We start from the raw sequence: 288,358 nt of genomic DNA, 5'->3' as shown, positions 1-288,358 counted from the left end.
AAACAAGACCCATATATATGCTGTCTACAAGAGACCCACTTCAGACCTACGGACACATACAGACTGAAAGTGAGGGAATGGAAAAAGATATTCTATGCAAATGGAAATCAAAAGAAAGCTGGAGTAGCAATTCTCATATCAGACAAAATAGACTTTAAAATAAAGACAATTAAAAGAGACAAAGAAGGACACTACATAATGATCAAGGGATCAATCCAAGAAGAAGATATAACAATTGTAAATATTTATGCACCCAACATAGGAGCACCTCAATACATAAGGCAAATGCTAACAGCCATAAAAGGGGAAATCAACAGTAACACAATCATAGTAGGGGACATTAACACCCCACTTTCACCAATGGACAGATCATCCAAAATGAAAATAAATAAGGAAACACAAGCTTTAAATGATACATGAAACAAGATGGACTTTTAATTGATATTTACAGGACATTTCATCCAAAAACAACAGAATACACTTTCTTCTCAAGTGCTCATGGAACACTCTCCAGGATAGATTATACCTTGGGTCAGAAATCAAGCCTTGGTAAATTTAAGAAAATTGAAATCGTATCAAGGACGTTTTCCGACCACAATGCTATGAGACTAGATATCAATTACAGGAAAAAAAAATCTGTAAAAATACAAACACATGGAGGCTAAACAATACACTACTTAATAACCAAGAGATCACTGAAGAAATCAAAGAGGAGATCAAAAAAATACCTAGAAACAAATGACAATGAAAACACGACGACCCAAAACCTATGGGATGCGGCAAAAGCAGTTCTAAGAGGGAAGTTTATAGCAACACAATCCTACCTCAAGAAACAAGAAACATCTCAAATAAACAACCTAACCTTAAACCTAAAGCAATTAGAGAAAGAAGAACAAAAAAAACCCAAAGTTAGCAGAAGGAAAAAAATCATAAAGATCAGATCAGAAATAAATGGAAAAGAAATGAAGGAAATGATAGCAAAGATCAATAAAACTAAAATCTGGTTCTTTGAGAATATAAAGAAAATTGATAAACCATTACCCAGACTCATCAAGAAAAAAAGGGAGAAGACTCAAATCAATAGAATTAGAATGGAAAAAGGAGAAGTAACAACTGACACTGCAGAAATACAAAGCATCATGAGAGATTACTACAAGCAATTATATGCCAATAAAATGGACAACCTGGAAGAAATGGACAAATTCTTAGAAAAGTACAATCTTCAGAGACTGAACCAGGAAGAAATAGAAAATATGAACAGACCAATCACAAGCACTGAAATTGAAACTGTGATTAAAAATCTTCCAACAAACAAAAGCCCAGGACCAGATGGCTTCACAGGCGAATTCTATCAAACATTTAGAGAAGAGCTAACACTTATCCTTCTCAAACTCTTCCAAAATATAGCAGAGGGAGGAAGACTCCCAAACTCATTCTACGAGGCCACCATCACCCGGATACCAAAACCAGACAAAGATGTCACAAAGAAAGAAAACTACAGGCCAATATCATTGATGAACATAGATGCAAAAATCCTCAACAAAATACTAGCAAACAAAATCCAACAGCACATTTAAAGGATAATACACCATGATCAACTGGGGTTTATCCCAGGAATGCAAGGATTCTTTAATATACACAAATCAATCAATGTGATAAACCATATTAACAAATTGAAGGAGAAAAACCATATGATCATCTCCATAGATGCAGTAAAAGCTTTTGACAAAATTCAACACCCACTTATGATAAAAAACCCTCCAGAAAGTAGGCATAGAGGGAACTTTCCTCAACATAATAAAGGCCATACAGCCAACATCATTCTCAATGGTGGAAAACTGAAACCATTTCCACTAAGATCAAGAACAAGACAAGGTTGCCCACTCTCACTGCTGTTATTCAACATAGTTTTGGAAGTTTTAGCCACAGCAATCAGAGAAGAAAAAGAAATAAAAGGAATCCAAATATGAAAAGAAGAAATAAAGCTGTCACAGTTTGCAGATGACCTGATGCTATACATAGAGAATCCTAAAGATGTAACCAGAAAACTACTAGAGCTAATCAATGAATCTGGTAAAGTAGCAGGGTACAAAATTAATGCACAGAAATCTCTTGCATTCCTATACACTAATGATGAAAAATCTGAAAGAGAAATTAAGGAAACACTCCCATTTACCATTGCAACAAAAATAATAAAATATCTAGGAATAAACCTACCTAAGGAGACAAAAGAACTGTATGCAGAAAATTATAAGACACTGATGAAAGATATTAAAGATGACACCAACAGATGGAGATATATACCATGTTCTTGGATTGGAAGAATCAACATTGTGAAAATGACTATGCTACCCAATGCAATCTACAGATTCAATGCAATCCCTATCAAGCTACTAATGGCATTTTTCACAGAACTAGAACAAAAAATTTCACAATTTGTATTGAAACACAGAAGAACCCAAAGAGCCAAAGCAATCTTGAGAAAGAAAAACAGAGCTGGAGGAATCAGGCTCCCTGACTTCAGACTATACTACAAAGCTACAGTAATCAAGACAGTATGGTACTGGCACAAAAACAGAAATATAGATCAATGGAACAGGATAGAAAGCCCAGAGATAAACCCACACACCTATGGTCACCTTATTTTTGACAAAGGAGGCAAGGATATACAGTGGAGAAAAGACAGCCTCTTCAATAAGTGGTGCTGGGAAAACTGGACAGCTACATGTAAAAGAATGAAATTAGAACACTCCCTAACACCATACACAAAAATAAACTCAAAATGGATTAAAGACCTAAATGTAAGGCCAGACACCATCAAACTCTTAGAGGAAAACATAGGCAGAACACTCTATGACATAAATCACAGCAAGATCCTTTTTGACCCACCTCCTAGAGAAATGGAAATAAGAACAAAAATAAACAAATGGGACCTAATGAAACTTCAAAGCTTTTGCACAGCAAAGGAAACCATAAACAAGATGAAAAGACAACCCTCAGAATAGGAGAAAATATTTGCAAATGAAGCAACTGACAAAGGATTAATCTCCAAAACATACAAACAACTCATGCAACTCAATATCAAAAAAGCAAACAACCCAATCCAACAATGGGCAGAAGACCTAAATAGACATTTCTCCAAAGAAGATATACAGATTGCCAACAAACACATGAAAGGATGCTCAACATCACTAATCATTAGAGAAATGCAAATCAAAACTACAATGAGGTATCACCTCACACCAGTCAGAATGACATCATCAAAAAATCTACAAACAATAAATGCTGGAGAGGGTGTGGAGAAAAGGGAACCCTCTTGCACTGTTGGTGGGAATGTAAGTTGATACAGCCACTATGGAGAACAATATGGAGGTTCCTTAAAAAACTACAAATAGAACTACCATACGACCCAGCAATCCCACTACTGGGCACATACCCTGAGAAAACCATAATTCAAAAAGAGTCATGTACCACAATGTTCATTGCAGCTCTATTTACAATAGCCAGGACATGGAAACAACCTAAGTATCCATCGACAGATGAATGGATAAAGAAGATGTGGCACATATATACAATGGAACATTGTGTATATATATATATATAATAATAATATTATACTACAGCCATAAAAAGAAACAAAATTGAGTTATTTGTAGTGAGATGGATGGACCTAGAGACTGTCATACAGAGTGAAGTAAGTCAGAAAGAGAAAAATAAATGCTGTATGCTAACACATATATATGGAACCAAAAAAAAAAAAATGGTTCTGAAGAACCTAGGGGCAGGACAGGAATAAAGAAGCAGATGTGGAGAATGGGCTTGAGGACACGGGAAGGGGGAAGGGTAAGGTGTGACGAAGTGAGAGAGTGGCATGGACTTATATATACTACCAAATATAAAATAGATAGCTGGGGGAAGCAGCCGCATAGCACAGGGAGATCAGCTTGGTGCTTTGTGACCACCTAGAGGGGTGGGATAGGGAGGATGGGATGGAGACACAAGAGGGAGGACATATGGGGATTTATGTATACGTATAGCTGATTCACTTTGTTATACAGCAGAAACTAACACAACATTGTAAAGCAATTATACTCCAATAAAGATGTTAAAAAAAAAAAAAAGATCAGTTGAGAGTAATCACTGTATTAGTCTGACTTAGGTGAAACCCCTGAAATTATAAATAACATAAGGAACATGGGAAAACTGCATGTTTAATAAATGTCAGCTTTCAGAAAGAGCAAGAATTGTAGTGATTCAACAAGTTAAAAAACAATCTGATACATCAGCAATAATTTAGTATATGTATATCTTGCTTTTAAAGTTAAAAGTGAGATTAATGTAAAAAAATACTGTGTTAGATGCTCTCATTTTACAAGCAATGTAAAGTATTTCCTCAGGAGGTCAGTAAGATCATCAGATGTCATATTTATCACTTGGCTTTTGTCCCACCAACGTATAAATTCTACCTTGTAAGCCTCATACAAGAAATGGTCCCATTGCTGCTGATTGGAACTGATTTGCAAAACTATCAAAGTTTTAAGAGTGATTGAAGGTTTCAGGTTTTTTCTCCTACCTTGCATGCTGAGAATGATATATATAATAATATTTTTTCTTTATGACTTATGGCTTCATAAATGTCAGGTATACATGTATAAATATATGTATGTATAGATTATTCTATTCTCAGCTGCATGGTTTTTGGTACATGTTTATATGCCAAATTGCTCATTCAGCAGTGATAGACTGAAAAGCATTTCTAAATTTAATTGAAAAAGCTCTACAAGATAGGAGAAAAGAAATCTTTTGCGTTAATTTGCAGGTAATTAATGTATACCAATATTTAGAATCAATGTTTATTTGAAAATAAGATATTTGTTTACTAAAGTGTTGATGACTTAGTGTAAAGAGGTGAATTATGCATCTTTCTAAAGGAAAATCCTTTTAATTTAACTTCCATGACTATTAAAAAGGATTGTTACCTTCATAGTCGTACTCTTTTGATCCATATACATCTTTAAAATAAATGAAGCAATATCAATGCAAAACATTCTCATAGAATTGAACCTGCTTTATGCAAAATTGTTGAGACGAAAAATTAATTGGATTATCTGCATATCGAAAAGGTATTATTACCCATTCTTGTCTTTTTCTTTCTTTTTAAGTTGAGGAATAAAATTTTAATTGTCTATGGGAATGTAATTTTAAAAAATATTTTTAGTAAAAATGGAAAAATCTTAGAGATAAAACCTTCTCTTTTTCCTGATTACTCACTTTTCTTCATGCCTTTAATTCTAATCTCATTTTCCACACCTTGACATTGTAACAGTTACAGCAAGGCCGACTGGCAGGTTCGTGATGTAGAAAATACGAAGACTTCTTTGAATGGGGATGCATTCTTGCAGGTCACAAAAACTAGTCAGTACATTGACAAAGGATGAGCAGAAAGATTCCTCCTCATGGTCCCAATTAAAGTAAAACTAGTCAGGGACTTCTCTGGTGGTCCAGTGGCTAAGACTCAACACTCCCAATGCAGGGGGCCCGGGTTCGATCCCTGGTCAAGGAACTAGATCCCGCATGCTGCAACTAAGAGTTCACATGCCACAACTAAAGATCCCACCTGTGGCAACAAAGATCCTGCATGCTGCAACTAAGACCCGGTGCAGCCAAATTAAAAAATATATATATATATTTTTAAGCAGTACCAACTGTTTAAAAAAATAAACAAATAAAGTAAACCTGGTCAGTTATGGCATCGATAGGCCTCTAGAGTCTGCTGCAGTGTGGATTTCCTTCTTATTTTAACTGGAATGACCAAGCAACTGAAGTGATGGGACTGATCTGCCTGGAGATGACTTGGCCCCAAAGAGCACACAGTTTCCACAGTTTCACAGAGTTAGGGAAATGATGCTTAGAGAGAACAATAATTTTGACTAGCATTTATTATGTGTATCAGATATGGATTAAGTTCAGCCTCTAATAAAATTGTTTTTGACAAGATGGTTTTTCTCTCACACATGAAGGAGTAGAGAGGTAAGCAGGTATGGTGACTCCATGGTCATCTGGGACCCGGGCTCCTGCTGACTCTCCCCCGTGTCCATCAGTGCTGAGCTTCCATCCACGGGGTCACCATGTGATCAAAGATGGTTGCCCCAGCTCCAGCATGATATTCACAAGAAGGGGAGTGAGGGAACCAGGGCAAGGGTGAGGCTCCAAACTAGGTCAGCCACTTTTCCCCACCAGCCCAATGAAACAACTCGGCCTGCATCTCGTTGGCCAACCCATCTGGAAGGCAGCAGGGAACTGTAGTCTCTATGGTTGGAACCTATCACACCCAACAGTGAGGGTTCTGTTTCACAAAGCAGTGAAAGAATATGGGGCATTTGATGGAGTAGCAATCCTGGCCATAGGTTATAAACACTTAATATGTCATCTCATTTTAATGCTCACAGTATACTTTTCAGGTCTCCCCAACTGCAAAGCACATGCTTTAGACCACTGTTTGACACTGCCTCCCCCCATTAAAAGCAATAGGAAAATGTTTCAGAAGGTGTTAATCATTGTCAAGGAGGCCTGAAGGTGGGCACTGCCTGAGATAAATAACAGAAGCTGCAGCATGACAGTAAAGGCAGGACCCTGGAGCCAGTGGAAATGGTGTATCATGCTGAGAAAAAAGGCCAGGTCTTAGAATAGGGGTGAAAAGGAAAAAGCCTAGTTTCTGGACCCAGGTACTGGTAAGGGTTTGGTCACCTGGGAAAAAAAATTTCCCACTTGCTGAGGTCAGCAGGATAGCATGTATACTCTTGAAGGCTGCAATGGAGAGGTGTGCCCAGATACTCTCAAGATGCGTGTTGGGGGTTTCCCCAGTGGTGGAGTGGTTAAGAATCTGCCTGCCAATGCCTGGGACATGGGTTCAAGCCCTGGTCCGGGAAGATCCCACATTTCTCAGAGCAACTAAGCCTGTGAGCCACAACTACTGAGCCCACGTGCCACAACTACTGAAGCCCGCGTGCCTACAGCCCGTGCTCCACAACAAGAGAAGCCACCATAATGAGAAGCCCGCACACTGCAACAAAGAGTAGCCCCTACTCACTGCAACTAGAGAAAGCCCGCGCAGCAAAGAAGATCCAAGGCAGCCAAAAATAAATAAATAAAATAAATTTAAGAATGGTGTTGGTGTTAGAATTTGAAAGAATTTAAAATAGCATGAAATATCACCTCTTTCACAGTCACAGTCATCCTGGCTTTCAGAATAGCCAAGCATTGGAACTTCCCTGGCGGCACAGTGGTTAAGACTCCACACTCCCAACACAGGGGGCCTGCGCTCGATCCCTGTTCAGTGAAGTAGATCCCACATGCATGCCGCAACTAAGAATTCCAATGCCACAACTAAGGAGCCCACGTGCCACAACTATGGAACCCATGAGCTGCAACTAAGGAGCCCGCCTGCTGCAACTAAGACCCAGCACAACCAAATAAATAAATAAATAAATATTAAAAAAAAAAAAAAAGAATAGCCAAGCATAACGTATACATAAGACTTGTGTAGAAGAGGAAAAGCAGCATTGTTTGGGATTCAGCCTGAGTTCAAGGGGCCCACCTCTGGATGCATTCATACTTCCCAAGAGAGAAAATCTGATTGGATTGGTGCTCTGGCCATCTGTTGCTGCCGAGCAAACCAGCTCAAAACTTAGTAGCTTAAAATAGCAACATTCATTAATTTCGCTCATGCATCTGCAACTTGGGTGATGCTCAGTGGGAATGGCTTATCTCTGTTCCGCATGGCATCAGCTGGGGCTGGGGTATCCACTCTCAGATGGCTCACTCACATGGCTGGCAAGTTGGTGCCAGCTGTTGTATTGGAGCTCAGCCAGGTCTGTGGGCCAGGGGCCTTGGTTCCCATGGTAGGGGCCTCTCCATGGATTTCTTTCTTTTTTTTTTTTTTAATTTTTTTTAATTTTTGGCTGTGTTGGGTCTTCGTTTCTATGCGAGGGCTTTCTCTAGTTGTGGTGAGCGGGGGCCACTCTTCATCGCGGTGCGCGAGCCTCTCACTGTCGCGGCCTCTCTTGTTGTGGAGCACAGGCTCCAGACGCGCAGGCTCAGTAGTTGTGGCTCACGGGCCCAGTTGCTCCATGGCATGTGGAATCTTCCCAGACCAGGGCTTGAACCCGTGTGCCCTGCATTGGCAGGCAGATTCTCAACCACTGCGCCACCAGGGAAGCCCCTCCATGGATTTCTTGGGCTTCCACACAGCATGGTAGCTGAGCTAGTCCAAGAGCTAGTCTCCCTAGAGACCAAAGTGGAAGTACATGGCATTTTTATAAGCTGGACTCAGAAGTCACATCCCATCACTTCTGCCATACTGTTATTTGAGACAGTAAAGAGTTCAAGGTGGAGAGGACATACACTCTACCCCTCAATGGGAGGGTTGTCAAGGTCACATTGTGAGAAGACAAGTGAGATAAGCGATATGCTGTAGGCATCTTTGGAAAATACGATCTGCCCAAATTGGTGTAGCCCTAAGCAATACAGAGGAAATATGTTAGGCAGTCTCACATCAAGTGTCCTCAGGAATATATGACATCTCTTGAGGCCAGTGCCCCTATGGCTGTCTTTGGCTTAGACATACATCCCTGGTCTAATAATTTTTGGTAGGTGGTAGAACTGGTTTCACCCACTTCATGAGGCATGAGCTGTGGCACAGAACAGATTGTGGGTGGGTCAGACACATAGAAATTTATGACTATTCTCAGTTCATAAGGTTATGACGGGACCAGATCGGTTGTGAGCACCTTGAGGATAGATGTTGAAAAGTCTCAGGCAAGTGTATCCCAAACAGTGTTTCACACTAGTAGATGCTCAATAATCATGGAAAAACCAAACACCTACTGAGCTAAGAGTCACTGTACTACCCTTACTCTGATACCTAGTCAGTCTTTATCAGCAGAGAGAGCAGAACCCAAAGAATTATTCAATTTCCATCATCATTTTCTCTCCAAGTTTCCCAGTTTGTGTTCTTTCTCACCTTCCATCTAGTGGATTCTGATATCACTTTTAATCTTTATTTGAAATTGTCCTATTGTATGTGTGTTTTATTTTTAGCTACCTTAAATCCATTCTGGAAGGAGGCTGAGAACAATCATAATTGAACTAACAAGCAAGTGGAGCTGGAGGAGATAAAGTGGCCCCAATTTGGAGGGTGAAGGAATCCTGGGGAAGGAGCCCAGAAGATCATTAAGATCGTCTCCACAGTTCTTTCTGCCTCAGCTCTGGGCTTCTCTTCTTTGCCCTCTGGAGGGTCCATGGAGAAAAGAAATAGAGGTTTTATTAATCAAAGAGTAAATAATCTATTTAAGGTGATGATGCAAGCACAAGATATGGGTTGTTTCTTCTCTGGGCAGGAAGGCAGATTAACTAGATAAGAGGTGCTATACATTCTTGCCGAGATGTTCTCCAGCCAGCGCCGGATGTCGGTGAAGGCAGCCAAGCCAGTTGACAGGGCGAGATAGTAAACTAGGAGACCCATTTATTTCACACTTCCATGAATCTGGACAGAAATGTCTCCATCCTGTTCCAAGTGGTGACTGATGACTTTTTACCTGGTGTGAATGTATCCCCACCCCTGTTCATTCCAGATGGACCTCCATCCTTCCTCTGTGCTTATACTACCCAACTTCCATCTTCAGGGAGTTAGGATAGATCTACCTGAGGAAGCAGCCACATGGATTAATGTCAGGATTTGTGTTCTCAGTGGGGCTGGGAAGTGAGCAAGGAGAACTTAGTGGGCTGGGGGTTGGGGGAGAATGTGAGAAAAAATTCTTAAGGAGTTCTCTGGTTAAACAGGAGAAACCAGGATTAGTTGTGAAGATCAAAAAAGGGCAGGAGAGGAGTCAAAACCTGGGACACAGATTAGAGGCAGGAGTTAGAAGCGGGCTAGAAAGGGATGGGAGTGGGATGAGGGGGCTCTGGGTGATTCCACAGTGGAGCCGAGATGTCCACAGCCTGCCTCTATTGGCCCCTGGACGCACAGGGAGCGGTGGTCAGCCTGGCCTAATGGTGGGAGGGTGGGAAAGACACCGAAGAGCCAGTGCTTTCTCTTCGCCAGAGTTGCACACCCTCCCTGTCAAGTGAGGAACCCCAGCTCCAGGGAGACAGCATGAACAGCAGACCCTGGGCTAGGACGAGTGTCCCCACAGCACAGGGCACATACCCCGACTCCTGTCAGAGCTGACAGGGCCACCTGAGGGAGGGGGCAGGCCACCTACGTCTCTGGCCAGATCCAGAGCGGTGACATGAGGTGTGGACAGGGCAAGGCCCAATGATTTCCTTTGAATAAACAAAAAAATTACCCTTAATAAACATACTTCTCCTAATTTTTTTTTTCTTAAATGTTGGTGTGTTTGTTTAAACAAGACTCTTGTTTCCAATAAGAAAATGTCCCACTCAAATTGGCCCAGGCCAAGAAACTTAGGGACTCCTGGACCCAAACTGGGGAAAGGCGGGAAGACAGCCAGTACCAGGAGTGTCTGGAATGAGGGACGCCAGCCCAGTGACTCCAACACAACCAGGCTTCCAGTTTTCTCTCTATCTTTCATTCTGAGACCAACCTTCTCCACAGGGCTATGACGATTGCAGCTAGTAGCTCCAGGGAGCTCATCTTTCCATCTTGTCCATCAGAGTAGAAGGGAATCTCTTTCCTTGCATCAAATTAAGAAAAGTCCCCCAGAAGGAAGTAGATTAGACCATCTGGGTTTTATGTCTAACCCCGTGAAAATGGGGATTGGGACTGACTGAGATGGACATTTCTTTCTCTTGCCACAGGTTGAAGTCTGTGCATGTGTGTGCATGCAGTGGTTGGATGGTTGGATGGGTGGATGGGTGGGTGGATGGGTAGGTGGGTGGTTGACTAGTTGGTTGGTTGGTTAGTTGGTTGGTCGAGGAGAAGAGGATGTGGGGGAAGCAGTTTCCAAGGGGAATCAGAGCGTGGCAACCAGATGAAGGGCATTTGGGCCCAGCCACGTACACAATTATTCACTACTAGGTATGCTCCTCTTTCCCATTCCACTCATTTACCCATGCAGAGAGTCAGAGCTCCAGAACCATCCAGGTTCCCAGGATGGTGGATTTACCGATGCTTTTCACATCCTTCTTTGTGCATTTAAAGTATTTTCTAAATGTTCTGCAGTAAATATCTATTGCCTTTGTAGCATAAGTTTTTTAAAAAAAGAACAGAGTGGGTAAGTTTTCATTAACCAAGGCAGAACTATTAGGAACCAAAACACAGAAAAATCCTAATTTTAGGTCTGATATTCTTGCAGCATAAATGTCTTTTGAAACTTAGTTGCAAAGCTGACTGACTATATTTAGGTGTACATGACCAGGACCATTTTTTGTAGGTAGGAAAAAGGATACTGAAAAAAAAAAAAAAAAAAAGGTAAGAGGGCTTCAAAAACTTGCTCCATAAGGCAGAATATATAGATTTTTCTACATGCTCTCCTGTAAGCCAGGCAGTTTGCCTCTTTCTCTTCGGAGACTACGGGAGAAGCAGGGCAGTTTCTGGAACTCTGTATATACCCTGTGCATGAAGTCACTGTTTAGGACAGGAGCGGAGGAGGCTAAGGCGATTGTCAGGACCCTGAGAAGCTAAGCAAGACTAAGGCAGACCAGGAAAGATGTTCTCTCCCCACAATGCATAATATCTAATCACTAGGGTTCTTTTCATTTTCTTGCCCTAAGGATCATTTAACACTGAAGAAGGTTTTGAATAAAGAGCAGAAATATGCTCCATTTAAACTTCTCTTTCTCATGCACTTTTGTAGCAGTCAGAGTTTCCACAATGAATACGCACAACTTTGATAGAGTAAAAAGTTATTGAAAATAAATTCCAGTTAAAATCCTCTTTCTAAGAAAGAGGCAGTGAGAAGAGGGCTGGGGGTGGACCTTGGTGGGGCATTCACGGGGTGACCCCCTAGAGCAGCCTAGCAGGAGCAGGGTTTCCTGAGAAGGGCAGGCTCCCTTACCAGCTGCTAGTGGAGAGTTTAAAAAAAGGGTCAGTGAGAGAGGAAGCCAGTCAGAAATCCTGTATAGAGAAAATACTGGAAGGCTTCCCTTCCACTGGGATTCCTTCACTCAGCAAACATGTATTGAGTGCCTATTATGCTCCAGCTGTTAGAGACGCAGAGGGGGGTGGAGGAGTCTGGTAAAGCCCAGAGCCCCTGGAGCCAGATGGCCTGGGTTGGAATGCTGGCTGTGTGCCCCTGGACAGGTCACCTGACCTCTCTGTGTCCTAGTTGCCTCATGAGATTTTTCTGGTGAATGCTCTGAATAGTGAGCGCCTGGTGTATGTTAACGATTGTATAGTACTGGCTGGCGCTCTTATGGTCTCTGCCCTTAAGGAGTTCAGTCCACAGGCCGAAACAGCACTAACTGGAAGTCTATGAAACAAGACGAAAGGCCTGCCAGGTTCATTTCGTCAAGTTACAGAGTTGCTGGGAGGCTCCCCCGATGAACAGCTTGTGGGGAGTCGTGCTGCCCAGGGCTCTGGCCCCAGGTGCCATTTTGTAGGTCACTGGGTCACAGAAGGCATTTCTCACAAAGGTAGAGTCCTTCTAAGTCAGCATGACAGGGTGATGATGAAGATTTTATTGAGTAATTCCTCTGTAATAGGCACTTTCCTAAGTGTCCATGTGAGGTAACTCATTTACCTCACCAGATAGGTATATTATTACCCCCCATTTTACAGATGAGGCAACTGAGGCACGGAGAGGTGAGGTAACTTGCTCATGGTCATACAGGTAGTATGTGGTAGAGCTGGGATTTGAACCCAGATCGTCTGTTTCCGAAATCAGCCTGCATCTCACCAGGGTCACCATGCAGATGTGCCATTTTTATTGACTTCAGAGAAAGTTTGCAAAGTGTGACCCTGGATGCTGTTTGCATGCTTATTTGAGTTTCATTCATCTGTTCCTTCAGTTGCCATTTGCTGAGCCCCTTGCTCTCAGTGGGGCACAGTGAGACCTGTTGGGTGCAGAAGGGAAGCTAGGATCCTCCCATCAAGGTGTTTCGGGCGATAAGGCTTGTGCCCAAATGCAGAGAGTGACAAGTTCCTGGTGAGGAGCAGGTACAGAGCTCAGAGACACAGGAGCAAAGATGGCTTTGGGATGGGAAAGCCGGCAACACCTCAAGGAAAGAGTTGACTTGGAGCAGAGTCTTGAAGGACAGAAGGTTTTTACAGATGGTCATTCAAGAAAATGACATTGCAGTCAATGATAATTTCTTGGTTTGACAAATATATCATGGTTATGGCAATATCACTAGATGAAGTACCTATGGAAACTCATTGTACTATCTTTGCAACTTTTCTGGACATTGAAGTTTATTCCAAACTAAAAAAAAAAAAGTTTATTAAAAAACTAATAGCAGTGAATATGAAAATCTATAATAAGTTTTGGAGACATTAAATATAGATCGAATAATATTTACACATGAGATATTGAATCTCCACAGGATACATTTATTTACTGCAGGGCAGTGCCAAGATTATGTCTGTACTATAACATTTTAATCAACATATAGCAAACTATGACTTTGAATTTATGACTACTATCTTGCTAAATTAACATCACACAATTTTACCTATCAGACAATAATATCTATACTAATTCCATAATTTTTAAAATGTCCTAGTAAAGTCCTCATTTCTATTTATCAAATTATTTTTCATTTTTGTTTAAAAGTATTTTTTGCATCTTCAGTGTATTATTATACATCTCATACATTATCATACAGGTAGCCTTTGGAATATGTAACAACTTAGACACAATGGGTGTTTAATAAATGCTGGCAGAATCAATTAATAAAAGAAGTTCAAAAAAAAAAAATAGGAAGAAAATGACATTGCAGTTCCCAGGGAAGGGCAGGGGGAAGGGCAGGGAGATGGAGGCACAACGAGGTGCAGTCTGTCTGGAGCGCACAGGGATGGGAGGGAGACCGGCCGGTGACAAAGGCTGCACAGTTCAAGTTGGATTTCATTTGGCAGGAAATGAGGAGCTCGTGAAGACTTTTGAGAATGGGGGCAAGATAATCAGCCCTGGGATTTGGGATAATGATGCTCAGTCCGTGGAGGGAGCGCTTCAGGAAGAGAAGCGGGCAAGAGGGAACGAGTGTAACAGCAGACGGAATTACGAAAAGAGGAGGAAAGAACTAGGAATGACACCGCAAATATGGTCAGGTCACTGCCCACCGTCTCTTTGCCACTTAAAACCCTGCAAATGGCTTCCTGTTGATCTTAGAATGAAGCTCAAAGTCCTTGATGTGCCTGCACCCTGCCTTTGCCTCTTGGATCCCTCAAGGCTCCTAGTGCTTCAGCCAACAGCCTTCTTTCAGCTCATGGACTGTCCTCTGCCCTTCCTTCCTTGGGCCCCCATACCCAAGGTCCCACTCATCCTTTGGGTTTCAGCTCAGTCGAAGCCTTCCCTGGCCCTCACTGTGTGTCCTCAGCACCTTTTTTTGTGTGTGTAACACTTGCTTGTTTGTGTGTGTTTTTTCCAACTAATGCCTGCCTTGATTATAAGTGTCATGAGAACAGATAAATGTTTGCCCTTGATTATAAGCGTCACGAGAATAGATTAATATCTGTTTGGCTTACCATCGTACCCTGGTGCCAAGCATCTCTTGAGATAATATGCCCTCAAAACATTAGATCAATGAGTGGAGAAACTATAGGATTTGATAACTGATTAAGAGGAATGGAGGTTTTTGAACACTAGTGACAGAAAAAGTGGCCCTGCCATTTACTGCAAAAGGGAACAGGAGAAAAAGTTTCTAGGGATGATTATGCATCTGGCATTGTACATATTTATTTGGAGGGGCCAGCAGGTCATGAATTTGTCCAGCAGGATGTAGCAAATTTAACACTACAACTTAAGGGAAATATTACAGCTAGAGGGAAAGAGAGAAAGAATGAAGAGTTTGTAGGTATATCTGTGAGAGTTAGTTTGCCTGCATATAGCAAAAAAAAATCTAAAGACAGAGACTTAAATTTGTAAAGGCTTATTTTTCTCTCCCCTAAAAGAAGTCTGGAGGTAGGAAGTCCAGGGCTGGTCTGGTGGGTCCATGGTCCCCTGAACCCACACTCTCCCTCTCTTTTCTGTGCCACCATTCAATCCTCAGAGTCGCCTTTGTCCTCAGGTGGCTGCTGGGGCTCCAGTCATCAAAGCTGCCTTTCTGGCAGCAGGAAAGAAGAACAGGGAGGTGAAATGGACTCCCCTGAAAGCCTGATCCACTTCCATCTCATCGGCCAAAGCTTAGACAAGAGGTGCCTCTTGCTTTAAGTAAAGCTGGGAATGTAGCCTTTGAGATGCGCGCACTGCTACATTGAAGAAAGTCAAGGATTCTTCTACTAAGAATAGTGTATATAAGGTGGGTGGGGCTGATTCTACCACACAGAGCAACAGCCTAGAGGAGACCGTCGAGGTCATGAGAGGAAAGTGAGGTTTCATAAACGTTAGCCCAGCTGAGAGGCATGAGTGTCCAGTAACGGACGCGTGGAATGCTAGAGCAACAGGGAAGTTCGGGAATCACCTAGTCAGTCCCCGCATTTTGCTGATGAAGAGACTTGACCCCTAGAGATGAAGGGACTTGGCCAATATCACACAGCAAGTAGGAGGCAGAGCTGGGCAGAACCAGAGCCCCTGGAGGAAGTGAGGGAAGAGTCAGTGGGAAGAGTTCGTAGCAGCTGCACCTGAACCTGCCTGAATAAAGGCTCACTTTAAACAACTTTATAGTGACTCAAAGGGGAGCTGGCAGGGAGCAGGCTTGGATTTGAATCCCAGCTGTGTGACCTCGGGCTAGTCACCCAGCTTCTCTGAGCCCCAGCTCCTCTGTTGTGTGAAGTGGGAATGGCACACAGTAGGCAGTCCATAATTGGTAGTCATTATTATCGGTATTATTAGAAAGCAACAAATCTTTTTTGGAATCATTGAATGAATTGGTGAATAAATAAAACATGAATGAATGAAATGAGAACAGCCAGCCAGCCAGCCACCTGAGATGGTTTCAATGTAAAACTGGATAGGTAGCTTCTCATGAATGAATGAAATTAGATAGATGGTTCATCCATCCCTCTGAGATGCTTTCAGTGTAAAGCTGGATAGGTAGCTTCTCATGTGCCTCAGCTTTAAATTCCATCACTCCAGTTCTCCGCATCTGTCCTACTAGCATCTCTGTTTCCTTGGAATCATTGTGGCCTGCCTGCCAAACCATGCCACTCTCCTCTGTGACACCGATCCCCTTCCAAACACACCAATCCTATAAAGGCTTCCTCCACACCTTGATTTCATTTTCCTTTCTCACCTTCACGTATCTCCTCTCCCACTATTTCACCTTCACCTCAACTCCCTCTTCCATTCATCGGGCAACATATTTTGAGTGTTTCCATGAGGCTGAGCTTAGCGTTGCAGGACAGTATAAAGAAGACAACAGTCACAGACTCTGGCCTTGAATTACTTCCAATATGATGACAAATGCACGAGTCTCTAAAACATCATGACTTGGAGGTAAGATACAGACACCTGTATTGTAGCCATGTTTTCCCCACCTTCAGCCTTTATCCCTGACATTTCCCAATTGTGTCATGATCTACTCTTTGCTACTTTACATAGTTTTGTGTTAGCATTAGTAATTCTTGTCAAATATAAAAGGCTGGGAAATATATTTATGGTCTTTTCTTTCCTATCTTAAAAAAAAAAAAACACTTCCTCAATTCAATATCAACACTCAAGGTAAAATAGCATAAAACTACCAAATGAAACATGCAAAATCCATAAACACTGTGAGATCCTCATTAAAATTAATTTATTTTCATTGGGCATATACTGGATTTGAGTTTTATTTGGAAACACAGAATTTACGTCTGTTGTAAAATATGGCAATAAGTCTCCTATGGCTGTGGCCAGGACTGTATGCCAGCTGGAGAGGAAACAGAACTCTGTATTTGCTTGTCTGGGAAGGTCTCTCATCCGGAGAGCCTGAAGTCCTCTCTGTGGTGAGAACACTCCCGAGTTTCCTCTCCTACGGGCTTCTGCAACTACCACTGACTAGCTGGGTGACTTTGGGACAGCTGCTTCACTTCCCTGGCCTCAGTTTCCCCATCTGCAATATCAAGACACTAGATTAAACCATTTCCAAGTCACCAGTTCTCACACTAAACTGTGCATAAAAAGCATCTGAGCAGTTTCTTAAAAATTCGTAGTCCTGGGTCATCACCCCTGAGGAGGGTTGGCCTGGGAATCAGCAGCTTTAATGAGCACACCAGATCATTTTCCAGCAGGGAATCTGAGGACCCCACTGTGAAATCCACTGTAAGATCATATTGGATACCACCTCAATATGCTGGGTCTTCCTCGGAAACGTATTTCAAATAAATTCTCGAAGAATAAGGAGGAGGAGGAGGAGAAGGAGGAAGAAAAAGAAAAGGGAAGAGAAGAACCTGTTAGCACCGAGAAGAGACGTCTGTAGGGCAGGTGTTACGGTTCCAGGGCTGAGCTGTTTTCTCTGATCTTTTTCTGCCCGGAGCGCCCGAGTGCTGCCATCCCCACCACGCAATGGGGAGGCCTGATCAGAGGCTGCCTTTTACATTATCCAACTGTTCCCACACTGCTTCAAAGTGTGAGTGCTCCGGTTGCAGGTCTGCTTTGACAGCCCCCCACAGTGTCAAGTGAGCCCCCCTACTTGCTGAGATACCAACACAAGTGAGGCATGACCAACTGTGAGTCCTGGGAGAGGAGGTCTTTTCAGTTTTCCACCCGGAGGAAAACGCAAGCACGACTCCATCAGCACCCAGGAGCAATCAGAGACCAGCTCCCTTCACTAAGGATCTGAGAGGCGGGGGGAGAGGCTTAATTTCCCCTGACGAGGTCTTCTTATTGCTGATCTAGGGTGATGGGCACCACTGGGCACTTTGGGGCATTTAAAGCGGGAACTGCTTAGTACAATAGTTGAAATAACAACCGTGGCTAGAACTCACTTTGTGCCAGGCGACAGTCTAAGTAATCTACCCGCACTAACTCATTTAAGCCTCTCAGCAGCCCCCTGCAAGAGGAACTATGATTGTGTTCACTTTCTAGAGACTGAGGCTCACACAGCTACTAAGCAGAAGGCCCAGGATTCCAGGCAGGGCAGTCCGACTCTGCAGCCAAAGTTCTACACTTGGCTCTACCACTTCTTGTATGTTTTGAGGAGTCTCAACTCTCCCTTGGCTGTAGCTCATGACCCCAAAGAGCTGCTTAGCCATCCCTTTCTCAATTTGCCCATCTGCATCTTTGTTCTGCAGGAGGGCTGTGCAGAGGGGGGGGACCAGTTAAAGAGGAATCCGTGCTCTGGAGAATAACAGAGGGTAGCCTCATGCCCTCCTTGGCGGTAAACATTCAGAAATCTGGGGAAAGCAGAGAGCCTGGTGGGCAGAAAAAATACAGGACAGCTCAACAGCGATGATCAGACCCTTGGGGGCTCTGATATAAACACACAGGCAATTGCAAGAAAAGCTGGAGCCACTGCAAGCCCCTCTACACCCGGCCCCAATCACCTCCAAGGCAAAGGTCTAATGCATTTTCCTTTGAGGGTTGTACTTTTTTTTTCTGACCGAGTAAGTGTGCTCCTCTTAGTCTTCGGGTGATGAGAAGAAAAAGATAAAACGCCTTGTGCATAGAAAGTTTCCTCTGCAGGAGGTGAGCAGCTGGGAGAGACGTGCTGTAATGATGAGTCACCAACTGGATTTGAAACAAACACCTACAAAGATGCATAGGGTGTAGACTCAGGAAATAACCAGCTGACTGGTGCTTCTGAGACCAATTTCAGATTCGTTTTCCTGATGTTTTTTCTCATCGTCTTTCACTGCTGTGGAGCTGCAGTCAGCAGCAGCCAGCTCACTGTCTCCATTAAAATGCAGATAGATCTATGTCTCCTCTTCTACCTTTGAGTCCTGGGAGCTGGGCTTGGTACAGAGGGAAGAAATGAGGGCAGGGCTAAAGAGGAACATGTAAAAAATAAATGAGCCATTCATAAAAATGAAGATTATTACCAAAAGGAGCCGTCTGCCAGCATCTCCGTGTGTATATTAACTCCGGATGCTGGGCTCTGTAACAACACGGAATGAAGCCAATGCATCATCTTTTTAGCAGTTGCTCACTTGATCTATTATTGACTTTAAACAACCGATTGTGAAATGAACGCTTGGCTCTGCCGTAACGATGATGGGGCTTCGCCCAGGACTATGTTTTATAATGTAAGCTTGAAAATTGTTAAAGTGAATTTAGCTGTGCTTAGTACACGCTCACAGCTCTCCAAAGAAACCAGATATTCGGGGTGGGGGTGGGGGCGGGGAGGCGGGACCTGCTTCATTCAAACAGCTTCGTGAAGTCATTTGCACACATTCTAAAAACTGATTTTCTTTCTCTTTGACTCAGCATATCTTCCCCTGAAAAACCGATATGCCAGGATGTTGGGCTTTTTGCTGCCCCCGTGAGCAACTGCAGTGGGCCTTTTTTTCTTCACACCGAAAGATGTACATATTGGACGCCTGTGTTTTCCTCAAAGGTCTATGAGTCTATTGAGGTGACAGTAGGAAAGAATCCCACAAACAGCCTTCCTGTCACCGGCACGGTCCCCGAGACAGTCTGAGCACCTGTTTCTTACTTCTTACTTGGCATTTTGCTGGGTCGCACGAGTCTTTTTGTTCTCTGATTCTCACAGTTGGTGCTGTGTTCAGGCCCCTCTGGTGAGCTGTGACTCTGAAAAAAACCCAAAAAACTCCTGATTTCCACCTGTGGCTAGTGCAATCGGTGTTGTGACTTTGCAGCCACACCTTGTAAATCTCTGCAGGCTACAAGCTTGCATCTGTCTCCCGTGGTTCCGAGAATAATGTACCGCAGACACCGACAGGTAGGACCGTTATTGTCGCTGATGTTCTCACCATCTGGAATGGTTACAGTTGTCAGGATCTGAGCTGACTCACGGCGCTGAGGAATCATTTCACTAATGGCAGCTCTAATCAGGAGGGAAGAAGCCGTTGCTAAGTGCTGCTGCATGAAGAAAATACCCTGCCAGATGATAAGGAAAGGCTGTTGATTTGCTCTTGCCCATTTGAAAATAAAGTGGCTTGGAATGTCCTTCTCGGTTGCATCTAATAACGGGCCATCCTTCATGCCAGGATCCAGGCCAGACTTCAGGAGCTTGGGCTGGGGCTATGGGCAGAGGACATGTCCTTCTTCTCTGTGGCCACCTGTGCCCTGAGGAGACGGAGCAATGCCCTGATGGGGGCTTAGCAGTTTGGTGTGGAGAGAGCTGCACAAACAGACGTGGATAAGGTTTTTCACCCAACACCCTCCCTCCAGCATTTGCCGTCGTGCTGTTCTGTGCAAACCCTGACCTCACCAGAGGCACCCTATTACTGTCACAGTCGGGCCCTGTGGAAAGTTCCATCGGCAGCTGGAGGCTCGGAGTGGGGGGTCACTGAGCTCATCCTGAACCTTAACTGTTGACTCCAGAAGGAATCAGCTCTGGCAATCCCTTGATCTGGGACTTCCAACCTCCGGAACTGTGAGAGAACACCCTCTGTTGTTCTATGCCACACTCAGTTTGTGATCGTTTGTTATGGCAGCCCTGGGAAACTCATCCAGCAGGGGATCAGCAGACCTTACGTGTCACGAGAAGCAGCCAGCAGACCAGAGCAAAAGAGACTCCCCTTGTGACTGAGGGTTTCCATCAGCTCCTCCTTGAGCGGCCACACCAAATATGCTTGGAGTCTGGGCTTAAGACTGTGTCATAAAATATAGAGTTTTCATCTCATGGCAGGGACTGGCCAGGGGTTGATTTCCTTGGATCAACTCCTTTTGTTACCATCAAGGACCCTAAGTCTAGGCTGAAAGCTCACCCCTGTCCTTCTCCCCCCCACCCCCTGCACTGGGCGGAAACAGGGGTGCCATGACTACTTCTCCTGGAGGTGACAGTGCAGGGTGTCCTTTTAAACCATTTCCTGTTCATTGCCATGTGGCGGCCACATCGTCCTCTTCTTCAATCGTCTTCCCATACTCCTTTTCCCCCTGGCCTTGCCTTCTGTAGCTGCTCACGCATTTCACCAGTGATCCTGAGAAACCTTGTTATAAGGAAATCCATCAGCATCCTTAATCTTACAAGAAAAGCTAACACCTAAGTAGTATTTACATGTTACTCAATAAACTCATTTAATCCTTACAACCAACCTGTTGCATCCCCTTTTCACAGACAATGAAATTGAGGCCAAGAGAGGCTAACTTGCCCAAGGTCAACAACCAGTAAGCGACAGACGGAGACATAAACCCACAAAGTCTTGCTCAAGAGTCCGATGGGTAACTACCATGTAAACTGCTTCCAAGGTGGCAGCAGAGGAAAAAGCGCCACCGGGGCTGGTGGCCAGATGCCATCTTCCGCTTCCCATGCTCACCATCCTTTTGGGACTGTCTCACTTGAGACTGGAGTACCCCCTTGTAACACAAGCTCCCCCTTGACCCAGGAGAAGGTGAACGACCCTACCTTTAACTCCTCACAGCCACAGCCGCAACTGAGCTAAAATCATTAAAGCAAAGCCTAAACGTGAGCCGCAGAGGGTAACAGTGTGCTCCAACATCCACGGGGCCCTGGACGAGCCTCGCCACCCTGCTCCCAGGAGGTCTCCACAGTGGAGGCCGCCTCACTCTCTCCCCCAGAGGGACAGGCTGCAGAATTACGTCTAAATCCTGGCCCTAGGCCAGGGGGAGGCCATGAGAAGAAGGGGCTGCCCTTCCTGCCCACGTGCCCTGCCCTCCCACTTCTAGCTCCTTCCTGAGGACCAGCCTCCTTCCCTGGGAATGACCAATCCCCTCCCCCTCCATACTCCATGCCAGGAAAATTCCTCTCTTCACCCACGGGGATCCGGTCTTACTCTGTGCTCTCAACAAGACCCCTGTCCTGACACAACACAGCAAACCTGGCATCACACCCTGAGACCTGCAGGTCCAGGGCCAAAAGGTGGGAGTGTCCCTTACATCCCCTGTTCAACGCAGGGGGCAGGTTCTGGCCATCGGAACTGTCACTTCCTCCCGCATAACCTGTCAATACAGACTCACTCTTACCTCTACTAGTCATTTATTTACTCCTTGCTATAATCAAAATGACATTCCTTTAAAGAATCTACTGAGGAGTATAAGGAACATTTGTTTCTTGTTTCAGGTATTCATGGCAACGTGAAGGTGTTGTGGCCGCAGTGGACTCACTGTGCTGTCCAATCAGCCCCAAACCCTTAGGAAATGAAACTGACAATGACACTGCACTGAAACAACACCTGGCTTCCAGCAAGCTGTCCTACGTGCTTCATTCCACCCATTCCTTACTGCCAAAAACTGGTGTCTGATTTCTGCCTGTGCCAATGACTCCAACTGTTAACTCGATGCAAGGGTGTGGCGTGTTTGAAAATTATTGCAAATTTAGTGACATCTCAGTGCTGGTCAAAGGCTGTGCTCACTGCAGAAGTGAAAGTACGGTTTTTGCTTTGGGAAAATCTGCAGAACACTTTCTTAAACCACTGCCTGATGAGAAAGAGAGGGGTTTTTTTTTTCCCCCCAGTAGAAACCTATTTCTGATTTTGAAGTAAAGAGAAGTTGTATGTTATGTACTGAAAATAAAGATATCTATCTTTAACCACTTCTGGTTCAAAAAAGCAGCTTGCTATAAGAGATTATGATAGTGCTTTAGGATTAAGTTCTTCAAAAGACAAATAGGATATTCCCGAATGTTGTCACATTGAAATACTAAACATTAAAATCTCAATTTATCAACAGTTCATAGGATATTAGGAAAGCACTGAGTCAGTTATAGGGCAGCTTCCAGCAGAATCTAGAAAGATGCTTAGAAAATGAAGATTATTGGTTTTTTGAGTTAAAGAGCAGGAAGGAAACTTAGTGATTCAACTTCTTATCTCAAAGATGAAGGGGAAAAAAAGGTGTGCAGATAAGTTTGGAAGAAGCCACCCGCCCCCAGAAAGGACCGTTTTTCAGCCCTGCAGAGCATTCACATCTGGCCACCGGTGCTGTGCACGGAACTGCAGGCTATTTTGGTGTCTAACCTGAACCAAATGCCACAGTGAACCAGACGGGGGCCTCCTCGCCGTTCTTCACGCCTCCCTTGCACTTAGCTCCTGTCCAGCTCACTTAAGGTTGGAGGTATTTCATCTTTTAAAACCTCAGGGCTGACAGGCTGCACTAACCAAATCAACCACGCTCCCACTGTCTCACCAGCCAAAGTGGAAGGTTAATACTCACAGCATCTGTTCTTGTTTGCTTGATTTCTCTCTCTTTTTTGTTTTTGTTCTGTTTTACAGCTAATTAAATTCCTCTGCACCTCTGACTGGCTTCATTTTGGCCCATCAACTAAGCAAGAACTGGGAGGGCTTACCATCAAGTTTGTGAATATAAAAAGGCTCTTAATTTTGCCAAAAGCTACCCAGAAGACAACCTTAACCATATCATACTTAAACATTTCCTCTGTCCCTTCTCTGGATCATGCTTTAAAAGAGACTAATATGGGCAGAAAAAAGAATTGATCGTGTATTCACTTAGGCAAAAGAAAGTGGGGCAGTTATTTGAGACCAAATTAAAAAAAAGTAGAGCAGAAATCTACTTTCATACATTAGTAAGCAATACAAAACAAACAAAAAGTGGTTATACTGTTAGGACCCAGAGGAAGGCTAAGGCAGTGATCAAAATGGGAAGGCCCTTGTGTAAAGAGATCCTTGTACATCGTTTATATCAACATAAAATTCAAACTAGCACTCTATTTCTAAAGCTATTTTTCAAAATAGGAAATTTTTAATGTAAATGTAATACCTACCTATTATTAGAAATAAAATGAAATTTGGACATCAAAAACAAAACAAAACAAACAAAACACCAGAAGGTCTGGATGTGAAGCTTAACTCTGCTATTATAGAGCGGTTTGAATTTAGAGCTATCATTTAAACTCCTCTGCACCGCATTTCCTCCTGTGTAATATGGAACTGCAAACTGAATAATTTTTAATTTGCTGAGATCTTAGATGCTTTTTAGTAGAGCAAAATATTTTTTCTCTCTTTTTGGTAGATGAAGAAATTGAAAATGAGGGAAGTTAAATGAATTGCGTAAAACTACCACCTCAAAGGATTGAGAATGAAAATGAGGTAATAAGCAAAGAATATATAACTTATTTAATACTCTGAATTTGTAGTTGTCTTTGGCAAAATATTGAGGTAGATAAGGCTTGTTTTCTGAGCTGCCTTTCAGCCCCGACTTCTCTCTGAGCACCATTTAACTTTGCAGCCATCGTTTGCCAGGAGGGCCGGGGGAACTGGTAACGTAGTTGTAGCTGTCTGGTGTGGCTTTTAACCTTACGCTTCAGGACAGCTGGATTTGTATACCTCGGAAAATATACCACGAGGAATATTGAGAATGAAGCAGCTTTTGGAAGTGTGAAGGTTGGATGCTGGTAGTTTGTCAATCTTAACCTTTTATGGCTGCTACAGAATCTTGAACGTAAAAAGATTAGGGCGCAAGGAGACAGCGCCTGGAGAAAAGTGGACAAGATGTTGGCAGCTTAGAAGAAAATTTCTGGGTATGAAAACCGTTCTGTTCTTCTTTCCTAAAAGCTGACCATTTGGAAGGCAACACAATATAAAACAAAGTTAATTTAGAAAGTGCACATGAATGAAATGTGATTAATTTTCAAATATCTTCACTTCCATATACTTTGGCTATTGTGGTTCAGAAATGTGGGCCTAAGTTCCTAAAGTGGACCTAGAACTGCATTGGTTCAGGGCTACAAACCATTGGTCCCAGTTGCTGGGGGTTCATGTTGGACTTTGGACCAATAGCATTAGAATCACTGGGATACTTCTTTAAAATGAAGATTTTCCAGGTCTTAGAACTAGATTTTTTGAATTGACTGAAATGGAAAGGAGCCTGGGCATCAGTGTTATTTTAAATGTCCAGGTGCTTGTCAGTATTGAGCAGTCATATGCCCAGGAATTCTTTGAGAGGTGTTCAGTTGTTTCAGGACTAAAGTGGGGAGAGTTTGTAGCAAAAGTTTAGTGAAAGTCAGACCTGGCCAGGAATAGATGTCACACTCAAACTGGGTAACTCGAACAAAGATTAATCAAGGGAAGAATTACCAAAGCATGGCTAGCGTATAGGGAAGCCCACAAGGCATGGTGCAGAGGCCCAAGACTAGCAAGAGTAGGGAGTCCTCACCACCCTAAGCCCAAAGGGCCAAGGGAAAGGGAGTGTTATTGGAACAAACAGAGGATAGCTATATGGACAGGACCACTGGACAGGATGTATAGCCCTGAAAAAAGATGCAGACATTATACAGCCATGTTCATAGAAGCATTATTCACTACAGCCAAAAGGTGGAAACAACTAAAATGTCCACCAACAGATGAGTGGATCAACAAAATGTGGTATATCCAGACAATGGAATATTATTCAGCCTTAAAAAGGAATGAAATTCTGATACATGCTATGGCATGCACGAACCTTGAGAACAATTTGCTGTGTGAAATAAGCCAGACACAAAAGGACAAATATTGAATGATTCTCCTTATAAGAGGTTCCTAGAAGAAGAAAATTCATAGACACTAAAAGTAGAATAGAGATTACCAGGAGCTGGGGTGGGGGGCGGGGAGGGTGAAGAGCTGTCATTTAATGGGTATGGAATTTCTGTTTGGGGTGATGAAAAAGTTCTTGAAATGGATAGTAGTGATGATTGCACTATGAATGTACTTAATACCACTGAATTGTGCAACTAAAAATGGTTAAAACTAAGCACTGAAATTGAAACTGTGATTAAAAATCTTCCAACAAACATAAGCCCAGGACCAGATGGCTTCACAGGCGAATTCTATCAAACATTTAGAGAAGAGCTAACACCTATCCTTCTCAAACGCTTCCAAAATATAGCAGAGGGAGGAACACTCCCAAACTCATTCTACAAGGTCACCATCACTCTCATACCAAAGCCAGACAAAGATGTCACAAAGAAAGAAAACTACAGGCCAATATCACTGATGAAAAATCCTCAACAAAATACTAGCAAACAGAATCCAACAGCACATTAAAAGGATCACACACTATGATCAAGTGGGGTTTATCCCAGGAATGCAAGGATTCTTCAATATATGCAAATCAATCAACGTGATACACCATATTAACAAACTGAAGGAGAAAAACCATATGATCATCTCAATAGATGCAGAGAAAGCTTTTGACAAAATTCAACACCCATTTATGATAAAAACCCTCCAGAAAGTAGGCATAGAGGGAACTTTCCTCAACATAATAAAGGCCATATATGACAAACCCACAGCCAACATCGTCCTCAATGGTGAAAAACTGAAACCATTTCCATTAAGATCAGGAACAAGACAAGGTTGCCCACTCTCACCACTATTATTCAACATAGTTTTGGAAGTGTTAGCCACAGCAATCAGAGAAGAAAAAGAAATAAAAGGAATCCAAATCAGAAAGGAAGAAGTAAAGCTGTGACTGTTTGCAGATGACATGATACTATACATAGAGAATCCTAAAGATACTACCAGAAAACTACTAGAGCTAATCAATGAATTTGGTAAAGTAGCAGGATACAAAATTAATGCACAGAAATCTCTTGCATTCTTATACACTAATGATGAAAAATCTGAAAGTGAAATTAAGAAAACACTCTCATTTACCATTGCAACAAAAAGAATAAAATATCTAGGAATAAACCTACCTAAGGAGACAAAAGACCTGTATGCAGAAAATTATAAGACACTGATGAAAGAAATTAAAGATGATACAAATAGATGGAGAGATATACCATGTTCTTGGATTGGAAGAATCAACATTGTGAAAATGACTCTACTACCCAAAGCAATCTACAGATTCAGTGCGATCCCTATCAAACTACCAATGGTAGTTTTCACAGAACTAGAACAGAAAATTTCACAATTTGTATGAAAACACAAAAGACCCCGAATAGCCAAAGCAATCTTGAGAAAGAAAAACGGAGCTGGAGGAATCAGGCTCCCTGACTTCAGACTATCCTACAAAGCAACAGTAATCAAGACAGTATGGTACTGGCACAAAAACAGAAATATAGATCAATGGAACAGGATAGAAAGCCCAGAGATAAACCCATGCACATATGGTCATCTTATCTTTGATAAAGGAGGCAAGCATATACAGTGGAGAAAAGACAGCCTCTTCAATAAGTGGTGCTGGGAAAACTGGACAGCTACATGTAAAAGAATGAAATTAGAACACTCCCTAACACCATACACAAAAATAAACTCAAAATGGATTAAAGACCTAAATGTAAGGCCAGACACCATCAAACTCTTAGAGGAAAACATAGGCAGAACACTCTATGACATAAATCACAGCAAGATCCTTTTTGACCTACCTCCTAGAGAAATGGACATAAAAACAAAAATAAACAAATGGGACCTAATGAAACTTAAAAGCTTTTGCACAGCAAAGGAAACCATAAACAAGACCAAAAGACAACCCTCAGAATGGGAGAAAATATTTGCAAATGAAGCAACTGACAAAGGATTAATCTCCAAAACATACAAACAACTCATGCAACTCAATATCAAAAAAGCAAACAACCCAATCCAACAATGGGCAGAAGACCTAAATAGACATTTCTCCAAAGAAGATATACAGATTGCCAACAAACACATGAAAGAATGATCAACATTATTAATCATTAGAGAAATGCAAATCAAAACTACAATGAGATAACATCTCACACCAGTCAGAATGGCCATCATCAAAAAATCTACAAACAATAAATGCTGGAGAGGGTGTGGAGAAAAGGGAACCCTCCTGCACTGTTGGTGGGAATGTAAATTGATACAGCCACTATGGACAACAGTATGGAGGTTCCTTAAAAAACTAAAAATAGAACTACCATATGACACAGCAATCCCACTACTAGGCATATACCCTGAGAAAACCATAATTCAAAAAGAGTCATGTACCGAAATGTTCATTGCAGCTCTATTTACAATAGCTAGGACATGGAAGCAACCTAAGTGCCCATAAACAGATGAATGGATAAAGAAGATGTGGCACATATATACAGTGGAATATTACTCAGCCATATAAAGGAACAAAACTGAGTTATTTGTAGTGAGGTGGATGGACCTAGAGACTGTCATACAGAGTGAAGTAAGTCAGAAAGAGAAAAACAAATACTGTATGCTAACACATATATATGGAATCTAAAAAGAAAAAAAGAAAAAAAATTGGTCAGAAGAACCTAGGGGTAAGATGGGAATAAAGATGCAGACCTACTAGAGAATGGACTTGAGGATACGGGGAGGGGGAAGGGTAAGCTGCGACAAAGTGAGAGAGTGCCATGGACATATATACACTACCAAACATAAAATAGATAACTAGTGGGAGGCAGCCGCATAGCACAGGGAGATCAGCTCAGTGCTTTGTGACCACCTAGAGGGGTGGGATAGGGAGGGTGGGAGGGAGGGAGATGCAAGAGGGAAGAGATATGGGGACATATGTATATGTATAACTGATTCACTTTGTTATAATGCAGAAACTAACACACCATTGTAAAGCAATTATACTCCAATAAAGATGTTAAAAAAAATGGTTAAAACTGTAAATGTTATGTGTTTTTTATTATCACAATTTTAAAAAATGCAGATAAGATAAAAAAAGAGGATGCAGCCAACCTGCAGCAATTCTTCAGGGGGCAGTCTCGGGCATAAAGATGAAAATTGTTTGTCCTTTCACCCTCCAGTTGTGGCCAGTCTCTCATCTGTTGATCCTACTGGAATGCACAGAACAAGAGATCCCATTTATATTGTTCATGAGAAGAAGTCTGAAGGGACTTACAGAAGCTAATTTGCTGGGTCCTGACATTCAATCAACTGTTCTCTAGAGGAAGCAGCAAACCTCCTACCCTAACCTTAACCCTAACTCAGCATCAAAAAAGGGTTGGAATGAGAAAAGCTGGTGGCAGGTGTTTCTCCTGATCCAGAAACAGCCGCACACAACAAGTAAACACAGTGGTGTGTTTTCCAGTTAACCTAGAAAATCTTTGTTTAAATGCCATGATGTTCATTTCTATCATTTGATCTAGAAATCCCACTTCTAGGAATCTACCTTAAGGAAATAATCAGAAACATAGACTGAAAATTACACACAAGGAGATTCACTGAAAATTTTTTCATAAAAAATTTCACAAAAAAAGGAGCAACTAAATGTCCAGCATGCACAATATAATATTAGATGAGAAAGCAGGCTACTAACTGAATATAGACTATAATGCCGATTGTGTAAGAGGCTGCAGAGTACACTAAAATATTAGTATGGTTATCTTGGAATGATTGAATTAAGAATGATTTTTTTTTCGTATTTTTCAACATTTCTGTATTGAAGGCGATTTACTTGGATAAACAAGAAAAAACAACACGTGTTATTTTTTTAAACCTCATGTCTGCCTCACATGATAAATATTCCCAATATAGAGACCTACAGAATCTCCTCTGCCATTCTGTATAGAAGGCATTGATTACCTGCTGGCTGCCTATTAACTTGAAGGGAAGCAGCCAGGGGGAGGGCAACCATGTCCTCTGAAATAGACAGCGTGCGTGGCTGAGGGTGCAGCTTCCTTTGATGGAATATTGCTAAACAATGAAATTCTATCTCCTGCAAGAAATGATTTCTGCTGGCTGTGCAAACATCAGGCTGGAGCCTGCCTTTGGAGAGGCGGCTGCATTACTATGTATTTGTAAAATCAGCAGAGCCTGGGCATGAACGGTCATAGTGGTTGATTTTACAAGCTGCTCACGACAGGCATCTGCACACAGAAAACCATAACTCAGAGTAGATTTAGTCTATTGTGATTCCTCCTTATTTTAGGTTTTGCCATTTTGAAAGGGTGTCATTTTACCCAGGAGAAAATGCGCTTTGTGTAAAGTGACTTCAGGGATATGAAATTACAATATATTAACCTAAACTTGGTACATTCTAGTCTACCTTTTATACTTTGTTTAAGCATTTCTTATCCTTGCACCTCTCATACTATGGGGATGGCAGCTTTGGAAGGTCCACTCCATGGATGGTCAGTGGACCCCAAGGCTTCAGGGATCCTCTCCAGGAAAGAGGACACCTACGCAGGTCAGAGGCCCTGCTGAGTCTGCTCAGTGCTCGACCTCTATACTTAAGACTTCCTGTTAGTGACAGAGGCCGCGCCAGTATTTGGTGGTGGAGAGGCACCGGTCTGCTGCTGGCTTGGCATCAAGTCCTTGCACGGGGTCAGCAGCAGATGGCAAGAATTTTTAATCCCCACAAACGGTGCTACCTTCAAACTGAAACTTGGTGAAGTCCCCAAAATTTCCATCCCATCTGCCTAGTCCCAAGTATCATTTGCTGTCAACTTTACACTTCAAATCATCTTCTGGACTTGTGGTATTTTAACCAGCAAAATTAATTTTGCCATCAGTGAAATCAATAAAACATTGCAAAAAGTTCCAAGAGGGCTTTAAATGTTTTTTCCAGTTTTATTGAGAAATAATTGACATGCATCAGTTTAAGGTGTACAGCATGATGGTTTGATTTACATATATTGTGAAATGATTACCACCATAGGTTTGGCTAACATCCATCTTCTCATATAGATACACTAAAAAGAAAAGACAGAAGAAGGGAAAAAAAATTTCTCCTTGTGGTGAGAACACATAGGATTTACTTGCTTAACAGCTTTCCTATATATCACACAGCAGTGTTATAGTCATCATGTTGTACATTACACATTTTTAAATTTTTCAATACAAAAATAAACCATTTGAGAGAAGTCGCTCTTAGCCAATTAGGGTAGGTACAGCAAAAAAAAAAATTTTTTTTTGAAACTTTTTGTTTTTTTAAAGAAGTGTAGTTGATTTACAATTTTTTTTTGTTTTTTGGGGGGGTTCTTTTGGCCATGCTGCGAGGCATGTGGGATTTTAGTTCCCCAACCAGGGATGGAACCCGCGCCCCCTGCACGGAGTCTTAACCACTGGACCGCCAGGGAAGTTCTTGTGAAGCTTTTTTGACACACTGCTTGGGTCACATCCCAAAAGATTCCAACCTAGTAAGTCTTGGGTGGAAACTGCATGTCTGTATATTGAAAATGCTCCACTTAAGAGCAATTGCATTAAAAATGACTGGAAGCAATGAGGCAATTTTAATAGCATTTATTGTTAGTAGAATATCTTCTGAAAAATATGTTTTTTTTCTTTTACACTTGGTTGTATCCGGACAAAACAATGTTTACCCACTGCTTATTCTCGACCCCAGATTACTGACTTAAGGTTTGAGTGAGGGCCAAGGAGATAGCCACCTTGACATAAAGCAGAGGGATTATCCTCCGACATTAATAATGTCTTTCATAACTGAGCAGCTTACTTTCCCCACGATTTTCCAAGTTATGGCTGAAAGCTCCCTGATCTCAAGCCAGAATGAGAGGGAATTCATATTTCTTAATGATTAATATGGCATTCTTTCCAGAGAGAAATCAAGTGTGAGCATAAGTAACTTGGCTGAGCGTACGAAAGATGAAGACAGACATATCTGAAGAGGCCTCAAGATGCAGAATGTAATACTGTGGTTGCATTTCACTAAACATAATGTATCTATTCAGAGAGGAAAATGGAATTTTTTAAATCTGTATTGAGCAAAAACTGAATTCCTTTATTTTTCTTCTGTCCTACGTAAATGTATCACACTGTTGAAGTTATCGAAACAGTATCAGAGAAGGCCAGAAAGGGATGCAGGGTTGCCAAGGTTTTTTATGCATGTGATTGAGTTCTGAAAAAGTTGTTATATGACCAGGTCAGGTGGCAAACGTTCAGTGAACACAAAGGAAAGTGTTGCAATCAAAGAATCATTCCTCTGTGAACTTAAAAATACAGAGTGGTAATTGTATGTTACTATTACTTCATAGCCAATGATTCCATCTGTCTGGGTTGAGCCCTCAGGAAAGGTCTTGATAGCGCCTGCTGCAAAGGAAAGACCCAGATTCATTTTCAAGGAAAGGACACAGATTCATTTTCAAGCGGCAACGCTTTCAAAAACAATGACGCTTTGTGGGTTCTCTGCAATTACCAAGTGATCCATACAGAAGAAGTTGGGGGTTTATAGTCCCAGAAAAAGAGATGTTACCAACAGGAACGAGCCCTTCACAATGTCTCCGGTGGTTTCGGATTTCTGTCCCCTGTCTTAATTAGGGATAGGTTAGGAGGATAGACTTCCAAACAATATCTGGGAAGAAACAATAGTAATAGCCGGAGAAGAAATTCCCTTGAAGATGACACTAACTGAGATGAGGTCAAAAGAAGAACCACCCTGCCGCCCCGATTTGGGGGACTGCCCTGCAAACCTGCTGCTGTTGTCTGGGAGTTTATGTTTAAATCTCTGCAGCATCTCCCCTAGATCTTTCCAGAGAAAGGATTGCTAAGCAGGAGCAGGATGATCACATCGTTCCCACTTGAACTCGATGCGATGAGCACATTTGTTTGTCCTCATTAAGTGCAGCGTGGCCAGCTCTAACGGACATGCAGAGGCAGCGTGCTGGGGCCGGGCCAGCGAGCCAGGAGCTGGGCAGGAGAGGGGGGGCCCGGCCCACGGTCCGCCCGAGACAAGCTTTGCCGCCTGGGGAAGTTAGCTGCTTCCCTGAGATCTTGGGTAACTTGTCAATAAGCAGAGGCCTTTAGGTAGAGGTTTTCCAGAAGCCCCTGGGGTCCCAGGAAATGCCCAAGGCTACCTCAGGGGTCGCAGGACGGCCAGACAGGGGCATTGTCTGTAGACCCTTGGCCCCATTTCAAGCAGGGCATCTCTGATTGGATCCTTTATATGTATTGAGTTCTAAGTAAGACAGATTTTAAAGGTGTGAAACCACAGGACTAGCTAAGCTTCACATTCCTTACTTACAAAAAGGCAAAGTGAGGAATCTGATCATCTTTCTTCGTGGCCAAGCATAACGGTGGTTAGAAGCAGGGACTCTGGAGCCACTTGCCTGGGTTCAAACCCTCATGCCTTCTGTCTGGAGCTAGGTGACCCTGGAAAAGTTTCTTAACTTCCCCGTGCCTCAGTTTCCTCATCAGTGACGTGTGTGTAATAACAGTACTTGCCTCACAGGATTCTCGTGAGAATTAGATGAGGTAATATGTACAAAGCCCTCAAAACAGTGCCCAGCACAGAAACAAATGTTTCTTATTATCCTTGGCCCCAGTTAGCAGCGAGCTTCTGGGCCAGCATCGTTAATAAAGCCACAGAAGGAAACGCAGAGGAGCTCACTCATTCCGTGTAAAGGTGCTTGGGAGCATAATTGGATTGGCTGAAAGTGCCTTTTAAAATGATACTGTTGGTTTCTGAATCACATTTAGGAAGAATAGCAGAACAGAAGGTGGTAAATGCCTTTATGGGAGAGCTTGGCAGAAGAGGCAGGTGCGACAGTAAAGTTAATTGGTGACTGGGAGGTGGAACCTCTGGGCAGAGGCGGGGTGACAGCATGAGCTAGCTCCTCTCCTGCTCTGCTTTATGGTGATTAATTCATTAGGGATTCTGAAAGCCCGTTCTTGGGTGGCTGCTGGTCCTGTCTTTGCCCAGACAGGGATGATGTCAGCCTACAGTTCATGGAGTTCTGCAATCCTCTGGAGGATTCCGGGAGCTTACAGAGCATCTCCAGGCTGCCAGCCAGCACTCTGAAAACTAAATCCCATTTGGATCTTGTGCATCCTGGCTTGCTTGTGTCTAGCAGATCTTTGTGGTTGTTGCTCTCTGTACAAGCACGGGGGCATGAGAAGCAACCTCCGGGGTTCCTTATGAAAGACTCACTTTTCTAGCCCCCTGGCTCGCTGAGAATTCGGCTCTGTTTCTCAGCCTCTTCTCTCGTTCACAAAGGGCAGGGAGTGGGCTAACACGGCAGGGATAGATCGAATTTAAGATGCAGGATTTCAGATCATAAAATGTATCGTTATTTTATGTACCACTAAGCAAGAAACAAATACCTGCTAATTAAACTCGGACACAAGCTTTAAAAAATCAGTTTGAAAATGCTCTTTCAGACATACTCAGACTTTTAAAAAAGTCACATATCACTCTTGTGCACACATAAAAAGAAAAATAGCAGGTTGGGGTGTTCCTAAAACTTTCTGCGTGCAGAGTGTGTCTTCTGAATCACTTTTTAATCCTCAATCAACAATATCTGTGTTTCTTCATGTAATGTCATCCTCTGTGTGGTCGGGAGCCCTGTTTATGTAGAACATCAGTCAAATCATAGAGTAAATTTCTGAAGACATTGTAAGTGGCCTGGGGACGCAGCACAGGTGGTGACAACCAGGCACGTATCACAATCGAAATGCCCCATGAACAGCTGTGACAGGTCTGTACTTGTGCCAGCAACGACAAGTACTCCTTCACGACTGCCACCAGGCCCGCAGCAACTGCAAGGTGCATCCCAACTGAAAGAACCTTGAAATGTGAAAAAATGTGCATCTTAGGAGCCATGAAATTGGCAATAAAGATTTACTCTTATTTCTCTAAGAGGATGGGTTACATTCCCAGGAAACTTTTCATGGATTATTGAAAAACTGTTCTTCATCCTATTAGTGAGAAGGTATATAGTGAATTTTTGGCCTTTCTCAAAAACTTGACACTTTCTCCAGTCAGGGTATGCTGGAGGATCAGAAGATTCCAGAGGTGAGAGTCAGCCTTGGGAGAGGACAACTGCTCTTGTGATGTGTTTTACATTTGCTGAAAGTGTTTTCCCCTTAAGTAAGAGTCATTTATTTGTGTGATGGCATTGCTATTTGCTGTGAAAATACAAATACCCTTAGAAAGGTCACTCAGTGTTCTTCCTGCCTGATTAATGATTTCTCCCTTCTAGGGTAGATTTTGCCAGAGGTTTATTTAAACGAGCCAAACTTTTAAAAAGAAAAATCTCTGAATGTTTCAACAGCATAAAGCTTAGATCACAAAACACCACATATTGTATGATTTCATTTATATAAAATGTCCAGAATAGGAAAATCTATAGAGACAGAAAGTCAATTAGTAGTTGCCAGGGGCTGAGGGGAGGGGGGAGCAGGAGTGATAGTTAATGGGTACAGGGTTACTTTTTGGAGAGACAAAAGTGTTCTAAAATTAGATTGTGGTGATGATTGCACAACCCTGTAAATATACTAAAAACATTGAATTGTACACTTTAAATGAGTGAATTGTATAGTATATGAATTATATCTCAACAAAGGAATTTTTATTGAAGTATAGTTGATTCATAATGTTGCATTAGTTTCAGGTGTACAGCAAAGTGATCCAGAATTTTCCAGATTTCCAAAGAATTTTCCAGATTCTTTTCACATATAGATTATTACAAAATATTGAGTATAGTTCCCTGTGCTATACAGTAGGTCCTTCAACAAGGAAAAATTTAAAAACACTTAAGAGAATGTGCTGTGTGTATATTAACCTAAACAGAAGTTCTTTTACATTTATCCCAGTGATATTTATTTAATAAAAGCTTAGAATTATTTTGTTCAAAGCAATTTGACAGACTCAACAAAGCAAACTGTTACGGGCTGTGGCAAAGAAGAGCTGATCTCCCCTTTGAGGAACCCACAATGAAGGAGGGGCAGGAGAGAGACACATAAATAACTCCGGAGGACAGAGGAAATATTCTGAAAGGCTCCGAGGATCTTTGCGGGTGAGCTCCAGATTTGACTTTGATAGGTAGGTATGGGGGGAGGGGACGGGGAACATATGTGGAGCAGAGAAATGTCTCAGATCCTTTGCAGCTGAGAGAGACTTTCTTGGAAAGAGGACCCACTGAGAGCTTCTCTGGGCTGAGTTTAGGAATCGATGAGCCAAAGAGCATGAGGGCACGTAGAGTCGATCCAGAGAAGGTTCTCGGTCTGAGGGGGAGAATGTTGTCAGCAGGAATAGATCATGAAGCGATGTGAAAGGATCAGGAGAGTTGAGCAGGGTCACTCAGCTGGTTGCTGAGACAGATCATGAACTCAAATCCAGTTTCCTAACTCTCAGTTCAGTCATCACTCCTCGGAAATGAATGGCATAATACCTTTGGTGCCGTCCCCAGCAATGGCCACCAGTGGTCTTGGGAGACTGCAGCCTAGTGGACAAACACAGTCTTTGGAAGGATGAAAGACAAAAGTCAAGGAGATGGCAAAGTAAGAACCTGCCATTGGTCCTTTTCCTTACTTCTTCAACCTCTCCCTTTAGGATCAGAAGCACTCATGTTCCATTAACATCCACTCCTGCAAGTGTGGAGTAAAACCCACCTTGGCAGGAAAAAGTCCCCTCCCACCCCTGTTCTCTAAGGGATGCTGCTGACCTGGTCTGCCCACTCTGGAACCTTGATTGCAATTAAAATTGGCTTCATGGAGGACAGCTTTCTTTCTTTAACAAAGCCTCAGATTTTTTTAAAAATTCAGGTCTTTATAAAGACCCTCAAATAAGTAGAGATTGATTGAATCCATACTCTGGCAACTAACAATATAGAGGTAACCAGTTAACCCAATAGTTGACCCAAATAGTTGACCCAATCAAAATGTGTTTGTACTAAACCTATAAAAATATTCCGAACAGTTCGAGAGTTAACTTTCAATCCCTCCTCACGGGGGATTTCACTGAGGTCACTGTGTCTGTGTTGGCCTGTCAGCATCTTCTCCTTTTCTTGCCCTGGATGTTTTCATTAAGTAATCCCCTACTAGGTTGCATGCTGTTCTTTAGCCATGCTTGTCGTCATCAGAATGGTTATTTCCGTGCACGAAGGCATTTCGTTAATTCTCCGTCTCCATCTGCAGTTGCCCGAAGTGCTCCTTTTAAGAACAGAGCCTTCGTCAGCCGCGTTTTCTGCCTTGGGCCAGTAAGTCTACGTGGGGAGCCGAAGGCAAGCGTTTCCTCCCGGGGCTCACTTACTGCGGCGGCCCCCTGTTATCCAGGAAATTCTCCCTCCGCCCTCTCTCTCAGCTGAGTCTTTGCTCTGTGCTGAGCTGTCCCCGTAAGCTCTCAGAGAAGTGGAGAGGATGTTTACAACTTCTAGTTTTAGTGCTACCTTAAAACAAATCTCCTATCCTGCTCAGAAATCCTTGGTGTTTGCTGTTGAACCTGCTCTGTGTAGGCTCTGCTCAGCTTCTGCTCTTGGTATGCGCATCTTTGCTCCCTGCGGTGGTACACTTACATGCACCACAGAGGCAGGCACATGTGCCACTTCTGCTGTGGGGATTATTCCATTTAAAGGAAAAGCTGAGAAAGACAAATATCATATGATATCACTTATATGTGGAATCTAAAAAAAAAAATGGTACAAATGAACTTATTTACAAAACAGAAATAGAGTCACAGACGTAGAAAACAAACTTATGGTTACCAGGGGGGCGGGGGTGAGGTGGGGAAGGGATGAATTAGGAGATTGGGACTGACATATACACACTACTATATATATAGTAGATAACTAATAAGGACTTACTGTATAGCACAGGGAACTCTACTCAATACTCTGTAATGACCCATGGGAAAAGAAACTAAAAAAAAAGTGGATATTCGTATATGTATAACTGATTCACCTGAACCTGAAACTAATGCAACATTGTAAATCAACTATACTCCAATAAATTAAAAAATAAATAAAGGAAAAGCTGAGAGTCTCTGGGAGGGCCCTCCTGGCCTCTCAGCCCACCTCTCCCCAGCCTTGATTTTGTACCTGAACTATTTCCTTCCTTCATCAGTAGATACATGCTAATATACTGCTATTACTATAGACACCTAATTCATTCAAGCAGTGAATATTCCTGTCCATTTCTCCTCTCATGGTGGACAATCAAAAATTTGCACACTTATCTTTATTAAATAAAAGAACAGTATACAGGTAACTTGCTCTCTAGTTCCATAATGTCACTCACCAAAGACTCCTTTCCTACAGAGTATTTGAATAGACTGGCTAATTCATGCTATGTGATCTTTTAAACTGCTTACCAATTTATCAAAATGGAAGGAATTCAAAACAGATGTTTTTAGAACATGCATTCTTCACAAACCAGGAAAGGATCCCTAACTCTGAGAGAATCTCAGATGTTTGAATGTTTTATCTGAACCTGTGATGATAACCATGATTATAAAACCTTCTTGTCACTCATTTTGTCAAATCAAATGACTTCTTTATTGTGACTGATAATTGAACAAGAGCAGCCTTGGCTAACCCCTTTCTTGACATTATCTCTTCCCACAAACACCAGTAGAGGAAAGTTCTGAATCCTTAAGGATGGTCATGTTCTTTGACTGACTCTTCTGTGATTATTTCCACCAGCATTCTTGATCTTCAGTTAAACATTCCCAACAAATATACAAATCAATGCCTTTCTTGCCTTGTAGGTCAATTTATGGACAGCACTGTTACTTAAAATTATTTTAATGGCTTATAGTATCAAATGATTATAAACCTAAAGATTCCAAACAATGGAAATTTTCAAAAATTTTTTAAAGTTTAAATAGTCCTCCCCTCCTTTTTAAAGCCAATTATCTTGTGTTCACATTTTGTAAATTATTCATTCAACAAATATTAATATTCGATCAACTAGTGAAAAGACAAGTGGCAGAAGCAGTTGATGGTCAATAAACAGATAAAGAGAAAATGCACAATTAAATATGGTATAAATGAAAAGATGCAATGGGAAAGTAATGGGGTGTGTGTATGTGTGTGTGTGTGTGTGTGTGTGTGTGTGTCTATTTAGGTAGAGGGAGGCCTCTCGGAGGAGGTCATACTGAAGCTGAGGCTTGAAGAATGAACAGAAGGTAGACAAGCAGAGTAGGGGAGCAGGGTCCCAAACAGAAGGAAAAGTAAGTACAAGGCCTTGAAGCAGAAAAGGGATTGGTATATTCAGTTAGAGAAAGGACTTCAGTGAGGCTGAGAGCAAGGAAACAGGTGGGACAAGATAGGAAAAGGGGAAGAGGCCAGATCACATAGGCCATGAAAGAAGTCAAGATTTTATTGGAAACGTAATTCATTTAAGGTTGTCAAACGGTAGTGTATCATGATTCAATTTGTGTTTTTAAGAAATTACTCTGGCTTTTTTTTGGCAGGAAGCAAGGGTGGGAACATGGAAGTCAGTTAGTACACTACTGCAGTGATCCAGGAAAGAGTGGAGAATGGCTTATAGGTGGAGAGAAACTGCTGAAGATGAGAAATAATCAAGGAAGGAGAAATGGCAGGATTCATTGAAAGTGAGAGAAAGAGGGAGGGAGGGATTGAGTATGACAGGGCCTTTCCGATTTAGCAACTGGATGGAGGATGGTACAACTCAATGAGATGAAGGAAAACCAGGAGAGGGAACATTCTGAGGTGGGCATTGGGTTGAGTCAAGAGTTTTATTTGGGAGACACTGAGTCAGAGGTGCCTGTGAGGAGAGTTCTGAATTCTAAAGTATGGTCATGCTATAAGATTCTTCTGTGATTGTTTCCACCAGCATCTTCAATCTTCAGTTAAACAAGGGAAACGGCAAGGAGGCAGTTTGATAAGTGGTGAATGTATGGGATATATGAGCTTAAAGGAGAGGCTTGGAGAAGTATTTAAATCATGGAAATAGATGACCTGCCCTAGGGAGAGGATATTGATGAAATTAGGGCTCCAGACTGAACCCTGGAAAACTCTAGCATTTAAAGAGGAGGAGAGAGAGAGACAGATTGGGAGTTTGAGATTGACATGTACACACTGCTATATTTAAAATGGATAACCAACAAGGACCTACTGTATAGCACAGGGAACTCTGCTCAGTACTCTGTAATAACCTAAATGGGAAAAGCATTTGAAAAAGAATAGATACATGTATACGTATAACTAAATCACTTTGCTGTACACCTGAAACTAACACAACATTGTCAATCAAGTAGACTCCAATATAAAATAAAAATTAAAAATTAAATTAAATTAAATTAAAGAGGAGAAGTCATCAAAGAAACCTGAGAAAGGGTGGCTGGAGAAGTAGGAGGGGCACCAGGAGGATGTGAAGTCAGGAGAGTATTTTGAGAAGGTGGAGTTGATCATTCATTTCAAGAGGAGAAATTTTAATGAAGTGGTAGAAGCTGAAGCCACATGGAAAGTTGGGACAACCCAAAGATCACTGGTTTTAAATGCTCTGTTTAGTCCAGCTGTGTATAAAGTTTGGGTTACAGACTAAAATTCCACGGACAGCACAAGTCCAAAAGTCAAGCAAAATGTCTAAGGTCCCGCAGGATCCTTCATTCCTGGAAGGAAAGAGGAATAGAAGAACTTAGGCAGAACTTGCGACGTAAAAGATTTGGCAACGTCTATAGTAAATTTCAGTCAACAGATCAAAGAACAGGTTTTTGTTCAAGTGGGTGGATTTATTTGCTGTTAAATATGTCTGCATAATATTTCTGTATAAATACACTATGAGTGTAACTATATTTGAACTATTCATGTGGGACTTAACATGCAAAAATGAAGTTTTGTTCGAGTTGTGATATTTACATGGTTTTTTAAAAATTATAATGTTTATATTGCTATTTTATTATCATTTTCTAAAAGAATGAAAAAAATCTATTTCATGTGACATGGAAAGAAAGGAACTCAGGTTTCTGTAGTTTCTGCTCAACAGGTATATGTTTTTTGGGCAGACGAGCACTCCCCAGGCCCCCAAGCCACACAGAGTGGCAGTGTGGGAGAGTCAGTAACAGGTATTCTTCATTAGCGTGTGCAATTCTTTTTCCACTGTTCCTTCAATATTACCAGATAACCAACCCATCACTCTAAAATCCATTTCTCATTTTATTCCCTAACTTCTTCTTAGTGACAAGATCAGAACTGGCTATCAAGGCCGCGTTATTTATCTGCCTCATTTCCCACTGTGATTTTTGAACCTAAACATGATTCTGGGGGTTTGTTTCTCCGGGTGGCTGGACCACCATGGCTTCCCTGGCAGCTGTCCAAACCCCAGCTGTACTGGCTTTGGGCAGAAATCCAGGGAAGCAGTTGCCTTAATGTTATCAGCTAATACTTTGTTACTTCATTATTGGCACCTTCCTGGCATGAGCCAGCAGAAAAATCTCAATTTAGTTCCTGAGGTCGAAGGTGGGATGGAGCAAGGGAAGAGAAGGGGCAGAAGGAACATGGATCAATCTTCGCCAGCCTCTCAGCCCAGGGCTCGCTGAGGTCAATCTCAACATCAGCTTTTGCTTACTAAGCATTTGTTGTGATCTTTGGGTGGTCACACTGTTTGTTGCTGGCCAAATTCTTAAAGCAAGCCACTACGATTATCAATTATGAGAGACAAAACAGTATCAGGATATGTGTCTTTTTGAAATACAAATAACCTGGAGAAAAGTAATAAGAATTGCCACTGCTTTTGTAAAATTCAGAAAACTTATACCCTGCTCCTCTGAGCCCCATTTAACACCTTTTACACATCTACCCACTCAATTAGAGGAAACTGACAAGGTGAGAGGCATAGAGCTTTCAGATTAAAATTTATCTCAAGAAGTTTTTCCATGCTCCAAGGTAGACTTCTAGATAAATAAAATCTCCCCCTTTTAACTTTACAAAACTGTTTAAAGCACCTTTTTCCCCACTGTATTCAAATTATTATTTCTTATTCCTTATTTTTAAATTTGTTTTATTTTAGAACCGGCTACTTCTCCTCTCAGTTACTGTGACATCCGTTTATATTTGAAAGAATATAACCTAAGATCAGGCAGTAATGATATTATTTGAAAGGTGGGTCATTTACTTGCATTGAGAAAAGACAAATTTTTTTCAAATGGCATCTTCAGAATGTATGTAAGCATCTTTAAGAAGCCACTCCATTATGACATTACAATTCTCTTTAATAACCTGATTTTAAAGCTCATTCCTTTTCCATGACATCTTTTAATGCTCCCTTTGCACAAAATATTCTCAAAAGGATGGAGAGAAAAAACACTTAAAAAAAAAGATAAGATGTTACATAAAAGGGTGGTATAAAAGCAAAATGGCTTAGAATCTAGAGACCTAGATTAAGCCCTTCTGAGCCTCAGTTTCCTCTTCTGTATAATGGGGATAATAACAGTACCCACCTCCTAGAGTTATCATGAGGTGTGTGATAGATGCAGCTATCATTATCAGAAAGTTGTATTTGGCATTTGATCCTGATGAGTTTACTTTGGGAGGATGATACCCCAATTGGGAGTATAAGGATAACTCGAACATGTAGGGCCGTACGTGTATTTTTTGATTCTGTGACAAATTCACATTAGATATCCCAGTTTATAAGACATGAGAGAAATTTCAAAGCCTTTGTAGAGAAAGAAATCTTATCGAAGTCTTCTTAAAAGAAGCATTCATTTATTAATTCAGCAAATATTTATTGAAACCTGCTATAAAGCAAGCATTGGGCTAGGTACTGGGGAGTGAGCTAAACAGTTTCTAATTTCATTGAACTTGGACTCATGGAGGAGACTGTGATTAATCAAATAACTACCAATAAATAACACAGTCTATAATAAAAGCTATGAAGAAAAATTCTGATTTTTTAAATCTTGGAGAATAGAACAGATGTTGAAAAAGATACTTTGGAAGTGTAATTTTGCCATTTCTCAATTTCAATCTCTTTCAAAATTGACAGTTATGATGTTAGTACTTGGGCTTCCTTGTTTGTGTGCGTGTTTGTTAAGAAAAACTGTACCAATTACAGCTTGAATTTTCAAAATTGGATTAAAACATGGAATCATTAAAATGACAAATGGATGACTCTCTGAAGCTTCAATTTCATGTCAAGGCCATGCACACATTTTCAAGGGGCAAGAAACTCCAGACAGGAAGCCTGGCACAGAGCTGGGGAGTGGAGGCATGAGCAAGGAAGGTCAAGGTTCCCAAAGCAGCTATTGAGCCCCCTCCATCAGGAAACCCTGAGTCAGAGCGACAAAAGGAGTGGGGCAAGACCAGAAGGACTAGGTCATGGCACTCAGGAAAGCAAGCCTCCAGTGGTGCCCCTTTTTATGAGTTTTCATTTGTATTCAAAGAATTTATCCAGAAGGCCTTCCTTCTCTGAGTATTTTTCTAAGAGTAGGTCATGACCCATTCGTGGGGCACAGAATAAACTTAGTGGGTACTTACCGGCATTTTAAAAAATGAAATAGAAAAAATTAAGGTAGAAAATGTCAGTGTGCTCTCTCTGTAGTAAGGGTGAGGGGTTCTGTGTTTTGGGGTGTATGTGTGTAGTAAGTGGGCTCTGGAGCTCAGAGCCTATTCAGTAGTGGGAGTTCTCTGAGGAACATCCTGTCCCCTACTTTTCTCAGGATATGGTCCTTGTTAAGTTCAAACCCTCTCCCAAGCAAGCTGGGCAGAGACAGGGGCCGCAGTGCAGAGCTCCTGCCCAGGCCAAGCGCAGGCATCAGTTCGAGCTAAAGATGGTGTCTGGATGTGGGGCTGGCCTGCCAAGGAACAATCCAGGAGAGACATCCCTTGAAAGTGAATGAGGTAGAGACCAGGTACAAGGCAAAGCTGCCACCTCCCCAGATGGGAAGGAAAGGCATAGGTTGGAATTGCTGATATTTGGCCATTTTGACCTGCAAATCTGGCAGTCTCATAGACGAGACTAATAGGTGGGTTGGCCAGGCCTTAGAGAGGTCTCCTGAGGACACGGCCTCCTTTAGGATTTCACCTTGAGTGGGAAAGGTGCTGATAGCAGAGACAATTGGGAGTAGGATTAAACTGAGGGCTTACATCCATATTTTCTTTGCTGGGTTCTTTGCCCCTGAGCAACTGCTCTGGGCACGGCACCTGTCAGCTGCCTGTAACTGAAGCCTTTGTGTTTTAAACAAAGTAGGCTTACAGGGAGCTTCCTTCTCTCCTTAGCACCTTTATGACTAAGACTGCTTTCCAAATACTGTAAGTGTTTTCAGTTTTATTTCCCCACTTGATAGGATACTTCTTTTACCGTAGTTAAAAAAATTAAGTTAACTTATGTAAGAACTTTTCCCAGAAGGATAAAGGGGACATAGTTTCTGACTTCAGATCTTCCCACATTGTTGTGTTTTTTTAAAAATAACAGTTTTATTGAGATATAATTCGCATACCATAAAATTCCCCCATTTTAAAGTGTTCAATTCAGTGATTTTTTCCCCCTAGGACTGTAAGACATTTTTTTCCAGTTATACATATACATGTGTCTATTCTTTTTCAAATTCTTTTCCCATTTAGGTTGTTACATAATATTGAGCAGAGTTCCCTGTGCTGTACAGTAGGTCCTTGGTGGTTATCCATTTTAAATATAGCAGTGTGTACATGTCAATCCCAAACTCCCTAACTATCCATCCCTCCCACCCTTCTCCCCTGGTAACCATAAGTTCATTCTCTAAGTCTGTGAGACTGTTTCTGTTTTGTAGATAAGTTCATTTTTTTTTTTAGATTCTGCATAAAAGCAATTTTATACAATATTTCTCTTTCTCTGTCTGACTTACTTCACTCAGTATGACAATCCCTAGGTCCATCCATGTTGCTGCAAATGGCATTATTTCATTCTTTTTAATGGCTGAGCAATATTCCATTGTATATATGTACCACATCTTCTTCATCCATTCCTCTGTGGATGGACATTTAGGTTGCTTCCATATCTTGGCTATTGTAAACAGTGCTGCATGAGCACTGGGCTGCATGTATCCTTTTGGACCATGTTTCTCTCCAGATAGAAAACAAAAAGGCAACCCACAGAATGGGAGTAAATATTTGCAAACAATGTGACCGACAAGGGATTAGTCTCCAAAATTTACAAACAGCTCATGTGGCTTAATATCATCAAAACAAACAATCCAATTAAAAAATGGGCAGAAGACCTAAATAGACATTTCTCCAAAGAAGACATACAGATGGCCAAGAGGCACATGAAAAGATGTTCAACACTGCTAATTATTAGAGAAATGCAGATCAAAACTACAATGAGGTATCACTTCACACCAGTCAGAATGGCCATCATCAAAAAGTCTACAAACAATAAATGCTGGAGAGGGTGTGGAGAAAAGGGAACCCTCCTACACTGTTGGCGGGAATGTAAGTTGGTGCAGCCACTGTGGAGAACAGTATGGAGGTTCCTTAAAAAACTAAAAATAGAGTTGCCATATGATCCCACATTGTTTTGGGGTGACAGAGAGAATTCTCGAAGAAAAAGGAACGGATAATTGGTCTTCCTTAGAGTTCTTAGAGCATTCCAAAGAGGACTCCTTGAGGACAAAAGGGGAGGAAAGTCAAGGCGTGACTTTGTATTGACTGTGTGGTCACTTTCTGCTGAAAGTTATCAGCTGGTGGAGAGCGGGGGAGAGAATAGGCTTGTCCCTGGGATATGGACAGATAAACCACGGGAGAAGAAAAACTACTGTAGCCATGAAAGATGCCAACTTTCACGACAGGTGTGAGTGCTGAGGGGCAGGGCTGGTTATCTACAGAGGCTCAGAGAGGAAGGAGAGTCTCCATCCAGGGACCCAGAATGTGGCGGAAACCGTCAAGACGGAGATGGCAGATCTCAAGGATCACCATCCTTTTCTTTTCCCTTTTTAAAAAATTTTATTGGTGTATAGTTGATTTACAATGTTATGTTAGTTTCTGCTGTACTGCAAAGTGAATCATTTGTACATATACATACATCCGCTCTTTTTAAGCTTCTTTTCCCATATAGGTAATTACAGACTATTGAGTAGAGTTCCCTGTGCTATACAGGAGGTCCTTATTAGTTATCTGTTTTATATATAGTAGTGTGTATATGTCAATCCCGATCTCCCAATCTATCCCATCCCCTCCCCTTTCCCCTCTCGTAACCATAAGTTTGTTTTCTACATCTGAGGATCACATTTCTTTGAAATGACCTACCCGATACTTGCTACTTCAGCCCAAGTCTCTGACCTACTCTTCAAGAATGTGAGTTCTTCCACAAGCTTTCCTTGGTCAAGTCTGAAGGCCTATTTACTTCACACGTGGAGAGAGAGAGAGGGAGAGAGACGTGTCTTTAAAACGCTAACATAAGCTTTTATGTTGTAGAAAATGTGTGTGCCTGGGAATGAGACAGACCTGGGTAGCACTGTTCAAAATTCTCACCTCAGACTAGCTCTGAGTCCTTGGGTAAGATAGTTAGCAAGTTAGTCAACTCAAAGAGCTGCAGTTTCTTAACCTGAAAATAAGGGAAATAATACCCCTTTTGTAGGGTTGTTGTAAGGATTACATAAGATAAACTGTGTGAAGTGCAAGGCGGTTGCTGGGCATTCAGTAAATGAAGTGGGTATGTATGTTATTATCTTTCCATTCCAGGAAGCAGTTAAAGGACAACCACAACAGAATCTGTGACTCTTTTAGAGCACCAGTGTTGATCATAATATAAACATTTGGGGCACATTTACAGAATTATAATTCAAGATGGGGTCTTTTTAAAGGCTTTCATGAGAGTGTTGCATGAAGTTGTTTAGACAGTTACGTTAAAATCCCATGTCAAAATAAAAGGAAACATATCCAGTTTTAATTCTTGAATGAGTCTCAAGTCTAAGAATTATCTAAGCACTTTGCTTTTCTTCCTTTCCACTTCTGCTGTGTAACCTCCGTCTGTTTTATTTAATTTTGGCTTCTCTAGTATGGTTAATGTGAGCAAGGTTTGGAACAAGGGCTTAACAATTATAGACATTTTAGACTCAGAGCTAAAACATACCTTGGGGATTATCCAGTGTAGTATTTTCCAGATGTTACTCATTCAAAAATAACATGTCACTATTTTATGGCATATCCTCATAGCATTTACTTAATATTTTTCTTTATGTTGACTGGTTTTTAATAAAACTTAATACCTACTTTACTTCTAAGCAGTAATATTCATAAACATCACAGGTTTTATAAGCTAGTAAATACATAACTTCAAGCAATTATCCACATACCACCTAAAATCATCTCCTCTACAACCAATGCCATGGGTAGCACACTTGGGTAAAGACTGATTCCATGCGCCCCTCACTTTATAGATGAGAACACTGAGACCCAAGGCAGGGGAGTGATTTGCCCTGCGTCTCTCTGTGATGGCAACTCCAATAAGAGTCTTGGTACAATGAAGAATTTGGTAATTAAAAACCATCTAGGTATTTCATTTGGACCAACTCTCCCTTTCCATATTTCCCATCTACTCTCCAAGATCCAAGAGAACAAGCAAAATAAGGATTAACCTTGGTGACAGAGAAAACACTACTTATTGTATGTAGCCCCTTCAAAAAAAGCATGGAGATGGGTCAAACGGCAGAGAATTAGATCTGTAACTTGTTTCTCTTAAAACAACTTTAAAAACCATCTGAACACAGCAAAAGCTGAAACACGTTTCCCTCTTTGCTTATACCTGTTGATGGAGTTTATTCTTACTGATCAGATTCAGGTCAGCAATACTGGCCTCCTCCTGACCCTGAATGCCTTGTTCATTGAAACCCAAGTGTTAGTTCCTGTTTGCACCATTGAACCTTGTGAGGGAAGGTATTTCTATTCTCCAGAGAGTGAACAATAAGCCACTGTATGTTTGGTCTCTACAGTTCATTTCTTCATGTTTTCATTAGTTTTATTCATAAGATTCTATTAGAGTCAATTGTTAAATTGCTGGAAATGTCCCCAACGAAGGACAAAAAGGTTCTTCTATAAAACAAGAACAGCCCATCCCCTGCCCAGACTTGAAGGACCATAAATTAGTGTAATAAACTGTAGAATATAAGCAAGTAACTTTTCTTCCTACTCTCCTAGGGGCCTGGGATTTGCGAGTCCACGTCTGAAAGTAGGTCAGTAGCATAATAAAAAAAAATCCTACTAAATACAAGTTGAAGTTCACTGCTTTGAAAGATTGTAGTCCCATCTAGTTAAATCAGAGTCCATTATGTTCATTTTGATGGATTCAGGTTATGATACATAACTGAAGTAATTGAAATGATTGTTATAAGGGTTAATAATATCTCCTTTGAGGTATTCCTCTTTTTAAAAAGTTCTCTTTCCACTTCCGGAGGTTATGGTCCAAAGAACATTCCTCAGTTTATTCTCAGGGTTTCATTTGACATAACTCCATTGTAGAGTCACATTTCTCTAGTGTTTTGAAGATCCTAGAATCCCTTCCTTTCTATTTTGAATTGAAGGAAGCATTTGAATATAAATCTATTTTAATTTGTTATCACCAAAAGCACATTATCCAAAAAGGTGCAAAGTTTGAGAGTATGCCTGATTATGTAATTTCTAGCCAAGAACATAAAGGGAAATACACCACTTAATATTTATTAAGAATTAAGTATTCAGGGTGTTAGTCACTAACAAAGACAGAAACACATGCAATTCTATGTCGAGTGAGAAATTTGAGCATATTCATTGGAGCAAGCCTTAATCTTTTATGAATAGTACAATTTAAAATAAAGCAACATGGGGGGAAATTACAATAGAATGAAGAAAAGAGGCAATTTTCGGGAATTATAATGTATTGAAAACACATGCCAAATACTTCCCTCAATACTGATGAATGGGATCAAGCCATATTCTATCTGATCTTCACATTGTTTTTCCATCGTACATTCTAACAAAGTCTGAAAAAAGCAGTGTAAGGAGGTAGGGATGGAAATGTTGCAAAAATATTTGTTTTATAGTACAATGGATGTTTATCTTATTTTAAATTAAATCTTCCCTAACAGACAGCTTCTTAATGGCCCGCATGCACTCTCCCTCCCCCTCCTCTCTTGTAATTTTTGCCCACAGCATTCTCCTAAAACTGCTAGAGTGGCTTTTGCTGTTCTTGGAATTTTAAAAAACAAATGGCCAACCATCTCTCTAACGTGTTGGTGGAGTGTTCCCGGAACAGTTATTAGGCCCTCTATTACACATCAATGCCTAGTTCATTCCACGAACTTCAAGACAATGTCCCAGCTGCTTATTTGGTTTTAACACTTTTCCCTGTAAACTCAGAAACCAGCTGCCATTTCCTTTATACCCTTAAAATGAGGTGGGAGTGTGTAAAATGATGAAGGGCCCCATCCCTCCCCATTGCACCCGTGGAAGAACTTCTTTAGGAACTGAGGGAACTTCCAGGGGCACTGCCCCTGCCTGGGCTGCAGCCCCAGCCAATGGCACAATGCAGAGTCCCACCTTGCTGTGGAGGAGAACACACTTGCTAGGCTATGTCAGCCCTCTTCGTCACTTGCATTTAAAAACAAGACAGAGGAGACTCCTGATTTGGAATCAAGAATCATGCTCCGACAGTGCCCTTATGAACTGTGTAATTTTAAGTAAGCAACATGGGGACATTACAATAGAGCGAAGAAGAAAGGTAGTTTGGGGCATTATAATGTGTTGAAAACATATGGCAAAAACTTCCCTCAACGCCAATGTATGGAATCAAACCTCTCTGCTTATCCTTCTGGCCCCTTGAATTGGACATGCTTTCCATCCACTCTTTGGACCCTTATCTGGACACTTGGACTCCAAGCTCTGCCTTCTTGCCCACTCAGGACCCTTAGTTTCAGTAGCTATTTGCCTGCCCAGAGGCCCCATTTTGTCCTTCCCTCTAGGTCAGTCAGAGCCCTCACTCTGCTTCCTCCTGTGTGTGGCCCCTTCACGGTCTACTAAGCCAGATCAGCCAAGACAGCATCACCCTGGGACATCCTCGATCCTGGTTCTCTGTAGTCTATGCTTCCCCACGCCTCCTGCAATCTTGCACTGACTCCACTCCAGTTCCCAAATTCATGAATTAAGGAATCCAAAAGTAGATTAAAATTCTGGCCCCAACTAAAAAAAAAATGTAATTTTGTTAAAAATGTGAAAAATGTAAAGTACTTAGGTAATCAATATTCTCAAAATTTATCATTTACTCAGAGGAATTGATAGTTTAAGCCAATAAGTATTTCTTAGTACCGTGTTCTGGAGGGAAAGCGTTCAGATCTTCAGTTTGAGGGGAAAAAGTAGAGAGAGGGTAGCAAAGTGAAAAATGTGAAAAGGGTTGGAAAATGGGACCAATGGGAAAGATGAAAGGATGGATTTATTTCTGAGAAGAAATTATTTTGCAACTACTTGACTCCCTTTAAGAATGTGATGTTATTACATGAGCATTGGATTGTATTGTCCTATTGTCCTCTCATTTCTTCTGTTCAATGAATTCTACTGACCCACCCCCCAGTAAAGGAATGTGAAGAGAATGTATTCATTCTAGTGCTTACTGAGGGTGGGACAGGCAGTGGCTTAAAAGCCATATCACGAAGATAAGGAAGATCTTCTTGAGAGTCGCCAGACCAGTATTTCCCAGCACCCTTATTTCCTCTCCTGTCATCAGCATGGCCCAGGTCACGTTGTCTAAGGATAAGTAATGGACTGTTCCCACTCTGAGGCCCAGTAAGTCCACTTTGAAGAACATACTCCAAGGACAAAGAAAAAAGTAACTTCCACAAACTCGTTCATACCAGCATTATTCATATCCTTCAAAGGTTGTGATATCTTTTAGGGGTGAGTCCAATCCATAATCCCTCTTCTCTAGGAACTCCTCCCATTCCCCACCCTCAGGGGCCCTGGCATCCATGTCTGTAGTGGATAATCCCACCTCCTGATCTACAATTCAACCAGGAACAGATTTAATGCAAGCTAGGATATGGAACTGGAACGCAAAACTGCAGGTCAGTCTCTGTAGTGGATGGTCAGGGTGGTAAAGTGAACCAGGCCGGAGAGATAATCAGGGTAAGAGAAGAAGAATGAAGCAGATTCACCAAGAAATATGGAGATAAATAAAGGATGGACTGACAACTTTCTGGCTTCTTCCAGATACCCAAACTGCATTTTTTCCCTTTGACTCCACAATACACCCCTCTATCTTTGTAATAACCCTTTCAACTTAAAGTAACTTCAATCACTTTTTTGTTGCTTATAACCAGAGTCTTAACTGAGACACAACAATAAAAAATCAAAAGCAACTCAACCCCAAATAAGAAAATTATTAAATGAATTACTATCTGTTAACATAATTGAGTATTTTTTAAAGTGATGAGGTTTCAAATTGTTTACATGAGAAAAATGCAGGCCATAAAGCAAAATGAACATATTGCTTGCAACTTTTAAATTGTAGATTTAGTCAACAAGGACTTGAAGAGTATACAAAGAAATGTAAACATCTACTAAGTGTATGGGATTTTTTGAAACACTGTTTATACAATATCTTTAAAATAAAATTTAGACCACTGACATTTTTTTTTAAATTTATTTATTTATTTATTTATTTATTTATTTATTTATTTATGGCTGAGTTGGGTGTTTGTTGCTGGGCACGGGCTTTCTCTAGTTGCATCGAGTGGGGGCTACTCTTTGTTGCAGTGCGCAGGGTTCTCATTGCGGTGGCTTCTCTTGTTGCGCAACATGGGCTCTAGGCATGCGGGCTCAGTAGTTGTGGCTCGTGGGTTCTAGAGCGCAGGTTCAGTAGTTGTGGTGCACAACTTAGTTGTGGCGCACGGCTTAGTTGCTCCGTGGCACATGGGATCTTCCCGGACCAGGGCTCAAACCCATGTCCCCTGCATTGGCAGGCAGATTCTTAACCATTGCTCCACCAGGGAAGCCCTAGACCACCGACATTTTGAAATAGTGATTTAATAGTATCCTCAACTCTTTCCCAGCATATTCATTATTCTAATACCGATATTTCCCATCAGTCTTTGCCTAAAATATGGAAGTTGTTCTTCAGTCTTTCTTTTCTCCAAGGAACCTTTTATTGGGAAATGGTATTTCGAAGTCACAATTCTGGGTGTGATTTTAAAATTGTCCTTGCTTTTATTTATTTATTTATTTCACATCCTTGCTTTTAAATAGAGGACGGAATAAAAGCAAGTTGAGTGGAATTGGAGAAACTGGTTAGGAGGTGGTGTGGTAATCTACTTGAACTACCAATAAAAGGAATCAGGGTTCCTTGGAGAATAAGCTGCTTACAAGTCTGGGGCAAGAAATGTGAAAGACTAGCCTGGAACATCTTGCTGCAAAATAACAGTGAAGCCATCTAAGACTACTGAGAACATGTCAAAAGGATTCAAGAATCAATGGGAAAAGATGCCCACTGGCCCCACATGGGATAATCATATACTGGTAAAAATAATAATTGCAAGAGATTGAAACAGATTAAGGTAAAACTCACAATGATATATTAAAAAAAAAAAACAACCTTTGAAGGATACTAAATGATAACTTATGTAGAAAATCCCAAAAATCATTTTTAAAACTCTTGAAACTAATTCATGATTTTAGTGAAGTTGCAGGATACAAGATTAATATACAAAAGTCAACTGCTTTCTTATATACCAGCAATGAGTTTGAAATTAAAAACACAATGCCATGTACATTAACACCAAAAGAAATACTTAGGTATAAATTTAATAAAATATGTTCAAGATCTATATATAAGGAAAACTACAAAACTCTGATGAAAGAAATGAAAGATCTAAATAAATGGAAAGATAGTTCACATTCATGGACAGGAAGACCCAACATTGTCAAGAAGACTCAAGATGTCAGTTCTTCTCAGCTTAATCTATAGATTCAACACAATCCCAGTCAAAATCTCTGCCAGTTGTTTTGTGAATATCAACAAACTGATTATAAAGTTTATATCTTTTTGATGCTAAGAAACCCACTCATTATTTTGAAAACTGGTAAATAAAGGGAAAGAGCAAAGCAAAAATAAAAGTAAATAAGATATTTCACTTTTCAGATTAAAACCTTTCAGCTGTTTCAAATTGCACTTACTTATTTATTTTTTAGAATTTTTATTTAATTTAACTTTTTTTTTCTTGGCCACCATGTGGCTTGCAGGATCTTAGTTCCCCACCCAGGGATTGAACCCACACCCTTGCAGTGAAAGTGCGGAGTCCTAACCACTGGACCACCAGGGAAGTCCCTCAAATTGCACTTTAAATAAAAAACAACCTGTAAATATTGTGCTTGATCTGCCATCTTCTAACCACACTCATATTATTTTGTGCTACTTAACTTCTTGATTATGATGTTCCAGCCATAATAACCCTCAAATAAACTCTGTTTTTTCCTATCCTAGGCTGACTCCTCATGCTTCAGATCTCAACTTACCTATTCAGAAGGACCTTCCCTGACCATTTTAGCAAGAAATCCTATTTGTTTCCCCCCTAGAACTTACCAACTTTTAATTTATTTTGTTTGTTCACTTGTTTTTGCTTGTTCCTCCCAGTAAATTGTAAGTTTCAAGAGGGGAAGAATGCCTTGTTTCTGCCCAGGACCTACAACATACAGGCATGACATAACTATTTGTGGAAAAAGTTAATGAAGTTATCCATCAAGATGAGGCTAGGTGGCTGAAAAATAGGTGAAACTCTCAATTAAATCATGGAGGGTGATTGTGAGAGCTCTGAGAGGGCAGAAGTGCCAAGGTCCACACATATGAAAGAGCCAGGAGAGGACTGGGAATATACAGAAATGTGATTTTTCTGTGTTTAAAAACCAGGTAGGATTACCTTAGGCTTTTGTGGTGTGCTTAATTTTTAAAATTTGTAAATACCACTTTAAAAATAAAAATTGTAGAATTCCTGGGCCTTAGACTTTTGTTCTCAATTAACTTTTCCCATGTTACAGATAATAAATAATGGACCCTTTTCACTATGCACTTGGGTGTGGCATTGGGACTAATAATTCTAAGAACTTTTTAGATTGTATCTGATCATTGATATGTCTTAAAGTAAGCTTACGTGTATGTATGGAAAACCCATCATGGTTATGTTTTGTGATTTGGCAGCTTTAACAATGACCTGGTGCAAGTTTATCCTTTATGATTAGGAGTACTATCATACCAAGCACTCTTTTAAATGTTTTTTCTTTCTTTTTTCAACCAAGAGATTTTCTGAGGTTAGTTGCTGGTGAAACCTGTCATTAGAATTTCTGAAAATTAAGACTAGGGTAACTGAAATTCTTCATAAAAATGCCAGGAAACTAGTGGGTTCTGAAGAGCATATGACTTTTTTCTATCTGTGTCCTAATTAATCAAACAATATAAATACATTACAGAAAGTTTGGAAAATCAAAAAAAGGTGAAGGAAATCAGACATAATCAGGTCTCATCACCCCAGTGTTATAAATGTGATATATTTTCTCATATATTTATTGTTTCCTAGTTGTAATCAGTGCACGTACAAGTTTTTATTCTAAAATTTTCCTTCATTCTAAAACAGAAGGCAAATACAATAAATAAGATAATTTAAATCGGACATTGAAAATGTGAAATAAACGAAAGAGAGTAATGTAGAGTGAGTAGTTAGGAAAAGGATCACAAAAGTGTCATTTGAGGTGGGACCTGATTGACAAGAAGGAACCAGCCTTGTGCAGGTCTGGGCCAGTGCAATCCTCACACATGGGATAGCAAGGGAAAGGACCCAGGACAGGAATGGACTCTGAGGAACAGAAAGGTGGCCAGCGTGGATAGAGTAGATGAGCCAGAGGAGCATAGAGGGAGATGAGTTGAGGGATCGGTCTCAGAGCAACGTGAAGCTATTTTAAGATTTTCAACAGGGAAGTGACATGTCTGATCTAGATTTTAAAGAGTACTCTGGCCACCAAAAATACTGTACAGAAATTATTTCTGCATGAATGAGGACACAAATGTTAAGGACTGAATCCCAACTCAAATCAGCGTAACCATTGTAAACCAAGTGTCAGGAATACTCATGTAAGTGAGAAGTATAGGGGGTTTAGGTAGGGCTATATCCAGCAGTCTGGAGGATGTCCTCACATCTTTCTTTTCTCTTTAATTAATTCTGTTTCTCTTGGGACTTCCCTGGTGGCACAGTGGTTAAGAATCCGCCTGCCAGTGCAGGGGACACGGTTCGAGCCCTGGTCTGGGAAGATCCCACATGCTGCGGAGCAACTAAACCCGTGCGCCACAACTACTGAGACTGCGCTCTAGAGTCCACGAGCCACAACTACTGAGCCCACGTGCCACAGCTACTGAAGCCCGTGCGCCTAGAGCCTGTGCTCTGCAACAAGAGAAGCCACCACAATGAGAAGCCCGCATGCCACAACCAAGAGTAGCCCCCGCTCGCCACAACTAGAGGAAGCCCGCAGGCAGCAATGAAGACCCAACACAGCCAAAAATAAATAAATTAAATAAATAAATTTAAAAAAAAATTCTGTTTCTCTTTGTATATTGCCTCCATCCTCTCCTCTGCCCTTCTAAGTCCAGTCAGTGGAGGGTAGAGGTGCCAATAACCCAAGATCATCCAAAAGGAAGAGATCCTCTGTCTACCTTCACTTTGGAAAAATCTGGGAAAGGACTCAAATTGGTCAGACAAGAAGAATGTATCCTTCCTTTGACCAATTACCATGTCCAGGGTCATGTTACATTATCACTCATCCAACCTGGGTCCTATGCTCACCAGTTGGCAGAGATGAGGTTGGTCCATCATAAGGCACATTCCCACCAGGATCACACAAGGTTGAGAAAGATTCTCCAAAGAAAAGGGGTGCTGTTAGCAGAAGGAGATTGGTAAGCAGAGGAGGGGAAAAACCCAAAACAATAGCTGCATTGCATGGTCATTCAATTTACATAATGATCTCTTTTCTTGCTGAATAATATTCTACCATATGTATATTTCAGCCATTCAAATTTTTTTCTTCGAGCTATCATTTGCCAAGTTCTATGCTTAACTGAACTAATTCCTGGTTGTTATGTAATTTGGTTGCTTCCAATCTTTTATACTCATAAACAATATTTTATGATTGTCCTAGTGCATATGGCTTTTCCATACCTTTATCTTCTTCATCTCCAGAAAAGGGACCCTGGATAAAAGGGCATGAGATCTTTTTTTCTTCTTGATACATTTTGTCAAATTTATTACTGTCTAAAAGGTGGTATCCATGTGAAATGTCACTAGAAATGCGTAAGCATATCCATTTTTCTGTCCCTTCTACAGTAATGAGTATCATCACCTTTTAATTTTGCCAGTTTAATAAGTGAAAATGACATAAATTTGTTTTATTTTTTGCTTCTTAAAATCACAAATGTCAGTGAACATTTTTTGTTTAAAAGTAGTTGTAGTAGCTCTTCTGTAAATGTTCTGCCCATGCTCTTTGCTGGATTATCTATTAGAACCTTAGTACTTTTTATATCTATTTATCTGAATTATTTAAAGTTATTAGTCTCTTCCCATAAATGATTTCTAGTTAGCTGTTTGCCTTTTTAACTTTCAAAAGTATGTTTGTTTTCATGTTGTTAGGTTTTTATTTCTTCTATTTTTTTCAAGCTTAGAAATTCATCCTTTTCCAGAGGCTTGAAAAATATTTAATTCTATTTTCTTTTAGTGTATCTAAAGCTTAATTTTTCTTTTTCATCTCTTTACATATTCTGAAATTTATTTTTAATTTATTATGTGAGGTGAAGATATGAGTTGATCTTTCTCCCAATTGCTAGCTGTTCAGACCATTACAGCTTACGGAATGAGCTTTCCTTCCCAATTGATTTGTGATACAATATTTAATATGTACTTTATACATACTAGAATCTATTTACAGGCCATTGTGTTCCAGTGAGAGATTTGTCAACTCAATCTTCATACCAGCACCACAAAGTTTTAATTCTTATTGCTTATGTTTTAGTGATGGATAAAGCTAGTTCTCTACCTCATTTTTCTTTAGAATATCCATGTTGTTTTCATTTGTTCGTTCTTCCAGATGAAGGTTAGGATAACTTCCAAGTTAAAAAAAAAATCCTATTGAGCCGTTGATTGGAACTTCATGACCCTTAAGGGAGAAAACTGGAACAGACCCAATTACTAGAATCAGAGTTCCCTGTCATCAAGTAGACCTTGTTCTCCTCTGTCCAGTTCGCTCCCTCTTTTTGAAAATAAAATTCATTTGCACAAAGAAGAAACTTCCTATTCTTGTGGAGTTATTATTTAAACTTTGCTATTAAAAGACTTTGCTAATGGGCTTCCCTGGTGGCGTAGTGGTTGAGAATCTGCCTGCCAATGCAGGGGACACGGGTTCGAGCCCTGATCTGGGAAGATCCCACATGCCGCGGAGGAACTAGGCCTGTGAGCCACAATTACTGAGCCTGCGCATCTGGAGCCTGTGCTCCGCAACAAGAGAGGCCGCGATAATGAGAGGCCCGCGCACCGCGATGAAGAGTGGCCCGCACTTGCCACAACTAGAGAAAGTCCTCTTACAGAAACGAAGACCCAACACAGCCATAAATAAAATAAATAAATAAAATAAATAAACCCAAAAGTTTAAAAAAAAAAAAGACTTTGCTATTAATAAAGCAATAGCTTTATTAATAAAGCTTTATTGCTTATTATTATTTAATAAGAATATTGCTTATTATTGCTTATTATTATTTAAAGCTTTATTGCTTTATTGCTTTGCCAGGCAAAGGGGGACACACAGTTTTTTTTTGTTTTTTTAAAAAATTTATTTATTTATTTATTTTTGGCTGTGTTGGGTCTTCGTTTCTGTGCGAGGGCTTTCTCTAGTTGCGGCAAGCGGGGGCCACTCTTCATCGCGGTGCGCGGGCCTCTCTTGTTGCGGAGCACAGGCTCCAGACGCGCAGGCTCAGTAGTTGTGGCTCACGGGCCTAGTTGGTCCGCGGCATGTGGGATCTTCCCAGACCAGGGCTCGAACCCGTGTCCCCTGCATTAGCAGGCAGATTCTCAACCACTGCGCCACCAGGGAAGCCTGGACACACAGTTTTGAGGGTACAAGCCCGCTATTCTTTTCTACTTCACCCAAAACTCTGTCTCCAAGATTTGATTCGGCACTGGTACACAGAGGCCGAGTTTTCGGCATCAATCTCAGAATTCAAGGTAGGACTTAATCAGTGGGTTTTATTAACTAAAATTTCTACACTTTTTGTTGTCTTTTTTTTAGTTTTAGTATATATATATATATATATATATATATATATATATATATATCTTTTGGCACTTAAAAAAAGAGACTTAGAGATTCAGGATGGAAATTTTACTCATTAAATTTATTGTACTTCTCAAATTTATTTGAAAATAATGAGGGTCATGTACCACTTGTTTGGATAGCTAGCTATCTGGTTTGCTTAATCATTTGTGAGTTTATTATAGAAAGTAAGATCTGAAATTTTTACCAGTCCCTAATCCTTAGTTTTCTGCTGCAGATCCCAAATTATATGAATGGTGCCCCCTAGAGTTGGGGTGTATAACCCACATGGCCATGCGCTATAGCCTTGGTGATAACCATCTGCTGAACTTGAAAGCAAATCTATATATTTCCAGTCTTCCAAGGTCACATCAAGTGTTGCACTATACCCTAAAATTACTTAGGTTCTTTCCTGTGTACCTCTTGGACAACCTGCATTTTTCGAGGGAAGAAAGAAATGATGGTGATGGTGTACCAATAACTTTTGTTTTCATTATCTCATCTTATCTTCATTATAACTGCCTGTTGTGAAGGACAACTGTTATTAAACCCCTATATTAGAGATGTGGAAAATGAGGTTCAGGCAGACTATGTGACCTTTCAGGCTAGGAAGTAGTAGAACTGAGCCTTCTGACTGTAAAGCTCTACCTCCACACTATTTCCTCCTTTAGAGATAGTCAAGGACTGTCCCCCACCTGTAGTAGTCCAACCCTTTAAGACACTTTCCTAATGTTTGGAATCTCGGGGGATTGTGCGTGGGTTTCTTTCAAAATCTATCTTGAGTAGGTTATAGCTCTCAAACTCTATATTCAACTTTGGGCTCTCCGTGTGTGTAGTGGGATTTAGGGAAAATCGTACTGCTTTCCTTGCATCGTATTTCTTTATCACTTGATACATTGCAGTTGGTGGACAGATAAAACCGGCTTAAAATATACACCCAGGCCAGATTTGAAGAATAAAGGAAGTAACAAAAGGTCAGCCAGAGGAGTGCATGTGGAAGCAGGAAGGGGTAGCACTACCTCTCTGCCTTTTTGGTGATGAGAAAGATGTCCTAATTGTATTAGCCCTTGTTTTGCTTTGTTTTGTTTTAAGCGTCAAATAAGACACCTCCTTCTCCTCTCCTTCCCGTGGCTGTGTTCAACCGGCTATAACTTGGAGATCCTTAGAAAGAATACAGCCTGTGCGTGTGTGTGTGTGTGTGTGTGTGTCTGGGTGACTATAACGTGTCTCCTCCGATGACTTACAAAATCATATACACAAGCTTTCTGACTGCTTCAGGAGATCGTAATTCTTCCATCCATTTATATGCAACATGGACTGTTTCACCTTCACTTTTATTGAGGTGCTTTCCCTGACTTTATATATTTACTTAGTCTTTGAACTTTTGTTTTTGTCCCAATCCATTTAATTTAAATCCCTACTTAATTGTCACACTCCCTAAAGTTTTTCTTCCTCCTTTGGCAGGTAAACATAGCTCTCCTGAAGAACCTTGTGGTCAAGAGAATAAAAACCTCTTTGTAGTTCTCAGAATAAGAAGCAGTTTCTTTTCTTTCTTTACTGTGTACTGCCTAGCAGTGCTTTAGTTGGCACTCAATAGATATTTATTTACTCAAAATAAAATATATTCTAAAGAATATTACCTCAAATGTCACATTCATTCATTCATCTAGTTCCTGTTAGCTCCTTTTATATTATGCTGGAGTGCAAGTCAGGAGCACAATAAAGCTTCATAGACTTTTTTTTTAATTAATAGATTTCATTATTTTAGAGCAGTTTTAGATTTACAGAAAAACGAGGGGAAAGTACAAAGCGTTCCCATATACCACCTTCCCTCTCCCTGGTTTCCCCTATTATTAATATCTTTCATTAGTTTGATATATTTGTTATAATTGATAAGCCAATAGTAATACATTTTTATTAACTAAAGTCCATAGTTTACATTAGGCTTCAATCTTTGTATTGTAGGTTCTATGGGTTTTGGCAAATACATAATGACATATATCCACTATTAGAGTATCATAGAGAATAGTTTCACTGCCCTAAAAATCCTGTGTTCCGCCTATTCATCCCTCTTTCCCCCCTTCCCCCAAACCCCAGGCAAACCACTGATCTTTTACTGTCTCTGTAGTTTTCCCTTTTTCAGAACATCGTATAGATGAACTCATACAGTATGTACCCTTTTCAAACTGGCTTCTTTCACTTAGCAACATGCTTTTAAGGTTCCTCTATGTATTTTCAAGGCTATAGACTTTTAAAAATTTATCAACAATATGTATTAAACAGCAGGCAGAGTGATAGGTGCTAAGTATACTGCAGTACACAAGACAAGCAAGATTGCTGTCCTTGACCTCAACTTCAAAACTGTCAGATATTCAGCACTCAGCAACAGTAGGTTTTCCAAGACCATGAGTGCTGCACCTGTTACATTAAAGGTCTTCTCTTTCTTCCCTAAGGAAATCATTTGCTTACATCATCAACATAAGGAGACCAGTGGTGCCCACAAATGATTTACCGTATTCCCGACTCACCAGTTCTCTCTCCATAGTGTAACAGGCATGTGCCTTCTGGTTCACAATGTAGATCCTGTTCTAATTCTTGTCTAGGTAACTTAATGAAGCAAGAGATATGCAACTGCCCCAGAAGGTGGTCTCCACCTGTTTCCTTAGCCTGGAATACATCTGGATCTTTCTTCCTACATATATAAATTTATTTCTGCCTACAGTCAGTGATAAAATCTACATTTGTAGTTAAACTTTCAAAGATAATTTATGACTCACCAATAATATTGATGTAAATGAAAATATAAGGCATCTTCCAAGTCATTAGCAGCTTCCTCCCCCTGAGATAGGCAAGATGCATCTTGTATGTACTAGATTTCATTGGGTTAACAAAATAAGGAATCTAGTCCCAGGCTCAAGTCAGTTCTATTTCATATTTTAAGGTTTTTGTTTGTTTATTATTGTTCACTCTTAAAAGATGGAACTAAAGAGATGGATCTCCATTATAATTCATAGTAGTTTAAGTTTCCAGTGAATGTAGGGCATAATTTACCCTAATTTAAGATATTTATCTTCTGTTAAGACCAAAAAAAATGTTAAAAGTAGAATATATTACCAAACAAAGCAGTATTACATATACAATTATAAACAATACTACTAAGAACCTGAAAATGTACAGCAAGCAGATCAGTGAGTTATGTTAGGTGTTTTTTTTTTTCTCTTTAAACCTTGAGGTTTTCTGTACTATAAGGTATATTTACAGAGTCATGAGAACCAAACCAGTTTTAACCAGATTAGAAAATAGACTGCATATGATGATATCATGATGTCTGAAGAAATAAATTGAATAATTAAATCTCTGATTAATACACGAACACAATGGTAATACTGAGGTACCCTACTTGTCACTCAATACTTTCATGGATTTTATTTTAAAGTCTTAGGCCCACAAAAGAGGACTGTCAAAATGGTTATTCAATCACAAAGAACATGAACGCCCACAAACAGACAATTCTTTTCATCCCTACTGCAAGAAAGAAATCTTTAACTGAAATATGAGAAACCCTGGAAAGGGGCTTTAAATAATACATTAATTTTATATCAAGAATGTGTATCTCTGTTTATGACCAAAAAATTCTACACCAAGATAAGAAGGGGACATGATGATTTCAATTATTCAGGATGATTATTATTAGTATAAAAAAAGAGCATTTTAAAATGAGAAATATTTAAGATAATTGCTTGTTTTTTCCCTTGTGTTCTATTGTCACATGCAGGATGCAGCTGAAGTTCTTTGTCTTGGAGACAATCTGTATTCTTTTGCTTACAGACCTGTTATATTTTTTTCCTTCATTAGTTTTCTATCCTTAGATGTCTTAATCACAGCTGCTGTTTTCTTTCCTTCCTTTAATGAGGGAAGTAATACATGGAAGGAGAGAAAACTGTGGTCAGATGAACGGGTACCTGGGATCTGCCAGGCCCTAGCAGATGTGCTGAGGGGATCAGGGTTATGAGCCTTTCATTCATGCAGAGGTGGATGAGCCAGTGCTGCCTGGAGCCATGTTGGAGCCTGAGACTCAGGAAAAATCAGTCATACTGATCCTGTCTTTATTTAAAATTCTGATATCATCAAATATCATCATCCATGTTTTGCATTAATTTTGATTTTTAAAATGTTTACATAAAGTGTTACATAATATAAATAAATATTATAAAGTGGAGCTAGTTAATATGTACTAGATATGGTACATTCTGCAAGATACATGTTTTAAAGGTGATGGGAACGTTCTAGATTAAAAAAGACAAAAGAGATAACCGAACGCAAAGAGTGAAATTTGATTGGGTACTGATTTGAAAATACTTGATTACCGAGTTTTTTGCTGTCCTCTTAAAATTTGTATTTCAAGTGAGTGCCTCCCTTGCCTCACCCTCATGTCAGCCCTGGAGTGGACAACAAGGGCAGTGTAAACCACAGGCTAAATGATCTAAAGGGGAAGAAGACACATCTTTGCTGAGTGTCATCAGCAAAGTTTTCAGAAGAAGCCTTAAAGGGTGAATAGAATTTCTGCCTGCCAGACACAGGTGAAGGGAGAGGAGGGCACATGTGAGCAGAGGCATCTCATGCAGAAAGAACAATATGGACAAGGGTACCAGCAATGCAGGCACGAGGGCTGCAAATAGCAGGCAGGCCAATCAACCTGGGAATGGGTCATGGATAAGGCAGTAACGAGAGAAAAAACTGAAAGCAGAAATTTAGATCCTTCAGTGAACTGCCTCTATGTTTAATTCAGGAGGCAAGGGGGAGCAACTGACAATATTTTTCTTTTGGTTTTGAAATTAAAATGTATCTTAAATGTTTTCTTAAATTATTTTTAAGCACTTTCATAGAAGTAGCTTAAAACTTAAAATGTATTTTTGCTAATGTTCAAGATCTAGGCCTCTTCTAAATCTAGTGTAAAGTGATGTGAGTGAAAATAGGATATCAGAGAGAAATTTAGAAACAAGGAGGATAAAGCCTTGGTGATTGATTATAAGCACGATTTCTATGTATGCAGAATTTAAAAATTTCCCAATTTAAAATTTTTTGTCCTATTATTTTTACTAGTATATTCTACCCCCCAACTTTTTAACAGTTTTGTTACATTGTAATTTATGTACAATAAATGGCATATATTTAAAATGTACAGTATATCAGTTCTGATATGTGCATACAACTGTGAAACCATCACCACAAACAAATAATGCACATACCATCACATCAAAAGTTTCCTCAGAATCCTTTGCAATCCATCCCTCCTTCCTCTCACCCTCTGCCCCATTCGCAGGGCACCACTGGTCTGCTTTCTGTCACCATAGATTAGTTTGCACTTTTTTTGTTTTGTTTTTTTTTGTTTGGATTTTTAAATTTATTTTTGGCTGCATTTTGGGTCTTCGTTGTTGCGAGAAGGATCTCTCCAGTTGCGGTGAGCAGGAGCTACTCTTCGTTGCGGTGTGCAGGCTTCTCATTCCGGTGGCCTCTCATTGCGGAGCATGGGCTCTAGGCGAGCAGGCTTCAGCAGTTGTAGCACGTGGGCTCAGTAGTTGTGGCTCGCAGGCTCTAGAGCACAGGCTCGGCAGTTGTGGCGCATGGGCTTAGTTGCTCCGCAGCATGTGGGATCTTCCCGGACCAGGGCTCAAACCCGTGTCCCCTGCATTGGCAGGTGGATTCTTAACCACTGCACCATATGAAATTATGCAATATGTACTGAATATGATTTATTCTACAAGATGCATTTTTAAAAGGTGGAGGAATGTTCTAGATTAAAAGAGACTGAAGAGCCATATCAACCAAATGCAATGGGTGAAACCTGACTGGATGTTGATTTGAGAACACTAGTGAGAACACTAGTGACAACACCAGGGAAAATCTGAATAGGACTGGCTGCTACATGACAATAGGGAATAACTATTAATTCTCTTAGTTGTGAAAAGTCGTATCTTTTTGTAGGGGAATATCCTAACATTGCATTTAAGTGTAAAGTGTCATGGTTTCTGCAATTTACGTTCAAATGGTTCAGAAAGATAAATAAGGCTATATGGAAACACTTTAACAACAGTTGAATCTACATTGTGGTACAGGGGTGTTTATAAAGGTTCTTTTCAACTTCTCTGTATGTTTGAACTTTTTTAATAATAAAAACTGGGAAGGAGAGAAGGACATAAAATTAAAAATTGAGATTCTCCTGGAAAATCTAAGCTATAAAAAATCACCAAGTCTTTTTCCTACTTCTAAATCTCTCACAGAGAGATATAGATATTTCTCTCTATATTCAATCTTATCACCCCACACCTGATTTGAAATAAGCATACATCTTAACCAAGAGCAACAGTGAATCTTAACCTTCACCTCACATCATATATAAAAATTAACTTAAATTTGATCATAGACCTAAATGTAAAGGCTAAAATTATAAAATTTCTGGAAGAAAACAGAGAAGTATATCATAGTGATCTTGAGTTGGCAAAGATTTCTTAAATACAACATAAGAAGCATAAATTATAAAAGAAAAAGTCAATAAATTGGACTTTATAAAAATTAAAATGCAAATTAAAATCACAATGAGATACTACCACACACCTGATAGAATGGATGAGATTAAAAACACTGATGATACCAAGTGTTGGGAAGGATGTGGAGCAACAGGAACTCTCCTGTACTGCTGTGAGAATGCTAGATGAGAAAACCACTTTGGAAAACAGTTGAACCACTTCTTAAAAATTTAGATATGTACCAACCAAATAACTCAGCCATTCAATTCTTAGATATTGACCCAAGAGAAATGAAAGCATTTGTCCAAACAAAAACTTGTTCATAAATGTTCATAGTAGCTTTATTTGTAATAGTCAAAACTGAAAACAACTCAAATATCCATCAACCAGTAAATAGATAAACAAATTGTGGTATACCCACAACAATGGAACTCAGAAAAGAAAAAGAAGGAAAAAAAATCCTCAAAATAATTATGCAGCAGAAAACCTACATAACCTTGGGCATGATCAATGAAAGAAATAATTAATAAACTATACTTCATCAAAATTAAAAACTTCTGTTTTATGAAAGACAAAGTCAAGAGAATGAAAAGACAAGCCACAGACTGTAAGAAAATATTTGCAAAAGACACACTGATAAAGGACTCTTATCCAAAATATAAAAGGACTCACAAATTTCAACAATAAGAAAACAAACAACCAGGTTAAAAAATGGTCCAAAGACCTAACAGACACCTCACCAAGAGAGATATACAAATGGCAAATAAGCATATGAAAAGATGCTCCACATCATATGTCATCAGGGAACTGCAAATTGAAACAACCATGGGATACCACTACACACCTATTAGAATGCCAAAATCTGGAACACTGACAACACCATATGCTGGCGAGGCTGTGGAGCAACAGGAACTCTCATTCATTGCTGGTAGGAAAGCAAAATGGTACAGCTACTGTGGAAGACAGTTTGGTGGGTTTTTTACCATAAGATCCAGCGATTGTGTTCCTTGGTATTTACCCAAAGGAGTTGAAAATTTACATTCACACAAAAACCTGCACACAAATATTTACAGCAGCTTTATTCATAATTGCCAAAATCTGAAATCAACCAAGATGTCCTTCAGTAGGTGAATGGATAAATATACTGCAGTAATCCAAACAATGGGATATAACTCAGTGCTAAAAAGAAATGATCTATCAAGCCATGAAAACACATGGAAGAACCTTAAATGCTTATTACGAAGTAAAAGAAGCCAGTCTGAAAAGGCTACCTACTGTATGATTCCAACTATTCCAGAAAAGGCAAAACTATGGTGACAGTAAAAAGATTGGTGGTTACTAGGATTTAGCAGGGAGAGAGGGATGAATAGGTGGAGCACAGAAGACTTTTAGGGCAGTGAAATGATTCTGTATATTATAATAGGGCATACATGTCATTATACATTTGTCCAAACCTATAGAATATATGACACCAAGAGTGAACCCTAATGTAATCTATGGACCCTAGGTGACTATGATGTGTCAATGTAGATCCATCAGTTGTAAAATGTGTACTACTCTGGTGGGAGATGTTGATTCTGGGGGAGGCTGTGCATGTGTGAGGGCAGGGGGGATATGGGAAATCTCTGTATCTTCCTTTGAATTGTGCTGTGAACCTCAAACTGCTCCAAAAAATAAAGCTGAATAAAGAAAATTATGGTAAGTGAAAGAAGCCAGACAAAAAAAGACTTCTTTGATTATCTCCTTGCGGTGGTGTTTAACTTATACCTCAATGCTTTGGAAGTTAAGTCTAAAGGCTTGATTTATTTTGGGTAAGAATATTTCATAGGTCATGCTGTGTACTTCTTACTACATAACATGAGGAGGTAAATAGATTGTTCCACTGTGTGATACTCAGTTTGATCATTTGCTTAAGGTGGTGATTGCTAGATCTCTCCTCCATGAAGGTCTATTTTTTTGTTTGCAATTAGCAAGTGATCTATGGACTATGCATTAACAACAAGTGAATATCTCATCTGCGTTCATGGATAATCCTTGCATGGACTGATTATTTTATTAGGTTTTTTAAAGCATTAATTTAAAATTTTCCATTATTCTTCCTCAGTGAATTAGCTGGCTTTCTTCTTAATCAACTGAGACTGAAAAGTTTTTGAGCAGAACAAATTTCTCATGTTTGTTTCCCTTGACAAATCATGCTCATCCTTCAATGAGCCCCTCTTCTGAAACCCTAACCTCCTCCTTCCTAACTTCCTAACCACAGAAGCTAAGTGTTTTCAAGCCATGTTGCAAATAGTACCTTTTTTTTCATTCACTCATTCAGAAATACTTATTGTGTCCATGCCATGTTTTAGGCACTGTTCTAGGCATGGGACACATAGTAGTGAATAAATCAGATGAAGTTTCTGGCCTATACTCTAGTGTGTGTGTGTGTGTGTGTGTGTGTGTGTGTGTGTGACTATGAGTAAATAAATATAAACATAACAGAATGCCATAATAGAAATACCACTGTAAAGAAAAAGAAAGCAATGGAGGAGGGAAGGGTAATGATGGGGTGTGTGTTATTTTAGATAGGAAGTCAAGGAAGGCATAGCTGACAGCCATCAGCGCCCAGCCCACATTCCCATTCCCTAGGCACTCTGGAATGATCCAGTTCAAGCCAATCTTACTGGCAGCGCTTGTGACTCTCGGTCCATGGCCTGAGGGCTTCTCTCTGTTTGTGTGACAGGTTCATGCTTGAGGAACAACTCTCAGCCAATGGCCAACAGGAGTGGAAGGACAAACATCCTGTTTCCCTGCCCCCTTGAGTGGGACATCTTTGATGTGTGGTCCACGTTTCCCAGAGGATCCCTGTGGGCTGAGCCCCAGCTGTCATTGGTAGTACCCTGCTCATTAAAGTGCTCTGGATTGTTTCTTTCCCTTTGCGTCTCACGTCTCCACTCCTCTACCACTGCTTCCTGGTATCACATTGTACTCTTCAAACATACCACTTGCACTCAAATCCTTAAGTTTTGGAGGAACACAGCCTAAGTCAGTAGGTCCTAGAAGTGATGCAAGGAAGGAGACACTCAGAATAGGATTCTAGAATTGGATCACTTGCTGGTCAGATGGCAACTAAGACCCTGCTACTGTTAGGAAGTGAGGCCACGATAATGTCTGGCTACTGTAGCATCACTATCACTAAGAGTCTTACCTGTGGTGAATGGGGCTGGTGTGCAGGGGTAAGACAATGTTCTGACCTATAGAGTAGCTCAGGAACAGAATGGGTGGCAGCGGCAATTATTAGAATTTTGGAATTGGTTTGTTGTTGTCAACTGCTAGAGGAGCCATGAAAGAAGAAAATAACAGGCTCAGGTCAGGTAAACATTAATTTAGAATTTGGGTTGAAAGAAAGCCAGAAGTCTTCCATGTCATCTTTTAAAGGGGGTCTCATTTCCTGTAGACAGAGGGTAGACTGAGCTGAAAAATAAGACCTCAAATTTGATCTTAAATACAGCAGAGCTAAAAAAGGAGGTTGAGTTCACAGCCCAGAAGTGTTCTTATGCTAAAGTCAGGAAACTGAAAGGGAAGGAGAAGAGCCCATTTGGGTAGATGGGATTGAGGATTTAACTCTCTAGATTCCTCTGAATAATCTGAGCCAGAATTCTCTGGAGCCCTACCTCTTGCTAGAGGAAACTAGTCTCCAACTGCCTGGAGATTGTACAAAGGTCTTACCTAGGGCAGATGCCTTGCAAGATATGCTTGTCTGTAAGATCTTTCCTTCCCTCTCTTTATTGCTCCTAGACCAATAATTAGAAGTCTTACTATGAGCCCAGCAGAGAAATACTGCTATGTGAAGAAAGAGATTATTCACTAAAAGCACTGCAGAACCTGGCAGTGTTATGTACCACCAGGAACTGGGAGAATTTGCCTGGAAATGGATATTAAAGGTGGTGGAATCATGGGGGACAGACTATGAGGCTGGATAAAAAAAGAGAGTTTATTAATACGGGTGCATTATTCAGTGACTCAAGACTTACTGTCTTGGTAGGATGCCTAGAACTGTCCCTAGTACATTGCAGGAATAGCTCTTCGAAACATGAAAACAATGATGAGATGGAGATGCTTGAATTTCTTAGAAGACAGCTGAGGAAGGGGTAAAAATATTGCAACAGACTAGATTTATGAATGCATTTATTACATAATACCAGATAACCTACCTGCTAACAATGTTCCCTGGGTGGGGAGGGGGGTTCAGAGGGCACTCCCTTCACTAAAATATGGAATGTGCTAGTACATTCTGAGAAGCTCAGAATTGTTTGTCCTCTACATTAAGCTTGTTGCCCCAGAATCAATGGGAATAACAGGATTCTAGGGGTCAGGCTGACAGCACTATACCATCAGAGGCAACAGGGATGTAATTATGACCACATATATCAACCTGAATAAATCTTAGGGGCCTAACGTTGATGGGGGGAAGTGAATCCCAGAAGAACATGTGAGTTATTTAGATTTTAAAAACACACAAAATGAAAATGTAAGTGTGAATGTGTGTGTGTGTGTGTGTGTGTGATGAGAGGTCAGTAAACACAAAACTAGAAGACCGGTTCTGGGAGGAAGGGGAAAGAGAGAAGGGTTGGGGAGGTTATAACAAGACTTCTAAGGTCTTGGGAATATTCATTCTGTCAAGCCAGATGCTGAGCACACAGGCGATCGCTTTACTGTCACTCTCTATACACATAAGTTATACTTTTTGAATGTATTCAATATTTTAAAAAAGATTTATTTATTATTTATTTATTTATTTATTTTTGGCTGCGTCAGGTCTTAGTTGCAGCACGTGGGATCTTTTCATTGTGGCGCGCGGGCTCTTTGTTGCAGCGCATGGGCTCTTTGGTTGTGGTGCGTGGGCTTCTCTCTAGTTGTTGCATGTGGGTTTTTCTCTTTTCTAGTTGTGGTGTGCAGGCTCCAGGCACGTGGGCTCTGTAGTTTGCGGCACGTGAGCTCTCTAGTTGAGGTGCAGGAGCTCAGTAGTTGTGGCGCACGGGCTTAGCTGCCCCGCGGCATGTAGGATGTTAGTTCCCTGACCAGGGATCAAACCCACGTCCCCTGCTTTGGAAGGCGGATTCTTTACCACTGGACCACCAGGGAAGTCTTGAATGTATTCAATATTTAACAAAAATAATTTAAAGAAATAAAGCCTAACCACAGTTTCTGGCTGGTTGTGACACAGTAGAGAGTAGTGAAAGGAATGCAGGTATTGGGCTTTGGCATCAGATAGAGCCAAATTCAAGCCACTTACTGGCTGCACAACTTTAGGGAAGTTACTGAGTCTCTGGGCGATAGGTTTCTCATCAGCAAAATGATTTTGATAATAACTATCCAGCAGAGTAGTGGTAAGGATTAAACGAGATAATTCACATAAATCTTATAGTCAGCACCTGGCACATATCAGGTGCTTAAGACATAGCAATTGCTATTCAAAAAGTTTGTCCATGCTTCCCATTTTTCTCCCTTTTAGGAATTTTCCATGTTCCTCACTTGAATTTGACTGCATTCACCTTAATTATTTCCTGAAAGCACAGCTTTATGTTGGGTGGGCTATGTCTTATTTAAAAATTTTTTTTTAAGTTAGTTTCAAAATACCATTATCTCATTTGACCCTCTTTTTTAATCCTCAGTGCCTAGCACAGGTTGGAACACGAAAGGAGCCCCAATAAATCTTAGCAAATGAATGAATGTAGCAGGTAGATATAATGGGCTGAATTGTGTTCCCCCGCCCAGATTCATATATTGAAATCCCAATCTCCAGTACTTTCAGAATGTAACTGTATTTGGAGATAAGGTCTTTTAAAGAGGTGATTAAGTTCAAAAGAGGCCATTAGGGTATGGCCCTAATCCAATATGACTATTGTCCTTATAAGAAGAGTAAGAGGGGACTTTCCTGGTGGCACAATGGTTAAGAATCCGCTTGCCAATGCAGGGGACACGGGTTCAATCCCTGGTCCAGGAAGATCCCACATGTCGCAGAGCAACAAAGCCTGTGCGCCACAACTACTGAGCCTGCGTTCTAGAGCCCATGAGCCACAACTACTGAGCCTGCGTGATGCAACTACTGAAGCCCGTGCACCCAGAGCCTGTGTCTGCAACAAGAGAAGCCACTGCAATGAGAAACAGGCGCACCACAACGAAGAGTAGCCCCCACTTGCCACAACTAGAGAAAGCCCGCGCACAGCAACGAAGACCTAATGCAGCCCAATAAATAAATAAATAAATAAATAAATCTTAAAAAAAGAAGGGTAAGAGACCCTACAGATGCGCTCCCACAGGGGAAGGCCATGTGAGGAAACAGGGAGAAGGCCAAAGAGAGAGAGGCCCCAAGAGAAACCAACCCTGCCGACACCTTGATCTCGGACTTCCAGCCTCCAAAACTGTGAGGAATACATTTCTGTTGTTTAAGCCACTTGGTCTGTGGTATTTTGTTATGGCAGCCCTAGCAAATCAATAGAGTGGGGCAATATTACTATCCCCAAGTTATAAATGTATAAACTGAGTTTCAGGGGTTAAGACTTGTCCAGACTTATGTAAGCAGTAAAAGGGTAGAATTGCTCATTGAATTGAATCTAGGTGTCAGATTCTGACATTAAAGATGCTTCAATCTATACAAACAATTTTTAAATCAAATTCTTATTTTTATCCAAGTTAATATATGGGTTTCTGAAAATAACAAGATTTACCTGTCTTTCCCTCATCTAACGTGGCTTCCTCAGAGGCAACCCCTTTGAGCACTTTAGGTGTTTGTACGTTTGGTATACGTGTCTAAATAACATGCTGAAACAAAACATGCGATGATTTTTCAAACCAAGATATCAGCTATGAGGTCTGTTATTAAAGATGAGTCTTAATTATCTCCACACACACACAGAGACACACACATAATCACTATCCTTTGCCTTTCATCTCAAAGTTTTATCACGACCTTTGATAATTTTTCTTCTTCTGTATTGTCCTAGTTTTCTCCAGGTTAATTTTCTTTTTTGCTTTCATATTAGACTTTCCTCAAATGTCTGGTGATCCTTGGCTATCCATTCACATTTAAGAAAAAGCTTTTTTCCACTTTACCCTGCTCCCTTCCTTCAAAGGTGACTAGTGACTTCCATTTTTGACATTTTCTAGGGTTTCACATCAGAGATTGGCTGGTTATTGCTGGACACTCTGCAGGAACTTAGGTTTTAACTTCATTTTCTCTAAGTTAGTTGTTCATTGTCTATCTTTCTATCTTCTAGAATTTCCTGACATCTCCTCTCTGCTGTCATTTCATCTCCTGTGCTCTTTGTACTTTTTATGCCTTTTTATTCCTTAACTGTTATTTTAGGGGTTTTTGAGAGTAGAGACAAACACAGGCTTTTAAACAGAAGCCTACATTTCTAATTTTGACTTCTCTTGGGTTTTTACTATTAGTCAATAAGTAATGGTTAGTATCAGCTCAATGCAAATGAATAAAAATATCCCTATTTTTTCAGTTGCCTTTGTCAAAGCCTCTTTTACTTTGAAAACCTTGTGTTATGAGTTATGAGTGTCACGAATAAGAAGAATAATAAGAAATTTCTTACTTAAGTATCACTTATACCTGAAGACGTCTGTGCTCAGAGCAAGGTGAGGAGGGTGTACACACAGGACAAAGGGCTGGTGTGGAGTCCCACGGAGGCTGGCCCAGTGTGTGGTGACAAAGCCCGTGCAGGGAGAGAGGTGAGGATCTGTGCAGGGGCGGAGTCGGGGTGGGACAGGTCCCAGCCAAACAAAGAGGTCACCCACACTGTGGGGTGGCCTGTGGTGAGGTGGGTGAGAGGGTGTCCACCTGCGGGGATGTCCAAGCATGGGATCTGAGCACATGCGGGGCATCCTCACAGGGGAGGGGGCAGGGACAGTGATGGGAGTTTGGTCATATATCAAGAGATTGATCAGATAAGTAAAAATACTAATGGTAATGAGGGCCAGGATTCTCGCCCTCAGAGAATGAAGTCATAAACACGGAAAGGGAGAAAACCAGAATACACCTTCCGAATTGGAATTAGAAGTTATCAGTGTGAAATCACGGACTGCAACGTATCTGTATCTTTATGGCATCCATGTTGATATATAAATATAGATGTAAATGTCTGCGTGTGTGTGTATACATGTTCCCTAGCTCTGACCATCAAGAGAGCCTAAAAGCTGCGAACTCAAACTGCAACAAGCAGCCCTATCCAGATTGTGGATTCTAAATGCCATTTGCTACGTAAGGGAACCAGGGCTCCTTGGTAGGGTGCCAGATTTAGTATATAAAAATACAGCAAATATTTAGCAAACAAGAAATTATTGCATGGGACATACCTACACTAAATATTTATTCATTATTTATCTGACTTTCAAATTTAACTGATTAACCTCTATTTTATCTGGTAACCCTATTCCTTGGAGAAATGGCCACTTGCAATACTGGGGCAGGGAAAGGACAACATGAGCCAGGACCATTTTGTTGTGTCAGAAAAAAAAGAAAATACTCACAGAAGGATGGGGCAAAATGACAAAGAAGCCAATTTGAAGGGGTTCCCAAATATGGGACAATGTGAGCATCAAAATAAATAATAATAGTAACAAATTATAACCCAATGAACAAAATAGGAAACCAGGGGCTGATACTGATGTGAATAAAAGTAAAGGCGTGATAAGGAATAGGATATTTATTTAGATCTAAAGTATCTCTTTGCAAAATTAATACTTGATAATTCCAAATGGAAAAAATAGTAACTTCATTTTGGAGTTATCTCCTTGTGGAGAAGCCTGGTAGACACCATTTTAATCAAGCGATTAAAGTGAACATCACCAGTAATAGGACAAATCAAAACTGAGTGTCACCTGAACACAGCATCACTTTGGTGATATTCCTGCCAAACACAAACACACCCAAATTGAGGGATATTCCACAAAATAACTAACTGAGTCTTCAAAAGTATCAAGGTCATGAAAGTCAAACAAAGAGTGAGGAAACATTTTTAACTAAAGGACACTAAAGAGATGTGACAATTAAATGCAATACACATTCTGAAGTGTATCCTTTTTTTGCTATAAAAGATATTACTGGGATGATTGATGAAATTTAATGAAGGTCTTAGGATTGTTTAATATAAATGATCCATGTTTATTTTGATGGTTATATTGTGATTATGTGGGAGAATAACTGATTGCACTCCCTTAAGTATTTGGGGATGCTGGGGCATCAGGCTGGCAACTTGCTCCCAAATGGGAGTTCAAGATAAAAAAGTTCTACCTACTGTACTTGTAATTTTTTGTAAGTTTCAGATTGTTTTAAACTAAATAAAAGTAATGCTTATGTTTGGTTTTAAAAGGGAAATGAATATTTAATCATTCTTACACATGGGTCTAAAACAAGAGCTTAAAATGCCACTAATAAGCAGTGTTTTGCCATGATGATGTAAGAGATTAAAAACGAACCATATGGAAGTCACAAATTCATTTATTAAAAATGCTCCTGAAACTATATTGCTGGAATTTTTAAACTACAAGAAGCCAAAAAGAAAATTCTACATATTACTGATGTTTGTATGCCAAGCATTGGGGAAATTGCCATTTAAAACAAAAACCATGGTAGCTGTTTCTGGGGTTTAGACCTTGGCATTTCATCTCTGGGGTAGATGGTCTTTTTACGAAAAACATCTTTAAGGGAGCTATGGACTGAATGTTCTTATGTTGAAATCCTATTCTGCCCTGCCACCCTCCTCTCCTTCCCCCCTTGTGATGGTACCAAGAGGTGAGGCCTTTGGGAGGTGATTGGGATTAGATGAGGTCATGAAGGAGGAGCCTCATGAATGGGATCAGTGCCCTTTTAAGAGTTAGGAGAGAGGTTGCTGCCCGCTGCTCTCCATCATGTGAGGATGCAAGAAGTCAGCAGTCTGCAACCTGGAAGAAGGCCCTCTCCCCACCATGCTGGCAGCCTCATCTCAGACTTAGAGCCACCAGAACTGCGGGGAATAAATTTCTGTTACTCATAAGCCACCTAGTCTATGGTAATTTTTTATAGCAGTCAGAACAGACTAAGACAAAGTGTGTCAGACACTGCTAATTTCCTACTCCTTGTCTATTCCTCCCGCTTTCCTTAGTTATAGAAATCCAACCTCTTGTTGGGCAACAATGCCCAGCTAAAATACTACTCAGCCTTCTTTAGATCTAGGTGTGCCCCAAGGCACCACTCTATCAATTAGACCTAAACGGAAGTGTGCTGGAAATGTTGGGAGAAGAATCGGCTTTCCCTCATACAGGCACCACCTGTTCTCCTTCCTTCCAGTCTGCAGTTTGGATGTAGCTCCTGAGGAACAGCAGCCTATTTGTGACTCATTAAACAACAGGCTTGATGATAAAAGTCAACATGACATGGATGGCAATGAGGACGGCAAGGAAAGAAAAACAGCCTGGGTACTTGATGGCATTACTGAGCTGCTGTGCCAATCTTGAACTCCCTACCAGTGGATTTTTTATTAAGAGAAACAGCAAACTCTCTACATGTTTATGCCAGTTGGGTTTTCTGTTATTTGCATCTGCATAAATTATTAACGAGTTTGATGGGCTTTTTAAATCAAAGGTGGAGACCCAAGACAGTTGAATTGCTTGTAATAAAGTACAAGGAATCTTGTATTTAAAGAGACTGTTCTGGAGAGATGTGAAGGGGATGTGGGGTTAGAGTAGCAAATCCAGGGTGACTGGAAGAGACCTAAGGAAAGACATAATCAGTGAGAAATTCCCTAAGGTTGCAACTGACCAACAGTTTTAGGAAAAGTTATATCTGACATCAATTTTGAAATTGTTTCCTGTGTTGTAAGTTGGTTCTTATACTATAATAACCATTTGTTACCCCTCAACCTAAAAGTCTGCTACATAGAACAGTCTTATGCTGATGAAATGAAATACTCATGTCCAGTGAGGGGCAAGGCACTGAAATAATTTGAGGACACCAGCCACAGTGGAGAGAGCTGGCTCTGAACTTTTCATAACATATAAGATGGTAGGTCATAACATTTTGTTTGGTTATTGAAAGAAATGTCAATCCTGCAACGACAGGCTGGAGAACCTAAGGATATCTTCTCATCCTCGAAGTGGAAGCCTACTGGTCGACAAGGAAGCCTTCAACAAATATCTGGAGAGTGCTGATGTTATACCATGTGATTCTTTCACAGAAGAGTCAGTCCCTAGGATTGTTGTTTTCTTTTCCATAAATGTCCTTTTATAGCTTGAATTGGAACTCAGAACTCATATTTCTATAAAAATATAACAAAAGGGGGTTGCATTTTCTCATCAGGTCACAAAAGCTTACTTATATCACTTAACCTCACTAGAGTAGAATACTAACATTCTTTATGTTTTAAATGCAGACTTGTTATTAAACTCAGCAACTTAACATAACTTTATATGTTTTGCTCTGTTCACTGTTTGATTTAAGTCAGATAGCACTTCTCCAAGCAGCAACTAAGGAATCTGGACTCCTTCTAGCATGTGATCCAATATCTGCACATCCTTTGCTTCTAAGCCTGTAGACAGAGGAGCTGATTATCTCATGGGAAACTTTAGGGATCAAGCCTGGGCATGACACACATTACTCTTGCCCACATTCTGCTGGACAGACTAATCACTGGGCTCTAGCCTAACTGCAAGGGAGGCAGGGAAACACAGTCTTCCTTTGTGGCCAGGGAAGAGGAAAAAGGAATGTGGGCATCTTGCACCTACTTTGCAAGGTTTTGTGAAGATTAAATGAAATAACTGCACATTCTAGGTTCTTGTCAAGTATGTCTTTTCCTTTGTATGGAATCAGCTAAGTACATACTGTGGTGGCAGGCTGCAGTGGTGGTGGGTTCTGGTGCAAAGGACTCCTAGTGAAAGGGTTTTGGTAACGAAAATCAGATGCAGATTCTGGTCGAGTTAGTTAAGCAGAGGTTGTGGTAGCCTGAAAGACAGGTAGAGAATGAGAACATAGGAACTGTGAGGTAGATGCCCTTGAAAGGGCTCCTAGAAATTTAGGACAAATTCAAGGAGAGGAGAAAGAGGGAATAAGGGTTTTGGCTGGAAGATGAGAGCCTTCCAGGGAAGACATGGTGGGGCAAAGGCAGAAGGAAGCAGCGTGTGAGAAATGGACAGGTTGCTTTCGGAAAACAGAGGACTGCTCAGCACCTCCCCCAACCACTGAAGCTGCACGGAGTCAAAGGTGAGTGAAAAAGCCACTGAAGGAAAGGAGATCACCCTTTACTGAAAATATATAATGTTCTTAGTAGACTTAAAAATATAACATTTAAAAAAGGAAATGATATAATGTAAAGCAATTACTTCCAAACAGTATTGGAGAGCCCAGTTTTTAGTTTCCCTAAATATATTTACATTTAAATATGATTGAAGAATGCAATGTGTGAACCTTGATTGGATCAGGTTGGGGGGCAGGACACAAGCTATCAAAAATAATGTTGGTATTTTATGCTTGAAATTTGCTAAGAGAGTAGATCTTAAATGTCCTCCACCCCCCAACCCCTAACAAACACACAAAGGTAACTATGTGAGGTAATGGATTTGTTAACTAACCTTATTGTGGTAATCCATTTCACAATATGTGGGCATATCAAATCATCAAATTGTACACCTTAAACTTATACAATGTTATTGGTCAATTATATCCCATTAAAGCTGGAAAAAAATATTGTTGGGACAATCAGGAAAATTTAAATGTGAACTAAATTTAGATATAGATTTTTGTTCCTTTTCTTAGATCTGACTAAAGGTTGGGGTTAGGTATATCCTTTTCCTTAAGTGATACCTGCTGAAGCATCACCTAAGAAAAAGGATGAAGCATCATGATGCCGGCAATTTAGTTTCAAGTGTTTCAGAAAACGTACATAAAGCAAATATAGCAAAATGTTAACAATGACTAAATCTAGGTGGAAGGTGTATGAACAGAAATTATACTGTTCTTTCTATGTTTCTGTATTTTTAAAAATTGTCATAATGAAAATCTGAAAAATGACAATATGACTGAAGGTTTCTAGCCTGTGATCATTTATTTGCTTATCAAGAGAACAAAGCAGTCACCCAATTATTCATAAAATATATCATCAGATGATAATATAGCTCAAATAGTTTTAGATGGAACTGGCTGGGGTCAAGTATCAAGCCTGGGACATATTGGCACCAGACCGTGAACTCCATGAAGCCAGGATACCATTGTTTTCACCATTATACGTCCAGCACTTAGTCAAGTGCTAGGAAATAGTAGGTGATAAGTAAATTTCTGTTCATTGAATGGTGAAGTAAATGTGAAAGTTCTATGCTTAGGATAGATATTCCAACCCTTTTGTGTTTTCTACGTACCACTGCTTTTTGGAAGACAAAAATATACAAATAATATTTATGCATCTGGTACCTTTGGCAACTCCCTACCGTTAATTCAATAACTCAGTTTTGAATTTCAAGCTAAAACATTTAGAAACCTGTGCTTTTCAGAGCTAAGTTACGTGTAAGCCTACCTTAATATTTTTATGAAGTTATTTTCTTTAAGGCTGTTTTCACTCGATATTTTATTTTAAAAATAACAGTTAGATTTTACTGGATAAAAATAGTGACTATTAATGACAAAATCAAATGAAGGATTCTTCTGAAACTTTAAAGGTAAATTATCAAACATAAAATTATTTCAAAATTATTTTATTAATTTATTTTCCATTAAAACTAGTAGTCATCTATCATTCATTTTTAGAATCAATCTTTATGCAAACCTAGATGATGATAAAGGCCATACAGGGACAATCTTATCAAACAGTTGATAAGTTTTCTAGATTGATTTGTTCTTGTATTTAAAAATGTCTTTAAGTTCTGATATCTTTCAACATTTTTAACAGCATTATGATATTATTAGGGAGCTGATCACCAAATCCGAGGGCGTTTGCTGCATCATTTTGACACTACCAACCACTGCTTTCTTTCAGTTCTTTTTTCAGATGTTGAGGAAGTATGGTAATTCTCTGGAGAGGCGATGGGGCCTAGTGACAGACTGGCTATAAGGGATGAAGGCAAGAGTGGAGAAAACTTCTTTTTAAAAAGCAGGTTTCCATGTAACCCCTTTTTAGCACTATTATTTATATTAATCTCTAAAAATTTTATTCTTTTATTTTTATTTAGACCAATCTTAATCTGATCCTAAAGCTGTTAGGCTTAAAATAAAGTAACCTTATCCAACGGTAGAATAAGAGGTTTGCCATGTGGAAGTGAAAAATACTCTATAGACCAGGAGAATTAATTTACCTTACTGCTCCAGGAGCCTGAGGGCCAGTGTGATATAACAGCTAGCATACTCTATTTTGAAGACTTGGGGCCAAGTCCAGGCTTCCTTTTTACTTGCTCTTCTGACCCTGGGTAAGTCATTTAATTTCTCTGGGTCTTCTTCCAGTCTTATAATATCACTGACTCTAAACAAAGAACTGACAGAAAAGAAAATGATAAAACAGTCAAATAGAATATTCTGGGAAAATTTGCCAGGGAGTGACATGGATGGTATGTATTTTATATTAATGAGTAAAATGAAAAAACAAAGTATGTATTTTAGCAGGAACTTTAGGAGGAAAGAAAAAGCCATTGTGACTTTTATAAAATGAATGAACATTGGAAACGAAAAAAAATTTGTGCTGGTGAAACGATTTGTTACACAGTTGCCTATAAAATACAAAGCAACAAAGAACAGAGTTTAGTTACATATTCAAGAGAATAAACATCTGGCTTTACATACTTGAGGGAAACTAAGTCACAACAAAACTGGAAACCACCATGATGGATTCCAGCAACAATTTAGTAGCTGAAAGCATGGCATTATTTTGGAATGTAAAAAATACAGCCTTATAGTCCTACTTTTAAGAAGTTTATCATCAACTTCATAAGAGATAATTAGGCAAACTATAATCATCCTTATTTTGGAAAAAACTTGTCCCAAATGTAACTCATTTGGTAGTATTACCTTACCTGAACTATATTATTCAAGAGTGGACTATAAAAGGATATTGGAAAATCGGGTATCTCAGTGATTAGGCATGAAAACGATAACACATTTCACAAAAGAAGAAATACAAATGGCTAGTTGATACATGAAAAGGTCCTCAATAGCATCAGCAATCAGGGAAATGCAAGTTAAAACCACAATGATAAGTATACACCCCCACCAAGCTGGCAAAGCTGAAAAGGACTGACTATACCGAATGTGGTTGAGGGTGTGGAGCCATGAGGCTCATACACAGTGGGCGTGAGTGTAACACTTTAGAAAACAGTGCGGCATGATTCGTTCAAATTTATAATACACATAACCCCTCCCAGGTGTACAACATACAGAAACTCACATAGATGTGATGGAATACATACATGAGGAATATTTACAGCAGCATTTATAAGAGTTCCAAACTGGAAACAACCTAGATATCCATCAACAATAGAATGCCTAATAAATGACGGCATATTGCTACAATAGAACACTGTAATATGTAACAATTAAAATGAACGAGTTACAGTTATAGAACAACATATGGATTAAAAATGATGTTGAGCGAAAAGCTGTAAGCACAACAGGTTACATATTATTTTGTTCCAAGAAAGGGCAAAACCAAACAATATATTGTTTAGGGATGCATGCATGCTTGTGATAAAACAATAGAGAAAAGCAAGGAAATGGTTATCACAAAAGTTAGAATAATGGTTACCTCTAAAAGGGAGGGAAAGAGTTGTGTTCAGGAAGGTCACCGGGGGACTTCTGGGGTGCTGGCAGTATTCCAGTTCTTGACCTGGTTGGTTACATGGAGGTTTCTTTTACAATTACTCACTACACTGAATAACTGATGTAAGCATTTTAATGCATATGTCACAATAAAACCGCTAAAAGTAACTGAATATTGTAGATGGAATTTCTAGAAAGAAATTTTGCTAGAAAATTTAGCTTATGAAATCTTTGACAGCAAGAGCTACCGATGTGGGATAATAAAACTGATAAAATAGTTTCTCAGACGAGCTCACTTTCAAGTGTAGCAGAAAAGAACCTTATACAAATATCCCATTGTTACATTTTAACATAGTATGCAGATCTTTATCATACAAACTGATGTACCAGGCAAAGAACGCTGTTACCTAAAACTTCGGATTTTTTTTGGAATTGCGAATGAACCAGCTGTTTTCTCCTCTGGATTAATAAGAAGTAAAAGAACTAAAGAGATGCAGACCAAGTTGGAAATGTATGAACTTCCTTCTCTGCCGTCACCACTTCCAGCTGTTTCCTCCAGTTATCATACTGGGTGAAGTGGGTGGATCTTGCCTAGTAAGCTAGTGCAGCTGTAACTTCATCAGTAGGTGGCTGAGTGCCATTCTGCCTCTCAGCACCAAAGTTCTCTGGTGGAGCCACTGACAACGAAAACAGATCAGGCTGCTGAAAAGCTCCACGTGGTTACACACTTTTCTGGAGGCGTCCTCTGCTGGGGTGCAGAGCTCTGATGTTTGCATTCTTTTCATCCAAAGCTCTCAGAACCTAAAATCTGAGGTGCTTGGCTTTACAAAATCCCCTCAATCTGTGTATTTCACTCCTGCCATTTTCATCAAAAAATTAGGAAGAGGAGCAAAATCCAAAGAGATTTATTTTGTAGCCATGTGAGGCCATCACTTTCTGGTTTGATTTCCTGTGAGTCTTATTTGGAAGGACCTGGCAAGGACTGGTCATGAGAAGAGAGTCGAATCCAGCGTAGCTGAAAAGTAGGAGAGTTAACCTGGCTCTTAGAACTTTGGATGAAGGGCAGCTGGGCAGATGCTACTTTGTGAGTCTCTTCTTGCTTTGGCAATATCCATCTCCCTCCTCCCATCACTTTTACTGCAGCATTTTAATAAAAATGAGGCCTTGGATTTTACCCAGTTACAAGTTTCCTTGGCCTATTTGCATATGGTGGTGGCAGTAGCGGCAGGAACTCTGAGCTCCCCAGATCTGCCTATAAACACTTGCTCCTCACCCCCTGAGGTGGAAAGACCTGTAACAGCCACTACTGCTGCTTCCAGACGAGGTAAGGAACGCCAGAGTCCGGAGACCCAACTGTGGAATCTGCTTCCTTTCATCACTGCTGCTTTTATCTCGTTCTCACACTATTCACCAGGACAGGTTCAAGACAGATTTCTGAGGATTCTGAAATCCTTTTATCTTAAAATTTCTTGTCCTAGAGAACTACTCTTTCAACCTCATGAGTTTTTTACTTTGATTTACTTTCCAGGATAACACCCGTAGGAAGACCTGCCTAAATGGTAATGATATTTATTTTAGAAAGGAAATAGCCTTTGAGTCAGACCTGAAACACAGGCCAAAATTTCTTGATGACGGTAAGGGACACTGATTAACAACCAATACCAGCTCTCCAAAGCTCCAAACCACAAGCAAGAATGATTCCTGAAAGGGAGGCACTGCTAAATTCTCCTCCTGAAAGAGTCAAAAATCCTTCCACAATCTCCGGGAGGATGGCTCCCTTCCCTCGTCCCAGCAATTCGCCTCTTTTTTCACTAAATACTCAGGTTGTGACTCCTCACTCAAGCCGCACCCCTATTTCCTTGCGGGGAGGGGGACGGGGGGAGAGGGATGTGTTACAACTCTCATCTTTACAATGCTACGCAGCTTACAAAGCGCTTGCACTTCCGTAAAACTCCTCTGAGCTCCGCGAGGGAGGGAGGCATTCATTCATTCATTCATCAAACATTTGCTCGGCCCGACCACGCGTTACCGGGCGCTGGGTCTCGCCCCACACGGCGGCAAGGGTGGGGCGCTCGCTCCCTCGAGCAGGTGCAGCGGATCAAGCTGTAAGATAACTTCTCGCTCAGCCGGGCTTTCCGAAGGCCCGTTGGGGCCAAATGCCTCACCTTCGGGTGATGCGCGCCCGACCATGGCCGCGCGGCCTGGGCCTCCTCCTTGCTCCCCAAGGAGCAGTCACCACCTGCTCTGAGGGAAACCGCTACGGAGCAGGCTCTCTCCACTGCCCTCGGGTCAGGGGTAAGCTTAGGCGGCAGCTTAGGCTCCACGCGGCTCCTCCCCTTCCTCTCCTCAGTTCTGACGCGGCCGTAGAGGCGGCGGCAGCGGCGGCGAGTCCCGCGGCCCGAGGCGCACCCACCCGCTCGCCGAGGCCGACTTCCTCTTCCCTTGGAGCGTCATCGCGCGCGCCAGAGGAGCCGAGGGCGGGGTGGTTGGAAAGGGGAAAAAAGGCCCGCGGAGGAAGCCTCCGAGCGGAGAGAAAAGGGAGGGGGGAAGAGAGCGGTTGCTAGGTGACTTGCGTCATCGGTCCGCGCCGTTTTCCTCCCGCCCCTCTCTCTGGAGTGAGGCGAGAGCCCCGCACTGAGCGAGGGAGACAGCGAGCTGAGCTCGGGGCGCTACCGCCGCCGCCGCGGAGAGCGTGAGAGCGAGGGATCATCCGAGAGACCCAGCGCCCGTGCACTGGCCGCCGCCGAGACCTCCGCCCTAACCTGGGCCAGCGGGAGCCGCGGCCACCCCTCTTCTCCCCCCCTCGCCTTCCCGGCCGGCAGCGGCGGCTGCACACGCCGGAGCCCGAGCCCGAGCCGGAGCCGGCGGCTGGGGGGCAGGGAGGCGGCTACCTCGGGTCGGGACTAGTCGGCTGCTCCGCGGTGAGAGGACGCTGAGGAGGGGCCGGAGCTTCTGTCCGTTCCGGGGCGCGGGGCGAGGGACCCCCAAGGTGGAGGGAGGGGGTCCCAGCCGCAGCGACACATGCTGGAGCCGGGAGCGGGGGCGGCGCCGAGCGGAGCCGGCCGGGTCCCCCACCTCGCCGCCGCCTCGACCACCCGCCCGGGGCCGTAGCATCTTGCCCCGGAGTGTATGAGCCGGGACCCCAAGCCCGGCAACCACCCCCCGACCGGGGGGGCGGGGACCCCGATGTGAAACGGAGGCCGGGGCGGCGGGGACAGCAGGACCGGCGCCGCCGTCCTTTCCTTCCCTGCCCCCTCCCCTCCGCCCCCTCGGGGGTCTTCTTTCTCGGCCAGTCGCCGGCCCCCCGGCTCCTCGGCAGGACTCCGGGAGGAGTTCTTAGAGCCCCCTCCCCCGCCCCAGCCCCGAGGGCGGCGGGGCCGGGGGGGACCCGGGGGGCCGGCCGCAGCCTCCGCCCAGAAGAAACTTTTCAAAAACAAAATCCGGAGCCTCCCAAACGTGACTGTCTGGGGAGAAGTGGCCCGGGACGGGCAGAAGACCCAGCCTGAAGAGACCCAGGAAGAGGAAAAGAGGAGGTAAGCGGGGCCGCCGCCTCGTCTGCTCCGGCGGCGCGGAAGAGACCCGGGTGGCCGCCGGCTTAGCGATCCCAGCCCCGCTTCTTCCTCAGTAACGCGCCGGAGCCTGCCGCAGCTGCCGCCTGAGTCCCGAGGAGGAAGGGAAGCACCCCACTTTCTCAGCGCCCGGCTCTTCTCTAAAGTGTGAGTGGCCCCGGGAAAGGGAATGGAGGGATAGAAAGGGGGAGGATGCTGGGGCGTCCTCCGGAGTTTTGCCGGTGTTTTCCAGGAGTGTTGGGACTGTATAGACGAGAGGGGTACCTTAGTCCTCACTGCGGGGAGAGGCATCCGGGCTGGTCCTGTGTTTTGTACCCTTTTAGCGCTCTGTACGTGTGATACGCAAGCCCACAGGTTTCTTCGAGGAGTTCTTTCTCCAGGGTGGATACTTGGTATCTTTCTGGCCAGTAATTGGCAAAAGGAAATTGAGGAAGCCAGAGCCTATGTGCGCACAAGGGACATCTCTGTAATACACCTTTTCCTGGTACACCCGGTGGGAAACAGCGCAGTAGTTTTTGTCTCTGGGCAACTCTTATTTGGTTCCCAAGTGGGGACCCCTGACTCTTTGAACCCCTGAAAGTAAAATTGCTTTCTTTTTTGCCAGTCTTCCTTGAGCGATTTCATTTCAGTACCTAGTGGTACAGGAATTTTTTTTACCTTCTTATTTCCTGGGTGCAGTTCCTGCGTATCAGGAAGACACTGCAACAGATTTCAGTTACTCAGGAAATTCTGAGTTCTTATGATCACAACTGATTTGGGGGAGAGCATTTAGTACTTTAACCAGTTTATAAAAGGTATTAAATTTTTTCCTTACTCAAATGCTTTTTTTTCTTGAGTAGCGTATGTCCTAATTGCTAGCAGTTTTTTATTTGTTGGAATGACTTGAAGCTTTGCTTATTTGAGTTATCTCATGCTTCTCTATCAAATGAGGAGAAACTTCTGATGTTTAATTCTTTGAAGAATGATGTTTTTCCTCTTCCTTTATTTTAAAGGTGAAGTCTATAAAGTCTTTGATTTGTAATTTAGGTATCCCCTCAGAGTGCCAAATTAAGATGCAGGAAAGTAATTGACATTTCATATGTTTATACAGACCTTAGGGTTAAGCATAGGGTGGAATTTTATATAACAGAACATAGGCAGTACTAAGAATTATGGCCCCTCCAGACAACTGTGTGAGCTCACACTCTCTGAAGCCACTGCTGAGAGGAACTTTGTGGGAATGAATGTAAGCCTGGGATTATCCATGCTAACTTTTCCATTCAGGATCTTGATTAAACTTCTTTAAAACTTTATCAAACTTTTCATCCTGTACTTTTTCTCTTTTGAAGAGACGAATTCTACAGGTTTATTAGCCCCTGAATTATGTAACAGTTCATTTATTTATCCCAAACCTGTCTCTTTATAAAGTTTCAAGACACATCCCAAGTTCGTGTTTTGAGAATTGCTAGAACAAGCTGGAGTTCATCTTTTCCTGGTTTGTAGATTTTGATTGCCCCTCTTTACTATCATCTTTCCTGACTTTTTGTCTGTCTTAGAATAATTTCTTCCATCCTTTTGATCACTTTGCCCTCCTCTGGAACTTCACCAGCTGTTTTGTTTTTCTTTATATGCCTTTTCCTTGTTATGCTTTTGTTAGGAACCTTAAATTCTACTTTAAATAAGTACTGGCATCAAAATATTGAGTAGTGGATGTAATGTTAGACATGGAATCAAAAACAAATGTCTCTAAATCTGTTATTTTGTGACCTTGAGGAAGTCATGTGTCCCATACTTCACAAAGATAGGAAGAAAAATCTAGTCTTGCATAGGCTGTTTTTTGGGGGAGCAAAGGAGGACAGACCAACAAACTAGTTTGAGCGTAGATTATACTCCATCAAAGTTGCTTACAACTTTGACTTGTATTGTTTTGACTATAGATTGGTTAAAAATCATGGTAATGTTTTATCGTATATTTGGGTAGCAAAGAAACAACAGAGCATTTGTGGGTCCCTGCCTTTGAGATGCTTTTGCTTATGGGTGGCAGAGGCAGTGAAACACAGATTGCACAAAATTATAGAAAAGGGGGAATGGACCAGTTTTTATCTGCGACCACTGTACGTCAGCTACTGTTTGGTACCTTATAGATGTAAATGTATTCGTACATTTTTCACTAGGGAAATGTTGATGTTGGACTATACAGAACTTATTGGAGTGTCTGAGCCAGGAGAAAGTTTTTTAGGAAGAAAAGAACAGGTGGAGATAAAGTGTTTAAGACTTTTGGAATTGGAGGGGGTGAGGGACAAATGTAATTAGGAAGTTAGCTTATGGGAATACAGAGGGAGATTGTTGAGTAGGCTTAGGGCCAATTTGTGTTTGTGTGGATACATGTTTGCAGCCCAAAGAATGAATTGAGAACAATGTTTCTGAGAGCGTAGTTTTAGACCATTGAGAAGAAATCGTATTTTAAGCCAAGAAGCATTATACTTGGATTAGGATTTTGTTTTTCTAGAGAACTAACATTTTTACACCACAGTCATTGAAGAGCTGTACAGATGGAGGGGTGAAAAAGAAGGTGCTTCCAGTATGTTAGTATGGTGCTAGTGGTTTCTTATAAAAAGTAATTCGGAAATGAGGCAGTGGACTTTGGACATTAAATTTTAGGGTTAAAGTTGGATACCAATGCAATCTTAAGACAGTAAAATAATGAGTGATATGCTGAAAATGTAGAATTGGGAGTCATTATCAAAGTACTAAGGTTTCTCTATAGCGCTGATGGACAGTAGAGAGCTGAAAAATGGGTATTTGGGGGGAGGGGAATGTGTTAAAGTTAGCAAAGATACAGGAAGAGGAGAATGGATGAGACTCTCCTGTTTTAAAAGTGAATAAGGGTTGAAATTGAAAAAGGAGGAACAACCTTTAAACATGGCCACCAGTTCAGTCTTAGGGCAGATGATTATTTTTGAAACACTAACAAGCTTTTTGTAAGGTATATAGGTCCCTTGAGATTAAGTTCAGAAGAATATATAAGATTTCAGTGTTAAGGAACTTATACATAAAAGGACAGATCTATTTCATCAAATTCATGTTTTTAAAGTTTGCCTTTCATTATTATCCTAAGTTTGGTCTCTAACATGTCGAAGTGGGGCTAAAAATAGCTGGCAAAGAACGCTGCTTCCCCTGCTCGCAGTTGGTGTGTGTCTTTGTGTCCCATACAATGGAGGGGATATCCCTGTGTTGGCACTGCAGTGCTGAAAATGCCTTAAAAAATCTTTTTATTAAAAAACAAACAAACAAAAACCAACTTGGCACTTAAAAAAATTCAGACATCTTCGAAGCATTTATGGACACTGGAAGACTGATTTTTTTAAAAATTAAAATTTAAAATTTTTGTGGTGAAACTTGCATTTAGTGTTGACACTAACAAGGATTAAGGATTGTGAGGTAGGGAGTATGTATATCCACACTTTTTTGTGTTCCTTAGTTCGAATTCACCTTCTTAGTAGCCTCTTTGGCCTCTTCTTAAGAGTGATAATTCAAATGGCAGGACCTTCCGAGCCACAGCTATTTAGACAGGGAGCTAGATCTATGGTGGTTCTAGGATCTGGAATATATGCCATATGAGTGCCTTCTCTCCTCACCCTCTATTTTCCACAACAGTTTTTATGCAGGCGAAATCATGTTTCTATGAACTTTAAAGGGCAGCCTCTTTGGGTTAACTTGATTTACTAGTAAAGACAGTGGGGAAGGTGGGACCCTGGTGGTAGGGAGTGATCACCTCATGTGCTCTGCCTTGGCAACTTTGGGACTGATATGGGATGATTAAAGAGCCTTGAGGGTGTGTGTTTGTGTTTGTGTGTTTTATCACCGGATGATCCGAAAGCCCACACCTAGGCTAGCAGCAGCCCAATTCATGTACTTGGAGATGGTTTTTGGAGAAGTCTTGTGTTGCCTCCGGCATCTCATTGTGTAGAGGAGGGATTGGCAAACTTTTTTCTGGTGAAGGGCCAGTTATTGAATAGTAAATAGTTTAGATTTGTGGACCATATGGTCTCTGTTGCAACAGTGCAGTTCTGCTCCTGAAGTGCTCTTGAACGCAGCCACAGACAATATGTAAGTGAATGAATGTGAATGTGTTCTAATAAAACCTTATACATAAAAACAGGAGGTAGGTTGGGTTTGGCTCGTTGTTTATGGACCCCTGGTATAGAACACTGACTGCCAAGTCCACCAACATGCAGTATGAGCTTCATACCACTACAAAGCTGGGACTGGCTCTTTTAGCTGGTCTCTGTTTTCTAAATGAGATGTGTTCCTTGGAGGCAGTCTTAAAATAATTCTGCATAACGCACAGAGTCTACTATTCAAGGTACTTTTGCCTCCACAGTGATGAAAACTATGGACTGAGGAGCAAGGGCAATGCCATCTATAAAGTGATGAAGCTAAAAAGTAGGACTACTTGTATTTCTTATTCAAAGATACCATACCATATAAGATACCACATAGTGATACACTGGCTGTGTATCATGGCCAGAAGTATCTTTGAAGAAACTTGTGAGTATAATTTTGAAAGGTTCTGAAAATAAGTTGTAAAGCATTTACTTTAGATGTAAAATTAGAAGTGTTGATGGTTTGTTTGAATCAGCTGAAAATATTAGTCAAACTATAAGAACATTAAGGTTTGATACTTCTGTTTCTTAAAGCTTTGATCTTTTGCAATGACCAATTCATTGTGTAGAATTATTGGCTCCACAATTTTTGTTTTGTTAATTTCAAGTATTATATCTTACCAGATCAATTAAATCATTTAACTGTGTACTTTAAAAAGTTTTGCTGTGTTCTTAAGGGTAAATGTAGCATGGGTTAATAGATTCACCCAAAAAATAAATCTCAAATATGTTGTTTAGAAAGGATAATTCACTTTGTGCAATTTTACGTCATAGCTAATATCAAAACATCTGTTTCATATGTCAACATTGGATGGTGGTATATTTTTACCCTGGTTTCATAAATCTTATTTATCTCAGGATTCCCCTGTTTATGGCAGGGGGAGGGGTTACTCTTGCAATAGTGACCACTTTTTAGTTTCAAACCTGCTTTTACTTTACATAATGTTTCTACATATATAATTGATACTTCAATTCCTCTTCCTTTAAAAAAGGGGTCTGACAATTTTACATAACCTGACAATTTTAGTATACCTTTTAGGAAGAAGGTCACTGTAAAGTTGCTTTTTTATTCATTAGGAGAGGATTCTTTCCTTGCTTTTTAAAAAAAATCTTGCTTTTATTTCAAGCTTAAGGTTGAGTGGCAATTTAAAAGATACGAGGTGTCCATCTCCTATCTGCAAATATTCTGAATAGAAATATTCTATATTGGTGACACTTTCAGAGGACCAGGGAAAAGAGTGGTGTATTAGGTTTTATTTATTTATTTTTTTTAGTGTAGCTGAATTGTCATTACAGATGAGTAAAGTTGTTTTCAAGTAATGAACTCTTGCTGTTAAACATTTCTACTTTGAGACTTTTCCCCACTGAGTGTCAAACCAGTCTGTCTTATGCCTAGTGTAGTTTAGATTTTTGCTACTTTTTTATGATACCTCATTGATACTGTGTCATGATCCCTTTCACAATGTGTTTAGAGTGTGTTTCCTAAATCTACATGACATTTCCTGAACACTATGGGATATATATTTTCTAATAATTATACTTTTACACACATGTATATTTAAAATTTCCTCCTGTTCTACCTTCAGAATTGTGAAATATTTGAGGGAACATCTGTACTTGATCTGGATATTGAGTGACAAACCAATGTATAACAGTTTTTCTAAAATGTTCCCTTAAAAAGTTTTGAGTAACAATTGATTTCTCTAAAACTAAGAAAATATTATGTTTGTGTTGTATTATCCTGCAATACAGGTAGTTGAAAAATAATAAAAAACGGGCAAGAGACGTTATTGTTTGGTATCTTATTTTTTGCTCTTTCCCCTCATCTGAGGGGTAGCTAGTAGATCAGTCAGGTATTGTGCAGTTTCTGTTGCTCTGCTGTTTCACCTCTGCCCTTTTTTTCCAGCTGAAGGTTAGCTACTGGAAATCTGGGTGGCTTTAGGCAGGAGGTAGCATGTGCTGTTTGTGTGTCTGTGTGTACATGTATCATGCTAGATGCTCCTTCATGACTGCTGTGGAATTTAGGAAATATTAAAAGACAGTGGTACAAAATATTTTTAATATCACTTAGCCTTTCCTCTGAGAGGATCACCATAGGAGAAGATACTGAACCCATCAATATATGTTAGGCCAAAAGTGTCAAGACAGATTGCTGGTTTGTTTTTGGAAGAATGTATATATCTTAATGAGACTTTTAGGATGGCATGCTTTTCAGGGTAGTGTAAGGGGTAGTAATAGACCTTTGCATGACATCCTCTAGGTCTGAGAAGGACTTGTCCCACTAATAATGGTGGGTAATTTATAACTATCTAATGGTTGAAAATATGCATACATGGAGCCAGCAACAGTTGCTAATTAATTTCTCATTTCCCTCATAAAATACATTGATACTCTTGAGGCAGAAGACTCATTAGTTAGGCAGTACCTTTCTTGGCTTTGTGGCATGGGACAAGCTACTTATCCTTTTACTGTCGACTTCATCACCTGTTGATGGGGACATGTCTTACACAGGGTTGTTGTTAGGATTAAATGAGATAATGTAGAACATATGCAAAGCTCTTCCAGTGCCTGGCATATAGTAAGGTGACCCATCACTGTTAACTTATTAAGTTAAAGATCTTTTAAAGTGTGACATAGACAGAAGGCTAAAGTCAGGCTTTATATTGCCGAACACTTAAATTCAGCCATTGAGTTTGACAAATAATACTGAAGTAATTCTGCCATGTTTTCAAAAGCCTCTGAAACAGTGTATCATTCATTAACATTTTTATTTTTAAAAAAATCTTAAGAAGTAAAGACATGGCAGAACTGCTGTGCTTATTATTTATAGAAAGGAAAGACTGATTTGAACATAACTGGAATTTGGATTCATCCCTAAAGACTTCAATAGTGCTTAGATCAGAAAGGACTCTTTTTTGAATAATTTATTGATTATCTCTGAAAATGACTGTGGTTTAAATTGTCCATTTAGAAATATCAGGATGTAATTGGATTATCCAGTCTTTTAACTATCCATCTCTTTAACACTGGGAATAAGAAACTTAAAAAAAAAGTCATGAAGTTTAATAAGTTTTATTTGTATCATTACATCTCAAATTAAGATTGAAGGAATTTTATTTGAAGGATTTTATTGAAGGATTTTGTTTTAACTAAATTTTTAGTTTTCTCCTTTTCTTAAAATGATGAGAGCGAGGGAGGGAGGGTTGGATATTCCCTTTTCATGCTTAATATTTGTTAAATACAGGATCAGTTTTCAGAAATAACTTATCCTTCAAACTTGGCATAATCAATGTTCTATTGGCCAATTCAAGAAATAAATACTTCTTGGTAGTTTTTTGTATTTGGAAAGTATTTCTACTTTGAGAACAATTTGTCTATGCCTTCATAGTTTGTTTATTTAATAGAACTGTATATTTAAGATAAGTGTATGAAAAAAATACAAAGGCAGAAAGAAAAGATTGAGATATGTTCCTTAGCACTGTTTGTCTTGCCAACTCTTGTTCTCATTCTTTAACTTTTCTTTTAAGGCAGATTTGCTTTAGATTTTGGTGTAAATGCAGAAATCAGATTGACATATATTAGTGGATCTCTGGTTAAGTAGTTAATTTAATGGATATTCTAGTTTTTAAACAAAGTCAGTATTTTAAATATTTCTGTTGGTAGTGATTGTAGTTATAATTCTGGAGTTATGCTTCTTTCCATTTTAGAGATTTTCAGAAAGAATTATAATTATGAATAGGTTACTGGATAGATGGAAGAAGACCATAATCTCTCTAGTGAGTTTAATTTCTTCCTGTTTATTTATTATGTCTGTAATACCAGGTTATATAAATAAATATGCGGGTCATTAGCTTTCTTTTGCATGATTGGTGGTCTCTTCATTGACTAACATAACTTTTGGAATGCTGCTGTAGCGAGTGGGGAACCTTTTTTGTACCTGAGTATTAAACAGGTAGACTTTTTTTCCTTAGAGAAATATAAAAGTTTTAACTTACTAGATTAGAAATTGAGAGTAGGAAACACAAAATTTCTGAGTTTTTGTAAAGGCCTTTTAGTAGGAGAGGAGAGATGGGATGTACAGAGGAGGGGAGAGACGCAGAGAGAGGGAGGGAGGGAAGTGGCAGATTCAGGGAGAATGGGTCAGGAAGTTTTGAGGTCAGCCTTAGTCAGAGGTCACACCCTGTTATTTCTTTGGGTTGTGGACATGGGGTGTTACCACTCGTTATCTACCACCCTTTGAAATGTTGATTAGATGATTGACTCTAGTTCCTAGTTTTTCAACATCTGGATTCTTTAAACCATTGAAGTTTTAATCTGTATGGGATAATCAGTGTATTCTAGGGTGGGAAAATATCCACAGTACCTGCTAGGAGAGGGGGTGGACATATGGTTTTTGACTACATTGGAGTTTCTTTTTGGTTTTGGTTTGTTGTCTTTCCTCATTGGCCACATTTCCCTAGCTTTGCCTTAGAAGGATACTTGTAATTCTATATATGTGACATAGTAGTTGAGAGGCAAGCCTTGGAGTTGATAGACCCAGGTTCCAGCTCTGCTGCTTTGTGACCTTGGTCAAGTTGTTTATTCTGTGTGTGAACCTGTAAAACTGGGATGGTAATAATAGTACCTACCTCTCTGAAAAGGTAGTTAAGGGGATTGAGATAATGGATCACAGTGTCTGGCTCAGAGTTAGTGCTCAATAAATGTTAGTTGTTGCAATAATAATAAATATTACAATATTATTGTTATTTTTTTGTGGTTGCTGAAGGTCTTTGTGACCTTTATTTCTGAATATGTCACTATTTTGAATACTGCCTTTATTCAGCAGCAGGTATTTACTGAGCACTTACTGTGCCAGGCATTGATCTAAGTGAACATTATAATCCCTGCACTCTTGAAACTTACATTTTGGCTGAAGGAGACAAAATACATAAAGCAAAGTAGATGACCCATCACTCTTCTTATGAAATTTGGTGTTTGACTCATATGTCTAAGCCTCCATTAACCAACCCTACCAGTATTCACCTTTAGGTCTTTTGCATTCGTTCCTGTTACTGTGCTTGAGAGTGTTTGTGGCAGGAACACCCTAAAAGCACACAACTAGTGTCATTGTCTCCAGCTATTGGGCGATCTTAATTTTAAGGCAGACTTAATACTCCATCATTTCCTTGGCTTACTGTTTAAGTTGGCCATCACAAATCTTTCCTTTCAGTCCTCATACTTCTGTTTCACATTGTTTACAGAAGTGTTGCTTCTCCCCAGCTTATCATGGTTTACTCATCCATTTCATTTCCAAAAGGGGATAATAGAAACCTCTTTTGAGAAGTATTCCCTGACTAATCTAACTATATACTTTCCTTCTGCTCTTTTTTAATTTCTCACCTTCTATGTGTTGTTAACGGAGATATTTAACTTGCCTATTCTCTGTCTTTTTAAAAAAATACTTTTCTTTTATCTTCAATTAAATTGTAAGCCTTTTTAGGTCAGGGACCACTTTTCTATTCTGAACCTTAGCTTCCTCACGTGAACAAAAGATAATACCTACCTCACAGGGATGTTGTGAGATTTCAGAGAGATAATGTATGGAAAAGATAATACCAAATCCTTAATAAATGTAGTTTTCTTTTCTTTGAACCACTCTAGTTCCCAAAGTTGGTACAGGGCATACATACAGTCAGTGCTTAAAAAAATACTTGTTAATTTATCCTGAATTGAGGTTGGGAGTCTTTTAATTTAACTTCCACTTGTGTGGATAATTTTAGTTTATACTTCCAGATAAGATTCAAAATATTAACTTTCCAAGTATCTGATGAAAAAAGCTGAGGCATGAATAAGAGACAACAGAACGGTGCTTAGAGTAGGGATTGAATCCCCGTTGTGTGGGTTCAGTTCAGGCTGGTTGTGTGACTTTTGGCAGGTTGTTTAACTCTTGGCCTCAGTTTCTTTATTTGTAAGATGGGGAAAATAATAACCACCTCATGGATACTATGTTGTTAGATTAAGTGAGAATAAATGAGAAGCACAGAACATTGCCTGGCATATAGCAGTAGCCTCTGGGAACATTTGGCAATATCCAGAGATGTTTTTGATGGTCACAGCTGGGGGAGAGGTATGTGTGAGGGTGCTACTAGTAGTTTGTGGGTAGAGGCCAGGTATAATCATTGTACACAGGACAGCACCCCGTGACGAGGGATTATCTGGTTCAAAAGGTCAGTGGTGCCAAGATTAGGAAACCTTGCTTTATCAGTAAGCTGTTTCTCATTTGGTTATCTTTGTAGTATAAGGTACTTTGCCAGTCAGATTCTGTATAAATACTGACTTCCTTCACTTGTATCTAAAAACTGACTGTATATCCATTTGTATGCAGCATATCTATTTAATGCATATTTGTGTGTGTGTGTATATATATGCTTTTATGTATGTCTCTGTACCTTGCTATTTTCTCTGCCTGGAGTATTATTTCCCTTTCATCTGTGAAACATTTATTTCTTAAAGACTGTACTTAAATATCATCTCCTCTAGGAAGCCTGTCCTGGTTAATGTGAGTAGAGTTAGTTGTTCTTTCTTCTGGTTACCCACAGTATCTATGTGACTTTTATAGCACTTAACATAGTTATTTGTATTTTTCTCTTTTACTGCTCTGTCAGTTTTTTGAGAACAAGAGTTCTATCTTATTCATCTTTTCAGTAAATATCTCCTTCTGCCGAATACCTAACATTTGCTGCCACATAGTAGGCATATATTAAGTTAACAAATGAATGGAAGAGAGAAAAACAAACTGGAAATATTTTTTAATAGGCTCTACAAGAAAAGGATATTATCTTGTCACCTTTGTTTCCAAGTGAGTGCTTAGTGTAGTACCATGTCCATAGGTGTTCAGTGAATATTTATTGAATGAATTAGAGGCCAGTTGCAAAAGTTGATAGATATTTCATGTGACCTTTTTTCTTCATTTCTAGAAAGTGTATCCTAGAAGTAAAACAGCCTAGATACTTGGTGCATGTGATGCATTAAGTCGACCTTTCTTTCCTTGACTCACTGAATGAGACTTGATCCAACAGGTGCTTCCTGAAAGATGTTTTTGGTTGATTTCTTTTTCACCTGTGTGTGCATTCTAGTGTTGAGCTTGTTGGAAAGATGAACGTGTGGTATCAGTCTTACATTATGGATGAGCTTTCATTAAGTACAAGTGTTAAATAAGGCTTTTGATCTCCTTTACATTTGGGCCCAAACTGAGTGAGTATGTATTTACTCTCAAGTATGGATAATGACTGAGGCTAGTGAAGCATGGGAGAAAAGGAGGGTGAGGAAGTTGCCTACTAGGTCTCTTTTTCTTGATGATGACTGCTTTTTACCTCAGAGCTGCCCCCAGCTATTTATAAAGAATTAGCTAGGAGAGGGTTGTGAATCTAGAGGATAAGAATGTAGGTTTGATAATTTGATAAAATCAATTAATAATTTGACAGGTCATGGTTTTTTAAATTTATTTTGTTGAAGTATAGGTGTTTTACAATGTGTGTTAATTTCTACTGTATAGCAGAGTGATTCAGTTATACATATATATACATTCTTTTTCATATTCTTTTCCATTATGGTTTATCATAGGATATTGAATATAGTTCCCTGTGCTGTACAGTAGGGCCTTGTTGCTTATCCATTCTATATACAATAATTTACATCTGCTAATCCCAAACTCCCAACCTATCCCTCCTCCACCCCCTCCCACCCTGCCCCTTGGCAACCACAAGTCTGTTCTCTATGTCTGTGAGTCTGTTTCTCTTTTGTAGATAAGTTCATTTGTGTCCTGTTTTAGATTCCACATATAAGTGATATCATGTGGTATTTGTCTTTCTCTTTCTGTTGACAGTCACTGTTTTGATTATCATTGTTATCACTTATTGAATGTTTGATATATGTCAGGCACTGTGCTAAGGAATTTTACATGCTTTTTAAATTTATTCTTCACAGCAGTGCCTATGAAATACGTACTAATAAGCCTGTTTTATGGCAGAAGAAACAGATTCACAGAATTTTCTAAGAACATATAGCTAGGAATTTGAACTCGCAGACCTGAGATTCAAATCCAGATCCATTGACTCTGTGGTCTATGTTTTAATTACTGTGCTGCTGCCTCCTAAGTTTCAGTGGAGGAGTTTTGTATTGAAAGTAGTAGTACTGAGGTAGGAGGGGAAAATAATAGGATTTCATCCTGTACAGATGTTAGAAGGAAGAAGATTAACAGACTCATGGAGAAGCAATTCCCAAGTTTATGTCCTTATACAAAATAATTATGAAATTTAAACCTGTGATTTAACTAACTTACACTAACCTGTATTTTTTATTAAATTTAGTCTTGCACTTGGTATCAACATCAGGACAGGTGTCCCAGATACATCTTTAGCAGTAGAAGAAATCTTTCTAGGTAAAATCTAAAAGATCATGAAGCAAAGTGATTTTTATAAATAACTTTTTTCTATATGTAAAATGTGTTTTGTAGTTAGAGTTAAATCTTTTGAAAGAGATTCTCGTTTAGGGGATGAGCCTCAGAATTATATTATTTAGGACTTAAAAACCTATGATTTGTTATGCTTGGAAGGTATAGCAGAAAATTTGATAATTGACACTTGTTAGTCTCTAAGATATAAATTATTTAAGTCAGTGGATATCTGTGGAGTATGTTTGCTCAGATGGTGTTTGTCATTAAAAAAAATTACTTTTTCCTTCCTTCCCATACTTTGTACTGGACTATTTCTTACACAGCTAGTTCACTTATGGGTGCTGTACATTTAATAAATAAAGTGAGAACGTAGTTTTGACATCTGTGCACTATTATATTTATTCATTAGGAGATTTAAATAGTTTTAAATTTTATTTTGTTACCTTAAAAAGAGCTAAACCTGGATATTGGTCTTAAAAAAGTTTCCTGAAAGATTTTCTCTTTCCTCTTGGTTCTGTTTTAATACTGTATTTGTAGCCATAGTTATATGCATTTGAACTTTGCTCCTTTCAGAATTATAATTCAGTGCTTTTGTAAGATTTTATCAAAAGTTACATGCAGACACTAAGAGCAGTGTGCTGAATGATGTTCTATTAAAGACTAAAGATGCCTGAATGAAATTGAGTTCTGGTAAATAAGAATTTAGGGTTGGGGTACAGGGAATCAGATAATCACGTCAAGATTTTAGGATTCTAAGTCTTAGGCTCGTTAGTGCTTTCACATTATCTACCACAGGTTGCCTTTCTTTTTCTTTTTTTTTTTTAAAATTAATTAATTAATTAATTAATTTTTGGCTGTGTTGGGTCTTCGTTTCTGTGCGAGGGCTTTCTCTAGTTGCGGCAAGCGGGGGCCACTCTTCATCGCGGTGCGCGGGCCTTTCACTGTCGCGGCCTCTCTTGTTGCGGAGCACAGGCTCCAGACGCGCAGGCTCAGTAGTCGTGGCTCACGGGCTTAGTTGCTCCGCGGCATGTGGGATCTTCCCAGACCAGGGCTCGAACCCGTGTCCCCTGCATTAGCAGGCAGATTCTCAACCACTGCGCCACCAGGGAAGCCCTGCCTTTCTTTTTTTCTTCCAGAGAAACAAGTTTTATTTTCACCTTGCAAGCTTGCATACTTATAAAAAAATGTAGTTTTGTAAAAAGTTTAAGGTTATACAAAGTTGATAAATAATCCTGCAACCATACATAGTAGACAATCAAGTAAATGTGCAATAACTTTGAACTACATCAGCCGTAAATCACATAATTTCTTTGTAATTCACGGGCTTGGTCATAGGTGCACTTGTCTCCAGGCGTAAAGGTTGGGTTTCAGTATTTTAGTGTCCTGTTTCCAGCATTCATACATTTTCAAACTTGATCAGGTGGAATTGCATTCAATCTAGTGATGGAAAACTTAGTATAAACTTACTATACCAGAACCACTATTCCAGTAGTTCCTGAACTTTATCATGCATCAGGATCATCTGGAAACCTTGTTAAACCATAAATTGCTGGTCCACAAACCTAGTATTTGATTCAGTAGGTGTGGGGTGAGACCCAAAAATGTAATAATTCTTACAATTTCACAAGTGATACTGTTGATCGAGGGACCAAACTTTGAGAACCACTGTATTATACTAATGAGGTGATATCAAATCACTTATTTCAAAAGTTCAAGTATATAAAGATTAAGACCTTGAATTTGTAACCTTAATTAGCAGTACCCCGTCGTAGTCATCAGTTTTTCATGTTGCAGTTGTGACCTAATCCCACTTCTTGGTGGCTTGTGCCATTTTTTGGTTATAAAGCAACAACATTAGCTGTAAACCAATATTTATTTGAATTTGAATATTGCATTTTAGTATTTGATTTGCATAAAATAATATTTTCGAAAGGCTTCTATGGCCTAAATAATGTTATTTTCTCCTTAAAATATCCTGAAAAATAGTGTTTCACCTGCTGTGAAAAGACTGAATAACATCCAGGAGCCTAAAAGGCACAGAAAAGGAAGTAATGAGTATTAAGAGAAGAAGAAAAAAGCCTGAAATATTATCCCTCCATGGAAAAGAAACATAAACTATATTGGCCAAATGCACTGTGTCTTTCGGGATTGTGCATTTCTAACAGGCATCTAGGTGATGCTGATTTGGTGGCCCTCAAAACTATATTTTGCATGGCAAAGCCCTAGAATGTCAGTTTTTAATGTTTCCATATAAGTTTCAGTTAGTATTTAACATAGGAACAGACATAATACTCAAACCCGTAAACATATCATTAAGGTTAAAAAGTACAGTAATAATTTTTAATTGTGCCCTGGCAGATTCATACAATTAAATAAAACTAAAAGCCACCCAGGGGGACAGTCCAGCAGGAGGATCCTCAACAAATACACAGTTTGCCTTTGTTAGAGGTAACTGTTAATATGGTATTATTATAAAAATAATACTGATGTCATCATTTGAGTGCTTAATATGTGCCAGGCACTCTTCTATGTCCTTTGTATATATTAACTCATTCAATCCTCACTGTAACCCTGTGAGGTAAGTATTGTTAATGTCCCTATTTTATAGTTGAAAATTTGGCCCAGAGAAGTTAAACATGCTCAAGATCTCACCTTTAGTTAGTAGTGGACCTGGGATTGTATCCAGGCAGTCTGGTTCTACAGCCTGGGATCCTAATCACTATTCTGTACTATATTTATCATCTATACATTTATTTCTTATATATTATTTATAGGACAGTGCCTGGCACACAATAAGATCTATAGAAGTGCAGGCTGTTTTCAGTGGCATTTAATTGTATACTACATAAGGTTGGCAGAGCAAGTGTTATTATCCATTTATGTATGTATATTTTTCTTCTAGTAATTAGACTCCAGACTTTATTCAGTTTTCTATTAGTCTTTTTTTTTTTTTTAAATAGCTGAGTTCCTTGAGGTCTTAGAAACTAGATGGTTGTCCCAAATTATATGGCCTTGCTAGATCTAAAAATTAGCTTTTTTTATCACACATTCACCTTTACTTTCATTCCTTTAGAAATGGATAAGGACTGAGATATTTACTTATTTATTTAGTTTTGGTATGTCACTGGTTTAGAAAGACAGAAGCAAATATACTAAATTTGTGTGCCCAGTTGATGGAGGAAATAAATTCTTAGATGTTATAAAGTGTTTTTGTTTGCCTATAAAGTTTTGAGAGTGGTATCACCTCATCCTACTGATTTGTGAAATTGAATAATAACACTCATAATAATGTGAAGTATAAGAAATTGTTCTGATGATAGAGCAGATTAGCAGCGTTTAAGAGAAATAATATAAACCATATTTCCTCAAATCTAAGAAGGCATCTGTGTTAGTTTTCCATTGCTGCATTGCAGATTACCACAACTTTAGCAGTTTATCTCACACTTTCTGTTGGTCAGGAGTCGGGCTGTGGTTTAGCTGGATCCTGTCCTCAGGGTCTTACCAGAGTGAAATCAAGGTGTCAGCCAGAGCTGTGATCTTATCTGAGGCTCATGGTTCTCTTCTAGGCTCACTGGTGGTTCGCAGAATTCAGTTCTTTGCGTTTGTAGGAATGGCATCCCTGTTTTCTTGCTGGCTCTCTGTCATGGACCACTCAGTCCCCTAGAGGCTTCTAGAGGCTACCTTTGGGTTCTTGCCATGTGGTCTTCCCTATGGGCAGTTCACAACATGGTGGTTTGCTACTTTAAGGACAATAGGAGACACTCTGCATTCTTTTAAGAACTGGTCTCTTTAGGTCAGGCCTACTACAATAATCTCAGTAATTTAAAGTCAACTGATTAGAGATTTTAATTACATCTGTAAAATCCCTTCACAACAGCATTTAGATTAATATTTGGTTGAATAACTTTGAGAAGATGTGTACACCAAGGTGTTAGAATCTTGGAGGCCATCTTAGAATGCTGTCTACCACATCATCAATTTTAAGACAAATTGTTATTTTATTTATCACTAAGGAAGAAGATGCTGGCTTAAAGTATGATACAATACATTATTAGTACTTGGATGTTGCCTTGTTTAAAAAAAAAAAAAGCGGAATTGTGGTCATTCTTCTAAGCACAAATATTTGCTTCACGAATGTCAAACTTATTCCCCATTGCTGCTTTTCTGTGCTTTTTTGCAAGCATAATTTTTTGTTTCAATGCTGAATCATAGTGTAGTCTTTTAGGGGACATTTAAAATTGGGAAGTAAACTTGACATGTGTGTACCAAAAGTACACGGAATTCAGTAAAAATTATGGTGATATAAACTGCCATGACCAAATTCCCACATGCACAGGGAATGGCAGCTACATTGTGACTGCCACAGGGCAAATGGTGATTGCTTTTTTTGTTTGTTTGTTTCCTATTTATTTTCATTCAGCTTTATTGAGGTATAATATGTACAGTAAACTGCATCCATTTAAAGAGTTTCATTTGATGAGTTTTGACAAGTGTATACATGAAACCATTACCACAATCAAGACGTTTCCATCAGCCTGAGAAGAGTCAGCCCCAGGCAGTCACTGATCTGTTTTTTTTGTCAGTGTAGATTAGTTAGCATTTTCTGGTATTTTAAGCGGTGAGAAAAAAATTAAGACAGTGTTCTTAATTTTTGTGTTTTCTTCAGACGCTCCTCATTCTTAAAGAAATAGTTTCTTTATTAGGTCCTAGGTTTATTCCTTCATTGTGGGGGTAAAATGATTCTCTTCGAACCTTTCTGAACTCAGTTCTGGGATGTTCTTGACTTCTTCTTTGCCTAGGTATTTTTTTCCAGCATAATCAGGGTTGGCTCTGCTAAACCATACTTGTGCTTGCATGGCTTCCTGGTCCACTTTTCTACTTACTGTCTTTGTAAGGTCCATAAACAGAAGCAGTTTTCAGCTAGGAGTTCTAAGCTCCTAAAATATTTCACTTTGTTATTGTCTGAAGCTTTTCACTTGTTACTTAAGATAGTCCTAACCCTCAAGAGAATCTCAAAATGTACTCATCTCAGTTTTTCTTGTTAAGATTCGTAGTACAATTTGAATTTTAGGAAACGTAAGAGATTTCCCTCCTAGTCACTTCTTAGGATTATTGCTTGTTTCATGTTGCTTGGTGTGTGCAGTGTTTTCCAGTATAAGAAACACTCTGGGAAAAGTCTTACTTCCTGAGCATAAAACAAAGGGAATTGAAGGAGGACTCATGAAGCTCTGAAAAAGCTCATTTAGCTGCCATTTAACACAACATTGTCCAATAGAAATATAATGTCAGTCAACCTCATTTGAATCAGCCTCTGATACATGAACTCAAAATCATTCATTTTCTAGTTAACACTATTAGCAGTTTGTTTTTTCTGGGGCCTCTTTTTTTTTTTTTTTTAACTTATCTAGATAGAATCAGTCTTTTTCTGCTTTTGACATGTCTGAAAGAGTAAAAATAAAATATTTTTACATCTATTTAAAAATTATAGAATGTATTTATGTGCATGTGTGCATACATACACACGCAGAGATACAAACACAGATGTATAGTGGTATTCTCTCCTAATTTACAGAAAAAAGAGCATAGTATACAGACTTTAAAAAAAATTTCACAGTGTATCCTAGAAATCTTTTCATAATAGTACATTGAGAACTTTCTCATTTTTTTTCCTGTAGAATAATTTCTTCAAATTACTGGCTTAAAAAGTGTATCCACTTGAATTTTGATTACCTATACTTAGAAAAAGAGATAAGGGAATATAAATGGGAAAAAGGACACTATGAATGGACTTTTGGGCTTTGTTTACAAATGAAAAAATGGAGGATCAGAAATTTTAAGTAATTGCCCATGGTCATGCAACCAGTGCAGGGTCAGGATGCTAATCTAGGTGTGCCTGATTTTAACTAAGCTTCTGGCCTTTCTGTTATATCCATATTGCATTTGATGAACAAAAGGGGAGATAAGTCATGCCAACTTCTTTTTGGAGAAAAATAATAGAATTCCAGACTTTATTTTTGGGATCAGTCCTTTAAGAAGCTTTGCATTCTGAAGCCTATAGGTGTGCTTTTCAGTTTTCAGAAGAACTATTTCTGATATTAAGAAGTATCCTGAAATGATAGTAAATGAAATGCTCTAGGATGAATTTGAGGAAAGTACTTAAAAAAGAGATCCCAATATACATAGGTATTTATCACAGGCAGCGTTTCAAATTGATGAGGGAAAAGTTGGCTGATTTGGTAATTTATGTTGCAACAACTTTCTAATCATTTGGCAACAACAACAAAAATCAACTGTTCATTGCTTTACTTTTTACATAAAAATAATTAAAAATTAAAACAAAAGATAATATAAAAAGACTTAGTGAGGTTAACCTTTTTACTAAAGGGACTGAACTCAGTCAGTGAGTATAGTCATGAAAGTTTCATTTTTTTTTTTCCAGTCACTATCTTTTGAATTTTCTTCAGTTGCCCCTTAACATCATCTTGGTTCAAGCTCATAGCTTTCCCAGTATTTTTTTTCAGTTACAAAAAGTCTAATTCTGCTCTTGTCCCTTATTAGGCTTGACCTGTGGCTGGAGGGATGTATAGTACTCTTTCAGGCTCCTTTCCCCGTTATTGGGAGTGTAAATTTATGCAGCCTTTTTGGAGAGCAGTTTGACAATATCTGTGGAAATAAAGTGCATATGCCCTTTGACTCAGGAGTTATACTTCCAGGAATTTAGTACTACAGATATACTCACACAACTTTATTTGAAAGGTGAGTCCATTAGAGATGAAAATTCTTTGTTAGTTCTGATAGAAATTCAGAAAAGCTATACTCTGTAACTTAATGTTTATTAACAAGAGAGCTGTTAAACTTATTCTAACTCTTCCAGCAAAATGGTGAGATATGTTATAATTTAACTACTGGACATTTAAGTTGTTCCCAGTTTTTTTACTAAGTATAAAAAAATGCTGCAGTGAACATCTTTGTGTATATGCTACTCATTCACGAGTGTTGAGAATGTTTCTTAATGGCCGTATTTAGAAAAGTCTTCTGCTTTATATTTTGTCCCCCCTCTCATACTTCAAGGAGCACAGGAGACCTCAGTTTAAATCACAGCTAATTGTCTAAATGGGTGTGTGACTTTATGGCAGCACTTTAACCTTCCTGAGCAGGAGGTTCTGCAAATCTGGGCGTCTCAGGCTGACATTTAACAGCTGTTAACAAATGCACTCTTCATTGTTGCCCACTATCACATTCTTCCCCATCCTGTAGGGGGTATGTGTCAATAGGGGTGCTGTTAGTATTTTGGATAAGACAATCCATTGGTGAGATAGTCCCATGCTTTTCTGGTCTCCTCCTCCATTGTGATGTCATTGTGCTCCAATTGTGTATAATTACTGATTCAAAAAGCAACTTCAACAATTATTAAGGGGATAGTACTGCTCCCAGTTGAAAACTACTATTGTAAAAACTTTTGGCAGGAATTTATATAAGATTATTTCTGATTTTTATTGGCTTTTCTTTATCGCATTCTTTTAGCAAGAAGCAGTGGTAGTTTAAGTTATTTAATCTCAGTATCTACCCTAGAACATGTCATTTTGTTTATTATCCCCATGAAAGACTGGGTCAACAGTAATAGTTTCTTCACAGATACATTAATAATTTGGTATAGTATAAAAACAAGACTGTATTCTGATTTATTAGCTTTGTTTTATAGGTGGTTTTACTTTTTTTTTTTTTTTTCAAACTGAGGAAAAAAGTGGCAAAAATATTGCCACAAATTTTCATACAGCCTTCATCCAGGTTCCCCAAGTGTTAACATCTTATACAGTGACAGTGCAGTTATGAAAATCAGGGAACTAACATTGATATAATACTGTTATCTAATCTCCAAGCTTTATTCAGATTTCACCAGTTGTCTCACTGATGTCCTTTCTCTGTCCAGGATCTAATGCAGTTGCATTTTAGTTATCATGTCTCCGCTTAGTTTTCTTTAATCTGAAACAATTCCAAAATCTTTGTCTTTCATAACTATTACACTGTGAAGAGTACTAGCCAGTAATTTTGTAGCATGTCCCACAATTTGGATTTATGTGGTTCCCTCCATGATTCAATTAATGTTGAACATTTTGGTTGAGAATACTATAGAAGTGACATTATTAAGCTTAGGAGGAGGAACATGATACTGATTTATACAATTACCAGTGATGTTAATTTTTTTTATTGGTTAAGGTGATACAGTTGTCCCCCATAGTTGTGTTTTTCCTTTGTAATTAATAAGTATTCTGTAAGAAGATACTCTGTGACCAGATAATTATCTTATTTTTCATCATACCTCTCTACTTTTTACTTTCATTGATGATTCATACCTGAAATGATTATTACTAAGGTGTTTGCCAAATGGTGATTTTCTATTTCCATCATTCCTTTTACATTTTGCACTAATTAGAACTGGAGGATTTCTTCATAAGTTACATTGTGCCAAATATGTTATTTCATGGAAATGTGGTTGAAAATTTTATTTGGTTTTATTGGGTATTTGATACTAACAGTTTTAAAAACTTTTCTAACAGCTTCCTTCTAATGCTTATGGTATAGAAATGTTTCTATCCTTCATGTATTTATTTAGTATAGTGGTCTCAATTTTTTTTCCGAAGAAAAATCTTGACTTTGACTTAAGTACTGTCTTGGTTCGTTTAACAAAAGGTGGGTTGGCCATCTATCCAGAGTACATTTTTAATTAGGTTTTACAATATCTACAAAAGATTTCAGGCTTTTCTGCTCATTTAACTTCTAAAACACGTGTTTGCTCTTAATATACAATATACATTAGCTCTCTGTCCCAGACTATAACTTTAAATTTGCAGTCTCTAGAAGGTCGGAAAAGAAAAATTGTAAAGCATTGTTTACAAGCCATCAGCTCCTAGATATCTGAGCTTTTAATTAAGGGAGGGATTAGAACCTCATGTTCTTAGACTGTGTTGTTTTGGCACCACAGAATTCATTCATACTGTCCATTAATTTATCTTGATTTTATCTTGAATTTATCTGTAAATTGTCCTTACCAGTGCTTCTCAAAGCTGGTCCCCTACCATTAGTAGTGTCAACCTCATGTCAGAACTGGTTAGAAATGTAACTTCTTAGGATCCACCCAGAGGAAGCAGTCTGTGTTAACAAGCCCTCCAGGTGATCCTGATGCGGGAGAAACATTGCAGTATACATTTCCTATAAATTGTTGTGGATTGTTGGTGGAGGTAGAGAATAGAGTGCCAGTTTATCCATCTGCTGTGTTATATTATCTGTTTTACCTAGCTTGTAGGGGTAGTGAGATATTTTGAAGATTAACTCTCTATGCTCTACCCACCCCCGGCCCCCGAACCTGGTAACCTCAAATTTACTTCCTGTCTCTATGAATTTGTCCATTCTAGATATTTCGCATAAGTGAAGATTCATACAATATTTGTCCTTTGTGTCTGACTTATTTCACATAACATAATGTTTTCAGGGTCCATCCATGTTGTAGCATATATGTCATAACTTCATTTCTTTTTATAGTTGAATAGTAGTCTATTGTATGTATATATCATATTTTGATTATCCATTTATTTGTTCATGTATACTTGGGTTATTTTCACCTTTTGGCTATTGTGAATAAGGCTGCAAAGAACCTTGGTGTTAGAGCCCCTTTTTTCAACTCTTGGGTATATACCTAGAAATGGAATTTTAGGTCATAACGGTAATTTTGTGTTTGTCTTTTTGAGAAACTGCCAAACTATTTCCCACAGTGGCTGCACTGTTATACATTCCCACCAACAATGTACAGTTTCTCCACATCCTTGCCAGTACTTATTTTTTTCTTTAAAAAATTTATTAAAAATTAAAAATAATTATAGCTATCCTAGTAGGTGTGAAGTGGTGTCTCATTGTGATTTTGATTTGCATTTCCTTAATGACTAATGATGTTAAGCATTTTTTCATATGCTTATTTGCCATTTATATTTCTCCTTTGAAGAAATGTCTGTTCAAGTCTTTTGCCCATTTTAAAATTGTTTTTTTTGCCTTTTTGTTGTGTTATAGGAGTTCTTTATATATTCTGGGCATTAAAGTCTTATCAGATATATGGCTTACAAATATTTTCACCCATTTGGTAGGTTATCTTTTAATTTTCTTGATATCTTGATGTATGAAAGTTTTAAATTTGATGAAGTCCAATATATCTATTTTCTTCTTTTGTTGCATATACTGGTGTCATATCTAAGAATGCATTGCCATGATCGTGGCAATCCAAGATCATGTAGGTTTACCCTGTGTTTTTGTGTGACAATTTTTTGGTTTTAGCTTTTACATTTAGATTTTTGATCCATTTGAGTTAATTTTTGCGTATAATGTGAGGCAGGGATCAACTTCATTCTTTTACATGTGGAAGAATTCGTTGAAGAGACCATTCTTTCTCCGTTGAATGGACTTGGCACCCTTATTGAAAATCACTTGGCCATAGATACATGGTTTAATGTCTGGATTCTCAATTCTGTTCCATTTGTGTATATTGTCTGTCCTTATGTATTATGGTATTTTGAATATAAATTTCTCATGCTGTTTTATTTACTTAAAAAAACTCTGTTGGCACTTTGCTGTTTTAACTTTTTGTTCTTAATAAAACTAAAATTATGAGTAACTTTAAACATTAAAAATACTACACTTAGTAAATTCTAAAGAAATAAATTTAGTATTATGTGATAGATACTCTCCTGAGCTTCTGTGGGAAGCATGAGGATGGACAAGACTTGTTTCTGTTCTCTAACAATTTGCAATTCAGTTCACTAACTTAAAAAGTACTATGCTTTTTGCTTTGTCATTCTGTTTTTTGTGTGAGTCCAACCTTGTGATGTCTTTAGGATATGAGATGCTTATTCCTGTTGCAGCAAAATTGGAATGTTTAGCTGTTATAGTATTACTTTTTTTTTTTTCTTTTTTGCTGTTGTATAGTTTGTGTCTTTACCTTAATAAGCACCTAATTTTATTACTCTCCTTATCTTTTTGTAATTTGCTTCCGTTATATTCTGCAACTAGTTTCATAGAGAACGGTTCTCCCCTGTTTTAGTTTTATAAAAGACTGAGCTGTTATAACACTGAGGTTTGCCTCTTTCTGTATTTTTTTACCTATCCATTTGCAAACAACTGAATCTTTCTTAGGCAAATTTATAGTCTGATACTGAGACTTGTTCACTGTGTGTTGTGCATATAGTGGGATGGGCTATTGTAATGTGAACTTCCAGGGTGAAATTTATTTATTTATTTATTTATTTATTTATTTATTTATTTTTGGGTGTGTTGGGTCTTCGTTTCTGTGCGAGGGCTTTCTCTAGTTGCGGCAAGCGGGGGCCACTCTTCATCGCGGTGCGCGGGCCTCTCACTATCGCGGCCTCTCTTGTTGCTGAGCACAGGCTCCAGACACGCAGGCTCAGCAGTTGTGGCTCACGGGCCCAGTTGCTCCGCGGCATGTGGGATCTTCCCAGACCAGGACTCGAACCTGTGTCCCCTGCATTGGCAGGCGGATTCTCAACCACTGCACCACCACGGAAGCCCCAGGGTGAATTTTTAGTAGTTGATAGTGAGTGATGTTCTAAAGAATGTGCTCTTCTTGCAAGAACATAATTATGTTCATTTTTAGTTAATCTTGCCTAGAATAGCACTGTGTGATAGAAATATAATTTGAGCCACATAAGTAATTTAAAATTTTCTAGTAGCCTCATTTTAAAAAGTTAAAAAAAGATTAGATTTATTTTAATATATTTTAGTTAATCTGACATATCCAAAATATTATCATTCTAACATATAAACAATATAAAAATATTGAGATATTTTACATTTCTTTTTTGGACCAATTCTTTGAAACTTGGTAGATATTTTATATCTCAATTTGATCACCAAATTTTCATCAGAAATACTTCATCTTTCTGACTTCATAAAAATTTATGGTTGAAAAAGTAGATTCACATACCTAAGTTGTTCCAAATAAACTTATGCTTTTCAATATCTGAATTAAGTGCCAAAAAATAAATTTCTCTTAGTATTTGCATCCAAATTGATAAAACTGTTTCATATTTTTTTAATAGACTTCATTAGACTTTGAAGCAAAAGCTTAACAGTTTCAAAACTGTGCTACTCAAATTAAGCAAATTCACTGACTCGTGTCAACTCAGTATTATTAACCTCAGATTCCTTAAGGATATTGCATACGTTGAAAAGCAACACGAAATTCAATCAGTATCATAGTGTTCAACTAATTCTTGTCATTTTCTCAGCCAGTTTTCATAAAACTGTCCATTGTAATTAAAGTACTGTGTATATGGATTCATGTTAGGGAAAAGTGTATTAATCAATCTTTATTATTGATTTGTATTGTGAAAACTTTCAATTTCAACACAAAAATTTCCATACCTTATAGCTAGGTCATAAATAAACTTTTTCTTTCTTTGATACTTCAGATTAAGCTTGTTTACATGTAGTGAGATACCGTGAAAAAACAAATACTGCCATTTTTGTTTTTGGTTATTGAATATTGAAAAGCAATCCTTACTTGAATCAGAGTCAATACAGTAATACAGTAAATCTTTGTGAAGTTCTTCCACTACTCAGCCATTGAGCAAAGAATACAAGATTATTAAATTATTAAATTATTAAATCTTCTGTTCTTTCAACAGCTTTGTAAACTGGCTAGGATTCGTATTATTTGCATGTACATACTTATCAATTTTAACAAGTTAATCCATTACACTTTTCATAGTTAGCTATAGAAAGCTGAGCACAAATATTTTCTTTTTTTTTTTTTTTTTTTTTTTTTTTTCCTGCTGCCCTCCCTCCCACCTCTGCTTGGGTCAGAGGCAGAGAAGGCAGACAGAAGCAAGGCTTTTTTTTTTTTTTTGCTTTTTTTTTTTTTTTTTAAAGCACTTTTCTTTTTTATAGCTACTTTATTTATTTATTTATTTATTTTATTTTTGGCTGTGTTGGGTCTTCGGTTCATGCGAGGGCTTTCTCTAGTTGAGGCAAGTGGGGGCCACTCTTCACCGCGGTGCGGGGACCGCTCTTCATCGCGGTGCGCGGGCCTTTCACTATCGCGGCCCTTCCCGTCGCGGGGCACAGGCTCCAGACGCGCAGGCTCAGTAGTTGTGGCTCACGGGCCCAGCCGCTCCGCGGCATGTGGGATCCTCCCAGACCAGGGCTCGAACCCGCGTCCCCCGCACCAGCAGGCAGACTCCCAACCACTGCGCCACCAGGGAAGCCCACAAATATTTTCAATGTATATCACACAGTGGAACAAAACAATAAGATAGATATCAGTTTCTTCTTTTAAAATTCCAATAAGTGTGGATGTTTGAGCTAACATGTCTGGAACTGTCTGTTGAGATAGAAACTAATTTTTTAATATATAGCTGAAATTCTTTGACAGATGTAAAAGATGAGAAAAGGTCTATGCCACAATTTGGATTTTTTAAAGCTACATATCAACATTTCTTCTTAAATTTCAAAGTCCTTTCAAACAAAATGTGTCTAAAGTTTTAATTTGGCAGTGTCTCTCTTATCACATGGCTATCTAAAGCTAAAAGAAAAGTAATTTCTCAAATCTATTGATTTTTGATATTGTTAGAAAGGTCTTCCATATGATGGACAATTGTTTTGTGGCTTAAATGAAGACCTTCCACTTTTTGTAAAATATCCTTTTTAGTATTCCTCATAATTTTCTAACAAAATGTCTATAATTGAAATAATATCTTTACTATCTTTCCATTTAAATATGGTTTCCTTCCTCCCTCCTTTCCTCCCCCCCTTCCCTCCCTCCCTCTCTCTCTCTTCCTCCCTCCCTCCCTTTGTTCCTTTGCCATTTTATAGCTGGCCAGAGTCATAAGCCCAGATCCCTTAAAAATCTTTTAAAAATGTTTGTGGGACATTGAATTCTTGTATCAGGTGACTAACTTTGTTGCTTCTCTTTTTTTTAATATAAATTTATTTATTTATTTTTGGCTGCATTGGGTCTTTGTTGCCGAGTGTGGGCTTTCTGTAGTTGCAGTGAGCAGGGGCTACTCTTCGTTGCGGTGCGTGGGCTTCTCATTGTGGTGGCTTCTCTTGTTGCAGAGCATGGGTTCTAGGCACCCGGGCTTTGGTAGTTGTGGCACGTGGGCTCGTTAGTTGTGGCTCGCGGGCTCTAGAGCGCAGGCTCAGTAGTCGTGGCGCACGGGCTTAGTTGCTCCGTGGCGTGTGGGATCTTCCCGGACTAGGGCTTGAACCTATGTCCCCGGCACTGGCAGGTGGATTCTTAACCACTGCACCACCAGGAAAGTCCCTGTTGCTTCTCTTTTGACTTAGGAAACTTCTTATAAAAATTTTTTGCATACTTGCTGAAAATGTCTCTTAATATTGTCAACTTTTTTATTTGAAAATTTTTCTACATAAGAAACAACTTTTTAATTTTGCTCTACCACAGCTAATTGTGATTATTATTCCTATTAGAATTTGTGGATTATCTTCTTCCAGTCTCACTTCACTGTTCTAGTGATAGTACTAACTTCTGTGTCTCTCCTTGATTGTGCACGGGTAGAATGCCTTTGTTTTAATTTAAAATTTTTGTTTACCCCCACCACCCTTTTGTCCATTTGTTTTTTTAAAGTTAAAGAAAACAACTTAATTATATTCAAAATATATTAAAATTAAAAAATTCAAGTAAAAATTAAAATGAAAAAGTATCTCCATTTGGTTATCAATTATGATTTACATAGGCATCACTGCAACTTGTATTCTTTGCAAAAAAAATTTAAGGAAATGCTTTACATTATCATTACATTGGTATGTAGAAAAAAAGTCATTTCAGTTGAATAGTTAATTGATGCCACCTAGATCACAACAATACATTTTTCTTTAATAGACATTTTACATGGCTTCAGCTTTTAAATTTAGATAAAATTAATTATAATTAAATAAAAATTCAATTCCTCGGTGATGGTAGTCACATTTCAAGTGTTCACTAGTCACATGCAGCCAATGGCTATTGTATTGGAAATTAAACTTTGATAGTTGGTTATATACTGTATACTTCCAGGTCTGGAAATGAAAATCTTGAGAGTTGGTTATATACTTGCTTAAAATATTTTGGTGGCTTGAGACCAAGAATTATAGTCTTTTTTTGATAATGCTAATGTCACAGGAGCAGTACCAAGAGGACTTATGAATCAAGAACCCTGGAAAGAGTTGCTTAGAACTACAGGAATACCTTGTTTTTGTTTTGCACTTTGCTTTATTGAGCTTCGCATATATTGTGTTTTTTTTTTAAACACATTGAAGGTTTGTGGCAACCCTGTGTCAGTCAAGTCTGTTGGTGCCATTTTTCCAACAGCGTTTGCTCACTTCACGTCTGTGTGTCACATTTTGGCAATTCTTGCAATATTTCAAACTTTTTCATTATTATTATATTTGTAATGGTTATCTGTGATCAGTGATCTTTGATGTTACTATTGTCATTGTTTTCGGGCACACCCATGTAAGATGGCAAACTTAATTGATAAACGCAGTGTGTTCTGACTGTTCCACCAACTGGTCATTCCCCCATCTCTCTCCCTCTTCTCAGGCCTCCCTATTCCCTGGGACACAACAATATTGAAATCAGGCCAATTAATAACCCTACAATGGCCCCAGTGTGCAAGTGAAAGGAAAAGTTGCATGTCTCTCACTTTAAATTGAAAACTAGAAACAATTAAGCATAGTAAGGAAGACATGCTGAAGCCGAGATAGGCTGAAAACTAGGCCTCTTGTGCCAGTGAGCCAAGTTGTGAGCAAAGGAAAAGTGCTTGAAGGAAATTAAAAGTGCTACTCCAGTGAATACACGAAGGATAAGAAAGCAAAACAACCTTATTGCTGATATGGAGAAAATTTTAGTGGTCTGGATAGAACAGCAAACCAGCCACAATATTCTTTTAAGCCAAAGCCTAATTCAGAGCAAGAACCTAACCCTTCAATTCCTTGAAGGCAGAGAGAGGTGAGGAAGCTGCAGAAGAAAAGTCTGAAGCTAGCAGAGGTTGGTTCATGAGGTTTAAGGAAGGAAGACGCCTCCATAAAAGTGTAAGGTGAAGCAGCAAGTGCTGATGTAGAAGTTTCAGCAAGTTATCCAGAAGATCTAACTAAGATAATTAATGATGGTGACTACACTAAACAACAGATTTTCAGTGTCTATGAAACAGACATATTGGAAGATGCCATCTAGGACTTTCATAGCTAGAGAGGAGAAGTCAATGTCTGGCTTCAGAAAGCTTCAAGAGAGTCAGGCTGACTCTCTTATTAGGGTCTAATGTAGCTGGTGACTTTAAGTTGAAACCAATACTTATTTACTATTCTGAAAATCATCAGGCCCTTAAGAATTATGTTCAGTCTACTCTACTGTGCTCTGTAGATGGAACAACAAAGCCTAGATGACAGCACATCTGTTTACAACATGGTTTACTGAATATTTTAAATCCATTGTTGAGACCTACTGCTCAGAAAAATAGATTCCTTTCAAAATATTATTGCTCATTGACAATGCACCTGGTCACCCAAGAGCTCTGATAGAAATGTACAACAAGATTAATGTTTCTGTGCCTGCTAACAACATCCATTCCACAGCCCATGGATCAAGGAGTAATTACAACTTTCAAGTCTTATTATTTAAGAAATGCATTTTATAAGGCTAAAGCTGTCATAGATAGTGATTCCTCAGGTGAATCTGGGCAAAGTAAAGTGAAAACCTTCTGGAAATGATTCACAATTCTAAATGCCATTAAGAACATTTGTGATTCATGGGAAGAGGTCAAAATATCAGCATTAACAGGAGTTTGAAAGAAGTTGATTCTAACCTTCATGGATGACTTTTTTAAGGGGGTTCAAGCCTTCAGTGGAGGAAGGAACTACAGATTTCTCTTGCTACAGAAAAAGCGAGAGAACTAGAATTTGAAGTGGAGCCTGAAGATGTGACTGAATTGCTGCCATCTCATGATAAAACGAACGAAGAGTTTGCTCCTTATGGATAAGCAAAGAAAGTGATTTATTGAGATGGAATCTACTTCTGCTGTGAAGATTGTTGAAATGACAACAAAGGATTTAGAATATTACATAAACTTAGTTGATAAAGCAGCGGTAGAATTTGAGAGGACTGACTCCAATTTTGAAAGAAGTTCTATGTGGGTAAAGTGCTATCAAACAGCACCACATGCTACAGAGAAATCATTTGTAAAAGGAAGAGTCAGTCGATGTGGCAAACTTCACTGCTTTAAGAAATGGCCACAGCTGCTCCAGCCTTCAGCAGCCACCATCCTGATTCAGTCAGCAGCGACCAACATGGAGGCAAGCGCTTCCACCAGCAACAAGATTACAACTCACTGTAGGCTCAGATGATGGTTAACATTTTTTAGCAATAAAGTATTTTTAAAAAAATTTATTTATGCATTTATTTATTTTTGGCTGCATTGGGTCTTTGTTGCTGCGCACAGGCTTTCTCTAGTTGCAGCGAGCGGGGGCTACTCTTTGTTGTGGTGCGTGGGCTTCTCATTCCGGTGGCTTCTCTTGTTGCAGAGCACAGGCTACAGGTGGGCGGGCTTCAGTGGTTGTGGCACGTGGGCTCAGTAGTTGTGGCTCGCGGGCTCTAGAGCACAGGCTCAGTAGTTGTGGCTTGCAGGCTCTAGGGCACAGGCTCAGTAGTTGTGGCGCACGGGCTTAGTTGCTCCACGGCATGTGGGATCTTCCTGGACCAGGGCTCAAACCCGTGTCCCCTGCACTGGCAGGCGGATTCTTAACCACTGCGCCACCACGGAAGTCCAGCAATAAAGTATTTTTTGATTGTGGTATGTACATTGTTGTTTTAGACATAATGCTATCGCACTCTTAATAGACTGTAGTATAGTATAAACAGGACTTTGTACTGGGAAACCCATAGATTCGTGAGACTCACTTTATCGTGATATTCGCTTTACTGCGGTGGTCTGGAACCAAGCCTGCACTATCTCCGAGGCATGCCTGTATTTGCGTTTTTCTTTGTGGCATGCCTCATAGTCATGAAAAATTAAAAACATTTCAAACATTGTTTATGAGTTAAAGGATATTTAGTAATAAAACACTTGGACACACGTATTATATATGAAATCATGGCCCCGCCTGCCTTTTATCCTTCAAGTATTCTGCAGGAGTACTTGGAGAATGGGAACATGTCTATATTCTAAAAACTATTTCATCACTTCGGTGAAAGACCAAGCAACAACAAAATAAGGGGAATTATTTTTTTTAAGTGCTCTCTCACAAAAAATTAAGAACATTTCACCTATAGAGATCTATAGGGGTCTCATCAGGTTCACAACAGATCTTTAAATTATGAAATTTAATTTCAGTTGACATGGATTGTGGAAAGATTGTTAATGGAGCTTAAGTATTTAATATTCTGAGTTTGGGTAAATATGAAAATGTTTTATTAAGTAACCCTCAACTCCTTTTGTGGTTCTTAAATTAGGAGGGGCCATATCTCAACTAGCTATAGCACCAACCTTTTTCCTTTTCTTTCTTTCTTTCTTTCCTTCCTTTCTTCCTTTCTTCCTTCCTTCCTTCCTTTCTTTCTTTCTTTTTCTCTTTTGTTCTTTTTTCTTTTTCTTTTCTTTTTTTTTGCTGTTGTCTTCTGAACAAGCAGTAAGTTCTCCAAAGTTTCTGATTTTCCCAAAATAAAGGAATGGCAATGTTTATTCCATTCTCAGTCATGATCTGTGAATACAGGGGAATGTCTAAAGACCTGTTTTAAAAATCAGAGGAGCAAGTCTGTGAATAAAAAGGGAAGTGAAACTTGTCTTAATAGAATTTGTCCCATTAGATTGTTTCCAAAATTTGTTCTGTAGAAGTAGTCACTAGCGATGGTCCTTGAAGAATGGTTTCTGTGATTAAGTTTGAAGAAATACTATATACCATAATAATGACCTATTGAAGATTCACAATGCACAGTGATATATTAAAGACTCTGGGACATCTTACAAGAGAGAAACTTGCTAAAGCTTGTTTATCCTGTGTTTCTTAAACTTCTTGGACAATGGAACTCCTTTTTTTTTGGTCAAACCTGTCTATCCTATGAGAAATGCTGCCCTCTAGAGGCATAAATTCAATTGCTCTTGAATTTGAGTACCATAATGCTGCCTCATCTTAGTATGTACAAGTTGTAACAATAAATAGTAAATACATAACAAAATAAAATAGAAAAATCTTATTTTGTCGAATTTTAAGAAAATTTGGGGAGATGGAACAGCAATGTAAAATATATGTTTCTCTTTTTATTGGACATATGCCATATTTATGGCTGCTAATCTTTTGAGTACATTTTCTTTATTTAGGGAATTATGGACACAAGTCAAGTCAAGTCTCCAAACACCATAAAGTTTCTCTTTCTGGCAGAAGTCATCTTTCCCTGTCTTTTTTGAAGACTTGTAACAATCTTGCTTATGAAAGTTACCATTCAAGGGGAAGCCAGTTTCCTCATACCCCTTCCCATAATTCTCATTGTTTCCAGATCTGTAACTGGAGTCAGATTGTAGCATGCTGTACTTTTGGATAGTCAAAATGAGAAGAAGGGATTATATATCAACTTAAAAAAATTTTTTGCTAACATATCAGAAAAAATTTCAGGAGTATGTGTAGATGTGGGTTCTGATGATGAGAGGGAAACATGCTTTTACATTTGGCTCAGAGTATTGGCATGGTGCAATTACCAGAGATTCTCAATTCATTATTCCAGCTCAAGCAGCTAAGAGAGCTAATTGTTTCTTTGATTGATCTCAACATTGGCCTATACTAATGAACTTGAATGCCTATGAACTCATGGTATAATGTAGAGGAAGAAGTCAAAAGATTAAGGGTCAGAGGACTGATGGAGTGGATTTTTCATTTTGCCCATTCACTCACCTCTTTTATTCTGTATCCACTATTATCCACTAAGAGGTCCAGAAGACACTTTACTCACCAAAGTAATGTGGAATACTTTGAGGACAGTGCCAGCATCTGTGGAAAAGCAGTATAATTGCTATTGTCTGTAGGTAGGAGACCTACCTGCATTTAATTTAATTTAACTCCATTGAAATTGTCTTTCTGATTTCAGATGGTGGGAGTCTATGGTGCCTCTAAATTTCAGAGGCAAGGTGGGCATCATTTCCATAAGGTAGCATGGCCCGCATGATGATGAGAGATGCAGTGACCTGAATGCTTCTTTTTGGCTGTGGCTAAATGATCATGGGATCTCTAGATCTAAAGTAGATGGGTGGACCAATAAGGTCCTACTAGATCTGTATAACCCAAAATTCTAGGTTTCACAAGGGAAGGTCTGAGAGTGAGTTGTAGTTCTTCACACGGTTCCTAGACCCAGGTCAGGTCTCTAGAACCTATTAAGTTTTCCTTCTTTGTGTGTTTATGCATTTAAAAAATATTTTCATTTGTTTTTCCATCCCCACCTTCTTTGCAGTTTTGTCCATAGGTTATAGAAGAAACCAGAAGGGAGGGGGACACGACACAGAGATTCTGATATTGGAGCTGTGCGCAATAACTGATGAGACTGGTTCTCATCGCCCTTTGAGGAACAGAGAGTTTTGTTTGTACAAGGCTTGGTTATAATCTGTCAGGCTTGAGAACCTTGTTTGGTGCTTGAAGTCTGGAATAAATGTGCATGTTGTTCAATAACCAAGACTTGGTCCGTATTTGGTCTTATTTCAAATAACCTCCCACTGTTGGAGAAATTGGTATGTTAGGAGTCCTACAGAAGGCAGGACTCAGTTTCCTAACATCCCTTGCAGCTAGGACCTGGGCACATGACCTAGATTCTGTTGATCAGATGCATCTGTGGAATACATGAATTCAGAAGAGAGAATTGCAGGGTAGCAGCTCGTGCTTGGATTGCTTCTTAACGTGGATGTTGGGTGCTGAGACATTGAGCTTTTAGTGTGGCAGATGTTCTGGTGAGCCTTACAGTCTGAGGCTCTACTTTCATGGCACCAGGGGCTCAAAGAGTGGGAATAATTGGTGAGGATACTTAGGTATTTTTCTGGCTGTTATACCCCCAAGCTGATTCTTTGCCTTTTTGCAGGGAATTCTGTGCATCATCTAATGTGTTTTAATGAATTCCTTTTCTGATGAAACTACGGAAAATAGGTTCTGTTGTTTGTAGGTAGAAACCCTGATTGATCTACTAATTGTAAAGACTTTGTTTATTGTCAAAGTATTTTATTTTTCTAACTAAGATCCAAAAATTACCAAGTACTTGCACTCTATTTTTCCTCCCTGGAGGTCTACCATTTTTTTTCTACCTAGAATGCCAATTTTTGTACCTTTTGAATTGCTTCCTGTCCTTCACTACTCAGCATGAGTTCCAGTGCTGTGGTGAAACCTTTCTTTTACATCGCAGCAGCCTGATGGGTTCTTTTCTTCCTCTGAATTCCAGTAGCGCTTGTTTAGGCGTTAAGTGCTAGTTTTTTTCTTTCTGTATGCATCTTAGTTCTCACACTAAGGGATAAGCTTTCTGAGGACTGGTAGTATACCTCTTTCTGTCCCTTGCATTATCTAGCAGAATGCCTAGCACCTGTTGGATTCAAGGTCCAGCACGGTCACTTTTATAACATGTGGTGATTAGAGTTGCTTGAGAATCACAATGATGCCAGGCCAAGTGAGCTGAGATAATAAACTGATTAGACTCTGTCTTGGTCCTAGTGAGACAAAATTTTCTGGCCGCGAGGCCCAATTTCTGTCTTCCTCAGGAGGTCTGAGACTTGCCTCTCATCCCTGTTTTCATCACTAGGTGGCCATATCTTTTAAACTACCATCTTCAAAATGTTTTATAAGTTTTTGCCTTGACAAAAGCTTTCTATGTATTTCTCTCTTATTTTCTAGTTACTTGCATTGTACCCTCTGGAATTGCTGTTCATAATCAATGAGCTTACTGTTTTCAATCTCTTAAAATGAAATAATTCAAACATAAAAAAACATACAGGAAGTAATATAACAAACACTTTTGTGCCTCACCTCAAGATAAAGCACATGTTAACTTTTTTTCTCATTTGCTTTTTCTCTTCTTTTAAAATTCTCCCCTCCTCATCCTTTCTTCCCTCCTTCAGAGGTACCCATTATCCTAAAGTCCTGGTGCACCATTCCCCTGTTCTTTCACATGTAGGTTTAGTTCATTCTTTTTAACTGCTGTTTGGTATTCCATGTTGAGTTAAACTCAGTTTTATACTGAGAGATAACTAGGTTCTACCTTTTGGCAAATAGTATTGTAATGAATAGGCTTGTACATAGATACCTAGTCACTGTGTAAATTTATCTAGGCTAGACACCCAGCAGTAGAATTGCTGGATCACAGGGTATAGGTGCCACTTTATCTTACCAGGTAAAGCCAAGTCCAGTCCAAAGTGGAGGTACTACTTTGTAGCCACCAGCATGTTTTCCCACATCTTAACGGCATTTTATTTTATCTAGCTCCTAATTTTTGCCTCTCTGAAAGATAAGAAATGGAATTTCATAGTTTTCATTTTCATTACTTTGATTTTTAGTAGAGTAGAACATCTTTGCATTTTGGTCTCCTAGTCTGTGTATCTTTTCTCAGTGTCCTTTGCAGTTTTTTTTTTTTTTCTTTCCTCTTAGGCATTGGCTTTTATTGATTTGTGGCAATTCTTTTTATAATCTGGATATTAATGTTTTTGGTAATATGAATTGCAAATATCTTTCTAGTCTGTGGGTTGTTTTTAACTTTGTTTAAAAGTGTTTGATTTGTCTACTTTCATGTCATTTGATTTGTCTACTTTCATGTCACTATCATACTGTGTTAATTACAGCCGTTTTGATATATCTTGATGTCTGATAAGGTATCTTCTCTCTCTTAATGAATTTTAGGTCAGTTTGTCAAATTTCACCCCACCTCAAAGAAAATCCAAAAAAGAAACAAACCCGAAACCCTGTTTGGGATTGTGATTGGAATTTCATTGAATTTACGGGTTTACAGTGGGGATAATTGTCATCTTATTGGATGACTGTGGTATACATCTCTATTTAGGTATTCTCTAATATTTTTCAATACAGTTGTATTGTTTTCCTGAAAGTCTTCTATTAGACTTATTCTTAGGTTTTTTTATGATTTTTGTTATTGTGAATGATACATTTTTATAAAAATACGTTTTGTAAATGGTGGTTACATACTAGTAACCACCAGTAACCAATTAATATGGGAAACAAATTGCTATTTGTATATTGGTTTTGTATTCAGCAACCTTGCTGAACTCTAATTCTAATGATAGATTCTCTTGGGTGCCCTACGTAGTTAACCATATAATCAGGGAATAATGATGTTTTTGTTGCTGTCTAGGCTTAAGCCTCTTTGTTTTACTTGTCTTATTGAGCTGTTCAGGACCCCTTACTAAAATTGCAGCCCTCCCTGGGTCTTGGCTCTATATGAGTGTTAATGTACGGAAGAGGAAGGGGGATCTGAGTTCTAAAGTCTCTCACCAAAGGCCAAAATTCTCATCTACAATCCCTGCATATGAATTAAAGGCCAAATATATAGGTTAAGACTAGTAACCCATCCTAGGACAGAAGCACTGTCAACTTGTAATCTTGTTAGTTTTTCCTGTATTACTGGCACTTAAAGATTTTTCTTTCATGGTAGCTAAAAGATTTATTTAAGTGAATGATTTTGATTTATCCTTTCTGGATGAAATTTTTGTGGGAATGCTTTTCATGTGATCTAATCTGATATATTGTTGGGACTAAAGGATAGCCTATGCTTTATAAATTTCTGTAATTGAAATTTCACTCTGGGGATTCTTTGTGTTCTGTACTGCTCTCACCTTGGTTTTTGATGTATTGCAGTATTGTATTGCATAGTGGTTTAAGAGAACAACCTTTGTTAAATCTCTTAAAACTTCTCTGAGTTTGTTTCTTCATCTGTTGTTGTTGTAGTAGTAGTAGTATCATTTTTTTCCTTATAGGTTATTGAAGGAATTAAGTAAATTAATACATATAAAGCTTTAAAACAGTGTCAGTTATTGTTCTTAGCCTCCTTTTAGCTGCCACCTTCTGCCTTCTTGGTAGATTCTGCTTATTTCTCTAAGACAATGGCTCATTGCTCCTTATCTCCTTGTACATTCCAGGTCCTACAGTGATTCTGGATGATTTCAGCATCTGTATGGATGGTGCATCAACATCCTGAGTCTCATTTCCCTGACCTCACCAAATCCAGTGACTTTCTCCTTCAGTCTACCCTATTCCTCACTCTCATGGGAATTATTATATTAATAATTGTTACATCTAGTAAATCACTAATAAGCACTTTGTATCCCTTAGGGTTGCTGGATTAGCTATATAACTGTTGATTAGCCATTATAACTATTCTACCAGTTCATTTATACTTCCAGTCTTTTGGCCTCTCATTTTTCCAATCATCATACTTTTCCATTTTTTCATATCCTTGTTAACCAAGAGTCTGTTGTCTACTTCTTGTCCATATCCTAAATTTCTTTTACTTGCATGTGTTTGTCCCAACTCTCTGGCAAAATCCCAATTCAGAATTATCTGCTTCCTCCCTTTGTAAACCACATGAATGCTGCAGTCAGAATCATCTGAAAGGACATAGTTCTTTCATTATAAATTCATGATAATTAAAACCACAATGAGATATCATCTCACACCTGTCAGAATGACTGTCATCAAAAAGAACACAAATAACAAATGTTGGCGAGGATGTGGAGAAAAGGGAACCCTCATACACTGTGAGACTGTAAATTGGTGCAGCTACTGTGGAAAACAGTATGGAGGTATCTCAAAAAACTAGACATAGAACTACCATATGACCCAGCAATTTCGCTCCTGGGTATATATCTGAAAAAAAATGAAAACACTAATTCAAAAAGATACATGCACCCCAGTGTTCATCGCAGCATTATTTACAGTTGCCAAGATATGGAAGCAACCTAAGTGTCCATCAACAGATGAGTGGATAAAGGAGATGTGGTGTATGTGTGTGTACACACACACACACACACGCATGCACAATGGAATATTACTCAGCCATAGAAAAGAATGAAAATTTTGCCATTTGCAACATCATGGATGGACTTGGGGAGGGTATTATGCTAGGTCAGACAGAGAAAGACAAATACTGTATGATATCACTTATATGTGGAATCTAAAAAATAAACTAGTGAGTATAACAAAAAAACGCATTCACAGATATGAAGAACAAACTAGTGGTTCCCAGTGGTGAGAGAAAAGCAGGGAGGGGCAAGATGGGGTAGAGGATTAGGAGGTACAAGCTATTATGTATAAAATAAATAAGCTACAAGAATGTGTTTTATTATGTGTAAAATAAGCTACACAGGGAATATATTCAATATTTTATAATAACTATAAATGGAGTATAACCTTAAAAAATTGTGAATCACTGTTTTATACCTGTTATATAATATTCTGCTTTCAACTATGCTTCAATAAAAATTAGTAAAAAAAATTTGTGATCTTCAACCATAAGTAGGCCGTACTACTGCTTGGAAATCTGTTGCATTACTCTTGTCAGCTGGTCTCGTCGTCACTGTAACTGTTTCAGTCTTCCACTCTCCTCACACTTCCTCCACCATGGCCCTTCTCGTTCTCCAGAATGCTTTTCCTATTACTTTATAGTGAAATAGGAGTACCTGTAGTTGCCCACTATCTTTTCTATTTTTTCTTCTTTTATGTTAAAATACAGGCAATACTGCTTTTTGTCTAAGGCTCTCTCCGTTTCCTTCCCTCCGAGGTACCTTACACTGTTAATTACCTCCTCCTTCTTTTGTATATTCAGTTTCTTTCTTTACACTGGATTCTTCTCATCAGTGTTTAAGCATACCCAGTTCTCACTATTTAAATAACCAAAACTATGTCTTCATAGGTACTACATTACTGATCTTTTTGTTCTCTTTCCTAGCCAGATGCTTGAAATCATTACTTAAGTTTGTTTCCATTTCTCACCTTTGAATCACCTCTTCAATTTATTCACTCCACCAAATAGTATTTGCTAATGATACCAATGATCTCTGTGTTAATAAATTAAGTGGATATTTTTAGACTGGCTCTTACTTGACCTTTGTGTTAGTTTGCTAGGGTTGCCATAACGAAATACCACAGACTGGGTGGTTTAAGAAACAAAAATTTATTTTCTCCCAATTCTGGAGGCTAGAAGTCCAAAGTCAAGGTGTCTACAAGTTTGGCTTCCTCTAAGACATCTCTCCTTGGCTTGCAAATGGCCACCTTCTTGCTGTGTCTTTCTCACATGGTTTTTCCTCTGTGGATGCACATCCTTGGTGTCTCTGCATTTCCTCTTATAAGGACACAAGTCAGATTGGATTAAGACCTAGGTAATGACAGAATCACCTCTTTAAAGGCCTATTCCCAAATGCAGTTATGTTCTGAGGTACTGGAAGTTAGAGCTTCAATATATGGATTTTAAGGAACACAATTCAGCTTAGAACAACCTCCTGCCAGCTTTTGGCATTGTTGACAACTCCTTCAAACCTTTTGGGTCTATTACTCTTCCGCCTTTTTTTTATAATCTTCTCTTCTGCTTGGTTATTAAAAATTGTAATTTCATGAGTGTTGGTCCTGGCTGGTTTCTCTTGCTTTTTTGTTCTTTCTCCCCAGGCAGTCTCACCATTTCGATTTTCACTAATGAAGTGATTTACGTGTCTGTTGCTCTAGCCCTTCCTTATCTAAGTTCCAGACCTATTTTATAACTCTACTTAGCTATCCCAGAGGCACCTCAAACAAAAAGTCTGAATCTGAACTCATGATAATTTCCATGTGATTTAACTAGTCTGCTCCTTGCTATAGCCATCGTTGGCTTCTTTATCCAAATGTGATATATCCTTTACTCCAGAGCATTTGCTCTTGTTATTTTCTATGTCAGTACAGTCCTCACCTTCATTTTAAAAATTCCCAATTTTTAAAATATATCAAAGTTATAAACATTAGTCATTAAGGAAATGCAAGTTGAAACCATGAGGTGGCCACTTAAAACCAACTAGAAGGGCTAAATTAAAAAAGACTGTAACAACAAATTTTCCAGTAAGATACCCAGAACGCTCATAAGTTGCTGGCATGAGTATAAAATGGAAGAGCCACTTCAGAAAACCATTTGCCATTTATCAGTTTAAGCATACATCTACCTTTGAATCCAGCAATTCTGCTTCTGGGTGTTTTCCCAAGCGAAATGAAAACATGTGTCCACAAAAAGCCTTTTTCAAGAATTTTTTAGTAGATTTATTCATTATAGCTAATAACTGGAAAAACCCAAATATCAGTCAATAGGATAATGGATTAAAAGGTTTTGGTATATTCATACCTTGGAATGCTAGTCAGTAATAGAAAGGAACATGCATGCAAATAAGGTGGATGAATCTCACAAACACAGTGGAAGATGCTGGGCACAATATGGTATGATTCTGTTTATATTAGAATCTAGAACAGGCAAAGCTAATCTGTGGTAAAAAAAAAATATATTGAACAATGGTTCAATTCTTTTGGTTGTGGGGAGTGCTGGCGCTCCATTGGGAAGAGGCAGACGGGAGGTTCCTGAAGTGATGAACACGTTCAGTATCTAATAGAGGTGTGGGTTACCTGAGTTTATCTGCTTGTCAAGAGTTGTATAGTTAAGAAGTGTATATTTCAATATATGTAAATTTTACCTAAAAATATAAAAACAGCAATCAAGTTGGTGGCAGGATTTGGAGGGTATAGATGAAACAAGAATGGCAGGATGTTGATGGTTGCTGAAGTTGGGTAATGAGTACATAGGAATTTATTATGCTATTCTGTTTATTTTGTGTATGTTTGAAATTTTCCACATAAAAAGTTTTTTTTTAATCTGAAAGTTATAAAGACACAAACAGCACCCATGTTCTTTTTTAATCTGAAAGTTATAAAGACACAAACAGCACCCATGTTCTCACCACCAGCTTAATAAATAAAACCTTACCAGTATAATTCTGTTACCTGTGAACCACACCCTGATTCCATGTCCCATCTCCCACCAACCACTGTCCTGAATCCCTCTTCTCTCTTAAACATTTCCAAATCTCAGTCTAAATGTCGCTTCCTTGGGGGAAGGTCTTTCCTGATTCAAAACACTCACTAGGTTAAGTGTCCCTGTTATGTGCTTTCATGGCTTTTATCACAGTTGTGATTTATTTGAGTACTCCATATTAATCTCTCCAGTAGACTGAGTTTTCAGAGGGCAGGGTATATTTATTTTTGCTGTCTTAGTGCGTAGCATAATAAATTTATTAAATGACTGTGTTGGTGTAGTTTTTTTCTTTATTTTAATGAAGATATCTTAAAAATTGGAGAGCTGTTCTATTATTGCATACTTAGGTTGATGGGTCAGTATGTTATAAAATGTTATGAATGTGAGAGAACGATCGATAGGTAGTAATTCTTTCTGATTTTATTGGCATCAGATAAAAAAGGAGCAATAATACTGTGTCTTTAGATCGAAACCATGTCCAAAAGGCCTGCCACTTGGTTCCCAAATGCTCCTGAGCTTTATTATGTTGTCTTTTTTCTTACTTGGAAGCCATGTGAGTGAAAGACCCCTTTCCTATTTACAAAGATTATTTCTAAATACCTTTTCTTTTTCTCTTCTCTAATGTGCTTCCTCCTTTGCTTATTAGTCTTGGTGTTTATCAGGGATAACGATCTTTAAGGGCTTGTTGTTTTCTTATTTTTTATACTGATACTATATAATTTAAACTTTGATATGCCTTACTGCCAAATGACAGTATGAACTAATAAATAATAGAGATTAATAAAAATGCTTTGCTTATAATTGTACCATTAAATATTATCATTAATGCAAATAGACATTAAAAGTATTGAAGGGGAAGGATTGCATTTTGAGTTTTGCCATTTTATATTTACATGGAATACTTAGGCAGTTTAACACAGTAGTTAAATTTCTGCTATGATTGTTTTTTGTTTTTTAAACTTTTGCTCTCTCTGGAAGACTCAGACCGCCAGGGTTTGAGTCCCGGTTCCATAATTTCCTAACTGTGTGACATTGACTAAATGACTTAACTGCTTTGTGTCTCAGTTTCCTTATCATTAAAACAGATATTAAAACAGATATTAATAGTACCTGGCAGCGTTGTTGTGGGGATCATATGAGGTGGTATGTATAGTGACTGATACTTAGTAAATGTTAGATACTTACTACTTTTTGGGTTCTAGGGAACCTAATAAAACCTTTTCCTTTTTTTTTTTTTTTACTGTGGTAAAATATACATAAAATAGAAACCATGTTCACTATCTTTAAGTATACAATTCAGTGGCATTAAGTAAATTCACAGTGTTTTGCAGCTGTCACCACTATCCATTTCTAGAACTTTTTCATTGTCCCAAACAGAAACTCACTAAAAAAGCTCTCTACCCATTAAATAAATTTCTCCATCTTCCCCTCCCCATAGTCCCTGATACCCTCTATTCTACTCTCTGTCTCTATGAATTTGACTATTCAAGGTACCACATATAAGTGGAACCATATATTTGTCCTTTTGTGACTGGCTTGTTTCATTTGGCGTAATGGTTTCAAGGTTCATCCGTATTGTAACATGTTACTGTAGCCACTGATTTTTCTTTTCATTCTCTTGTGATTGGAGAAGACACTTTATATGAGTTCATTCTCTTTGAAATTTTTGAGACCTGTTTTTTGGTCTAACATACGTAGAATTCTTGGAAGAATGTATATTCTGCTGCTTTTGGGTGACATGTTCTGTAGATATCTGTTCTGTCACTTCAGGTTGACATGAAAAGACACAACTTTCATTCACATGAAGAAATGAAGAGAACCAGTACTTTTCATGTCAACCTGAATGATTTCTTTTAGTACTTCTTGTAAGGCAGGTCTGCTAGTGACGAATTCACTGTTTTTGTTTATCTAGGAATTTCTTAATCTCTCTTTCATTTTTGAAAGATAATTTTGCTGGATATTCTTGGTTGACAATCTTTCTTTTGGCATTCTGACCTCCTTGGTTTCTGATGATAAATTTGTTGTTGATCTTATTCAGGATCTCTTATACATTTAGATTAGCTTTTTAAATCAAATTTTGGAAGTTTTTGGCTACTATTTCTTGTAATATTCTTTTTGCCTCCTTTTCTCCTTTCCTTCTGGAATTTCCATTTTGTATATGTTGGTAAGCTTGCTAGTGTCCCAGAGGTTCTCTGAGAATCAATTCATGTTTCTTCATTCTTTTTTCTTTCTGTTCCTCAGACAGGTTAATTTCAATTGACTTGTCTTCAGATTTGCTGATTATTTCTCCTACCTGCTGAATTCTGCTGTTGAACCCCTCCAGTGAGTTTTTCATTTTAGCTGTTGTACTTTTTAATTCCAGAATTCTTATTTGGTTCTTTTAAAAATGTCTTTCTCCTTATCGATATTCTTTATTTGTTGAGATACTGTTATCCTACCTTTAGTTCTTTTGGCATGCTTTCCTTTAGTTCTTTGAACATGTTGAAAATAGCTGATTGAAAGTCTTTGTCTAGTAAGTCCAGTGTCAGGCCTTCCACAGGGATAGTTTCTTTTGACTGCTTTTTTTTCCTCTGTGCATGAGCCATACTTTGAAGTTTCTTTGCATGTCTTGTAATTTTTTGTTGGAAACTGGACTTTTAAAATTATATAGTGTGGCAACTCTGGAAATCAGTTTCTTCTCCCTCTCAAGACTTGCTTTTGTTGTTACTTTTTTTTTTTTTTAAGTGATCTTTCTCAACTAGTTTTGTAAAGTCTGAGTTCTTTGTCGTGAAGCCACTGAAGTCTTTGCTTAGTTAGCTTAGTAGTCAGCTAAGAATTGAACAGAGATTTCCTTGAATTCATGGAAGCAGTAAGTCTACTGGAGAGATTGTTATGAAGTACTGAAACAAATTAATCACAACTGTGATAAAAGCCATGAAAGCACATAACAGGGACACTTAACCTAGTGAGTGTTTTGAGTCAGGAAAGACCTTTCCCTAAGGAAGTGACATTTAGACTGATATTTGGAGAATGTTTAGAAGTGAAGAGGGATTTAGGATAGTGGTTGGTGGGGGATAGGACATGGAATCAGGGTGTGGTTCACAGGGAAGAGAATTATATTGGTAAGGTTTTATTTATTAAGCTATTGGTGAGAACATAGGTACTGTTTATGTGTCTTCAGAACTTTCAGGTAAAAAAAACTTTATGTGGAGAATTTCAAGCATACACAATATAAACAAAATCGTATATTAAATAAACTTTTTTCCTTCATGTTTTTCAGTGTAGACTGGCTTTTCCACATTGTGGGAAACCTGTAGAAAGAGTCAGTCTGAATTTTTTATCTTAGCACATCAGCCTCTAGAGAGGTTCTGATTAATTTTTGAGCCCCAAGTTAAAGCATTAATAGACTCACTGGTATGGCTTGGTCAAGTTGGACTAATTCACTGTAGTCCAGGGTCATGTAAGAACACCGAGTTCCCAAGGTAGCTGTTGGGATGTGTGTGAAAGGTGGGGAGTTAGAGAAAAGAGATGGTGCTTGGAAGAAGGCAAGGGTGCTAGGTAGACAGTACCTTGGATGTTTGCACTAAGGATCACAGTGAGCTGAATTTTATGGCTTAATTTATAGATTCTAAATGCAATCTGTTGACTTTAACTGAAACTCATAAAATTGACCAATAATATGACTTTACAGTACATGAAAACTGATGTTTTTCTAATACTTTGAAGGGGTTTAAAATGCCTGCTTATTATTAGAACCAGTATTTTATTTATTCATTGATAGTTCTCTTTGATTAGCAATTAGTTTAGAAAATGCTGACGTTAAATTAGCAGTACATAATAGATGTATAATTATACTGAGCACGAATCATATTTGAAAATCTAGCATTCATGTATTCCTGGGGTACCCTGCATGCCCCAAAGCATTATGTATTTTGAAGTTACTGAAAATAGAAGCTTTTGGGCGTTCACATATCTCAGGAGTAAACTTTCTAAAAAAACAAACCTGAACACCATATATCTTATAATCTTCTATATCTTATAATCTTTTAATGACTACCCATTGCATAGAATAAAGTCCAAATTCTAGAGCAATAAAAACATGGCCCTTCAAGGACTGACAGACATTTCCTACTAACTCCCTACACATATGATACATTCTAGCTTTGCTAAATTAATTAAAAATGTCTGAATTTATTGTGGTGTTTCATGTATCTGTTTTTGTATATGTTATTCACTAAGCCTAAGGTATACTTTCCTTTATTTAGCCTCAAGAATCTCCTGATTAAAGACTTATCTTGTTTAAGCTCAATTAATTATATCCTTCATGCTAATATATTTAGTAGTTAATACTATTATAAGCTACCTTCTAGTAATTTTTTTAGATGCCTGTCTTACTCCTTAAAGTGAATTGCTCGAGGGCAAGGATTGTGTTTTAATCTTTGCAGTATCTTCCATGCCTTGCTTACTGTAGTTGATTGATTAATGCTGATTGGGTAAATGAACATTTTTGTTCTTCATTTTAAGACTATTATAGGTGTTGTTCCTTTAGTTGTTAATGAGAAGATGGCACAGATTTCTACACAACTTGGCTCCATGGGAAAACAGAAGAGAGTAATTAAATAAAATATAAGTAGTTTCATCTAGGAACAGCTTTCTGAAGTTGGAACTAATATGTTATTAAATTACCTGGAGTGGAAGGTCAGATTTCTAGAATGATCATGTTTTAGTTGTTAAAGCAAATGGCATGTAAGAGAACTTTCAAGTTCGTATGGCAAAAACAGGGAAAAATTGCAAAGTTAGAGTCTCTGAGGTTTCTGATGTTTCATAGACTAACAAAAGGTTGCTTTATTAGCAGCATTAATGAAGGAATCGCTTTATTGGCTTAGGCATACTGGTAGCTTTGTCAGTCCAAAGAGCTAAGAGTTCTTATTTCAATTCATGATTATGTTGGAGTAGTGAAGTGAAAGCCGTTGACCTTCTCTTAAGCAGAAAATAGAAAGTTTTTACAAATAGATTAAAGCATTATAAGGAATGTGATAAAGAACTAACTTATTATCAAATCACTTAAAATTTGAGTTTTCAAAATCTTTTTGTGCACCATTTTTACAACAGTAGTAGATTTTTTTATAGACTTATTAATTGGTATTTAAAGTTATAACTTTAATAGGATGGTTGTGTAAAATTAGGTCAAAATGATTGAAAAGAAACTGAATTATTAGAATGGATAAACTTTCAGTTCTCCAAATGGTGATAGATATTAAGAGCAATATGAGATACAGGAAGTATTAAACTTTAGAGATGGTGCAATGCCACTCAGATGGCGTACCTTCCAAGTTGTTTTTTATTTAGGTAAATGAAATGCATTTTGCTTTTTAGAATCATTTTGAAAGGGCTGATTTGCTTCTGTTAATTTACATCAGAGATTAAAGCAGAAGGAGACACTGGGGGCCTGCTTCTAACTTCAAATTAGTAGTTTTAAATAGCAGGAATTACAGAACTAAGTATTATGTAGGTGTATAACAGAATTAAGGTTTTTGTATAGCAGCAATTCATTTAAAATTTTAAATTTCTAAATGATGGAATATTTAAAAGTATAAAAATTACAGGTATGAATATAAAATGCTCATGTATCCATACTGACCAAATTAACAGATATTAATATTTTGCTATAATTGTTTCAGAACTTTTAAAATAAATTAAAAATATGGCTGAAGATTTCTAATCTCATTCTTTTGCTTCCAAGAGGTAATTACTAATCTCAAGGTATCTTTTAAGTTTTTTATACTTTTATGCACACATTTATATAAAAAGATAAGTAGTATTGATTTGGTTTTAAAATGTAAATTAAGTAGTATCATATCGTTTACATACATTTGTAACATGCTTTTTTTCACTCAGTGTTCAAGATTTATCCATGTTGATATATGTATGTATTTAAAGTTTGCTTATTTTACCCTTTGTATTATTATTAGTTTGTTCCATTATTTGTGATGTTAAGCTAGATTATTTGGTTTAGCTGGTGCTGCCAAATGTCTCTGTTGTAAAGGTATTACAAAGGTATTTTTCCCTTTGGTAATTAATCCATGCCTTCAGGCTGAATTAATATTGTTTCTCAATAAACTTTGACCTAATGATTTTAGTATCCTTTGTTGATTTTTGCCTGAACCGTTGATTATATTGATGCTTGAAAAATGATGATTTTCTAGTTTATTATTCTTCCCACATTTATTAGCTGGCAGAGTTTCTGCCCTCCTTTTTTCACTATCACTTGTGGGCTCATGGATTCTTTTTTTATTCAGTGGGCTAAGATCCATTATTGTTACATTTCTTTTGAAGGTTCAGTCTGGTTTTTATGTCTCTTTGATATGTACCATCATTTTAGATCACTTATTTACTTTTTGGCATAACGAAATGTTCCATTCTTAGTACCTTATGCTTTCACTGCCCCTAGACCTGGAAACTGCTATTTCTCCAGGAATCCCCATTCCTCTTGTTGGGTACTTACAAGCTACCTCATGAGCTCTGAATGTGTTCTGTATTACTGGTGGTCATTGCTTCTAGGGGTTCTTTTCATTGGACAGGGAGCAAGGAGTTATACTTAAAAAAACTACTAATATTTGTGATTCCAGTCCAGTTCCCCAGGGTCCTTCTCTTCTCCTGTTTCATATTTGGATCTCTCCTCTCCCACAGTGAGGATCTTGGTTAACAGTAGCATCAATATACATATATTAATTTTCTCTGACCTATTATATACATGATATAATATTGGAATTGCCACACCAATACTACTGCCAACAATAAACCCAGTAAGTAAAGAAAGTTTAAGATTTCTGTGCATTTTGTTCATGTAATATATCCCAATGAAGGTATGCATCAGAGTACTATGCTCATAGATTATTTTAATTAATGATATATTTTTATGCCACCAGTTTGATAAACACTAGGTTCATTTGTTTTTGCTTGTATTGAGTTTTAGCGCCCCCTTTATTGATTTAATTAAAAAAAAATTTGAGACTAGTAAAACAGTAAAATGGCTAAAAGTCAAAACTATGTAAAAAGGCATTCTCAAAAGTCTTGCTCCCTTCTCCTTCCCTGTTTTCTATTTTCACTCTCTGTAGGTTACCAATTTCATTAGTTTCTTGTTTATCCTTATGTGTCCTTTTATAAAAATAAGCATATTATGTGTTCATGCATTTCTGTTTGTATCTTTATTCATATTCTTATTTTATACAAACAAGAATATACTATATGTACATGTTTTCTATGAGTGAAGTTGAACGTCAGCTTATTGAGCTCTAGGAAAACAGTTGTTGGTATTTTTATTTGACTAATGTTGTTATTCATTAACTTGGGGAAATCAGTATCTTTATGAGGCTAAGTCATCCTTTCCAAAAGAATAGGGGATGTTTTTTCATTTGTTTACTTTGGTCTGTATCTTTCAGAAGTGTTTTAAAGTTTTCCTTATAGAGATTTTACACATTTACGTTTAATCCTAAGTATTTTTTATCTTTTTTGTTGTTTTTGTAAATACAGTTTTCTCTTCAAATAAGCAGTTTGAAACTTCTTTCCTTTTAATAGAGTTAAGCCTATATATATCTTGATATATAATTGATACATTGCATTTCTAATTGATATATTGCATTTATTGCTGTTATATATATATATACACACATTGTTATATATATATATATATATATATATATATACATTGATACATTGCATTTACTGCTGTTTTATGCTGTACTTACTTTTTTTCTTCTCTCTCTCTGTGGGCTGTTTCTTTACTCTTTTTGAAGATTATTTTCTTATTTAGGAAGGTTGATGATTTTGTTTTAATGGCTAACTTCATAGTAATACATTTATAATATCATTGGGGTCCCTTTAGGCAAAGGCTTAGACTGCTGATAATTACTTTGTCTGCATTAAATGAATATCCTTTGACATTCACTTATTACCTATTCAACTCCAATGAGCTGATTCTTCTGTTTTTTACTTGTTTTCTTCACATTAAAAAAATTGCATGATAATTTGTCAGAGAATATAATATTTAAAGTACTATTCTTCTGTCTTTGTCCATATCTTTGTTTTAGTAATATATCTAAAATTAAATATAGTCAGTGTTTATCCCACTGTTTAGTAAAGTTTTTTGCCAAAGTTTTCGCTGTCTTTTTTTAATGTGATGAATCTCATTCTTTTGTAGATAGCTCAGAATGGGCTATGAACAGTATAGTCCCAGAGTTCTTGCATGTTTATTTCTGTAATAGACTTTGTAGTAATAAGGATACTTGACTGGATATAAAATCCTTAGTTTACACTTTCATTCCTTGGGTTTCTCGAAAAAGATGCTACACTGTTACCTCACTTTGACTGTTGCCCTTTGGAAATCTGATGCCAACCTTACTTTCTGTCCTGTGTAAGAGGCTTAGTGTCTTTTGTCTGGAGGACCCAAAGATTTTTTTCCTTACTTCCTTTTGAAGTTTTACTAGGTTATATTTTGGAGTTTATTATTCTGAGTTTTTCCAAGTATATAGTAGATTGTTGCCAGAATTAATGTATCTTGTACTTCCTCCTGCCCACCACAACATACAAATACATATTTGGTTTTGTTTTGGAAATACTCTATAAATTATAGTTTTAAATATTTGTTCCTTTATTTTGCTTTTATTCTTCAGAGTTTTCAGTATACATATGTTATATCTTCTTTAAAGGTATATGTTAATAATGTTTTTCTCCAATCATTTTTTTCTTCTATAGTTTTATTCTCTTGGCTGACCTTCTCTTGTTCCTTATTTTCCTTTATATTTTTACTTGAATCCAACCTTCCTTTTTATTACTTTTTGTTTGGCCCTGCCAGTGTGTGGGATCTTAGTGCAACGTGTGGGTGAGATCTTAGTTCCCCGACCAGGGATCAAACCCACGCCCCTTGCATTGAAAGCATGGAGTCTTAGCCACTGGACCACCAGGGAAGCCCCTTTATTACATATTTTAAAAGTGATTTGTCTTTTTCTCCATTTTCCCCCCCTGCCTGAGCATGCTCAGTTCTTGTTTCATATCTTGTGTTTTGACCATTTCTATTTTTGATTTTTGGTTCAAGATTTAAAAAAAATATGTAAAAGGCTGTTACAGATTCATTTTGGAATATTATTTTACAGTTTTCTGTTTGTGGATTTTTTTTCCTTTGGTGAGAATTTTCGTTAACTGGAGTGTTTGGACTTGGAATGTCTGTGTTCTTACAGTAGCTTTTAAAATTAGTGTTGTCTGCTATTTCTGTTCATTTCATGGCTCAGCATTACAAGTTGCATGTAGATGGGGTGAGGGATTTGCTTAGTTTATAAGGTTTTCAGTTCACGAGATCGCATTTTTGTTGGTATGGTGAAGTATAATTTCTTTAACCTACAAGTTTTTTGTTTTGTTTGTTTTTTGTTTTTTTGGTCTGTGAGGGGGAAGGGGTAGGTATATTGTACAGTTTTTGAAATTCTTTTTTGTTCTTGCAGAATACTTAATTTCTACCCTTTGCTTCCTTCTTTTCCCTTCACCACCAATCCTCTAAGGGATACCCAATCCAAATTATTTCCCTGTCTCCCAGAACTGTTGCCTTCCTGGGACTGCCATCTTTGATCCTGCATACTTTAAGTCCTCCTTTTCTATTCTTTAGTAACCAGTGATCTGATCTACCCTTGTCTCAGACGCCTTTTCTCAATATTTTCTATTCACTGATAGCAACAATTATTTGTATTTACTGAAACAAGTGTTCAGGCTAACATTTTAACACCTGTTGTGTGTACTTATTATCTGATTTGTTCTTAAGCCTTTGTAACATGTAGGTGTTACTATGCCTGTTTTACTTTGATGAAACTGAAGCTTACAAAAGTTAATTAATTGTATTCAATAAACATTGAGTGCCTACTATATCTAAGGTTGTTTCCTATATGCTAAATGTGGAGTCATAAATAAAACTGATACTAATACGGAGATTTTTAAAAAGACAATGATCTTGATAATTATAAAATGTAGAATTGCTTGGTTAAAGAAACACATTAACCAGAATTTGCAAAATAGACAAAAAAATAGAAATCACCTGCATAATCTGCTATCCTTTCCTGAAAAAATATTATAATTCATATCTACTTCCTTGATAGTTACTTGGCATCTAATATTTATTGCCACAAGTTTATTTACTATTTCAATCATATGTCTAAGTGACATATGACAATTTCTTTTTTATGTACAAAACAAAATGTAGTTGTATTGCATATTGTAAAGCAGATCTTTTTTAGATACCACATGGCTGTGTTGTAGTAAATAGATTAAATAAAAGTGAACCTTTTTGGTTGGGTCTTAATGATATTGCATGATGGAAAGTATCTATATTGAGATTATGTTTATATCTGTATCCTTGTTTATAGAAAAAGGATCTTCATTCTAACTTTGCTCTGAAGTCGTATGTGATGGGCTACTGTGGGGCTGGACAGTTTCTACCAATAATATAATATATCCTAATATATTGATAATGTAATGAGTAGATATCATTCTACTCTTAAGGAAAAGAATAAAAGGAACAGAAAATGATAAACTTGGAGTGCACGTACAAATTTCTCTTTTGTAAAATAATTCATTTACACTTGGAAACTTGATCAAGTAATTTAGGTTGTTTGCCGTGATATTTTGCTTACTGTAATGCCTTTTTTAAAGAGGTATCCATGACCTGAATGTTAACTGAATCTTTTCCATATGGAAGTAATTGGAGATAGGACACATGGGACTAGAGACTGAGAACTTTTTGAGTACAGAGCTGTGCAGCCAAGTTTTACTTTCTGTGGCCTATTCCCAAATATTTATGCATAGAAAGGGTTCAAGTCATCTTATTAGTTATCCCATTGGAAAGTTTGGAATCTGCTGTATATTTTCTTAAATACATAAGCTTATTATTATGCCAAGGTTATGTACATTGGTGTATATTATTTCTTTTCTTTGTGCTAGATAAAATTTGTTAAAACAGGTTTTGGTGCTTGAGAAAATGTGTGTTTCCAGATTTTACTCATTTGTAAAGATTATTATTAAAGATAAAATAGAAGACAATTCAAAACTTTTGTAAAATGACCATTAAAGACAAATTAAATGATAGGTTAAAAAGATCATTGTTACAGTTCTTTCAATTATGAATGAAAACTACATAATTGTTTAGTAATTATAAATGTCCACTGTGGTCATATTTAAAGGAAGACCAAACACTACTTTTAGTTAGTTCCTGATTTAAAAATTATTATTTTGACAAATTTTGCTAAAAGTATTAGAAATACACACACACACACACCCCCCTCTATATATGCTTGTTTCTATTCAGTTATTATGAACTTATATTTTCTGTCGTTATGAACTTAACTTTAAAGGAAAAATATACCTTATGAACTAGTATCATTTGATTTTACTTCTCACCTTTACTGTTAGTTTCTTGTTTTTAAAGAAATTTGTGAGGTCTTACTTTTATACCTGATTTAAATAGGAACTTAAAATATTTGACTGTTTAACCATAAAGTATTTGTCCATCAGGGAATATATTAATGTGTATTTTGTTTATATTGTCTTGTTCTCGATTTTCTAAGGTCTGCTTTTTCTGTATAATTCCCTAGCATTTGGTGGTGTGGTCTAGTATGGTCTAGCCTGTGTGAAGGGAGAGTCATGTACCGATAGGATAAATACTATTTGTTAGAGCATCAATTTTACTTGAAGAGTTGGAAAAAGGGAACATTAGGCAATTTAACTGTTAGGTAATTAGAAGGTTATTTATATAATAGAACGAATTCACAAATAATACAAAGTTGAATACAAAATGTGTGTTAATTTTTAATGTGAGTCAAGTATTCCAAACAATTTGGCTTTCATGTAGGCTGTTTCAGACTGTACTTTTCATTGTCACAGGTTAGATGGAGCTGAAGAGTAGGGGGGATAAGATCGTTATATGTTTTTTACTTTTACCTTTGGTGGTTTTTTGCTAAACTGAAATGTGAGAAGTATTGTCCCAAGGTATTTACCCCTAACTCTTCAGCTGCCTCTGGATACGTTCTTGGTGCCTAGGATACCTTCCTAGGAAATCAGTTTGCCAGCATCTGCTTATCAGGACGAGGCCTGTTTCTGGGTTGGTAGTATAATACCTAAAGGCTTTCTTGTCTTGAGGTATATCATCCGCAGAAGTTTGTCTTCCTTTCTGTAGATCTTTAGAATTTTAATCTTAGCCCTTAGATAGTGGTTTCAGTCTTTTTTGGTATTTTTATTGTCATTACTATGTTTAATTTTGTTAACTAGAATCTACATTTTCTTCTTTTCTGTCCATTTAGTTGGGCTTTACACTTTTCTTTGCAAAAATCTTGTGTCCTGAGGTAAATTTGCATCTGAGCATTTAATAATTAAACAAATTACCATTGTGAGTGGATTTATTTTATATGAATAGTGTGCCACAACTAAATTGTACTACAGTTGATTTTTCCTTTTTGTGGATCTTTTACAGTGTTGATAGTATTTTTGTTTGCCTGCTCCCCCATATGTATAGCTAAGTAATTACCAAAAAAGGTGTTTTTTGCCATATTTATTCTATAATTGCTACTGTGCAATTGAACTGCAAAAGGAAGACGTTCTCACAGTGGTTATATGTCACTGCAGTAAAGTGATCAATTGAGACTTGTATTGATTTAAGGAGTATGAAGGTGGTAGTGAAAGATATAAGACCCAGGCTTAATGAGAAGTATGTTGTAAAAATGGGCAATTGACAAGAACTATGAGGAATTTAGAAGTACTTTTAAGGTTTGTGGAAATGTTGAAGAAAAGTGATGAGAGCATAACTTTATAAAGGCGTAATTGTGTAGTGAAAAGGATTATAAAAATGCAGGTAAGTTGTACTGAAACTTATGTTTCGTAATGTTTTAATAACTGGGGCAAATAAGATATTTTAAAAGTATCATGAGTTTCCTTTTAAATTTGTTGGTAGTTTCTATGAGACTGTCATCAGAACATTGAGGGATTCCTTTCAAACTGTCTGAGGCATTGTGGAAGCATTCCTTTGCAGTTTTGTAGCAATCAGGCAAGAAGCTTGAGAGGATAAGTGCTGAGTGCTGTGTCTTCTTTGTTCAAGAAATAGAAATGCAGCATGAGATTTTTAAAGTAAAATTTTACATCTTTTACAAAAAATTAAGATAGTGTGAAGTTTTTTGAAGATATGTGAAGGATAAAATAGGATTTAGTTCTCTATAAGGTAGGGATAAACTGTCGATTTGGATTGTGTTGATTTGTGAAATATTGTAATTAGGGTAAATTGGGTGGGTGATGGGCAGTTTGAGAAGTGATTGCTAATGCTTTGTTGTTTTTTTTTTCCCGGTGAAGATACTTTATTTTTCATAAAAATATAATTGTACAATGCTCTTCAGAGAAAGAAAAATTCCTTCAGTGCCCCCAAATACCATGTGATTTAGTAGTAATTTTCCTCTCCTTTAAAAATGTAATTGACAATATGCAACTGATTTCTTGTGAAACATCGCATTTACGTTTTTAAATTTTATTTGCCTTTATTTTAACTAAAGGTAAGTCTGGTTTTAACCTATAGTTTTTGGAATGAACCAAATCAGGCCTATCAATTCAAAGATGATAAAATAAAATGCTAAATGGTGATGCTGATAAATACTGTCAGTTAGCTGGTAAACAGTGATATGAATTTGCTGCAGCAAGATTCTGATTCAGCTATATTAGAAAGATTTTAGATAAAATAGAAAAAAAATGTAAGAACTTCAAGTATATCCTAAAATTTGATCTAGTCAAACTTATTCCACATTATACTCAGTTGCTCTAGTATACAACGGATCTATGCTAAATTAATGACAGAAAATTGATGACTGGTCTAAATTTTCCCCCTTACCTTTCCTTCTTTGGGAAAAGGAAAAAGGAAACATCACTCTGTCTACCCAGAGAGCAAGGAGAACAGCAGAACAGATGAAAGGGGACTGAGCTCACTGACTCTTACACCTGCTTCCGTTCTCTCTCAGCCTGTATGTTGTCCTTATAGGTGAGTGAGAGATGCTAGGATTTCAGCATGCTGCTCCTTAACTGGAATGGGGCAATTATTTAATTTATAATTCAAGATCTGATATCTATGTAACAACTTAAAACTCTTGACTAGCTGAGACCTTGCTTTTTAGATGTTTTTCACCAGTCTGGCTCTAACTTTTCCACCTCTAAAATTAAAATAGAAAACAGCAACAAAGAATAACAGAATCCTAAGAAAATATATCATTAGCATTATTCAAATATGCTAGTTTTTCATATACCAGTTTTTACATAGTTATCATTCATGAGCAATCTGTATTAAATTTATTGCTGACTGAACAGTGTGTAGTCACTGAATTCACTGTGCATCTTTTGTTTTAGGGGAAGACTGCTCTGCTTACATCCTTATCATCCTCTCTGGGATTTTTAGTATATTACTAGAAATCATGAAGTTAGATAATTTTCCTAACAAACCTTTGTCTAGTCCTGTAGGTTCTTTAGATTTGGGATGGATCTGTTGGCTCTCTGCTTCAAAATAGGTCCTAAATGATGATCCTGGTCCTTCTCATAGTGTTTGTCTGTCTTATTTTGGTGAGATGTGTGACCTCTGGGGAGGTCTCCTTACATTTAGTAAGTTGATCTTTCTCTTTTAGGTAGATAAGCCAAACTTCTCTTGAGGGAGAGTTTTTTCGCCTGTATGTTCTAAAGTGCCTCTCAAATGAACACTGTTGTTCATTTCAAAAGTTGCCCAAAGTGGGAACTGTAAGTCTTAAGTTGTTCTTAGTGAAAATACACAATTTAGAAAGATAAGTACCTGAATTAGAAGAAGCAGGTGTCTGGCTTGGGAGTGGGTTGACTGATGAAAAAAGTCTGTTTTGTGCAAGTGTTGCTTTTGTACCTTATGTCTTAGAACCACAACTGAATGGTTGGCTACTTTCAAGTAGTAACCTGATAAATCCTGGCTGCTTGGAGGTTTGGAGAGATCTCTACCAGGCCAGACTCGTAGGTAAGGCAACCCAAGACTGAGGAAAGTTATTGTAAGGTTTTGATGAGTCGTCTAAAGTTTGTCCAAAGGATACTCAGCCTCTGAGAATTGTTCAGGGAACTAACCTGTTGGGGCCCTATGCCATTCTGTTCCTCTGAACATTGTCTTAAGAGACTTATATGACAGACTCCCCCCACCCGCAGCTCAAGACAAATCTGTCTTAGTTTTCAAAGCTGATCAAACAATGGTATCATTTAATTTAGAGAGAAGTTAGGTTAAAAAAATAGTTATTGGGTAAATATAATGGAAAAATAAAAGGATATACAGAAGAAACTGTTTATATTTTTAATAAAGAAGGTATACCATTGTAAGTATCAACGTAAAAATTTTTAGATATGTAAGAATATTTGTTTGGAAGACTTTTCTTCAAACGGTTATTGGTTTTTAACAGTCTTAAATTTTTTCTGAGAAACAGGGCCAAGTAGTGTGCCTTAAGGTTTTTATGAATGCCTGTCTTGGCCATACGATTGCTTTTGAAATCAACTTCTGAGTTAGCTCTTAATACTTTTAATATGTGTGAAGTTATACATTTGTGAACCTAACTTGAGCCTATGTAGAGCAGGCACTGGCAAGACTTCATGCAAAACTTTCTCTGCTATTAATAGAAAATCATAAGGAATCCCTTCTTGGTAAAATTTATATTTACATTGAAACTATTCTTAAAACTTATTAATACAAAATAACCAGACATATTTACTTTACCTTTATGCAGTCTATAGAAATAAATTGAAATACATTGTTAGGAGATCCAGATTTTCGAATGAGTGAGTTACAGATCATTAGTACAATGACCTGGAGTTGTTTAACTGAGAAGTGATTTTTCATCTATATATATATATTTTTTAAATAAACTTTTAGGGACGTCCCTGGCGGTCCAGTGGTTAAGACTCTGTGCTTCCATTGCAGGGGGTGTGGATTCAATCCCTGGTCGGGGAACTAAGATCCCACGTGCTGCAAGGCGTGGCCAAAAAGTAAAAAAAAAAGAAACTTTTAAAATAATTGAAGTACAGTTTATATACAGAAAAGTACAGGTGAACTTTTCTATACTGATGAACTTTTACAAGGTGAACACACCTTTGTAACCATACCTAGATCAAGGTATCCACTCCTCTGAAGCCTCCCTCTGTCCTGTCCCAGTCAAATAACCCATTCACCCAAAGTTAACTACTGTTCTAACTTTGTGATCAGAGATTAGTTTGGTTTGTTTTTGAATTCAATAGAATAATATATAGGCTTCTTCTCCCCTTCCCGCCACCTGCTTCATACAGCATTGTGTTTGTGAGATGTATCTTAATTTTGTGTATGGCATTAGTTTTCTCATTTTCACTGAGGTGTAGGATACCATTGTATGAATATACTACAGTTTATTTCTCCCTCCTACTGCTGACGGACATTTGGGTCGTGAGTTTTGGGCTCATTAAATAATGTTACTATGATAAATCTTGTACATATCTTTCTGTGCACAAACATATACATTTCTATTGATTGTATACACAGGAGTTGTATTACTTAGTCATTGGGTATGTGTATTTTCACCTTTAGTAGATATTTCCAAATAGTTTTCCATACTGGTTATACCAATTTCCCTTTCTACCTTCAGTGCATGAGAATGCCATTTGCTGCACATGCTCACTTACATTTGGTATTCTCTGATTTTTCGATTAAAAACTAGTCATTTTGGTGTGTAGTAGATCTTATTGTGTTGTTTGTCTGTGTTTTCCTGAGGATTAGTGATGTTGAGTACCTTTTCCATATGTTTATTGGTTTTTGAAATTATTTTTTATGAAGTTTTTTTTTGGTCTTTAGCTTATCTTAAAAATTGGGTTGTCTTTTTCTTGGTGATTTAAAGTTTTGTTTTTGTTTTTTAATATTTCATACATGAGTCCTTTGGACATGTGCATTGAGAAGATCTTCTCCTACCCTGTAGCTTTTTCATTTTAAGAACACAACTTTTTAATGAAGTCCAATTTGCTGTGTTTATCTTTGTGTCTTGTTTAAGAAATCTTTGCCCACCTCAAAGTCATGACAGTATTTTCCTGTCATCTCACAGCTTTATTGTTTTAAACTTTATTGTTTAGGTCATACTTTCTTCTTCCCTCCTGTTTCATGGCCTGTGGATGGATGTGATTCATTTGACTGATTTTGATTTTAATGGTAGTAGTGATAGAAAATATACTGGTATGGCTTACTCATAAGAAAATGTTTTTATTTTATTTTTATATATGGCATTATAATTTCTATATGATAACTTTTATTGCTAGTTAAAATAGATGATTTTTATTTTGTTGATTCTTTAAAAGGAATTTAAAAACTTTTTTTTTTGTCTGACTCTAAAAGAGGCAATCAGTTTTACTATATACTATGTCATGTTCTGTCTTATTTGTTTTGTTTTTGAGGAGTCATAGTGTGATGCCTTAAAGACATTGGGTTGTGCAGTCAATGGCAGCTAATATATTTAAGCAGATGAATGAATCTCTATAAGGTCTGGTTTTGTAATCTATAAAATGGAGAGTAAATAAGGTGATTAAAAAAAGTGTATGTAAGTTTTTTCAAATCTTTGGCAATGTGCCTGACAAACAATAAGAGCACTATAATATTTAGTGCTTTTTTCTTGAATTTTTGAACTTCGTTTTGAAGATTATTTTGACCTGAGACTTGACTGAAAGGGCATATACTATGTTTATTATAAAATTATTCACAGCTAACTTTTGTAAGTAGTAAAATTAATTTGTAAGTTTATGCATTTCTTTTTATTATGGGTAAAATCTTAATTTTTTTTTTAGTATCAACATAAGGTGGATTTTAAAATACTTATGTTAATTTTTTAATAAAATAGAATAAATGTATATATTAATAAATAAATATTATAAAATGTCTTTTTATTTCATTGGCTCTACTTTAACTCTGTAGATGCTACAGTTACATTGTCTAGCTGCTACTTAAAAGGTGGTAACTAGATACTAGAATGTAGAGCATGGCATTGTATGTTGATGGTTAGGAATAATTTAACATATGGATGCTTTTCTAAGACATTGTTAGCATGCTGTTATCTGATTTGTTATAGAGCTCACTCTTTTTGTAGTCTAGTAACTGCCAATATCTGATAATTCATTAACTTTTCCATATATTACATTTAAACTTTCAATTGTTTATAAGATTAGGAAAAATTTTGTTAATCATTTGCCAAAGTTCGGCACGTGCTTTGGGTTTTAAAGTAGTATGAAAAAACAAATTGCTGTCATGAAAATGGGATTCCTGCATAGACTTTACAGATTAGAGAGAACTCCGAAGTTGAAAAATTATTCCTGATATATTTATTTTTTTATTATTTAGGGAGTCTCAACGAGATTTTTAAAAGGCTATCAAATATTTGGTAAGTACATATTCTCCATGTTAAATACTTTGCATGTTAATTAAGTTTACATGTATATTACATTAATGGCATTTTTAATAATAGCCTGTGTAAATTATAATTTATATTTCTTCTAATTTTTACCCAGTATTGGAATTTCTTCTCTTTATATTCTGATCCTCTTCTGATTCTTTCTACACATTGCATCAAGAAAATTCTTCTAGCATGCAGGCTAAGTATTAAAAGAGTTCAAAGAAAGTAGTAGCCTTCATGGGCAGAAACGCTAATACTTTGTGAATGAAACAGGATTTTCCTCACTTGAGATTTTTGTAACAGTTTTTGATTAGCTGTTGATACTAGTACAGATAGCAAGATTCTTCAGCCATCCCTTACTTTACTCCTTACATTAGGTCCAGTTCATCACCATAAGCCAGGGTGAAGACTACGATCAGACCTTATGCTGTTTCCTATCTGGGCCACTCCGGTTTCTTTGTAATAACGTTATAATATGAAAATTTGATAAGTGCCTGTAATTAAGAATTTCATAAACTTTTGATTTCACTAGCTAGTGCTTTTACTTTTTTAAATTTTTGAGTGAAAGTGGGATAATTAATCTCAGAATGTGTTTTACTTCACTATATAGGATTTTAGAGTTTTGTGCTGTGGTGATTATATAGATGTAACAATGCTTTGGTTGGTTACTCATGATAGATTTAAAAATTATTGGATATACTTCAATGAGGGGAAAGTATCAAGTGGCATATGTAGATTTTGATTATTTTAATATAGTCAATAAAATTTTTTTAAGGATGAATACATTTACTTGATTAGCTAAAGGAAATTTCCTAGATACATGAAGAAATATTTAATAATAAGCATTAATTTCTTTTATTATACTTTTTATGTGTTTGAAACAATAAATATTCAACTGAACGATATTTCTAAAATTCTGTAATAATCATAGTTGATGTAAGTATTCAACAAATTATACCACTCTATTTACTGTATATTTATAATAAATGTAACATTTTTAGGAGCAAATGATGTTATAAAAATCTCTTAAACAAAATTTTACTACTTTAAAATGTGGTAACTGATTTCTGGAGATGTATTAAGTGGAAAAAGCAATTTACTGCCCTTTTTTTCCCCCATTGATGCAAATATTTGAGTTAGTTTGAGTGAACCATATTCAGAGTTGTGTAATCATTACTGCTATCTAGTTTTAGACATCGACCCCCCCACCCCGCCCCAGCACCCTAGGCAACCAGTAATATACTTTTTCTGTGAATTGCCTATTCTGGACATTTCTTATAAATGGAATCATACAATATTTGTCATTTTGTGTCTGGCTTCTTTCACTTAGCATAATATTTTCAAGGTTCACCAATGTGGTAGCGTGTATCATTTATTTTTATGGCTAAAAAATATTCCATCGTATACCACATTTTGTTTATCCATTCATCAGTTGGTGGGTTGTATCTACGTTTAGGCTATTGGGAATGCTTCTGCAGTGATCATTCTTGCGTAAGTTTTTGTATGCACTTATGTTTTCATTTCCTTTGGGTGTATACTTATAAGGGGCAGAATTGCAGGTTAGTATAGTAACTGTGTATAACTCTGAGGAACTGTCAAAATGGATGCACTGTGTTACAAGCTCACCACAGTGTATGAGGGTTCCAATTTCTCCACACTCTTTCAGACATTGATTGTTACACTGTCAGTCTTTTTTGTATTTTAGCCATCCAGATAGATGTGAAATGGTATTTCATTGTGGTTTTGATTTTCACTTCCGTATTGACTAATGATGAGCATTATTTCATGTGCTTATATATGTTCTTTGGAGAAATGTCTGTTCACATCCTTTGCCCATTTTTTAATTAGATTGTCTTTTTATTGTTAAACTATACACGTTCTTTATATATTCTGGAAACTAGCCCCTTATGAGATAATATGATTTGCAAATACTTTCTCCCATTCTGTGGATTGTCTTTTCACTTTCTTTCTGGTGTCCTTTGAAGCACAAAAGTTTTTAATTTTGATGAAGTCTAATTTATCTCTTTTTTTCTTTTGTTGCTTATGCTTTTGGTGTCATATTGCAAAATTATCTTTAAATAAATATTCATTGATAGTCTAGGTCTGTGACAAGGTTTTAATTATCACAGGACTGTAAAGCATTGACATTTCCTGTGTTTGACAGCCAAAGCCCAAAGGAAGCAATTATCCTTGTATTTGTGCTTCAATTCCTCAGCTAATTGTTTTAAGCAAAACATTATGTTTTGATCCCATGTGTTGCCATGAAAACGTTAGCTGTGTGTGATATGTTTATTGATATTGGTCTCATGAATTCATAGTTAGTTTTTTAGATTGGAGAAGAACTAAGTATTTAGTTTATCGTGGTGTTTATTGCATATTTGATTTCATACCTTAATAAACCATCGCTTTTTAGGCTAAGAGTATTATCAGGGTTCTTTTTAGCTTTCCTGTGAGGAAAAAACAGATTTTGAGAATCTTATTGATTTTAATCTTGTGCAGGTTATTTGTAGCAGTGATATTTTGATGTTTTTGTAAACCTACATATGGAATACATATATTTTTCTTCTGCTTTATTAAGTATGTGCCTTTTTAATTTTTATGGGACCATTTTAGTTTCTTATTTTTTACATTGTGTGGTTTTTTAAATCAACTGGAGGCATATTTCAGGATGTATTGGCCTGTAATGTTGTCTAATTTAGTTGTTTAGAAAAATGGTGAGTAACAGTGGAGTGTCACTACTGTTAGTAGATTGGCTTTCTGTGTAAGGGCAAGAGGTTGTAATATAGTATAACAAATATATTTTTATTTGGGGAATTTACTTTTGTATCTTTCATATTATCTAATAGTATTCTGTGTTAACTTCAGGTTAACCAAAGTCTATTTTAATGAAATTTTATAGAGCTAAGATCACTGATATTCTTCTTGTTAGTTGATTTTAAATCATAGTGTCCGTTGGTGAACAGTCCTTAAGTGCCCATTGGATGAGTGATATTGTTCTTTACATTGATGTGTTTATAGTTTGTGTTATACTATCTGTGGACATATTGCAATGGAAAAGGAAATAAAAACTGACATCTCATTCATGGTGGTGTTAATTGTGATAAAAATAAGGAAAAGATTTAGCTGAGAGAGTTACCTCCTCCTATGGTTATATGTCAAATATGGTGATTAAGAGGATTTTGATGATCTATTTATGGCTGAATTAAGGTGAAATGGCTTTTGTGCACTATTCTTTCCCCCTTCCCTTCTCTTGTTCTAAATGCTTACTAACATAATCACTGAATATATATTAATTCTCTTTGAGTATTTATATTTGAAATGAGGTTTTAATATTAGTAGAGACCTCTTTTTCTTACAAGGGTAGGAAGAATTACCCTTTAGTTAAACCACTAATTTGTCACTAAAGTCAGTAAGGCCTGCCTTATTCTACAGGGGGCAGCTTCTCAGCACATGTACTAGAGTTTGCCATTCCGCTGATCCATAATACCTTGGAGATATTGGTCAGGGTTGTATGGATAGAACAATTAAACTATTCTTCATCAGAGGGGTCTTTCACTACTTTCTTTTTTTTTTTTATTAATTTATTTATTTTTGGCTGCATTGGGTCTTCATTGCTGCGCGTGGGCTTTCTCTAGTTGCGGCGAGCAGAGGCTACTCTTCATTGCAGCAGGTGGGTTTTTCATTGTGGTGGCTTCTCTTGTTGCGGAGCCCTGGCTCTAGGCACGCGGGCTTCAGTAGTTGTGGCACGTGGGCTCAGTAGTTGTGGCTCGCAGGCTCTAGAGTGTAGGCTCAGTAGTTGTGGCGCACGGGATTAGTTGCTCCATGGCATGTGGGATCTTCCTGGACCAGGGCTTGAACCTGTGTCCCCTGCATTGGCAGGCGGATTCTTAGCCACTGCGCCACCAGGGAAGTCCCTCTTTCACTACTTTCTAATCTTACTGAGGAAAGCTCAGCTAGACTTGAATTATTCTAAATGTCACACTGTTTTTTGCATAAATGTCTGAAAGCTATAGCACAAGTAGTATGACTTTTTGTTTCTCCCAATACATTTACTGTAGTAACCACATCATGCAGAGAAGTTTTCCTAAAAGCTATTTCCTTCAGAACTTACTTTTTTTTTTCTTGAATTTTTGAATTTTATTTTATTTACTTTTTTATACAGTAGGTTCTTATTAGTCATCAATTTTATACACATCAGTGTATACATGTCAATCCCAATTGCCCAATTCATCACACCACCATCCCCACCCCCCATGGCTTTCCCCCCTTGGTGTCCGTACGTTTGCAGAACTTACTTTTTAAATGAAAAACTTAATCCAGATTAACTCATATTCAGTCTAGTAGCCATCTTAATTTTATTCTTATTAATATCTAAGATTTCCATTCTCCTGATCTTTCTTCAGAAATTTCGCAGTCTATTAATTCAGGGGTCCCCAATTCCAGGGCCGGTTAGGAACCGGACCGCACAGCAGGAGGTGAGCGGTGGGCAAGTGGGCAAGCTTCATCTGCGGCTTCATCTGCGGCTCCCCATCGCTCGCGTTACCACCTGAATCACCCTCCCCACCCCCATGGAAAAATTGTTTTCCACAAAACCAGTCCCTGGTGCCAAAAAGGTTGGGGACTGCTGTATTAATCTAAAGAGTTACAGCTGTTCATTTCTTCTGTTTTATCCCCTGTTCGTGGACTGCTTTATTTTGCTAGAGTGATATCAGTTTACTGTCTTGAGAGGTTCCTAGTATAAATTCACATCCCCCCCCCCCCCCCCCCACGCCTGCAGTATAGCCTCAGTGCTTCTTGGTCATCTTTATCTCTTTCTGATCTTCTATTTCATTCCACATTATTAGTTATTTGGAACCTTTCCACTCTCCTCAAATGACCAGTCCTGTCCCTATTTTGCTTATTCTTTCTTCATTTCATATTTTATACTCTTTCTTTCCCCAGTCTAAGTTTACTCAAAGAATAAAATGTTTTCATTTCTTTCGAAAGCTAACATCTATATTCTCAGTCTTATTCCTCCTTTCCTTCACTGGAACCTTGTTATTCTCCCTTTTATGCTCCATGCCGGGTTCTCTGCCTTATCACACTTAATCTTGAAAAATATCTTACTTCTACTCTTTTCCTATCCTTCCCGTTATCACTGAGCTTGTTTGATTTATAGTTGTTGACTCTAGGTGTCCAATTTCTCAACTTTTATTCAACTACTTCTGCAGTTTGACTATTGTTTCTACTAGTGTTCTGCTTCCTCGAAAGTAAACCACTTTTCTTACCTACCCAGATAGACATTGATTAGGTTGATGACAGAATGTTTTGTATCATCCCCAAAATAAGACTGAGTTCCAATTGCTAATCTGTGTCTTTTCTTTTCTCATCCTGTCCTACCTTTTTCAGCATTTGGTATTTTGATTCTCCTTAACATTCACTTCTCCCTTGTGTTCTGTAATACTTTAATGGTTTTTCCTACTACCTCTCCAACTAAATGCTTGCTTTCTTTGTTATTGCTTTTTTCCTTTACATACCCCTTACGTATAAACTGGGTTGAAGCTTTGCTCCTCCTCATTATATATCACTTTTAGGAGGTGGTCTCTGCTTTTATTATGTAAATTATCACAAATTTGTGATGACTCACAGATGCCACATTTTCCTTCATTACCTGTTTTACTTGAGTCATTAGGTCTTAAGCACCCCAAAATTAATATTTCTCAAGCTGAAAACATTGCCTCGATATATGCATGGAACTCAGTAAATACTTGTTGAATCAGTGAATAACTCATCTTAGTCTCCCAATCTGTTTAGTCTGTTCTTTTTTTTTTTTTAGATAACAATTTTAACCATTCACCTGTTCTCATATTGCAAGCCTTATAACATCTTTGACCAACTCTTGTCTGTGCTGGTTAATATTAGTTATCGTATTTTGGTCCTAAGCTTAACTAATGAGGCAGATGATATTCCCATTTGCAGATGGTAAAAATAAGGATCACAGAGGTTGTGATTTGCATATAATTTAACAGGTAGTGGTGGAGTTGAAAATTAACATCTGATTTCTTATCACATGTTTTCTGGTTTTCACAGAAAACATTCTAATGATAAAAGCAGTGTGATGGACAAGAAATTATTGTCAGTGTACTATGTGAGTTAAGGTAGAGAAAACAGGAAGGTGAGAATACTTTAAATTGTTATGTGATGAGATGAAGTCCTAATTTGGTGGGAGGAATGAAAATCAAGGATGTGAGAAGTTTGTCCCTCAAGATTAATAGAATTTTGACATCTGGTAATGATGCAGTGATGCCGGTAAAGTATTGAACAATCCCTCAGATAACAATGATAAAATCTGGATAAAATTTTGAAAGAAAAACTCTAACTATTTAAAAGCAGCAGAAAATGACCAAAAGGAGACAGAAGTCAGCTGAGAAGTTATCCTTTAAAGCCTGAAACTACAATGTGTAAGAATTGTACATTTGTGGTTTTCTTGCTTTTGGGTGCGTCCCAGCCAGCCTCCTGTATTTCCAGTAGTACAGGACAGAAGTTAAATCTAGCCAAGTAGCTGGAAATTTATTGAGGAAAATCATAGAAGCAAGTGAACCACTGAAAAGTAAACAAAAACTGGTGGAATTTTTTGCCAGCCCACCACCGTTACAAGCAATTCTAAAGGAAGTTCATCTGTCTGAAGGGAAATGGCACCAGATTTCAAGTGTTATAACAGGAAGAAACCAACATCAAAAATAGTGAGTAATTGGGTAATTATAAAAAACTATATACAGTTGACCCTTGAACATTATGGCATTAGGAGCACCGACCCTCCACACTGTTGATAATATGAATATAACTTTACAGTTGACTCTCTGTATCTGGGTTCCGCCTCTGAGGATTCAACCAACCATGGATTGTGTAGTACATATTTAGTGAAAAAAATCGATGTATAAGGGGACCTGAACAGTTCAAATCTGTGTTGTTTAAGGGTTCGCTGTATACTTTCATTATTAAAAAAAAATTACTGATTAAAGCAAAACTTATAATACTGTATTTTTGGGTTTGTAATGTATATATGAGAACAACAGCACAAAGTTGGGGGTGTTGTGTTTTTGTATTTCTCTGATGTTAATGTTGAGCATCTTTTCATGTGTTATTGACTGTTTGAATATCTTTGGTGAAGTATCTGATCAAGATTTTAAGAATTGACGTATTACACAGTATTTAATATAACATGTCATAATAAGACCTATTATGACAAATTGACATACTAAGCAGTACTTAATCTTTTTGTTTTTTTTTTTTTTTTTTTGGCTGCATCGTGCCACTTGTGGGATCTTAGTTCTCTGACCAGGGATTGAACCTGAGCCCTTGGCAGTGAAAGCACTCAGCCCTAACCACTGAGCTGCCGGGGAATTCCCAACAATGTTTAGTCTTCTAACTTATGAACATGGTATATCTTTCATTTATTTAGGTTGTTTTTTCATTTCTCTCAGTAATGTGTGGTAGTTTTTTTTTTTTTTCTTAAGGTGACAAAAAAACTGAACTCTGTACCCATTAAGCAATAATTTCTCATTTCCCCCTCTCCCAGGCCCTAGTAGTATCTAATTTACTTTCTGTGTGTATGAATTTGCCTATTTTAGATATTTCATACAAGTGGACTCTCATCCAGTATTTGTTTTTTTGTGTCTGGCTTATTTCACTTGGCATAATGTTTTCAAAGTACATCTGTGTTGGAGCATGCATCAGAATTTCCTTCCTTTTTATGGCTGAATAATGTTCCATTGCAGTATTCCACATTTTGTTTATCTGTTCATCTATTGACGGACACTTGGGTTGTTTTCACTTTTTGGCTGTTGTGAATAATGCTGCAATGAAATTTGGTGTACAAGTACCTGAGTCCTCTTTTCAGTTCTCTTGGGTGTATATCTAGGAGTGGAATTGCTGGGTCATATGGTTGTTCTATGTTCAGCTTTTTGAGAAGCTGCTAAACTGATTTCCATCGTGGCTTCACCATTTTACATTACCATCAGCGATTTACAAGGGTTATAGTTTCTCCACATCCTCATCAGTGCTTGTTATTTCCTGTCTGTAGTACCTTTGTGGGGCAGATTCCTTAGGATTTTCTGCATAAACAATCATGTGAACAGAGACAGTTTTACTTACTTTTTGATCTTTTTGCTTTTCTTTTTCTTACCTTTTTATTTGGAATTTCTACAGTATAATATTGAATATAAGTAATGAGAACAGACATTCTTGCCATGCTCCCAAACTTAGGGAGAATATATTCGATATTTCATTATTAAGTATGTTGTTAACCATAGGACTTTCATAGATACTCCATCTGGTTGAAAAAGTTCTTTGCTGAATGGTTTTGTTTGTTTGTCTGTTTTTAATCATTAATGGTATTTGATTTTATCACTGACTTCTGCATCTATTGCCACAATCATATAGATTTTCTCTTAAACTATTAATGTGGTTGAATTACATTAATTATTTTTCATGTTAACTCAACCCTGCATTCCTAGATAAACTTTACTTTGTCAGACTGTATTACTGTTTTTATGTATCACTGGATTTGATTTGCTGAAAATTTTGTCAAAACTGGAAAGTGTCCTCTTTTCCTCTATTTTGTATACTACTGGCATATGTTTATATGCCAAATATATAGTTTGTGTAAATCTGGCATATGTTTTCCTTAACTGTTTGGTAGAATTCACCAGTGAAATCATCTTGGTCAAGAGTATTTTTTGAAGGAAGGTTTTGGATTTATGGATTTTTTATTCTTCCTGGTTTTATTTTTTTATGGGTAAGTCAGCTGTTTTAGTATTTGGTGCTTACCTGGTTAATCCATTTTTCTGTTATGTAATCTGGTTACTGGATTGGATTTTTTTCTCTCTTTTCAAATAGTAGTTTTATTCCTCATTTAGTTTCCTTGGGTTAGTTACACTAATGAAGAGAGCTACATCTTAAGTATTTAGTGATTTAAAAATATGTAAATGGACTTATATATACTACCAAATGTAAAATAGATAGCTAGTGGGACGCAGCCACATAGCACAGGGAGATCAGCTCGGTGCTTTTTGACCACCTAGAGGGGTGGGGTAGGGAGGGTGGAAGGGAGACTCAAGAGGGAGGAGATATGGGGATATATGTATATGTATAGCTGATTCACTTTGTTATAAACCAGAAACTAACACACCATTGTAAAGCAGTTATACTCCAATAAAGATGTTTAAAAAAAAATGTAGATGTATAAATTGTCTTCGGTTCACCGATGTGTCACCTAGGTTTTGAACTTCTTTTTCCTCCCTGTTTTAATGCTTTTGCTTGGATGCTAAAGAGGACTTTAGTTCATTGTAGTTTTGTACTGTAGGATTCTTATAATAGCTTTTTGTGTGTATGTGTGTGTGGTCCTATGTTGTAGTATAGTCTTGCCAGGGAAAACTTGATTTTGTTTGATTTAAGCTCTGGTGGATGCCGTTTTTCCCCCTGTACATTTACTGCTACCCCAGCACAACCTTATATATAATAAAAACAAATTTCTTTCCTAAACTGGAATGTGAACTTTTGATCTATAATAGTTTTAACCTAACTCACAGTATACATGGTAGGCAAATTTGAAAAATACCCAGATGGTCATTTAGCATATAGCAGTTTAATAAGTTAAAAAAATTCCTGTTATTGCCTGTTTTGAAATTGCATAGTGTTTTGAGCTAACTAGTGTGATTTGAGCCTAAATTTTAATGTGAGGCACATTCTAATCCTGCTTCTCTCACTTACCTTTCTCACTGTGAATTTAGTAATACTTTGATTATATTCTTTGTACTTTCTTAGAGATCCATTTTTTATTTTCTGTTGCACTTCCTGAAATTTGTTAGTAATTTTTTTTTCTTCTCCTACTGTTACATAAGATTTGAATTCCTGGGACAAAACTCTGGTAACAGTGGGTAATTCTTTTAATATTAGCACTTCTTTCTCTCATTCAGTTATGTAGTTATTGCCTGGCAAATGTCTGAAAAGATCTTTTAACACGGATTTAAAGATTTTTGTAGGTATAAGTAGCAGACAGTTTGTTTGGTTTTGGCTAAAGTAATCTGAGCTGGGGATATATTTCATTTAATTTGGGTGTAGTGGTATATACTTATATGGAGATCAGTCATGACCATGTATAATTAAATTATTGCTAGCTGTCCTATTGTAGGGATGTGTTCTTAATGTCCAGTGTCTCTAGACATTGTGACAGGAATGTATAAGGCTAGAGCGCATATACATCATGAAAGTGTCCTCCGATGGTCATTACTAGAAGTATGAGTACACTACTAGTAGCAGCAAAGGAGAAACTAGGTTTGAAATGTACAAAGTCAGAATCAAGTCTATGGAAACGTTTACAGATACGTATCTAAAACTGTAAGATTAAGTTTTCATCCTACTCATTCAAAATGTCTGTACTCTTGTATAGAAAATAATCCACAATGTAATGTGTATAATTGTATATTCACCAAATGTTTTTCCTATTTTAGTTGAGATAGCATATTTAATAAAATTAAAATATGTGATTTCATCTGCTTATTGGAACACTTTAGTAAAGCAAGTATGAAATAATAGACTTCTGATTTGGAAGTATGTTAAAGGTGTATTCTTTTGTCATATTTACATTTATTTAAGAATTAAGATAAAATTTAGATTAAATTAATGGAATATGAAACAAAAATGGTTAAAGATGTGCCACAAGTAATTAGAAGTTATTCTGACATTGCAAAGTGAATTGTGACATAAAAATGTTTCGATCATGCAAAAGCAGTAATTCATTTAAGAGGAAAAAATAAATTATAAACAGAAGTAATAGGCTCTTGGTTTTTTGATAATCCAATTAATGAAAAAGAATGAATCATATGAAAATATTGGAAAAATATTTAAATAACTTACTTGTTTGAAACCAGAATCTCTGATCAGTGAACATAGCATAAAACTCATAACCCACCAAGAATGACATTGATGATTGTCTTATCATCAATGAATGTCTTAAATTTAGGGTATGTAAGATTAGTTACTGCACAAGAAAACTTGAATTGAAATCTCAAGTTTATATATGAAAGAAGCTTGATAGGAGTTCCTCATATTTGTCAACTCTCTCAAAAATTTGCACGACATTCGCAATAACAGGTTGTGAAATTCGAAGTTTGTAAACTTTGAAGAATAAAAAATAAATTATGATCAACTATGCTAGAGGAAAGACTAAATTATCCTCCTAATCTCTGTATAGGAAACATTATAAAATTTTGTCACATGAAAAGCCAAGCAAAGAGTACTCAACCAAAAAATAAAGGAATTATGGCGTAACAGAATTGTGTCAGACATTTAATTAACGTGTTATTTTTCTGGATTTATTTATGGTATTTGTCAGTCTTTTAAAAATTAGTATTTTGTTATTTTTTCACGTTTCAAATATGTATTCACTTTCATTTCTAATTTTGTATTCTTTCTTTTAAATCCTCCAGTTTTTAGAAGCTTCAGTCCCCTTAAAACTTAGATGTGCCCCTATTAAAGGGATAGAGCACAGATGCAAGTGCAGTCTGATGGGCTTGGTGGGGGATGGTTTAGAGAGACTGTGTCTTTCTGAAGAGGTGGCACTTGAACAAAGATCTGATTAAAGGCATGGAGAGAACCTTATGAGGGTTTGGCAGAAAGAGCAATTCAAGTAGGGGCACTGTTGTGGGAATGTCTGGTATGCTTATTAAGAGGAGGCAATGAGGTTGGAGCCCAGTGGTTGGAGATGAGATTGAAAAGGAAAGCAAATTATATACTTAAAGCAATTATATATGGCCTGGATAAAAATTTAAGGAATTTAGATTTTGATTCTAGTTATAATGAGGTTACCATTGGAGAATTTTTCACATTTTCAAACTGGCAATGAAACTTTTTCAGGTGCTCATTTGGGGACCCAGTTTGCTTTCATCTTTTAGGTCCTTCATCCTTGTGCTTTATTTTCATGTTCCAACTGTATTAGGAAGGAGAAATAATCTGCATACCCACTCTCTTAAAATGCCCAGTGCAGAAGGGCACACATTGTTTCTAAAATTCATTTTCCTTTGATGAGAATTTAGGTGTAATTGTAAGGCAGAGTGCCCTGCTACATTGCCGTTACTATGGAAAGCGAGAATGAATTTTGGTTAGAAAATTTGTTGTCACTACCACATTAATACTTAGGTATTAGGACCTAATATCTGACTTATTCTGACTTCTTCTTAGGATTCCATATGAAGGTTGTACTATAGTTTAATGTTTAGCCATTCTCTTATTGCTAGATTAACGTAATTTTGAAGTTCTTGGTATCATAAGCAAGGCTGCAACAAGCAACCTTGTTATGTTTACTTGAATATTAGGGTAGCTAACAAAAAGTATAACTGCTGTATAATAAACATTAAAAAAGTGTAATAGATACTGTGAAATTGTCCTTCACGTGTTACTGTCATCAGTGGATGGGTATATCCATTTCACTACCTCCCCATTAATACTTGATGTTGTTTTTGATAATCTTTTAACTGAAAAATATATTCTCATTGTTTTGGTTTGCATTTTCTTAATTATTGGTGAGGCTAAACACCTTTTTGTAAGTTTTTGGTAATTCTTTCTACTGTGAGTTGTCTACTTATATATTCCCATTTTTTCTATTAAAATTGTCTTTAAAAAATATAATCTGGTTATCATTTTAACCCTTTGGATTTTACATCTCTTTCAAAAACATTGTCCCAGTTTGTTGCCAGTTAAAAAAAATTTTTTTAAATGGTGTTTTATATCGTACGTGGTATTTCTATATTGTTTCAATATAGAAATGGAAAATATTGATAAATTATATTACTGGTTTCCAGACTACTCTGTGGAAGCAAATATTTTACAGATTCTATAGACTAAAGTTTTTTTAGATAAAAAACGTTTGATGTTTATTTTCTCCTTTTTGTTTAAAAAATTTCAGACCTACAGTTGAGAAAATAGTACAGTGAACACCTGTATACTCTTCACTTAGACTCAACCAGTTGTTAACATTTTGTTAATGTTTTGCCACATTTTTTCCAGTCTGTATCTCTATTTCTATTCATATCCATATCTACATTTACATATACACAAATAATCTTCTTTTGATTACACATTTAGAAAGTAAGTTTTGAGCAAGCAGGTGGTTGCCAGAAGGGAGGAGGGGGTTGGAGGAAAGAACTAGGTGAGGGCAATTAAGAAGTACAAACTTCCATTTGCAAAATAAATGAGTCATGGGTACGAAATGAACATTGTGGGGAATATAGTCTTTAACTATGTAATATCTTTGTACGGTGACATATTGTAACTACACTTAACATGGTGATCATCCTGAAACGTATAGAAAAACTGATTCACTATGTTAACAGGAACGAACGTAGTGCTTGAGGTCAGTTATACTTCAAAAACGAACTAACAAACATACATACATAGAAAAGGAGAACAGATGTGTAGTTACCAGAGGTGGGGTATGTGGGGAGGGTAATTGGATGAAGGCAGTCAAAAGGTATAAGCTTCCAGTTATAAGACAAGTACTAGGGGTATAATGTACAACATGATAAATATAATTAACACCACTGTGTGTTATATATGAAAATTGTTAAGAGAGTAAATCCTAAGAGTTCTCATCACAAAGAAAATTTGTTTTCCTGTTTCTTTAATTCTGCGTCTGTAGGAGATGATGGATGCTCACTAAACTTACTGTGGTAATCATTTCATGATGTATGTAAGTCAAATCATTTTGCTGTATACCTTAAACTTATACAGTGCTATATGTCAATTATATCTCAAAGCTGGAAAAAAAAAGTTTTATACATTCTAACACTTAACTGCTAAATACTAAGCATGTATGATATAAAAATAAGATTTTTGAAAATGTATAACAACAGTATCATTATTGTACCCATGAAAATTAGCCTTGATTTGATAAAATCTAATAATACTGTCCATTTTCAAATTTTCCTAATTGCTTTCTAAAGATTTTTATAATCCCCATCCCCACCTGCTGCCTGCCCAATCTAGGATCTAATCCAGGATCACTCGTGTTTGGTTATAATGGTTTTTTTTAGTCTCTCTTAATCTGAAACACTCTCTTGCCTTTATTTTGTATTTTATGACACTGACATTTTAAAGAGTCCCAGCTAGTTGCCTTGTAGGCAATTTTACATTTTCAAATTTTTCTGAGTATTTCCTTATGATTGGATTCAGGTTAAAACATTTTGGCAAAACTACAACATAGGTGATAGTGTATGCTTTTCAGTGTATCACACATACCAGTTTGGTTCATTATTGTTCATGATAAGTTTGATTATTTTCTCAAGGTGGTGATGGCCAGATTTCTTTATTATAAAGCTGCTTCTCCCTTATTGCTTATAAGTAACCTGAGGGTGATACTTTGAGGCCATGTGAATATGTTTCCTCCCAAGTTTTCATCCAACAGTTTTATCATCTGTTGATGATTCTTGCTTGAATCAGTTATTACACTGAGTTTTAGTGTTTACGGTATTTAAAAACACAATTTTAAATTAACCACAAATTTAAAACAGTTGTGGTATATCAAATTTTAAAGTGTTAGACACCACTAGTATATTAACTTGTGCTGTCAGAGCAGCTTTTTAAAAGCATTTCCTGCTTTCTTCTAAATGTATTGTCAATGCCCTCCAGCAAAGAGCACCAGAAGCACAGCTGCAGTTGGACAAGTTGGGTGTATTACTCATTGCAGCAAGGGAGAACACACACTATGGGTGACCATGGGGTCCCATTAAGAGGGTGTCAGGACTTAAGGGATTTGGGCTTTGGTTGAGTGATTTGGGGAATGGTCCAAGGTAGCAGAAGTCCACTCTGGATTGGGTACTGTCGAAAAGCAGGAACAGCTTTATGATTTCGTACCCCAACGAGTCTTATCTATAGGGATGGCAGAATAAAGTGAGACTAGAGCTGTAATTGTTAAAGAGGCAGCATTCACTCATACTTTTTGCAAGAGGGGGATGTTTGGTATTTTGTGGCTTGGAGAGTGTTCATATTTTGCCTGTGTTCAGATCTGATTACTGAGTGGTCTTGTTGTAGTCTTGGTCCATCCTGATCAGAGTGACCATGTCTAATGCGAATGTTCTTTGAAATTGTTTTATGTTCAGCAGAAGAATATCAAGGCTGGCAGATGGTACTAGGCAAGTTCCTGGATATTAGGAGTTCTTTTCCATCTCTCAGTGTCATTTAAAAGGAAGTTTTAAACTCACCAGTGTTTTTTAAGGAAGTTTTCCAACTGGATATATTCTGTATGTAAAGTTTAAGAATGATGACTCTACTGCATAGGTGAGGGGACTGGAGGGTGTGGGCTCAGCTAAAGGTGGCTGAGACTCAGATGCGTATACAGCTCCTGTGTTCTTTTTGTGCTTTGTCGATAATGTATATAGTCGTTGTGTAGTTAATGAATCTGTAAATATTTCGAGCATATTGTATTACAGATAATATTAGTACTCATTTTAAATTTGGAGTGTTTAGTTTTATACATTTATAATAAGTTAACAGTTGTTGGAAACTGTTAGTGATTTAGCTTTGGATTGAAATGTTCCAGTGTATCTTTTAGAAATTTCTTATTCAGGTACTTATCTTTATGTATCAGGATTTTCTTAATATAGTCTAACCCAAACAATACAGAAATAAATTGCTGAAACTGATAAAAACTCATGACTACATATTTTTACATTTATTAGACAGCCACATTGTTTTATTAATTCTCTTTATGTAAGTAAATATAGCTCAACATAACTTTACACTAATAACATTGTTCATATCTTTCAAATATTATAGTTCCATTTAAGATTTTGTTTGCAGAAGGTTCTTTTGGGAGGAAATGGTTGAATATCACTATCTTATGAATAGCATAAAGTAAACATTTTCAATTTGTTTAGTATTGTTACTTCTTTAACTCAGAATAGGTATAGTACATATTTATTTATATAGTAATGTATATTTATGTGTATTACATCCCCAGATCTTGCTTTTGAGGATTTCTGACTTTTCCGAATCTATTTGCTATGGAAATTAGCAATTTTAGCTCCAATATAATTAGAAACCTTATGATAAAATATAAATTCCACAGAATTTGTTCTGGATAGTAAAAAAAAATTTTTAATGTTTTTGATATGACTATTTTAATAATATGTCATACACTTTGCTTTTTTAAAAAGTAGCATATCATGACCATAGTTTATTTTTGGATAACTTAGGGTTTCCCATTTGAATCACGGTTATTATACAGGGATGCCATTGGAGAGAGTTTACAGTTTAACTCATCCCTGACTTTTCGAAATAGGCAAGTCAGTGCCCTAGGCCATTTTTCTTTCCTGCATTCCCTCCTTTCCCCCTCCCTTAATACCTATTAAAACCATTGTTACACTCCATTTTATAGTTATGGCAGAAGGTTCTGCCCTCCTCCATCCTTACCTGTTATTATCCACAGTTGGAAGGTGTTAGTATTAGGGATTTATAAAGTATTACTTTCTGTACTTTGTAGTACAAAGAAAATTGGTGTTTTTATTGTAGTATTGACTGTGCTTTTTCAAACCACACTTCCCCCATGGTTTGGAATCACCACTGTATGAATGTAAGGTCAGTCTGCCTATGATATGACTCCCCATTTATCACCAGGGTTAACTGAATTAACTGCTGTCTATAAAAAGAATCTTAGGAATGACTGTTGGGTTTGCTCTTTGCATGTTTTGGCTACTCTTGTAGTTAACTTGGCTATGGTATTGTAGCAACTTACTTGCCTCAAAGAGATTTGCCCCAAAGCTTGTTTGAAAAAAGTGGATCTGCTGATAGTTTTGAAAATATGATGATCCTGAAGTCATCTTTCTGGCTTGACTATTTTTCTTATGGCATTAATGATAGATGGGATGCTATTTTAGGTAGTAAAGTTATGTTGTAGTCTGAACTTGCTGTACTATTTTGGCTAGTAACTTAGCGGAGAATACCACTTTTTTAGTGGTGTGCAGGCTTCTCTCTAGTTGTGGCATGCACGTTCTTTTTTCTTTTCTAGTTGTGGCGCGTGGGCTCTGTAGTTGTGGCACGCGGGTTCCAGAAAGCGTGGGCTCTCTAGTTGAGGCGTGCGAGCTCAGTAGTTGTGGCACGCAGGTTTAGTTGCCCCACGGCATGTGGGATCTTAGTTCCCGACCAGGGATTGAACCCGTGTCCCCTGCATTGGAAGGTGGATTCTTTACCACTGGACCACCACTTCTCACCTGTCATTTGGGGCTGTTTCACTGCACCTTGCAGTGAATATGCAGAGGAGTAACTAGATCCTAATTTCCATAAGTTGATCATACCAGTTGGGGAACATTTTAATTGTGGTTGTCTAGCTATGTTAGGGCTGTATTGGTTTTGCTTTCAGCTGTGCTACAAAGTGGAAAAGATTGAATTGCTTATCAGTCTCTCATCACACGCTAAGACTTTCCAGTGACCCATAGAAGTGACATAGCAAACCAAACATAACTGGGGTGGTTTTCCAATCACAAGCTCCCACCTTCCCACCTTCCTCTCTCTGTCTCTCTGTCTGTCTCTCTCTCCCTCTTTCGCTGTTTGATTTTTGGACTTGTTTCTTGTCATATCCACCCTGTAAGCAGTTCTTTCCAGTTAGAAGTCAGTTGACTCTTAATAGAGCTGGTTTATACAGAGATGGGACTAGGGTAGCAATCCAATATGAGATTATTATGCTGTCATTTAAAAATGAGCAAATGGCTGTTTATGAGATGGTGGTTTGCCTAAGATAATATTGCCTACTGAGGTTTGTCTGACCTAGAGCCCAGATGTGTTGGTTTCCTAATAATGTCTCAGTGTTATGATGGATCATACACATCTGGATCATTCTTTTTAGTTGACTAAGTTGATACATATCTTTTATCTCTGAGAGTTAAAAATATTAAAAAAGTCAGAAATTTATTAGGCACTCTCTCTGAAGGTGAAAATAAATGTGCCTCATAAACTAGTAAAGTTTATTTTTGACCACTGTGTCAATCTGCTTAGAAAGTTTATTTTAAACGTCAACTTACAAAAGTCTCCTGAACTTTCTCCTTTTTATGGTGTTGGGGAGGATAAGAGTGGTGGAGAAGTCCAGTGGAAACTGAGTACCACTACCCTTTTCCTTTACCTTCTAACCAGAAATCTTTCCTGAATTCCACAGTTAATATCTATATTCCTACCCTTTTCCTTTACCTTCTAACCAGAAATCTTTCCTAAATTCCACAGTTAATATCTATATTCCAGCTCCAATTCTCAGGTGTCCTACAATTCAATTTAACTCAGTTTGGAAACTAACTATTGTTAATGATAAATCCCACAAGTTAAAGGGCAAGGTTTCCAACAAAACTGCCTTTACTTGAGATGCCAGCCACAAGTGTGTTCCCCAAGCTACCTGCTCTTGTCTGACCTGTTTACAAATTCAGAGGTTTCTACAACTAGAAAGATTGGATGGTTCCCTAGAATGATTCACAGAACTCGCTGAAAACTCTGTACTTATGATTATACTTTTATTTTAAAGGATACAGCTCAGAAACAGCCAAATGGAAGAGAGGAATAGGCAAGGTCTAGGGTGAGGGTAGGGGCCATACAGAGCTTCCATGTCCTCTCCTCATGCTCTCTGTGAATGCCACCTCCTACCATATCAATGCATCCACCAACAAGGGAGCTCCCTTGAGCCACAATGTTTAGTGTTTTTATCAAGGTCTTATTATGTAGGGGTAATTGATTAAACCATTGGTTTTGTGTGATCGAATTTAATCTCCAGCCCCTCTCCCGTCCCTGGAGATTGAGAGGTGGGGCTGAAAGTTTTTCTAGTGACCAACCCCCATCCTGAAGCTCTGTAATACCACTCTGAGTCACCTCATGAGCATAAACTCAGGATTGGTTGAAAGGGGCTTTGACAGAGGTAGTGTCAGAATGGAAGGATTGTACCTTTAATTTGTGCATTCTGACACTAACTCTGGTTAGTATCAGAATTGAATTGAATTGTAGGACACCTAGTTGGTATCGGAGAATGAATAACAAAAGACACTTTTATCACTCAGGGAAGTCACAGGCTTTTGCCAGAAACTGGGGCCAAAGACCAAATACATATATTGAATGCATTTTAAATTGTATTACAGTGTCAGTGTAACATCTTTAATCTTTCGAGTTGTCTTTGGGATTCTTTACTTTGTCTCCAGACTGTTTATTAAGATTCTACCAAAAAAATAGGTTTCACATTTTAATTTCTCTGCTTCATTTCCATGTTCTAATTTTTAAATTTAAAAAGTTTAGTTTTATTTAGATGTAATTAATGCATAATTTGATGAGTTTTGACACATGTATGTACTCATGAAGCCATCACCACATTCAAGATGAATATATACGTCACCCCCAAAAGCCTCCTTATAACTCTGTAATTCCTCCCTCCCCTCCCCCACTTTCCAGGCAAACACTGATTTTCCTTTCTGTCATTACAGGTTAGTTTGTATTTTCTTGAATGTTATATAAGTAGAATCATATAATATGTCTCCTCTTTTCTCTGGCTTCTTTCCCCCAGCTTAATAAATTGGAGATTTATCCATATTGTTGGATAGACTATCAATACTTTGTCCCTTTTTATTATGGAATACTAAAATTTTGATTTGGTTTTATACATCACAATTTATTTTCCATTTACCTGTTGCTGCGTTGGGTTGTTAACAGTTTTTGCCTATTGCAAATCGGCTACAAACATTTGCATGGATTTTTTCATGTGGACATGTGCTTTCCTTTTTCCTCTGAGTGCAATAGTGGAATCATATAGTAGGTATATGTTTACCTTTATAAGAAACTAGTCCTTTGTGTAACTGTTTGAGGTTTTTCCCTATTTGTGGCTTGCCTTTCATTTTTTTTAACCAATGTCTTTTGAAGTTTAGAAGTTTTTCATTTTGACGAAGCTGAGTTTATATCTTTTTCTTTTATATTTCATGCTTTTTTGATATATTGTAGGAGGTTGACTAGTATCCCCAGCCCCAAAAATGTCCATGTCCTAATTTCCAAAATCTGTGACTATACTATCTTATGTGGCTTAAGGAACTTTTCATATGTGATTAAGTTAAGGATCTTGAGATGGGGAGTTTATCCTGAATTACCCTGGTGGGCCCAGTGTAATCACAGACTACTTATAAGAGGGAGGTAAGAAGGTCAGGGCAGAAGAAAGAGATGGGAGACTGAAGGTAAGAGGTTAGAGTGGTACACTCTGAAGATTGAGGAAAGGGCCAGGAGCTAAGGAATGAGGCAGCTTTCTAAAAGTTAGAAAAGGCAAGGAAACAGATTCTCTTTTAGAGCCTTTAGAAAGAACACTGGCCTGCCAACACCTTGATTTTTAGCCCACTGAAACTGATTTTGGGCTTCTGACCTCAAGAACTGTAAGAGAATAAATTCATGTTGTGATATGCCAGCAGCCTTGTGGTAATGTGTTATAGCAGCCCTAGGAAGCTAGTACAGAAGTGGGCGGTGCTGCTGTAACCAATACCTGCACATATAGAAGCGGCTTTGAGATTGGGTAATGAATAGAATTTTGAGGAACATGATAGGAAAAGCGTAGATTGCCTTGAATGTACTGTTGGTAGAAACATGGACGGTAAAGATCCTGAAGATGAGGACTCAGAAGAAAGTAAGGAGCATGGTAAAGAAAGCCTATAGCTTCTTAAAGAAATGCCAAAATGTCATAAACAGAATTTGGTGGAAACATGAACATTAATGGTGCTGCTGGTAGGGACTCCGAAGGAAATGCACGTGTTATTGGAAACTGGAGTAAAGGGGATCCTTGTTAGATAGTAACAGAAAGCTTGCCTGACTTTTGTCCTATAGTTACCTAGCTAACTCTCTTCTGTCTTGCCTTGGTAGAGTAGCAGTCATGTGTGTATAAATTTTGCTCTTCTTTTATGTACTTGCATAAAGTACTTCAGTTTTAATTAAAGTGACAGATTTATATTTTTATATAAATTAAATTTACATTTTAATAAAATGTCAGGATTTTTCAGAGCAAACATCTTAGTAGACTATGCTTATTCTTGAGATGTCATTATTACTGAAGTCTTTTTGCAGTTTCCCTTTGAATAAATGGATATGCAAAAACAACTTGCTGTAAAACCCTTAATTTCTGGATTTTCCTGATGACTTCAAGAAAACTATTTTTCAAACCATAATTTTAACTTATCATTTTGAACTAAAATGGCTATTATAAAACACATACCTTGGTTTTAATGTATATATGCTCATTGAAGATAAATACTTAGAAAGTAGAAGTGCATTGTTTGGTAAAATAATTTTAAATGATAGCTTTTGTTAATGGTTATTATTTATTAGTGTGATACAACTTATAAATATCTGTGCATTCAGTCTTTACCCTGTTCTTGCAAATCTTTTTCTTCTGTATTCTAGGGTTTTTGTTTGTTTTGTTTTTGGAAGGAGGATATATAAAGCAGTAATCATTACTATATTTTCAACCATTGCCACGTTGAAACTCAGTGTTTAAATTTGAAACAAAAGTTAGTGCTATTTAAATGTGGAATTCCTAAATATTATAGTTCCCTCTTCTGTCTTTTCAGAGCTATTGCACCATGTTAAATGTTTCAAATTAATTTCAGCAAGTGTTTGAAAATTACCAATAGACTTAAATTGCTGTTCAATTCTCTGGAGTTAGAAGGACTCCTGTGTCTGCCACCTCAAACGTCTAGTATTTCTGTTAAGTTTGGAATTTGGAATAGTCATTATCAAAAATTATTTGCGGGAAATAGGAAAGATTGGGGTACGGGGTAAATGACATAGTGAAGAAGCATATAGACAGTTTCAGGATATAAGAAAACTAAAGTGGTTTCTTCAAGTCAGTGGCATGAAAAAGAGGGGCAGGGGAGTTGCTCTCAAGTGAAAGAGATGTGAGAAACAAGAATCACATACCAAGAGTAGTTCTTTTTGGATTCTGTTTAGTAGATCACATTATCTAAAAATAGACATTCTTGAGGCAGTCTTAGAAATTTGAGTATTGACTGGTATTAGTTAATACCTTGGAAGCTTAATTTGATAAGTGTGATATAGTGATTTCATGATTATATAAGGCAATGGCAAAATTAAAGATATGTGATGTGTGTGGGTGGGGGAATGGAGTGACATGATATCTGGGATTTGCTTTAAAAATACCTCAAAAACAAAAAGAATAAAAGGCAAATATAGAAATATCGATAATATCTTAGAATCATATTGCTAAATCTTTAAAAGTATTATTTATGTTTCTAATGAGAAAAATGAGGCTTTTCCCGGCCATTTCGTTCTTCTTTTTTTTTTTTTCTCCTTATGATTTATCACCATCTCCTATAGTAAATATCTGTTTTGTTGTTGTGTGTCTTCTCCTGGAATATAAGTTTAATGAAGGCAGGAGGGATTTTTATCTGTTTTGTGCATTGCAACTTCTTCATTACCTATCCCTGCCTAGCACATGGTTGGTGCTTAGTAAATAGTTGAATGAATGAACGAATGGGAACTAAAGCTCTTGAATACTGAGGACATGGGGTTTGGCGAAAGACAGAACTAAGGAGAACCCCTTTGAAAATTAACCATATGGAACTTACAGGGGAAAACGTGGCCTAGTACATTAAAATATAAGGTGATAAGAAGCCGTCTCTCCTGTGTTAGACTATAAAGTCATAATATATCAAATATTCAACATATTCTCAGTAATAGGAGTTGCTATAAAGTAATTGTTATCTTACTGTAATTTCTCTAGTTGTCTTTCATATAGTCTTTAAAGTTTCTCCTCCCCCCAGTCATCTATTTATCACATCTTGAGATGTACAGCCATCCCTTGGTGTCTGCGGGAGGTTGTTTCCAGGACCCCCCACAGACACCAAAGTTCGCAGATGCTCTAGTCTCTCATGTAAATGGTGTAGTGCAGTTGGCTCTCCGTATCCGTAGGTTCCACATCTGCCTATATGGAGGGCTGACTCTTTTATTTAAAGGCTATGTATTTCTTCTCAGGGGAAAAAAAAAATGATTTAAAACTAGTAATTTTGGGGCTTCCCTGGTGGCGCAGTGGTTGAGAATCCGCCTGCCAATGCAAGGAACACGGGTTCGAGCCCTGGTCTGGGAAGATCCCACATGCCACGGAGCAACTAGGCCTGTGAGCCACAATTACTGAGCCTGCGCGTCTGGAGCCTGTGCTCCGCAACAAGAGAGGCCGCGATGGTGAGAGGCCCGCGCACCGCGATGAAGAGTGGCCCCCGCTTGCCGCAACTAGAGAAAGCCCTCGCACAGAAACGAAGACCCAACACAGCCAAAAATAAATAAATAAATTAATTAATTTAAAAAAATCTATAAAAAAAAAACTAGTAATTTTGTACAGGCAAGATGAATTTGAGAAACTGTTCTTATGGTTTATTTTTATGTTAGAATATATGTAATCTCACATTTCTCCTTTTTCTAACAACTGCTTTTCTCTCTTTTTCAATGTATATGTGTTTACAAGCTAGATTTTAATATCTCGCTTATGAACATAATTATCAGTTATCTACTACTTTTAAAAATTAGATTTTAGTTTTTAGCCTTACTGTGAGACACAGCTGATAATAATTGTACTCAATAATTAAGGTGACCAAATTGAGTATTAAAATGACATCAGTGAAAATTCAGAAACTTTTTATATTTGATATTCTAAAATGAATGTTTTTAGAATCACTGCTTTTAAAATTGCTGAAGTCATTTTTATAACCCCAAACTGTAAGCCTTGACTGAAGGAAAAATGTGAGCAAAAATTTCTAGTGAGTCTCAAGTTTTTTGTGTTTCAGGACCCTTTTATACTCTTAGAAATTATTTAGGACCCCAAAGACCTTTGATTTATTTGAGTTATATTTCTCAATATTTAACCTATTAGAAAGTAAAACTGAGAAGTTTAAAAAGTACTGTATTCATTCTTTTAAATTCACTTAAAAATAACTGGTAATTACATGTTCACGCAATTAATATATTTTGGGGGAATTAGCCTTATTTTCCCCAAACAAAAAAGGTCAGTAAGAAAGATGACATTGTCTTACGTTTCTACAAATGTATTTAAAGTCTGGCTTAATGAAAGATAGTTGGATTCTCTTATCTGCTTCTACATTCAGTCTGTTAAGATATAACAAATCATGTAGTCTGAAGAAAACTTCATTGTATACTCATGAGAGATTGAGAGTGAAAAACACAAATAACATCTTAGTATTATGAAAATAATTTTGATCTCATAGACTTTATGTCAAGGTCTCAGAGACCACCCCCAAGTCCATATTTTGAGAACTGCTGGAATAATTTCTTACTGGGAAACTATATGTGGCAATATCTTAAAGTCTTTTAAATGAAAGACAAGTTTTAAATATATAATAGTGTCAGTTGAGTGTTTTTGTTCCATATGCTCTACTTTAGGGGAACTATTGAAGTTAGCTTGTGCTTACTTATGTATATATCAATACATTTGGGCATTGAGGAAGGATGCCCTGACCTACAGGGTTGTGTTTGTAGATTTCACATGTTTTAGACTACCATGTAATAGAACGGTCACCTTATTTCTTAGAGAAGCAGAAATTTATTCAGTAGTAATAGATTGTTAACGTTTTTAAAACAAGTTTTTGGTATTCAGAGTCACTTGCAATTAAGGGGGAAAGCACAACTTTAAAATGCAGTTAATTTATTAAAAAATAATCATGATGCTTAATGTCATTAGTGAGCAAATATTACTGTTGTTTCCACCTCTTGGTAAATATAACTCTAGCCATACAAAGATAAATGTTAACTGTTTTTTTTCCCGTAAATATGTTATGTTTCTTTTTCTGGTAGTTTTTAAAGCTCTTTGTTTGTTGGCTTGCCTTCTGCCTCCATCTGTATGCAACCTAAAAATCAATAGTACATTAAATTAGCTGACACGGAAGGAAAAATAATAAGTAATGAAAATAGCACTTATTGCTTACATTCGATTTTAGTTAGAACTAGTGTAAGATCCAGAGGGTATTGATGGGAATGAGGGAAATGAAGCACTACACATCAAGTTATTTCACAAGTAGTAATCTATACTTTTGCATCTTTTATTTCATGGTTTTGTTTAGAAACAACATTGATGCTGAGTAGCTAGTAAAATAACTTATTTTCACTAACAGCATTTGGTGAGGATTGTTATTGATGCTTGTCTGTAATATTAGACACAATGATTTATTTAAAGGCTGTGTTAATTATAAAGCTAATAAAAACCTCATATTATTATGGGCATGCTATATATTTGTTGACAATATAAATTGCATGAGGTTTTAATGCTCAGTACATTGTCCTTACGTTCGGATGATGTACTAATTTTTTCATTACCTCTCTAAGCTTCCCAATCTCGCACATTTGCTAGGAGGAGTGCATTAGCAAGCAAAAAGATCTTTTTCTCCAACGTGTCTGACAAGCCTCTGAAAATGTGATGGAGCAAACTATAGCTAGATTTTAGAAGTTCTTTTGTTAAATCATGTAAGAAACTTAAACTTACAGTACTTCACATTTTCCACGTAATTTGCTCTTTCGATGAATAGCTGGGTAGCAGCAGCACAGGAAAAGCAGAGTTCTTGGCAATACCAGCTCAATTGCATCTGCAGATGAGGATTTAAAATTCTGTGCAGCAGACAGTACCTCCAGCAGGCGAGTAAAAGGTTACTGCATTATTTTGCTTGTTTGTTTCCGTAGCCTTTATCTACAAGCGGTTTTTTAAAAATGCAATGTGAAGTGCATGCCTGTTTTTAGATATTCTGGAAATTGATTTAAGTTTAACATGAATATCAAAAGGGCAGCGCAAGGTGAAGGAAGAGGCAATACTGGCTCTTTTTAGATTTCAACCAAAGAAGAAATTGAACATGAGACATACACAAATAAAGAACCTTTCAATGCCACAGAAAACAGGAAGTCTTTAAAATATCCGTTTTAATACAAGGTATTTCTTTTTAGTTTTTAGACTATCTTCCTCAAAAACGGTGCTGTTAACAGACTGATAATCGTGGGTCTATGAATGTTCATTAAGTTACAGTTGTTTGAAGTCTGATTATTTGGGAAGACTATAAAGTATTTGTATTAATGTGACCCTCTCTTGTCCTGGAAATTATAATGTGGATTATAATTATGTGGTATACATACATACATATATATATATCTTTATACATTATTGGCAAAAGATACTAGAGTATGGCTAACATAATTAATACTATTGTTTATGTTTTCAGGGTGGTTTGTATTTTTTGAATCTTTTTAATGAGATGCAGGTAACCAGGTAGAAGATTCAGTATCAAAACAACCAGGTTTTTGTTGGCTTTTCACTCATTGTCAATACCTATCTATGTAGTCACATGCCCTTTGCTTCTCATTTTAAACTCTTCTCACATTTATGATAACAGGGGTCTCCTTGGATTCTCTTTCATAGTTATTCTGTCATTATCAACACCACTGTTTTTGCTATAGAATTTTATTGCTCCATATTTCTCAAGTTTAAGAACAATATTCAGAAGGAATTTTTTACTTTGCCTGTCAACCACCGTCCTGCCCTCTTCCAGCAAAGAGGAAGATTTTTACTAGCTACTGTCTAAATTTTGTTTAAAAAAATAGTTATGCCTATGTTTTTGTATTTTAGATTGAATAACAAGATTGAAAACAATCCTATAAATTAATCTGTAATAAAGAAGTAAAATCAGTTGATTATTCTTACTGTGAGAGTTTGGCTGGCTTCTTGAATCGTAGAGTCATAAAGGGTCAGCAGTTCTGATTGGTAAGTTAAAGAATCTGTCCAGTAATTTGCTCCCTGTTGTTTCTCAAAGCAATGCAGCAGCAGTTCTTTTCCAGATATTGAGCGGTTCTTGAACAGAGTGTATGGGGACAGGGAGGGGTGGGGCTCATTCCTGTTGGTTGTTGAGACAGTGTGCATTTACAGAGGGAACAGGTTGGATAGGCTGAGCCGGAGGAGTAGGCAAGCAGATCTAAACTGATGGAGGACAGAAAGAGTGGTTAGTATAATTTGGGGGTATATTATCTTGAGTTTGCTCCTTTATTCAGTACTTGGGCTTTAATATAAAACAGTTTAAAATATTAAAGCACCCTACCTTCTTTCTAAAGAGTAGCTGGGAGACTTCTGCTTTTAATATCGAGTTTTTCTTGGCAATGAGTTTGTGGCTGGTATCTTCTGTAGGGAAGCTGTTGTTTTATTCTTTTTTAACAGTGTTTCTTTCAGCCAGAGAGCTGCAGAATGAGGCAGTTAGCCAATTTTGAGTATACATGGGACATTACCAGTTTTGATTTTTTAAGGTAAATTCTCTGATTTTTTAAGTTAAATGAGCAAGTCAATGTGTGGCTGTGGCTGCAGCGTTATTTCTTCTTTAATGAAGAGGTTGAGCCGTTCGACCTGCTGCTCCGACCTGTTCCCTGGTAGCCATACATCAGACCAGTTGCAGAGATTATCCATCGAGTGTCCCAGGCAACCAAAGGTAACTACATAGATTTATTTCAAATAAAAATATACAATTAAAATGGATGCATTATAACTAAGACCAAATGATTAAAAATAAAAGATCAATTAAAGATGTTCTGAGCAGTTTTCTTGACCTTGCAGTAGCTATCCAGTATCATTTTGTCATCATCAGATTGTGTAGCAATGGAAATGCACTGCAGTAATTGATTTTGTAATAGGATCAGGTGATTTACTAGCTGCACTGACAACCACTTGCTTGCCTGCTCTGAGCTGTGGAGGACTCTAATGGATGTTGTGATTGCAGCCCCGAGTTGCCGTGAGGCTGCTGGCCACTTAAAGCAGCAGCATGTATTTTTAAAATTAGAATAGTAAGTTTCTCTTTTCTGTTTTCTTTGCTGTAAGTTTTGGGTAACCTCAGTAATTTTACAGGTAATTGAATGCCCCCATGAAATTGTAGAGATTATGTGTTATTTCATCCCATCAATTCATAAAAAGTTCATTGGTACTAGTAGTCTTGAATATAATGAAATATAATCTCTGCTCCCTGCTCCTAGTTTAGCATCAACATATGTATCAACATACTTTGGTATTGATCATGAGGGCACATCTCTAAATTATAACAATTTATGTTAACTATCCTATGTCATCTAAATGAAACAGAACATTCCTAACATTTGTAAATTTCATCAGTTTCATCTAGCTATAATTATGATAATGTGATTATGGTAAATTCTTGTACTAGTGAGGAGTTGTATTAAGAGTTGTTTTGTATCCTTTTTTGGTCTTTTGCTTTCTTAGTGGTCTCATAGATATAACAACATTTAGGAACTCTGAGTTGAACCAATTCTAAGGAATGTTGATGAAAACATAGTAGCTATTTTAAAGTAGTGTTTAAGGGTATAGCAATTTAAAAATTTAATATCCAAGATTATGAATTTTCAGTGATTATATTTTAATAATCTTTGTTTTCATCTTTCCTTTATGCATTTTAAACAAATAATTGATTATAAATATAGAAGTAGAAGACCAAAGCTTAAAACAGAATAGAACTACTGTTGTATAAAGGACCATCAGACTCAGGTGCCCAAGATTTTGCCCACTTTGAAGTTCTGCTTAGGGCTTTGCATTAGGAAAGAAAATTATCTCCCCTCTCTACATTCCTCACCAACTCCTTTACCTCTCTTAACTATCTAACACGTGAAGTGTTTTGTACACAGCCTGATGCATAAAAATACTGAATTCTCTGTCCTTCCCTAATTTACGTTCTTAAATCATAGTTATGTTCTTGCCACGATAGAGGTGCTATTTCTTTCAACCACATCTAAAACATTTACATTAATTAATGTTAATAATTTGCTATAGAAGCAATTGGGCATAAAATTGCCATTGTATATGATAGTCAAACCTCTAAGTGAAGACAGCTTCTCTTTGTGATGTACTTAAATACTTGCCCATAGTATTTGAGGCCTTTGTGTTTCTTGAAAGATGCAAACATTTCCAATATCATTCTACACTTTATCCTAAATTCAGATACTTAAAACTTTAATTATGGAAGACTAATATAATTTAAATGCTTGTGTTTGTAATCTTTTATTATTCAATTGGTAACAAGTTTATTAACCCCCCGCCCACCCCCCCACCCCCCAAAAAAACCCTCTATGAACACTGATAACATGAACATAAGGATGTTAATACCATAAGAGATTTGGTCAAGGATGTGTTGAAATTTCATATATATTGAAATGTTAAGTGGTGGATTACCAATAAATTACTAGTAAGTTTCACTGGATTGGTGTACCTTAAAGCTTTTTTGCAGTGGGGCGGGCAAATAGGAGGAAAGGAAGTGAATATCAGAAGTGTTGACTACTTTTTAAAAAGATTGGTTATAAAAGATAGGAGATACTGTGACCTGTAATTCAACACTCCGTGAAGTTCTAGCCCTAGTGGAACTGCTTTTTCTTAAGAGCTCTAGATCAAACATTAAAAGACCTGGATTTAATCACACTCTGCCACTAATCTGTTGTACTTGATGACCTTGATCAATTTATATATGAACATTTTCAAGGTTCCTTAAGCATGCTTCTGAAATGTCCATTAAAAAGAAATGAGTTGACTCTTACCACTGTGAGGTATGGTAATACTTGACCTGGAAGCAAGTTAAAGTTAGGAGGAAGGATGAAATTTCTTAAAGAATCAGGTTCTAGGTGATATTGAAATGTCTCCTTTCATTTTTCATGTTTTGGGGCGGGAGGGCGGAGAGGCACATGTTTTTGCTTAAGAACACTTATCTTTTTGATATCCAGTATTCTCTAAATAGGATAATTATTCTAGATAATAAATAAAGGAACAAATTTGGGATTAAATTCTGGAGCTGCCGTTTTTTTCCTATGCTCTCTAACAAAGATAATGTTGTTAAAGAGTTTGTTTCCACACCTGGCATATTTTTTAGTCAGCATTTTTTTTGAAAGGCAGCCTTTATGTTGCTGCTGCTTTTCCCATATAGGGCCTGTCAGATAAGCTGAACACAGTCCTCGTTTTTGCCTGGGCGAAGTCGTTTGTGGGTTGATTGAATTAGGTACATTCACCATGATGATCATGTCATAATAATTATAACAAAGATTTATTGAACCCTTAACTTGGACCAGATGCTATCCTAAGCACTTCTATGTTAATTATGTCATTTATGAGATAGGTGCTCTTACTGTCATTTTTAAATATGAGGAAACTGAGGCTCTGAGAGGTTATATAACTTACCTTAAATCACACAACTAGGAAATAGCAGAGCCAATATTAAAACTTATACTTAAAAAAATATATATATATATACACACACACACACATATATGTGTGTATATGTATATATATTTTTTAATTGTGGTAAAATACTGTACTTTAATATACTTTTAAAGTATTTGCAGTTTCAATTAAGCAGTGACTGCAGAGATGAAGCCAAGTTTTTGTCTGAAGACATTATATGATTACTTAATTTTTGTGTCTTGAATGAGAAGAAAGTGATATATTCCCCTCTTACTCAGCTTTTTGGAATATACTTTTCATTGTTGCAATAATTATTCGTTTAAAGCATTTGTACTATGTTTGCAGTGATGTTTCTCAAAGTGTGGTTCAGAGATCACTTATATCTGTATCATTCAGGATGGTAGTTGAATGCACAAATACTCATCAGAACCCACTGACAGAATCACTAGAATTGGGTCCAGGGATTTTCATTTTTAAACAGTCCACTCAGGTGATTCGTATGCATACCAAATTTTTTTTTTTTTTTTTTTTTTTTAAAGTTTTTTTTTTTTTAATTAATTTATTTATTTGTTTATTTATGGCTGTGTTGGATCTTTGTTCCTGTGCGAGGGCTTTCTCTAGTTGTGGCAAGCGGGGGCCACTCTTCATCGCGGTGCGCGGGCCTCTCACTATCGCGGCCTCTCTTGTTGCGGAGCACAAGCTCCAAACACGCAGGCTCAGTAGTTGTGGCTCACGGGCCCATTTGCTCCGCGGCATGTGGGATCTTCCCAGACCAGGGCTCGAACCCGTGTCTCCTGCATTGGCAGGCAGATTCTCAACCACTGCGCCACCAGGGAAGCCCTGCATACCAAATTTTATACGTCCATACACATGTAGTGCATATGGTATTAGGTTGAACCGTATGAAATTGCCATTTTTGTAGATCTGGTGGTTTAATATCGGCATTTTCATGGAGTTTAACCTACCATGACATCAATTTTGAAAATATGTATTAGTTACACATTGTAGTAAGGGAGACTGGAAGCAAATACAACAAATTTATAAAGTGATTATCTCTGGATGATGAGATTATAGATAATTTAAAATATTTCTTCTTTACATGCCTAGGTTTTTCATGCCTTCTTTACGTACTAGGTCTTAGATTGGACCTTTATAGTAAGGCAAAACAAGTTGCCTTACTGATAACAGTTCTAATAAAAATATTAATATAGCTAAACATTTACACCCAACATCAGTTAGTCTTCTCCTTTGAAATGTAGGTCCATGAGGGCATTCAATTCTGTTTAAGATAAATTGTCCAAATTTAAAAATTCTGATCCAGGATGTAGCCTCCTTTAGTAGTCCTCCCTACCCCCAACCCCCCTTTTCTTAAGAAAAAGGAAACATGGGAAAGGTATTTTCATGGCTTATTTATCTGTACTCACAGCTTGGCCAGATAGTTTAACATTGTGGAAATCCTAGCAGTTCTTGACCATTAACCAGCCTCTGCTTGGCCTCTTCTACAAAATTTTTAGTTTTTTTTTTTCCTTAAGATCATTGTATATTGCTAAGGCTCTCTCTGTGAGGAAGCTTGTCCCTGATGGCTTTAAAACATTACTATGCTGGAGAATATTTTTTCTGGGCCAATGTGACTTTCACATTATTCTGACCTCATCCCTTAATGATGAATGAATGAACTAATTCTCACTACAGAAACGTGTTTTGTAGAAAAATAGTAGTTTCTAGTTGTCCCATTGCTTTGTCATCGATCATGTATTGAACTATATTTGTGCACATTCATGTTTATATTTATATATTACCATGTAGTAAAGGAAAGGGGCTTTGGAGTTAGGCTGATTTGTCGGAATGAATCAAATTTAGGTGACTGAGTTTTGGTTGTGTGAGGATAATACTAATTATCTGGTAGGATTCTTTTGAAGATTAAGAGAGAATGTACATAAAACATCTAGCACAGTGATTGGCATATAGCAGATAACAAATGGTACTTCCTTTTCTAATGATGAAGTTTGAGACTGCAAAGATTAAGTGACTTGCCCAAGGTTACCCCTCGGCAAGCAAAGGGGCATGTAGCAAAAGTCAGATTCACTGACTACTATAATTCCTATCTTAATTCCTATCCTATTGTAATTCCTGTATGTACACATATACATACTTGTGGGTGCATACTGTATGTACACATATACATACTTGTGTATGTACACATATACATATGTACACATATACATACATACATACTTGTGGGTGCATACATACATGGAGATTCTCCTACTGATTTAAGGTTTATTCTTCCCTTAATTGATTAATGTCTCACTAATTCGTATTCTTTTCTATTCAGATATTGATGCTGATAATGGTAAAAGATTGGTAGGGAAGCTCTTTATGTAAGTTCCTATTCTAATTAGACTAGTGCTGCTTTCAAGTGAAGGATGCTGTACTTAAGGTTGTGTCAGCAGTTTTATTCATGCCTGTTTGCACTTTTCCAATAGACTGTAAACTGTTTCCCTAGTTACATGATAATAGACAGACATTGGCAAATTCATTGTTTACTTTTTTAAAAAACATGGCATCTTCCCCCAGTCAAAATAAACTGTAACAGTTTACTTGTTTTATACTAATGCATTATGTTGATCATACAAGTTTTCCTTTGGAGTAATTTATAAATGAATATGAAATTAATTAGGTTAATATGAAATTAACCCCTTTCTATTTGTTTTTCAGTAAAATTTCTATTCTTTAATATGGTCATTATTTTATTCTTCTATTTATAGATAAAAATACAGCAACAAAGAAGATTATTTTCTTTTCCCAAGCTTGCTACCTTTTAGTATAAAAAAGAAGGAATATCTTCCTATATTTCTGTAACTGAGATTTGTTTACATTACCTGCAGTTATTTACCTCACAATACCATTTGCAGTAATGTTAGAGAATATGCATGCTGTAGATTTTATGGAGGATGTGTTATATGAGTTTGTAGTGGTTGTTATTATGTTCTTTTATGTTTTGAAATTCTAAGAATCAGAACTCATAGGATTTGACATTGCACTGTGTCTGGCTTTCATTAAATTTTTGAACTGTTACTCATAATAAAAATTATAATTACATATCCAAATTTGCATGTAGTAAGTGATTAATTTTGAAATCATGTTACATACAATATTAGAATCAATTGATATATTTGATCAAATCTACGAAGCTTGAGGTACGCAATTATTTTAACTATTAGAAAAGGAAAAATGCTGCTTATTTAGACTATGGCATGCCATCAATTTCAGAGAAGCCGAGATATGAAAAAAATGTGCCTTTTAGAATCTATGAAATATTGCAGGTGTGTATTCAGATTTTAGGGCTCTTTTTCGACGAGGAGCAAATTTTGTGTTGCTAGTTGTTGAGGACCCTACTTAATTCTCTGTATATGTACAACACCAATTCTTTTTGTTCATTTGTTCTTCCTTTAGTATTTATCGAGTGTCTTTCATGTGCAGAACTGTGTCATGTTTCTGGCCACATAAGATTTCTTCCTCCTTGGAACTTCTATTACATATCCAGAGCATAGCAGAAAACCAAGTTATTGATAATACAAAGTAGTACTTACTTGTATCTCCAGCTAGGTTTCAGGCTATCTTAGGGCAAGATTGTTGGTTTTTACGTGTCATGTATCTGCTTCATTTCCTATCATGTACTTGGTAATTCATTGTAATTTCTTGATTAAACTTTGTTTAAAATGGTAGGAAAGAGAAGTAGCACATACACCTCAAAAGAGTGTCTATATGATTATGTTTTAATAGTAGATTGTATCTCTTAATCTCCTATCCCTACTACTATGTATAAAATAAATAAGCAACAATGATACATTGTATAGCATAGGGAAATGTAACCATTATTTTATAACAACTTTAAATGGAGTATAATGTATAAAAAAATATTGAATCACTATGTGATTCAATTATTATAACTATGTTAGTTATAATACTAACATTTTGCAGCCTCCAATAAATTAATGCATGGAGACACCGAATATCAACAGCTGCTAACATCATGAAAGGAAGGACACCAGACGCTAGGTGACTCCTAATGAAATAACTCACCACGCTGTGACAGAGGGACCAAACCAAGCCTAATAAAGCCTCTGGATCCAGCTGCCAGTTTGAGTGAGGAAATACAAAGGACAGATAAATGTGTTGAGCTGTATCACGTGTATGCAATTAGTCAAATCCAGACTATGAAAAACAGATCAAACAGATAAATTTTAAGAAAGGTATAAAAAATAAATCTGTAGATTGAAATAGACTTAAAAGAAACATCAACTGTTTTTTTAAATGGTCAAGATTGAAAAACAGTATCTAGGGAGACATACTTGAGTGAGAGAATCATAAACAAAGGGAAGTGATTTCTGCAAGAGTAACTTCGAGGAAAGGAGTTACTTAAAGGAAGGGAAGGGGCTATGATTGAGTCAGGGCACATGGAGGCACTTCTGGGATAGTTGGCAAACTTCTAAATATTGAGCTGTGTGGTAGTTATAAGAATGTATATCCATCAATATAAAAAAAAAATTTGATTAGAAAATGGGCAGAAGATCTGAATAGACATTTTTCCAAAGAAGACATACAGATGGCTAACAGACACACAAAAAATGCTCAACATCGTTAATCATCAGAAATGTAAATCAAAACCACAGTGAAATATCAGCTCACATATGTCAGAATGGCAATCATCAAAAGTCTATGAATAATGAAACATTGGCAAGGACATATAGAAAAGGGAACCCTAGTACACTGTTGGTGGGAATGTAAACTGGTGCAGCCACTATGGAAATAGTATGGAGGTTCCTCAAAAAACTAAAAGTTGAACTACCATATGACCCAGCAATTCCACTCCTGGGTATATATCCAAAAAAAACAAAAACACTAATTCGAACAGATACATGCACCCCAATGTTCATAGCAGCATTTACAACTGCCAAGATATGGAAGCAACCTAAGTGTCTATAAACAGATGAATGGATAAAGAAGATGTATATACATATACATATATACAATGGAATATTACTCAGCCATAAAAAGGAATGAAATTCTGCCATTTGCAACATCACAGATGGGCCTAGAGGGTATTATGCTTAGTGAAATAAAACAGAGAAAGACAAATACTGTATGTTATCAATTATATGTGGAATCTAAAAAATAAAACAAATGAATGAATATAACAAAACAGAAACAGACTCACAGATGCAGAGAACAAACTAGTGGTTACCAGGGGGAAAGAAAAGGGGAAAGATCGGTTGATTCCATATCTTAGCTACAGTGAATAATGCTGCAGTGATCGTGGGAGTGCAGATATCTCTTCAATATCCTGTTTCCATTTCCTTTGGATATATACCCAGAAGTGGGGTTGCTGGTTCATATGGTACTTCTATTTCTAACTTTTTGAGGAACATCTATACTGTTTTCCATAGTGGCTATACAAGTTTGCATTCCCACCAGTAGAGCACAATAGTTCTCTTTTCTCCACACACTCCCCATGAATATTTGGTATATTTTGGTTTGGAAGGTAGTTACTCTGACCTTGTAAGTAGTACCCAAATTGAGTTAAGGTTTGAATTAGATGTCTTTCATGACTGCTAATCTCCTTTCTTCTGTGTCATATTTAATTCATGATGAGGTAACCTCTTTTAAATATATTTTTAAAATTATTTATTTATTTATTTGGTTGTGCTGGGTCTTAGTTGCGGCACGTGGGCTCCTTAGTTGTGGCATGTGAACTCTTAGTTGTAGCATGCATGTGGGATCTAGTTCCCTGACCAGGGATTGAAACTGGGCCCCCTGCATTGGGAGCACGGAGTCTTAACCACTGCGCCCACCAGGAAAGTCCCTGAGGTAACCTATTTTAAAGTGTTTTTAAAATTGGTAATGGAAGGTTGTTTAATAGCTAATAACATATTAAGTACTCAGTATGTGTCAGACACATCTTTAAACATTTTACATGGATTATCTCTCTAATCCTCACAATAATCCTGTGATATAGAGGTACCATTTTAAATCTTTTGCAGATGAGGTAACTGAGATTTAAAGGTGTTGAGTGATATATCCAAGTTTACATAGCTAGGTAGTGGTAGAACTAGAACCTGTATTGTCATCTACTACTGAACATGGGCTCTTAACCACTGGGATTTATAACCTCAATTTTATGCAGCTGTTTCCCTGTCAATTTGGCTTTGACCAAATGGATCCCCAGCCCACTGTCCCTGACCCTGATTGGAAGAAAGGTGATGTTTAGGGGTCTGAGAAAGGAGAGTGGGCCCTATCTTAAGGGGCTTTTATATGAAAGAGATAGTTGTAGTGGTGTCATGTTACTGTCACTTGTGCCCATTGTTTTTCTTGGTGCTTCGAGATTTTTATTATGCCATGTTGGAAGACAGGTTGGTCTAATGGAATGAACATAAACCATGGCTCAGACATATCTGAGTTTCAAACATGTTACTAAATCTTACTAACTGTAAATCTTTGGGCAAGTGACCTTAATCCGAGGCTGTTTCCTGTTTTGTAAAATGGAAGTAATGATCTCAGGGTTGTAGATTAAATGAATGTGCTGTACATCGTGTTGGTCCCTAGTGGACACTCTGTAAATGTTTGTTGATTATATGAATGCATTGGAAGTATCTGTACTAATTTGAATATAAAAACAGACTTCTTAACCTATAAGATTCCCTACTAATATTTTGGTTTCTATATCCAGAGGAATCGAATTGCTGCAGTAGAAAAACAAAGGCCTATTTTATGGCTTTCAATTAATTATTATTATTATTCTTTTGACTTAACCTTCTACTTTTGTCTAGGGGAGAGGCATAACATCAGAATGAAGGAATCCTATCCAGAAACTTGGAAGTTCTAAGAAATATTCCTTCAAACAAATCTGAAATCAGTAGTTTTGGAGAGCAGCGACCACCATTATTGTCTTCCCAGTTATTTGAATGGCTGAGTTTAGTGGTAAAATCCTTAGGCCGTCCTCATTGTGATAAGGAATTCAAGTTGTGACCAACCCACAATGCTTCCTCTTAGTTTTAGATTGAGTGTACAACACAGCATTGTTTGTACTGAAATTGAGGGTGTTTGGAAGTTTGAGAGTGTTGTACAACTACTGCCTTGTTAGGTTTGTCCAGAAATACTGTTCTATAACCTGAAAAATTTTAAAAATTTCTTGTCTGAAAAATGACAGATCATTACATAAGGGATCTAGTTTACTGATTTAATCATTATGACAGTGTTGCTTTATTTCTACATAAATAGAAAAGGTCTTTGTAAGAAGATCATATTTCTTACTATTTAAAAAATAATAGCTCGTAGTCTTTACTAAAAAGAAAGAATAGTTTTGAGTGGATTATAATTGTTTCTTGGTATTGGAATTAGTATTTTACGTGTTTTGTTATTTTCTTAGTGGTGGTGATGGTTTTTACCTTTTTTTTTTTTTTTTCTTTCTTTTTCAGTCACTGTAGACATTGGTGGGCACTGATGAAACTGGGCTAGAATGAAGTTTATTTTACCTGGTTTCTACTACAATTATATAACTTTTAGAAGTTTTTTTGTCCGTATATCTTACAAAGGTCTAACTAGGGTAGATGTTTGTCTCATAATATTTGAGAAATAGTATCTTTATAGTGATTGCACTCTATTTTTTGGATGCAGGGTTTATGTCTTTGGTCAGCATTGTATCCCCAGTGCCTGGCGCATGTTAGAGTTTAAATCTTCTCTCTTTTTCAGTTCAAGTACACATTTCTGAAGGCACATTGTGTGCAGTGCAGTCATGCACTGTCTTCCCCCAATATGTCCACTCAACCTTCCTGCCAAGAATTTGAAGAGGAAGATGGAGTGATTGTTTCTGAGAGTCTACATGTGAATAGTGATTTTCTGGCATATTCATCTAAAGGAGGTCATTGTTTTGCCTCAGAGAGCAAGAAAAGAAATCTAGGCAGGAGTTACCTGAGTTCTAATTGCATACATACTGACTGACACTTCCTAGGGATCCAGGCATGGGGGGGGATCAAGCAGTAGCAAATGAGAATAGGATTCCTAAATTTAAAAAGCAAATAATAAGATGACATTTTTTTCCACTTGTGGTTTACTGTAGTTGCCAAGCTAAAATTATGCTCACCAAGATAGGAACCCTATTTAAAAAACAAACTGACTGGTTTTCTATAGACAATACATTTTCTGTATTACAGTGGTGTGCTTTTTCTGAAGTGCAAAACCTTGTAAAATGATAGTGAGGCAGAGTAGAGGCCAGAGTTCCAGGATTTGTTCAAGTCAGTAGTTGCTCATTGTGATGGTATTGAGGCTTTCCTTAAAGATGCTGAGTTTTTTCTGAAATTTAGCAGATTCTGGCTTTCTTTGGTCCTGTGATCACTGGCTCTTTAGGTAGTGGCTTCAGATGTTGTTTCTTCTAGTACGGTTGCTTATGTGTACCTATTGTATTCTTCATTCCAAATTCTGTCTGCTTGCTACAGAATGTTTCACAGTGAACCATATGTTGCTGACTCTTCATCTATGGGCCCAGAGCAAAGAAGACCTAAGCCTTCTTCAGCATGTAACAGTCTTCAGCATGATGGGAGAGTCAAGGAAGGCAGAGAAGTTTTTGCATTGTCTTCAGTTAATTACACATTTTTAATTGAGGTACTTTTATGTAAAGTGAAAGGTACAGATGAGTTTTGACAAATGTATGCACTTATGTAACCATAACCAACACCTCAATCAATATACAGAATATTTCTGTCACCCCCCGCCCCCAAATTTCCCTCATGCTCCATTCCATTCAGTCCACACTTAGGCAACTACTGTTCTGATTACTCTCACTGTAGATTAGTTCTGTGTATTTGTAAACATCATATAAATAGGATCACATAGTGTTGCTTTTTTGTGTCTGACTTCATTCAATGTACTGTTTTTGCCATCCATGTTGTTGCATGTATCAGAAGTGCATTCTTTTTTATTTCTGTATACTGTTCCATCGCATGAGTACAACTCAATTTATCCATTCTTCTGCTGATGAATATTTGAGTTGTTTCCAGTTTTAGCTATTCTGAATAAAGCTGCTATAAACATTCTTGTACCAGCCTTTTTTATGGACATTTCTCTTAGGTAGGTACCTAGGAGTGTATATGCTAGCTCACAGCGTAAGTGTGTGTTTTTATAAGAAGCTGCCAAATGGTTTTCTACAGTGGTGGTACCATTTTACAATCCAGTAGCCAAATATGAGAGTTTCAGTTGTTTCCTATTTTCAGCAACATATGGTGGTGTTTGGTCTCTTTTAATTTTAGTAATTCTTGTGGATGAGAAGTTCTTTTGCATTGTGGTTTTAATTTGCATTTCCTTGATGGCTGATGTTATTGAGCACCTTTTCATGTGTTTATCAACCCTTTTATATCTTCTTTAGTCAACTGTTTGTCTTTCACCCATTTTTTTGACCCATTTAATGTTTAAATGGTGAACGACTGAATTACTACGTGACTGAATTCTGTGATTATTTACCTTACTTACCCAGATTTCAGCTTTCATATCCAAACCTGACACCCCTCTTGCTCCAAGCCATGATGACAGCACCACTCTACCTAAAAGACTTCTAGGAAGGATCTGTTTGCTCAGTCATAAGGTTTTTTTCAGTAGACTTCAGTTCAGTAGACTTCTTGAACTACCACAAAGGAATAGAAATATCTGGTAACAACTTAAGATGGACACTTACATTTTTGTTTTAAAAATCTATAATCACTAAGCTTTTTAGTTTACAGTCTATGAGAAAAGTTATTGAATATAAGACAAAGCAGTGTGTATTGAAGATGGATAGAGGTGAGACCAGATTGGGTATGTCTTAAGTACTGTGCTTAGGATTTTAGATTTATCCTACAGAATGGTAGTTTTCAGAAGTTTTGCAGAGTCACTCGAGGGTTGCTAATTCTCTCTTCTCCCCTGCTCTCACAAGCTCTCGCTTCACCTTTTTAATATTTTGCTCTCATTTGAGCAAAGGGTTCAGCTTGTAAAAAGTTTAAAAGCTGCCACTGAGTTGTTGACATTTCCTGTTCTGGCAGCAGTATAGAGGGTAGATGAGAGGGGCGGGAGACAAAAGATAGGGAGATTACTAGGGATGTTATTCAAGTAGTTTGGGCAAGAGGCAGATGGCATGCGCTTATTAAACAGTACTAGAAAAGTGGGGTTGGTTGTAGTGGACTTAGGAGGACTTAGTGATGATGTGAGTGGGTGACAGAAGCGTGGGGACAGGCAAGGGTAGTTTGTAACAAATGATAGGAACCAGAATGACATCCAGATTTCTCCTTTTCCCCCCTTACTTCAGAAAAGTTCCAAGTACAGTGCTAAGAACTTATTTTGCCATTTGATAAGTTGCCAAAATGATGCACCATCACTCCCAAACACTTGAGTATGCATTTCTTATAAACAAGGACATTCTTCTGCCTAATCACAATATAACCATTAAAATCAGGACATTGGCACTGGTATATTAGATTGTCTATTCCTCAGACCCCATTTGAATTTCACCAGTTGTTCAAATAATATCTCGTATAAGGACAAGATTCCATTCAAAATCATGGGTTGCATTTATTATCATGTATCCAGAACAGTCCCTTGATCTTTTATTTTCATTCCTTTAACACTTTTGAAGATTACAGGCCAGTCATTTTGAACGGGGACCCTTAATTTGGGTTTGTCTTGTGTTTCCTCATGCTTCCTCGTTAGGTTAGACATCGTTGACAGGAATATCACAGAAGGGATGCTGTGTTACTCCCACTGCTTCCTATTAAGTAAACATAATTTCAGTTTGTCCCATTACTGATTTTCACTTTCAGCCTTTCTCACTCTTCTTACACTGGGGAAACACTTAAAATAATTTTCTGATCTTGAGAACCCTACATGAAAATTATTATATCTACAGCTCATGGTACATTCGCTTGATCAGAAGTTGTAGATATAATGATTCATTGATAATTGTCAGTGCTCTTTTGAGTACAGAATGCTTTTTTTTTCTCCTGTGGACATGTTTACACTGGCAAATTTATTAGCCTCTTCTTTTTGTGTGGTTCCCCCTTCCCACAAAGGATGTCAGCTCCAATACAAGTTAATGGAGCAGATAGAGGAAACTCCAGTTTTTTCTTTTTTTAACTTTACTACTTTACCTTCTTAACCTTGTCCACATAGGCCTTACCACAAATTCTTACTATTTGAGATCCAAATGAGATATGGTACATGCAAGAGCAGTCCCCCTTCCCACGCCAATATTTAAGACTAAACATTTTAGCCAACTTTTCTCGGGGGAAAATACAACCCCCTGGTGATTAAGCTTAACTTACTTTCCTTGAAATTAATCTCTTTTAGGGAATTCCCTGGTGGTCCAGTGGTTAGGACTGCGTGCTTTCACCGCCGAGAGCCCAGGTTCAATCCCTGGTCGGGGAACTAAGATCCCACAAGCCATGTGGCTCAGCCAGAAAAAAAGAACAAAGAAATTAATCTCTTTTATCATTTCATAAATTTTGCAAACTCATAAGAAACGTAATAAATTTCATGTAACTAACTTAAACCAAAACGGGACTCAATTTTTCTTAATGTAGGCTTGGCAGATTTAATTTAAATAAAGGTTATAAATTAATTTTAATTAATGTTATTTACAACATGAAAATTTATTGACAGTGTCGAATAGTAGAGCAACTAAAATCATAAGCCAAAGCAATATGAATAAAAATATTGCCTAGACACAATTTTATACAAGACTTTGAAAAAACATTTCCTTATTCAGTGACATGATCAGGCTCAAATGTAGACCAAGCAGTTAGAAAATTACTTCTTTTATAGGCTCATATACGCATAAAAGTGTTGTTTTTGAATCTTAAAAATTATATTTACCTCTTTACAGTGAATTTACCTTTTTAATGTAAAAATTGTATTTATCTCGTGTGCTTGTTTTTTGCTTTAAAATACCATTCAGGGTCAAACATGGGATGAGCAAGCACATACAAATTTTTCTTTCAGCTGAAATGAGACCATTTTTTAGCTTACTCTTGATGTTCATTAAATAAGTAAAAGATTGTTCAAATGTGTGAGAAGTTGGAAACTGTAGCATAATGTTCATTATTTCCTATGATAGCAGGATATTCTTTTCTTCTCAGAAATCCAGAACTTATCTGGGCAGATCAGTAAAACTCATCTTGAATGTATTAGACTGCAGCTTCTTCCTTTTTTCTCAAGTCAAATTCTCACAATCAGAAGATTCAGAAAAAGAGTACTTACTCATTGATACACTTTTTTTTGAAAGGGAAGGAAAATCAGTTCACTTTGTTCTGCAGCTTCACTAGGTGGTTTCCAGTGAGACTTGAGACTTGCTGATACCTTCTTCCCTTGGGCCCAAGCAGCAGTGGAAACATTTCAGGATTTCTTCTTTATAACACGATGTTTTCCAAAAGCGCATTTTCCTTTTAAATCCAAGAATTTTGTCCCTTGAAGTCAAAAACATTAGAGACTGAAGAACAAGTAAGTGTGAGATGTGCAGCCGTTCTTCATCTTCAAAGTATTCAACAAAATCTCTTCCTCTGTTGTCTTAAAAGGACCCCTTTCAGCTCAAATACCCTGTTGAGAATTTTTCCTCTGCTAAGCCACTGGATTTCTTTATGTAGTAGGAGATGTTCTTTAAATACTCTGGAGTGAAATGACCTGTGTTTAATGAAGTTAACCATTTTGTAGTGTCTTCCAGAACAGTTTTATTTCATCCCGAGTGTTTTTGACACCAGTACAAGAATACCTTCTGTGTCAGTTCAGGTCCCCAGAGAAACAGATGTCAAGACAAGATTTGATGTGCAGGGAGCCCCATCCAGAGTTGGCTATTGGAGCATTCCCACCATGCTCAGTCTTTTGCTGGGAGAAGTCTAGAGGAAGCATGGCCAGGTGTGAATGTTACCGTGGATTCCAAGGTGAGGTAGCTGGGGGCTGTCAAGCAGCTCTGCTCCTCATAGCAGGTTCTGTTGAAGGGATATCTGAGCAGGGCACCGCTGTGGCCACCACACCCGCGATATCCCATCTGGGCTCTGACGCCATCCTGTCACGTGGATGCGTTTCTTACCCTGCTGACGTTCGACACCCCCACCCAAGTAGAACTTCTCATTCTGCTCTGCCTTTGCCCTGCTGGGCCTCTCCGCTGTGTGGATCACTCCTCACCTTGCTCATAGTCAGGCTGTTTCCTCCCACCATCCCCCACATACTGGGAAGCCCTCCTCCCTCTGCTTGGACTGACCCCTCTGCTGGACTGCCACCACCTCCCACACGCACACCTAACTTACCTGGCTCCACTTAATGGCTTTAGGACTGAATTGTTGAGGGGAGAGGATAGTCGAAGGAAGTAGAAGAGGAAGAACCATCTGGGTTTCTCAAATCTGCAACTGACTAGAATATGCTTCCATTCACCGAGGTAAAGAAAATAAGAGGAGGACCTAAGAAGAAACTTAGGCAGGTGTGTGTGTGTACAGGAATTTGCGTTTTAAAATAATGAATTTGGGGCAACTGTGGGATATCTTGATAAAACTAATAGGCCCAGTGGAGGAGTTTGGCTAGAGAGAATAGAATTGGTTGTCATTAGCTTCTATGTGGTAGTTAAAACCCAAGATTGCAAAGAAACTGCAGAGAAGGAAGGAGCTGTCAGTGGAGAACAATAGTGCTGCCTAGGGGACAATACTAAGAAAAGGATTATATCAAGGGAAACTAAGGGATGTGAGAATTGTAAAGAAGGGAGTGCTTGTTTAGTAATGTCAAAAGCTACAAAAATGGTAAAAGATCCAGTGGGATTTAGCAACCAGTTTAAAATTTAGTTATAATGGAGTAAACCCAGATTGCAGAGGGAGTGGAGGTGAATGGCAGTGAGGAATTAAATTTGGCCAGAAATATGTATGTTGTTTAACTTACATATACAAATGTATATGTAAGTTAAATAACATAAAAAGTAGGTATTGACATATGGACTGAAAAATAGTGTTTTTCATCCTTTCTAGTAAAGATATACATGATTGATGAGGCATGTGGATTTAAAATATTCAGTTCAGAACCATAAAACTTCAGATGAATACTTGCTGCTTGTATGAGTACTTGTATGATGTGCCCCGTATTGTTCATTTTGTGTTGACTTTATTAATCTACAGTACTAAGGATCTGTTTTTGCAGCCTCTGGAAGATTTTCACCTTAAGCTACATATATGATTTCCCAGTTAGCTGCAGTATGGGAGATGTGAAACAAGAATTACTCCACAAATTGTGTGCTTTTGAAGTATTCATCTTTTTAGTCACACATTTTTTATAGCATGTGCTGAAAATAACAAGAAATTTGATAAAGGGAAGAATATCTTTATGACTTAGAGGAAGATAATTTATAAATAAATGTTAACAGATTTATACCCTCTGAGTTTCAAGAGTACTACAAGTGACTTGTTCAGTACTGACTACAACTTAAAAAAAATGTGTTTAAAATATCTGGTACTTTTTTGTGACCTGGCTTGTAGCTCTTCTTTGATGAGGAAAGAATTCTCAGCACACGACTGGCTTTAAAAAGATGTAATAATTATTTACTCACTAAAAGTTTTGAGGACCTACTGAGCCAAGCATTTTTGTGGGTGCTGAAGATAGTGGTGAAAAAGGAAAGTCTCTTTCCTTATGGAGCTTAAATTCTAGTGGGAAGAGGCAGATAATACATGAAGAAATGAATGAATGGATGGATGGATGGATAGATAGATAGGTAGGCACTATATAACAGGCACTATTCCAGTGCTTTTATACAGTGCTTGGAGCAGAATAAAGCAGGGCAAAGGGGAATGATGTGACGCAAAGGAGTGATTATTTTAAATAAGATTATTAGGGAAAGTGTATTTCTTAGAGGATGTTTGAAAAGAGTCCTGAAGGAAATAATGGGAAGAACCATGCAGATATATGAGGGAGAACATTCAGGCGGAAGGTATATCCAGTGCAAAGGCTCTGAGGTAGCAACGTATTTTCCTCTTCCAGAAAGAACAAGGACAGAAAGAGTGGAGCAACGTGAAAAAGAGAGAAGAGTGGAATATGAGCTCAGAGTGGTGGGATGTGTGTCGATTATACAGGGCCTAAAAGGCAACCATTTAAAAGAAAATGACTTTTATTGTGAGTGAGATGGGAAGCTCTTGGTGGATTTTGAGTAGCAGAGTGATACTAAGTAAGTGATACATAGTATGTGTTCCAGATACTTTTAATCAGTTTGAACATAGTGATTAATAATAAATTATTAATTTGTCATATAGAGAGTTCATAATATGCAGCTGGAGTATTATTAAGTGGTGCATCCAGAAGAGGAATCCTGGTGATTAGTGAGGTTCTTTTAGGATTCATTGAAAATCCTAACGGGCTTTTAGAAGGTGATTCCAAGCTTTGAGATATCCTTCTCGATGATCAGTACAATTTGGTTGATTTTCCTACCATCTGTATCTTAAAGCTTCTTAACTGACTTTGTAGATCAAGCCTAGTGGCTTCTGAAAATGTTAGTATTGCACAGTCTTTGGAGGCTTTGACAATTTGCTTGTCACCCTGTGTACATTAGTGTAACCAATATTCCTCAGTGTCTACTATGATTTCAAGGTTAATCTTTGCCTGGGAATCTTCTTTGGAGGCTCACAGTTCTGGTTCACTCTGAGACAGGCTTTCAGAGCTCACTTTAACATGTATACTATGCCCTCTTTAACTCCTTTAGGCAACCTAAAATAAGCTGTTCAAGTGGTTTTGGATGATCAAAGGTCTTTTGAGAAGCGACGTTCATAAGAAACTATTTAAAAAGTTTGTGAGAAACTTAAAAAAAAAAAGGCACTGAAATTAGGTCTGAAGTGCTGCTAAATTAACCAGGTATAATGACTAAAAGTTACCCTGTGTTTTCTAGGACTTGGGGAAAGTCACAGAGTAGTTCTCTTTTATCTCAATAACCTTATTATTGAATTTTTTTGAGGAGCAATTATTATAATACTTATAATACTTCTCCTTCATCCTGGAATGGAGATGCCTGTAGGTGTCTCTTCTTTTAGGTACCCTTAGGTTTGGGCCTCTCTGGACTTTCACACTGCCAGGAGAAGCCTATTCTCCCCACTTACCTAAGGAAAAGTGGTGCCCCTTCTCCCTTTTCTTTCTCCAGCCGTTACTTTGTACAAAGTCCAACTTTATTTAATATGGGATTTGCCTACTCACTAAAATTTATTTGTAACACCAAAAATCAGTACTTGTGGTACTTTCACAGTCATTTGTGGATGTTCGCATGCACAGGGTGGTAAAAAATTTGAGTCACCTGACATGGACTTTCCCGTCTGAACCACGTGACACTCTGCTTTCTTGTTTCAGCTCTTATATTCTACACAAGTGTCCTTTTCATCGTCTGTTTACTGAAACATTTTTCACTAAAAGCTTTTTGTGCTTATTGTTTGTGGTTTTGCTGTTCAAAATGATTCCCAAGCAGTTTTGAGGTACTGCCTAGTGTTGTGATGTGCCTTATGGAAAACATACATGTTAGATAAGCTTCTTTCAGGCATGAATTTATAGTGCTGTTGACCATGAGTTCAATGTTAATGAATCAACTACATATTAAATAACATGTCTTTAAATAGAAATACACATATAAAAAGATTATGTATTGATCAGTTGGCAAAAATGTGACTAGAGGCTTGCAGGAACTTAACCGTGTATTTCCCTTAGGAACACTCATTTGGTATTTGTGGCAACTTTATAGAACACAATTACTGTGAATAATGAGAATGGACTGGGACTTCCCTGGTGGCACAGTGGTTAAGAATCCGCTTGCCAGTGCGGGGGACACGGGTTCGAGCCCTGGTCAGGGAAGATCCCACATGCTGCGGAGCAACTAAGCCTGTGCACCACAACTACTGAGCCTGCACACCACAACTACTGAGCCTGCACTCTAGAGCCCGCGAGCCACAACTACTGAGCCTGCATGCCACAACTATTGAAGCCCGTGCGCCTAGAGCCCGTGCTCTGCAACAAGAGAAGCCACCGCAGTGAGAAGCCTGTGCACCGCAAGGAAGAGTAACCCCTGCTCGCTGCAACTAGAGAAAGCCTGCACACAGCAACGAAGACCCAATGCAGCCAAAAATAAATACGTAAATTAAAAAAAAAAAAGAAAACGGACTGTTTAATTAAGGGTAGTGATTTATAGAGACTTTAGGTATAAACATTTCATCATTCCCTGTCTCTGAAACCATTGTTTTAGATTTGTTTAAATACATGCATAAATAGTTGTAATGTAAAATTTAATTTTGCTATGGGTTCAGGTTAAAAGTCATTGATTAACTTGTAAAGAAACATTTCTAAACATTATCTTCTACAAAATTAATATGTGCCTGAGGCATATTGAGTGCTCAGTGAGTATTTATTTTAGAGTAATAATTTTTGAGCATTGTAGGATTCTGGTTTTGGAGAAGAAGGCAATATCAGTGTTAGAGAATAATATTCTTTTAAGACTTTATCATACGTAGTTATGTAGACTGAGGCACATGAAAGAAAACTCAGTTGAATGTCAATTTCTGGTCCCTGCTTTGCTCTAAGCTAGCTAATCTTGAGAAATACTTAATCTCTTTGAGCCCGATTGCTTTGTCTGTGAAGTGAGGAACATTTTCAATTTGTTCAGTTTCATTTTCTTTTATCAGTATTATTCCTGACCTTAAATCATTTCCATTCTCATCAAGGAAATCATACAATTTAATGTCAAAATATATTAGCTGTCAGATTTTGTTTTACTGACTTCAACTTCAGTCTCACTGATTATTGATAAAAATGTAAGTTATGTATATGATATATCTTGACATTATATACTGGTAAGAAGAAATAAAAGAACATCCTTAAATTTTACATAATTTTTTTTTTAGGATATAGGATTCTGTTTGTTGATGTTTGTGTTTCATATGATAGTGTCCTAAATCATACAAAAAGTTTTCTCTAAAAAAAGTTTAAAATTAGAATTATAAAAAGCAAAAATGTGCTTTTATTAATACCTCATTTATTAATATTTCCTGTATGGCAGTTTCAGGTTTTAGATTATGGGTGCTTAGTTTTTTTTGTGGGACTTTATAAACTAATTTTTTTTTTTTTTTTGAAAAATTGCTTTATGAAGCCTTAAGAAGCACTGAGTATGATTAAACTGTAGTCCAGAGTTGGATACAATTTAATAATAGTTCAATTCCAAAATAAAAGTTATTGTAGTTGAGACCATGAAATTTCCTAACACATGATTTTAATACTTTGCCCTAAATTTTCTAAAACAACTCAGAGGAACCAATATTTACAGTAGATGGCGTATTTATGAAAAATCTGGCATCACCTATTTTATATATATATATATTTATATATATATATATATATATATATGACCCAAGATTATATGAACTAGGAAAAAGATGTTGTATATCTCAACAGCAATACTAGAATGCAGAGTTTGAGACTGGGATTTATAACGTGGGATTTGGAAAAGGAGCAGACATCTTGTTTTCAAAACCTTAAGTTTTTCTCAAGACCGAAGTCAACATTGTAACTGCCACAGAACAGGAAAAAGGGAAGCTTTTCTCGCTTTACTTGTTCATCTGCATCAGAAAGTCCAGTATCCCTGAGATAGGAACCACTGCAATAAAAAGAGAGTGAATACGTTCTCCCAAAGGAAGATTGTTACTTCATTATGCCTCTGCCCTGGTCACCAGGAGCAAACTTTGCATTTCCCAACCTAATGCTGGGCAGCACCGAGACGTTTCAGTAATGGTTCATCATAAACACCGCATTCTCCATCTTCATGAAATAACCTGTCTCCCATTGAATTTCCTATGTTTCCTTTCTCGGGCTTCTGCTCTTTGTCTTTCTTCAAGTCTGTGCTTGGCTTCAGTTGCTGCATCAATGTCTCTGATTGTTAAGTTGAAAGTGACATCCTTCCAAAGGCAGTGGGATTCATACTCATTCTGATCTTCCAACTTCCTCACTTTCTTCTTAATTATAGGCAACTTCTTGGTATCTATAAAAACTACATTTTCCCCTGTTGAGTATTTTGCATACATTACACAATTCCATTCCCCTTCAATTGAGCAGAAAGATTTCTTGTCATTTGGAGAAAGAATCAGCAGTAATTCTGTGCTTCTTGCCCCCATAGAAAGGTTTAGTGTGGAAGACGATATTGGTACTATAGCCAGTTTTGGAACAATTAATATTGCATTCTCCACCTAGTTCCACGCAGGGCACTGTGAGGATAGACCTTCCATAACCATTGCGGAATGTGAGAATGTAATGTTCATCATGAGGTACCATTTTACAGCCTGAACCGTTTGGTCTCTGGCATCCTTCTGGTCACTAATACTCACAAACAGGTCCGGATGTGCAAAAAAGTCTGCATACATTTCTAAAAGAGATCTTCTTTCAAGAGTAAATGTTGGAAGAACTACCTTAGTAAGATCCATTCCAAGCCTAACCTGTGACAACAGATGCATGATAACACCCCTGTGCTCTTCCACCGACCCTGCCTCCCCTTCATCATCTCTCTCATCATGTGAATCAAAAAGTTCAGCGTCACTTGTTCTATTGGACATGGAAGAATTAAGTGATTCCGTGGTATCTGGGCACTTTAGACTATTCCCTAAGCTGCTGTGTGTCAAGACTGAGGCAGATCCAGAGGAATCTATTAAGGGCTGTGGGGATGAGCCACTCTGATGGAATTCATCCGCATCATAGAATTCATCTTCACTGCTAGAATAAGAGAACTCTGGGACTGTGTTTGGAGACAAGTTGACATGGCTTGGAGAAGTTAGACTGCTTCTAGGTGGTGAGTGCCCACTGCCTGTACTATTTGGTGTTGGAGTCTGCTGATGTCCCAAGGTAGCTAATACAGGTCCAACTGGTAGAGGAGATGGATGCTGCTCTGACTTACACAACTGAGCAGGTTATGGAGGTAAGACAGTCTGGGAAGGCATTGTGTTGATCACACGTTCCAAGGGACTAGGTTGATATATTGCATCTACAGGATTAATAGTACTTTTAGCGATCTGCAGCAACACAATGCAGTGTTTAATTGATTCTACCATGCTATTTGTTGTCTTTTTGAGAGTTGCAGTTTTCTTTCTCTGTTCATCATCTTTGCAGTTTTGAAGTTTGTCATCAAAAAGCTTTAACTGTTCTATCAAGATTTGTAGGCAAGCATCAGCCTCTGTAAGTTTCTTATCAAAGCTTTGGACACTGGGAACAAATCCTGAATCAAACCCCCAGGGGGCGGCGGGAAGAAGGCAGGGAGAGAACGATATTCGTGCCCACGGCCCCGGCAAGCAGCAGGGTCCCTGGGGACTCAGGGGTGGGAGCCGGCCCCTCTCCCAGGCCCTCCCGGTGTAACTACTCCGCAAGTAGCCATCAAGAAAGCCATTCGCCAAGGCCCCTGCCCTCTGTGCCTCCAGGGGAGGGAGCCGAGGGCCGCTTCCGAGCACCCCCTCTTCTCCACCGTCTGCCGGATCACCGGGCTGCTGCGCAGTCGGTCTGGTCCGGTTCAGCCGGTCCCCCGGGACAGCCCCTCGCCCCCTGTGTAAACTAATTTTTGAATGTTTTTTTCCCCCTTAAAAGTGTTTAGTAGTTGATTCTGATTTCCTATTAATTATTGGATAAATATTTGTTATTTTAATTAAGTCATTAGCTTATTTAATAGATTATTAGAAAGAACAAATTTTCTAAAAATACTGTTTTTTAAATTAATACCAACAGAAAATGAAATTTTCCTCTTAGTTTCTATATATTTATTACTATTTTCCACTCCCAAAATGAGTCAGAGAAATCCAATTTTTATGTAAGTCTATCAGTTAGATATTTTCAACCTCTTCAAATATTCTGGAATTCCTGTAATTTGACAATTTCAGTTGTGTCATTGAATATTTTTTATTTTTTATTGGCTGTGCTTTATATCTGATTCTTCTACTTGGATTTTCCATTATTGACCAGGTCTATCTTTAAGAATCTGTATTACTTTGAAAGCTATTTACATGCCACAATGTAAATATAAGAGTCAGTTATCTTTATTGGCTTAAGACATTTCTTCTCTGTTCTCCTCAGTATTACACTAAAGTTCTACAATGACAGTGATTTGTATTTTTATTATTCATAATTGGTAACAGAAGTGTTCTTCAGTGACCAGTACTGGTACTGTTTTTGAAATGCCAGAGTTATAAACTTTCTATTTGTTGATAGGCTGGCTGCTTACCAACAGTCTCCTCCCTTTACACACATTCTTTATGCTTTGTTTTATGATCTTTGTTCTCTCATTTTTTTACTTGGTAAGTTGCTCTTAATATGTCATTTAACCTGTTTCAGTCTTGTAAAAATATGCCTGTTAGGTTGGGTACACAAAGGGCAATTTTCTTGGGGCCTGCATTATCCCAGGCAGTGTCCCTGATTTCATGCCATTCTGTGAATAAACATCCAAGTGAAAAAACGTTCTTGTTAGTGTTACAAGAGCTAGACTTTAGATACAGTTACTAAAGCAAGATTTTGATTCTAGCCTTGAAGAAATCCTGTGTATAGCAGATTTACTTTTATATATACAGGGGTACTGTGTGTGTGTGTGTGTGTGTGTGTGTGTGTGTGTGTGTGTATTTTTTCATTTGTGTAGGTCACTGTTTTTCAGCATGTTATTTTTAACCTGATTTCCTGTGATATTTTCAGTTTGTCTTTGACATATACTAGCCAGCAAGATTCTGATGACCTTTATTTTCTGTAGTTTATCTTCTGAAAATAATGGATATATATATTCCTTTTTCTAAGGAACCCTACCTGCTACCTCAAAGATAAAGTTTGTCTAGTGCTTGCCTGAGTTGTAAATAAGAACCACTTGACTTTTATTTTTATTTTTTTCTTCAAAAGCATAATAACATTTTATTTTTAATTTTTATTTTACACTGGAGTATAGTTGATTAACGATGTTGTTTTAGTTTCAGGTGTACAGCAAAGTGATTCAGTTATACATGTATCTATTCTTTTTCAAGTTCTTTTCCCATTTAGGTTTTTACAGAATATTTGGCAGAGTTCTCTGTGCTATACAGTAGGTTCTTGTTGGTTATTTGTTAGAACCACTTGACTTTTAAAAGCCACATTTAATATATATTACATCATAGTTTATTGATTACATTTGATCATCAAAATCTCTTGCGTGAAAGAAGGTTCCCTTCCCTCTTTCCCTAGAGGGCTATTTCATATCTTTCTCTTCAAATTTGTAACATCACTCTCAGCTGATAACCTTGCTTCTTCCTATTTTACAAAGAAAAGGAAAAAATAATTGAAGGAATGAGCAGGGAACTTCCAAAGACTCTGACCACTATAAAACTCTACCTACTTCCAACCGTTCCCACATTGAGAAATATGCTAAAAAGAAGTAAAGTATTTATATAATACTATTCTGCTTTTCCATCTATTACCAAAAATGTAGTATCCCCTTTTCTAACTATCCCCTTTTCTAACCTTTGAACGCTTTCTCATCATCCCCTTCTTAATTACTTAAGGATATCACTTCACTATTTCTTCTCTCTCTTGCTTACATTATCAACTTTTTTGTTTTGTGCTGGATCATTCTTGTCAGTGTACAGATATGCTGCTAGTTCTCTAGTCTTAAAGAATAAAAAATCTTCTCTTGACCCTGTTTTCCCTACCAATTACTACTCCCTTTCTTTTGTTCCCTTTTGCATCAAACTCCAAACTCTTCCATACCCACCATCTCTATTCTCTTTTCCCAGTCTCTTAAATCTACTTTTATCAGACTTCAACTAACGAAAACTGCTCCTATTACTAGTGACTTCCATGTTACTGGATCCAGTGGTCGATCAGTTCTTTGTCTCCATCCTACTTGATCTCTTGGCGGTAGTTGTCATCATTTACTTTCTCCTGCTGGATATGCTTTCTTAACTTGGCTTTACGGGTACCTCTCATTCTTGGTTTTCCCACTTAGTCACCTTTGCTGGCTACTTCTTTTCTTTTAGAATGTTGGAGGGTCTCAGGTGTCCATCTTTAGAACTCATCTCTTTCTACATTTATACTTCTAGTGTAATTAGAATTTAAGAATTTTTCCCCCCACACTGTAGCTTATTTCTTAGAAATTGTTGATTATAGAAGAGAAAATAAAATACTGCTATTTAAAAACTATCTTTTGGACTTTCTTGACCCCATCTTAAAGTTTGCCGTGAGAACTGTGGACCTTTGGGGGAGTGACCATCTAGTGGCAAGGGTTGGAGAGGTGGATAAGGCTGTTTTATTTAAAGATCATTGTGATATAATGTAGTTACTCTTAGGGCATGATAGAAAATGGATATTGTATTTCCTTATCTCATAAACCTTAAAGGTATTTTTAAAAGGAATTTTATATAAACTTGTGTAATGTGTTGGCATTATTTTCCATAACCTCAAACATGTCCATATAGATATCTGCAAAAGATGAAATTAAAGAAGGAACGTTATGAAAAGATTCTATATCAGATCAAATTTTAGAGTCACTGTTAAAAACATAAAAGTAAACATGCTTGATGCATAAAATTTGAGAAATACGGTAAAAAAATGAATTAAAACACCTATCATACCACTGCCTAAATGCAGTTTGTATTTTGAAATATTGTCTTCAGTCTAGTGCAGTTTAAAAATCATTCTATGATCATATAATGTCCCTCATTTTGTGAAAACGTCCATGTTTTCACAAATTTTTTTTATGAACATTATGTTTTTTATGAACATTATGTTTAAACATTATGTTTAAATATATCCCATCTCATGAGTTCCTTTGTCTTGAACATTTGGGTTTTGATTATTTTAATTTACATTTACATTTATTTTTATTTTTTGTTTTTGTGGATAAAGCTTCAGTGAGCATCCTCTGCATCATTTTTTTTTCTGTTTTAGGATTACTTCCTTAGGATAGATTGCCAGAAGTGGAGTGACTGGGTCAGAGGGTATGAACTTACGAACGTTTTTTCTTTTCTTTTCTTTTTTTGAAATAAAATTTTTTATTTATTTGATGTCTAGTTGATTTATATTCATTATGAAAAATGAAAATCATAGTGATTATATTTGGTAACTGTCAGAAAACTGTGTCTAAAGGCAAGGTTCTGTGATCAGAAAAGTTTGGGAAATTCCTAAAGTTCAAAAAAAAGCCTTTTAATCTTGGTTTATCTCAGCATTTCCTGAACTTAACTGAGCATTGAATAGGTTTTTTTGTGATACACTTCTTAACATTTTGTGGAAGTTTGACAAAGGGTATAGTTTATGAGCTACTGATCTAAAATTTAAAAATGTTTTATTGGTTAGATTATGTTTTATTGGTCAAAGCAATAAACTATAAACCTTTGTTCTAAAATTATTTTTAAAAGGAGATTAAAATAAAGCTGTAGTAAACATATGATTTTTGTGTATGTCTTTATAAAGTCTCATACTTTTATAATTTAAACTTTCTATACTGACTCCAAAAGAACATCTTAATGTCTCCATGGCATCAAATACTTTTTACAGTCTTTAATGAAATTTGGAATATAGACATATAACATAAAAGTAGAAGAAAATGTAGATTGTACAAACCTTTTTTCCCTCCCCCCATTTTTCTCTACAGAATGTGAAAACCTTTGCATCTTCTGATAGTCTAGCCAAGGTCCAAGAAGTAGCAAGCTGGCTTTTGGAAATGAATCAGGAACTGCTCTCTGTGGGCAGCAAAAGACGACGAACTGGAGGCTCTCTGAGAGGTAACCCTTCCTCAAGCCAGGCAGATGAGGAGCAGATGAATCGCGTGGTGGAGGAGGAACAGCAGCAGCAGCAGCTAAGACAACAAGAGGAGGAGCACACTGCAAGGAATGGGGAAGTCGTTGGAGCAGAACCTAGACCTGGAGACCAAAGTGATTCCCAGCAAGGACAATTGGAAGAAAACAATAACCGGTTTATTTCAGTAGATGAGGACTCCTCGGGAAACCAGGAGGAACAAGAGGAAGATGAAGAACATGCTGGTGAACAAGACGAGGAGGATGAAGAGGAAGAGGAAATGGACCAGGAGAGTGATGATTTTGATCAGTCTGATGACAGCAGCAGGGAAGATGAACATACACACAGTAACAGTGTCACAAACTCTAGTAGTATCGTGGACCTGCCTGTTCACCAACTCTCCTCCCCGTTCTATACAAAGACAACAAAAGTGAGTACATTTAGTCTGCTCTTCACCTGAGAAATTTTACATATCCGTATTAATTGTAATGAAACTTTCCTCACAGCCTTTGTAGTATTGCAAAATTAATCTTCAGATGTGTAGTAATAAAATGAACTAATTTTTGTTTTACAGAAGGTATTAGAAAGTATTAGAAATAGAAATACTGATAATGGGACAATGTTATTACACATGGAGAGAGGGTATTTGATCCTATTACTATGAAAAATCATTAATATCAAATTTCATTATCAATTTTGTCCCTGGGACAGGGGTTAGTAGGTTGCGTGTAGTGGAGAGGGTTGGAGTGAAACATGGTTTGTGTAGATCAAGTAGTGAAGGCTCTTTTCTTATTTACCAAGTGCAGCTGGTCTGGTGGGCTGTGTATTCACAGGTGTTACTCCAAGGCACTAGTTACTGGAAGTTACCTCATAATTAGTTTTCTTATTATGATGAATAAGATATATCCTTTGTAAATAGTTTTCTCTTTGTTATGTAAACAAGGTAAAATTACAGTTTGAATGTTAGTATTTGGTTGTTGGGGAAATCTGAGTAGGTATTTTTAAAAGTTAAAATACTAGACACTGACATATTTAAGATTATGAAACATTTTTCCTACATTATAAAACAACAAAAATGTATGGTGCTATCTTCACTGCTTGTTTTCTTCTAGTTATTTTATTAAAATTAAAACATTTAGGAACCCCAGAGGAATTGGGTTTTTTTTCCTGATTCCATTTTAGTGGAACACTCCATGTGCTTCTCCAGGTAATTTGAATATTAAGTATAGGATAACCACACCATTTTGGTTGGTATTTGACTGGTGAGAAGTAGGAGGTGATATGAAGATACACTTAGATTCCCAACTTTCACTCAAGTTACTGCCACTACTTCCCTTGCTTGCAGTTTTCCTTTCCCTTTGCTCCTGGGAGACGGCTCTGTTGGATCTGCCTCCTTATCTCACTTAGCTGGTGGTAGCCCATGGAACTAGCCATAGCCATGTTTTAAAAGGTGGACAGTTAGACTCTTGTCTAAACTAGAGGGATCCTATCAATTCAGGGACTTGGGGACTAATCTAGTGCTGAGAGACAATTCCATTTTATACAGTCCTTGGAGGCTGTGCCGGAGTTAAGGACTGGATACACTGTCACTATCACACACTGTCATTGCTTCCCAGAATTGTCCTTGCTGGATAGGCAGGGAGCTGCTGTCTGAAGTGGAAGCGGGAAGTGTTTGAGTAAATATGGAATTGCCAGTGCTAATTCTGTGGGGTGGCATGTGGGCTTCTTTCCTCAAAACATTCCTGGAAATATCACTTAAAATTGCGGTCATAACAAGGGGCAGGGATTGTGGAGAGAAAGAGGAAGCATTTCTCACTACCTAGTCTTTCTATTGTATTCCCTTTCCCCCATCAAATTACAGTCAAAATGAAATGATATAGTGTCTGGGCTTTGCTTCAGAATAATACCGAAGGGGAGAATAGGAAGGAGGGTACAGATTGGCCATGAGTTGCTAATTGTTGAAGCCGGGTTATAGGGACACGGGGGTTCGTGGGTATTCTGTGTAGTTTTCCAAGTATGTTTAAAGTTTTCCATAATAAAAAAAAAATTAAGATGTAAAGAAAATGAACATACACACACACACACACCCCACCCAAAGTTGGAAATGAGAGTTTTCTTTACATACCTTGGTCTTGTTCACTAGCTCCTCAGTCATCTAAGTGCTGACTTCTCTTCTGCATTGAATTTTATTTTCTCTGTATTTTGGTGCTATTGAAAAGGAAATTCAATAAGGACATCATGTGCATTTCACTGGAGTTAGAATTTATCTTAATCAATATTTCAGGCAGTGTTGCTAAGTAATGGTCTATATAAAGAGGAGAGAAAGTAAAAAGAATTATACTCAGAATGAATGAGGTATGTAGCATAACTTCTATCCTTTTTTTCCCTTCAGGCTTCTTCGCTCATAGATCTTTATCTTTGCATGCTTTCTGGTTCTTTATCATTTAAAAATTAGATAAAAATCATGAATATCCATGTAGAGTAGACTGTGAGTTAAACAATTCTTTGGAAAGGAGCATTTTAACTCAAATAATATCTTACTTATTTTACAGACATTAAAATAAATAATGGCTGAGGTAGTTTATCATCTTATTTGCTTACTTTTAAATTTTACAGTGAATCATTTATTTAGCCCATAAACAACACACAAACAGATTTAACATCATCCTCTTAACTTGACCTGCAATAAAATAGCTTAGACACTCGGTTTAATAGTTGCATTGCTGTATCAGTTTTGCTTCGGCTTGTGAACCTTAAACTCTTTCTAAAACATGTTTATCCCTAATTTCCCTAGCCTGTCTGCAACTTTAGATTTTATTTAATTGGTTTGATCTAAGAAGGAAGTGACTTCAAGTGGTGGTTTTCATTCCTTTTACCATCCCTGTCTCAAGGTGTTCAAGTGGTGCTTTGGATCTCAGCCAGATGGCTCTAACACAACCAATGGCAAAGCTCAAACCTTTTTTAGTGCAATTCGCCCAGCTCATATACCTGATCTCTTGATTTCTCTCCCTCAAGGTTCCTATCTCAAAAGAGGAAAATTATATCTCTCCTGTTTTTTCTTGAGGATTCAGTTGTAGGAATAGGGATTTAGTATTTAATTGCATTATCTTATTTAAGAAAGAAGTTTAATCAAAACTAAGCCTTTCAGAACAATGCAAAGCTATCAATGAATTCTGCTGCATTTTAAATTAAAAACTAGAAAGCCAGCTAGACAAAATATATCATTTCCCTAAAGGAGAAATCATCATAGTGTTCAGTAGGAAAATTTCCAGTATACAGATTTGATGGGTGCTTTATATTTCCCTTCCCTTCAAGATGAAACCATAAACAGAACTTTTAGATATGTCTTATACACATTAGCTACCTCCTTAAAAACAAACATACTGAATTTAAGTCTGTTTCCCCTAGTGACTCTTCAGTTGTGAATACAATTATTGTGTTATACATACAAGGCCACAGGAGTGGACTGAGTACTAACAGCAGCAGAGCTAGATGTATTCATGTGTTTATGTGAGTGTGTGTGTGTGTGTGTGTGTGTGTGTGTGTAAAACGCACTTTTGATATGCTATTTATCTTGAGGTCATTTGCCTTAATAAATACGGCAAGAAGAATATAAAACTATTTGATTGCCAAGGCAGAGATGCCCTTCTAAAAAGTAGTATGTCAATCTGAGATTGGCTCGTTTTCCTTTTTGTTCATTCTTGAAACGCTTCTTCAGGATCATTCCCAACAACATTTTATTTTTTCAACAACATTTTAAAAAATCACCTAGTACTGTGTTACTTCAAAAGAAAATGTCAGTCACCCATGTGTATAAATCTTTTAACTACAGTAAACAGGGGGAAAGCTCTCACTGTTTCAAAATTACTTTATTTTGGAGCAGCTCTAAATTATTGATTATTATAAACATAAGACACTTTAAACTCTTGATTATTATAAACATAAGACACTTCTACAGGTATTACCCTAAGCCACAATTTCTTTTAAATCCTCTTAAACTATAACTTTTGAGAAGAGTAGAGGTATAATAATTATTTTTAAAATCCCATTTTTTAATGTTAATATGGGATTAGCCTTCTGCAGTCTTACCCAGCATACCTTTCAAATGTTTTTTGTTTGTTTGTTTTTGGGTAGTTTCTTAAACATACCCTTTGGACCGCTAGACTTATTTGGCATTCCTGAACATGCTATATATGCAAATATGATATTAATGAGAAAAACCATTTTTGGTCCTTCATTGTATTGGTCCTTTCTTTGAAAGCATATTGGAAACTATCAAAACTCATAGGACAATCTTTTTTCCCCCTAGTCACCAAAGATTTATTCTAATGGGCGCCTATGGCAATAATATAAATTAGAAATTGCAGACTTTCTTAATCTTAAGAGTTAAGGACAGTGGCAGTCAAGAATTGGTGCTTATTAAGTCCACACTGTTTGCAAGTTCCTATGAACTTGCAAACAAACTTAAGTAAGCAGAGCTTGCAGAGAGGCCAACACCCCAAAATTTCACTGTAAGTGGCAAGAGATTTTAAGACAGATCTGCCTAATTTCAGAAAAACCCTTTCTTTCCATGCGCTATGCTGCCCCCTATGGTAGAGTTTAGCAAACATTACTAAACAAGATTTTTAGCAGAATTATAAGTCTCTAGGTTCTAGGCTCTGTAGTATGGTGGTTTTCTAATACCATATCACATTTGAAATCAACAGAGCTATCCTTTAGAAAGTACAGATTGCTTAGTTAAATGCTTTTCTTTGTGATATTTAACAAGTACTGAAGTTATGAGGGCTCAAGGCTAAAGTTATAACAGGAAGAAGTGACAATGAAATTTGAGACTGGATAACAGATATCAGTTCTCTCTGGATTCCATCAGATGTGCTTCTTAATTAGTGGTTGTGTGCCAGCTGTTTCTGTAAGTTTGGTTAGTCTGCCTGCAGATTCGAAATTCAACTTGCTTCCCCGGGTAGGGGAATGCCCATCTCTTCAGTTTTAACTCCCTGTGTCAACAGTCTTATATATATATATATATATATATATATATATATATATATTTTTTTTTTTTAAATCTTGTTCCCTGAAGAGATGCCCAGCCCATACTAAAGACTTCTTTTCCATGTTTAATGTAGAGTATCAACTCATTTTCTACTAAAATGAAAAACAAATGAGATTACCGTCAGGCCAGATCTTGTATCCTCCTGATCTTTTCATGAAGAGAACCATGTTTGAGCACCGATTTCTGCTTCTTCCATGTCTATCATAGTGCCTTTTATTTGTTCTCACATAACTTCATTCCTTACCTCAAATTAATATATCTTTTTTGCCATCCTGATTGTTAGATTTCTCCTAGTAACTAAGCTTTTTTTTTTTTAAGCTGGGCCTCACGGCACGTGGGATCTTAGTTCCCCAACCAGGGATCAAACCCGCACCCCCTGCCGTGGAAGCGCAGAGTCTTAACCACTGGACTGCCAGGGAAGTCCCTAAGCAGTTTTTTTTAAAATCCTTTTTCCCTCAAATAAGAAATAAGTGTTTAGTAAAAATATGTATATATTCAGAGAAGCAGTATGTTAGTGTATAAGAGGCCTGAGACTTTCTTGTCTCTAGATTCTAAACAATAGAGGAACTAGGGACAAGGATCACTAACCAGTCAGGGGATCAAAATTACAGTTTTGTTTCTAGTCCAGCATCTTTCAGCTACTCCCTTGAGCCAGACCTACTGGCAAACTTTGTAGGACAATGTGGGTAACAACTGAAATCAAATAGGGTTCTAAATTCTACTTTATTTAGGTAGAGTTCTAGAGAACGATGGCCATGTCACAAAGTCCCTGGCCTTGTCTTGTTCTTGTAAGACAAAGAACCAAAATTTAAATTCTGTTAGGTGGAGAGAGGTCCAGAGAGCAGTCATCTTGAATAACATCCACTAGGAAACATAGCCCAACAAATAGCCATGCCTCCTGCATTTGTGAAGGAGGACAGACTGGAAACATTCACTCAGCCCAGTTTAACCCAATTTTAAACATGTGGAGAGGGTGGAAGCGGAGGGAAGGGGACAGACTGGAGGAGATGGGTTTCCCCTAACTTAGTAGAGTGAAAAGAGCTTTTCAGACTTGAACTTGAATTCTGATTTTGCCACTCATTATATGGCCATAAATATGTAATCTCATTGAACTGTTTCCTTATCTGTAAAATAAGACTATAATACCTACTTCACAGGGTTTTTGTAAGGATTGAGTAAAATAATTTATGTCAAGCAAGTAGGGTAGTACCTGGGACACGCAAGTAGTTTGCAGATGTAAGCCTGCGACCTCATTTTGTCTGTCTCTTATCCTTCATCTCTAATCTCACAGAACACACTTCATTCCCCACAGAAGATATCAGTCTATATACTTTTTATGACCTTTAGTGTTCAGTCATAGTATCACCCTCTAGTGGAAAAAGCTATTAATAGAGAAATAGATAAATACTCTTAAAAGGATGCTCAGGAGGAGTGGGAGCGTACTATAATAAGCTGGGCTGATCGCTAATAAAAATAAGAATAGAACAGACTTCCAAGGGGATGCTTTTCACAGATCTTCCTAGTTGATAGGTAGGCATCATTTCCTTCTATTAGAATTTGTCAGTTTCTCTAAATTTTCTTCTTCTAAAACATCTGTATACTTAAATGCTTTGTGAATTTTACAACTGGATGCCAAAATGAACTTTAGTTTATGGTCAATTTCTAATTAATGCCTGTTAGTGCAGTTTTAAAAATACTTATTAACGTTATTTTAAACCATAACAGCTCTCAGTGTTGGTCATGTTTAAATCTGTTATCCTGTTCACTGAAAATAATTAATTAATTATGGATTTTAATTATAGACCAAAACAAATTTTCCCACAGAATGGAGAATTTAAAAAATTTTTTAATAGTGTTCCATTGATTTGTACTTTATGCAGATGATAACCTTCTCTGAAGTGTCCACAAATACCACAAATAGTTATACTCAAAATGTTCCTGAGGCAGATTGTTTCATATGTATATAATTAAAATGAACTGATGTTTATTAATGTTGTTTTTGTTGGTGATAAGGAGGAGGGTATGAAAAGGATAAAGGGGTTCTGTTTTTACTTTGGTAGGTAACTCCAAAATTAAGTCTCAAGGGCCCATCATTCACCCAGCTCTCAGTCCTGCATTTCTACCTGTCTCTTGGGCATTGTCACCTGAGTGGTCCACTGAAAGCTAAAACTACTACTGTATGTATTTCTTCCTACCAGTTTTTAATTTTCCTCTTTAGATTTTCTAGTCTCTTAATATCCTAGTCTTCTGTTCATTTGGTGAAAAAATGGTTTGACTTTTTCTTATCGTCTAAGTCTGTAGGTTTGCTGAAGAGTTTAACACATATGAACACTTGATCTTCCTTTTTCTTACCCCCAGGCACTTGTAAGATAAAAATTGAAGAGTCATGTTTAAAAATCTTAAGAGCATCTTTGCTTAATGTTTCTATTTGCACCAGGCTATAATGCCATGTCCTTGACAATGTGTTGCCAGTATCAATTATTGGATGAAATTTTAAAAATGAATTTTTGTTCTGTATGGATCAGACCTTAATTTTAAGTATCTGGTGCTCCATTTCCCACTGATGAAGCCAAATCCATAGGTGGACATTTGAAGTTTTTCACAATCTTACCAATTTTTTTCTACCTGATTACATCTCCATTTCTCCCCTTGCTTTTAATAAACTCTAGCCAGATTCTTCAAATTCCAGGCCAAATTCCATCTCTATCTTTACACCTTCCTAGAATTAGAAAATTCAATTCCTTGAACCCATTGTTGGTTCTCTATGTTACAGTTCATTTGGTGTTACTTTGTGACTCTTGCGGTAAGTTTTGTCTTGAGTTGACATTTAATTCTTTTATTTTTTGAACAGTAGAAATTTGATGTATTTGTCTCTAGTGCTGATTCAGGTTGAGAACTGAAGTTTCACAGATTGCAATGTGAGCAATTCTCATTTCACCTCTTAAGATGTACCCAAGACTATAAATTATAAATAAGCATGCCATTTAGGTTTAGTTTAAAACTCAGATATTCATTATAAAGATAGTTACATTGAGGAACATTATAATAACAATTAGCAGTTGACTCCCCTGAGGAGAAGTTAAAGCCCTAGTTTAAGAACTATGTTGCTAAGATGCAGAAATCAATTGCAGGTAACTCATACAGTCATTAAAAGTCATATTTTTAAAGGAAATTTAATAACAGGAAAACCTTAAAAATATAACATTTACTAAAAATATAGAACTCAAAACTATGTATATAATATGATCCTAACTATGAAATAAACATACAATAATCTATATATATGCATGGGAAAAGATCAGAAAGAATTAAACCAAATGTTAGAAATTATCTCTGAATGTGGTTATTTCTGTTTTTTCTTATATATTTTTCAGAATTTCCCAAGCTTGTTATAACAGTCATATATTACTATTATTTATTAGGGAAAAAAACTGTATCTACTAGAAACCAGTTCTTATTCTACTTACTTAGTCTTTTTAGATAACTTCCATAATGTATAATGCTCCAGTGGAAGACTGGATAAAAAGACATCTTTCACAAGGAAGGGCATTATATAATGATCTCTTCATGAAAATGCAGCTGAATATAGTGGGAAAAAAGCAATGAAATCTTTAAGAGTTCTTTGAATAACCAATTCTTCACCTCTAGGACTCAGGTGCCATGCTGGCAATTCTCTAAGGTCACCTTACCACATTATTAGAGGAGTAGTAGTTAGCATGGTGGTATCTTTCTTTGTTTTTAAGACATTTATTTAATATATGGTTTCTTCAGAGTTACTTAGAGTAGCCTTGGCAGCACTTTTGGCTGTCCCTGAAACATGAATATCTTTCATTTAAACATCCTGTGAGCAATTTCAGAATCCATCTTTTAAAATATAATTCTGCAGTGCTTGACCAGGAAGTCACCAGTGCTTTTCCTCCCCTCCCCTGTTCCCAACGCTTCATTTCTTCAAACTGATTAATATATTTAAACTGCTTAGGTTTTCCATCCTAGTTTTAAGTCTCCTGAGATAGAATCCGAAGGGGACCTTTGAGATCACCAAGTCCAAACCTGTGCCCAGTAGCTTTATCAAGAGACTTGGGCTTGAAAATGAAGTCATCACTAGGGAATGCTACAGTGTGGAGTAGCATTGTATTTTTAGACAGTTCTTTATGTGGACATCTATTACCTTTCTTTGGTCCTTCCTCTTCCATGTAGAGCAGTAACAGCCTTTCTTATAGGAGAAGACTGCTGTCATATTCATCCATAATCTTCTCTCCAGACTTAATGCCTTCAACATGTTTTCTAGGATCACCATCCTGGTTGCCCATCTCTGGACAAATTGATCTTGAAGTGTTGTATGCTATAGTCAATGGAGGTGCTGCTCAGGTGTAGCAGAGCCAGACTATTCCCTGTTCTTACTCTGAACCTCATCAGTGCAATGGCAAGCTGCACTGATAACAATGCTACTACTACTAATAAACCACTTATTGAACACTATTTACTGTGTGCTAGGACACTGCTAAATGCTCTCCATATATAACCTCATTTAATCTCAACAGTCCTGTTATGTTGGTTCTGAGTTTTATCTCCATATTAGAGGTGAGAAACAAGTGAAGAGAAGTTAAGTAATTCGTCATTGGTCAGTCATGTGGTAAGTAGTGGAGCTAGGAATTTGAACCTAGATCTCATTCTGGGTCAAAGTTGCACTTTGTTAAAATTTGAAAATTCAATGAAACAGTAATTTTGGGAGGAGGGGGACAGTAAAATAACCCATAAAACCAGCTAGTATCTGTTTTTATCCGCCCCCCCCCCCAAGAGTTTCCCTATCTTAATCTCTACTCCCATGCTATATTTATTATGACTCATTTCATATTATATTAAATTTGTTTTCCTATCTCCCTCCTATTCAAGCCCTTTGATTTCTTATCTTGCCTAAGAGTACTTATCATGTGTAAGGCACCCATATACCTAATAATTTGTCACTATAATTAGTGAATAAATTTTTACATATGACTCGCCAGTCCTTAACCACACAGATACATATTTTGCATAGCTAGGGTCAGTGTATATACTGTTTCACATTTCTGCTGCTTCTAACATCCATGTGCAGGTTTTTGTGTAGGCAGAAGTTTTCATCTCCTTTGGGTAAATACCAATGAGCATGATTGCTGGATAGTATGGTAAGAGTATGTTTAATTTTGTAAGAAATTGCCAGACTCTTCCAGAGTGGCTGTACCATTCAGCATTCCCACCAGCAATGAATGAGAGTTCCTGTTGCCAGCATTTGATGTTGTCAGTGTTTTGGATTTTGGCCACTCTAATAAGCATGTAGTAGTACTTCATTGTTGTTTTAATTTGAAATTCCCTAATGACATAGGATATTCAACATCTTTTCATATGTTTACTTGCCATTTGTATATCTTCTTCAGTGAGGTGTCTGTACAGATCTTTTGCCTGTTTTTTTATCAGGTTGTTTGTTTTCTTATTGTTTAGTTTTAAGAGTTCTTTATATATTTTGGATAACAGGCCTCTATCCTATTGTTTCTTACAAGTATTTTCTCCTAATCAGTGGCTTGTCTTCTCGTTCTCTTGACATCGTTTTTCACAGAGCAGTTTTTAATGAAGTCCAGTTATCAATTATTTCTTTCATAGATTGTACCTTTAGTGTTGTATTTAGAAAGTCTTCAGCATATCTAATGTCATCTAGGTTTTCTTCTATGTTATTTTCTAGGAGTTTTATGGTTTTGGGTTTTACATTTAGGTCTATGATCTATTTTGAGTTAGTTTTTGCATGTGCATGTCCAGTTGTTCCAGTACCATTTGTTGAATAGACTATCTTTGTCCCATTGTATTGCCTTGGCTCCTTTGTCAAAGATCAGTCAGTTGATTATATTTATAATGTAATGTAGGTCTGTTTCTGGGCTCTTTATTTTGTTACTTTTTTTTTTTGTATCCACAACGTCTTTCCCCAGCATGACCCGTGGAAGTCATTGTTGGATAGCTTTCCTCTGTTGAATCACAACCCTGGTGTATAGGTTAGGCAGGTAATATTAGACAGACTTGTGTGCTGAAAAGAATAGGAGGTAAGAAGGCTTATCTGCTCTCTCTCATCCATTAACCTCCTTGAGCCTCAGTTTCTTCATCATTAAACAGGAATAGGATACCTGACCTTATTGCAAAGGGTTGTGTGGAGTTGAAATGACATGATGAATGTGAAATGCTTTGCAAATGTTAAAAAGCTGTACAAACATATGTGTCATTTTTATCATCCTTATTGTCTCCATTGGTGACATGATCATAAGCAAGGCAGGGATTATCCAGTGTTGCCCTTGCATATTTTTTCTTATTCATTTGCTTACTGGGTTTCTTCTTCCCCAGTTGAAACATGCATCTTTGCTCTTGTGATCAGTGAAGGATTCCTTCCAACATGATAAGAGGTGAATATAAATGATGATAAGCTCGTTATTACAAGTTTTAAGACCTACTTACTGTGGAGAAATGCTTGTGCATTATCAAGAAAGCAAGTTTGGAAAGGAAAATGAGGACATTTTGTCCCTTTGATTGATTTGTCTATTCTTCTACTAGTACCGCACTGTCTTGATTAGTCAGTCCTCTGCCTCTGACTTTGTTGTTTTCTTTCAATATTGAATTGGCTATTCTGGGTCTTTTGCTTCTCTATATAAACTTTAGAATCAGCTTATCAATATCCACAAAATAACTTGCTGGGATTTTGATTGGGATTGCATTGAATCTATACATCAGGTTGTGAAAAACTGGCATCTTGATAATGAGTCTTCCTATCTAAGATCATGGACTATCTCTCCATTTAGTTAGTTCTTTGGTATCTTTCATCAGAGTTACAGTTTTCCTCATAGAGACCTTGGACATGTTTTGTTAGATTTATGACTAAGTATTTCATTTTGGGGGGTGCTAATGTAAAGGGTAATGCATTTTTAATTTCAAATTTATTTGTTTATTGCTGGTATATAGGAAAGTGATTCCTTGCTATGATCACTTATTAGTTCCAGTAGTTTTTTTCTTGTTGTTGATCATTTCTGATTTTCTTCATAGATGATCATGTCATATGTGAATAAAGAAAGTTTTATGTCTTCCTTCCTAATCTGCATGTTCCTTATTTCCTTTTCTTGTCTTACTGCATTTGCTCGGTCTCCCAGTATGATGTCGAAAAGCACTAGTGAGAGAAGACACCCTTGCCTTGCTCCTGATCTTATTTCCTTCAGCTTGTTTCTGCCCTACCCTCTACCTCAGCAGCAGCAGTTTATTTGACATTTCTGAGAACAGAGGAATTCAGACTACTTTGATACCTTTGCTTAAGCTTTTTCCTTCTCTTTTAAATGTCTTCTTCCCTCTGTAGCCTCTTTCAAATTTCTGTCCTTCTTTTTAAGATCCATTTCAAATCTTACCTCCTTTATGAATATTTCGCAGAACTCCGAGCAAAATTCTGTATCTCCATTAGGTCTTTGTTTTTAACTTATATTGTGATAGTTGTAGTCAGCTTTTTTTTTTTTAATTTATATATATTTAGATTGTTGATTCTCTAGATGATTGATTCATCAGATTGTAGATTCTCTAAGATTCTGCTGTGTCTTACAGGACTTTGTACTTTGCATGTAGAAAATGCTTAAAAATTGAATTCAGTTTTCAGAAAACAAAATCTTATGTATTTTTATAAACACAGTCTAGTTTAATCCTGTTCCACTTAATGTGAATGTTTATAGGTTTTTGAACCTAAGTACAAGACTTTAAATTTGTCCCTATTAGATTTTCTATTGTTATTTGCCATCATGCCTCCATCCTCACTGAGTTCACATTTTGGCTCCTTTACCAAGTTCTTGTTTGTTTGGTTTTTTTAAAAAATAAATTTATTTATTTATTTATTTTTGGCTGTGTTGGATCTTCGTTGCTACGCTTGGGCTTTCTTTAGTTGTGGCAAGCGGGGGCTGCTCTTCATTGCAGTGCGTGGGCTTCTCATGGCGGTGTCTTTTGTTGTGGAGCATGGGCTTCAGGTGCGTGGGCTTCAGTAGTTGTGGCTCGCGGGCTCTAGAGTGCAGGCTCAGTAGTTGTGGTGCACAGGCTTAGTTGCTCCACGGCATGTGGGATCTTTCCCGACCAGGGCTCGAACCCGTGTCCCCTGCATTAGCAGGCAGATTCCTAACCACTGTGCCACCAGGGAAGTCCCCAAGTTCTTGTTTACTAAGATTATTTTGTATTAAAATTCTGTTTTCCAGCTTTTTCATTGTCCCTCCCACTTTTGTAGTTCTCAACACATATGTATCCACATTCAAATAATTAAATCAGTGATATCTTCAGTGAGGAAATGAAAGCTAGGCTGAGACCTATAGGATAGGAATTAGTGTTGGGAGGCTGTAAAGAAATGAAAATGAGGAGTTGTAACATTTTTGAACAGTGGCAGAATTTTTAGAAGTAATTATAGAACCTTTCTAGGTGACTATTTGAATATATTCCACATATCTATATGGGTTAATATTGGGCAAATTTGTTTAAATTTTCTTTGTTTATATCCTGTCTGTTTCTAGTGATTTACTGATGCCTAAGTGGTACTTTGAGGGGTCATTTGTAGAGTTTCCAGGCTGTAGTCAACTTACTACCTTGACATTTGGAGGATTGATCTTGATACCAAGTACAAGAACTTCAGATCTTTCTGTGGTTTCTGAAGTTTTAACTCGGAAATATTATTTGCTTAAAGTTATGGGACGTGAATGACAGAGCTAGGAGTATAATTTAGATCTTGCTCATATACCAGTCCCCACCTTCCCCCTACAAAACTCCAATATATAAACAGTAAATACATATTTTTAAAACCTGTGATAAACTTAGATCCATTTTGAAATTAGTGTTTCACCAACTTTATTTGGACAGTAATAATCAATTTTATGTAATAAAAAATAATAATCAAATCTCCTCTGAGTCTACTTTTTTACACTGACTCTTGTCCTAAAATCTCAATCCCATCTTTGACCTCTCTTCTGGGGAATACAGTTTTCATGTATTTCATTGCTTTGGTTGCTGTAATGAATGTCTGTCATCTATAAATTATGATAAAGAGAAAAACCAAGTTGGATGAATTATAGAAGTAGAATACAGAGAAAGGAAAATACAATTAGAGAATATGGATTAGTTGTGTTCTAAATACCTACCTAATTTGTAGTCATGACACTATTATTTTTGTTTCTTCTTTGAAAATTTCCTTAAATTTAATACTGTTTAGTTTTAATTGAGAAATGTTGTTTCTTCTCTGTTGAGAATTGGGTTTTTTTTTAATGGAAAATCTTTAAAAACATTTAAGAATTCTTTCAGAATCTTTTGGATACTCTAAACATGGATGGTAGTTCAAAAGAAAGCACGTAGAAGTAAAGCCACAGAAGATACAACCTATTTGGGTTTTTATAGAAGTCATACATGAACATGTTTAACATACTTAGTAAATCAGAGAAAGTATTATTTTTTACTATGAAATGTCGTATATAAGAATTAAGAATTCATCTGTTTCTTCATTGAACACTAGAGGGCCATATGGTACCTTATTGTTGCTTTTAACATGTTTAAATATAGTTAGTAAGTGCTTTTTTCTCTTATACTTTGTGTTCTACTACACTATTCCTTGCTCAGAATTAGAAATTAATATTTAGAGTAGTTATGTGCCCTGTCATATAATATGTGAGATACCTAGTGTTGCCTTTTTTTTTAACCAGCAACTAGCATATATTCATTTTGCTATTTTAAAACAACAATGCCAACAAAAAGTGAACAAAAAGTGAGCCTTGGGATGACAGTACATATGTGCCCAAACTTACTGTGCTTTGGGAATATTTGTATGCTTTTTGAAAATTTGTCAAGTACATGCACATAAGTGCATTAAAAACAAAAGTCTTGTCATTGTTAGTTGCTCTGGGCATCCTCATCATGGGTGTGAGAAAAGAATGATCCGTCCAAGTCGCTGTCTTTCTTGTTTTGATTTCCTCTTTTGTTAACATAGAAGGTAATATTGCAGCATAGAGCCAGATCATCCTGAACTAAAGAATATTTGAGCAGATGATTCTTCTTCCTCAATTTCTTTTAGTTGCTTGGGGTGAAGAAATGAGAAATATAATCTACAATTCCCAAACAGGCGGTGTGAATGAGTGAAGAAAGAGTCATGACTGAGCCAGTAAGATTGCTCAGGCTCTTACGAACCGCAGGGCACATTTGTGCAGGATCCAAAAACCCTGACTTTGAGCCACGTTTGACCTCTGGATTACTATTTATCTTTGATAGCTTCTGAAAAGGAAATTCAACATCTTAAGTATAGCCTTGGTTAAATTTTTATTTCTCCCTCAGACATACTTTAGAGAGCACTGTTCGTTATTAATTTCTATATTATGTTTTGGAGGGAAAATAAGGGCATTTTCTCTTCAGCTACTATTTATACTTCCCTCTTTGTGAAGGAAGATTAGAATGAACTCAGCGGAAACACATTGTTTATACCTAGAGGAGGGCCTGATCATGTGACAGAGAGAAAGCGCAATAATACAGTTAAAGATTTCAAAGAACCTTATCTTTTGAGTTTCTCTTCCTTGTATTTGTTAATTTTAATGTCTTAAATTATTTCCTCAGATTAGTTACTATCAATATAATGAAGTGACAAAACTTCGATCTTTAATTCTAAATTACACTGAGGAGTTAGTCCTTTTGAATATTGATGAACTTCTTTTCAACTTAGTCACTGCTATGATAAACAGTATTCTCTAACTGATAAAGTTATATTTTGTATATGATTGCTTTTTTTTGAATCATTACCATTTTCTGAAAACCGCATTTATTGCTGTATTTTTACAGCTAACATTAGCCTAAGTGATTAAACACTGAGCTAGAATTCTGATCTTTTTGCTCAGATAATGAAATTAGCTACTAATAGAATAATTTATTTGGTGAATGTTAAATGGTCAATAGTGTAAAACGCAGAAAAAAACCAGATCAGTATCTGGATATGGTGAGAAACACCTGAACTTCTCCTTCCTAGAGAAGGAGAGGTATTAGATGCTCTTGATGGATTGAAGACATTAAAATCCTGCCTCTGTAACATGTTTCTGGAGGAAACATTAGCTTACTAGTTAAAATTTTGTTCAATTTAGCAACATTACTGAGCACCAGAAGAATTGCCATTTTCCTTCTAAGATGTGCCACAATTTGATCCTAGCTTTTATGGGAGTGGGGAGAGGAAGGCGTGGGGCACAGTACTACTGTAAATGCATACAACCACCGTAAGGGTGTTGTGTTTCCAAAGGTTAATGGGGGAGGGGCAAGTGCAGGCTTGAGGGTATGGTGTATTTCACAAAGGTTTGGGAAAATCTGGTTAGTATGATGAGTACTAGAAATGTTTCTAGAATACCATTCACCTGTCTTGTAACTAGTTTCCAGCAGTGATTCCTGGACTATGCTGAAATGATTTTCTTCCAGAAAATCTTCTTAATCTCATTTCCCCCATCACAATTTATAGGAGACACAAACTCAAGGCATAGGGGCCAGAAAGGTAATTTAAACGAATGAAATAGACTAAGTATAAGACCTGGGGAGCCAAAGCACCTCTAGATAAAGGGGATGACTGAAAATTGGGATACTGATATTGCCATATTTTCCAATTTTTCAAAAGTCACTGGAATTCCAGATTTTTCAATGATAATTTCTCAATTTTTTATATGTTGGCATCCATATTTTTCAAATACATTTCTGTGGGCTGGTTTGACCTATAGACCACCCGTTTCCACTAGACGTTATATGTGGAAGAAGAGTGTGCTGTTCATCACTCATTGCAGAATTAAAATAGTTTGCATCTAGTGCAGATCCATTAAGGGCATTGAGTTGGTTGGAGTGGGAGAGCACCGTATGCAGAGCCCATTAAGTGTTTTAGCAGGGACCTACGGACTTTTTGCTTTATGAATTTAATATACTGGTTTTAGGTATTGAACTGCCAAATGAATTAGCCTCGTTTGAAAGAAATATGTATCCTAACTTTCACAAGGAATTTGAGGTGGCCTGTATATAGGAGAAACACATATAATAAAATAATCAAGTGTACATGAAAATCAGAGCCAGGGAAAATAGTGGAGTAGACTATGAAGACAAGGCCATGAGAAGAGGTAAGGAATGAATTATGATGAGTTGGAGTAAGCTGTTCATAGGTTACAGGTTGGCCACTCATAAGGACCAGTATTCTTCAAAGTGTGACCCATCAGAAATATCTGGAATGCTTACTAAAAGTGCAAGTTGCTGGCTTACACTCCAGAACTACTTAACCAAATCTCTAAGGGTGGGATATGTATTTTTAACAGGCTCCCACGTGATTCTAATGTAGACTAAAGTTTGCACAACATTGGACTGTTAGTCTCTCTGCTTCCTTGTGATAAAATTAAGAGGAGAAAGTGCTGAGTCCTCTCACGAGAAAACATGTCAGTCACACACACACACACACACCCCACACACACACGCACCCCTTTTCCTAACATTATATAAAAGGAATTTCTCACATGGGACTTCATGAGTGATTCAGTAAACAGTGCCCTCAATAAGCATAACATCTATAACAAATGCATCAATGCTTATAAATACTGGTAAGTAGAGATCGTGATCTCTGAAGTCAGACTGTGTTTTCGGTCTGTCACTTCATGGCACTTTGACCTTGGGCAAACTGTTAACTGCTGTTATATAGTTATTTTAAGGATGATAGTAGTATAATAATAATACAGTATTATTGAGAGGATTCAATGAGATAATGTTTGTAAAGTACTTAGAAAGTAACTGGCAGATAGTTAAGTCCTTAATAAGTGTTAAGTATTATATTTTGTAAGATTTATTGTAGTGTTAAAAAACTATGCTAAAGCTAGCTTAACAAACTAGTCCAGGCTAGATAATGCTATGCAAAATATTTTTAGTTTCAAAGATACCAACTCTCTTAGGTGGGTTGAAACTATTCCACTAATACTTGCCTGAATTATTTTGACTTTTAGAGTAGTGTCCAGCTGTTTGATACTGTAAATTTTGTTAGTACTAACTGTGAAGCACTTTTGCTCTCTGATGGGTGTTTGTTTTCCTAATTGATTGTTAATGTGGAACATAGAAGGAATTTGAAAGAACACCTAAAGTACATTTGGTAGTCCTGGGGCTTTGAGTCCTCACATGAGGACTAGTTCTATTCTATAATGTTAGTTCTTGAACTGAATAGCTGGGGAACTGGAATATATGCAAGGGAAAATTCTCTTTGGTACTTCTGTAGAAATTCTAGAATTACTGCTTGATACTATAGGAAATACCTACATTTTCATAATTAAGAGAGTATTGTAAACAAATGAAAGCAGTCTTTACAAATGGAAGAATAGTTTCAGTCAAGTTAAAATGATCTCTACTTAGGATATATTTTAGCAAACACATTTTGTAAAATGTTGGTATAAGCTACTAGATGTATCTGATGTTCAATATTAACTCGATTGCTCCTAATAATGAGAATTATTGTCAGAGTGGCACCTTGCATATAAACCTTAACCTCTAATTATATGAAATGTAAATAAAAGGATGATGATTATTTTCATAGATCACCAGGGCTAAAAATAATGTATAAGATTGGGGGAGGGTCCAGAAAAGGATTTATTTTGTTGAAATGTACCATGTTCTTCTGTTCAGTGGTCTTTGCTGATGGTACTATTAAAGGTAGCTTCTGTGCTTTAGAGTAACAATTGCTTTTAGAAGATACTTTACTTTCAAAGTGAAAAATGCTTTTTTTCTGTGTTTCTGGTTGGTCTTAAATGGCAATTTCTAGTTATTGAAATCAGATACAAATGAGAAATGGAAGTATGAAGAAAATACTGGTGAATTTGGGAGCTAAGTGCCAAGAGTCATTCATTTGCTTAGCTATAGGTGTTGGTTTTATATGTCAACAATATAAATTTAATTGTTAAGAATGAATTGTTTGTACTTTACCAATATACTGCCATCTGTCTTACGGTCTAATGAGTGAAAACATTAAATATGCTGAGGTGCATCTGTAATGTTTATCACTTAAATTTTCAGTTTTCTGATTTATTTCTTATTTCACTCTGTTAACAGGTATAGAAAAGAAGATTAAAACGTTTAGAATCATTATTCTATATCATTTAGATATCAGTAATCTTATATTTAATCTTTATTATATTTTTATGCTTCTTTACTCCAGAGAAGAACAGCAGAGATTGCAAACTAGTGTCTTATATAGTGTTTTTTGTTTTTTTTTTAACAAATTTAAATATGTTGCCAACACTTAAAAATCTGGAGAGTTCACATAAAAATATTGATTCTTCACCTTCTTTTGCAAATGTGGACTCTCTGTCCTTACTGGGTTCCTGTGCTTACATGACAACAATCAATGGCACCTTTTAAATGGCCTTTCCAGGCCTTAAACCTGACCTGTTTTTCTCCTTTATTTTACCTGAGTGCTCCTCTAGTCATTTGAGTTTGCTTAGAATGATGACAAAAGCATGACTGTAGGAAATGCAAAAGTTGATTTTTTCTTTGTCACATGTCAAACTAGTTTGGATGTAGATCCAGGTCGAAGTAATATGTAACGGTTTGTCAAGTTTATTATTAAAATAGACAGAGATTTGCTAAACACCACATTTCTAATGGGTATTATCAAGGTGGGAATTTGTCACCAAAGCTTTTACCAACCTCCAAATACCTACTCGTTTAAATTTTCATTCTAGCTCACCTGTTATCTTTCCCATTCTTGTTAAATTTTGAAGTTAAAACTCTACTAGGATGACTATCATATTACAACAGTAAACCAGTGTTCTTGGAGCTTCTTGTTTTGTAAGATGCTTCAGTTATCTATTGCCACCTAACTGTCACCCCAAAGATTTATGATTATAACAAGCAACACTTATTTTATTATTTCTCCTTATTCTTGTAGGTTATAAATTTAGGAAGGGCTCACTTGGGCATTGTTGATTCGGGGTTACAGTCAGATGGTGGCTGGAGGTGGAACACCAGGGGGCTAGAACAGCTAGCTGGGGTCTAGCCAAAAATCTCCTCTTCATATAGTCTCAGGACTCGCCCAGATATGGTCTTTTTACCCGGGTTAGTTTGGGCTTCTTCATGGCATGGTGACCTCAGGGCAATCAGACTACTTACAACAGAGCTACCATGTGAGTATTCCAACAAGCAAGATGGAAATAGAATCTCCTTTGTATGACTTAGTCTAGGAAATCGCATTCTGTCTTGGTTGAAACAGACTCACTTCTCAATGGAAGGAGTGTCGCAGTACATTGTAAGAAGAGCATGCGAAGATGTGGGATATTGCTGTGACCATCTTTGAGAAACACAGTGTATAATAGAAGGTCATAATATCTTTGCTCTTATAACTTTCTGTTTTTGTTTTTCATTTGTACTTCATAAAAATCAGGCTCATTAAAACAGATTTCATATATAATATATGTATCATGTAATTCCTTAAAATGTAGACTAATGATACCTCACAGTCTTGTCATGATATTTAAGTGAAAGAAAGCATGATCTACTAGGAACTCTGTCAGTCTTTTATCCTTCCCTCATATCATTGTACCAATCTGAAATAATATATATTTTTTCTAAGCCCTGTAGCTGCAAACTTCCTTTATATCTCCTGTTGATCTCTGATAGTCTCCTACTATCCATAGACTTCCTCCTTCCATCCCAAGATCTTTCTCTTTCAGGCATAGTCAAGAATTATAGGGATTGAGTTTTGTTTTTTCTTTGTTTTTAATGTTTCTTGATAAACAGTGTTTTATTTATTGGAAAGAATGAAAACCTGGACTGTCAGTTTAATTTAAACTTCAGTCGATGTTTATCAGGTGATGTATTTTGTTGAATATTTAATTTTTTATATTTATTTGTCTGCATCGGGTCTTAGTTGCAGCACGCGGGATCTTTGTTGCAGCATGCGGGATCTTTTGTTGTGGCATGCAGCCTCTCTAGTTGTGGTGTGTGGTCTCTTTAGTTGAAGTGCATGGGCTCTCTAGTTGTGGTGCATGGGCTCTCCAGTCATGGTGCACAGGCTCAGTAGTTGCGGCACACGGGCTCACTAGTTGTGGCACATGGGCTCTAGAGTGCACAGGCTTAGTTGCCCTGCAACATGTGGGATCTTAGTTCCCCAACCAGGGATCGAACCCATGTCCCCTGCATTGGAAGGTGGATTCTTAACCACTGGAGCACCAGGGAAGTCCCTGAATATGTAATTTTGACAACGTAAAAAGGCCAGTGGTGTCAACTGTCAGCCCATCCAAGAATGAGACCCTAAATATGTATTTTCTATAGCTTAATTCTATATTAAAGTATTTTCTATGCTTAAAGTAATTCTATACTTAAATTTGATGCTGAAGTGAATATTGACAAATGAATATTTATAATGAATAAATTATTCAGTGAATATTGTTAAGGCTCATATGCTTTAATAGCATGTTATTGAAAATTATACAATTGAAGTTGTGGAACTATGTTCACCTCACTCAGAATAATTGATTTTTACTTATAATTGCATAAAAAACTCAACAGCGTAGGGAGTATAATTATCTCCCCCCCTCCTTACTGTTTTACTTTCTTAAATTGTTAACACTGTTAAATATCTTACATTTCCATTTATTTTTCATAGGATACATTCCTACAGTTTGTTAGGCCATCAATTTGGTGAACTTCCTGCATTATAGCTTAGTTTAATTTTAAGTGCAGAAAAAAGCCACCTACATTACTTACTGTGCTTTAAAGGAATTAATAGTATTATGTCCTTATTTATTACTCCCTGGCCTATAACACTTTTCAGAATTTTTACAAGAGAGATGAATGATTGATAAATTGTATTTAGTTTAACTGAAAGGTTAATGAAACTTTTTATGCTTAAACTTGTTCATAAAAGTAACAAATCATAAACCTTAAAAAACTGATATTAAAGAAGTTTTTGTCCTCTTTCTTACACTTAAATTTTATTTTGAGAATTGTGGAAAATTAAGTTGCTTTTAAATCACTCTGTCATCACATGAGGCTTTTGCATGATTGAAATACCTGTAATTACTATGTCATTTTTGTCATTGTTGACTTAAAGGTGTAACTATAATAATCATCTGCTAAATTCTTGGAGAGCAGCTGTATAAGACCGATTTAACAGCTGGGGTAACCCAGCACAGACTGTAAGAGTTAAACTTAATCTTGAGGCAAGTTATGTTATGGTCGTTGAGGACTTCATACTGGGCATTTCTGAAATACTTAAAAAATTCAATCCAATAGTTAGATTTTTGTTTTATCACAAATATTTCTTTAAATGTTTAATGAAAGAGTGAGGAAAAGTATCATTTTGATATTAACAACTAAAGTTCTAAGACAAAATATGGGAATAAAATCCAAAGTTTACTCATTAAAAAAAATCAAATATACTCAGAATGTCACTGTTCATGCCACTATGGTAAATAGGAAGGGAAAAATATGTTAAAAATATTATGGAATAATATGGAATCAGAAAAATTCTAAGATCCTTTTCTTGAATTTCATCTTTTAAAATCATGTTTTAAAAAATCATTTATGCCTGTAACTTTTTTCCATTGAAAATGTTTTCTTATGTTATGCAACATTGACATATATTCACAACACAAGGATAGATACCTGTTTTTAGAAGCTATACACACAAATGAATTGAAGCAGTGAATTTTATTTGGATATATTTTGTAGAACTGTAACTACTTACTAAACTATAATAAAGGAAGGCTCACCAAATTGACAGTCCGACACATTACAAAAAAGTGCTTTACTTGGTGCTATTAGAACTGTAATATATATATTCTTAAAGCTGTAAGGGACTTCATTCTTAATCATTTTGTCCAGCCTCCTCATTCCTCATTCTAGAAATCTGAAATCTGAGACAGCTTAAGAGACTTACCTAAGGTCACTGGTTAGTGGTAGAGCTGAAAGTAGAACTTAAAGTTCACCCTATATTTTTTGTATACTGGTAAGTTTACCTGGAGTATTAATTTCAGTTAATTTGGCTGAAAGTTGATTGAGGCAGTAATTAAGAGTAATTTAATTGTAAATGAATTTAGTTGTAAATAAGTCAGTAAATAGTTGGTGTTTTTTAAGTCATGGAATTTCTAGTGCACTATGCGATGGTGTCATTATATTTAATTTTTAAGGACTTTTTTGGTTTTCTTTTATGGTTTTTACCTTGTAACTTTATTTTCAGCCAATTTAAAAAAATTAACTGGAATTTTCCAGCAGAATTTGGAAATAACCTAAATGTCCAGCAATCAGACCTTGATTATACAAATCAAAGCAGTTCCAATACTTTATATAACCTGATATTGTAACATTCTTATTTTGAAAATGCTACACATATATGTATATATGTAATGCTTTTATTTTGCAAATGTCTAATTACCAGGTCACATTTTTATAACACTTATGTAAACTGTATGTGCTCTTTTATTTTTTATTTATTTATTTTTTAAAAAAATTATTTATTTATTGGCTGTGTTGGGTCTTTGTTTCTGTGCGAGGGCTTTCTCTAGTTGTGGCGAGTGGGAGCCACTCTTCATCGCAGTGCGCGGGCCTCTCACTGTCGCGGTCTCTCTTGTTGTGAAGCACAAGCTCCAGACGCGCAGGCTCAGTAGTTGTGGCTCACGGGCCCAGTTGCTCCGCGGCATGTGGGATCCTCCCAGACCAGGGCTCGAACCCGTGTCCCCTGCATTGGCAGGCAGATTCTCAACCACTGTGCCACCAGGGAAGCCCTGTATGTGCTCTTTTAGAACCCAAGCTGATTTCTCTTAAGTACTTAGGGGCTACACTAAGTCCCTGGATAAAGAAAATTAGCAAGGAAGTACAGTAATAAGTTATGACTCATTAAGTATTTACATGAATATAATATCTTAAATGCATTATAATTAGAAGTTGTAATCTTTCTTAGTGAACACTTTGAGCATTTAAATGTCTTTCAGAATTTTTTTAAGGAAATGTTTTGAATGTGATTTTAATTTTTATAAAACATTTCTGTTCATTTGACTTAGGCCTTTTATGAATAATAAAACTTTAAGAGGAATGCCATATATTTAAATTTTTCCTTCATAGTGAATTTAATTGTGTTTTTAGTTTCTACAATTAAAGTAACGGTATGTTATTTGGATTTTTTTTTTTTTGCAATTGTTTTTTGTTTTTTTGCAGTTGTTTCTAATACAAGCTTGACTGTTCATCATTAAGCAAAGAACTTAATTTCTTGATTCATCATCATTTTTCTCTGTTTTTAAATTGCTCTATCTTTGTACATGAATTGCTTAGACTAGGGAGATAACTTTTAACACTCTGGTATCTAAGGTGTTAGGAAAGACTAAAAACAATGACTTAGATACAGAGAATAATCTGTCTCACTCTATATCCCAGAATAAATGACTATGCTCTTTATAATACCATATTTTCATCTCAAAAGGATATTGATTCTGATTTATTTCACTTTAGTAGTGGTGTTAATTTTTAGAATCTGGAATTCTTTTGTTTCTACAAAAGAGTAAGTCACTTGTTGCTTAAATTCACAGAAGTAATAAATAATACTGAATTTAAATGGTGTATGCTGATAGTCTCCCTGTCAAAAGTTTTTGATGTGAGACTTTGAAAACTTTTGGTTAAAATCATAAATACTTGTAGGTAAACTTGTATCTTCCAAGCGATTTGTTTTAGCTGATTCAAAAATAGTTTATGAAAAACAGAAAATCTTTATGCTGCTCATATGCTGTGGCCTTTGATCTGGAGCAGTTAAATCCTAGCCTTCTGTATAATAATGAATGAAAGAAATGGTAGAAATCCAGAATAAACTACTATAAATCTTTTTGTCGTTGTTGTAAGAGAATTGGAGTGTATGGAACTGTAATACATTTTAGAAATACTTTATTGGTGATATTTTGTTACATGCAACATTTATATATAATCATCTTTGACTAATACAAACTTTTAGAAGAAAGAAAAATCAGAGAGTGATAAACAGGCACAATATCTTGTATAAAGATCTTCTCTTTATCACAAGTTCCCCAATGTTGAGTTCTTCTTGGATGGATAGTGATACCTGAAGTCTTAAAATGCCAAGACACAACTACTAAGATGCTACAGCTTAACTTTTAGATAAAAATCTTGACAGAATTTAGGAAGTCTTTCTAAAACTTGTAGATGATTGTGTTTTAAAATATTATACTCCAAAGTTATTATAGGTGGATTTTGCATCTTTGCTTGCTTTCTTAGTGATTTTTAAGATTGAAATGTAATCTGCAAAGCTCTACGTGATTTTTTTTTATCCTAGTAGTAGTAGTAATGGCAGCTAACAGTATTGAGCACTTACTAAACGTGAAGCATTGTTCTTTGTGTTTCACTTACATTAACTGTTGTAATCCTCATAACTGTCCTATGAGGTAGGTTGTATATAGATGAAATTGAGGCACAGAGGCATTGATTTAAGGGCATACCACTAATAAGTGGTAGAACCAGGCTTTGAACTATGGCAATTTGACTCCAGCATATATATTCCTAGCTACTGTATTATACTCCCTTAATATTTATTGATATCATCTTAAAAAGAGCTTGTCTGTTTTGAAAAGGCTCAGTTTGGGTGGGGGGGTTAATAATTAAGACTATCTTAAGTGCTTTTAAAATGATAATTGAGACTAAGACTTTATTTTTTCTTGAACGCATGGAACTAGCTGCATTTTAAAATATTAGCAATTGAGGTTCTCCTATGCATTGTCTGCAACTTCCCTCACTGACTAGGGTTTTCTTCTGTATTTGAAGATTTTGTAGTTTGAATGTTTCCATGCTGATTTAGAGCATTGCTTTAGAAGTACTATTAACTTGAATCCTCAGAAAAAAGGTGAGACTTGGTAGTTTGGAAATTAGTACTCACTTTGCTCAATCACTAATAATGTCTCTTTCACAAAAGTGTATTGTTAAAGACACATAATTTGATTTAGCGTTTGCTTGAGTTGCAATGCTCTGTACTATCCAGTTGAGGGCAGCTACTTACCAATTTAAAAAATGAGTTGAATTAGAATGCCACCACTTTGTATTTACCAAAACTTGGTATCTAGTGTAAAATACAAAATTTAATATACAAGACTGCTTTAATTTTCACTCCAATTTTTACCACAAATAATTTCTTAAAAATGAAAAACTAGTTTTACTTCATAGTAATTTCTGCCCTTTCATAAGTAGTTTATGTTTATTTTAGTTTTAATTTTCCTAATCCAAATTCTTTTCAATTCCAATCTCCTTCCCCTCTCTTGCTTTAGGATCAGACTCCAAGAAGATTAGAGAGGTTCATATCATCCTTATCTTCAAACTACCTACATGTAAATACATGTGATTATAAATTTCAATATAAAAGTGAAAACTAAATTTCAGTATGGTGATCTTTATTAAGTGAAAGTCAAAATTGGAGTTGATCTGTTTGATTCATTTTTCTCTGCAGAATATGTTAAATTTGCGGAAGGAAGTACACTCTTCTAATTTTTCTGGATTGAAATAACACATAGTTTAAATTACATCTTCTATGTGGTATCAAGAAATGAATTTTGAGGGGTTAATTAACTGATTCAAAGATATCACTGAGACAGAATTTTTTTGAGAATAAAGAATGTCTACCTAAAACTATATGTAATACTAACAAAGTAGACCCTGATAGTAACCTGGAGAGGGGGCATTCCACGGGAGCTGCCTCAACAAAGGGATTTTTCTAATAAGGAGAAACAGACACAATAAGACTGAAGGTTATGTTATACAAAAAAAAAAAAAAAAAAAAATTAGACTTGTGTTAAGGAATAAAATGAGCACCAGAGGAGATGCTGAGATTAGAATGAGGCTAGAGACATTCATTCTGCAAGGTAGTAAGTAGTCTAGTGGGGCCGTAGACATCCTTATCTTAGGTATCAGTCTCACCTTGTTGTACCGTATCAACTTAACAGATTTCCAGTACCCTCTCTCCTATCCCTAGATCTCTGTTGGGTTTTTTCAGTGGTTATGGTTGTATTCTTAGTCATTTACTTTTGTTTACTAAAACAATTTTTGTATTGTGATTAAATACCCATAACATAAAATTTACGATTTTAACCATGTTTAAGTGTACAATTCAGTAGCATTAAGTACATTCACAGTGTTGTGCAGCCGTTACCACTGTCCATCTCCAGAAGTTTTTTATCTTTTCCAGCAAAAATTCTGTACCCATTAAACACTAACACCTCATTCCTTTCTCCCCTGAGCCCCTGGCAACCACCATTCTACTTTCTATCTATAAATTTAACTACTCTAGGGACCTCAGATAAGTGGAATCATACAATATGTATCCTTTTTTGACTGACTTATTTAACTTAGCATTGTATCTTCAAGGTTCATCCATGCTGTGTCAGAATCTTCTTTCTTTTTAGGCTGAATAATATTCCGTTGTATGTGTATGTACCACATTTTTTTACCCATTCATCCATTATTGGTTACTTAGGTTGTCTCCACCTCTAGGCTGTTGTGAATAATGCTGCTATGAACATGGTTGTACAAATATCTGTGTGAGCCCTGCTTTCAATTCTTTGGGGGTGTATATCCAAAAGTGGAATTGTTGGATCACATAGTAATATTTTGAGGACTCTCCGTATTTTCCACAGTAGCTCTGTCCATTTTACGTTCTTACCAACAGTACACAAGGGTTCCAGTTTCTCCACATCGTTGCCAACACTTATTTGTGTGTGTCTGTGTTTAAATAATAGCCGTAATAATGGGTGTGCAGTGTGGTTCTGGTTTTGATTTGCATTTGCCTAATTATTAGTGAAATTGAGCATCTTTACATGTACTTATTGGTCATTTACATATCTACTTTGGAGGAATTCAGTTGTTTACTTTTGTGTAACTAAAAATGTCATCTCTGCTTAATGATTTTGCATTTTCAACTACATTTTAAATTGTGATATCAGAGAAAGGTGTACTTTAAGAAAGTAGCATCGTGGTAGGACTAGGGGTGTTTCTTGTGTGTGGATTGACTTCCCAGCAACCCACTTCGTGTATTTAGTAAGACAGATCTCACCCAAGTCAAAGAAGAGACCACCCATTTCTGACATTCTCCTTTCTAACTCTCTCCATATCACATTCTAAATTCCCACTTATAAAAATCCATAAAAGCAGGTGGAAGGAGAGATGAGTGAGTTGACTGGCTGTTGGAAGAAAAAGATAGAATGGAAGGAGAGAACAAACATTAGCTGAGCATTGTGAATGGATAGTTCACATCTATTATCTGTCTATTAAAACTACTATCAATTCTCACACTAGGCTTTTTTAAAATCATCATAATGTTCTAGTTCATGGGCTTGGAAATGAAATGTAGCATAAAGATTAATTAGCATGGCATAAGTAGTTAATTTAGGGAAATATTTGAGATAATGCCGAAAAAGTGAGTTTGGGGCCACTTTGAGGAGAGTCTTCATCTCCAAACTTTATCTTAGGCTTTGGGGAACCATTGAAAGTTCTTGAGGAGTGTATTGTACACCACATTCCGTCTCCATGTTTTAGGAAGATGTATCTAACTATGGTATGTTAGAGAAATTAAACCCTAAGGATTTGTGATGAACTGGTTAGTTATTATTCATTTTACTATAATTACTTCCCAACACAGGTTACATTTATAAATACTTGGGTTTTTAAATATATTTAATCAGTCACATTACTGTTATACTTCCAAGTGGAATCACTAAGTGTTTCAGAATTATAGAGATTGAACTGAAATTTGCAAACATCTAAAATGTCTCCTGGTAAAATTAACCTGCAGTGCATATTAATAGCTATTGAGAGCTAGAGTTGATTTAATGTCTTAGTTTGAGATAAAGACTGGTACATATGGAAGAGGAAAGGAGAGCATGCTTAAGATAAATGCTTGAAGATATAGTGCTCATTCTGAATATATCTAAAATAGAACAAATACATGTTTGTATTTTTTGAGCATGCATAAATGCTGTCCTTAAATTTGAAGCACAATTCGAAACACTCCTAAAATATTAATGCTGATATTTGGGTAAGGAAGACTTAATAAATATTTAAGAGAAAATACAATGTTTATCTTTTGGATTTTTGTAAAGAAAAGTTTACTTTCACTTTCTAGGGAATACCTAGGTTAGTCACTGGAGAAGTTTTCGAAGGGACCCTGTAGCACAGCCCTGCTTTGGTTGTCTTCGCATTACTGACTTTGTACGGGAGGTTCACCAGCTGTTTGACTGGCAGGAGCAGGAGCTTTCACTTCAGTAGTTTATAACTCCTGGCTATTCTAGGACAGTTTGCACTTCACCAAGCCTCAGACAGGTCAGGACATTTGGTAGGAGAAGGTTGAAAGACAAAAGCAGCAGGCCTTGGGTTCTCAGCCTTTTTTATAAATTAGAAAGTTATATTTTAGTTCGGTGGTTAGAGTTTTTAGTAATGTGCCTGTATTACATGTAGAGAGTATTCATCAGCCAAGAGGAGTTTTAAAATGTCAAAACCGGGAAAAGCTACTCTAAACCATGGCTTGGTTCCTGTTGATCTTAAAAGTGCAAAAGAGCCTCTACCACATCAAACCATGATGAAGATATTTAGCATTAGCATCATTGCCCAAGGCCTCCCCTTTTGTCGAAGACGGGTAAGTCTCACACATTTGAAAAATAGGAATATTTATTTAAATGAACTACTTCTGCCTCTTTTGGTGAAGAAATGGTTCAAATTTCAATTGGTATTTATAACTAAAACTATCAGTGCATTATGTAGCCAGTGAAAACTTCTGTAAGTGATAGTTTTAATAGTATGATAGAGAGCCTTGAGGGCAAGGTTACCTAATTCACCGTTTTGTGTCTCTCATTTATTTTTATGGTATTAGAATTCTTTAAACTTACTTAAAATTGGTAAATTTAAAAAGTATGTTTTGAAATATGTCGGCAAATACTAACACCCCAAATTTGTTGTTTTTATTTTGTGGGAAAAGTAAAAAGCTGGTGGTATGGTCCTTATACATGATAATTAAAGCATTTAGCTGTCTTAAAGAGTTTATCTGCCAATTTAAGCTAGATTGTTTTTAAATCACTATTTCTTAAATTCAGACCTAACATAATAGAGACGTTACTTTTTGCTGTTATATGAAATAAAAATAGCATGCTATTGTGTGGCAGTTACGATACAGTTTATATATAGACAATTCTGAACTAACATTTTGTAGAACTTGTGCTAATCTATAATCAGGTTATGATCTATTGAATGTTTTTTGGGATGACATTCTCCTCCTTGCCAAATTTTGACCCTGTTAATATTAACAGTTTTGTTGTATTTTCTGTGTTACTTGGTATTGCCATTTTGAATTATTAACTAGAGTGATATATTTTTAGATCTAAAATATGTTTAGGATCCTGAACACATTAAACCAAAAAATACCTGTTGGAGATTCATTGAGTGTTTTTCTTATATCAGTGCTATTAGTGTTTTAGTTCCTTTTACCAACCCCCCCCACCGCTTTTTTTTTTTTTTTTTTTTTTTACTAAAAGGGAAACATTCTATTAAACAAGTAGGTTAACTTACAACACCTGAAAAATATTTTTCCTCTTTAGTGAACAGAATCTTCTATTTGCTTGGACTTAAATAGCCTTTGTAAAAATATGTTTTCTAATTACCTTAGTTCTTTTTGAATTGTTTCTATTTCTACTCCAATAAATGGTAGCCATGTTGAAAAACATTTTGAGTAAGTTTTAAATGTAATACAGTTTAAACGTTGAAAATAGAATATAAATATCTCTGTCACCCTCTTATTTTCTTCTTAACTATATTTTCAGAAAGTGTGTCTTTTATTTTGTCTTCTGTCACTTTGTCACTTTTATAACTTCTGAATGAGGTCACTGCTCTGATTTAAACATTTACACAGAGGCCTCTAGTAGCTTTAAGGTCATTAATAAACTAATTTATTATTTTAATACTTATGTAAAAAAATACCAATACAAGTAAACTTTCAAATTAAGGAAAAGAAGTGTGAGTTTTTAAAATTAAGGGGTTAAGATCTTAAGATAATTTTGTTCTTGTTGAATATTTCTAATAAACTTAAGTACAGTATATAGCAGATTATTATGTCACACTGTATGTTTTCTATCTGTATCTTCTTTACAAGTGCATGAAACTTAAAAGGCTCAGGAGCAGATTCTATAAGAAAAATTAATAGAGAACTTCAGGGCTTTCCTTGAGGGTTTCCTAGGGTCACTATTCAGTTTGACTTTTCTAGGTTACTGTTATGTTAAATTATAGCCTGGCATTTGTAATTATAGAAGAGGACTAACTTCAAAAACTAAAATTCAAACTAGAACATAGTTCTAGTTTGGGGGAAGATAGATAACAAAATTAACACATTCAGTTTTAGACTGCCTGCCAATAATTTACTATTGTATAACTCATTGACTCTGACTACTAGAAATATTAGAGGGATCGAGTAATTATATCCTCTCCCCTCCTTTTTGCAACTGGTTAATTTAGGTAGCTTTAAATTGATTCACATGTTCTTTGTTGTTTTAACTTACTAACTTTCCCTTGGTAGTGTTAATGATAGATACTTTTTAATATATTTTTATCAAAGATTTTAAAAAGACTTTTGGTGTGATATGTAATTAATCATATTTTGTATCTAACATCCAGTATATCTTTTCTATTAGGTACGTTTAGCCTCTTTCAATCAGATTGTTATACACTGACAACAAGTGTACAGACTTCTCTATTTTGTAGGCCATTTTTGTCCTTCCAAGCAGTGAGCTAATGTATAGTGAACTCTTACAAGACTGTATGTAGTCTTGGCCTATTAAAAGTTGAAAAACATGTTATTGCGCCTCCATCCATCATAGGTGTTGATCCATTTAATGTTTGCACAATAAAATATTTTGAAAATTGTGAAAAATTCTTTAAAATAGTTGTCATAACTACAGCTTCAATTTATAGCTCTCGAAATGTTTTCAGGAAATTTATTTACCTCATTGTTAAGTACTATTAGTAATGATAGTCTAATTTATTATTATGTAAATTATTCTAGCTCCTCATCAGAGATACTTTGGACTTAATACTAACGACAGTAAAGAAATAGCAATCTAGCTATTAACCAGTTACCATCAATCAAAATGTTTTTAGTATTTAGGTCCTCATAGTTTATATAAGTCCTATAGGTAATTCTTAGCATCAGGAATATTTGAGAATATTAGTTGAGTATATAACTTTTTATTCGAAAAGAACTGATCGTCCTTTAAAGGAAGAGAATATTTACAGGAAAAACTTACTTAAGTCTATAAAATCACTGGAAAATTGTTTTATTTTTCTTTGAAATTGGAATACCTAGTTATGGTAATACTGTATTTCCTAAATCCTAAGATACATTATTTTTCTATGTTTTAAACATATGTAAAATTAGTGTACGTCTGGATGGAATTTCATAGCTTAGCTGGCAGCATTTTTTTCTTTCTAGTGATAAGAGAAATAATATCTTACAATTAATAATAGTATGTTGAAAGAAAAGTCATTAAAATGTTTAAATTTCATTTATTAACTCGTTTCTGTTTGGAGACTTTCAAGCATTGACAATATTCTCTTAAAGTTATTCTTCAATGTTACTATTTTGGTAGAAATTTCCAAAAGGCATGCAATTGGTTATGTATATAGGGCTTTTAAAGATATCTGGTTGACTGTGTTGGTTTATAGAAGGAAAATGTTTTTAGAGCGCCTTTATATTCTTGGGTTTGAACCACCGACCGATTGTGTAGCATAAGCATCAGCAACAGCAACAGAGCTAAGAGAATGGGGTAGAGCTGCTGGTAGGAGCAGCAGGGAGGCGAGGCGGGAGCAATGTGGTACAAGGACTTGTTCACCTGAAACCCAAGAGCTCAGGCAACAATGAAATGTATGACTAGATTTCTGATAGTTGAAAACAATTTTGTACTGGTTATTCCATATCCAGTTCTGTTTAAAGTACCATATTTAAAATAATCTTTCTTTAAAGTGAAAATAGAAATAAAATTGAAATAGAATATTTGAGTCATTTGAGAAAATATTTGAGTTAATATCACTCCTGTGTATTGTTATCTTTGAGGGTTAGCTTAAGTCAGGGGTCCACAAACTTTTTCTGCAAAGGGCCAGCAGCTATTTTACGCTTTGTGGACCAGATAGTCACTGTTAGAACTATTCAGCTCTGCCATTGTAGCATGAAAGCAGCTGTAGGCAATACTTAAAGGAGTAGTTGAATGAGCATGATTGTGTTTTAATAAAACGGTATTTACGAAACAGTGAAATACAGATTTTTATGATTACAGTAATACTATAGTGAATCTTCTTGTGCATATATCTTTTTGCTTGAATATGTTTCAGCTGACAGTAGATTTTTAGAAAGAGATTGTTAGAGCCATAACCTTTCATTTTCTTTAAAAACCCTCATTCTCTCTTCTAATTCTTTTGTAGCTATATAGAGAAAAATTTTTATGTATATAATCACTAGAATTTTAACATACTGCTTTTTAATTTTCCTTCTCTATGTACAGTAGTAGCATAATAATGCTATTAATAATTGCTCTTATTTTAAAAGGACCTACTATATATTCTAGGCATTGTCCAGCTATTTTGTATATTTTAAATAATTCTTATATGACTTAAACGTTTGTTAAGTACTGTAAGTTAGGTATTATCTCCACTCAGTAGACTAGGAAGCTGAGGCTCAAACAAGTTACCTCTCCCCAGTTTTCTTGGTAAATAGTAAAGCTGGTATTTAACCTCAGAACTCTCTAATGCTGCAGGTAGTAGCCATTCTCTTTCTACTATGTTTTGTGACCTTTTTCTTATGAACTCAACTTTTTTCAACTACTATTATATTCATATTTTGGTGGGTAAACCTGGGAGCCTATCATTGTTGAAATTGTTTCTTTGAGAAAATTCATTCAAAGATTCAAATAATTGAACTACAAATAACTTTTGGTAGCATGCTACATTTATAAATTTAGGATTTTTTGTGTAATCTCTTTCAAGATGTTTCATTTGTAAAGTTATCCCACAGATGATGCAGTGATTATAGTGATAAAAAACTAGAAATATTCAAACAGTATGCATGTTTGTAGTCTTTCTGTAAGCTGAGGGATGGTACCTGTTAAAGAAAAAATTGTTCATGAACCTTATTAAAATCGTAAGACAGATTTTATTCAGGGGGACTGTCATGATATGTATAGGGACTACTACAAGGGGAGTTTGCAGTAGGGGAGATAGATTGGGCTCAACTCTTAATAGAACAAAGAAAAGTGAGAATTTATAGCCAAGGAGCAGCATGGGGTTCAGTGGGTAGATAATTTCTAAGAGGAAGCATCAGGGGTAAAGGGGGGGGGGTGCTCTGGTTAAATGAACTTAACCAAGGTGGTCAGAAATCCCCTGGGGGATGGTGGAGGATGGCGAACCCAACAGATATGGAGAGGGTGACCAGGTACCACAGGTGATCGACATCAAGGGCGGGGAATTCTGGTTAGACTGATGTAGCAGGATTCTTGCTAAAATTTGGTTCCTGAGAACATGCCGAAGGACAGGTCCTAGTTGAAAAAGAGCTCAGGAGCCTGACTAGAGTTTGGTTAAGGAGAGAATGTTTGTCATACCTCAGGGTCTATGTTTGGTAGGAAGCAACTCAGAACAGAGTGTCTGACAGATTAACCATCCTCAAACTGCAGTGCAGTACCATTCTCATCAGTTTGTTCATTTAGTACTTTTGACGATGATGACAAAAATTAAAAACAGCATTATACCTCTCTTAGCTTCAATACTGTCTTGGATTCAAGTTTTTTCTTTATTGTTGAACTATTGATGATACTAATTTTAAAAAAACCTATATTCAAAATTTTAATCTCATTCAGGCATAATCTATTCTGTTGTTTTTGTGTGTATAATCTTCAGTTAGTTCAAGCTATATATAATTATAATCTATTAAGCTCCTTTAATAGACTTTTCAGCAAAGGTCTGCCAGTTTTATCAAACAGTTGTATTGCCTTTGTTTCAAATAACTGCCTCTCTAATTATTTACAATAAAATTTTCACTTGTAGGAAGATTTTATAATCCATCATAAATTCTGTTGGTAAAGCAAATTTCTGAGTTATTACCTTCCTGAATTTAATAATTTGATAATCCCCTAAATTCCCTGAGTTGAATTATGATATAGAGAATTTTTATTTTCTTCCAGTAGTTAATATCTTTTACTTCTGTTTATAAAAATTAGACATGCTCAGTATGTAAAATTCAGAAGAAATGTTTCTTTACATTTTCCTAAATTATCAGTAATTCCACTGCTCAGAAATAACCACAGTAAAAAATTTAAATAACTCTTTAAACAAAATCGATACTTTAATCCATTTTTCATATATTGCTAGTAGTTCCCCATGGCTGTAGTTATTCAAAAGTGTATAATCTGCCAAATGAATGTGTCATCATTTTCTGGCTGCTGTTGATTTGGTCAGTGACCTGCTTTGAACTTTTTTATACATAAATCTTTAACATCTCTATACACATTTTTCCAGACGTAGAATTACTGGGTCAAGGAGTGTGAATTTTTTTAGATTCTTAATAAATACTGCTAAATTCTTTTCCAGAAAGATTGTACCAAATAAAAACCAGCACTAGGGACTTCTAATGTTGTTTAACAAGAAAAAGAAATCATATTTTAAGCAAATTTATTCCTACCATGGCAAAGTTTTATGGATTTTACTTAGTTGATACTATATCATTATATTTCTATGTTTATTGTTCTAGGTTTTCTATTGAAGGAGTTTTTTTTTCATTTTGAGAAAATAATGATATGTGTTTATACTTACAACTTCATTAGGGAAATATATAAATAGATCAAGAAATTATTTGTTGTTCATGGTGATTTTTTAAAATAATACTTTCTGGAAAATAATGTTTGCCATAAACCTGTCACCAATATTATTTTCAACTATAATTTTCTTCTACTCTTTCCATAGTTTTAAAACTATTATCTCTGTTTTTGTCTAAACAGATGATCCATGTGTATAGTTTTATAATTTATCATTGATTTAACACATTTTTACTGTATCTTATGGTTATCTCAGTTTTTGTCATCTTAGTTTATACTTTTACATTTCTGAGTTTTAGTGTGTTGTTTGTACAGTTTAAATGACAGCCTCTCCCAAAGTATATTGCTATTAATAATCTTTACTACAGGAGTACTTTTCATGCTAGCAAAAGCAGCTGCCAGAAATACTTGCCTATTTCTTAAAGCACTACAACTTAGTCTTACATTTCTGACATAGCTTTGCCTTTTGCCCCAATCCAGGTTTACCTTTTATTTTTATTTTTTAATTCTAGTCTAGCTATGATTAATTCTCATTTAAAATAGTTGTAGCAAGTCTCCTTTTCTAAAATACCTTGATGCCTGAAAGGCATTTCATGAAACTCAACATTTGTTTCATGGAACTCTTAGCCAAGAGGAAATAGATGGATATTTCCTTAACATATAGAAATATGAAACCTTTAAAAAGCCAGTATCGTGTTCCCCTCCCCCATATTAATCTATTCAGTATCTGCCAGTTACATTTGTGCCTCTTTCTCCAAATCCTTTCCATGACCTCACAATCTAGCTTGTCTCTCTGGTTGGAACCTTCCTCCTGGCACTGGTTGCATCTACCGCTGTCCTCATCCATTAGTGGAACGTATTGTAGTTGTTGCAATTACCTTTGGCCCTTAGACATATATGTACTGCTCAGTGGTGTTATTTGACAGCTTCATTTAGTTATCTTGTTTCCTCACTTGAGGCTATGAACTCTTAGACTTCAGAAATTATCTCTAATATCTTTTCATGCTCCCAGTGATGTGCAAGAGAAAGTTAGTGTAAATATTTGTATGACCAATTTGTTGAAGCTTTTGTTAAGTTTGGAAAATTCTTTAAGGAGTTTTTGTACTGTTAGAATATGGCATGTTTTTGTTTACTAAATGTTTTTAAATGACTGTGCAGCTGTGATTTTGAATATTTCATTTTCTAAATATAACTAAACTCAGATACAGTTTGACACTTAATTTTAAAAGTAATTACTACTTAGCAGTTCCGAAAACGAAGGAGAAACAAACATAGGGTGTACTCATTTAGATGGCACTTTTGAGAGTCTACAGTAGCCAGACAAGTCAGAAAATGCTAAAATAAAAATTATTACAATACTTTGGAGAGAAGGAAGAACAGGGTGGTGCTATGAGCAAATTTGGAGAGAGATTTTAATAGTTTTATCTGATTTTTTTTTTGAGTAAACTAAAATGTGGCTTCCTAAAGTTTTTTTCCACAGATATATTCCATTGGAACTTGGGAAAAAATTGGCATTTTCAGATCATCTGATATCTTTTATTGTCACTACTTATTTTATCAATAAAGGAATTAACTGGTTACCACATATCAGGTCATTCTATTTTTGATCCTATCAGTTTCTTCTTAAGAATGTTTCATACATCATGCATAAACATGAGTAAACAGAATATAAATTGTAAATTTTCTTCTGGTCTTATTTTCTATACTGTGCAAGGCGGTGGCTGTAAATAAAAAGGTGATGATTCTTCCTCTCTGCCTGTGGACATACAAAAATGAAAATTACAATCCATTAAGCATTTAATAGGTAGTGGTAAAACCACAAACAAACCCTTAGACCAAAGGATAATTGCTTTAAATGGACCCATATACAAAGTACTGTGGGAGCATGAGAGGGCCACCCAAGTCTCAATTCAAATGGCTCAGGAAAGGCTTCACAGTAACTTTAAATGAAAACGTGAAGGAAGTTTGCTAAGCAGATAATCAGAGAAGTTATGGACAGAAGAAACTTGTATTATTGCTTGGTCTCACATCTTGTTTTTTCACATTAATTATACTGCTGCAAAATTATTCACTTATATCTGGATATGAAGTTTATTAATAGTAGTAACAGACCCAAAATATGTATTAAGGACTTAGAACAGAGTTGGGAACTTTTCTAGAACCTGTAGGTATAACAGTAAAGTAGATGGACAAAGGCCATGCTCTCATGGAGCTTAGATTCTAATTTAGGGAAACAGAAAAGTAACTGTTAATGCTAATGTTTTGATGATGATAAAACAGGGTAGCAGTATATAATAGAGTCTAACTTGGGATGCAGGGGAAACACTATTCTAAGTATTTTCCACATATGAACTCATTTAATCCTTAAAATAACCTCATGAAGTCGATTGCATTATATTATCCATATTTTATAGATGTAGAATCAGAGGTGTAGGAAGTTTAACTAACTTGCCCTAGAGCTAGTAAATGATGGAGCTAAGATTCTAACCCAGGTGTCTGGCTCCAGCATCATAAACAGTGTGGTATACTGACCTGGGTAAGGGTTTGTTGAGTGAATGGATCCTTAGTTTCCAAATATTTCAAGGTTAACTTTTGCCATGTAATCCTGGATTTTTAAATACGTAATTCATACTTTGTTTTCACAATTTATGAAGACTTCAGTATCTAATTACTGATAACATTGCTTTCTAGATGTTTTTGTCATCAGGTGATGTCATAGTATTAGGTTGTGCCTCAGTTGTCAGATATTAATGCAAAGCAAATTATAACATGATTCGTAAATCTACAACTGCAGCATAGAAATAACTGCCCTGAAGTGTTATCCCTTTTGTTGATAGTTAATCTGTACAAATAGTATAGTAATTTTAACATCACAGGGCAAGGTGAAATTTGTAGGTTATGTTTTACAGAAACTAAATATTAAGACTTGGAGTATGGGAGACAGATGAAAAATATGCTAAAAATAAACTTGTTACAAAGCTTCTGGCTGGGTAAACAAGTATGAAATAAATCCACGGTTCCTTGTCTGCAAATCAGGAGTCCAGTAAGCCCTGAAAACTAAAAAGTGTTTTAACAAGTTGGCCAAACCTAACCCTAATTAACTTAAGACAGTCACTTTTATTGTTTATCTGAATATTTGTATATTTTGCTGCAGAAATGTTCGTACGTGATGTACTGGAAGTGTTCTGCCATACGCTGTATATGTACCATATTACCCTTCTAAACTCCAAAAGTTTTGAAGTCAGGAACACAGCTTTCTCCAAAATTGTGGAGCTAACTGCAGACCTTTGAGTTTTACAGGTATCATCCACATTCAGAAATGGAATACACTTTGAAATGTCGAAGTAACCTAAGCCTTATCTTAAGTCTCTTAAGTACATTCATATTTAACGGCTTTAAAACATACATTACATAAATAAATACCTAAATTTTATTAGCCTAGTTATAGGCAGCTCAATATAGTATGATAATAGTTCAGAGCTTCTATATTATTTTTCTTCAGTGATTAAAGGCAACTCATGCTATCAGATAGATACTTTAAATGAGGAATGAGAACCGCAACAACTTTTTAAATTTTTCTCAGTGTTTCCGTGGAATATTAACACTGCTAAATTAATTTTAATTCTGCTAATATGTATTAGGCGTATACATACTCCCTGCTTGTGATGCTAATGTAACAAAGATGAATAAGGCAGAGACCTTCCCTTAAGGAAGCCACTGATGCTTTTCTGTCTCTGAGAGACTTATTGTCATCGTTCCATGATATCCTCATGATATCAGTCAGAGGAACATGGATTAATTAATCCATTCAACAAATAAGCATCTACTAATTGCCAGGCACAGTTCTAGATACATTATTAAACAAAACAAACAAAAATCTTACCTTTTGAATAATTTAACATTTTGGTGACCCTGAGAATTCTACCTAGGCATGGAGAGCATGTTTGATCTGCTCCAGTATACAGTGTTTCATCAGACTCCTTTATTCAGTTGTACACTTTTCATTTCCAAGTCAACTGGTGATCATTTGTAGTTTATAGTTTCTCTATATGTATATAAGGATATCTCCGTACACATGCCTGCATATGCAGACACTCTACCTGACTTGATAGGATTACTTTGGTAACTTAAGTGAAATGTATTGATAGTAAAATCTACAAGTTTTCAAATACTGTTAGGTAGTATCCAGTATATTATATTATTTTGAGGCTCTGAAAGATTAAATATGATTCCATATTATTTCATTTTTCATGTTCTTGCCAGAAAACTTTAGTCTTTAATATCCTATCAGTCCACCATAGTGATTTCTTTCTGGATCGTACCTGGGTCAGAATTAGAGTTCTTGGCCCTATCCCTGACTTGTTGTGGAAAGTTGCATAAATTAATGTGTCTCACATATAAATCAGTTAAATAATGGTAGATTAATTATGGTAGATGCAAATAATGATAGATATAATGTAGGATTTTTAAAATGTGATGTAAGTTTTACTATAGAAATAATACCAGAAAGGACTACCATTTGTGATAAAAGCAATGACATTCTTATTTCCTTTTACAAGGACCTATTGATGCAGCACATCTCTTTATTTGCATATATAGTGCTTTATTCCTACAATGTGTAAAAGGTAAAATAATTACAGTAGATTTTTAAAAAGTAAATCTGGTATTAGATTAATAAAAGTTTCTGTTGTGGTTTTGGTAGTACCTATGTATATATGTGTTTATGTATACATTTATGAGCTTTATAGAAATTTTTTTAGGTCTGGGGGAAACAATTCAACGGTTAGTATTTCTCAAACATTAATATATAAACATTGATCCCAGAAGCACATAGGTGATTAGCTATTTGTTTATGGTTATTTTATGATATCTTCATGTAAGGTTGGGGAAATCTGTTTTGAGAGAAAAAAATATGATGTTGGATGAAATTCTCTTATCTTAAATTTCTTCTCCTTGTTAGTATTGAAAGTGAAAATTGAAACTTTGGGTTATCCCTGTTTTTAACTACCTTTTTATGTGTGGGTGATTTCATATCATTCACTTGGGAACAATTTAAGCTTAAAGAGATTTTCAATAATCCACAGAAATCTCTACATTATCACTTTAGATTTTGAAATGTCATTGTTACTACTAGTTTGAACATGGAGGGGCAGTATAGTACTGTTTTTGTAAATCTCATCTGAATTTGTGGGTTTTTTAAATCTGTAAGTGTTCTTTGAGGAAATACAACTTATATCTTACTTTTTAAGGGATGATTGGTGCTGTTTTATTAAGTTGGAACTATTCTTTCAATTCAGGTTCTTCTATATATATATATATATATATATATATATATTATACAAAAGCTTTTATATTGTAGAAGCTCATGGCCCTGATTTATATTTGAAGTCAAGGAATATGTTAAGCTAGTTAACAGGGAAAATGCATTTTTATAGTTAGACAATAAAAACGAGGACAAGTGGATTCATGGAAATGCTGAAATCAGTGCAATTTTGCTCTTATTCATTCTGTACCAACCTTTCAAAATGAATGTTTAATCATGAGAATTTTAAAAATTTAGTCTTAATTTTTCAACCTGACAAGTAAAGAGATTCCTAAACAGTCTTATTTTAAGATTCTTTAATTGGTAAATAATTTTTTTTAGTATCAAAATGATTAAGGGTTTTTACAAAATTTATGGTAGCTTTTTTTTTTTTCACTTAAAGTGATGTACACTTAATAAAAAAACAACTGAGCAGTTATCTCTTCTATCCATTCCATCTATTCATTCAATCTACTCAACAACTTCTGTGAACCAAGGACTACTTTAGGCATTTGGAGTACAGTAGTGAATGAAACAGACCCAAATCTTTGCCCTTGTGGAGTTTATGTCAGTATGGCAGACTGCTTAAGAACATAGAGTCAGTTAGACCTGGGGTTAAGTTTTTAGCTCCATCACTTACTAAGCCACCTCTGTAGGATGGCAATAATAATAGTCCCTACTTCACAGGATAGTTTTATGGGTAAAATGAAATAACAGAGAGAAAGTATGGTTATATAATAAGAACTTAGTAACTGTTATGAAGTCCACATAAGACTTTTTTAGATGTGTTGGTAAAAATATAATTAATTCTCCTCATATAATAGTACTTATTTCTTTCACTTACGGTTAGTATTTTGAATATTTTTTCATTTTTAGTTTCTTCAGATTGTGAGAGAAAATGTATAACACCAATTTTGATAGTCATTTGTCTTAAAGTTTCCTGAATGACTGTTAATCTCTAAATGGAAAGATACTGCACATAAAAAATTAATGTGATTTGGATCTTCTTACATTATATAGGGTCATTCAGTGTGACTCTCATGTATATAAAAATTAACCCCAATATGTCTTCCTGAATTAAGAAAGTAACATGTGCCACTTAGTATTTTGTTTGGAGTTTCTCTGTTCAGAATAAATGTGTTGGCTTCAAATACCATTAAATTTTTAGAAATTAAATTGCTATATAAGAATTAAAAACATAGTTTGTTGATTCACATATTATGTTAGTAGCTAAAATGTCTAGGAAATAGTTTCCATTATGATTCTTAAGTTTTGATGCCATTTCTTTCCCTAAAGGCCCCAAAATGAGTTAATTAAGAAATGGAACATAACCTGTTAACATCTTTGAAAACTAGCTTGTCCAAATGACACCTGGTATATTATTACTATATAGGAGTTGAAACTTAAAACATTTAAAGAATTGATTCACAAGTCTTAACAAAAGTACTTAGAAATTTAGATCCTTCTTGGGTACCCTGTACTGCTCTTGGTTCTTTTTATTTTTTAATTAAAATAAGTGGAAGACCCATGTTTAACACACACGTGCGTGCACAGGCACAAGCACACATCCCCCACATACAAACAAATAAAATTCTCATCACCACCCCCAACCCCCGTTTAACAGCTTATCTGCTATGTTCATGCGACAACCGCTTCATTGAGGGGAAGTTGTTGTTCTGCCGTTTTCATATTAGCTTTGTTATCATGCAGGATTTTCAGCTGCTCATACTCATTACCATACAGCTGGTATGTAGAGAAGGAAGCAAGCAGAAGTTGTACTGTCTACAAGAATAAGAAGCTCTCTTGCAGATGGGGTGCTGGCAGATGGGGCATGTGTTTGAACAGGTTTTACTAATAACAGAGTGCACTAAAAATCATTCTGAGAAAGTCTAAGGTCAGTGCCATGAATTCAGAGCTTGAGAGGTTGTTCAGCTTTTTGTAGACCTTTTTAGAATATTAATTAACTGCAAATAAGTAATAAATGGCCCAACCACAATCTCTTCCAAAATTTTTTTTATCAGTTTTCCTTTTTTATTTTAGTATATTTTGTTTCTCTTTAATATAATTTAAAAAGCACTGATACTGTTCGCTAGTGTTTCTCATCATCTTGCACTATATTTTGTAGTCTTCAAATATATTTACTTAACATTCCAGAGTATGTTTATATACAAAAGTGTTTTGTATACATGCTTTGAAATGTATACATGTATACATTCTTTGAGCAATGTAATAACATTCCTCAGTTTTGATATATGAGAATATTTATCAGAAGATGAAAACCAAAGAGGATTTGGAAATCCATATGTGTAGTGTTGACTACATTGAAGATTAAGAGGAGGTATGTTTGTTCTATCTGCATTCAAAATTAGAAGTGAATGGTATGCCCCCAAGTGTATCTATTGTTAAAATTATTACTTGCATATGTTTCATATTCACAAAACCAAAATGAATAAAGTAGTAATTGAAATATCTATCAATATTTTTTTTAAAGATATTTCAGTGGGATCTTAGTTCTTTTGACCCTTTTCATTAAATGTAATGTTTCTTGATACATCCTGTCTCAATGGGAGATGGTGATAAAAAGCAGGTAAAGCAAAATAAAGCTAGGCAATTATATGTAAAAATGCAGTTTTCAATTTAATTTTAATGGAAATGGAACTCAGCCTGTTATTCTGTTCATAGGGATTAAGATACATATTTGCCAAAGTTTTTTTTTAGTTATAATCCTTTTGGTAACTCTCAAAAACTTTCATGCTGTAGGTTTCCTGTCAGTAAAATTGAAGCACAAAAATGCTATCTGTTAGGTTAATACCTGTGAATCAATAGAATACTTGGTAAGTGAGATCTGTAGGAAATGGTGTACATTAAGTGTGGTTAAAACTGTATACTGCCTTTATCAGTAAAAGTTTATATTCTGTTGGGCATTTTTAAAGGTACAGGAAGTCCCAAACCAGGGTGGCTTTTAACAACAAAGATAATTGCATTTTCATTGCATATCAAACTGTATATTTTCTTCCAATTTAATTTATACTTGAATTGTGTAACTGATAAATATGTAGAAAATTTTATTACTTTTCCCTGAGGGGGAAAACATATAAAATATTATAAGTAATAATATGTATAGTGCAATACTAAATAAATAATAAATACGTGAAATGTATTGTTTACCTATTAATATTTTTCAGTTATTATTTCTGTACTTCTGTCATTGTAGATTAGAGTGTATCTCACATTCTTAATTATCTCATATAAATATTATTTATTGATACCCTGATATGTGCAAGAACTGTGTGAGGAGCTGAGATACAATAGGAATCAAAATAGACGTGGTCACTGCTTTTATGGAACTTACAGTCTAATGGGGAAGAGAGACAAATAATTAATGTGCACACATTGTGACAGGGTGTTGGGTTCAAGCACTGTGATTCACAGCTTTAAAATGGGGAGGAGGTGGCTCTGCGAAGGAAATTGGAGATGGCCTATACACAGTTAATTCCCATGTTTTTATCTTCAATCTAGACCTCTTTTTGAGCTCCAGAGCCAGTTGGAGCATGATAGGAGTTGAGACCTGGATGTCTCAAAGACACCTCAAACCAAATAAGACTAAAAATGGAACTTGTGATCCTCCCTACTCTAGAAAACAAAGACAAACACTGACCTTGTTCAGTGTCCTTTGTCATCTTCCATCCAGTTGCATAAGTAAGAAACTTTGGTGTCATTGTTAATAACTAACTACCTCTCCTTTATTTCCCATGACCAATCTGTCACCAAATCCTTTGAGTTTTATGTCCTAAATATCTCATAACTCTTCACTTCTGTCCATCTGTTATGCACCTAGCTAGTCCAGGCCAACATTATCTCTTGCATGGTCTAACGGAATAGCTTCCGCCACAGTCTCTCCACATCAACTCTCACTTACTTCCCCATTCTGCTCTTTTTTCTTTTCTTCTTTTTAATTTTTATTGGAGTATAATTGCTTTACAATGCTGTGTTAGTTTCTACTGTATGCAAAGTGAATCAGCTATACGTATACATATATCCCCTCTTTTTTGGATTTCCTTCCCATTTAGGTCACCACAGAGCATTGAGTAGAGTTCCCTGAGCTATACTGCAGGTTCTCATTAGTTAGCTATTTTATACATAGTATCAATATATATATATATGTCAATCCAATTTCCCAATTCATCCCACCCCCCTTCCCCCTTGGTATCCATACGTCTGTTCTCCGCATCTGTCTCTATTTCTACCCCCCATTCTGTTCTTAACATTACATTCAGAATGATATTGCAAGAGGTATATCTGGGTCATGCCCTTCCCTTGACTGACTTTACTTTTCATTACTCTTATGGTAAAGACCAAAATCCTTTATGAGGTCTTGCATAAGCTGGCCCTTCTCTACTTCTCTAGCCTCATCTTGCACCTGCCATAATACCTTTATTCTGTGCACTGCAGCCCTACGGGTGCCCCTCCCCCACCACAGCACAGCTTAGTCATTCCTTTAGAGAAGAGAAGCATTCTCTGAACCCCCAAACTAGGTCAAAACCTTAGCATTATGCATTTTTCTAACACTGTGTAGCATTTACTAGTTTCAGCTTTGCTCTGTTTTAATTGTTTATGCTTTCTCCCCTACTACACTGTGAACTCCAGTCATGAAGCTGAGACCATACTTAATTTAGCTTGTGTATAATAGGCAACCAAGTAAATGTTGAGTGAATGAGTGTCTGTGGGAGATTAAAATAACCATATAAATCTAAATTTGTTGTAATTGTGTATCCTACTTAGAATAAAGGTAATTAGAGATAGTTGAAACCATAAAGTGTAGGGTAGACTCATAGAGATATGCATGTATCGACAATGGTGTTTACTGCTAGAAAGTGATAACCACACATGGATCAAACTGACATTTCTTAAAGATGGATTGGCTCTTAGAAAAAGGTCATATGTGATGAAATTAAGAAACACGGCCAAAGTGATAATCCCATATTGAAGAGTATGTTCTGTATGTACTCAGATGGAAAAGTGCTGTGTGTGTGTGTATGTATATGCACACACACGTACACAGTACTTGGTTAATAAGTATTTTTAGGCTGTCTACTAAACTAAACTAAATTAAAAATCAAATAGAAGTAATAATTCCCGGTTAAGTGTATTTGGGTTAGAGTAACCAATAAAGATCACTTGAAGCAGTTCCTTCAATAAGTGTTATAATGTATACAATAACTTTTGCCTATCTACTATAGCGTTCAGATCATTTTGGTAATGGTGAGAGACCCAGTAGCCTCTTTGAAAGGACCTTCCAGTGAAGACACTTTCGTGTATTCTGTTCTCAGCTCTTTTTCATTATTTCACATTTTGGAGAAATAAAGCATGGAACATGAAGAAATAAGGGTAGGAGATAGAAGTTCTTAGGGTATTTGGGAAAAGGAGACAAAACCCATGTGTTGTTGTGAGCACCTTCCATCAGGCTTTCTTCCACTCTGCCTACTGATGGCTGCCTAGCCTCAGTACATGTCCAAGATGCCATCATCTTGGAGCAGTTCTTCACCAAGGAAGCATTGGCAGTAGTGTGTTAACTCTTTGTCAAGTTGCTCTTAGTAAATTCCCACAAATAAAGTGTATCAGAGTACATAATTAGCTGCCTAGTTTGTCTTTTCTTTCTCTGTGTCTACTGTGAGTCTAACTTAAATTTCATCCATACATCACACATTTGCCCAGGAAGCATCCCAAAGATTTCTTAACTACCAATACTTCTTGCTATATATGTAGAAAACCCTATTTCATTTTCTATAAACTGGAGACCAAGATCTCCCTGTGGTTAAATTGCTGTTACCAACTCAATAGTTGTGTGACCTTGGGAAAGTTACTTAAACTCACCGTGCCTGTTCCTTATTTGTAAAATGGGTTAATAGTAGTACCTACTTCACAGGATTGTTAACACAGTTTCAGTGAGTTAATAGAAGTAAAGCACCTAGAAGAGTGCCTGGCGTATAGTAAGTTCTCTTCCCTGTATATTTCATTTTCTTAAGAGATCATTTTTTTTTTAAGAGTTGCTTATTCAAAGTTGAATAGTTTATAGTATCTTTGATAGTGAGCTCTGAAGGAGCACTCAAGTCAGAATAAAATCTAGTGTTTATTTTTCCTTTATTCTTTTGGTTTAATATATTGCCATGTGTGACATTTATTTCTAAACAATTAACATTTATTTCTTCCTCTTTCTAGGTCTGTGTATTGTCGTATAAATTGAGCAATTTTATTTATCAGTTATATTGCTTTGTCATTTTTTTATTGATTTGTCTGTCCTTCCCTCTGAATTGGGGAGTTCTTCCAGGATAGAGACTACATCTTGCTCAATTTTGCATCCTTTTTTGCTTGGAGTCGTCTGGCTTTCAGTAACCTTGGCTAAATATTTCTAGAATGTGGTAGGTCTAGATCTATAAAAATAAAATGTTTGAGTCACTGTTTAGTTTTTCTCCACCTCTTGTTTCATTGTTCAGAAAATAGCGAACCATTATACGACTCAGGATTCATTTGGATGAGACTGATAATATTGAAATGAAATGTGGGGTTAGAAGCTCACCATAAATTTTTCTCACAGTAATTTCCTTTTCCTTTGCTACCTATATATAAACACACAGAGTGAACTTCACAAAGTTAAGGTCTTTGAAATAAATGAATTGGTGGGGAGTAAATTACACCTTGGCCTAACAATCTGTTTATTATAATTGTTCAATAAAAGCTAGTTGAGTAAAAATATCTTAGAAAATACCATCTAATTTTAGTCTTTGCTTTTTTACATTGTGATCATGATGATTAATATCACCTCATTCAACATCTCTGGAAAAAATTCTAAGTTCTTAATTTGCTGTTTTTGTCTCCTGATAGAATAACTTTAAAGGAAAGGCTTAAAATGAAGAGGGGTGTGTGTGTGTGTGTGTTTGTGTGTGTGTGTGTGTGTGTGTGTGTGTCCATCTGTCTTTATCCTAAGAGCTAACAAAATATTACAATTTTAAGAATATTCTAAAGTTCAACATCTTTTTGCTAGCTTTAACTTTATATTCTTTGGTAGATTTAAGCTGTTCCTCATAGAATTTTTTTTTCATGTTGTAGAAGTTTGAACATGCATTGACTCAATAAAAATAAAATTTAGATTTAGTTTTTTGAAGTGCTCTCATACCACCATGTAACAGTTTCCAACAGACCAGCTGTGTGCATAGAGCAGTTCTTAATTAAGTTGTATGCAAATTTGTTTAATAGTCAGCATGCCGTCACTACATACCATGCTTTCATGCAACTGGTGGGGAAACCCTGATATCCATCCTACACAAAGAACTGTTTAGAGTCATGTTTCAAGTGTGACAAACTTTCAAAGTTAATTTGTAAACATTTGGAGGCCTCAAGTATTTATAGGTAAATATTTTTTAAGTTATGTGCTAAATATTAAAGAACTTTTAATAAAGAAAATGAACTTATAAATAAAATATTTCTATTACAGTAGTCTTGCCAAGATATCAAAGTACTCCTAATCATCAATCTTACAGTTCATTGCAAATAAAAGACTACTGTAGATCAGATACTTTTTCAAATTAATAGTTATTTTGAAAATCTTTCCATGACAGACAAAATTATGTCAAACCCTACTCATGACTATTTCCAGCAATATTTCTTTGTACTCAGATTTTATTTACTGAATCTTCAGTCTTTTGGAATCTCCTGAAAAGGTAAGAGATCATGTAAGTGTTATGCTAGTCATATAATTCTTGATAGTTTCAAAGTAAAGAATGCAGTTTGTTAAATTATAGGTACAGTAATTGCTTTAAAATGTAAATTGATGTTTCTCAAATGAATATTTAGAATCCTCCTTTTTATATGTAGTGGGGGCATGATTACTAGGTTCTTCCCTACTCACTTGACAGCTACATCAAACACTTGAATACTTAAAGAGCAGGCAAGCTACTCTAAAATAAGTAAAGAATTGATTAAAGATCACTATGATGTACACTTTCTAGAGGAAGAACCTGGTGTGATTTATGTTTCTTACTGGCCTAGCACCAATATGGAATAGGTACTTAATAAATGTTTTTAAGTAAGGGAAATAAGTTCAGGTTCAGAGACCTTGATTCATGACTGGAGTTTGAAGAGATTGGTTTAAGCTATCCCTTCTCATTTTGAATTCTTCTGGAAATTTTTTAAGATATTTGGGAAGAGATGTTATGTTTTAAAAAGTGCAATAAGTTTGAATCTGGACTTTATGTGTCTGCTAGTCAAATATTTATAATTGAACATAATTATCAAAATCAGTAAGCCAACTAATAGAAGACCACAGAGTTGAGAATAATTTACATATTTTAGGTTAACCAGGTCCTGGATGACAACATGCTAGTGAAAGTATACCTAAGAGTGTAACGGAGGCTGTGCTAAACTTTAGTTGAAGGCTTTTTCCAACCTTAAGATTCAGTGATTATGTTCTGAATTCCTTTATGATCACAGAGAAGCAGTTTTAAAATGTGTACCATGGGTAAAATCATTTCACCTCCAATAACTAAGGGTGACCATGTCTTTCACCATTGCAGACATTTGCTAAAGTAAGGCTGGCAGATGCATTAACAATCTACAGAGATCTGAGCCCAGTATCTCTCTCTTTCTCTAAAAGAGTAAATTATCAAATGGAAAGATAAAATCAGGGCATAGAAAGTGGAAGAGCAAGGAAATAGAGATGATATGGTAGTTACCCCATCATTCTTATAGAATGGAGTTACTAGATATAAAGGCTTTAGAATGGTGCTTGGTGCATGGTACAGAATAATTAAGTATTACCTACTATTCCAATTCTCTTCCTTTTCCAAGTTTAAGAATCTTGGAATGGGTGCTAAGTTTGAGAATTAGTATGTGGTGGCAAGTGATAACGGAAATGGAAGAGTAATTGGACATGAAAGAGTTGAGAAGATTTTTATGCATTTTCTCTATATGTCTAGTTTCAGCAAGTGAGAATTACTTTGTGAGTGGTCTTCAATTTTATATACATTTTTGAAAATATAAAAAATAATATTAAAACATATACACAGAAATTGTGTATTCTAGAAATCCTCGGAATCCTCTAATGGCTTCGCATTGCACTAGAATTCCTTAAATCCTAACTCTTGACCGTGGCCAAGATCCTACATGATCTGGCCCTTGGTTACCTCTCCGTCTTCATGTTGTACCAGTCACTTTACCTAGCCAGATTGGCCTTATTCTTGCTGAGTCTAGGCTCTACTCCATTTTGACTTAAAAGTTGTTTCCTGGGTAATACCTTTCAAAATTAGCTACAGTTCTCTACTACCCTCTGTTAACTACTTACTTCTTTCATAGTACCCTGTTTTATTTCTCTCTTAGAGCTTAGCATTATATGAAATTATCTTTTTCATTCATTAGTTTATTTATTGTGTGTTTTCCCCCACTCCAGTATACAAACTGTATGAGACTAGGGAGCTCATCTGCATTGTTTGCTACCTTATACCCAGTGCTTAGAACAGTTGTTAGCACATAATAAGGAATACTTGTTTATTGACAAGTTAAAAGAAAAAGAAGGAAAATCTCTTATTAAGCCATTTAGATGACCACTGTGCACATTTTTATATATTTATGTAGGTTTTCCCCATCCATACACATGTGTGCGTGCACACACACACACACATACTTAAATATATGTGTATATATTTTCAAAAGGACCATACTTTTTATCATGTGTTTGAATCTCACAACTCCTACTTTACAGTAACCTTTCTCCTAGTTTTGTATATGGTGAACAGTTTCTGTGCCTTCAGAGTGCTCTATACTGAAATCTATTCCTTAGCAGGAGGCTTTGAGTCTGGAGGCTGGAGGGGCAAGGCATGGGAAGAAAGGGCTGGGAGTGGAACAAGACAAAGTATTTCATTTTCCAAGCAAGCTGTGTTTTTGAATAGTAGAGGTCCTTTTGGCCACATGTTGGTGAGAATGAGTCAGGTATCCACCTTGGCCCTGAGTTACATTTTTTATTGTCTTTTCATAAAGTTTTTTGGTGAATATGACATTTGAATGTTTATTTAAGAACTTTCTTATATCTGCACCATTCCCCCCTATATTCAAGAGTACAACCTGCTTTTATATATGATTTCTGTATGAGTACCTTTGGAAACAGAAGGACCCCTTCATAGTCAGTGTTTGTAACTAAAATAAAAGGTCTACAGTCTTCACACCCACACAGTAAAGTTCTCCTTGTACAGAAAGACACATATTAGCCCTAAAATGGAAGGATGAGTCATGGCAGGAAGTACTTTTGAAGAAACCATTACTAGTAAGTTAAAGACTATTTTAACTGTAATATTAAGTGTTTGAATTAGGAGATAATAGTATTAAAAAGGTTATTCCCTAATGAGCCTTATAAAGACTAGTGACTGCTAGAAGTCTTATAGATGTTGTCAATCCGTCAAGTTAATGATTGTGGCATTTCCACATATATCTTAGGTCCACAGATGATAATTTCCTTCTATCTCCTCAACATCTACCAAACTTCTGTCTTTTAAATTTAGAAGCAAGATCGTATGTTTTATGAAATCTCAGACTAGTTAAATGATTTCTCCATTTTCTGACTTCTTACACTACCCAATTTGGCAACTGATATCCAGTCAAATATTGTTCTCTATTAGTCTCTTGTCTTGCTAGTTGGATTTTAAGTATCTTAGGGGTGGAGGGTTATTGCAATGTTTTTATTTGACTTCAGTAGCATTTTGCAGATAGTGGGTGATTTTTTCTTAATTGATTGATTTCATTTAAGCTAACTCTTTCTGTCCGTTTCTGTTATCTTTTCCCCAATTACCATGTCTTTGCCTCAGATTCCCAAGTGTAGCAGAAGCATAGTTACATAGACCTAGATATTCAGTCGATGAACTGAATAAATCAAGATTTAGTTGTGGTTTGCATATTTAATTGCTATTTGCAAAATATAACACTTTTTTCCTTCTTTAGTAATGTCTGATTTTTTTAGCTGAACTTGAGCCATCACATAGCTAATGGAAATCAATTAAAAGTAGTGAACTTGGGACTGGAGCCTATGCCTCTAAAATAGCTGTATGACCCTGAGCAAGACAATTCTCTACCTCACCTTTCTCACCTGTAAATAATAGTTATTATTTTATAGGGGCACCTCTGTGTTTTCACAATGACTGTGTGGCCTAGGTTGGTAAGGTAAATGGTATTACCACCACATTTAAGAGAAAACTGGAACTCATCATGGTCAAATAACCCCTACCAAGATTACACTCTAGTAATGGCGTAAACTCAGATTTCTCCGATTCCAAAACTTAGGTTCATTCCACAAACGAAGGAGAATTAGATTAGATGATTTCCAAGATCCCTTCTAGTTCTACACTCAATGGCTTCCTGCTATTAGTGGTTTTTTTGTTGATTCAGTGGATATAACTTTTTTACTTCTTAGCCTTTATCTCTTTTCTCAAAGCTTTTTAGTCATGACTAGTAGCTAATATAAGAAATTAATTTCAGAATTTTAAGCAGTGCTTAAAATGAAAGATTATTTTAATATTAAAATACAAGGTTGATATACCACATCTATAGGAAATTCTTCTCAAGCCAGGTAAATATATTTGAACATTACAAACAGCAGCCGTAAATATCCAGTTGGATAAAGAAAGAAGAGCAAATGTGGTTCTAAGCAGTACATGGAAGGAAAATTGATTTCATTCTTTCTCCATGTTAATTAAATTCATTCCTGGGTCATATTTGCTGTTTTATTTTTCTTGAACTTAACCTTTTAAAAAATAGTTTCCCATGATATTTTTCTTACTTTACTGAAGGGATTACTACAAAAAATTTATAATAAAAATTTGAGAGGAAACTCCTAGGTATGAATTCAAGATGCTTACTGGTAGTTTATTTTGGATTCTAAGCATGAAATTTAAAGATTAATTGCTTTCTAGATAATTCAGGATAAACTCCAGAGTGACTTACCAACTTTGTCAAATTATTGCAGATGTTGGTTGTCTACAAAGAAGTATTGTAAGTAATGTTTTGGTATGTGTAATAAGTCTCTGACAGCTCTATAACAATATAAATTTTAGAAGGGCAAGCAAGCAGAGCTCCCATCTTCATTATTTTCTTCTGTGCCTGTGATAAATCGAACTCTTAACTTGCATTATTGTGTGAAATTCTGTATGTGTCTATATTTATATATTGGTAGATACATATATTTGTGCATGTTTATCAGATCAGTAATTTGGCCCAAACTAAGGGATGAAAAGAACTTTTATCTTGAATCAATATTATAATTTGTGTCAAATCCTCAGGGGCTGCATTTTTATAAAGAAAGTTATAAATATTTTAAACATCAGGAATAAGAAAAAAATGTTTAAGTAACACTCCTACAATCATAGTTATCTTAAAAAATTTTTAAACCAGTCTAAGCTGTGATACTTTGATTTGCATTTTGATTTACTGAGGTTAGGATTTTGTATATTATTATAAACATCCCCCTCACTTCCCAACAAGTGTATTTTAAACAAAGTTGTTATATATTACAATATTTAGTGTTTGGGATATTTTTTAATGCAGTAGTATTTTAATATTTGTTTCCTTGGATGGTAATTTCAATCTAAATGTGGCTTACTTTGTTTCGTTTTACATATTCTCAAAAATTTTTTTGAACTAATTTCAGTGTGAGTTCTAAGAATCAGATGTGTATATGTATCACCCTATTCTCTGTCTTAAATTGAGCATAAATTCAATGGAGGGAAAAAAAAAGTTTTTTTAATTATGTACTATCCTGTGCCTGACACATAGTTGGTGTAAATAAATGCGTAACGAATGAATAAATGTGAAAATAGCTCATTGATCAATACTGCCACCTACTTGTATTAGGGAAAATGTAGGTTCTGGGCATACATCCTATTTTAGTAGATAATACCTGTGATAGAACAGGTTTATTAACTTGCCAATTTCAGTTGTGAACCTTTTAATAAGAACTTGCACCCCAGAAACCTGATGACTGTGGGTTAGTGAGACTTCAAGTTTATTTCAACCTCAACATGCTTGCCATTCCTTTCTTTGATGTTGAAATCCCAAACTGTCTCTAATCTAAATTCTGTGCTCAGGGCAAGACAGCTAACTGTGCTAGGTGGTTTTCTTAGTGTAACATCAGAGTAAAGAATGTTGTCATAATAGTAATGAAGAAAATCACTGACGTACAAATATAAACACATTATCCTACTATTATAAAATGGAAATAAAATTTTAAATGTTGGCAAAGTAATGCAAAGAACCAATAGTATTTATAGTATCATCAACTAATTATAATACAATAGTTGGACTTTCAGCACTAAGTATAAGTATAATTTAGTACTAGTTATATATTTATGCTTTAGAAAAATGATACCATGGTTGCTACTACTTGCTTGTATGGCCAGTGATTCAAAACTATTAATTATTTGTTATATATCATTTTTCTGCTTTGCCTTAGAAAGCTGTGAACCTTCGAGTGGTAGGGGAGAGAGATGTATAAAAATTACAATGAGGTATGATAAGTGCAATGGAAGAGTATATTTAAAATGGAAATAATGAACTCTGAGAGTCAAGGTGAGGAAAAGTACTCTATTAACGACTCCTTCCTCTGTCGGCACCATGTATAAAGATACATACTTCTCTGAAGATACGTGATACATGAAGACTGTTTTACTGTTTGTATTTTTCTCACTATTTACATGTAGATTGTTTTTTGTTTCTGCCCATAACCACAGCTTGCTCTTCTCAAAACTTAGTCATCCCCACCAATTGTTTAGAAAGAGCCATTTCTCTTATACTAGCTCACAAGTTAATCATTCTACTGCTACTGTTTCCCAGAGGCTTACACTCTGGGGCAGTACATCTTCATATCTTTGTGCTGTTTTTCAGTTTTCAAGCTCCTGCTCTCATGCATTCCTCATACACCTAGCTCAATGGAGTTGTGATGAAATGAGCACTGAGTCTGAATTAGCAGATAGGCTATAATCTAAGGACTTCATTGTTAGTCACTCCCTTACTAATAGATTTTCAGCAAGGTTTATAGCACGTCCGTCAGCACAAGAAATAATTCTTTATAGAATGGGAAATTCATTGCTTAGCTGATATTACATGAAGATTTAGTTTATTGTAGTGAAAATGATATTGAATACACTGAGATATTAATTCTAAAAATGTGGATGACAAACACAAGTATTTTCATAGCTATAATGATTAACTAGCTAGCTTTTTCAGTGAACTTAGTAGCTAACATTCTAGCATAAAGCATAAAATACTTTTTTTGGTAAACTTATTTAACATAGATTATGGACTGATCTCAGTTTTACAGTGTTTCTGTCTACCACAGGGATAAGATAGATAAAGATTCACACACAAAGCCTTTTTCAGTCATATTACTAAAAACCTTAAATCTCTGAATAAAGTTTTAAATGTTTGTATTTTAGCCAAGACTCCCAGAAACAGGAATTTGAGAATGATTTCATTTGCTTTGCTCATATATAGATTATGATGAAAATAATATAATAGATCACAATTTTCATTCCTAGTACTTTAGAGAATATTGAAAATCATTCATTTTATTCTGTTAATTTGAAATCTAGAGACTTGGTTGACTAGCTTTGCTTGAAAATTCTTTCTTCGCAGTTCAAATTAACATTATAAACAAGATATTAGGGAGAATTGTTTAAATATTTGGAAAAATTAAGTCTTTGTGAGTATTTATAAGCATACACATTCTCACTTAAAGGATAAACAAACTAATGAAAATCATTTCCAAGTGGGAACCATGGTAGATGGGTGGGTGGGAGTGTTGGAAAGTCTTCTCAGTGTTTACTTTTTGCATATCATTTTGATTTTTGAGCCAGATAAATATTTTACCTATTTAAAAATAAAATATGAATATACACACCTACATATAAACATACATTTGTGGGAATCAGGTTTTCCTGTAACTTCATAGCCATACATAGGAGCCATGTAACCAGAAGAGCATTCCATTGAATGTACAAAGTTAAGATATTTTCTTCTTTAACTATCCTAGATTTTGAGACAGCATTCCTGGTTTATTAAAGTTGGTCTGTGTCCTCAACTGAGTAGACTTAATTTGAAAAGGTTAGTTCAACTAGAGGTAGGACATGATTTCAATTGAAGTCAAGGTATATACCAGTATGTGACTGGTAGGTAGTCTCCTTGTCCTCCGACAAGCTTTAGAGGAAATTTCAGGTGTTCATTTTACAATTAGTTTCTTCAGACAGCCCAGAATAGGGGGAGGGTGTATCCTTTTTTTTATTTTTTATTTTTTTTTAAATCCTGCGTGCTCTGAAGCTCTAATAAAAGGGTTTATGGGTCTGTTCCTAACATTTGGGATTTTTTTTTCCTAAGAGTAAGAGATTTCTTTTTAAAAGGAACTTTCCTTTGAAGTAAGCTAATTGTTTATTTAGAAAACTAACTTTTGCTGGGTACATGTACATATTGTTTCTGAGGGTAAGAATTAGTTTAAGAGCCAGGAAGGGGATTTTTTTTTTTTTTAAAGATAATATGTAGACTATAACTTCCAGGAGAAGACCCAAGATGTACATTTTCATAAAATTTTAGATTATCTTATTTATGTTTTAAAGTAAAGGACGGGAGGGAGACGCAAGAGGGAGGAGATATGGGGATACATGTATATGTATAGCTGATTCACTTTGTTATAAAGCAGAAACTGATACACCATTGTAAAGCAATTATACTCCAATAAAGATGTTTAAAAAAAAAAAAAAAGTAAAAGATGTTATACTGACTAAATGTCTTAATTAAAAAGGTAAACATTTATTTTTAAAATTATGATACTACTTTATGCAGTATTTAGAATCATTTTTCTAACAAAAGTCATTTATTACCATAGCAGAGAGTATTAAAATGTAGTAAGTCAAAATAGTATTTCTTTTTTCCTGAAGAAACTTTTTAAGTACTTAAGTAACTATAGGCACACAGTTTACTTGTAATAAAGAAAGTTAATAGGGAGGGTAGGAGTTAATTAACTAGGCCCTTAATAATGGGCCTTTCTAGTCCAAGGAATCTTATAATTGCCTCCGAAGCTGGTTTTGTAGCAAGTTGAGCTATGAAATATCTAGATTTGCCTAGTAGTCATTCCAAGAAAAAGGTTGCCTTCAGGCAAACTTTAGTACCTTTGTTATTCTATAAAATACCTTTTTAATGATAAGCAGTACACATTGTGAAAGTAAGTTTAGAGGTAGAAGTCCAGTGCCTCCTGTTTACTCAACAGTAAATGAACAAATAATTATAAGACTCTCCAATGAGCACAGTTTTTGCTCTCTTGGGAGAAACAGAACGTTTCAGCCAGACTTTATATACTTAGTTTGTTAATCATAAAAAGATATTCTCATGATTAGTAAGGATTGGCAGTGTGTGGTAATTTTCTTGAAGACTATGTTTTAAATGAATGGAATGGGAAAGCAAAGGGAATATTTACATTAAATCTTAATATAAGAAATATACAGGTTGAAGTATAACTTATTACATAATTTCTGCAAATGCCGTATGCTCCAAACTGGTTTACCTTTTTGTAAATCGCCCCAAAGAATATCTAATTCCTCCCTTTGGAATTGCCCATTTTGGACCGTCCAAGCTACTTGAAAAACCTGATCAGTCTCTGCCAGGACTGACTGCAATAGGGTAGCAGTTAGTGAAAATAGACTGCTTTGCTTCCGTTAGGAGGACCATATGAAAATATATTCCATTTTCAAAATGTTTCTGAAAGGACTTATTTGCGGAAACGATGCTTGCCATTTAAAACTCTTCAAAAATGCAGGTTTTACAAAATACAAAAATAACCTCCTGAAAGTTTGAAAGGGGAGAGAGGGGGCTGTGGTATGGGGGCGGTCTCCTTCGTTGCCCACCTCCTCCCTCTGTTCAGCGCGCTGTGTGCTTACGGGTTCCCTGGAGCGGATCACCATGTAATTGATGTGCAGTCTGCATTGCTGAATCCTGGACTGCACCATTCTGTGTTCAAGGGAAGATGTAATCTGATCCCTCTGCTGCTGAGGGAGGAATCTGTTCAGGCCAGGCTTTGACAGGGCAGAGTCTCCTCCAATAATCTCGGTTCTCTCTCATTATTCCCTTGAGTTCTCCTCAGTCAAGCTGCATGTATGTATGTGCGTCCCAAGAAGCGGTTTGATACTGAGCTGCATTTGCCTCTACTGTGGAGTTTTGTTGCCGGTTCTGCTCCCTAATCTTCCTTTTCTGACGTGCCTGAGCATGTCCACATTAGAATCTGTGACATACCTACCTGAAAAAGGTTTATATTGTCAGAGACTGCCAAGCAGCCGGACACACGGGGGCACAGAATCACTGAAGGGGAAAAATCCAGAAAATATGGGTTTCTACGGCACACTAAAAATGATTTTTTACAAAGTAAGTAAGCTGTTTTCTTCCTGTGTTGTATGATTGTGTGTGTGTGCCTGCCTGAGAAGGAAAATCTGTATCATCAGAGATGGCTGCAGTATCCTCTAATTTTGGTGGGTGGCTGGATGTCTGGTATTCTGTTTTATATCATGAATGTAAGCAAATAATGGAAAGACAACGTGAACTGGAAAAAGCTTTACATTTAAAATAAAATGTACATTTTAATCTGAGAATTTTCCTCTAAAAATATATTCAGACTTTAGAAATGTGGCTCCGTTAAATGCTGACCTGGAAATACTCTATCCTTAGTTAGCTTTTAGTGAACCTTTTGCCTTTAATTTTTCTATACCTTATATATAGGTTTTTCTTTTTTCTTTAGTTGCCTCTCTTAAAGTGTAGAATCGCTAGAATATTGGGGATTTATATTTAAAGAGGTTATATTTACTTTCTGTACCCCTTCAAAATTGCAGAATTGATTTTTGGTTCTAAAGTCAGTATTTTCAGTAAACAATATAATATTTAAAAGATATATAGTCATACAGAAAGTGCTTTTTTTATAAAATATTCTAAATTTAAAAATCCTTTCACAGCAGTTCCCTTGATATGAATTTCAGGCATTTTTATTCATTGAAGGATTTCTAAGATGGAAATAAAGTTTGCTTTAGTGGCAAATGGCATTTGCACCAATATATTTACAAGATATCCAGGGAAGTTCCGAAAGCCAGTATTACAAACTTAATTACAGTGAATATCAAAGTTTATCATAACAACTTTGAAAATGAGGGTTTGTGGAAGTTATAAGGAATAGATTTTTAAGGTAATCTGTACTGACTGACCTTCCTGATGGATACATTTGTGTGTATGTGTACATGTGTGTCTATAATTTATATATATGCAAGCATGTGGCTACCAATGTATTAAAGTATTTATTTTTGCTTTTTATTAAAATTATTGGGAGAAAGAAAATAATGGGTTTTGAGAGGAATCACTTTAAAACAATGTTATGAGCACAGAAACTTCTGAAGGGTTGAAATAAGACCAATTCCATTTCTGTCGGTATTTCATGAACTAAGGTATAAATTGTGGATGAGCTTGTCGTACGCTCACCTCTTGCCTCTAACGTTATAAGATTATCCCTGTGTTTTAGAATACTTTCTTCATGATGATAAAAACACAGTCTTTATTACCCAGAGTGTGGTTCAAGAAGCTTTTAGAGTCTTGTTGCTTCTCTCTGGTATTTACAGTGTGGCATGCTGTGTTATGACGTTCCCATGTGAGGAATAGGTAAGAAAATAAGGCTGCTGCAAACAAGGGTTTTCACCTTATTACAAAAATAAGGGTAACTTTCTATCGCTCTGGGATTTCCCCGCTCCCATCGTTTTCAATGATACAGTAATTAATTAGCAGACACAAATCTTAGAGGGGTTGCTGAAATAGAGAAAGTTGAATCTTCTCAGGTCTTATTTTATAGTTTTATAACATATCTATAGTAAGATGACCTCAGTTAACCAATAGTAAAATATAAAAAAATATATATTTCAATATTGATGATAAAATATAATTCTGAATATATTTACAATATTACATACCTATATAGCATAATGAAATACTTTAAAACTACAGATGTCGGGTATACCTTACAGAGATGCATAACTCATTCTTTTTAAATCTTTCTGTTTTTCTTGTTGGTTTTCAAGTTAGAATATTTTGTCCTGAGTGAGTATCTGTCAGTAGAGCTATGTATTCTGTGTAAAATATCAATTGATGGCTTTTTTTCTACCGTTATTATACCATCTCCAGATTTCCCTCTTATTATGGATTTACTTTTTGTACTGTCTTCATTGCCCATATTCATTGCTTTATGCCTTATCATAATTACTTTTCAAGAGCATTTTATTTACATTATTCTCCTTACCCTTTTATAATAATGTGTTTTAAATTCAGTGACTATTACTTCCATTCTGATTTTGAAATTTTGAATTTGTTGTTTATCTTTCTTAAAATATGTTTTTAAAGGAAAATGTAAATCATTAAGAACAGTATATTAAATATGGTTCTTTTCTATGTGGGTTAACATGACATGTTCCTCTTTGTTGGTTCTTAAACTAGAAAATGTGAAAGGTATAGTACTCTCAAGGAATATATACGATGGATATCAATTTTTAAATCGCCATACACTGTTCTTCTGGACAAATATTAGGGGGGAAAATTCACCTTTCCAGTCTTGTAAAGAGTAAAACAAAGTAGAACTAATAGAAGAAAGTATGAAACATTTATTTTCTATATGAATTAACTATGCCTAATTAACATTGCGGGCATATGAAAATTTAAGAATTTGTTCAGTATTACTGATGCTAACATCAAGATTTGATAGTTGGACAGGTGATTTTTTTTTAAACCTATCTCATTTGTTTTACCTTATAGATGAAAAGAAAGTTGGACCATGGTTCTGAGGTCCGCTCTTTTTCTTTGGGAAAGAAACCATGCAAAGTCTCAGAATATACAAGGTAATATTAAGTATAATAATTCATTCTCTCACGATTCTCATGTTTCTTTAAAGAGTTGATGATTCTGTCACTAATACTGTTGACTGTTTAACACATTTTGAGATCACTGAAAGTTGAGAAACATACATTTTAAATAAGGAGAAGAATGACTACCACTGTGGCTTTATATTACTAATACATTGAAGTAAGACACAAGCAGACGTTCTCTTATCAACAAAATTTTTAAATCGTAATTTTTAAGGAATTCTAAAAAGCAAATCCTAAAATATGGATATGAGCAAATGTATCTTGTTACTATAGCAACAGCTGTTCTAGGCTGGATAGTTATATATGCATAACTGAAGATACATTTGTTAGCAGTGAAATAGACCGCACAATTACTAACTAAATCTTATTTCATGAGATTACTATGTTAGAAACCCCCTTTATTTGCTTCGTAAGTCTTATGTTTTTAACACATACATTTCTACACCAGTAGAATAGTTTCCATAACAACTAAATACAACTGTACTCTTGTTTCCTGCACCATTCCATCATTTTTGGATTTTGCATCAGTATAAAACTTTTCCCACTCTCACGCTAATTAGGCTAACTTAAGCACAATATCTATTACCCAGCTAATTAAAAATGGCTTTGGATGTCATTTGGAATGTGGTATTTTAAAATTTAAATGACAAAAGCATCTTAAGGGTTTTTTTTGGGGTCTCTTTTGCATAATTGTCACTTCTTCGAATAACTGATTGAAAGTTATAGAAACCATAAGAACTTCGTGATGGTGACATTTCTTTTTTTTCCCCTCAATATTTTGATTTAGATTTATTTTTACTCTTTAAGATACAATAAAATTAACATTGCTCAGACATAAGTTTATGTGATTGAACATTGTTACAGACTGCATCTCTTTTTTCCAGGGAGCCAGTTTATACTTTTACTTCATTCAGTTATGGAAAATATTTCTTTCAGGTGCTCTTTGGTGAAACTTAGAAATCATAATAATTAGAGTAGTTTTATATACAAAAATGATACAAAAGAGAAAAATAAAGCTATTTCTTGGTTACTCAGGAAATGCTTTTTTGTGTGATTTTCCCATGTTAACTGTTCCCTTCCTCCCTCTTATGTAGGCTTTGCCTTTTGACAATTTCACTGTGTTTTGGCACTTCCGCCAGAGGGTGTGGAGTGATAGACAAGTGAAACTATTCACTTCATTTTTGTTTTTTTTCTTCTAATCTTGATAAACTGTTTCTTGGATGAGACAGTTGAGTTTAATGTTTAAAATGTGCTGGTTTTTTTAATGTATAGATTTCAGTCAACCATATAATTTTGGTCTTCAATTAATATGGCTAATGCCAGGGCAGAAGTATTAAATGGTTCAGTTGTTTTTAAGGCAGTTTATAAATGACTGCTGAATTTTTACCACAGAACACATTTCAGTAAAATTTTTCTTTAGTTGCCAACTTTTTTATTGAGAAAGTACCTGCAAAGGTGAAAGTTTTATTTTTAGCCTTTTAACACACAGTCTTACTAAAGCAAACCAGACAGCATATTGATTGCCGTGTCTTTTTGGAGACTTGATCAGTGTATTTTTGATGTTCTTTAATTTTGTTGAAAGATTTTCTAATAATAAGATGAAACTATGATTTTTCATCATTTTTGTTAGAAAATTTAAGTTATAATCACACCCTGTTTCATTTCAGAGAAGAAAATAGAGCTTACCTCTGAAATTTGATAAAAGAAAAATAGATTTAGTTGTTGAATGTTAGAGACCATCTTAGATGTATAATGCTAAAAGATTTAAAGGTGGTAGATATGAAGATTTTTCTGTATAATCTGGTGACTGAGATGCATTTTTAAGCAAAATAATGAGATATGCTGGATAGAAAAGAATTGGAGTTGTTTCATTAGTAATTTTTCAGAGCTTGATAGTTAACTGTTAGGATATAATTTATATGTTCTTTGGATTTAAAACGCTTTACTGTCATAGCTCAATAAAATGAAGATTATTTTACAAACGCAGTTTTGTTAACTGAATCTTTCTGCTCCTTTTTTTCCACGTGTCTCTAAGATAGAGATGTTCAGTACTTACCTCGAGTTTAACTAATTTAATTAGGCATTGAAATTAGAAAGTAAAGTTTAATATACTAATAACATAGTTCTAACTACTTTTTCTGCTATTAGACATTTTTAGGAGAGTTGAACAATTTTAGAGATAGATCATCTCTTATTTTACTAGTGGTAGAATTAATTGAATTTCAGGTTTGTGGTGTTTCTTTTTTTTTTAACTGTCTCAAAATTTAAATTATTGACTAAAAATATTTAGCCAAAATGATCTCATTTTACAGTATTTAATTTTGCATATAATAAAATAAGTTCTTACTACCTACCTGTTTGAGTAAACACATTTCTAATCAAGGCTTATTCCTGTCAAATATTATTTAGACTAAGCTTAATCATAGCAATAGAAATTAGAGAGGAATAGACAAATATTATAAATAATTTAGAAGGCATCTGGAGCAAACTTAAGGAATAATATGACTAGTGAAATGTCTAAAACATTTAACAGACTACTTCTATATATGAATTTTTTAAAGCATTAATAATCTCACACCCCTTTTTATGAAAGAAATTTAAACTTTTGCTTAATTATGATGCTGAATACCAGTCATAGGCAAGTGGAACCTGAATCTTCTCAGGAAATATTTTAACATTATTTGTATGTTATCAACAACTTACAGTTTTGCCATAGAGATTCTGTCATTTGGTTGCAATTAGCTGTGCCGGGATAAAAACAGGTGGTTATGTAGGAGGGAGGAAACTTACTCTACAATAGCAAAATAGGTTTTGTGCATCCTTGCTCTCTGGGAACAAGCAAATAAAAATAATAGTTTGATTGATGTTTGAAATATGCCATGTCGTCCCATTCTTATTAAACTAGAGCCCATTATTCTTAATAAATATCTGTCTTTGCCTCCACTCTTGTATTTTCTTGTAGTACCGCTGGCCTCGTACCATGTTCAGCAACACCGACAACTTTTGGAGACCTGAGAGCAGCCAATGGCCAAGGGCAACAACGACGCCGAATTACATCTGTCCAACCACCTACAGGCCTCCAGGAGTGGCTGAAAATGTTTCAGGTGACATGTCTAAACACAGTACTTGAAATGCTTCACTTATTTGCTGCAAAAAATAAGGGATTATTCAGCCCTGAAAAGGAACATGCTACACCATGGATGAACCTTGAAAACCTTATGCTAAGTAAAAGAAGCCAGACACAGAAGGCCACATAATGTATGATTATATGAAATATCCAGAACAGGAAAATCCACAGAGACAGAAAGGAGATTAGTGATTGCTAGGTGATGTTGGGAGGGCAGGTTAGGACTAACTGCCGATAGGTATGGGGCTTCTTTTGAGGGTGATGGAAGTTTTCTGGAATTGGATAGTGGTGATGGTTGCACAGCAAGATGGGTGTGCTGGGAACTATTGAAGTGTACACTTAAATGGTGAATTTTATGTTTGTGAAGTATATCTCAATTAAAAAATGCTATTAAAAATAAGGGAACTCACTTTAATTTTTAGGTATATTAATGAAGAGGGTCCAGTGCTTGTTTTGTGTAAGTGTGCATTTGCATTGTTTATTGCTTTTTAGATAATAAGACCTTTCTTTTTCTCCTTTATGTTTGGGCTTCTGGTATTACTGAATGTACTTGTTTTCTAAATTGCACTGTTTGGAAGTTAAGCATTGTAAGAACTCTGCTAATTAGTCACTAGTGGTAACTTATCCATCACTGTTACCCTCGTTGCTTCCAAGAGTTGATGCAGCTTCTTTCCATCAGTGCCATGCTTGTGTGTGGCTTATTGTGCTCAAAATTCTGATTACTATATTTTACTAGCATTTAAAGTTTTGGGAATTTTACCGGGAAGTACAGCTACAACCAAACCTTGAATCTTATGAATTGTATAACTCATGATAGTGATAATAAATTGATTTATCTCTTCTTCTAGTGAGATAATACATAGAAGTCAAGTATTTAGCAAAGTAGTTGGCATCGATTAAACACTTGGTTAATTATTCCTTGTAAATAGTAAATAATATAAAGTATGTAAAGTGAAGGTATCTCTGATACTAGCCACTGTACTAATGTAAAATGAATATATTTCCTTACCTCTGGCTACTTGATTGATGGTATTTTATGAATGCATAGGGGAATAATGGTTGAAAAAGAAGATACTTTATAGATTTTATTTGATATTTCAGATTTTTATGGTGTCCATTTATATAAATCCCAATATTTAAAATACCTGGGCAATAACTAAGTAAATGTCCCAGAGTTTTTCTTCTGGAGCTGGAAAACTCACTTGAAGCAATGTTTATTTAAAATGGATTTTTAAAATTGTTTTCTACCCTTCAGGTGATTTCAGAGAAACTAGGATAACTTCTTTTTTCGGTTGATAACTGAAAGGTTAGAGCAGCACTTCTCGACAGGGGGCAAATTTTCCCTTGGTTGAAGAAACATTTTTAGTTCTTACGACTGCCTGGGTCGGGGGTAGGACACTGCTGGCATCTGATGGGTGGAGCCAATGTAAGGGACAGCCTCCCCCAACACAAAGTTATCCAGCCCAAAATATCAATTGCTGAGGTTGAGAATCTATGGCTTAGAGGCATAAAAGTTATACTTCACTGTTACAATAATGTTATGAACCACTACAATTACAAAGATTTTGTGTTTTGTTTTCACAGTCATTTGTTAATTAAACTTACCTTTCCTTAAGGATCATTCCCTCCCCTCATCTGAGTTCTTTTATCTTAGGTTCATGATTTTTTAATTTTATTTTAATTTTTTCCTACACATGCCCTCAGAATTCTAAATTATTTGTCACATCCTTTTAAAAAAAGATGTATCCCGCCAATTAGAGGTGAAAATAGAACTCAGACACTTACAAAGCCTAAAAAAAATGCTTTAAAGACTTGTATCATCTCTGATTAAGCCAAGGAGACAGGAATACGGGTGTGGATTGTCATGCTTACACGCACATGTAGTGTGAGCAGCACAGCACTGGAGAGTATGCAGAGACTGATTTCATACCATTTTTATAGGAAAGTACCAACATGATGGAAAATTACACTGTTAGCAATAGTTTTATCATCATTGTAGACAGCCTCCAAAATGTTTATTTTATATGCAAAGCTTTATTTCTTTTCAGAAGGTAGTCTAGACTGAGATTTATTTTTGTATGTGGTATGGACCTATTTTTTTTCAATGTTTCAGAGTCCCAGAATATTCTTTGCTAGACATTTAGGTTTTTTACCAGTTTTAAGAGAACTATCTCAAATACTGATATATAGTAGGGGGCATTTGTGCTCTATTTTGCAGTGAGGATGTTTTAGGGAGTCCTTTGTACAATGTTGGCTTGTTTAGCTCACTCATGCTTTTCTTAATGAAACGTCCTCGTGTTCCCACGTACTGTATGTTGTCAAATCTGAGATACCATAGATTATGAGATGAATCCCAAATTCAGAAATGTTAATTGTAATTTTAAAAACTTGTTTTTTTAGGATTAATGATATTCAATAAACTATATTAGGCTAGCTTTTGTCCTATAAAAAGGCCCATTTGATCACTTTTCATAGGAGAAGTAGAAAACTTGTTCTCAGTTAATAGGAATAACATATAGAATTATCCCTGCAGGTATAGTACTATATTTTTTTTTTTCACATAAATATTCTGTAGCAAAGAAGTTTACCAGCAACAGAAGGTCAGCTAGACGGGTAGATCAAGACCTTAATCCTTTGAGTACCATTTCTGCCTTGACACACCCAAGGCCTCATTGTGGTACACTGCCCTTAGTTTTCAGGGCTGGTGCCAAACTAACTAGAAATGAATCACTTGCCTAAAGGCTTACAGTGCTTTAATGCTTAACTTATAGAGAGAGATAATTTCATAGTAAAGTGGGGGAGTCATGAGTTGACCTATGTGGTATACTTGAGGGACAATTAAACTGGCATGATTTCTACAGATGTGCTATGGGGGCATTTAATGATGACTTTTCTGTGGCATAACAAGCAAAATGGGAGAGCTCATCCCCTTACTGTTCTGCTATTGCTCCTAAGATGGGGATACAGCATTGTTTTGGTCCAGCTCCATCTATTCTGACAAAGTACTCTGTACTCAATTTATAAATTGAATGAGAACAAATGATACACCATTTTAGGAAAAGGGAAATTGAAACAGAATGCCACTCTAAAATAGAAGTGCCAATTAAAAACAAAACTAAAAAAAAAACACAAATTTTGTACTGTTTGAATTTTCAGTTGCCCTTGATTCTGCTTTTTTTGGCAACCCCAGGTTGATGCTTTCAGATTGTTAATTTGGGGGAAGAGGATTGGTCACTTTTTTATTTTGTTTATGTCATTTGAGTGTTAATATATAGTTTTTCACTTGCAAATAGTAGACTAGGTAAAGACACCAATACCATTAACATTCTCTGATGTTGAAATTGATATTCAGAGGTATCCTGATGTAATGAGAAGCACTTTGACTTAGAAGAAAAAGCTCTTAGTACAAATTCTGGCTTTCCCTCTTAATAACTGGGTAATTTCATTGATATTATGTAACTACTTTTGCCTGTGTTCTCATCCTCTGTAAAATAGTTATAACACTAAAAAGTTGTCGAAAGGGAGAAAACATGTAAATGTGCTTAAAACTGTTCTTGGAAATACAGTGGAAACTCAATAAATGTTAGTTTCCTCTCTTGGTCAAGAAATAGCCTTTGTGAACCTCAGTTTTCTCAGGTGTTAAAAGAAGCTATTAACGCTAGCTTCATGCAAATGTCATCAGATTAACATTATTAGCATTATTTTAATCAAAACATATTTGTATTGTATTAAAACTATGAATGTACTTTGAAAATGCCTGTTACACTCCATAATATTTTTTTGAATGATAAAGTAGAAAATACTTCTGTGTTTTGAAATTAAAAGTGGGGTAAAAACTATTCCTTTGAAGGACTTAATCAAGTTTTATGGTAACACTTAGAAATTGTACATGTTTTCTAACTTATTTGGATCTCTTTTATTTGCTAGCCAACGACATATTAAAACAGCAAAGTGCCAAAAGAAAATGAATTCAGTATTACTTTGCCATTGTATTTGAAACAGTATGATCAAGAAGCCCTGTTGGGTGAGGAAGAGTTAAAGAAAGTCATGTATTTAGCCAGAGAAGACTAAGGGAAAAATGTTGTTTCTGTCTAACATTTTAAAGACTTTTGTATAAAAGTAGAATCAGACTGATTCTTGGTTTCTTCAGCAAACAAAACCTGGATCATATTCTTTGAGTCAGATTTTGGTGTAAGTTGAACTTAACAATTAGAACTGACCCAGAGTAGAATGGGAGCTAGTAAGTCTCCACTCCTGGAACTGTTCAAACAGACTAAGTAACCATCTTCTGGAGGTACTAGAGAAGTGAGTTCTTTACCACATGAAATTCAAGTGCTAGACTGCCTAAAGTCATAAAATATATATATCTGAATGAGATACCACCAAGGATCATGCAGACTAATAACCACTGCTGGTTTGTGAATCACCCACATCAGTACGGGATGAGTTGGTTATTTAAAGCATAAACTGCCCTCAGCCCCACCATGACCACTGAATCAGACTCTTTGATGGTGGGCTGGAGGACTCCATGATTCTTGCACCACTCAAACAGCACTTGGGAACCCCTGGTCTGGCCAAGCCCCTCATTATACAGGTGGGGTCTCTGAGATGCGGACTAATTAAGGGGCTTCCCTGCAGTTCCACAGTGAGTTTACTGGTGAAACCTAGGCCCCTGATTACAGTTCAGTGCTCCTTCTACTCTTCTCTACCACCTTCAGGTATTCTCTGATTACCTGAAATCAAATACCACTTTCATGGGGAATTTTCAAGTTTGCATTTGCAATTTTGTCCACAAATTAAATTTTGTTTATCTTGATTCTTTCTGATTTTGGAATGTTTTTCCTATCCCTTTCAATGTGTTCCCAGTAACTTTACCATGAAAGACCAAAGGAAAGTGCTTTTTTCTTTTCCAGAAGAACTACTTTTCAGAGCAGAAGTAAAATAATTATTATCAGAATTTCCAACACTTTTTCAGATAAAGAAACTAAAGCCTGCAGAGGTAAATTGTAACCTAATTAGTGGCAATTATCTTCTCCAAAAGTTGGGTTTCCTGATCCCCAATTCAGTATTCTTTCCTCTAGTCCTCATTAAAGATTGGTGTGGGTTCAACAACCCACACCAATAAAAATAAAATATTATTTTATTTTAATATAGTCATTAACTGCAAGGTTTTCAAGTTAATACATCCTTCCCTTGCTGTTAAATCATGTGTGTATCAAAATTGGGAACCAGTCTTGGAACCAGACTAAGCAAGCAAGTCCCAGTGATACCATCAGGTACATAGAATAGAAACTTTGTCAAGAAAGAGTTTTAAGATAGCATTGGTGCAGTATTTCCTGACTCTTTGGGGATTCATTCATTTATTCAACAAATATTTACTGAGTATCTGTCAGGTGCTAGGCCCTAATTTGGATCTGGGATACAGTAATTAACAAAACAGACAAAAACCCTTTTTTGGAGAACTTAACTCTAGTCAGGAAAGGGAGGGGGTTGGGGGATTTCAAACTGGTTTGCCGTGTTAGAAAATTGCACAGAGAAGGCCTCAGAGAAGGAGGTAGGGAAGTAAAGCATGTGGGTGTCTAGGGAAAGAATAGTCCAGGGATCAGCAAGTGAAAAGGCTCTGAAGCAGAGCATGCTAGGTGTGTTTGAGGCACAGAAAGAGTATCTATGGCTAAAGTAGAGTAAACGAGGGAAAGGAATAGGAAATTAGAACCTTGTAGGCCAACCTGAAGACTTTGGTTTTTACTTGGAGTGAAGTGGGAAGCCCCTTGAGGGCTTTAAGCAGAAGAGTGAGTGAGTGACTTTTAGCACGGTCTCTCTGACTGCTTTGTGGAGAACAGAACGAGGAGGGCAAAGGTGGGAAGCTGGGAGACTGGGTAAGAGGTTATAGGAATAACCCAGGTGAGAGACAATAGTAGCTTAGACCAATGTAGTAATAGTCAGATTCTGGGTATATTTTGAATCTTAAGGCCTTAGAATTCACTGATGGATCAGAACTATCTGATGGTGAAAGTTAGAGAGTTGGGGATGACTCCAGAGCTTTGGGCCTGAACAGACTAATATAATAAGAGTTACATCTTACTGGAATAGGGAAGATTGTGGACATGCATATTTGAAGAGAAAGGTCATGGATATAGTTTCTATTACATACCCAAGAATACATGTTGAATAAGCAATTTTATAAACAGGTCTGGAGTTCAGGAAAGAAATCCAGGCTGGAGAGAGGAAAGCTAGGGACCACGTGGTCCAGACCTTTGCTGGAACCATCTAAGAGATGTGACTTAAAGTAATTGGACTGTCGAATATGTATGGTCAGTGAAAACAGTCTCATTTACTTTGTAGATTACAGCTTGTTACTAATCTTTGTCAGTTGTATACTTTTCAGTAAAATGTCACAAAGTAACATCTGCTGAATATATGTATAATTCAAATTGAAATATAATTTAAATTCTATTTAACTTGTTAAATATTATCTTAAAACAAAATAAAAATATTGTTTAAAGTCTTAGAAGCATTTTGCTATATGGGCATAATTTTCATCATGGACTTTGCCTTAAATATATAGAAGTTTCTGACACAATTTCTAACATTTACCTAAGATCTGAATTATTTATCTTCTGTTCTGGCTTTTTTCATTCTATACTCCAGCCCCTAAAATCCTTGAAAGGATATTTTTTCATCTGTTAGCAGTTATATACCATGTATTGATACTGTTTTTCTGTTCCTTCCTTTTTTAAACACAGTAATAATATGTTAACTGAAAAAAAACAAAACATGAAACTTGTATATTAACCTTTAATTAGAAATATTCATAATAGTTGTAATTTATATAGAATAGTAATATATTAAATTATATAGAATATAAATTATAATTAGTAATATAAATAGTAATATGTTAAAAGATGTTTCACTATCTTTTTACCATAGAAGATCACGTATCTTTATTTAACCATAAATATTTCCAAATATTTCCAAAAATATCTTTGAAGCTGGCATTCATATATGCAAAGGAGATTAAAAAGTTTACATTAAAATTATTCTATCAAGTGTCTTAATTAAAGCTGCATTTTAATCAAGTCAGCATAGTTATCCATCACCCAAAATGGGCATGTTTTTATACTAGTGTCCATGAATTCTTATAATGTAGATGGAGAGGAACAGCATATTATAAAAAACCACCTCAAATCCTGTGAGGAATATAAATCAATAACTCAGAGTTTATAGTATTGGTACTGTCAGGGATGAGTGGCGATTGATCAGCATGAGTTTTGTCAAAGAGGTAGTAAGTTTTGAACCAGGATTTGAAGCTATGTGAGGGAAATGGAGTGAAATAAACTCCAAATTAACTGCTTTTAATTGGTCATGTGTGTGCATATACATGTATATGAGTATTTTTAATTTCTATGTATAAATCCTCACCCTAACCAAAAAGGATACACAGTGAGTACTCAAGGAGAATGTTCTGGGTATATGTATGTATCAAAGTAAAAGGAAAGGACACAGCTTATTAGAGCCTCTGTTTCCTCATATTTGGTGGTAAAATGGAGATATTCTCCAGGGTTTTTATGATGATTAAGTGAGATAATGTTTGTGACATTATTATATAGTAGTACTGTGGAAGTACTACTGAAATGTTTGCTAGTATTAGTGTAGTCTACACTTTATGATAGGAAAGAAGAGATGAGATTTCATTGTAGATTCTGATAAATATTTTAAGAAATACTTTAAAAAGTATTGATATTCTGAATAAGGCTTCCAGTATCCTCAGTGTATCTCAGTTTTCAACTATTATCTATTTCACATGTTACAAAATCCAGGTTCCTAGTTGGAGCAAGAAATGGAATGTCAAAATCCAGATCTTTCTAGCTCCAAACCTCACCTATTGTTCTCTCTTCTCCCACTTCCAAAGTGGGCATAATAATTCACAAAGGTACTATATCAGCTTGCTCAAGGATGTTTTTTCACCTAAGTGTTTCAAGGTTATTTAAATGTTTTACTTGATTTTTGTGAGGGGAGGTCCTAACAATTTAAATGATTCATGTGGCTTTTTGGTTTCTCCTTTTAAGAATTACGGCATTTCTGTGCAGGTGTTCCACACTGGGGGAAAAAAATTAAAACAACCCTCTTAGTATGGTTTAAAGGAGCTCATATTTTTGAGGTATAATTGTTTTTGTTTTTCCATAGCATATACTTTATTTCTTACCTTCTTTTAGCCTTTGTTCATATTCTAATTTTACTATTAAGTCAGCTACCATTTTCTGTTGTTTGCTGTTTTTTATTTGAAATTATTTTCATATAGCAAATCAAAGCCCTTTTAATTTGTAGAAGACACTTGTCAGATGTGCAGTCTATCCATTTATTAACTTTTCTCTAGTTGATGCTGCCAGTCTCAGATGAGTGCCTTACTAAAACCATCAAGTTTTATGGTGCCCACTAGAAAGAAAGGGAAGAAAGGAAAATCATCTGTCAAAATTCATTTACTTAGTGACCCAAACCAATGTTTCTGAATAAAATTTTGGTTTCTCAACCAGTATCTTGGTGGTAGATGGACGAACATATAACAATTATAATAATACAATGCAAAAATATTTTTCTGTCTATCAAACCCAAAAAAAGCTTTTACAAAATAAAGGTAGCTAATAAACTTGATGAGACTAAATGATTGTCACTTCAGTGCCTTCTACTGTAAGCAGCCACTTTTTATGTTGTGTGTAGATGTGGATTTTCTTTTATAAGTTTATAATTTGAGACATTTATTAAAATAATAGATAAAAATTTCTAATTCCTCTTTGATAGAGCTGGAGTGGACCAGAGAAATTGCTTGCTTTAGATGAACTTATTGATAGTTGTGAACCAACACAAGTAAAACATATGATGCAAGTGATAGAACCCCAGTTTCAGCGAGACTTCATTTCCTTGCTCCCTAAAGAGGTAAGGATTATCAATTATATTCTTCATTAGTGCTATTTGAAAATATAAATCAACAGCTACCATCTTTAGACATTGTCATGCTAATTATGGTATTCAGTATTGTCAGTTTAGCACTCTTAATTAGTATTAAAGGGGGCTGTAAATTATAAGGTGCTGTGACTTAATATAATTTTCAGATTAAATTATACTTACAGACTAAGTGTCTTCTTCTTTCCATCACTGGAATAAGTCATATATGAGACTAAGCTATTGAGTTTCGTTAATTTGACTGTTTCTTTACCAAGATTTTTTCCTAGGTTATTTGAAGTCCAACCTTTAGTTGTCTTGGTATGTTCATTTATAGTAGTAGATTTTTTTTAATTCTGATTTTATTAAAACAGCAATATTTTTTTTCTTATTTTGTTTTTTGTTTATCCTAAGTCCCTTCAAGATTAATAGTTTCATGATTCTATTGGATAGTAGTTCTCAGTGACTTACATTATGTAATTATTTTGAAGTATATGGAATTTCACATGTACGTCGTCTTCTATTAATCATTCCCCTTCCTGCCACATCACACACACACACACACACACATAATCACAGATTTCCCATACCAGTTATATTCTTATAGTATTTCTTTTAGAATTATTTATGCCCATTTGTTTTAATATCTTTATATAAAATAAAACATCTTTGATTTTTTATCATAGATTGATTATGATCACATGTGCATTCTTGACTATGTAAATGAGGCATAGTTTAGATGTAGTTCTTTTGTTGATGTTGTAGCCTTCATAGTTTCATTTTTGTCAGCAAACAGAAATAAGATAACATTAAATAATCAATGTTACCATGACTTATATTTTCACAAAATTTTTGTATATGCCACTAATAATAGATCAGCTAAGAAGACAATATAAAATACCATTTATGTTAATATAAATATAAATGCAAATGGTCCTGCAACTTCAAATTTGAAGAGAAAGGAAGTTGATGTTTTTTTTTTTTCAGATACCCATACTAAATATCCTAAGGGCATTAAAGATAGTCCCAATACTAATTTCACAATGGATATTAATAAAATGGTTTCATCATAGTTAATGGATAAAATTAAGCATAACTACAGGAAAAAGCAAAGTGGAAAAAAATACCGTTTTCCTGAGATGTTGCTTCTTTGGAGTGATTTTTAAAATGACATTGTCCCAGAAAAAAAAATCTTTATTCTTGCTGGCTCATTCTAAAACTGAACCCTTTGGATAGATTTCGCTTATGAAAGTGGCATAAGCTCTCTCTCTTTCCTTCCAGAAGGGTGGTAATAATAGGAAGCACTTTTATAAGTATTTGACTGAAACTGAATTTATTTACCTTTGATATATTTTTCATAGTTTTCCTTGATATCCTTCCTATTTTAGAAGGTAGTATTTTTGTTAAAATGTAGACTTTTTCTCAGTCTAGTTTGTCCTCTTATGTCTAAAGATTGTGAGGTTTTTGTTTTGTTTCGTTTTTTCTTTATTTGGATTTCCATAGTAGCTTCGTAACACAAAAAAACGTGATTTGAAATCAGAAGAATATAAAAGTATTCTTAAGAATCTAAAAATTAAGCACAAATTATCCACAACCAGGGCAGTAAAGATTTTCTTGAATTAAGTGTTCCTTTGAAGACTGCCTGAGGGGAAAGAAGCTTTGCTAGATAGAATGAGTGAGCCTGACTTAGCATGGCACCTGTCCCCCCCCCCCTTTTTAATTTGTTTTTTATTGAAGTATAGTTGAATTACAGTGTTATGTTAATTACTACTGTACAGCAAAGTGACTCAGTTATACATACATATACATTCTTTTTCATATGCTTTTCCATTATGGTTTATCAAAGGATATTGAATATAGTTTTAACTGCTAGAAAAAACATTTTCTTTTTTGAAAAATGCTTTATTTTATATGTAGAGAAATAATGGTATAGATCTAAGTCCTTAAGGAAACTAACATCTTATTAGAGACTAAGTACTATCATTATTTAAAACAGTATTACCTTCATGTCAGGAAATGGACTTATAGTAATTTTCTCATAATTCCTTTCAACAGATCTCAAAGCTCTTTACCAACATTTACTTATTAATCTCAAAAACCTTGACAGAAATCTCACTAGTCTCACATGGGAGACTTGTGATAAAGAGCACTATCCTTATTTTGTAAGTAAATGCCAAGAAAAGCATAGTGGTATAGTAGATGATCTAGAACAAAACCTAAATTCTTAACATAGGATTGGCCAACATTTTCTTTGTTCTTTTCTTTTCTTTTTCTTTCACTATTTCAATCCACTGAAATATAGCAATTCTGGGAAAGTATTAGCAACTTTTTAAATATAATATGGTGGTCTTTTATACCGGGTTGGCCAAAAAGTTTGTTCGGTTTTAAGTAAAAATAAAAGACACGTTTTTTCATTTTCACCAAGAATTTTACTGAACAATGTATTCACTAACCGAATGAACTTTTTGGCCAACCCAATATAAGTTATAGTGAGAAACAAAAAACAGCAACTCTCATTGAAATGACAAGTTTGGGCAAAGAAAAGATAATTATCTGAAATAAATTTTGGATTTAAGAGCTTTTCTTGTGTGGAAGTAGTCCTTAGGAAGAATTACTAATCTAGAGTTTACCTTTAATACAAATTAATAGAAAACTGCATTAGCTAGACCATTTGATTTGGCTCCAAGAAACCTGTAACCCCCTCTGTGGTATTGTAGAGATGTAGTTTGGGACAATGCCCACTCTCTGTCCCCTATAAGGAACCCTACATGACAAAACTTTGTTTCCTTTGAGGAACTGGTATAACTAATTGCTGTTTTCTTTTTGCTTGGCAGCCTAATTAAAAAACCATGTAAAATACTGTTGCCAGTACATTTGTGTTCTACTTTTCCTCTAGTTTAAACCTTTTCTATTTTTATTTTTCCTGGTTCTGATTTTCTTATTCATATTTTTCTATTTTGCTATGTATATTTTCTCTTTTTTAAAAAATTTTATTATTTGGCTGCATCAGGTCTTAGTTGCGGCATGCGGGATCTTCATTGCGGCATGCGGGCTTCTCTAGTTGTGGCACGTGGGCTTCTCTCTAGTTGTGATGTGCGGGCTCCAGAGTGCACGGGCTCAGTAGTTGCCGAGCGTGGGCTTAGTTGCCCCGCAGCATGTGGGATTTTAGTTCCCCCACCAGGGACCGAACCCTTGTCCCCTGCATTGGAAGGCAGATTCTCAACCACTGGACCACGAGGGAAGTCCCATGCTATGTGTATTTTCTATAATACCGGGATGTTTTGATGGCATGGACAAACATTTAATAAGCTGAAGTTTATGTTTGAGTTAGGGACTTTGCTGTTTTAAAGGAATGGGTGCCAATTACCTATGGAGTTAGCACTTCAAATTTCTTTAGCACCTGAGTGTTTCTTTACATTTCTTTTTAATGCATGCAGACACTGGACTAGATGATCTCTTAATCACCAGTAATGAAGGAAATTTTACTTGTTGATTTGGGGATAAATCTAACCTGCTCTGGATTTGTTTCTTAGCATTTAGGATCCATTGAATGTTTCTATAAATTACCTGATTTCTGCTTCAGCTGGATAGCTAAAATAAGAGTAGGCTTTTTCATATGACCATTCTCAATATCTTGGGCATTAACTAGCATCTCTTTTCCACAAATATAACTTTGTGCCTGATAATTTCTATGTTAAATATCAATTTCACATAGAAGATTAATAGTATGGTGTTAGACTGACACTAAGCAAACTTGCCTAGGCTTTGATTGATTGATAATTTCAAAATTAATTGGTTTATGGGGTATCCATTTAAAAAATATATTGTTGAGTTATGTATGTATGTGTATATTTGTATATGTGTATGTATGTATGAACACACACGCATATATAGATTGTTTAATATAGTTATGCCTTTTCATTATAAATGACTCGGTTTCTGTATATAATACTGAATGGTCTTCTCTGATAGACCAAAAATAATTATTCCGCAAAAAGTTTTTCACTGTCATTTGTCAATAGTAGTATTAAGTTGAATACTGACTGGTTGAAATACTTTCTATATAGAATATACTCAATAAATATGTGATTAATGATGAACTCTGTATATATATTGATACAAAGTCATTGGGAAAGCATAATTTATTTCATGTAATTCCTGTTTAGCATCAAAAAATAATTCAGATTGTGCTTTTACTCCCTATATGACCCTAGGTCCTTTAAATGATAGTTTGTTTTAATCTTTGTAACTTAGTTTATGTGAAAAGTATACTTTATTGCTCTGTTCAGATCATTCTGTCCTACTATCATAATTTAAATTTTTATGTGATTTGTGAGGCTAGTTGAATGAGCATAGTTGGAAGCTGTCGTTCTCCTTTTTCTTCTATTTCCTTTTCTTTTCTTTATTTGAATTGACTTTACACGCTGGAAAAAAAATTGATGGTTTGCAACTATTGGAAACAAAATTTTTAAATCAGTGATATATCAAAGACTTAGCTCAAATATACAACTCTATCTGGCCCATCCAGAAAATCTCCATAAGCAATATAAAGGAATTAGAATCCAATTACTTTTATAGGTCTAGGGAGCAGTTTAATAATTGTTCCCTTTTGTCATTTACAGTAAAGGGTTAAATGTTTGAAAAGTTCATCACTGTGATATAAACAGTTTGATACGCTAAAGAACTATTAATTAAATCTAACTATCTGAAGGATTCTGAAATTATGCCACACAGAGTATACAGGAATCTCATTTCCTAAGTGAAAGTATATTGTAGTGAGGACAGAAAAAGACAAAATTTAAACACCTAATAAAGTAAAAAATATATAAATAAATAGTAGAATTCTTGAGATGAGGTTCACAGAGCAAAGACAAGAGAAGAGGCAGAGAGGTTTAATAAGTGTTCCTTGAAGAGGTGAGGAGTTAGTGGGTGAAGTTCATAAAAACCAACAGGGTGTTTTTAAATCTGGGATGTATTTGTTAAAATTGAATATTAGAAGGTACTGCCTTTCATAATTTTAGAAATTAGAATGTAAAATTATATTACATTTCTCTATAAGTACTTTATACTATAGGGAATAAATAACTTATTTTTTATAGTTAAAAAGAGACACATGGTATACTATGCTTTTTCTTTTCATAGCTGGCACTTTATGTGCTTTCATTCCTGGAACCCAAAGACCTGCTACAAGCGGCTCAGACGTGTCGCTACTGGAGAATTTTGGCTGAAGACAACCTTCTCTGGAGAGAGAAATGTAAAGAAGAGGGTAAGGTTCAAAATCACAGAGAGAAAATATTTGTAGTTCGAAAAAGCAAAGTGATTCTGAAAAATAATAATAAGTTTTATGTGCACATAGAATAAAGTGGTGGATAAATAAAGAAAGAGAACTTTGGCAGCCTATCAAAGAATCAAGACTGCGTCTTCATTTACATTCACCTACTTATATAAAATCCACAGGTTATTCCACATGTTCAAATGTGCCAAATCTTGCCACTAACCCCTTTAGTGAGCACTGTAACTAATAGTGAATATATCTCATTTGCTTCCCAGTCTCCGGTAGAATTAATAAACGATGAGAAAGTCAAGATGAGGACAATTTAAAGAGAACCCCCAAATTAAATTAGCAATTAAATACTCAAATATTTGTACTCTATTCATTTCTTCCACAAATATTTCTTGAGCACCTCTTATGTGCTAGATATTCTTAAATCCTGGGGATGTAGTAGTAAAGTCCCATTTTCTTCCCACCATGGAGCCTGTGTTCTGAGACCTGTTTAAAAAAAAAAAAAAAAAAAAAAATCCCCTTTCCTAGTAATGGAGTAGGTATCATCCATATTAAGAAAGGACATTTTTTTCTTTCCAGCAGGCATCTAGAAAAATATTACTTTTGAAAAAAATTATGCAAAAATATTATTTGCCTTCAACAAGCAAAATTTTTAAGAAAGAATCATAGAGTGTAAGACAGATGCACTATAGGTTCTCTTTAGTAAAGCTGAGAGGTAAAGAAAGATCCAGGATACTTGGTTTCTAATCCTGCCTCTGCCCTGTCTGTGGCTTGGACTACTCAGTGAAACCTTCTCTTCTCAGATATATATAAAGTGGGATTAATTATCCCTGCCTTACCTTCTCATATAATCATTATTTTAATGACTTTTTTTTAATTGTGATAATTTATACATAAAATAGAGTTTATCACTTTCACCATTTTTAAGTGTATAGTTCAGCGGCATTAAGTACGCTGACTTTGCTGTGGAACCATCACCACCATCCATCTCCAGAAGTTTATCGTCTTCCCCAGCTGCAACTCCATACCCATTTAACAGTAACTCCCTATTCCCCTTCCCTGCAGCACTGGCAACCACCATTTTGTTTTCTGTCTCTATAAATTTGACGACTCTAGGGACCTCATATAAGTGGAATCATACAGTATTTGTCTTTTTGTGACTGTCTTATTTCACTTAGCATAATGTCTTCAAGGTTCATCCAAATGTACCAGAATTCCCTCCTTTTTTAAGACTAAACATTCTATTGTATGTATATACCACACTTTTTTCTCCATTTATCCATCAATGGACACTTGGGTTGCTTCCACCTCTTGGCTGTTATAAATAATGCTGCTACGAACATGGATGTACAAATACCTGTTCAAGTCCCTGCTTTCAGTTCTTTTGGGTGTATGTTCAGAAGTGGAATTGCTGGATCATATGTTAATTTTATGGTTAATTTATTTTGAGTAACCACCATACTGTTTTCCATAGCAGCTACATTATTTTATAGTCCCACAAACATTGCACAAGGGTTCCAATTTCTCCACATCCTCACCGACATTTCATAGAATTATTCTGAGAGAAATGAAGTAGTCAATAGAAAACATGCCATACAGATTGCAAATTTACATTAGTGTCTCGTAATAACAGTGTTAGAAATTAGTGTTCTGCGTTTCAATGGTTTTCAGCATAGGAGAAAATGAGATGCATTATAAAATGTGTAATTTGTATTATTGGTGAAGGCAATTATACTCTAAATTTTCTAAACCTTAGGTATTGATGAACCATTGCACATCAAGAGAAGAAAAGTAATAAAACCAGGTTTCATACACAGTCCATGGAAAAGTGCATACATCAGGCAGCACAGAATTGATACTAACTGGAGGCGAGGAGAACTCAAGTCTCCTAAGGTAACTGAACTCTTGCATGATGTAACAGAAACCATTAATCAGTGTTAGTACGTAGTGTACTCTTCCATATCTGACAAGCAGTATAGCTTGACAACCCATGTCCTATAGAAAGAAAACAATATATTTTAAAATAACTGAAAATGTAACTGACAGTATTCCTCTTTGCTAATATCTCTAGTCTGACAACTAATTGTACTTGAATAAAAGATGAATTGACTTACGTGTTGTTCTGTCTATTGCATGTAAATGAAAATTTCTGAATATCCTGTTGAATTTTATGTCATATACATACTACCTAAGAATTTGCTCCCTCTCTGACTAAACATGATTTTTTGAGGAGTGCCCATGTTTGGGGGGTTTTTTGATGGCTTTTGTGTGTTTTAATTTTATAAATTTAAGCATAATTCTGATTTTCTGCCTTATAACATTTCAATTATATAAAGAATGGCAAAAATATTTGAAATCCTTAACTATATTTTTTTCAACTGGAAAAAAAGCAATTTGGGGAGACATTTTGTATTAAAACGTATACATTATGGCAGGCTTTTTTGTTTAAGTTGAAAAAGTTGATGATTATTGTCTTTCTACTTAGTAGGCACTTTTGTTTTTGTGTGTCAAAATTGCACAACTTAAGTGCATATTCATTTGGTTTGAGCAGATAAAATAGATGATTATAAAATATGTTTGTGTTTGAACCATATTTATGAGGTCTTGACTGAGTAAAATTTTAATAGTTGATGTCTCAAGTATAAATAATAGAATATGGAAACAATAAAATGTTTAATACTTAATTCATCTGCCAGGAAGGATGCTTCATATTTTATACAAATTTTTACTCTGGAAATAGACTTTGGATTACTGTTGCTATTTATGGCCTCATTTTTCTTTTCACCAGTATTTTAAAAAACATAATGTAGTAACGTACTTCTGATCTGTACATCTATGTTATAGGTGCTGAAAGGACATGATGATCATGTAATCACATGCTTACAGTTTTGTGGTAACCGAATAGTTAGTGGTTCTGATGACAACACTTTAAAAGTTTGGTCAGCAGTCACAGGCAAAGTAAGTGTACTTCTCTCTACACTTCGTAAAGTCACCATTTGGTACATACCTTTACAAGGATCAACCAGTGAAAGGAAAACAAGGATTCATTTCTGAGTCTAGCTTATTTTGATAGCAAATATCAGAGCTTCTAATTCAGCTTTTTCTTGGCATGAAAATGATGTTTCTCATGATAGGGATGTCATTAGTTTCTTCTTCATTTAAATAGTTTGTCTATCTTTGTGACTTAGCTATTTTAAGATTTTACAGATGTGCTTTTTTTTTTCTTTTTTTTGGCTTAATTTTTCCCACTTTTATTAACCATCAAAGTTATATCTCCTTCCTTTTTAATCTTTTTCAAAAATATGACTGAGGGATATATTTTTTCCTTGTAAACTTTGTTGATAACCTACCTATAGTTTAAAAGTTAAATAAATCATGTTAATTTTGATTTATCTCAAACCATGTAAGATAGAAGTTAAGCAGGCTAGTTATTTAAATAGGAGTTTGAAGGAAACAAAGCAGTCCAGGCAGTCAGTTTCACTTCATACAATATTATACTTTAATGGTTCTCTACTGAATACTTATTTTTATCTGTCCAATGGAAAATATTTTCTTGAATTAAGTAATTGACCACCTAAAAAAGAATAGAAGAAAGTGTGTGGGGAGGGGGAGATCTGTCTTTTAAAATGTCTTATAACATGTTGATTCTTGGGCAAGAATCTTCTAAATATTCCAAGTCAGATGTAAAAGTTTTTTTAAAACTGCTTCGTGTTTCCGTAGTGTAATATTAGTTTTGGATTTATTTCAGGGTTTTAGTGTCTGTCTTTACTTGTCTAGAAGTACCTTGCCTAGAAGTACCCTAACTACTGCCTTGGGGCAGATTCAGATGAAATGTGGAATGTAGCCACACCCAACTCTGTTGGCATTCTTTCATTGAATCCATTCCCATGGAAGAAACCAAGTTGCAATTTTAGTATTATTTTATCAAAGAGGCCAGGCCGGAGTTGTCATACTTTAGTGAGAAAGGTTTACTGTCTACATACTTGTTCCTCGACTGTGTGTGTGTGTGTATAATATGCAGTGCTGCTGAATAAACAAAGAAATACACAGTGATGGGATCATGTTATATTGATGTGAAAAATTATTTTCTAATATGCCAAACATTCCAACTGAGTAAATAACTTTACTTCAGATTTTAATGAACTACTGAAATGTTATTTACATTGTTTTTCTTTCTACCTAAAAGTAATCATCTTAAGTGTTTTTGCAGTGTCTGAGGACATTAGTGGGACACACAGGTGGAGTATGGTCATCACAGATGAGAGACAATATCATTATTAGTGGATCTACAGATCGGACTCTCAAAGTGTGGAATGCGGAGACGGGAGAATGTATACACACCTTATATGGGCATACTTCCACTGTACGTTGTATGCATCTCCATGAAAAAAGGTAGGGGAAACCCTGTAGGGGTTGGGAATTCTTCCTCTGTTACTTGTGAACTTGGGGCCTTTTGTATAGAGTTCAGTTGTACAGTACTTACTATGTCTAACAGAGAGATATTGATAATATGCTCCTAAATTAGACTTTCATCATTCAACTTCAGATACTTCTCTGCTAGGAAAGCAGTAGTGTATTGCCTTAAAATTGGGCAGTAGGGTATTGCCTTTAAATTTCCGTCCTCATTTAATGTGTTGTTGGCTTCCACCTTGAAACTCTGTTCTCTGATCTTGACTAACACCTTACTTTATTGTTCTAAATCTTTGATGACTCATCATCTTCAAAAAAAATTTGGGAGGGGGCATATATTTCCAGTAGTGGGACAAATTCAGTAATTCAGGCTTCAAGTCTCTGAGTCTTTTTAATTACCCACCACCCTTCCCCCACTCCATCATATCCCCTGTGTCTGGGCAAAAGCTGAGGCCTGTGGGTTTTAACTTTCTCTCTCATTACCTATCACCTGAACTACTGACAGAGCTTTCAAACTTGGTCACCTTTTACACAGCTGGCAGAGAACCTCCTCTAATTACGGTAGTACCACTGCCCTTTGGGAGCCTACTGTTGGCTACCGAATTAAGGAAGAAACCCTCAATCCAGTTTTCAAAATAGTTTAAGCCAAACCAGACTGCTTGCCTTTTTCTTCTCAGCATCTTTGCTGTTGCTTTTATCTCCTCCTACAGAGCCCTCCTATTAAAGTCCTTTCTATCTTCCATCAGCGTGTCTTCACAGTACCCCTGTTAAACAGGTGTGATTTCTACCTCCTTTGTCAGAAAAGGTCTCTCTGAAGGGTCCTTACAGTGAATCCACTCCAGTTTTTACCATTAATTCATTCTGTTCATGGCATCTTCTTTATCAAGCACCATTACATTTAGCAGATTTCACTTTAGATTTGTAATATGTGCAGAAAAGTACCTTCTGACTTGTAATTTGAATCTACTCTGAACAGTGTGCTCTACTATTAAAATTGGGGGGGATTGGTATCAAGAGACCTTGCATTTCAGTTTCCATTATGTTCTGACTTAAATCTCTCAATGCTTCCATTTTCTACCGTTCCAAAGGTGGAAACTCTGGCCTGTCTTAATCTCTTAGGAATGACATTAAAGACATCTGAGTTTTCAACTCTCCTTTGTAATCCAAAGGTGATTGCCGTATTTGTATCACTCAGGTCTTCGGAAGAGAATAATGTTGGGTCAGATTTTTAAGGGATTTCTGTTGCCCCTACATGTGTATGTTCTAAAAATCTGTATGTCTTAATGCCCCGGTAGCCTACGGAATATTTTTAAATGTAAGCACAAGCAACCTTTGTTTGAGGACATGTTTAAAACTGGTTAATTTAACCAGAGTATATGGTGTAAAGCACATATGTTTAGCTGTTTAAATTCCAGATTTTGATTTGTTTTGTTGAATAACCTTTATTGAATTTTTTCCCTAGTCACAAAGGGACTTTGTGCTCATAATTAAAATTGGGGGAAATGACAGAAAGAATAAAGAAGAAAATTTAAGTTTTTCAAAATACTACCACACATTAGCATTTTACACATATTGCCCACACTAACATTTTATTTCTAAAATCAAGATCTTATTGTATGTGTTTAGAGCTGGCTGCTTCTGCTGCTGCTTCTTTATCTTCTTTGACTTTGTCTTCCTCTTCTTCCTCTTTGTCATTTCTAATTACAGTACAGTAGTCTTCAAACTGTTCCACAGGACCCCAAGGTGCTCCTGGGTCCCTCATAGGTGGAGGAATCAAACAGGCAGAATTCTAGGCTTTCCAACTTCCCATCCCAATCAGAGTAACTCAACTTTTGCATATTTATATATCAAGGTTTTACATAGTATGTATTTATTTTGAAAACAGGTATTCCTGCTTAAGAAAAGGAAAAAAAGTTTTAATAACCACAGACTTTTTATGTATCATGTTTTCTCAAAATATCAAAATTCTAATACATTCTTTTTTCTGTTTTTCCCCCTACAGAGTTGTTAGTGGTTCTCGAGATGCCACCCTTAGGGTTTGGGATATTGAGACAGGCCAGTGTTTACATGTTTTGATGGGTCATGTAGCAGCGGTCCGCTGTGTTCAATATGATGGCAGAAGGGTTGTGAGTGGAGCGTATGACTTTATGGTGAAGGTGTGGGACCCAGAGACGGAGACCTGTCTGCACACATTGCAGGGGCACACCAACAGGGTCTACTCGTTACAGGTAAGAGACCTATCTCTCCTGCTCTTGAGATGCTCTATTGATGAGTCATAAGGTTGTCTTACTCATAATCACTGTCAGATTGCTGATCCAAGACAGTCCAAAAAAAGATGAATCAAATTATTCTGCTGTTTACATATACTTTATTTATTTATTGGCTGCATTGGGTCTTCGTTGCTGTGCGCGTGCTTTCTCTAGTTGCAGCAAGCAGGGGCTACTCTTTGTTGCGGTGCGCGGGCTTCTCTTGTTGCGGAGCATGGCTCTAGGCACAGGCTTCAGTAGTTGTGGCTCGCGGGCTCTAGAGTGCAGGCTCAGTAGTTGTGGCACATGGGCATAATTGCTCTGTGGCATGTGGGATCTTCCCAGACCCGGGCTCGAACCCATGTCCCCTGCACTGGCAGGTGGATTCATAACCACTGTGCCACCAGGGAAGTCCCTACATATACTTTAAAATTGGCATGAAGAAAGCATAAATTTTGAAATTATTTAAATGATTTGTTTCAATTTTTCTGTGATTCATTTCCCTCTAAAATACAAATATTTGTCTTGGAACCTGAGACTTCGGGGCCCTAAATTTTGCTGTGTTAATTAATGGGTAGATAGTCTCATAGGAGAATAACCTGGATTTTAATAAATTCCTTAGAGGATTAATTTGGCCAAAGGCTGCCCCTTTGCCTTGATAGCTGGAAGTTGATGGACCATGTAATTGTGATTCCGTCCCCAAAGTGGAAGTGGAACTTTCTGCACAAAGCTGCTCTGCCATCACAGGGCTGCTGATTTGTAGTCATGAAGAAGTAAATTTGACTTAAACTGATTTTTGGTTTGTTTTCATTTGAACCTGATATCCTGGAATAGATTGCCATATTTTGACATAAATAACTAGATTAATAGCAAGTTTAGAAAATAGATCTTGTTTCGTTTCGTGAAAGACAACATTTTCAATTCAAAAATACAGTTGACCCTTCAACAACTTAGGAGTCTGGGGCACCAACCACCACCCCCCACCCCCAACTCCAGTCGAAAATCCTCGAATAACTTTACAGTTGGCCCTCAGTATCTGCAGTTCCACATCCAAGAATTCAACCAACCTGGGATTGTGTAGTAGGTATTTAGCAAAAGAAATTCAAGTATAGGTGTGGACCCTCCCAGTTCAAACCCATGTTGTTCAAGGGTCAGCTGTATTTCCTATTACTTACATAGCTTGTTTACCAGTTACTGCCCATTAGTAATCAGCAAATTAGTATGTAGTCCCAGGGCTCACAGTTCTGTCATTGGGGTATTTGTATCTTAACTGATGGAATACTGTCTATGTCATGAAATATTGACATATAATAAAGATGTCTGTTAACTTAGAAAAGGAGGAGGAGAAGGAATTGGCTGCAATTGTATGTTTTGTGATATGTTCGAACCTTAATGAATATAATAATCTTATTTAAATAAGCCATTAGATTGAGAAAAGAGGTGGTAACATTATTATAGATCTAGGAATTGGTAGATATTTGTTGAGTTTGGGTATAGCTGGGAATCTGGAGAAGAGATGCTGTATATAGTTTGCTTTTGTTCTCAAAATGCCACCACTTCTAATTCCAGATATAATTATCTGTTGGCACATTTCCTAAATAGCATTAGGTTCTTGTAAATGAAATTTTTATTTTACATACAATTTTTAATGGAACTTACTTTTAAGTATCATGAAAGCTATCTCCAGCCCTTTTCATGCCATGGGTGTTGATAAGCACACCCTTTATTCATAAACCACGTCAGTAGTTTCAGCTTCCTATTGGGAAGTAAAACTCAAATGGCAATCCATATTGAATCATTCATGATATGTAGCTAGTTAAGTGTGGCCAGATGATCTGAAAACAATATTTTCATTTTAGGTGGTTTTTTGAAAATTGTTTCTGCATCTAGTTTGAAGCCACTGTCCATAAAAAACTAGCATTTCTGGTAGAAGCTTCTGAGAACATGCCCTATAGAGTTGCTTGATTGCATGCACTTTGTCCTAGTACCTCATTTTGTTCCTGGCATTACCCGTGTCTCATGCTTTACTCCCGTCCCCTTTTAGGATTAAGGTCAATAAATAATATCAAGAATATGTACACTTCTAGTCTAATAAACTGTGTCTGTTGTAGTTTGATGGCATCCATGTGGTGAGTGGATCTCTTGATACATCAATCCGAGTTTGGGATGTGGAGACAGGGAATTGCATTCACACGTTAACAGGACACCAGTCGTTAACAAGCGGCATGGAACTCAAAGACAACATTCTTGTCTCTGGGAATGCAGATTCTACAGTTAAAATCTGGGATATCAAAACAGGACAGTGTTTACAAACATTGCAAGGTAAATATTGGCTACCCACCTTTAGTTGTGTTCCTTAAAAATGAGATTGTTGGTCAAAAGAGAAATATGGAGCTTTTGTGTCACAGAAAGAATTAACCTCATACAAAATGAAAACTTATTTTGGATAAGTTTATGAGCCTTTCCACTCTGACTTGAGTAGGATGGGAAGGATTCACAGTGCCCACTGAACTAGAGGAAGAAACATGTGAAAGCCACTAATACTAAATGAGGCACAGCAGTGTTAACTCCTTATATCATGATTAACTTCTTTTTATTAGTCATAGCCCTTAGAAAGTGTTTTTTTCATTGAGGCCATCTGGTGGGCTATACTGCAGCTTTTTTACTCATTGATTTTGTCTCTTCTTCAGAGTTTTGGAATAGTGTCCATTCAGCCTTTGCCTTTGACTGGTTAGTTCAGAGTGGTAGGGTAATAGATTGTCCATGAGCAGAATACGTGATGCTTGTCTATCTACATCACCACCGAGAGAAGTGCTCATTCATGCAACCGGGACACAAAATGTATGCCTGGTAGCTAACCACGCTTCCTGGAACACAGAACCCTCAGAGATTAACGTTTCAGTTACAAATAGCTACCAGATTTTCTTACATCCCTGCCGATCCTAAAATACTCAGAACACAGTTTCTAAATGTGCAGCGTTTTAAATATTTCATTTATTGTGTGTTCCAATATAGATTCCACAAATTACAGTATAACTGACCCTTAGTCATGATTTCTAACCAGTAACGAAATTCCTTTGGTTTTGCCTAGGTCCCAACAAGCATCAGAGTGCTGTGACCTGTTTACAGTTCAACAAGAACTTTGTAATTACCAGCTCAGATGATGGAACTGTAAAACTATGGGACTTGAAAACGGGTGAATTTATTCGCAACCTAGTCACATTGGAGAGTGGGGGGAGCGGGGGAGTCGTGTGGCGGATCAGAGCCTCAAACACAAAGCTGGTGTGTGCAGTCGGGAGTCGCAACGGGACGGAGGAAACCAAGCTGCTGGTGCTGGACTTTGATGTGGACATGAAGTGAGGAGCAGGAAAGGTGGCATCGTCCCAACGTGTAGACGACATACTCCCTGCCCTTCCCCCTGCAAAAGAAAAAAAGAAAAAAGAAAAGAAAAAGAAAAAAAATCCCTTGTTCTCAGTGGTGCAGGATGTTGGCTTGGGGCAACAGAGCGAAAAGACCTACAGACTCAGAAGGAAAAGAGGAAGCGATGACAAACCACAACTGACAAGAGAGGCGCCTGCCGGCTCGTCCCGGAAAAAGCTTCACTTTGGACTGAGGGCAGCTTTGCAAAACGAGACTTTCGAAATCAAACCAGGTGCAATTATTTCTTTATTTTCTTCTCCAGTGGTCACTGGGCAGCGTTACTGCAGAGACGTCGTTACAGATTCTGCTAGCCTGTTCTTTTACCACTGAGACCTAGAAAGAAGCTGCAGTAACATCCACACAGTACCGGTGGACTTTCTCACCAGAGAGCATCTGCAACAAAAAGTCATTTTTCTGGAGCGGAAAAGCTAAAAAGGAAAAAAATTACTGTGAATTGTTTTTGTACAGTTATCATGAAAAGCTTTTTTTTTTTTTTTTTTTTGCCAACCATTGCCAATGTCAATCAATCACAGTATTAGCCTCTGTTAATCTATTCCTGTCGCTTCCACATACACTCTGCAATGCCTGTGTTGCTCAAAGGTGGCAAGTTGTCCTGGGTTCTGTGAGTCCCGAGATGGATTTAATTCTTGATGCTGGTGCTAGAAGTAGGTCTTCAAATATGGGATTGTGTCCCACCCCTGTACTGTACTCCCAGTGGCCAAACTTATTTATGCTGCTAAATGAAAGAAAGAAAAAAAAGAAAGCAAATTATTTTTTTTTATTTTTTTTCTGCTGTGACGTTTTAGTCCCAGACTGAATTCCAAATTTGCTCTAGTTTGGTTACGGAAAAAAAAAAGACTTTTTGCCACTGAAACTTGAACCATCTGTGCCTCTAAGAGGCTGAGAATGGGAGAGTTTCAGAAAATAAAGAGTGAAGTTTGCCTGCAAGTAAAGAATTGAGAGTGTGTGCAAAGCTTATTTTCTTTTATCTGGGCAAAAATTAAAACACATTCCTTGGAACAGAGCTGTTGCCGCCTGTTCTGCGGAGAAACTTTTCTTTTTGAGGGCTGTGGTGAATGGATGAACATACATAATAAAACTGACAAAATATTTTAAAAATATATAAAACACAAAATTAAAATAAAGTTGCTGGTCAGTCTTAGTGTTTTACAGTATTTGGGAAAACAACTGTTACAGTTTTATTGCTCTGAGTAACTGACAAAGCAGAAACTATCCAGTTTTTGTAGTAAAGGCGTCACATGCAAACAAGCAAAATGAATGAAAAAGTCAAATGGTTTGCCTCATTCTCCAAGAGCCACAACTCAAGCTGAACTGTGAAAGTGGTTTAACACTGTATCCTAGGTGATCTTTTTTTCCTCCTCCTGTTTATTTTTTTTGTTTGTTTTATTTATAGTCTGATTTAAAACAATCAGATTCAAGTTGGTTAATTTTAGTTATGTAACAACCTGACATGATGGAGGAAAACAACCTTTAAAGGGATTGTGTCTATGGTTTGATTCACTTAGAAATTTTATTTTCTTATAACTTAAGTGCAATAAAATGTGTTTTTTCATGTTAGTATGCCTGTTTCTTCCACTGAGGTAATAACACTTCATTATCGATATTTAGGGTTTGTCTCTGATATTTTAATCTTCGCATCCCCTGTAGTGCGGCATAGAAATTGATGCTTCCAGGCCTATTGTCCACAGCCAGAGTAAGAACAGTGGGCCGCAAGATGCAAATTGTATCTATTTAGACAGT

General features: G+C 36.6%; 1 protein-coding gene, 1 long non-coding RNA gene and 1 pseudogene across 6 annotated transcripts; 1 reads left to right on the top strand and 2 right to left on the bottom strand.

Annotated features, from left to right (window-relative positions):
• Window positions 1-78,232: 78,232 nt before the first annotated feature.
• On the bottom strand, window positions 78,233-82,309 carry LOC132365822 (uncharacterized). The gene is made up of 2 exons (XR_009503256.1): window positions 80,285-82,309; window positions 78,233-79,021 (listed from the first exon to the last, which is right to left on the bottom strand). It is a non-coding gene; the product is annotated as an uncharacterized LOC132365822 (long non-coding RNA).
• Window positions 82,310-82,785: 476 nt separating this feature from the next.
• On the top strand, window positions 82,786-287,557 carry FBXW7 (F-box and WD repeat domain containing 7). 5 transcript variants are annotated; one of them, XM_059922615.1, is made up of 14 exons: window positions 82,786-84,014; window positions 142,898-142,937; window positions 197,143-197,192; window positions 197,846-198,418; window positions 259,064-259,146; window positions 262,136-262,277; window positions 271,097-271,231; window positions 276,380-276,503; window positions 278,278-278,414; window positions 279,366-279,479; window positions 280,732-280,913; window positions 282,934-283,159; window positions 285,289-285,499; window positions 286,269-287,557. In XM_059922615.1, the coding sequence occupies exons 4-14, from the start codon at window positions 197,915-197,917 to the stop codon at window positions 286,535-286,537; spliced, it is 2,127 nt and encodes a 708-aa protein (XP_059778598.1). In that variant the 5' UTR covers window positions 82,786-84,014; window positions 142,898-142,937; window positions 197,143-197,192; window positions 197,846-197,914; the 3' UTR covers window positions 286,538-287,557. The 5 variants fall into 5 exon arrangements, with proteins under 5 accessions (XP_059778598.1, XP_059778599.1, XP_059778600.1 ...); XM_059922616.1 differs by lacking the exon at window positions 197,143-197,192; XM_059922617.1 differs by lacking the exons at window positions 142,898-142,937; window positions 197,143-197,192.
• Window positions 191,933-193,639, bottom strand: LOC132366378 (oxysterol-binding protein-related protein 9-like; annotated as a pseudogene).
• Window positions 287,558-288,358: the final 801 nt, after the last annotated feature.

This window comes from Balaenoptera ricei, chromosome 5 (assembly GCF_028023285.1).
Source record: "Balaenoptera ricei isolate mBalRic1 chromosome 5, mBalRic1.hap2, whole genome shotgun sequence".
Taxonomy (NCBI): Eukaryota; Metazoa; Chordata; class Mammalia; order Artiodactyla; family Balaenopteridae; genus Balaenoptera; species Balaenoptera ricei.
This window is presented reverse-complemented; position numbering and strand designations above follow the sequence as displayed.

Excerpts from the sequence above, each read along its gene's own strand:
- FBXW7 (XM_059922617.1), top strand. The coding sequence starts at position 197,915 with ATGAATCAGGAACTGCTCTCTGTGGGCAGCAAAAGACGACGAACTGGA. Across the intron at positions 198,419-259,063 it reads TCTATACAAAGACAACAAAA|ATGAAAAGAAAGTTGGACCA; the intron begins GTGAGTACATTT and ends TTTACCTTATAG. Across the intron at positions 271,232-276,379 it reads TTTCCTTGCTCCCTAAAGAG|CTGGCACTTTATGTGCTTTC; the intron begins GTAAGGATTATC and ends TTCTTTTCATAG.